Below are 288358 nucleotides of genomic sequence, written 5' to 3'. Positions count from 1 at the left end.
CTCGTACTCTCAAATCCCCTTCCATCACCCATCTTTTAGTCATTCTTTGTTGTTCTTTATATTCTGTCCAATATTCTGACCTGACACTCACCTTTGCAGAATTGCATGCTTTTTCTTTCATTTGATACTATCTTTAACTCCCTTAGTAAGCCACAGATGGTGCATACTCCCCTTAGAGTATTGTTTGTTACTGGAGTGTATTTTTTCCTGAGTATATCTCCTTAAATGCCTGCCACTGCATCTATACTAACCTATCCCTCGAATTAATTTCCCAGTTCGCTTTAGCCAGCTTTGTCTTCATGCACTCATAATTACCCTTATTTAAGCTTAAAATATTAGTCTTAGATCCACTCATCTCCCTCAAACTGAATGTAAAATTCAATCATATTATGATCACTGCTACCTAGGGGAGGCTTCACTATGAGGTCATTAATTAATCCTGTCTCATTGCACATTACCACATCTAGTACAGCCTGCTTTCTGGTTGACTGCAGAATATGCTGCTCCAAGAAACTGCCCTGAAAACATTCTATGAAGTCAACATCCAGGCTCCCTTTGCTAATCTATTCTTTCAATCTAAATGTAAATTGAAATCATCCATGATTATCACTGTACCTTTCTCACTAGCTCCCATTATTTCTCCCAGTATACCCCGTCCTACAGTGTGGTTACTGTTAGGGTACCTTTAAATCACTCCCACAAGTGACTTCTTATGTTTACTATTTTTCATCTCTATCCAAACTGATTCTACATCATGATCTCCAGAACAAAGGTCATCTCTCTCAAACGTAAAAAGCCACAGACTTTTCCTAACTACTAAGCTTCTCTCAGGGTGTCATTGATTGCAACAAAGTTGCCATAAAGGCACCAATTCATGATTCAGACACCTTCATCAACCAAAAGTCCTTTCAATTACTCAACGTACAGAAGACTTGTCGTCTGATTTTGAATGTGTGCAAGGTCCCCTGATAGACTCCTTCATATTAAGGAGTTCCCAACTCCCTCAGCTATTTCAGCCACATTTGCAAATCCATGGTTGGCTTCCAAGAGACAAGGACTACCCCTTAAGAACCTGGCTAATGACCCCTTTCGGACCCCTCAAACTGAGGCCAACTACAACAGAAGCCATGTCGTCATCGGGAGTACAATCAAGCAGGCCATTGTCACTTTAAAAATATGCTTAGGTGCCTCAATCACTTATGTCGAGCTCTGCAATATGTCCTAGCAAGGGTATCAATAATAATAGTGCTGTGTTGCATGCTGCATAACATTGTACAGTGGAGTGACCTAGAAATCGAAAATGATGCCATGGTCAGAGCTCCAACCTCTGAGGAGGATGAGGGAGATGAGGAGGAAGAGGAAGCCTTTGTCCATCCTGATGATTCCCAAATAGAGGAGGACAAGGAGGCCAACAATGGCATTGCAGCTGGGAGGCATGACCATGTCGCAAGTGCTGACTGTGTGCAGGAGGGGATCATTGCCAGAACTATCTTTGTGCAAAATAGTTTCTCGTGAGGTTCTCCTGTCTCACGCTTGCCATCAACCAGTCCCTGAGTGAGCAACTTCCAAGTAAAGAACCTTTCACGTTGATTCCACAATTGGTCAGCGACTGCCCATCCCCCACAAGGGTGAGAATTAACATCAATGAATTTGACTCACGCACATTAAGATGGCTGAAACCCTCACCATCATAACCATTACAAACACACATGGTAAAAAGTCCTTCACAACCTGGCCCCCTTGCATAAATGCCTAGAAAAGACATGCCAAAGTGCCACCTTGTCCATAAACAAACCATGTCCACAATGCTGAGAGTGACATGATTTAAGACCCTCTGCATGCTGCTAGGATTGTATGTGCCAGTAAACATGCAAATAAAGCATATTGTGGAGGGTGAGCCCATAACTGTGCAACAACAGCTCTTTGAGAAACCTGCGCACCATTCATTCTGGCCAATGGTTCAGTTTCTGAAGTGGGTGCCATATGCAACATTCCAGGCTTCCGTATCCTATGCTTCCCTCATAAAAGCACATTCTCTGCCACCTGGAATGCAAATGCTACCAAAGAAGTGGGGACAGGAGACGAGCAATATTCCCTGAAGCAAACATGGCCTGTTGAGCTACAATGCCTACGCCTAGAGAAATGCATGACAGTGCCGTGTGGATGAATGCCTTGCGCCCAGCAGACATCCTTGAGATGCACCTGCTGCCCAGCATCTCTTCGTGGAGTCTGATCACTGAGCCTCGAGTTTGGATGCGCAATGAAAGAAGTAAAGAACATCTCAGTGCTTGAGCCTTTGAACTCTGGAATCTTATGTGTCACACCAGAGAAGGAAGAAGCCTTGCAATGCCTCACAAATGTGGTCACACCCTTGCCCCTGATGATTTCACTTCAAGATGGACCTCAGCATGCTGCCTTCATTATAACTAGTAAGAATGCTCTTCATTATGTTATTATTCTTGTGGAGTTCTGTAGTGTAGAAACATACATCAAGTCACCTACAAGTGTATCTAAATATATTCAAAAAGTTCCTAATGTGACATATACAGTGTGAAAAATGTAACCACAGTGAACTCATTAGTGCTCTAGGTGAGACAGAACCCTGCGCTCATGCATACTCCTATGAAGTGCCCCCCGGGTTGCCTCGAAGGAGGTGAAGGCAGGCTGCTCACTTCTCTGTCTAAATGGCAATGAGGAGCATGGTGGCCTGTCTCATTGTGCAGGCACCCATTGCGGACCTCCTTCAAATGGCGGCCTCTGCATCTCTGCATGGGCAGCTGTGGTCACTAGCACATGTGCAGCAGACAAAGGCCCTAGCACAGGGGCTGGTGAGGTGGAGGAATATGAAGGTGCTTAGGAGCTCAAGGTACCTTCACCCTCCTCAGTGACCTCCACAGCTCTGGTTTGACCTTCAGATGGGGTTGATAGGGCTGGCTGCTTGTGAGCAGCAGTCATCCATTCCTGCAACCGCTGTGCCAACAGTGTGACTGTCCTGTTAGGGGCACTCAGCTCCTCAGTATTCCATGGAAGTCAGTGCTCATACCCGGATCAGACTGATCCAGGCTACTCAGGGAGCCTTGCATCCTTCCCTGACCGAGACGCTGTTCTTGCATCCGCTCCAAGTGTTGTTGCGTGTGTCTCTCCCTGAAAGTGGCGATAGCCATATAAATACTTTGGGTACAAGAGCAGGTCAGAGGATAGGAATCCTGCGATGAGTAACTCACCTCCTGACTCCCCAAAGCCTGTCCACCATCTACAAGGCACAAGTCAGGAGCATTGTGGAATACTCCCCACTTGCCTGGATGAGTGCAGCTCCCACAACACTCAAGAAGCTTGACACCATCCAGGTCAAAGCAGTCCGCTTGATTGGCACCACATCCACAAACATTCACTCCCTCCACCACCAACACACAGTGTGTACCATTTACAAGATGCACTGCAGGAATTCACCAAGGCTCCTTCGACAGCACCTTCCAAACCCATGACCACTACCATCTAGAATGACAAGGGCAGCAGATAGATGGAAACACCACCATCTTGAAGTTCCCCTCCAAGTCACTCACCACCCTGACTTGGAAATATATCACCGCCCTTCACTGTGGCTGGGTCAAAACCTTGAAGCTCCCTTCCTAACAGCACTGTACCTACACCACATGGACTGCAGCGGTTCAAGAAGGCAGCTCATCACCACCTTCTCAAAGGCAATTAGGGATGGGCAATAAATGCTGGTCCAGCCAGTGAAGCCCACATCCCGTGAATGAATAAAAAAAATTCTCAGTCCTGGAGCTCCCACTGCCTCAGTGAACTCTGCCAGATGTCCAAACATCTGCTGCTGAGTATCTAAATACTGCTCCCCAAAAGGTGACTCCTGGGCTCCATATTCCTGCCCACTGGAACATCATTGTGACTTTCTTTCCATCCCCTGAGGGGGTCTGTGCACAAATGTTTCTGACTCTGACATCTCCTCCCGCACTCTGGTGCGGTGACTTTCACCCTGTTCTACCAACTCTACACCCGCACGACATCCCTCTGAACTGCTTGTATCTGCATTGGCAGAGTGTGGGCTAATATGTTGTGACACTGCCCCATCGCAACCTTTTTTTCTCTTGATGACTGAGGGATGATCTGGCCCTGGGGACTAGGGGGCTAAGGGAGCAGAGATGGGACCTGTGTGAGACACAACAGGACTTATTTAAATATATCTCTTCTCATTGTGAAAGCATGCTCTGATGCACACCATTGCCTTAACCATGCTTGTGCTCCCCTTATGGCGCAATCCCATCCTTGCACTCCCTCTCATGCCAATGTGCCATTGTGCTCAGTGAACTGACAACATGACCTCCACCATTAGCACCATGTGCCAAGGTGATTTCAACATCGCTTTGATCACCTGCAACCGGTGTTTCACCATCACCATCAGACATTTGCTCAGGCACCCTGGCAATCTCCATGGCCATCTGCTCCATGGGTCGGATGCATCTCAGACAGATTGACTCACCTCGAGTCTGAGCTAATCCTCAGCATTCTCGATTGCAACAAGAACATGAATGTATGTCAGTCTGCTGTACAGTGCATGAAGGAAATTTCTCTTCACTGTGTCTTTGCATCACAGTGCTCAGTACACCTTAATGAGCTGTGTACACATACAAGCCTCAATGCTGAAGCAGAGGTATGTGCCATGTTTCACGCCTTAGCTGCAGCATGCAGATATGACATTTCCATTGGAGCTCTGTGTGGATGAGCCAAACTACCCATGTTGCCGGAATGCAGCAGGTCATTTTCCGGCACGGAATCCATGAGCACTGATGGTCTCCTGCTGCACTCATCACAGCCGCAATTTGAATTCAGGCCTTCCTGGTTGCTGTAGAGGCATTATGGTGGCCAACTGGGTAGAGGGTTGGTTTCCTCTTCTGGACCTCTTCCAACAAAACTTGAAAATCCTGAAGATCAGAAAAGTGTGCGGCAGCTGGATCCATCACTTGCCCCGTGCCTCCTCTGTGTGACATTCTATAAATAAAGGTGTAAGACAAAAAGGGTTTTTCAGCCACTCAGATTACAATGCTCTCATTCACTTTCATGCGCTAACCCTTACTCACTTTTCCAGAACCAATGGGCGCTAGGCCAGGTGCACCCAGGACAGGACACCAGTCCATCACAGGGCACACACCCAAGGAGAGACAATTTACTGTAGCCAACCCACCTAACCAGTACGTCTTAGACAGTGGGAGGAAACTGGGGCACCCAGCGGAAACCCATACAGACACAGGGAGAACATGCAAACTCCACACTGACAGGCACCCAAGGTCAGGATCAAACCCGGGTCCCTGGAACTGTGAGGCAGCAGCACTAACCACTTTTCTATACCTTTATACCTCTGTGGCTCTATATGGGATTAGAATAGTTAGGTACTTACTTGACCAGTGCAGGCTCGTGGGCCAAAGGGCCTTTTTCTATGCTGTAGACCTCTATGACTCTATGACTCTATGACTATGAATCTATGCACCATCATGCCACCCATACGTACACTAACCATTTTCACCACATCATCAATGATTACTGCTAAGGTTTGGTGGAGAAATGGCTTTGCAAAAATGCTTGGTGCCATGTATGTTGTGGCTATAACCCCAAGGTAGCATGCTATCCTCCTTGAACACTGACAGCCCTACTGGTTTATTCCCTCTTAGTCACATTGTTATGCTGTGACAGCGTACAGCTTTGACGGACCTGGTCGAAGGCCAACTGTGTGGGTGCATCCTGATAGATGGGTGGCAAGAGGGCAAGTGGATGCGATAATTAGCATGCCACTGTTCATCATTCATCCACTGATTCTTGGCAGCTAACTACATGACTGCTTAATATTTGTACCAGGTGGTGGCAAGATGATGCCATCTCCACAGCTGTCTTTTGAGCATCAACTGCATGCTTTCAGTGCTTCAGAATAGTACACAATGAATAGGCAGCAACAATGACACTTCTTTCCAATGGAAGGCCCATGATAGACATCCCTTCCAGGGCCAGCTAATAGTTGAACAAAATTTACAGAGTTCCCACTTGTCTGCCAAGTCAATGACATCTCCTCCGAGACAGATCAAGTGTACCATTGATGAACAATCTCTCAAATGAACCTTTCTGAAGCCTTGCTTTTATCTGTGCCCGAGTCGCCCAGCCCATGCTGGGCACACCTCCGACCCCTCACTACTTCAGGGTCATCCACGGCTCCTAATATAACCCACCCCCCAGACTGAAAACCTGATGTTCAGCCAAGACATTTAAACAAGTCGGTTTGTGGGGGCCTAGGATTCTCCTGACTCTGAACACCCAACGCACGGACGAAAAGCTAGACCATTAAGTGTAACTTATTCTACAGAAATTTATAAAGAATTAAGAATTCAATAACACTTTTACCACCATTTTTTCTCCTTTAAATTTTTGGAAGAGGGAAGAAATAGTTTACAAGATGCTAAATCTGTTTGAAATATATCAACTCAGTACCAATTAAAGTCATTTCTGATTGGAGAGGCAATTTTAATCCTATATGCTCAGCAGAAAATTGGTGAGTTTCTGAGATTCTTCTGGAACAAACTGCACTTTGGCGAAAGGTTTGTGGAAAGTTAGTGGGCTGGTCTTTTTTTTTTGCCTGACTTACCCACATTTGACCTTGGTGAATTTTCTAGAGCCAGGCTTATTTAATATTTTTGCATCTAAGTGGTGTACAGGAAATGGCACTTGAAGGTCTCTGGTGCTTGCAATGATGTCACAGGAATGGCTGCTTGCACAGTAAGTGAAGAAGAGGAATAACTTTACATACAATTCATGGTGTGTGGAAGAGGCTTTACACTTTTAAATCCTCCTCACCTGCCACAGAAAAACTGGACAATAGTAATATTCCAATATTCCTTATGTCCAGTATTTCGAAACAGAAAATGTAATACAGGATGTGATTTTGTCTGTACCTAAAGCTTTTTTTAAATGACATGTTCACGGGAATGGAGGCATTGCTGGCTAGGCCAGCATTTATTGCCCATCCCTAATTGCCCTTGAGAAGGTGGTGGTGAGCAACCATCTTAAACGGCTGCAGTCCATGTGGTGTAGGCACACCCACAGTGCTGTTAGGAAGGGAGTTCCAGGATTTTGACCCTGCGACAATGAAGGAATGGCGATGTGGTTTCAAGTTAGGATGGTGTAGCTTGGAGGGGAACTTGCAGGTGGTGTTGTTCCCATGTATCTGCTACCTTGTTCCTTCTAGGTCGTAGAGGGCGCATGTTTGGAAGGTGCTGTCTGAGGAGATTTGGTGAGTTCCTGCGGTGCATCTTGTTGATGGTACACGCTGCTGCTATTGTGCGTTGATGGTGGAGAGATTAAATGTTTAAGGTGTTGGATGTTGTACCAATAAAGTGGGTTGCTTTGTCCTGGATGTTCTTGAGTGCTGTTGGAGCTGCACTCATCCATCACACTCCTGACTTGTGTCTTGTAGATAGTGGACAGGCTTTGGGGAGTCAGGAGGTGAGTTATTCACTGCAGGATTCCCAGCCTCTGAACTGCTCTTGTAGGCTCAGTATTTATATGGCTTGTCCAGTTCAGTTTCTGATCAATGGTAACCTCCAGTTTGTTGATAGTAGGGGGTTCAGCAATGGTAATGCCATTGAATGTCAAGGGGCGATGGTTAGATTCTCTCTTGTTGGAGATGGTTATTGCCTGACACTTGTGTGGCGCGAATGTAACTTGCCACTTTTCAGCCCAAGCCTGAATGCTGTCCATATGCAGCAAGATCTGGGCAAGGACTGCTTCAGTATCAGAAGAGTTACAAATGGTGCGGAACATTGTGCAATCATCTGCGAACATCCCCATTTCTGACCTACGATGGAGGGAAGGTCATTGATGAAGCAGCTGAAGATGGTTGGGCTGAGGAACTCCTGCAGTGATGCCCTGGAGCTGAGATGGAAAGTTGGTGGCGTAGTGGTATTGTCACTGAACTAGTGATCCAGGGTAATGCTCTGGGGACCTGGGTTTGAATCCCACCACAGCAGATGGTAACATTTGAGTTCAATAAAATATGGTGTTAAAAGCCTACTGATGACCATGGAACCATTGCTGATTGTTGTAACAGTCTATCTGGTTCACTAATGTCCTTTAGGCAAGGAAACCTGCCTGGTCTGTCCTACATGTTACTCCAGCAATATGGTTGACCCTAGTGATTGGCAATGAATGCTGGCCTAACCAGCAAAACCCAAATCCCATGAATGAATATTTTTAAAAATCCTTCTTTGTGCTATGTATAGCTTCAACCAGTGGAGTGTTTTCTCCTTGATTCCCATTGACTCCAGCTTTGCTAGGGCTCCTTGTTGCCACACTCGTTCAAATGCTGCTTTGATGTCAAGAGTGGTAACTCTCACCTCACCCCTTGAGTTCAGCTCTTTTGTCCATGTTTGGACCAAGGCTATAATGAGGTCATGAGCTAAGTGGCCCTGCCAGAACTCAAACTGAGCATTAGTGAGCAGGTTATTGCTGAGTAAGTGCCACTTGATAACATTGTCGATGACACTTTTCATCACTTTGTTGATGATCGTGAGCAGACTGATGGGCCGGTAATTAGCTGGGTTGGATTTGTCCTGCATTTTATAGATAGGACCTACCTGGTCAATTTTTCACGTTTCTGCGTAGATGCCAGAGTTGTAGCTGTACTGGGAACAACTTGGCAAAGGGCAGAGGTAGTTCTGGGGCACAAATCTTCAGTACTATTGCTGGAATGCTGTCAAGGCCCATAGCCTATCTAGTGCCTAGTGCCTTCAGCTGTTTCTTGATATCACGTGGAGTGAATCAAATTGGCTGAAGACTGACATCTGTGATGCTGGAGACCTCTGGAGGAGGTTGAGAAGTATCATCTACTTGCACTTCTGGCTGAAGATTGTTGCAAATGCTTCAGCCTTCTCTTTTGCACTGATGTGCTGGGCTGCACCATCATTGAGGATGGGCTTATTTGTGGAGTCTTCTCCTCCTCCAGTTAGTTGTTTAATTGTCCACCAACATACACAACTGGCTGTGGCAGGACTGCAAAGCTTAGATCTGATCCGTTGGTTGTGGGATCACTTAGCTTGGGATATCACATGTTGCTTCCGCTGTTTGGCATGCAAGTAGTCCTGTGTTATAGCTTCACCAGGTTGCCACTTCATTTTTAGATATGCTTGGCGCTGCTCCTGGCATGTCCTCCTGCATGCTTCATTGAATTTTTGAATACATCTGCATGATTCTTTCATTACAACAGTTACGAAGGCTAAAAAAAAAATGTTCTTCATTGTCTGGAAAGCGCTTCAGGATGTCTCATGGCTGTGAAACATTCTTCCTTTCACTCTCTCTTCTCTCTTTTTCTCTCTCTTTTTCGCTTTCTTTCTTTCATTCCTTCCTCCCTTCCTTCTTTTCTTCCCTTCAATATATCACATTCCTGCTGAGGATCACAAAACATACTTGAGCTTATAGGTATATCAATAAAGCTCACAACTATTTTCAGCAAGAACCCCTTATGCTGTATTTGAGACTCCATCAGGAACTGTGCATACAAGGGGAATGAGCTGAGACCTAGTTTGTTCAATCTGAGCTACATTTTTACTTTTCCCAGGCCACATTCCATACGGTACCAACAGTAATGGTGAACAGAAGGTTTAACCTGATTCCCTAAAGTTCACAATAAATGTGCCATGCTATCAGATTGCTAACATGTCTGCTGTCTTCATTCTGAGGTTGTTGGAAATGTACCTGGGCCAGAATTATACACCCCGTGGGTGGGCACGTGCCCAACCCGTCCTGCTGCAAAATAGCGCAAGATGACGTTGGCACGAATCCCGACCTAATCACTCACTCGCATGATATCTCGCTCGGCTGGCGCACGCAGCTGTAGGAGGCGTGCCCACCGACAGTTCAGCGGGCAATTAAGTCCATTAAGGAGGCAATTGAAAGCGATTTTTCGTGGCCCGTACACTTTTAATGTTGGCGGATTGAGCAATTGGCCAGGCAGCCTTTACACTTTTGCTCAAACCTCTGAGTTGCTCTTGTAGCCACAGTATTTATATGGCTAGTCCAGTTCAGTTTCTGGTTAATGGTAACCCCCAGGATGTTGATAGTGGGGGATTCAGTGATGGTAATGCCATTGAATGTTAAGGGGCGATGGTTAGATTCTCACTTGTTGGAGATGGTCATTGCCTGGCACTTGTGTGGTGCGAATGTTACTTGCCACTTGTCAACCCAAGCCTGGATATTGTTCAGGTCTTGCTGCATTTGGACATAGACTGCTTCAGTATATGAGGAATCGCGAATGGTGTTGAACATTGTGCAATCATCAGCAAATATCCCCACTTCTGACCTTATGATGGAAGGAAGGTCTTTGATGAAGCAGCTGAAGATGGCTGGGCCAAGGACACTACCCCGAGGAACTCCATAAGTGATGTTCTGGAGCTGAGATGACTGACCTCCAACAACCACAACCATCTTCCTTTGTGCTAGGTATGACTCAAACCAGCGGAGAGTTTTCCCCCTGATTCCCATTGACTCCGGTTTTGCTAGGGCTCCTTGATGCCACAATCAGTCAAATGTGGCTTTAATGTCAAGGGCCCTGATTCTCCCCTCACCTCTGGAGTTCAGCTCTTTTGTTCAAGTTTGCACAAAGGCTGTAATGAGGCCAGGAGCTGAGTAGCCCTGGTGGAACCCAAACTGGATGTCGATGAGCAGGTTATTGCTCTGGTCATACAGGTGCTGTGGAAATTCAAGATTCCAGTGGAATTAACTCCAATAGACGAAGAATCGGACTCGAGGGTCCAGTAGAGTTGACTCTGGCAGATGAATAGCCAGTTTCGAGGTACCAGTAGAGTTTAACTCAGTACAGAGGGAGAGAGATCAGGATACCTGCAAAATGACAATTAGCAGGGATATTGTGTGTGGCTGTTAGTTCCGAGTCAAACATCCAGCACTTGCTCTCTCTCAGAACGCACACCAACAGACAGTCACTGGGGCAGCTTTTCAGCTCATTTTTAACCCCTTCTTTGTATATTCCAAGTGGGAAGCGAATTCACAAATTTGTCTGGACATTACTCAAAGGATTTCTTGATAAGGTGATACTCAACTCTCATTATGTCCCGTCGTCTCTATAGGAGGGAGCAATTAGTTCCTGGAAGTCTTTAGAAGTACCTTGTCCAGCAACAGGATGTGGTTCCATTACCTCTTAGGGGGTCACCCTGCAGCATTCCAGTTAGTGGCTTCTGTGTACTTTTAAAAATTCAGGTCTTATTTTTTAAGTCCAGTATTTCCGGATGCAGTTTGGTGTTTTTCCTTCATCGCCATGACACTGGTAATCTCCTGCCTGCATCAGCAGTGCCCATCTTTCCCATTGGGGCTGTTGGCTAAACATCACTGTAGCTTCTTCTATAGGGTGCCTCTCACTTCCATGGGGCTCCTAAAGGCAGCTTCCAACTTGGCTGCCTCCAGGATGGCCGACGTCTGGACACAGCCACTTTTGGGTTCCCAACACGGAATTGAGGCTGATGCTGGGATTATGACAGGAAAATTCAGCCCAAATTTAAATTGCCTAGTTCCCAAAGGAGATATGCCCACATCAGAAACCAACTCACAAATGGGGCAATCTCAATGAGGAAAGGCCAATTTACCTACCTGTAAGAACTAGCCTAATTCTCTTTAATTCAAAGATAATCTTCACATCAGCTTGCCCCCTACAATGTGATTTTTTTATTGCCAACTGGAGAATGAAATCACTTATATTTCTTGTGTAGACGGAGCAGAAAGCCAACAATGGTAATGGATGTATATATATATATGATGAGTCATGTTGTGATAAATATGCCTGAAATGCAGTTAACCAGCATAAAGTCCAAGAGAGCCACTGCAGTTCACCTCCTAAGTTTCCGTCTACATGGATTCTGTCTACTTTCAGGACATTTCACAAGAAAATCAAATCCAGGCACCAAGCTAATTATCTGCATACCATTGATGTGGGCCACAAAGACCTTAGGGTAGGAAGAACAAGTGGGAATGAAGAAATGCCATGTACTTCCTCCCAAGGTGGAAATCTCACACATAAATCCATTGGCAGAAAAGAGGTGCAAGTCTATGTAGATTGTTCATGTCAATCTCCTGAAAGAATGATCATATCCAATTTTTCTCATAGTATTAAAAAAACAGTGCTGTACCAGAAGCCGTCTTCCTGTCTGGGGCAGATCCATTTTAATGCTTTTTTTCGAATAGCGACAATAGAGGGAAAAGCCCTACTGAAGATATCCTCTAAGATCTCCCTCATTCTGTGTAGATTTGTATTTGGTAAAGTGTTATCCCCCTACTGACTAGTATTTTAAGTAAAATTTTGAAATACACTTTTATTGGGGAGAATGGCCTCCGCTATAATTTAGCTCTCAATTTTTTCGTTTAAAGCATTGAAGTAAGCATTGTTCTCATCCTGGTAGATATATAAAGAAGAAATATTTGGTGCCTAAATAGTATTTTTCACAACCTCAAGATGGCCCAACATCCTTCACAGCCAATGAGGTACTTTTGACATAGTTACATTGTAATATAGAGAAGCATGGCAGACACTTTATGCACTGTAAGGTTACGTAAACAGCAATGAGTTAAATGACCGCTTAACATGTTTTTTTAGTGATGTTGGTTGAGAAATAAGCAGGACACTGGGAGAATTCTAAGTATCACCATGGGACTGTTTACCTGAGAAAGCAGATTGGATCTTAGTTTAACATCTCATTTAAAAGAAAGCATCTTTCAGTGCAGCACTCTCTCAATGTTGCATTGAAGTATCAACCTAGATTATGTCCTCAAGTCTCTGGAGTGGGGCGTGAACCCATGAATTCCAGGCTTAGGAGTGTGAGAGCTACTCAGCTAAGGCAGACAATAGCCTATCAACAAAGTGAGAAAGGAGGCTTTGGGGCAGTTTCACAACTTGTCAGAGATCAGACTGAAAATAAATAACACAGAAAAGAGCTTCTATGGTGTCCTATTCCCAAGCAAAAATGCTGAAGCTACATAGATCTTTTTCTGAAAGTCCAGCCAATGCTGAACAGATCCAAATCTACTAAAATTCCTCTGGTGCTTTGTCCAAGTAGATATTCTTCATGTGTGTGCTGGACAGTGAGTGGGTAAGCAAGCTTTTCCATTCAAACCAGCCCTGTCCTCAGCAATATACACACATGTATGTTTTCCAGTAGAGCTAGTAACAACAGTTTTATTGCTGTGACCAATTAACCCAGGAAAAACAAGGGTTTAAAGCTGTGACATCCTTTCTCAGTGTGATTCAGTACTCCATTTAGCTATTTCCCATCAGGGGAACTGAGAGACAGTGTAATTGGATGGAACAGTGCAGGAGGAACAGCAAATTAGGCCAGGACCCAGTTATACTGGCTCTTGACCTTATATCAAAGTTTCTTGGATGGCCCCCACACATAAGGTCATTGACACAGGATGGGATCAGCAGGAAGGACTTCCTACATTATGAGTACTTGTATTTCTGGGCAACTCATTAATGATGGCACAAGCTGGAAGATGAGGTATATTAATAGTCAAAGGGTGTGAAATAGGCCCATTCCAGAGGTCCAGAGCAGGGTAAAACTTGATATTCTTGAGACAAAGGAAATTTTAAAAAGAAGAATCCAAATGCTGCTCCATTACAAAAACATGCTGCTCGGAGCTAACATGTTGTACTGGGCTTCCCAGCATTAGCAAATGGTGTGTGCCTCAACTGGTGCAGGTTTCATTCTTTCCACTGTTTAGCTGGAGTAAATTTCTGCTCCATCCAAGACTAGTCAGTAGAGATCCCCAACTGGTCAACAGACACTGGAGTGCCATGAGAATTAATTGGTTGTGGACAGAGATAATGGAGTGCTTTGTCTGCCTCATGCATCTCTAGACGAAGGAGCTACTAAGCCCAGTCAAGACTAGATGTAAATAAAGCAATCTGGTAGCACAGAGGTGATGGGGGGGGGAGGAGGGGCGGCGGTGGGGTGGTGTAGATTAAGGGTGCAGACAGGGGGGATAGTGGAAAATGAGTTTTGCAGTCAGACCTGTGTGCCAGATGCAGGGTTTTAAAATCTGAATCCTTCAAATGGAATTAAAATTGAGATTTCCCTGAACAAATTGAACTTGTTTCAATGTGTATGAACGCAGCTTTTAATTTCAGATTTCATCTCTGGTAGAGGGAGCTCTACACTGCATCCAACCTAGAAGTCCTTGATGATGTCATGGCTTACAAGCAGGGGAATGGTTTAGTTCCCCAGCACTGCCACCTCTTGCCTTGTTGTGAACTGGGTTGAAGCAAATCTATTTTAGAATTATCTCCAATTTATTATTATATATTTTATTAAATTTCAAGTTTGTTAAATTGACAAAGGTGCCACCACTAGAGGTCACTGTTTTCCTTACTTTCAATGTGAGGTGACAGGCGGCAATGCTCAGTTTGGAGAATTATGATCCGTGCTAAAAAAAAAGGCATATGCATCATGTTGTGAGGCTAAATGTTATTTGCAATGTCAATTATTGCACCAAGGATAGAATAAAGTGAGATATGAAACTTGAGCTGAAATCTGCCCAAGCCAAGATGACTCATGCCTCTTCCTAAGACAGCTGCTAATGGCCCTCATGATGGAGGCAATTTTTATTCAGACCCAAATGTTTAATATAATGGCTTCAAAATCAGCACAAATAGCATAACTTTTACAGATCTATTTATGAGCACAATAAAGATAAAGATGGAAATGTTAGGCCTATAGTATTCAAAGAGTGAGGAATATGGTAAACGAGGCTGGTCCACCATCAGCAGGCTGTTCTGAATAAATAATGCTTACATGAAAGAAACATAAATCCAGAATAACGTTTGACTGGGCTGAGAGCAGAGGTCTGCAGTCTGAACAATTTGATATGTGTTTGTCAAGAATTCCTCCGCATTCAGAAATTAGTTACCGCATGTAGAGAATATAGAGGAAAAGTAGTTGCAAGTTAATTATTTAAGGAATAATGCTGATGCTCATAAGCCCAATTATGTGATGTCAATTATACAATCTGCAGAGGAACTAAGCCATCTATAATTAATTGCTTGGTTTGAGCGATGCGCATGTGGCATAAATTTGAAGTAGATTCTTTGTTTGTTGGTATATTTGTCTGATGTGCTATTCAAACTTGGCATCCGCTTCTTATCTCTAAATCAGAAGTGTGCCATTCCACTTAAGCACATGCCATAACTTGACACTTCAGTGAAATGTTGCAGGAGTACTGCATTTCTGTGTTGCTGTCCTTTGGATAAGGTGTTAAACAGAAATCCCACTTATCTGTTCAGGTGAATGTATAAGATTCTATGGTACAATTTAGAACTGAGCAGGGAGCTTCTCAGATGTGTCCTGGTCAACATTAATCCCTTACACAAAAACCTGATTAAGTGGTTATGTTTCGCATTGCTGATATTGGGATCTTCCTGAGTACACATGAACTTCCAGCAGAAAACAATAACTACACTTTAAGCAAGTAATTGGATGTGAAGCACCTTGGGACATCCAGAAGATGTGAAAGGTGCTACTATATCAATGGAACTTCTTTATTTTGCAAGCCTTGGAATTCAAGGCATGCGTTACTTTTGCTTTGTGACAAAGTGACGCCCTTTCTGAGATTTGCGTTGAAGCACTTTTCCAGGTCGGTATATGAAGTTCATTCTATTTGGCCCATAACACACCATATTTCATTCAGCAGCATTTATTACTGGAAAAGTGTACAAAATGCAAAATTATTCAATCTTTCAATGTCATAATTCCTTTACTTGCATAAGCAGAAATACTCATAAACAATGATTATATAAATGCTCAATTTACAGCCTGGAATTGAAATTAAATGGAAACTTAGCACTGCCAGTTCTCCAAACAAATGATGATCCAAAAACACTTAGTAATGTTATCAAACCAAGTGGGAAGATTTAATTTATTCTCTTACTGCTGCCATTTTCTCAGACTCCCAAAGTGACACTTTGGGTGAGTCTGGAATTAAATTTGCACGGAAAATTGTGCTTGATTAGAGCATAGTTCAGAGTGGTCTCAATCATTACTTTTGCTCTGAATCTCTTCTGTTGCTTAAAGTTTGTTGTATAAAACAAAGGCTTACAGAAACAATTACCCAAATTAAGTTGTAGCACAGATGTGCAGTTCTATAGAGCAGAATAGTATCTTGTGGGAGTCAGAGCCAAACATAAATGAAGCTCCCAATTGAAATCCTTTTGGAATTGTCATGCTCTGTCCAATTAAATTGGTGTACCAAAAAAAACAAAAGCACAAAATTTCTCTCTCTCATGCAATCCCATTTTGTACACACCAATAAACATTGCTCTACCATAATGGCAAGTGGTAGAGAAACAACTCGCCTTGCTGGTCAGATTGTCAGCAACAAAGGCATCTTGATTGTGTTAAATATAATTTGACCAAGGGCAGCATTTAGTGAAAAGGGCTGCACGGGGCATCTAGTTGCAGTATATTTGGCTGATCTCTAGTAACAACATATGCAATCTCATGGTGACTGTTCATATACCTGATCCCTTGTAGTCCAGTTAAAGAGTGGCACATTTTCATGGGGCAAGTTTTTCTGGTCGGCGAGCAGGGGCTCGTCGACGTGTAAAATGACAGGGGGATATGTCGGGCATGCGTCCCAGCGTCTCCCCGCGTCATTTAGATTTTCAGTTTGGCGGGCGCGCAGCCGAATCGGCTGAGCACTCGCTGAATGGTCAACAGCCTGTTAAGGCCATTTAAAAACTCATTAACCTGATTGATGGACCTGCCCGTCCAACCTTAAGGTTGGCGGGCAGGCCGGGAGCCTAGGCGGGCCTCGAAAAAGCATGAAACCTTATCCACGGGCGGGATGAGGTTTCATGAGGGTTTTTAAAATTTTAACAAATGTTTCAGTGTCACATGAGGGGACATGGCAGGGAAGATTTTTAATTATCTGAAATTCAACTTTTACATCGGAGCCAATCTCCCTGAGGCAGCCCTTTGACTCAGGGAGATCTGTGTGCTCTTTTGCGCGCATGTGGGAACTCCCCCCCACCCCCCCCACCACCACCAGCCTGCACAGGGAGCGCATAGAGCTTCCTGGTGAACATCACACTGGGCAGGCCTTAATAGGCCCACCCACATAAAATGGTGATGTGCCCCCATTTGGGGGCGCCAATCGGAGGCCCACCCGCCCGCGCCCGCTCCCGCACTTCCCCTCCAATGGGTGGAAAATGTTGGCCAAGGATCTAATTCAAAATGGTGTAACACAAATGACTTGAGTTTGTATTTATGAAATGTGGAGCTTACAATGTTAAAGGATATTTACAACTAGTACTTTATCTCTTTGACAGTTTTAAAAACACTGGTGTTTTTGCATGTCTTTAGTAATAGCTGCTGGTATAATATTCTTGGTATTGTTATGGACAGGGGAGAGGCATGCTTACTATATTTATTTCCTCTTACTGTAAGTAGAAGGTGTTTTGAATTTTTTTTTCAAAAATAGGGTGGCATGTTTTCCCAATTGCTCAGTTTTGGTGATCCAATTTATTCATAATCCACAGCGAAATCAAGTTAAGATTAACTCAGAAGGTTAAGTTTACTTCACATTCAAAAACCTGGGGAAGGAGTGTCCACAATGCCCCACTCCAAGCACACACACTCAAACAGTAAAGTGGGCGGGGTGGTGGGGGGTGGTGGGGGGGTGGTAGAAAAAAAGAATTTTACAGTCCAAGACCCACAGAAATGAATATTAGTTCACGTGATTTCCAGTGTCCCAAGTCAGTGTCCAATGAGGAATTATTTCACGTAGGAATCCAAGTTCAGCTGGCTGAAGACCGGAGTTGTAGTATTCACTTTCCAGTTGGTGCTGACCGCAAGATGACTGTTTCAATAGACGATGACACAAAGTCTTCCAGCAGAGATTGGCTTTGAGGTACAGGCTGTTGTTTTGCCTGTAAGGGCCTGCTCCTTGGTGGATCACCAGTTGTATATTAACACAGTAGACTTACTTTTTCTCAGTTCTCAAAGGCATATAGGAAGTTCCAAATGGTCACATGAGTCATATGGCCTTCGTTCTCCACAGTGACTGCAAAAGGGATTTTTATCAAGCATCTGAAATTGGCTTTTATTTCAGGACAGATAATATCCCAGTTATTAGTGGTTGAAACATTTACCACCCATATTGAGGGTCTGGAGTTGGGACGCTATTGTCTAGGCAGGCCCACTAACTCTACTGGCAAGGTGGGCTTATCAGTATTGTTCAAAAAGTACAGGATATATAATGAATCTGCAGAGGTATATACAACAGGAGATTTATTGGAACTTACTGCTCTGGCTACATTTTCCACAGGGCTGCGTGAGACAGCAAATCATGTGATATTGTATCACTTCCTATGATGATGTACAATATGTGATTAACACACTAAAAAGTTAGAATTAGTCCATTACACTACATCTTCCTCCAACTCTCCGAAACTGTGGAGGAAAGTTACTGAACAAATTCACAGGAGTTTGCTGATGAACTTTTAACACAAAGAATAAAATATTTATTAAACAAGAAAAATGAACTATATTACACCAGATAAAAAGGCTGGGAAGACCTCAATATCTCAACACAAGAAGTTGATTCAATTTCCCAATATTCCTTTACCCAGTAGTATCTTTACAGGCACATGAATCAGTGAAGAGTTACCACGAGCTTGACAAAAGTCCCCTTGCTTGGGACTGGCACACATGCAAATGATTTTCTTCTGGTGAATCCTTGAGCATTCACTTGATGCTTCTCACTCAACTTGTATGTCTCTCCGAGACACCCAAACTCTAAACTCACTTTTGCTTCAACTGCAGAGCAAACACAAGTTCCCTAAACTCAATCTCCCAGTAACCTTTTTCTTATCTCAAAGAGCTGAAAATCTGTGTCTTCACTCTTTGACACACATTGAACCCTTGCCTGTCTTTTCCTGTGTCTCTGTGTCACTTGACCACTGTCGCTAAGCAACAGCCCAATTTTTTTCTATTTTGTTTTTCCTTTTCAGACTTCTAGACACCAAGGATCATAAAAAACCTAAGTGAAACTGGAACCACTCAACCTTCCTTAACACAAAAATACATATATAGAAACATTCAACTTAAAAGATATACATTATTCATCACATTTATTTTAGGTCCTCTTCTTTCCTCACTACTTCTTATAAGGCAGCCGCTGTGACAGTTTTATGAGTCTACCAGAATGGGTTCTCTTCTCCTTCGGAGGGGAATCGGGATTTGAGTCCTGAGTAATTGGTAAATTACTCAGGTTCAGCAGTCAGATTGTCATCTGGCTGATGGCACCTCTGGCCAGTTAGATGCAGTAGATGGCTGCTTTCATGGGTATGTGGCTGCTTCTGTATGGCAAGCAAAGCATGCCTGTTCCATCTCACTGTATTGTGCTCTGATTGGATGAGATAGGGCCATGGATGTGGTGTTTATACAACTACTTGTCCATATCAAGCTTGTTGTCAGATCCATCCTGCCTCTCCTGAACCTCTGAAACCATAGTTCAGCATCAGAAAGAACTAAAACTGTTGCACTTGCGTCCAACTTAAAGATATCAGTACTTCAGTAGCTTCTGCTTGGTTCCTGGATCTCTCCAAGGAAAGGCACCTACTTCATGGATCTTGCCACCTTTTGAAGTCTTCGATTTGAGCATATTCTATACAGGTTTCTTGCTGAGACACATAGCCTGGAAGTGGCCCATTGTTCTAAATAACTGATATTCAGCCTCTTTGGCAGGGCATTTTCATGCCTATGTTATCCCCTACCACACCAGGGAGTGTGGGTTTGGGCTTGGGCTGTCGATGGATGCTCTTTATGTCTCCCCTATTTTTTTATGACAGCTTTTCCTTCTTTATATTTGAATACTCGAGTCAGCTGCTTTTGAGACAGGGCTCTCTACCTCAAATGTCAGATTGATTCTGTTTCTTGACCTCAGCTGTCTGCTCAGTTGGATTGCCTTTGCTCAGGTTAGATCATTTCTTGACTGCAAGCCATTAGACACTCTCATAACAATTCTGTCTCTGATCAGTTCATCTTTCAAGCTGCTACACTCACAGTCCACTGCAAGTCTATATAGGTCTTTTATAAATGCATCAACACTTTTCCCTTGACCTGGGTCCATTTGTTAAATTTAGCCTGCTCAACAATAGTATTCTTTCTTAGATTGAGGTAAATATCAAATGCTTTGATTACTTCATCGTACATGGCTTTTGCCTCATTGATAACCTGCGTGATGGTATATCATCTGCACAGACACCTATAGCATACAACAAAGTACTGACCTGTTCACTGTTCACCTTCACACTGAGGCCTGATGGGGTTCGATATCCAACAAATCTCTGATAAAATTTCAGCCATACTTCTGCTTGGTTGAGACCTGTGACCTTCTTGGAGCTTTCCGGCAAAGGCAGCGACTTCTCCATTACTATTCTTTTACTCGCTGCCATCATATAATAGTCTTAGTATTGTTGGACTAATACAGAATATATAACGAGTCTGCAGAAGTATATAAAAGAGGAGCTTTTTTCGAACGCATCTTCCAGAGAGGCAGCATCTCCCATGAGGATGCATGAGAGAACAAGCCATGTGATATTGTATCATTTCATATGATGATGTACATAGTGTCTGATTAGTATTTTAAAATTAGAATTAATCTTTTGCACTATAACTGGCAATGCCATTAACAAATACCATTTCCACAAGCCTTAAATTCATGAAAATTAGATTGAATCATAGAACAGGATTTTTCAGATAGCGGGGCATCCTAACCTGCCACCTGAAGAGTCAGTGGGAAATGTGCCCACGCTGATCACAGCAGCCCCACAGCTATTTAGCACTCCAAGGAGAGTTAATTAGCTGGAGGAAGAACTTCAACTCTAATTCAATCGGAAGTCCCACCTCAGAGAGTTGTTAACCAATCAGGTTGGCCAGAAGTCCCAGAGCTCCAGTGGCAGCAGTGGTCAGGCCTGGAACTACAAGCAGTCCCCAGATTCTAAGTCCCAGAGTCCAGGACCAGCTTGGTGCGGGGGTCTCACAGCAAGAGGGAAGATGAGGCCAGGATGGAGATGGTGGGGAGAGCTCGCAGGGGGCAAACCATGGTGAGAGGGGATACCCAATGTGGAAAAGGGTACCCTTGAGGGAGGCACCTCCCCCCTCCCACCCAAGGCCCAAACAGGGTGAAGTGCCGGGTTTACCCCTGCTCCTGACTCCTCCCACCAGCCTCAAAATTGAGGCCAGGTAGAAAGCAGCCCTTAACTGTCCAATAAATGGACATTTTAGGGCCTCAAATGGGACAAGGGTATGCAGGAGAGTAGTTGAAAAGCTAACTGGGGGAATTTTAAGCCCCCACCCTGCTGGCTATAGAGCAGGAGAGACAGATAATCATGGACAGCGAGGCTAGAGTGCAGAGAGAAAAGTGTGAGGAGGCCTTGAGCTTGGTGTCAACCACTGGTCAGAAAGGGGAAACACATCACAGCGGAATGGGAAGATGAATTGTGAATAATATGAACTGAATTCTTCCTGATGTCTAATGCACATCCTTGCATTCCAGAGGGACAACCTGCTCCATCATCTATGACCCTGCAATCCAGTTCTGAGGGAGACAGTGTTGAAGCCTCAGGGGCGTGCAGTCACATTTTTTTTATGCACCCTCCACCAGCACAGATATAGCCACATCGGTGTGTTGGGTTCACTATCTATTGAGCACATCACAGACATACCGGAGCAGCTGATGGAGACTGTGACAGCCTGTGGACCTGGCAGTTGGAGGATTATTGGAGGTCAGGCCCATGCTGAGCCCAGGCTAATGATGGGCCCATTGTCATGGCCACACAAAACCTAATGGAGATTCAGTGACAGGCAGGGGAACTTCTGGGGGAGCTACCAAAGATATTGTGGAGAAATGCACGGATAATGGAGGAATCCAACAAGCCCATGAGTTCTGTCATATCTCAGGTGGGTGAGCACTTGACTTCCTCCGTGGAGAGGTTGGTGACTGTCGGAGTGTCAGGTTTAGCAGACCAGTTAGTGGCTGCCCGATATTCACTCGGACATGCTTACCATCACTCTGGCCATTGGCTGTATACAGTGGGGGCCAGCCAAGAGAGGGACGAAGAGCCCGCACTTCCCCCCAGGCGCCCCTTCCCCTTAGATAGTCAGGGAGGTGCCACTATGCACTGAGAGGGAGGAGGGATACAAGCCTGCCTTTCATGGGGTTTCCTCTCAGGCCACTCAGGGGTATAGCAGTCATTCCTCAGCCCCTCTGTCAGTGTCCCCAGTCCTCCAATAACCAAGGCCGAAAAGGATGAACCTTCATCCATACAGGAGGCCTTGTGCATGCTGGGGCCGTCCAGGCCTCAGGTACATAGAGGGTGCCACCAAGGTCATCTCAGGCAACAGGGCATTGAACTCAGCAGCCTGCCTCCATCTCAGCTGCAGATGTTGGGGTTACACCATTGGTCATAGTGACCAATATCATGAACATGGACCGTAGTCCCAAATTATTTACAAACATGTCTTTTTAAAAAAAGGACCCAAAAGCAAAAATAGTAGACTGTCTGGGACTGTAAAGCAACCACTTGCTCGAAAATTCCTATGTGGATTACACAACTAACTAGTCTAGAGAAAACATGATGTCACACCTAAAACGCTGTCAAGGCCTACTTCAGACAGAGACATATCAAAGGAAGAAATGCAATGCAAACACTGAACTGTAATCTCCTGTGGTTGCAGAGATAATGGAGGCTGATTACCATTTTAGCAGAACCCATCTCCCATTGAGTTATATCCCAGACTTTGGACATGACCTAATTTGAAAGAAAGAAGTTTCTGGGCAAAAGCCATGTTTGTTTTTTTTCCATTCCAGGAATACACAAGAAAAGGGGTTAAAAAGGCCAACTGAAACCCTGGTTTCGGCGTGCTAGTCTTGTGTTCTGTTCTGGTGTGAGTGTGTGCTGTGAAGAGCATAGATGAAGAACATCAACTAGGCATCCCTGTGCTTGCAAGTAAAAAAGTGTCTCTCTCTGATTGCTGGAAGCAAGTCACAAGTCAGCAAAGCCACAGTCGAAAAGGAAACAGGACAACTCCTTTCAGCTAATGTGCAGAACCAAGAATATCCAAACCAACTGCTCAACTGCCAAGGTCAGCTCTAATGGAATAATCCAACTTAATGGCTGCAACATTTCACCATCTACTCCTCATGGACAGGCCAAAGACTGATTCGTATATCTTTTTAAACTTTATTTTTCTGGACTCACTTCTCATTGCCAATCTGTGTGTGTGGGTATTGTGCTTTTTTTATCTTGTGTTTTAGTAGCGAATAAACTCAATCTTTCTTTGACTCAAGAAAGCCTGCTTAAATTGGCTTCTTTTAAAATATAAACACATTTGGACTAGGAAAAGGTATCCATGAGGGAAGGGATCGTTTTTAAATTAACTTTTTGCGACCAGCCAAGGGGGTTGAATAAAGAAGGGTGGGCCAGTCCATCTCTCCTCACCCGGGAGCATAACAATTTGTGGGAGGAGCCTCACTTGGAGACCGTCGTAATACCAAAAGTAAACAAAACAGCATTGAGGCTTCAAACGGGCCTTTTTCCTATAATTTATAATTTTTTAAATATATTTTTTAATATAATTTTCTTTTCCCACCTATTTCTATTATTTTTAAATGTATTTCCATCCATTGTTTTATCTCCACCTTTTAGCCTATTTCGATCCCTTCCCCCCACCCCACCCCCACTAGGGCTATCTGTCACTTGCTCGTCCTGCTTTCTACCCTTAATGTCACCATTAACACATTCCTTAGCTAATATCACCACTGTCAACGCTTCTTTGTTCTTTTGCCCATGACATCTTTGGCAATCTCTTTGCCTCCATCACTGGCCTTCTATCCAGCTCTACCTGTCCCACCCCCCTCAACCAGCTTATATTTCACCTCATTTCTATTTTTCCTTTGCTCTGATGAAGAGTCATGCGGACTCGAAATGTTAACTGTGTTCCTCTCCGCAGGTGCTGTCAGATCTGCTGAGCTTTTCCAGCTATTTTTGTTTTTGTTTGAAACAAAACTGCATGTTGGTGCACAATGATGGTATAGGTGTTCAGATATTATATTGCAGTCTATGTCAGTGTGTGATCAACTAGTCTGGTTAACTTTATTCAAGTGTGGTGGATTGTTTGCCTGTTGTGACTTGGTTAGCAGTGCAAGCGCCTGCAGAATAAGTTGCAAGACTGTATGGGTGAAGGAAGAGCATTGACATCTTTGTGATTTGGGTGGCTTATCAGAGTACACTCGTGAATTGCTGTTGGGTGGAGATGCAGAGGTCCCATTGGTGTAAAGCCTAGAGGTGTTGCCCTCTCAAAGGCACCATGTCTGCTGGAACCTTCAGAATGAGGGATTCACATGCCTACCGCGCACCTCTCGATCATCCTAGTGTCTGTTACTGGAACACATGCAGGCCTGCCGGCTCTGATCTGTCCTCTCCATCCTCTTCATTAGATGAGGAATGTGACTCCATTATGTCCATTTTTACAAATTCTTCCCCCTCTGCTGCGTGAGGTTGAGCAGTGGGCAGCAGATGACTATAATCCCTGAGACCCTTTGTGGTGATATTGGAGAGCTCCACCAGAACAGTCCAGGCAACAGAGCCACACTTTAAGCATTCCAGTGATCTGCTCTATTGTGGCCCTTGTGGAACTATGGAATTCATTATAGTGCTCCTTGCCTTGAGTTAAAGAGTCTCTGAATGTTTCTGACTGGTATCGTTAGCCAGGTTTTGAGGGGATAGCCCCTGTCACCCAGAGCCCATCCCTGCAGGCATGCGGGGGCCTCAAAGAGAAGAATGTATGAATGATGAGAGGCCCCTGGGAACCGAGCACATACCGGGAGGATGTGTCTCCTGTGGTAACAGACCAATTGTACATAATGAAGTAGAACTCTTCCCTGTTGACAAAAGTTGGTGGCTGGTCCCAGGGAGCTCTGATCATCACATGCATGCAGTTGATAACCCCCTGTATCTGTGGGAAATCTGCAATGACACCAAAGCCCAAAGATCTGTCGGCCTGGCTCTCTGGATCCATTCTGAAGTGCACAAACTCGCCAGTCCCCTTATGGAAGACATTCACAATATGCGACTTGCTATGAAATGCCACACATGTCTCCATTAGAGTCCTGGAAGGAGCCACTGGCATAGAAATTTACTGCTGCAGTGACTCTTAAAGCTTCTGGGGTGGGTTCTTTCCCGGTCTAATGGATAGCAGGTCATTTTTTTTTATATTCATTCATCGGATGTGGGCTTTGCTGGCTGGGCCAGAATTTATTGCCCATCCCTAGTTGCCCTTGAGAAGGTGGTGGTGAGCTGCCTCCTTGAACAGCTGCAGTCCATGTGGTGTAGGTACATCCATGCGGCTGTTAGGAAGGAAATTCCAGGATTTTGACCCAGTGGCAGTGAAGGAATGATATTTCCAAGTTAGGATGGTGAGTGACTTGGAGGGGAACTCCCAGGTGGCAGTGTTCCCAACTATCTGCTGCCATTGTCCTTCTAGATGGTAGTGGGCGTGGGTTTGGAAGGTGCTTTCTAAGGAGCCTTGGTGAATTCCTGCAGTGCATCTTGTAGAAGGTACACACTGCTGCATCAGTGGTGGAGGGAGTGAATGTTTGTGGACGTGGTGCCAATCAAGTGGGCTGCTTTGTCTTAGATGGTGTCAAGCTCCTTTGTTAAAGGAAGTTCTTGCCTCACAAATTTGATTGAATTCTTTGAGGAAGTGACAAGAAGGGTTGATAAAGGTAGTGCAGTGGTTGTTGTTTACATGGATTTTAGCAAGGCATTTGACAAGGCAGGTTGGTCAGGAAAGTAAAAGCCCATGGGATTCAGGGTAATGTGGCAAACTGGATAAAAGGTTGGCTTTGTAACAGGAAACAAAGGGTAATGGTCGATGGATGCCCTTGCGAATAGAAAGTTGTCTCAAGTGGTGTTCCACTGGGCTCGGTCTTGGGACCCTTGCTGTTTGTGTTATATATTAACGATTTGCATGTGAACGTAGGGGGGCATGATTGGGAAATTTGCAGATGACACAAAGATTGGCCGAGTAGTGGATAGTGTAGAGAATAGCCATTATCTCCAAAACGATATAGATGGGTTGGTGGAGTGGGCGGTAAAGTGGCAGATGGATTTTAACATAGAGAAGTGTGAGGTCATACATTTAGGGAGGTCAAACAGTTACAAGGATTACACAATCAATGGAATATACTAAGAGGGATAGATGAAGTGAGAGATCTTGGCGTACAAGTACACAGGTCCCTGAAGGCAGCAGTTCAAGTAGACAAGGTTGTAAAGAAGGCATATGGAATGCTCTCCCTCATTGGTAGAGGTATAGAATATAAAAGTAAGGATATAATGTTGGAATTGTATAAAACACTGGTGAGGCCACAACTGGAGTATTGTGTGCAGTTCTGGTCACCACATTGCAAGAAGGATGTAATAGCTCTGGAGAGAGTGCAGAGGAGGTTTACAAGAATGTTGCCAGGGTTGGAAAAGTGTAGCTATGAGGAGAGATTGGATAGGTTGGGGTTATTTTCCTTAGAACAAAGAAGGCTGAGGGGTGACTTGATTGAGGTGTACAAAATTATGAGGGGAATAGATAGAGTGGACAGGATAAAATTGTTTTCCTTGGTGGAGAATTCTAGAAACAGGGGGCATAGATTCAAGATAAGTGGCAGAAGGTGTAGGGGGGACAGGAGGAAGAACTTTTTTATGCAGAGGGCAGGGGATGTCTGGATTTCGCTGCCCAAGTTGGTGGTAGAGGCAGAAACTCTAAACTCTTTTAAAAAGTACCTGGATCTGCACCTAAAGTGCTGTAAGCTGCAGGGCTATCGGCTGGGTGCAGGAAGGTGGGATTAGAAAAGGCACCTGGGTGTCCTCGGGCTGGCATGGACAAGATGGGCCAAATGGCCTCCTTCTGTGCTGTAACTTTTCTATGGTTCTATGGAGTGCTGTGGGAGCTGTACTCATCCAGGCAAGTGGGGAGTATTCCATCACACTCCTGACTTGTGCCTTGTAGATGGCAGACAGGCTTTGGGGAGTCAAAAGGTGGGTTACAGATCGCAGGATTCCTAGCATCTGACCTGCTCTTGTAGCCACAGTATTTATATGGCTAGTCCAGTTCAGTTTCTGGTCAATGGTAACCCCCCAGATGTTGGTAGTGGGGGATTCAGTGACGCTAATGCCATTGAACATCAATGGGCGATAGTTGGATTCTCTCTTGTTGGAGATGGTCATTGACTGACACTTGTGTGGCATGAATGTTGCTTGCCACTAGTCAGCCCAAGCCTGGTTATTGTCCAGGTCATGCTGCATTTGGCCATGGGCTGTCTCAGTATCTGAAGAGTCATGAATGGTGCTAAACATTGTGCAATCATCAGCCAGAAGGAGAGCACACAGGTCAGTGACTGTCTCCCTTGACTTCCTCGGCTGTCGTTGGCATTGTCTCTTTGACATCTACATGTAGTTGAAGTGGGAGTGGCAGACTGCATGACATGCCATTGTTTTGTGTCAGACTGGGCCCTGGTTCTCTCCCTCTTGGCTGACATCAGCATCTAGTCCCATTATAGGTGGAGGCTCTTGTTGCTGTTCTGGCCACACTTCGACTACACGCACCTCCAGCCTTTCTCTGCACCATTTCTCCTCCACCTAATTCTCCAGGAACATTGGGTGGATGACTCCCAATTTGCCTACTGAAGTTCAAAAGGGCAGAGTCTTGATCAGTGTGTATCTTCCAATGGAGACCTAACCTTCACCAAGCGCCTTTGCCTGTGGCCAAAAGGTGCTCACTCTAGTCTTGGCAAAGCTCATTTCAATCTTGCTCTCAGAGTCATCCTTGACCTTCCCTTTGTGACACTCTACCTCCTCTCAGTGACCCTCAACTCACCTCAGTGACCCTTGACTTCCCGTTCAGTTGCATTCAGCCTTCCCCCTGTGACTTCCACCATCCCCCTCATGACACTTGACCTTCCCTCTGTGACCCTTGAACCCCCTCAGTCACACTCGACCTCCCTCGCAATACTTCTCAGCCTCCTCTCCCTTCTCCCAGAAAAACTTGGAGTGATGACAGGCAGCTCCAACTCGTTCACCTCGAGGAGGTAACTTGCCTGCTCACTACCAGCTTTAACCAATTTTAAAAGTGAAGGCTGGTGATTCCCATGCACTGCTTACTTAACAGCTCGGTAACATTTAATCACTAAGGATGAGAAAAAGCAAGAAAGCACGAAGGAAATCAAGAGAACCAAAATCGGGCCGTACCTCGCACTGTAATTGTAAGTAAAGAAAAATTTCCGTCCTGATCATTGAAACAATCCCCTCAGATTGGAAGAGTTGAACCTTTTGATCCAGCCTCGGACGATTGGTCTCATTATGTGCGTCTCTTCTCCCAGGTGAACGACATTGCGGGGGAAGAAGAAGTGTCATGCGGCCCCCTTATCCACATGTGGGAGTAAGGCATATGGATTAATTCATAATTTGTTGGCACCCAGTGCCCCAGATTTGAAAAATGTTGTTGACTTAGTGAGCCTCATAAGGAATCAGTACCAGCCAAAGCCCTCGGTGACGATGCAACGGTTCAAATTTAACTCAAGGAATAGAGTTGCAGGGGCGACAGTTGCTTGTTATTACACCCCAGACTTCTGAAGGAAATAGCTGAAGAGATAGTGGAGGCATTAGTGGCGATCTTTCAGGAATCACTGGAGTCAGGGAGGGTCCCAGAGGACTAGAAAATCGCTAATGTATCCCCTCTGTTTAAGAAGGGAGTGAGGCAAAAGACGGGAAATTACAGGCCAATTAGCCTAACCTTGGTCATTGGTAAGATTGTACAGTCCATTATTAAGGATGAGATTTCAGAAAACTTGGAAGTCCATGGTAAAATCGGGCAAAGTCAGCATGGTTTCATAAAGGGGAAGACATGCCTGACAAATCTGTTAGAATTCTTTGAGGAGGTAACGAGTAGGTTAGACAAAGGAGAGCCAATGGATGTTATCTACTTGGACTTCCAGAAGGCCTTTGACAAGGTGCCGCACAGGAGGCTGCTCAGTAAGATAAGAGCCCATGGTATTAGAGGCAAGGTACTAACATGGATAGAAGATTGGCTGTCTGGCAGGAGGCAGAGAGTGGGGATAAGGGGGTCCTTCTCAGGATGGTGGCCGGTGACTAGTGGAGTTCCACAGGGGTCAGTGTTGGGGCCACAACTTTTCACTTTATATACATTAATGATCTAGATGAAGGAACTGAGGGCATCCTGGCTAAGTTTGCAGATGATACAAAGATAGGTGGAGGGACAGGTAGTATTGGGGAGGTGGGGAGGCTGCAGAAGGATTTGGACAGGTTAGGAGAATGGGCAAAGAAATGGCAAATGGAATACAACGTGGGGAAGTGTGAGGTCATGCACTTTGGTAGAAAGAATAGAGGCATCGACTATTTTCTAAATGGGGAGAGAATTCAGAAATCTGGAGTGCAAAGGGGTGGGAGTCCTAGTCCAGGATTCTCTTAAGGTTAACTTGCAGGTTGAGTCGGTAGTTAGGAAGGCAAATGCAATGTTGGCATTTATTTCGAGAGGACTAGAATATAAAAGCAGGAATGTGCTGCTGAGGCTTTATCAGGCTCTGGTCAGACCACATTTAGAATATTGTGAGCAATTGTGGGCCCCATATCTCAGGAAGAATGTGCTGGCCCTGGAGAGGGGCCAGAGGAGGTTCACGAGAATGATCCTAGGAATGAAAGGCTTAACATATGAGGAACGTTTGAGGACTCTGGGTCTATACTCAATGGAGTTTAGAAGGATGAGGGTGGATCTGATTGAAACTTACAAAATAGGAGGCTGCAGAAGGATTTGGACAGGTTAAGAGAATGGGCAAAGAAGTGACAGATGGAATACAAGGTGGGGAAGTGTGAGGCCATGCACTTTGGTAGGAAGAATAGAGGCATAGACTATTTTCTAAATGGGGAGAGAATTCAGAAATCTGGAGTGCAAAGGGACTTGGGAATCCTAGTCCAGGATTCTCTTAAGGTTAACTTGCAGGTTGAGTCGGTAGTTAGGAAGGCAAATGCAATGTTGGCATTTATTTCGAAAGGACTAGAATATAAAAGCAGGGATGTGCTGCTGAGGCTTTATAAGGCTCTGGTCAGACCACATTTAGAATATTGTGAGCAATTTTGGGCCCTGTATCTCAGGAAGGATGTGCTGGCCCTGGAGAGGAGGTTCACGAGAATGATCCCAAAAATGAAAGGCTTAACATATGAGGAACGTTTGAGGACTCTGGGTCTATACTGGATGGAGTTTAGAAGGATGTGGGGATCTGATTGAAACTTACAGAATACTGAAAGGCCTGGATAGAGTGGACGTGGGGAAGATGTTTCCATTAGTAGGAGAGACTAGAACCCGAGGGCACAGCCTCAGAGTAAAGGGAAGACTTTTTAGAACAGAAATGAGGAGAAACTTCTTTAGCCAGAGAGTGGTGAATCTATGGAATTCATTGCCACAGAAGGCTGTGGAGGTCAGGTCATTGAGTGTATTTAAGACCGAGATAGATAGGTTCTTGATTGGTAAGGGGATCAAAGGTTATGGGGAGAAGGCGTGAGAATGGGGTTGAGAAACTCATCAGCCATGATTGAATGGCAGAGCAGACTCGAAGGGCCGAATGGCCTAATTTCTGCTCCTATGTCTTATGCTCTTATGGTCTTGTTATGTGGCGAATCTGAAACAATTAACCGAATATTGCGAGTTTGATACATCTATCAATGATATGCTTAGAGATTGTTTTGTGTGCGGTATAAATTAAGATGCAATTCAGAAGAGATTGGTATAAATTAAGATGCAATTCAGAAGAGATTACTGTCTAAAACAAATTTGAATTTTCAGAAGGCATTGGAAATTGCTTTGCTAATGGAAGGTGCTGTTTGGGATTCGAAAGCCTTACAGGGAGCACAAAATGGTGCCGTCCTTCATGTTGGCCATGTTTGGCTCAGCCAAAAAGAGCGTGAAAGTGCAAGGCTTTGCTAAGAAGTGGGAAGCAGCCACCGCTAGCAGACAAATAAAAACAGATAACTTAGCAGCGAAAACATGGCATAATGGTAACAGAGGTGGAAGCAGACAACCTTGTAATGAATCACAGTTCAAAAAAAATCAAAAGTTTTTTCTGTCATAGAAACGGACACCTCATGAGACATTGTAAAGATAGAATCAAGAAGACTTTCAAACAAAAGCAAAACCCAAGGAGATCTACAGCAAAGCCTGAAGTAATAGATTCAGATATTCATTTGTTGTATAATTTAAAGGTTGGAAGGACAGAACCCATCTATGTGACCATGAGAGTGAATGAGAGGTCTATCAGAATAGAGTTGGATACCGGAACATCCATTATGATGATAGGTGAGCATATTTTTAAATACCTGAACGATGGAGAAAGTAAAATAAATTTGGAAGAAACAGATGCCAAATTAAAAACTTACACAGGAGAAGACATACAAGTGAAGGGCATAAGTAAAGTCACAGTACACTATGGAAGTCAAACAGTGAAATTGCCCTTAATGGTGGTAGCAGGCAAGGGACCTAGCCTCCTTGGATGAAACTGGCTGAAAGAAATTAAATTGGAGTGGTCTGAAATCTTCCAAGTGAGAACTAATGGGCTATCAGAGCTACTACAAAAATATGCCTCGGTCTTCAAGGACAAACTTGGGAAGATTGAAAAGCTACAAGCAAAATTTCAAGCGGATCCAGAGGCAACGCCCAGATTCATGAAGGCAAGACCAGTATCTTATGCAATGTGGGAAAAGGTAGAATCCAAACTGATCAGATTAGAAAAACTGGGAGCAATACAGCCAGTGCAATTTTCAGAATGGGCAGCACCAATTGTATCTGTTTTCAAACCTGACCAAAGCATTCAAATTTGTGGAGACTATAAATTAACAGGCAATAAAGTGGCTGAGTTGGACAGACACCCCATACCATAAATTAAAGACTTGCACGCTAAACTGGCTGTTGGAACTGCCTACACGAAGCTTGGTATCAGTCATGCTTATCAACAATTGGAATTAGAGAAGGCCTCCCGGAAGTTTATTACCATTAATATCCACAAAGGGTTGTACCAATATACTTGTTTATGTTTTGCTGTATCTTCAGCTTGCGCCGTATACCAAAGAACCATGGAAAGTTTACTACAGGGACTACTCCATGTTGTAGTTTATTTAGATGATATTCTGATGACAGGACTCACTGAAAATGAACATTTGTAAACTTGGAACAAGTTTTAGAATGTTTTTCCACAGGTGGGGGTGCATTCAAAAAAGAAAAGTGCACATTCCAAGCAAAAGAGGTAACCTACCTAGGTCACAAGGTAGATTCACAAGGCCTACATCCAGTTGAAGAAAAAGTGAAAGCCATTAGAGAGGCACCAGCACCAAAGAATACATCCAAACTGAAATCATTCTTGGGGGTGATCAATTACTATGGACCCTTCTTGTCTAATTTATCTTGACAGAAAAACTCAAGAAAAACCAGCAATGGTTTTGGCAAACACCACAGGAAGAAGCTTTCACAAAACTGAAACAGTTGTTACAATCATCTACACTTCTAGTACATTTTGACCCAAAGAAAGAGTTGGTGTTGACATATGATGTATCTCCCTATGGAGTCAGAGCAGTGCTGTCCTATCAAATGGACGAAGGATCAGAACGGCCTATAGGACATATATCAAGAACACTCAATACAGTGGAAAAGGGGTACTCACAGATAGAAAAAGGAGCCCTGTCAATCATCTTTGTTGTTAACAAATTTCACCAGCATGTACATGGTCGACATTTTACTATCATATCAGACCCCGAGCCCTTGATGGGATTGTTCAGCGAAGACAAGGCTATACCACCTATAGCCTCAGAAAGAATACAAAGATGGGCATTGATCTTGGCAGCGTAGGAATATTCTTTCATTCAAAGACCTGGAATTCAAATTGCAAACGCTAATGCACTTAGTCGTTTGCCCATGCAAATAAACAATGAGGATGTTCCAATTCCTCAAGAATTTGTTTTATTATTGAACTTCCTGGAATCATCTCCAATATGTGCCAAACAGATTAGAGATTGGACAAGTCGAGACCCAGTCTTATCCAAAGTACGAGAACAAGTTCTCATAGTTGGCCACAAGAACAGGAATCTGACAAAATGAAACCACATTTTCAGAGAAGATACGAAATAACCAGCCAGGAAGGTATCTTATTGTGGGGAGCATGAATGATTGTTCCTCCAAAAGGATGAAAGCCATTGTTGTCTGGACTTCACAGTGCACATCCAGGAATATCTCGAATGAAGACCATAGCACACAGCTATCTATTGTGGCCTGGGATGGGTGGAGAAATAGAGAACTTAGTGAGAAGTTGTATGCAGTGTCAGCAAATGCAAAAGTTACCTTCAATAGCTCCATTACACCCTTGGGAGTGGCCAAGAAGTCCATGGGTGCGATTACACATCAACTATGTGGGGCTTTTTATGGGGACAATGTTTCTACTTATTGTCGATGCTCACTTGAAATGGATGGACATACATGAAGTGAAGTCACCAACATCTTCTGCTGTAATTGACAAGCTACTACAAAGCTTCGCAATCAACCGATTATCAGAAGTAGTTGTATCGGACAATGAAACGGTATTTATGAGTGTTGAGTTTCACTGATTTATCAGCCTCAACAGGGTATTACTCACGTAAAAACTTCACCGTCCCACGCTACTTCAAATGGACTGGTCGAGAGTGCCATTCAGATGTTCAAGTCTGGTATGAAGAAATTGTCTGGAGATTCCATAGTGACTAAACTAACACATTTTCTTTTCCATTTTAGGACCACCCCTCATTCAACAGCAGGTGTCACATCTGCGGAATTGTTGATGAAAAGCTGTCTCTGATCAAGATTGAGCCTTATTATGTCAAACTTGGGGGGGTGGTGGAAAGCAGCCAGGGAAGTCAGAAACCTGGACATGACTGGCACAGTCGTGACAGGATGTTTAACATAGGAGAGAAGGTACATGTGAAGAATTCTAGAGAAGGACCAACCTGGTTGTTTGGGTAAATAAGTGCTGTAACGGGACCTCTTTCCTACCATGTGAAAGTGGACGGTCGAGTCATAAGGAGACATGTGGATCACATAAGAAAAGGAGAAAGAAAATACCCAGAAATGATTCCACCAGTGTTCGTGTCTGAGTCAACGTCTCCTGTTGAAAGAACTCAACTGAATACAGGTGTGTCTGAAGGGTCGGCTGTACCTGTAAGAATTGAGGAAACGGATTTGCTGGTACCTACTGAAGAGCCTGATACTCAGATGACTCCAGTGATGTGGGAGGTTCCGGATAAAACATCAGAAGCTGCAGTGCTGAGACGTTCTACACGCATAAGGAAACCCCCAGAAAGACTGACTTTGTAAATTACTTATCTGTGTGAAAAATTTGATATTTTGAGAAAAATTGTAAAATGTATTTCTCAGTGAAGGGGGAGCGATGTAATAATCTGGTGTGTAATATACCTTTAAGACGAATGTTGTAATGGAAGATCACATGATCTTGATATCCGATAGCAGAGTAGTGCAGGCCACCTCTATAGTCAGTAATCTTGAGTTAGAGTCTGAAGTGTAAAGATAGGGTTTTGAGTTGTAAGCACACAAGTGTAGCTGCTGAGTTCCTTTTGTAAATAAAAATATGTTTCTTCTAAGAACAGTCTACAGATCTTCTCTGTCTATGGTACCAACTCAATCATCTCGAAGCAAGCGTGCAACCCGGATCCTTAAGCCCCAACAAACCAGGGTACAGGATCCAACATTAACACAATTGTTTCTTTTAGTATTTGACAGTGATTTAATCTATGCCCTGATAAAAACTCAACTGCTTTTGCAAAGCTACAAAATTTGCAGTTTTTAAGATAAAAATATAGCAGATTATTTCCAATCCCATTAATAATGATAATAAAATATATCTTCTATAATGAAAACATACAAAAAACATTTATGTAAACTTCATGCTTATCAAGGTACATGCTTATGTTGGTGTTGAAGAATAGCACACTTTCTATTTCAGGCACCCAATGTCAGCATCAACTACTTCTAAGTCAGGTAGAGAATGGTCAGATACAAAGTAGAACTGTCTGTATTCTTCCCGAACACCATTTGAATAATTTTCCATATGAGCTATGCTTTGGTCTTCCTGAGTGAAATTTCCAACATCTTAACAAATTATGAGCAATTTGGTTTTGTGCATCCTTACCCATTAATAGCTGAATAGAGGCTACCCAAACTATAGCCACAAACAATGCTTATAACAAGCAGACAGGAAACTTTCATCCAATCAGTCTGAGCTAGATTTAAATTTTGGTCATATACGAACATACAAATTAGGAGCAGGAGAAGGCCACTCAGCCCCTTAAACATGCTCTGCCAGTCAATAAGGTCATTGCTGATCTGAGTGTAACCTCAACTCCACATTCCCACCTACCCCGATAACCTTCCACCCCCTTGCTTATCAAAAATTTATCTACCTCTGCCTCAAAAATATTCAAAGACTGAGTCCACCGCCTTTTGAGGAAGAGAATTCCAAAGGCTCACGACCTTATAAGAGGAAGAATTCTCATCTCTGTCTTAAATGAGCGACCCCTTATTTTAACCGTGACCCCTAGATCTAGATTCTACCACAAGAGGAAACATTGTCTCCATACCCACCCTGTCAAGACTCCTCAGGATCATATATATTTCAATCAAGTTGCCTTTTACTCTTCTAAACTCCAGAGGATACATGCCTAGCCTGTCCATCTTTTCCTCATAAGATCACCTGCCCATTCCAGGTATCAGTCTAGTCAAACCTTCGCTGAACTGTATCCAACGTATTTATATCCTTCCTTAAATAAGGAGATCAATACTGTACACAGTACTCCAGATGTGGTCTCACCTATGCCCTGTACAACTGAAGCATAACATCCCTACTTTAGTATTCAATTTCCCTCCCAATAAACAATAACATTCTATTAGCTTTCTTAATTACTTGCTGTACCTGCATACTAACCTTTTGTAATTTATGCACTAGGACACCCAGATCCCTCTGAACCTCAGAGCTCTGCAATCCCTCAACATTTAGATAATATGTTTCTTTTTATTCTTCCTGCCAAAATGGGCAATTTCCCACTTTCCCACATTATATTCCATTCGACAGATCTTTGCCCACTAACACCTATCTATATTCCCTGTAACCTCCTTATGTCATCTTCACAACTTACTTTCCTACCTATCTTTGTGTCAACAGCAAATTTAGCAACCATCCCTTCAATCCCTTCACCCAAGTCATTTATATGAATTGTAGAAAGTTGAGGCCCTGGAACTGGTTATCGGGTAGGTGGGAATGTGGAGTTGAGCTTACAATCAAATCAGCAATGATCTTATTGAATGACAGAGCATGCTCAAGGGACCAAGTTACATCTTGCCAACCAGAAAATGACCCATTTTTGCTTGCTCTCTGTTTCCTGTTAGCTAGCCAATCTTCTATCCATGCCAATATGTTACTCCATACCCTAACAAATGCAAGTAGTGTTATAAAAATATATCTTACTTCCTTTGATTTAATTGAGTTAACATGCTTTGGAATCCTACATAAATGATTAAGATAAAAGCAAAGTACTGCTGATGCTGGAAATATGAAACAAAAACAAAAATAGCTGGAAAAATTCAGCGGGTCTGACAGCATCTGTGGAAAGGAAGACAGTTAACGTTTCGAGTCCACATGACTCTTCAGCAGAACACTGAGTTCTGAAGAAGAGTCATACGGACTCGAAACGTTAACTGTGCTCCTCTTCACAGATGCTGTCAGACCTGCTGAGTTATTGCAGTTATTTTTGTTTTTGCTACACAAATGATTGTTTGATTATATAGAATAAACAAGCAATTGCTGATTCCTGTAGTGCATTCATTGTAAAATTATATGAAGTGATCAAACATTGTAAGTTACAATATTGTTGGTATCATAAAACCACTGAAATCAAATGTATCCTATGGGTAACATGAACAGTTCTTTGGTTCCTTGCAAGTTCAATCATTAGATAATGATTAATAACACAGATTGTAGGGACAACATAAGGTAGGAAACAATGATAGCTATAACCTTTTTTTATAAAAGTACTACGTATGGATAGAATAAGAATGCTACATGTAAAATGGAAGCTTAATGACTCAAATTAAAATATACCAAGCCAAGCTCGTGAAGTGACAGCATTAATACATCATACTTCAGCTGTTCTAATAGGTGTTGAAATGAAAGACAATGGTGGAAGTAGTTGCAATATTTAAGCAACATCAATGACATTTACTCTTTGATTCAGGCAATTTCCAAATGATGATTTTGCAAAACAACGTTAAAACAAAAGAAGGAGCTTGGTGCTCATCGTGGTGAAAAGCAAGAGAAAATGCTGCAGTGCCAATAAGCAATTTAGTTCAAAGAGGTGGAAAATTCCAAATATTTCTGGCAAAAGATTTTTCCACTATTATTTGTATTACAAACACTCATGCTTGGAGAAAGAGTAACTTACGTTGGCCACCAAAGTGCCTTTTTTCTGTTCAAAACAATGAACAGGATTAAGTATGTACAATAAAGGAAAGTTCAAGCAAAAGCATGACTGTGGTTATATTAGAATGTATTCATTTTATAAAAGAGTAATTAATGAGTTAGAATTTTAAAACTCTAGTGATTATAAAGTGTATTTTCTCTTATCAGCAATTTATCTTTCCACTGTTACTGCATAGCCTAAAAAATGCAGCATACGGTTTGCAGTCGTTCTTAATGGCCTACACTATACATAAAAGTCACATAGTCTGCTCTGTACAATTACATGTAGCATTGGAAAGTTTTACAATCCACTGCAAAGATGCCTTGATTGCTGATTAGGTAAGCTTGCTGCAATCAAAGGTACAACTATATTACAGTACATGAGTGAATGCAGGTCAAGTCACAGTCATTTAACAGCAGGCTATGAACAAATTTGGAAGTGCTCAGTGAGGGTACATCATTATTGCCTGATTAATGAGGCAGTCATAGAAAATGATGCAAGTTCTTGATGCATAATGCAGGCTCAAAATGCTGAGGAAATGATGGAAATGTACAACTGGTCTACCAGCATCTGTAAAGAGGGAATACAGGTTAATATATCAGGCACAGATTCTTCATCAGTGCTCTATGTACAATTTCCAAACAGTAACTATCCTTTCACTTTCTAAATACTGATGAAAATGTGCATTTCTAGTATTTTCCATTTTTATTTTATTTCCAGCATTTACAGGTTTTCTTCATATTTCAATATTTTGAACAAAATTTCAGCGCAAGCATGTTCAATAGTGAAGATTCATGGCAAAATAAACTAATTTAATGCACATGTTTGTCCATAGCAATATTTTTCTCTTTCAAATGTCTCAGAAGTACAGGTAGAATTTTGTCAGTTTTTAATTTTTCAGGTATCAAGACCAATTGCAGGTCCCACCTCCAGTCCCTTCTGCAGGGTATCCACTGGCACAATTAAGAAGCCACCTTCTCCATCCAATTAGGGATGATGGCTGGATTCCTAAAGCAAGAGGTGCAATAGGCAGGCCAGCAACATGAGACAAATGGCAGCCCAATCGGGAGAGGTGTGCAAGGGCACCTCAAAATAGAGGTGCCCTCAGAAGCCTACTGAAAATTTAAAATTGAGAAAGGCCCACAGTTGTTTGGACTATCCGTGTGTAGGGGGAAACCATTTCACAGGATTTATTGTGGCTGGAGATGGTAGCCTTTTAATCCTTGTAACTCCTTCACTGGAGCGTCAGGGTGGTTAGCCATGGCTCAGTTGGTAGTACTCTTGCCTCTGAGTTACAACAGTGAGGATTACCAGAGGTGAGACAGTGTCAGAGAGCTTCCCAATGTGCAACGTTCTAAATTTCCCACTATCCCTGCCTCCAAAGCTGCCTCTCAAGGCTGATAATGTTATGCCCTACTTCTTTGTTGAAGCCTTTCCATATTTCCCTGCTTGTTTTTCACAAATCCTATTTTAGGATCACACATTTTCCAAAACATCCAGCTATTTGCCTATCAGAGAACAAGTTCAATATTTTTTGGCATGGAAGGAACATGTTGAGCTCTCCTCCATGATTGCTGAAGCCCCCACTTGATTGTTTTTCTACTTCTTTATCCCACTGTGGATCACCATTTTGATGTGGTGGAAGGACTTGTACGCTTCGACAATCCTTTGAGGGATGTTGTGGGGAACTCCTTGCTCCTGGTAGGGCCACCCATGGTGCCAAGTTCAGGGGTGTTGTAATATGCCTTTAAGGGATATCAGCATGACATGACCAGAAAGGCAATGTGTCACACACTCCAGTCTTAGTTTCACTTTTGTTTTGAGCAGAGCATACACATAGCTCTAAATGTTTCCAAGCTATACAACAATGTAAGACTGTTGTCGTGTGCTTAGTCTTAATAAACCAGCCCACAATGTGTTTACCCAATCCCTTATGAGTGATTGTTGCCTTGTGTCTTAAAGTCTTAAGGAGTTATATCATTATAAGAACATGACATGGTGATCATCAGTGGTAACAGAGGTAACAGCAACATTATATATAGGTATGACATGATGAACAGCCTTAGATTGTGCTACATGGCATGAAATGACACTTGACGTTTTGGTCATTTTGCAACAAAGTCACAGCATGTTGAAGTTACAGTGTGTTGAAAAGGCAGTGTGCTGACTGCGAAGAAAAGCTTTGGAGACGCAACACCGAGCTAGTGCTCAAATAGAGAGCTGGTAAGCAGAAGGATCCCCTGTGGTGAGATTGCAGCGCATAGCCTGTCAGCTCTGTGAGTAGGTTATCTCAGTCGGGAAAGGTGAGTGAAAAAGGTGTGGGCCAATTGATAGCGAGCAAGGGAGAATCAAACAAAAAAGGGGAAAAAAGGTCATTAATACCAGGCCAGTTGCAATTGTAAAGTTGGCTTCGGGAGTTGCTGAACAATAAATTGACTGAAAAGCAAAGTCACCATCACTCTGTGCTGCGTTCCCACACAACTACCATCATGGTCGGAGTTTTGGAAAAAGCACGTGAAAGCAGCTACAGTGACACTCATCCCGAGTGCTACAGAAGGAGGAAAATCAAAGAATATTGCCAGAATGTCCACAAAATTCCCTAGTTTGAATTGGAATGCAGCAGCTGACCCAATATCTGAATTAAAAATGTTTAAACATTGTACAAAGCTATGGTTTCTTGGTTCAGGTATATCTGAAGGAGATAAGCAAGCCATAAAAATTTGCCTAACAATTGGGAACAAAGGCTGAACACATCAGGATTAACAGAAAAAGAGCGAAAAGATCCCCAAAAGATATGGATGACATTGGAAGACTGGTTCAGAATCAGGTTAAACTTCCGTATTCATTCTTTAGAGTTCATATCATTTCAACAACAGCCTTCCGGTCCCGCCTATGTGAACAGAGATTTCAATGGCTCACTGGCCCTGCCGCAGGGAAACCTGCTGCGGGGGCGCTGGAAACTTCCGGCCATTGAGTTGGTAATCGCGTGCAGTCCCATGGAAGCATTCCAGAAAGATCTGCTGGACAAACACAAAACTTATAACATTAAAGAGCTATTCAAGGATGGGCGTAAATAGGAAGCAATCCTCTCAGGTCAACAAAGCTAACAGGTCCTAAGTACAACCCCAATTGTTGACGCACTCCCTAGAACACCCAAACATGGCAAGACACGTGGAAGGTGTGAACTTCTACATGTACCAAGGAAATGCACACCATTTTATCAATTCTGCAGGGCATGTGACAGAAAGGGCCATTGGCAGAGGCAGTGCATGAGAGCAAAAGCTGATGCAGCTACAATATGCTGTGCACTGAACCAAACACATACCATATACAATGGGTACTTTCAAGCAATAAGAATGATTATCTGGTATCCCATCAGAAACATATGAGGTGATTGGCAGACCAGAAAATTATGATGATATGAGTGGTGAACACATGTTTCACACTGTCAGTATTGTGGAAAACATAGATGCCATCACACCATCCGAAGTGTTTGCCAAGATTCAAATTATCTGCCCTAAGGAAGTTAGTAACTGCTCGTATTAGCCAAGGTTGACTCAGGGATAGTGCCAAGGTACACCCCTGTGTATTCTAAAAGACATGAAATCACAGATGTGGAAGGCCATAGCAAAACCTACTACTGTGAAACTTTCAGCATATAACGGTTTACTAATTCCATGTGCAGGGTCCATAGTCCTGGAGTGCAAGTACAATCAATCTTCCTGGTGTCACGTGTTGTACATCATGGAAACTAAAGGCCCAGAGATTGCATGTCATGACCTCACACGCATAACATCACAAGGCAAATCAACATCGAAAGCTATTCCTATCACCTCAGTTCATGACATAACATTGAAAGATCCAGAATGTTTTGAAAAAATTGGCAGTTTCAAGAGAACTGCAACATTACACTTTCGGGAGAATGTCTGTCAATTGAACTACCATGTAAGCGTAGCATTCACATACAAGATAAATTGAAGGTCGAACGAGACAAAATGGAGAAAGAGGGAATTGTTAGAAGCATACAAGAACACACAGATTGTTGCAGCTCAATCATTTGTTTTAAAGAAGTATGGATCATTGAGAGTGTGCCTTGATCCATGATGTTCAAATGTGGCTTTGAAATGTCTTCCTTACAAAATACCCAAATTAGAAGTTAAATTTGAGATTTTCAGGTTCAAAATTCTTCTCGAAGCTTGCTGCCAAGTACATCTCGTGGAGGGGTTCCAAAAGCTTAACACACTTTATACTGTATTGGGACATTACTGTTTTAATTGATTTCTTTTCAGGCTATGTGTTAACCAGGATCTCTTTCAAGCTCACATGGACCACATTACATGTACTGTACCAGGATTCTTCTATATCACAACTGATATTGTGACTGTTGGAAGAACAAAGCAAGAACATGACCATAATCTGCATTTATTGATGCAAGTAGCACGTAATGAAGGATTGGCGTTAGCGGTCTGAAATTCAACATCAACATGCAGCAGATCAATTGCTTCAGTTCTATTTATTCCAGTGCTGGCATGTGTCCTGATCCAAGTAAAATAGGAGACATTAAGGTCATGCTAAGCCCTCATGACAAGGACAACCTTTGAAGATATCTAGGTCTCTTTAATTTCTTGTACCCATACATTCCCAAATTTGCTCAAAAATCTTCATCGCTAAGGGAATTGTTGAGAAAGGATGTGCCTTTCCTGTGGCAGGAAGACCACCAATACCTCTTTGAAGCACTGAAACTGTCATTATCAAAGGCATTGACATTGCAATTTTATGAACCTAGGGAGACAACTACCCTGGAGATAGATATCTCCCTGAAAGGCCTGGGAACATGCATAACACAAAAAGACAAACTGATTGCATTTGCTTCAAAATCTCTGCCATGATGCAATCCAGCTACTCCAACATTGAGCAGTAAACATTAGCTTTAGTGTTTGGAATCATGCATTTTCATACCTATCTATTTGGCAAAGAAATTCTGGTGGAGACGGACCACAAGTCACTGGAGATGATTTGGTGAAAACCATTGACCAGTGCACTGCCAAGATTTCAACATCTCTTGATGAAGTTTCAAGGTTATGGCTGTGAGGTTAGATACAAACCAGGTAACTTGATCATCACATCAGATCCACTTAGTAGATTGCTTAACATGGCAAAACAGAAGATATATCCTTAGATCTACAAGTTGACTTCATTGGTATCGAACCTGAAGATGTTCTCCAAATTGATCTGGTACATTGTTCACAACACAATTTCCAGCAGCTGCAAGAAGAAACAGTGAAAGATTTTACACTACAGGAATTGTGGAAAAGTATCATCGAAGGGTGACCTGATTCAATTCAGCATGTCCACAAACACATGAGGTCATTTTGGCATTTTTGGGATGAGCTAGGCATCTCCCAGGGGGTCATTTTTAAAGGCAGACAGGTTATCATACTGGAATCTTTGCAACCTGATATTCTTCAACAACTTTATCACTCATGCATGGGCATAGGTCAGCTGAGAAGACAGTTGGAATGAAATTATCATCAAGAAGTGTAAGGCATGTGACGAGCATATGCCAAGTCAGCACAAAATTCCTATCCACCCTTTGTCCAAAGTCCGACCTCTTTCATGTTCATGGCACGGACTTTAGCATCGTGTCGACTACTTTACCAAGTATCCCTCTATTTGACAATTGCTCAATGCATCAAGCACAACTGCCACACACTCTCTAAGTGCTAGTTTCGTTTATTTGGTGTGCCTAGAGAGATCATTACAGAAAACAGTCTGCAATTTATTCGTAAGCCATTTCAGAATATGTGTGAGAAGTGGAATATTAAGCACATTACTTCTTCTCCTCATTACCTAGGTCTAATGGCCTAGCTGAAGGAATGATTCACAGGGTGAAATCCCTAATTCTCTAATGAAGACAGATCAAGCAAGATCTACACATTGCAATGTTACACCTGAGAGTGACACCTTTAAGTGCAACTATTCCATCACTGGCAGAACTCATGATTGGCAGAGCAGTTTGTATCAATTTACCTACTCTTACCCATTCTACTCTCTCAGAAACTAGAGAGCAACTTTTAAAACTACAAGAGAAGATGCCCAATATCACAATAAAAATGCAGGTACAGAATTGTCAAGTTTACAGATGGGACAATAAGTTTGCATCCAGAATCCCACAGAAGATATGTGGCAACGAGCTGAAGCGACACAAATTTGTTCAGAGCCAAGGCCCTATGAAGTTATTACACACAAAGGCATAATGGTGAGATATAACCCAGGACAAATCAGATCAGTTCCAGCTCCTCAACCACCGTAGAGTCGGATTGCATCTTGGACAAGATCCCAAATGCAACCAGGAACGACATCCAAGAATGACACAGGTCACTGTGAGCAATTAAAGAAACCTCTAGACAAGGTTACCATCACAAGATCTGAGCATAGCAGCAGATTACTTTTATGCTTTAGAGACTCATAGGGTGGGTTTACCAGCCCCGCCCACCGCCAGGATCGCCTGGTCCCACTGAAAGCCAATGGGTTTTTGGCTGGGTCGCCGCATTCCTCACGGCAGGCCCCGTTATGGCAGGATAGGAAAATCCCAGCCACAGATACATCAGTTCTTTGCACTTATTTATTTTTAACTAAACATGAATATGTATTGTAAATAGTTATACTTCTTTGGATGGGGGGGAAGCATCTTTAAAAATAAAGGGGATGTTGTAATGTGCTTTTAAGGGATATCAGAGTTTCAGTTTTGATTTGAGCGGAGCACACACATACACACAGTTCCAAGCTATGCAACAATGTAAGACTATTTTCAGGAGCCTACTCTTAATAAATGAACCCACAATGTGTTTCCCTATCCCTTATGATTGGTGCCTTGTGTGTTATACAGCAAATAAGCTCAAGAATTTTTATCATTATAAGACATGACAGGGGGCAGGTGCCAGAAAAAGTGCAATCCAAAGAGTCCTCAATGGCAGAACAGGTGAAAGAAGATCGTGGGTGGGATTTTCCATGCCCACTGGCATCGGGCGTGTTTGGTGGTGTGAGCGATCAATATGGCGAGAAGGCCAAAAATTGTTTTCAAGATGTCATGAAACCGGTTTGCGATCATCCGCTCAGCCTGTTGATGGCGGGCTGCGTTCCCTGCCATCGGACGTCGGGAACTTCCGATGTAATGCATCAGCATGTCATTATAAGGCCAGCCCGCTGGACTCATCGCACCCCGCTGGATTGTCTGCCCACATCGGCGGGAAAACACGCCGGTGCAGAACATTTCTTGACAACAGTGACGTGCAGAAGTTGGAACTTAGCGTCAGGGCCTTGCTCACATCGTGGACACCAGAACAGCAGAAGATGCTGGAGCCCGACAGCAACGGGATCCTGGAGGAACATCCATGCTATGCTGGGTAGATTCTCATGGACATGGCTCTGCTGTGAAGCAGCTCATGGAAGTTAGAAAGCTACTGTTGATGCTCACAAAGGATGATGGTCGAGGGGATGGAGAGGGAGGACTGGGATCAACTGGGAGAGGAAGAGATGTTGGGGGTGAGGTTGGGAGGGGGTGAATGAAAGTGCCAGGGATGAGGCTGGGAGAGGGGAGGGAGTACGGAGGGAGGAACGGGTAACGGGGGAGAAGATGGCAACTGGGGGTGTAGGTGTAAGGGGGGGGTGGAAGGTATAAGGGAAGGAGTTCGGAGGGGGGAAGGAGTGCGGAGAGGGGAAGGAGTCCAGGAGGAGGAAGGAGTGCAGAGATGGGAGGGAGTCCAGGGGGTGGAAGAAGTGCGGAGGGGGGATGTGTGTAAGGGTGGAGGAAGAAATAAGGGTGGAGGAAGGAGTCGGGAATGGGGAAAGAGTAAAAATGGAGGAAGAAGTGAGGGTGTCTGAGGGACTCAGGAAGGGGGAAGGAGTAAGGCTGGAGGAAGAAATGAGGCTTGAGGAAGGAGTCGGGAGGGGGAAGGACTAAGCGTGGCAGAAGAAGTAAGGGTGTCTGAGGGAGTCAAGAAGGGGAAGAGACTAAGCGGGGGGCAGTCCAGGGGAGTGGAAGGACTAAGTCGGGGGCAAAGGAAGGGGTTCAGAAGGAAGGGGTTCTGGGAGGAAGGGGTCCGGAGGTGAAAAGGGGTCTGGGGGAGGAAAAGAGGATGAGGTCTGGAGGGCGAAAAGGATTCCAGATGGGGAAGGGATCCAGAGTGTGGAAAGGGTTCCAGGGAGCAAAGGGGTCTGGAGGGAGGATGGGGTTACAGGGGTGAAAGAGGTCCGGAGAGGGGAAGGGGTTCCAAGCTGGGGGAAGGTGTCCAGAGGATGTAAGAGGTTCCGGGGGTAAGGGGCCTGGTAGGAGGATGGAGTTCCAGGGGAAGAGGTCTGGAGGGGAGGAGGGGTTCCAGAGGGGGAAGGGGTCTGGAGCAGGGAAGGGGTTGCATGGAGGGAAGGGGTCCAGAGGGGTGGTGTTCCAAGGTGGGGAAGGGATCCGGAGGGGAGGGTAGGTGTTCGGAGGGGAAGGGGTCTGGATGAGGGTATGTCAAGGTGAATGTGCAAGAGAGGGGTCTGATGGGTGTGCAAGTGCCTCATGGGGAGCAAACTAAGTGTGGCTTTGGTATGAGGGTATGATGAGATTGACCGATGGCAGAGTGAGGCGGTAGGGTCGGTGAGGGTTCGACGGTAGCGGTAGAAGGGACTGCGAGGGTGGTTGGTGGGGACTTGGAGGTAGACACGGACCCTGGGGTTGGGAAGGAGGATGTCGGGGAGGTGAATGTGGATTGGGGTGGGATTTGTGGGAGGAAGGGAATGTACACGTTCACCTGGACATCCCCGATGGAAAAGGGTTGTGGCTGGTAGGTCACGGAGGGGGCATGGAAGGTGATGCCGGGGGAGCCAGCTGTGATGCGGGAAAGGAAATGGGTGACCTATCATAAGAACATAAGAAATAGGAACAGGAGTAGGCTATTCAGCCCCTCAAGCCTGCTCCGTCATTCATTAAGATCACGGCTGATCTTCTTGTGTTTCGATTTCACATTCCCATCTAATCCCGATAACCTTTGATTCCCTTGGCTAAAATGAATCTATCTACCTCTGCCTTAAAAATATTCAATGACCCCACCTCCACCATCTTCTGACGCAGAGAATTCCAAAGTCGCACAACCCTCTGAGAGAAAAAAATTCTCCTAATTTCTGTCCTAAAAAGGCAACCCCTAATTTTTAAACATTGCCCCCAAGTTCTGGACTCACTCACAACAGGAAACATCCTGTCGACATCCACCTTGTCAAGGCCATTCAGGATCTTGTATACTTCAATCAAATCACCCCTCACTCTTCTAAATACCAGTGGAAACAAGCTCAGTCTGTCCAAACTTTCCTCAAAAATCAACCCACTCATTCCAGGTGTCAATCTAGTAAACCTCCTTTGAACTGCCTCCAATGCATTTACATCCTTCCTTAAATAAGGAGACCAAAACTGCACACAATATTCGAGGTGCGGTCTCACCAATGCTCTGTATAACTGAAGCATAACATCCTTACTTTTATGTTCACTCCCTCTCATAATAAAAGATAGCATTCCATTAGCCTTCTTAATTACTTGCTGTACCTGCATACTAACTTTTTGTGACTCATGCACAAGAACACCTAGATCCCTCTGCACCTCAGAATTATGCAGCTGTTCTCCATTTAAGTAATACTCTGCTTTTTGTACGTCCTGCTTAAGTGAACAATTTCACATTTTCTCACATTAAACTCCATTTGCTAGATCTTTAACCACTCATTCAACCTATCTATATCCATCTGCAACCTCCCCATGTCCTCTTCACAACTACTTTCCTACCAATCTTTGTGTCATCTGCAAATTTAGCTACCACGTCTTCACTCTCCTCATCTAAGTCATTGATGTAAATCATAAAAAGTTGAGGCCCCAGTACAGACCCCTGTGGGACTCCACTCAGGCCCCTCTCTTGCACATTCACCTGGACACCCTCCCTTCTGGACCCTTTTCACCCCTGGAACCCCATCCCCTCTCCAGGCCTCTTCCCCTCAGAATCCCTTCCCTGCCTCCAGACCCCTTCCACCCTGGAACCTGGATGGGAGAAGACAGGGGAGCGCACAAGAAAAATGAATCAAAACCATACTGTCCAAATCAAAAGTGAATTGATAGTTGTGGTGGGCAAGGCCACGTGCTGCATGGGAGTGTGACAATTGGGTGGGCGGAGATGCAGGTCAGCTCAGGTGGACAACTGAAAGCGAACCACAGCAGGCAGCATTCAAAATGCTCAGCATATTGAGGTGAGTATGATACATGAAGGGTCCACGTATGTGGGAAAGTGCTTGTACGAGGCTCCGAGAGGTCCTGTCAGACACACATTTCCCCCTCCACAATCACTCATTGACCAGCTGCTCCCTCTGCAGTGACAGAGGACGAGGTTGAGGGGCTCACAGGCAAAAGGGACTTGGAAAGCGAGGACAACCTCTGAGATCCCTGAGTGGATAACCTAGCAATGTCCAGCTACCGCTCCTCCTCCCTTCAGGTGCCCAGGGGCCTTGGCCTGACTCTTTGAGGGGAAGGAGCTCCTGGAGTGACGTTGAGGTGCTCCGTTTTCCCCTTGTGGTGCCACTGCAGGAGCTCACCCATGGCTCCCATGATGGAGTGCAGGTCTGCACACATCTCCGTGTTCTCCTGGACCAGGGCCTTCATAGCGTCAGCCATCCTCCCAATGGAGACCTCCATGCGCGCATATATGGGCACCAGAGAGCTGGCAGGCACACTCCTCCAACTCGCATGCCACTCTGTTGAGGGCTTTCAATAGCTCTGTGTGATGTTCCCACGCCTTCTGCTGACTCTGCTGACAGGATGAGTTGGAAGGCCAAATCCAGAGCCTCATCATCTGATTCAGACCTCACAGATGCCTGATCCCCAGCAGTCCTCCGAGTGCCGGGGAGCTTGCACAAATCTGCCTCCTGCTGCTGCGAGCATGTGTCCATGTCGTAACCACCAGATTGTGAACCTGAGCCTGCTCTGGATCTAGGTCCCATCGACTTGTGTGTCTCTGCACTGGTGCAGAGTGTGGGTGAGCGCTGTGATGGGTCTTCCTGGCTGCTTATTTCCAGCTCTTCAATGGAGGAAGTGTCCTCTTGGCTGGAGGTGAGGACGTGGATGGAGCTGAGGGGCTGAATGGCCGAGCGTGTCGGTCACTTGGCAAAGTGAACTGAAGTTGAGATAATTAGTGCATGGCAGCAGAGCCAAAAGCAGGAGAGAGTGTACTCATATTTGCATTGAGCAAGGGATGATGTGGTGCAGGATCCTTACGAGGGTGTTCGCCGTCAACCTCACCGTCACCGCAGGCAGGGTCCGTTTTCACACCAGTCACTACGATGGCACACTGCTCAATGTTAACTCATTGAGAGGCCTAATGTGGGCTACTCCACCCCACTCTGGGTCTCTCTCTGCTGTTGTAAGCCAGCTTCTCCTGCATAAAAACAGATGGCGAGAGTGTAAGCAGGGCACATGGCATTGCGTGGAATATTTGTATGGTAAACTGTGCAATGGACAAGATGAGGACGTGAGCGCAAGAGCCTGATGGAGATGTGAGGGTGTGTGTGAGAGTTAGTGGTGTTGTCCCTTGAGGTGTGAGATCCCTGTGGATGTGTGATGGGTTTGTGAGTGTGTGAGTTGAGAGTGATGAAAAGAGTGAGTTAACTTGGCAGAATGGATGAGATCATTCATCCTCTTGCAGCACTGGGTGGTTGTCCTCTTCTGCAAGGCCATGGCACTAACCACCGCTGACACCACCTCCCAAGTCAGGTTAGTGAGGTTGCTGCCCATGTTGCGTCCGAGCAGGGGTAGAGGGCATCACAGTGGGCCTCCACTGTGTCCAAAATGCACCCGAGGGATGCATCATTGAACCTAGGAGCTGCAGTCTTTTTGTATTTCAGGGCCATGTCTTCTTTGCAGAAGTCATGGGCTGGGTGCACTTAGAGGTGTGCACATGGCTGGACTTTCAATATGGCTCCCAGTGTGACGAAGTGGCGAGGTGATGGTATGGCGGGCAAATGAGAGCCCGCCCGCCATGGAAGTGACGTGTTTCCCGGGAATGCGGCAGGTTTGGGGTGATACGGCATGTAAAGCCACCATTGCAGCCGACGGGTAAAACATAGTTTTTCCTGCCCATTACTGCACTTAGTGCAAATCTGGGATGATTCTGCCCTGTGTTTCACATCAGCTATGAAGCAGAAGAATCAACAACAGAGTGGTCCAAGTCATCGTGGTTTGGCGCGTCACCAAAATCTGACCACCAATCTGTCAAGGTCATGTGGATATTGACAGTGCCCCATGGTCCTCACTTCAAACAATGTCATGTGCAGGTTTCTACCATGATCTATTTGCCAAGTCCTGTGGTGATGGAGAATTGGCATTGGAGACAGGGCTGCGAAGCTGGGAGTCCTTAGTCAAGAATCTGCACAAAGGCAACAGATACATGAAGGTCCTTTGACACCTGTGTTGGGACAGAAGTGTTTTTGGGCAGCAGCACCTGTGATTGAACAATCCTATTCAAGATACACTGTTCACCTCAAATGGGGAGGCAGCTAGAAAAGGTCCTGACTGGGGGACCACACCCTGTGGGATCGCCATCTTTGTGCTCAAGGAAAGAAAACCTTAAATTTTGTCACTTAGAATGTTATGGGTAATCTCAAGAATGGCTGCCTGGAAAGAAGAACTGCAATCATATAGGGCAGAATTTTCCGTTTGTCGGGTGGGTGGGCCTGACCCAATCATGGCCGGGCGCGGTGCCGATTGCCACCAGCAATCGGGGCTACACCATCATTTTACGTGGGCGGACCAATTAATGCTCAGCGTGACATCCACCGGGAAGCACTATGTGCTCCCTGTGCGGGCGGGAGGGAATCCCTAAAATCAAGAGTGTGCTCTTTCGCGCATGCGCATGCCCTGAGGCTAAGTACAGCCTCAGAGAGATCGCCTCAACTTTTAAAAATATTAAAAATAGAGAAAAGAAAAATCCCTTACATGTCCCCTCATGTGACAATGTCACATGAGTTGGGACTTGTTCATAATTTACATAACAACTTTCTGACAATTTTTAAAGCCCTACATGAAACCACATCCCGCCACTGGATGAGGTTTCATGTTTTCTCTATTTGCCACTGGGGCTCCTGGCCGACCCACCAACCTTAAGGTTGGATGGGCAGGTCCTTTAATTGTTTAAATGATCCTGTCAATGGCCTCAAGTGGCCATTGACAGGTCGGCGGGCCCACAGCTGATTTTGCTGCCCCCCTGCCTTCCTGAAAATTTAAATGGGGCGGGGTGACGTCAGGGGTTCCGCCCTATGTCATCCCACGTCATTTTACACGTCGGCGAGCGGGCCCCACCCCCCTGCTTGCCGACAGTAAAATTCTGCCCATAATGTGAGCTATCAAGACTCTAGATTGACATTCACACCCTCAGTGAGAACCGCCTTCCTGAGGAGGGTCAGCTGAAGGAACAGGCAAGGGGTACATCTTCTACTGGAAAGGAAAGGCTGGCAGTGACCCTTGTGCCCACAAAGTTGGTTTCGTAATCCAGAATAGGATCTTGGCACTTCCAGAACTCTCAATTGCATAGTTGAAAGACTCATGACATTCCGAGCATTCAGGCAAAACTCCTGCAAAATCAACTAAGATGGACTAGACACTTCAGTTGGCTGAAAAACATTTGCTCTGTCAGGTCCTGTTTTCAAATGGCCAACACTCCAGGGAAGGACAAAGGAAATGTTTCAAAGACACTCTGCTTGAAGCTCTCCTTGAAGCATGGCAGCATTGACATTAATGACTAGGATTGTTCAAACAATTGTTCAACATGACGACAACTTGTCCATCAAGGTGCATCATGCTTCTTTAAGTCACAATGTCTTAATGATGAGGCAGAGCGGCTGCAAAGAAGGAAAGAAAAGGAAGTAAATCCTGCACTCCAGGTCCCAGTACTTTGTGAGGCATTCCTGCTCCATGTGCCCAAGGATTTGTGGGTTGAGAATCAGCCTGTTCAGTCACATGAAGACCTAAGGCAGAAAATAGCAATCCTGAGTAGAACTTATTCTCGAATCAAGGGACAGCTGCTTCTGCTACCACTGACTCTTTCATACAGGTAGATCCAACCTTGTCCCAAATAATTTTGCTCATATTTCATCAGTGACAAAAACACTGTACTGAGAATTAAACTAATGGCTGTCTTACTCTCCTTGGTGATAAATCAGAATCACAAAATCACAGCACAGAAGGAGGCCATTCGGCCTGTCATGTCAGTGGCGGCTCTCCAAGTGAGCAATGCACCTTGTGCCATTCCCCATCTTCTCCCTATAAACCTGCACATTCATCCTTTTCAGGTAATAATCCAGTTCCCTCTTGAATGCCTTGATTGAAACTACCTCCGCCAAACCAAAAGCCCTCAAACTTATCCCCTTCTTTCTAGAGTGGCAGCAGGTTCTGTGGTACCTGGCTAATGATATTCCACAGGATTCTTGGAATATTGAGGTGACTCTTCATTGTCATTTGTTGTGGGCTGCTTCCCACTTGTGGACACTTGTGCTGTTATATAGAATGCAACTCAGGTGAAAGAAAGTATTTCTTAATAGTCCTCATTTCCAATGCCAACTGGCTCCTCAGGCCCAGACATTTCCCTTCAAGGACCTCTTTCCCTCCCCTTTTGCTGGGTTCCTGGGGAATCTTTAAATTTGTTGGTTCGGTGCCCTGAAGATATACCAACCTCAGATATTGCATTGAGTCACGTTGTTGCTGACATAAAACAACAGCTTTCACCCTTTCAGATTCTGCAGTAGCGCTGTGTTTTCTTCCTCCCCAGAGTGCTCTGACAGAACCTGGGAATTCCATAAATATGTATAAAAGCTAGATGGAAGAAAATTGGGCTGAATCTCAGTGGCATACCGAAGACAATTTTCATGCACTTCTGGTGATAAATCGGTGCATGAAGATAATCCAACCCTTAAAATCAACTAATCTTCTGATTCTGAAATAGATTGGTTTTCTTCCCTCTCCATGCCACATTCCAAAGGATAGAGTGGCTCAGTATTACTACCAGCACCTCCAGCTGAAGAGGACTGGCAAAACAGTCAGTACCCAGCTAAAATGAGATTCACCCAGGCAGTGCTATTATTCAAAATCCTAACCATTTACTAGGGAGTCAAGTCAGCAGCTACTCGAGGTCTTAGGCCACACATTCTGGAATACTAATACTTGTTATGATAATGCAGTGAGTAACGAGTGGCCTTTGAATAAAATACAAGTTAAATGGAAAAATAATATTCTTGGAGCTTCCTTTGTGTCAATAATAATAATTACACCAAAATCCTCACGCAGGATATGACAAGCTGAGCTTTGCATTTACTTATTTTTCAGTACCACAAATCCTTTCCTGAAAAAATTATCATCTTGATGAAAAGAGTAGCCTGAAGGAGTAAATTGCTGATTAAAATTACAACTAGTTTCAAGCACCAAGCCCCTTTAATTTTTGTTTCGAAAATTAAATTCAGTTCTTTTTATTGTACACTTAGCAGTTACATTTATATATTACCTTTCATGTAACAAAATGCCCCAAATCACTTCACAGGAACATAGAGACATTAGAGGAGATGAAGGCTCAGTTAAAAAGACAAATTTTGAGAAGGCTTTGAAGAAGGAGAGAAGTTTAGGAAATGGATTTGTAAATATCAATTTCTAGCCTATTGATATAAACATGCAAAGCTTGTGCGAGATAAGTGTTTCTTTTTTATTTAAAAGCATATATATTTATAGCTATCTCTTCAGCCAGGCCCAGGCCCTACAGAGGTGAAGGTAGACAGTAGAAACTATCATGTTAACATGTGTCAGACTCCACTGGGTGAGGAGTGTGGCGATTTTTTAGGCACTCACGTCTTAGAAAATTAATACACATCCAGGAGTCCTGAGTTTGCTGTTTATAAACTTAGCATATGAGAAAAAAACTTTTTACTTCACTATTTTAACACAGGTGTTTGCCCATTTATAAAATGCTAACACCTCAGTTAGAACAGAAAATGCCATACAGGCACATTAAGTGTAATATTGCAAATATTAGTTTATTGGTTCACATGAAATAAAAACTTCCTGTGGCTGTGTAAGCACATAATAAATCCACTGTGAAGATTTCATCTAATATTTTTTAGCAAAATTCTATTAGTTTTATTTGAACATTATCATAATTTTGTGATAAAATTAGCAGGAGTTCAGTTTCAATGTTACTCCTATTTTATGTAAAGTGTATCTTGTAAAGAAAGATGAATAAACTCACTGTCATACCTATCAATATACTTGATCCTGAAGCATCATACAGGCTGTCAGGATGAGATGAACAGTGTTACATCAATGAAGTAAATTACAAATCTTACTAAATCATTTTTCAGAAGAAAATAGCCCAAAATAAGCTATTTTTACATAAATACCAAATAAAAATAGAAATTCTAGGCAAAAAATTCCTTTATGCAATATATGGGACAACATTGTAAACTTTCTCTTTAAGAGATTTATGATTCCATTATGTAAACAGAGGAAATCTTCATTTGCTGTAAGCTTTTATTTTAGGGCACTGGGGTTAAGTAGGCTGAATGAAAGTTTAACTTGGTTTTGAGCAAAACACAGACATTTGAGCTTGACATTGAATCCCAAGTGTATAATGAAATGGTCAACATAGCTCAAACTGTTCCTACCATGCTGTAACTGACTCACCAGTTCGACTGTGCAGCATGAGTGTGCTGGGCCGATTGTGCTCTTTTAAAAGAAAAATGCTGTTAATTATTTAAATTGCATTTTTTTTTATTTTTCCATACGTAAGACAATAAATAAATCAAAGCACACCTCTTCATTTTGTACAGCCGATTTATTACCATATCCTGCACTTTAAGGAGTTAAATTGGATAAGGCCTGAAAACCGGTGCGGTGATCACAGTATATGATTATCACATATAGCTGTTCATTGCACTCCAGGCAGCATGTTAAAATTATGCTCCCTTCTGATTTCCATGATTGCTTTGTACAGCTAGCACCACTCATGCTGTTCACTGGCTGCATGCATCAGCAGGGGGGCCCACTATCGCAAATGGCTAGTATTAGGTAAAGGTGGCCGGTACCCCTTAAAGGGAGGTGCATTGTGGTTGCTGGAAGTGGTGTCAAGAGGTGAATTGAATTTGAAGACTTCCAGGATGTCACAGGCAGCCCAACAAAATGTTCTCCAATAGACATGAAGAATTGCTGAAATGTCGCCCCTCAAGGTGACAGCATTTCTTCTCCCATTTCCGCCAATGCTGTTGCTCTTATCTGACTGGCAGCAACTGGACTACCAGAACCTGGGCTGAAATGGTGCCATCTGGAGCCAGATACTTTGGCCCAGTGTTGTGTGAAGTTATTCTCCAAGGCCATCAGCAGTCTCCTAAATTGATGGTTAGTAACCTTCCACCACTCATGTTACAGCCACCTCATTGGAGCACCAGGGTAGGTGTAAGAATATGCTTAGAGTTATTGCAAAGATGCAATGGAAATAAGCTAGCCAACCTTGCAGAATATTAAATGTTGTGGCTTGCAAAAAAAAAAAAAATGTCTTTTCTACTGTTATGTTTTCTCAAATGACTTTTGATACTCATAACTTGGGCAGCCTTACTACCAGCTGTGAGACAGTTGAACTTTGAAAGAGACAAAAGGCAAGTGCACCAGACATCCTACAGTTGTGCCAGGAAAAACTGACTACGGGGAAAACCGACTATGCAGGGCTCTTTTGGACTAAAATTCAGTTCGATATAAACCAATCAAAGACTGGTTACATACCACAAAAACTAATCAAGGGGGTGCCAAGGGATAGACACAAGGATAGTTGGTATGTAGCCAAAAGATCAAAGCGTGGCTAAGAACCCTTAGTGGCATGGTACTGTCAGAGAGTGAGACCATCAAGTAGGCCTAACTCCAAAGTTGATCAGTCCAAGTAAGATCAGAGACAATCAACCTGTGGTTAACCTAGACTGACTGCCTAGGGGGTAACTATATGTTTTCTAAAATTGCCTTATAACCCTTTGAGTTTTATGATTTTTTGCTAATAAAAGTGGTCGGATTTGCAGTGAGATTGAGTCAGTTTTAATTCTCAGGGCAGCAGCTCCCAGTCGGCGAGCAGAAGCGGACCCCGCTCGCCAACATGTAAAATGACACGGGATATGTCGGACGTGCGTCCCAATGTCACCCCACGTCATTTAGGTTTTCAGTTCTTCAGGCACGCAGCCGAATCAGCTGCTCACCTGCCGAATAGTGAACGGCCTTTTAAGGCCATTAAAAAACTAATTAACATGATTGATGGACCTGCCCGTCCAACCTTAAGGTTGGAGGGCAGGCCGGGAGCCCTGGCGGGCTTTGGAAAAAACATTAAACCTCATCCACAGGTGGGATGAGGTTTCATGAGTGTATTTAAATTTTTATTAAATGTTTAAGTAAAAGTTATGGACATGTCCCAACTCATGTGACAGTGTCACATGAGGGGACATGGCAGGCAAATGTTTTTATCACCTTTATTGAAAGTTTTAATTCGGAGCCAACCTCACTGAGGCAGCACTTTGCCTCAGGGAGACCTGGGAGCTCTTTTGCACGTATGCGAGGCTGAGGGAATCCTCCCCCACCTGCACAGGGAGTGCATAGCGCTTCCTGGTGGACGTCATGCTGGGCGTGCCTTAATTGGCCTGCCCATGTAAAATGGCGGCACGCCCCCAATCGGGGGCACTGATCGGAAGCCCACCAGCCCGTGCCCGCTCCCGCTCCCGTACATCCCCCCGACAGGGGGAAAATGTTGCCCTCAATTTCTCGGATGTTACAGAAGGCAGACACATGGAAGACAGGCACTATAGGAATGTACAAGGGAGTTTAGTTTATTTTGTTCTTTTTTAATTCTTTCATGGGATGTGGACTTCACTGGCTGGGCCAGCATTTATTGCCCATCCCTAGTTGCCCTTGAGAAGGTGGTGGTGAGCTGCCTTCTTGAACTGCTGCAGTCCATGTGGTGTAGGTACACTCACAGTGCGGTAAGGGATGGAGTTCCAAGATCTTGAACCAGTGACAGTGAGGGGACAGTGATATATTTCCAAGTCAGGATGATGAGTGACTTGGAGGGGAACTTCCAGGTGGTGGTGTTCCCATCCGCCTGCTGCCCTTGACCTTCTAGATGGTGGTGGTCGTGGATTTGGAAGGTGCTGACTAAGGAGCCTTGGTGAATTCCTGCAGTTCCTCTTGTAGATGGTACACACTGCTGCCACTGTGTGTCGATGGTGGAGGGAATGAATGTTTGTGGATGTGGTGCCAATCAAGCAGGATGCTTTGTCGTGGGTTATGCATTATTTAATGAGTGTATTTGTAAAATTGGATTGAAACCCATATTTTCTGGTGGTTTTTAATTTTGTGATGGTCAATTATTGAGGAAAGTTAAGGAGTGTGATATTGTTGGTGAATTGTGAGGTGTAGTTGAAGTTACTGGTATTGTTCATGAACAATCTGCTCTTATGTAGCTGAGGCAGAAAGGGGGTTGTTTATGCTGTAGCCTTCCTTCCTCTTCCTCTACTTCCAGTTGTGTTCTCTCCTGATCTTCCTCCCCTTCCTCGTCCCCATGCTACACATCCTCAGCTTCTCTACTGGTAGATTACAATAGGGCTGCTCCACAATAATGGTCAGGTTGTGCAGAAGACAGCATACTATCACAAAGCTTGATACCTGCTCAGTTGAGTCGTGCAGGGGTTCTCCAGAGGTATATACAACAGAAATATTGTTTAATGATGCCAAAGGCTCCCTTATTTTCCTTGTAGCAGCATGACTCTCACTGTAGACATGCTGTGCATGTGTGCATGGGTTCCTGACTAGGGCCTTGAACCACATCAACAGATAACTTTTGTCACCCACTATTCCGCCCTTGACTTGCAAATACAGGTGGATGAGAGGGCAACCGCAAAATGAAGAATTTGTGACTGATGGCTGGATAAAGGATGGTCACACGCCAGCTGCAAATCACAGGATCATGGAATGGATAAAGCACAGAAGGGCATTCCAGCTATTATATCTGTGCCAGCTCTCTGCAAGAGCAACTCAGCTGATCCTATTCCCTTGCTTTTTCCTCAGAGCCCTCCAACGCTTTTCCCTTTACATAATTATCGAAGTACCTTTTGAAAGTCATGACTGACTCTGCCTTCACTACACTCTCAGGCAGTGTGTTCCAGGTCCCAGCCACTGGCTGCATGAAAAGTTTTTTCCTCATGGTCTATAGGGACATCCAAAAGTATTGTGATAAAATGCCACATAACAGGCTTGTCAGCAAAGTTAAAGCCTATGGAATGAAAAGGGCAGCAACAGCATAGATACTAAGTTGGCTGAGTGACAGGAAACAGTGGTTGAATGTTGTTTTTTGGACAGGAGGGTATGTACATAGTGGTACATAATAGCATTCTCCAGGGGTCGGTATTAGCACCACTGATTTTATTGATCTATATTAATTACCTAGCCTTGAATGTACACAGCACAATTTCAAAATTTGCAGATGACAAAAAACTTGGAAGCATTACAAACTGTTGGAGGATAGTGATAGACTTCAAGAGGACATAGACAGGTTGGTGGAAGGAGTTGGCATGGAGCAGTTGAAATTTAATGCAGAGAAGTGCGAAGGGATGCATTTCAGTCAGAAGAATGATGAATGGCAATATGAAAAAAGATACAATTCTAAAGGGGGTGCTGGGGCAGAGGGACCTGAGGATATGTGCACAATTCATTGAAGGTGGCAAGGTAGGTTGAGAAAGCTGTCAATTAGGCATACAGAATCCTGAATTTTATAAATAGAGGCAATGGCTTACAAAAGCAAGAAGTTCTGGTGAACCCATATAAAACAGTGGCTCGGCCATAATTGGAGTATTGTGTCCAATTCTGGATTGTACACTTTAGGAAGGAGAGGGTGCAGAAAAGAATCATGTGAATTGTTCCATGGAGGGTGAATTTCAGTTACATGGATAGATTGGCAAAGTTGGGACTGTTCTTCTCAGAGAAGAAAATGTTGAGAGGATATTTGATAGAGATGTTCAAAATCATGGGGGAATTGGACCGAGTAGATAGGGGGAAACTGTTTCTATTGGTGGAAGGGTTGAGTGCTAAACGACACCAACTTAAAGTGATTGACAAAAGAAGCTAAAGCTACATGAGGAAAAACTTCTTTAAGCAGTGAATGGTTAGAATTAAGAATGCATTCCCTGAGATTCTGATGGAAGTAAATTCAATCATGGCATTCAAAAGGGAGTTGGATAATTACCTGAGGAAAAGGCTTGCAGGCCTACGGGGAAAAGGAAACTAAGACTAGCTGAGCTGTTCTCACAGAGAGCTGGCATGGACATGACAGAACAAAGGGCCTCCTTCTGTAACTTTTGTATGATTCCATGGTTCTTTTATCATTCAATATGAATTGGTGTCTCTGGTTCTCGACTCTCATGCCAATGGAACAGTTTTTCTCTATCTACTCTGCCCAGACCCTTCATTATTTTAAACACCTCTATCAAATCTCCTCTCAGTCTTCTCTTTAATGAGAACAGCCCCAGCTTCTCCAATTAATCCACATAACTGAAATCTTTCATCCCTGGGACCATTCTTCTAATTTCTTTCTGTATCCTCTCTAATGTCGTCATATCCTTCATAAGTGTGTTGCCCAGAATTAGGCACAGTACTCCAATTTTTATGCAGGTTTATCATAGCTTCCTTGCTTTTGTACTCTATGTCCCTACTGATAAAGCCCAGGATGCCGTATGCCTTCTTAGCAACTTCCACAACCTGCCCTGCCATCTTCAAAGTATTATGCATATATACTCCAAATCCCTCTGCTCCTGCAACCCTTTAGAATGTGCTACTTAATTTTACATTGCCTCTCCTCATTCTTCCCACTAAGAGGTATTACTTCACACTTCTTTGCATTAAATTTCATCTGCCATGTGTCCACCTATTCCATCAGCATGTCTATGTCCTTTTGAAGTCTATCAGCATCCTCCTCACAGTTCGCAATACACCCAAGAGAGTGAAATTTATTTTATTTGAAAGGAGTGACTATCGCACAGGCCTTGCGGAGACAAAGTCCCGTCTTCACATTAAAGATACCATCCATCATGTTGTGTGGCAAAACCACCGTGCTAAATGGGATAGATTTTGAACAGATCTAGCAACTCAAGACTGGGAACCATGAGGCGCTGTGCCAGTCAAACAGGCTGTTTTGTCCTGGTTGGTGTTGAGCTTCTTGAGTTTTGTTGGAGCTGCACTTATCCAGGCAAGTGGAGATTATTCCATCATACTCCTGACTTGTGCCTTGTGAACAGTCTGGGAGATGACTTACTTGTTGCAGAATTCCCAGCCACTGACATGCTCTTTCAGCCACAGTATTTACATAGCTGGCCCAGTTCAGTTTCTGGTCAATGGTAAACACCAGGATGTTGATGATGGGGAATTCAGCGATGGCAGTGCCATTGAATGTCAAGGGGAGATGGTTAGATTCTCTCTTGTTGGTGATGGTCATTGCCTGGCACTTGTGTGGCACGAATTTTACTTGCAAATAATCAGCCAAAGCTTGAAGCTTGCCCAGATAATACTGAATATGGACACAGACTGTTTCAGTATCTGAGGAGTTGCAAATGTTATGGAACATAAAAGTTTCTTATAACTCCAGTAGCAGCCTGACAGGATCCAAATGTACAAATGTTAAAAACTACAATTCAACTTGACAACCATAGGCAATGCTGTCCTTGTCCTGCTTTGAGGCTGCAGTTAAGACTGCAGTCATTGACTGATCTCACTCACAACCTCTTTGGTGAAGTGAAAACATATTGTGTACTAGTTATGTTGAAATAGAGGAAAGAGAATTGCTCCCTGAACATCCTTGGCAGATAATGGTGTCCTGCTGATTACTCTTTTCTCCCTCCCCCTCCCTCTTCTAGCAGATTATCCTGTTCTGTGTCTCTTTTATTCCCCCAGTAATGATCAATTCACAAAGGGAGCCCTATCAAGGCCACCCATGTAAGGAAGCAACATTTTTCAGCACAATATTTTATGTGACAAAAAATGTACTGCAAGACCAGCCAGACAATTCCCTGAATTATACATAAACTTTAGCCAAGTATTGGAAACCTCAAAAAAATGGTACATTTGCACTAGCAGCCAGAAGAAATAATTCAACAGCTAACCAGTAAATACTTCATTATTCCTTATAATAGCATAAGTGTGGGTTGTTCACTCTATTTAACAATGTTTTCATGTGTATGCGGTTAAGCCAGAGAGTTGGAAAATGGTAGCATTGCACATAGACTAGCATCATGATTTCGCTACTGCGCATGCTGCCAGTGTTTTTTAGGCATGCAAATGCAAAACCTTTAGCTAAGATGGCATCCTATGCACTTCCCACTGGTAGATTATTAAAGGACCAGCGCTACATGGCCGAACTTAGCCTACTAAATTTCCATCTAAGAACAATGAGCAACACAACAAGCCCTCCTTCTTTGTTTCTAGCTTACTCATTTTTTACTTCTACCCCTTGGAATTTGAACCCCTTCATCACCACAGTGAAGAATTTGTCCAGATTAACTCTAACGATTTATTTGCATTTCCTTCCCTTCCACCATCTCACCTTGCTAAATGTCTTCTAAAGTTCCCCTCTACTCTAACCCTGAACATGTCTTTTTCCCTAGCTTCTCTCCTATCTCCTGTCTTGCCCTTTCTGAGCTCATCTTGTCGATGGGACCCACTTCCTGCTCTAATAACTCTCTTCGCAGCAAACTAACACATTCAACTTGCTGTCTTGGCCCCCATGTTATCTGATATTGTTAATGGTGCTGTCTGTCTGTCTCTCCATCTCTCTCTCCTTTAAATCTGCTTTTATCACCACTGTCCTCAAACTGCAGCCCCAAAGACAAACAACCAACCTGCCACAGATGCAGATACAAAGCCTGCAGAGCTGGAAGAAATTCAGGACCAGGCGCGTCCCGGGGAGGCCAGAGCAGAGACATGGGTTGAAAAGCCAATTTACAGGGCAGTCCTAGAAAATCTAGGGCAGTTGGTCATTCTGCATTGATGGAGGCTTGGAGAATTGTGGCAATGTTGCTGCCACTGTGCATCGTTGGTGAAGGGAGTGAAAGTTTATTGTGGTGGATGGGGTGCCAATGAAGCGGACTGCTTTGTCCTGGATGGTGTCAAGCTTCTTAAGTGCTGTTGGAGCTGTACTCATCCAGGCAAGTGGAGAGTATCCCATCACACTCCTGACTTGTACCTTGTAGATGGTGGACAGGCTTTGGGGAGTCAGGAGTTGAGTAGCCCACCACAGAATTTCCAGCCTCTGATTTGGTCTTGTAACCACAGTATTTATATGGCTAGCCCAGATCAGTTTCTGGTCAATGGTAACCCCCAGGATGTTGATAGTGGGGGGATTCAGCACTGGTGATACCATTGGGTGTCAAAGGAGATGGTTAGATTCTCCCTTGTTGGGGATGATCATTGCCTGGCATTTGTGTGGCATGAATGTTACTTGTCACTTATTAGCCCAAGCTTAAATGTTGTCCGGGTATTGCTGCATGTGGCCCCAGACTGCGCAGGATCTGAGGAGTTACAAGTCATACTGAATGCTGTAGAATCATCAGCGCATATCCCCACTTCAGCCTTTATGATAGGGAGAAGGTCATTGATGAAGGAGCTGAAGATGGTTTAGCCTAGGACACTACTAGAACACAAGAAATAGGAGTAGGAGTAGACCATATGGCCGTCAAGTGTGCTCTGCCATTCAACATGATCATGGCTGATCTTGGGCTTCAATTCCATTTCCAGCCTGCTCCCCATATCCCTTGATTCTCTGAAAGACCAAAAATCTGTCTACCCCAGCCTTAAGTGTATTCAATGATGGAGCATCCACAATCCTCTGTGGTAGAGAATTCCAAGGGTTCACAACCCTTTGAGTGAAGTAATTTATCTTTATCGCAGTCCTACCATGAGGAACTCCTGCAGTGATATCCTGGAACTGTGATGTTTGGCCTCCATCTTCCATCTCCCTTTGTACAAGGTATGACTCTAACCAGTGCAGAGTTTACCCCGATTCCCATTGACTTCAATTTTACTTGGTCTCTTTGATGCTACTCTCAGTCAAATGCTGCCTTGACGCCAAGGTCAATCACTCTCACCTCACCACTTGAATTCAGCCTTTAATTATTGCTTGAGAGGGCTTTTGTGAGCCCTCCATGGGTCCAATGTGGGCTACAGGGTACAGATCAGGAGGTACCCTTCCCAAAAGCCTGTAGGGAGGCCACCAAGTTTTCTTCGGGTGGCAAAGTGCCATCCACTGCTGGTGAAATACCAACAGTGGCAGGAGAGGCCTATCAGTGGCCATTAATTGACACTTAAGGGCCTCAATTAGCCTTAAGGGTGGGCGGCCCACCTGTAACTTACCCTGCCACTGGTAAAATATCATAGGAAAAAGTAGTTTAACATTGTCAAAAACCAGTATCATTGGCACCAGTATTACTGGAGTTCATGCTCAGGTATATGCAGTTTGGCCTGTACCAGTTGGTTCCAATTTTTATTATTGTTTCCTTCTGGTGGGAAGGGAATGGGTACTGCATCTCCACCATCCAACCTGAATTTACGGCCCCACCACTCACCCAGGAGGTGGATGTAATCAGTAATAAATCTCTTGTGGAATTAAGTCAAGACCAAGGATAATATTCCAATGAAGTGAGGCTGAATGGCCAAAAAGACAGCCTGGCCAGAGGCTAAGAGGGGCCACTAGTGGCAGGACGCCACAGCTGAGGATCCTTGGGGTTGGTTCCTGGCAATCAGGACAGGGTAAGTTTGGCAATTTGGAGAAAGGGAGGGAGGACTGACATCAGGAGGGCAGGGGGAGGTTGAAGGCTTCCTTGAGGGGCTTGGCGAGAGTTTTAGCCCAGGAAGAGTGCTGAAAGAGCCATTTAACTTCTGGATGGGCATTCTGTTTCACTGCCAAATTTCCTGACACCTGGGAAAACCCATGCAGCATCTACCAATTTCAAATTGCACTCCCAATTGCACTGTAGTAGGCCGATTTAAATATGATAAGTCTTTCCAAGGCAGGATACTGGGATACCCTGATATTCACTGCTGTAAAAATGGTGATGGCTGCAAGTTGGGGTTGGGTGACACTGTTTTCATTATTTAATGCCCCACCTCTGGCCCTGTCCCACCCACCATGGGCACGCTGGAGAGGGCTAGGGACACAGTTACTATTGATGCCAATGAGTGCACATACATTTTCTCAGCGTGTATGATAGACTCAGGTCATACTTCAGTAGCCTGATATGTATTTACAAAGGGCAATTTTTCAAAGATTTTATAAATAAAGCAATTAATAGCTTGTGGTTTGCTGCAGCAATAATGATACAGGCATACACAAACTGATTTTTACCTTTTATGGGCATGCATTACACTTAACAGTTCTTTCTAGTTTTGTGCAGTTTTGTCTTAACATTAGTCAATGAACATGATGCAGAAGTGAAGGGTTGCCACTGATCATCATACCTTTGCAGGAGATTGGCACCTAAGACTGTCTCTGATGCATCAGCGGAAATCTTTGCCGGTCTCTCAAGGGCGGTAGAACTTTAGAACAGCATCAGCAATTTTACTCAGACTTCTTCATGGTTACGGCTCCATAGAAACATAGAAACATAGAAAATAGGAGAAGGAATAGGCCATTCAGCCCTTCGAGCCTGCTCCGCCATTCATCATGATCATGGCTGATCATCCAATTCAATAGCCTGCTCCCACTTTCTCCCCATATCCTTTGATCCCTTTTGCCTCAAGAGCTACAACTAACCCTTTCTTGAAAACATACAATGTTTTGGCCTCAACTACTTTGTTCCAGCCCCATTCATTAATCTTTTTAGCAGCTTCATAATAGTTGATTTTATTTGGTATAAATTCACTGACACATTTGCCTTTTACATGGGCAAGATTTTCATCTAGGTAGGCAGGCGTGTGAAATGACACGCAATGACTTCGGGCGAGCATCCTGATGCGAAGTCGTACGATAGTTCAGCCGGCGGGCGCCGGGGGAATAGGCAGCGCACCCGCCGACAATTAGAAGGCCTGTTAAGGCCATTAAAGTATTAATTAACTTAAATTTTTCGCTCCCCATCCAACCTTACGGTTGGTGGGCAGGCAAAAAGGACAAGCGGCCTTTGCACTTTTAAGAAACCTCATCCACAGGCAGGATGTGGTTTCCAACAGCAAATAAAAATAAAATAAAAAATTTTACACCTTATTCACAACAGGTCCATGACATGACAGAGTCACATCAGAGGACATGTTTTTTAACATTTAAAAATTCTTTATTTTTGTTCTTCAGAACTCCTCATCTCCCTGAGGCAGCTTTGTGCCTCAGAGAGCTTTTCCAGCACACACATGTGTGCATGCGCGAAGTTCCCCACTCATCCTGCTCGCCCTCCTTTCCCCTCTCCCACATAAGTAGCACTAGGCGCTGCTGCATACATTTCATGCTGAGGGGGGCTTAATTTGCCCGCCAGCATGAAATCGTGGCGCAGCCCCAATCGTGGACAGCAGTCACCTTCCTGACCTCCCCTGCCCGCTCCCGCTGAGCCTGCCCGACAAGGGCAAAATTCTGCCCCATGTGTTTCTTTAGCTGTGGATGTGATGTCTTCAGTAGCTGAGACTTTCATCCTGCCAGGCTTAATGTTTTCACAAGTGATGGTGTCACCAAGAAACATTAGCTCAATGATTCTAAATACACATTTGTCTTCATTAACTTTCTGATTGATTCTTCTGGTAACCAAGTACTTTCTGAAGTTTGTTGTATATTTCCCTTTGGATAAAACCCCATACTTATTACATCATCTATTAATGTAATCCTATAATGTGCAGATGGTTTTTGGATGTATTTCCTGAGATAAAACAATATTAATGACAGGCCAGAGAACCTGTACCTCCCATAAGGAGTATTGAACATAGAGTTAAAAGTTTGTTAAATCCAATTTCAGCTGCCAGGAATCTGGGAACATTGCTAACTTTATGAAGTATTTTACACTAGCAAACTTTGCCATAGTTTCTAAAGTTGAAAACCTGAAATATACCTTTTGAACATGCTGGTTTTGTTCATATTCTAGAAAAATTGGCAAGATCTCCATCCGACCAAGTGCCAATTTTAATTTTTCCTTGAGTGCAAGCAGTATATTTCTATTTGTATTTGTTACTGGATCATGCTTATCAATCATAAAATAGCAATTCACCTTAGATAGATTTGTGGTCCATGCCCTTTGTCATCTTCAGCCTTTTACCATTTGCCAAGAAATAGTATTTTGCAAAAGTAAATCTTTGACACTACTAATAATTAATATTGGTATTATATATGACACTGACAAAACAGCTTCCTTTCACCAATCTGTTTGCTGCAAAGTTTATTTTATATAAATTTGATGCAAATTAGGTTTCTATTGCATTGTAGCCTTCCTCAAATATGTTATTCACTATGGAACTGCATGAGTTAAAATTATATGACCATTTCATTCACCATAATAATAACATGCAAATTCTCTTGATCTTTGATTTGCAGTTACTGCATCCACATAAAATTAATGAAGTGACCTTCTTTTCACAGCTACATCATATTTGTCTAATTCAGCCATTTGTAACATCTTGCCTAGGTCATTTTTGCCACATTTATACATATCAAAATTCAGGCAGATGACTTTCAGGTCTGAAATGCATTTCACCTCATCCACACAATTTCCTTTTCTTTTTCCTTTTCTCCCTCTTTCTTTCTGATAACTTTGATTACTTATTTTCAGATTCATATTTGATTTCTTTTTAATCTCTTTCTTCAATACAGCTTAAATGGTTCCATTTATCCGACTGCACATCGTTTTGGTCTGCTCTGTCATGGTTTCTTATATGATAAATGTTTTTATTTCATTATTTAATGTTAGATTTTGAGTTTTTTATTCTTTTACCTCAGAGCAGTATCTGTCATTCCACAAAGTCTTGTGCACTTCACTTAGTACCTCCTTTTCAATACATGTGGAAAATCTGTTTCCTCAAATTACACTTGGGATTGAAGTATCTTTCAAACTTACTCAATATGTTCAGTATAAAAGCAAAGTTTAAGCTTTTAAACTGAAAAACATGGCGGGGGGGTAGTTTATTGAGGGGAAATTTGTAAATCTAAAGAGAAAAGTCAAGCCTCACAAGTGGTTTAGTATTTTGAATACTGATCAGGAGAGTGTGACAGGCAGGAACAAAGTGTGAAATTGGGATCTACAGCAAAATATAGGGGCCAGAGCACTTCAGGACACCCCCAACCTGACAGGGCTTTGTAGTAAAAGGGTCTGGCACATATAGGGTTAATGTGGGACTGAGTACAGTGCTGCCCACACAGTGCTGGAGGACAGCATATGACCAACGCTCAGGGTCACTCGAGTGTTGGACAGAGCCATGCATACCAACAAGCATGGAGACAGCTTCTAGCTTGTGCCCTTTACTGTACATTTTTAGATAGTTCAAGGAGTTGATAAAGACTTACAGTTAACCGATGTATGACGATGAAGACTTCTTTAGGATTACCGACAGTAACCAACACCCTAAAACATGGTGGCAGCTGGGGAAAACCCAAAGCATTGCAGAAAATGCAGAGAAAAACTAAAATGCTGAAAAAAATTTAACAAAGCAGCCTGACCTGAAAAGGAGCTCCAGAAGCAGAGGTGCAGGAGAAAAATTGGTAAGAAAAATCTCTGAAGAAAGGCTTGGAGGCTAAAGACAGAAATATAAAATTCCTTGGGCAGAATTTTCTGTGCCCACTGGCGTCAGGCATGTTTGGTGGCGTAAGTGGAAAATATGGCGAGAAGGCCAAAAATCAGCTTCACAACATTGTGAAATCAGTTTGCAATCGTCTGCTCTGCCTGTCATTTCCCACCATCGGACATTGGGAACCTCATTGCAATACATCTACATATCATTATAAGCCGAGCTCACCGGAATCAACCCCATGCTAGATCATCCGAGCACATCGGCGGGAAAACACACCGGTGCAGAACACGTTTTGATAAGTGTGACGTGCAGAAGTCAGGACTTACTACCAGGGCTTTGCTCATTTCATGGATATCTCAGGAGCAGAAGCTGCTGGAACCTGACAGCAGCGGGACCCTGGAGGAACGTCCATCGTACGCTGGGTAGATTCTCATGGATGTGGCTCCACCGCAAAGCAGCTCACGGAATGTGGAAAGTCACCATTGGGAGTCTGCTCTCGATTGATGATGGTCGAGGGGGTGGATTGGAGGGTCCAGCTATGTTTGGGAGAGGAAGATGTATCAGTGTTGGAGAGGAAGGTCTAGGTTCGACTGGGAGAGGAAGGTGTGTCATAGGGGGGATGGGGTTGGGATTTAGGGAAACAAAGTTGTTGTGGGGGTTGAGGTTGGGGGGGAATGAAAGTGTTGGGGGTTGAGGTTGGGAGGGGGGATGGTGTACGTGGGAGAGGAGGGGGTAACAGGGAGAAGACGGCAACTGGGAAGGTAGGTGTGAAGGGGGAGGAAGGTGTAAGGGAAGGAGTTTGGAGAGGGGAAGGAGTGTGGAGAGGGGAAGGGGTCTAAGAGGAGGAAAGAGTTCAGAGAGGGGAAGGAGTCCAGGGGAAGGAAGGAGTCCAGGGTGAGGAAGGAGTCCCGGGGGAGGATGGAGACTGGAGAGGGGAAGGAATAAGAGTGGCAGAAGAAGTAAAGGTGGAGGAAGGAGTCAGAAGGGGGAAGGACTCAGGAGGGGAAGGGATCTGGGGGAAAATGAGTTCCAAGAGCGGAAGGAGTCTGGAGGGGGTGTTATCCAAGTTAAAGTGCAAGGGAGGGCTCCATTGAGTCTATGACTGCCTCCTGGGGAGAGAACTGAGGGTGGATGTGGTAGGAGGGAATGGTGAGAATGACCGAGGGCAGAGTGAGGTGGTAGGGTGGGAGGGCGAGAGTTTGATAGTAGCGGTAGAAGGGACGGTGGGGACTCAGAGGCAGACACAAACTCTGGGGGTGGGAAGAAGGAGGTTGGGGAGGTTAATATGGATAGGGTGGGATTTTCGGAAAGGAAGGGTATGTGTACGTTCACCTGGACACCCCCAAAAGAAAAGGGTTGTGGCTGGTAGGTCACGGAGGGGAGGTGGAAGGTGAGGCCAGAGGGTTGACAGTGATGGAGGCGAGGAAACGGATGACTGGGGGAGGGGAAAGGACAGGGGAGCACAAGGAAAACTGTAGCACTAACATGTTTGCTAAATCGAAACAAAAACAAGAGTCATGGTGGGCAAGATCAGGTGTTGCATGGGAGTGTGATCAGTGGGTGGGCGCAGATGCAGGTCAGATGAGATGGTCAACTGAAAGCGAACCCCAGCAAGCAGCACTGAAAATGCTCAGGATAGTGAGATGAGTGTGATGCAGGAAGGATCCGCGTGCATGTGAGAACGCTTACACTGAGACTCTGAAAGGCCCTGCCACATACACACATTCCCTCCAGAATCACTCATGGTCTGGTTGCCTGCAGCTAAACTGCTTGTGGGTGCGGGGTGGTGTGGCGGAGGGGGTTGGGGGTGTGGGGGGGAATACAGTGGAAGGACTCACAAAGCCTGTCAATGAAGCCAAAATACACTATTACACATTATTCAGTGAAAATGAATATATTTTCAGATTGTAAAGTGACAAAATGTGTTCATCTGTGCAACCAACTGTGAACAGAATTTCTTAACTTTTGAACATTTTAGACTTCCAGGTGCTGCCCTGACATCCGCAGCAGGGGTGGAGACAGCTTGTGCAATAGTTAGCCCTGTTCCCTCTGATGTCTTTGACATGGGTCCCCTGGAGACCCGAGCCCTGGGAGGAACCAGCTTACTGTCCTCCTGTGGGCCAGCTGCTCCTTCTGCAGTGACAGAGGATGAGGTTGAGGGGGTCACAGGCAAAGGGGACTCAGGGGGAGAGGGCAACCTCTGTGATCCCTGAGTGGATGAACCAGGAGTGTGCAGCTGCTGCTCCTCCTCCCTTCTGATGCCCGAAGACCCCAGCCTGACTGCTTGAGGGGAAGGTGCACCTGGGGGGGTGTCAAGGTGCCCCATTTCCCTCTCATGTTACCACTGCAGGAATGCACCCATGGTTACTGCAACGGAGCAAAGGTCTGCGCGCATCTCTACATTCTGCTGGACCAGAGTATCCATGGCAACTGCCATCCACCCCATGGAGACCTCAATGCACGCACATGTAGGCAACACTTCATCAGAGGGCAGGCAGGGACACTCCTCCAACTCGCGGGTCACTCTGTTGAGAGCTTCCAACAGTTCTGCGTAATGTTTCCCCACCTTCTGACTCCCCACGATGAGCTGGAACACCAAATCCAGAGACTCGTCATCGGACCTCACAGATGCCTCTTTCCCAGCAGTCCTCCAAGTGCCGGGGAGCTTGGCAGAACCTGCCTCCTGCTGCTGTGGACATGTATCTGTGCGGTGACCACCAGATTGTGAACCCAAGTCTGCTCTAGATCTAGGTCCCCCCGAGGTGTGAGTCTCTGCGCTGGTGCAGAGTGTGGTTGAGCGCTGTGACAGGTCATCCAGGCTGCTTATTTCCAGCTCTTCAATGGAGGAGGTGTCCTCTTGGCTGTAGATGAGGACATGGATGGAGCTGAGGGGCTGGCTCGCTGAGGGTGTTGGTCACTTGGCAGAGCTCCCTGTGAACCTAAGTAGAGAGAATTAGTGCATGGCAGCAGAGCCAAAAGCACGAGAGCACTCACAATTGCGTTGAGAGACTGATGATGTGGTGCTGGATCCCAGTGTGGGTGTTCACTGCCGGCCTCACCATTGCCGCAAGCACGGGCCTCAAGGTGAGTGAATGGCGTAAAGTGGGCCATTCCACCCACAATCCCCCCCTCCACTGCCACCCACCCCCTCCCCCCCACCCCCCCAACCTGCCCGCCCCCCCACCAACCCCAAGTCTGGGACCTCTCCCAGCTTCTCCTGCATGGAAACAGATGGAGAGAGTGTGAGCAGGACACATGGCACTGCATAGGATGTTTGTGCAGTGAGCGAAGCCATGGACAGGATGAGGACACAGCTCAAGAAGATGATGGAGATGAGAGGGTGAGTGTGAGAATTAGTGGTGTTGTCCCTTGAGGTGTGATATCCCTGTGGATGTGTGGTGGGTTTGTGAGCGTGTGAGTTGAATGATGAGAAGAGTGACTTACCCTGGCAGAATGGATGAGACCATTCACCCTGTGGTGGCACTGAGTATTGTCCTCCTTTGCAGGGCATTGGCACTGACCACCACTGCCACGGCCTCCCAAACCAGCTTAGCGATGTTGCTGCCTGTCCTGCGGCCAGAGCGGGGATGAGGACATCATGGACATCATTGCTTCCAAATGACACTCAAGGGACAGGTCATTGAACTAGAGGGCTGCAGTCTTCTCACCTTTCAAGGCAATGTCTTTTGTGCTGCAGTCCTTGTCTGGGAGCACTGAGAGGTGTGCACGCAGCTTCACTTTAAATATAGCAACCAGCGTGATGAAGCAGCGAGGTGATGATGTGCCAGGCGAATGAGATCCCTCCCACCATCGAAATGGCATGTTCCCCAGGAAAGCATGGTTAATGGTGCAGGATTGGGACAATATGACATGAAAAGCCGTCATTGTAGCTGGCGGGTAAATTGTCCTTTTCCCACCCGTTACTTCACTTAGTGCAACCCTGGGACGATTCCACCCCTTACTGCAGCAGAAGACTCCATTGAATCTCCTTTGGAAGTCCTGCTTCAAATCCCAGAGTTCAGATTCCGCAGTCCAATCAGGGTTGAGCTAAATCTTTTAAAATTCCAGGCTACAGCAAGTCCTGAGAAATCTTTAAATCATTCAGAGTCAGAAGTTTTTTTAATTCAATTATGGGATGTGGTCTTCGCTGGCTGGGCCAGCATTTTTTGCCAATCCCTAGTAGCACTTCAGAAGGTGTTGGTGAGCTGCAGTCCATGTGCTGTAGGTACACCCACAGTGCTGTTAGGAAGGGAGTTCCAGGGTTTTGACCCAGCGACAGCGAAGGAACAGTGATCTGTTTCCAAGTCAGGATGGTGAGTGACTTGGAGGGGAACTTCCAGGTGGTGGTGTTCCCATCTACCTGCTGCCCTTGTCCTCCTAGGTGGTAGTAGGCGTGGGTTTGGAAGGTACTGTCTAAGGGGCCTTAGTGAATTCCGGCAGTGCACCTTGTAGATGGTACACACTGCTGCTACTCTGCGTTGGTGGTGGAGGGAGTGAATGTTTGTGGATGTGGTGCCAATCACATCTACTTTGTCCTGGACGGTGTCCAGCTTCTTGAGTGTTGTAGGAGCTGCATTCATCCAGGCAAGTCGGGAGTATTCCATTACACTCCTGATTTGTGCCTTGTAGATGGTGGACAGGCATTGGGGACTCAGGGGGTGAGTTACTTGTCACACTATTCCTAGCCTCTGACCTGCTCTTGTAGCCACAGTACTTATATGGCTATTCCAGTTGAGTTTCTGGTCAATGGTAACCCTCAGGATGTTGATAGTAGGGGATTCAGTGATGGTAATGCCATTGAATATCAAGGGGAAATGGTTGGATTCTCTCTTGTTGGAGATGGTCATTGCCTGATACTTGTGTGGCACGAATTGTACTTGCCACTTATCAGCCCAAGCCTCAATATTGTCCAGGTCTTGCTGCATTTGGACATGGGCTGCTTCAGTATCTGAGGAGTTGCGAATGGTGCTGAACATTGTGCAATCATCAGCAAACACCCCACCTCTGACCTTATGATGGATGGAAGGTCATTGATAAAGCAGCTGAAGATGGTTGGGTTTAGGACACTACCCTGAGGAACTGCTGCAGTGATATCCTGGAGCTGAGATCACTGACCTCCAACAAAAACAACCATCTCCTTTTGTGCTAGGCGTGACTCCAATCATTGGAGAGTTTTCCCCCTGATTCCCATTGACTCCAGTTTTGCTAGGGCTCCTTGATGCCACACTCTGTCAAATGCGGCCTTGATGTCAAGGGCAGTCTCTCTCACCTCACCTCGGCAGATCAGCAAAAGAACAAATGTTTGAACCAAGGCTATAATGAGTTCAGGAGCTGAGTGGCCCTGGTGGAACCTAAACTGGGCATCAGTGAGCAGGTTATTGCTAAGCAAGTGCCACTTGATAGCACTGTTGATGACCCCTTCCATTACTTTACTGATGATGGAGAGTAGACTGATGGGGCGGTTATTGGCTTGGTTGGATTTGTCCTGCTTTTTGTGTACAAGGCATACCTGGGCAATTTTCCACATAGCCGGGTAGATGCCAGTGTTCTAGCTGTACTGGAATAGCTTGGCTAGGGGCGCGGCAAGTTCTGGAGCACAAGTCTTCAGTACTCTTGCCAGAATATTGTCAGGACCTATAGCCTTTGCAGTATCCAGTGCCTTCAGCCATTTCTTGATATCACATGGGGTGAATTGAATTGGTTGAAAGCTAGCATCTGTGATGCTGGGGACGTCTGAAGGAGGTCAAATGGATCATCCACTCGGCAATTCTGGCTGAAGATTGTAGAAAATGCTTCCGCCTTATCTTTTGCACTGACGTGCTGCGCTCCTCCATCATTGAGGATGGGGATATTTGTGGAGTCTGCTCCACCAGTGAGGTGATTAATTGTCCACTACCATTCACGACTGGATGTGGCAGGACTGCTGTGCTAAGACCTGACCCATTGGTTGTGGGATCGCTTAGCTGTGTCTATCACTTGCTGCTTTTGCTATTTGGCACGCAAGTAATCCTTTGTTATAGCTTCACAAGGTTGACACCTCATTTTTAGATATACCTGGTGCTGCTCCTGGCATGCCCTCCTACACTCTTCATTGAACCAGGGTTGATCCCCTTGCTTGATGGTAATGGTAGAGCGGGGAATATGCCGGGCCACGAGCTTACAGATTGTGTTCGAGTACAATTCTGCTTCTGCTGATGGCCCACAGCGCCTCATGGATGTCCAGTTTTGAGTTGCTAGATTTGTTTGAAATCTACCCCATTTAGCACAGTGGTAGTGCCACACAACACGGTGGAAGGTATCCTCAATGTGAAGGCGGGACTTCGTCTCCACACTGACTGTGCGGTAGTCACTCCTACCGATACTGTTATGGACAGGTGCATCTGTGGCAAGCAGGTTGGTAAGGATGAGGTCAAGTATGTTTTTCCCTCTTGCTGGCTCCCTCACCACCTGCCACAGACCCAGTCTGGTAGGTAGGTCATTTGGGACTCGGCCAGCTCTGTCAGTAGTGGTGCTACCGAGCCACTCTTGGTGATGGACATTGAAGTTCCCCACCCAGAGAATACCCTGTGTCTTTAACACCCTCAGTGGTTCCTCTAAGTGGTTTTCAACATCAAGGAACGTTGATTCACCAGCTGAGGGATAGCGGTACATGACAATAAGCAGGAGGTTTCCTTGCCCACGTTTGACCAGTTGCCAGGAAAGTTCATGGGGTCCAGATTCGATGTTGAGGACTCCCAGGGCAACTCTCCCTCCTGACTGTGTAACACTGTGCTGCCACCTCTGTTGGGCCTGTCCTGCCAGCGGGACAGGACATACCCAGGGATGGTGATGATGGAGTCTGGGACATTATCTGTAAGGTATGATTCCGCGAGGATGACTATGTCAGGCTGTTGCTTGACTAGCCTGTGAGACAGCTCTCCCAATTTTGCCACTAGCCCCCAGATGTTAATAAGGAGGACTTTGCAGTGTCGACAGGGCTGACATTACCGTTGTCGTTTCCAGTGCCTAGGTCGATGCTGGGTGGTCCGTCTGGTTTCATTCCTTTTTTGTGACTTTGTAGCAGTTTTATACAACTGAATGGCTTGCTAGGCCATTTCAGAGACAACCACATTGCTGTGGGCCTGGAGTCACATGTAGGCCAGACCAGGTAAGGATGACAGATTTCCTTCCCTAAAGGACATTAGTGAACCAGATGTGTTTTTACAACAATCGACAATGGCTTCATGTTCATCATTAGACTTTCAATTCCATATTTTATTGAATTCAAATTCCACCATCTGCTGTGGCGGGTTTCGAACCAGGGTCCCCTGGGTCCCTGGATTCCTTGTCTAGATTGTTGCTTCTAAATAATAACTTGAAGATTGTAGCACAAAGGACAATAAATGATGAGGATCACCTGGTTTTTCCAGGATTCCTAGAAATATGCCAACATCTCCTCTCAATAAGGATGTGCGTTGATTGTAGAGGGAATCAATGATCATTTGCCCCTTGTAGGTAAGAGGAGTAATAATTCTGCCTTTGATTTGAAAGTTTATGCCGCCTAGACCGTGGAAATTGATGACTGATGGACAAAGGTCATTGGCGGAAGCCAGTTAAGGTCATCTGCTAATATGTTAAGAACTGCTCCAGTATCAATTTTAAGAGTATTATTGAAGCCTTGAACTTGGATTGTAACTGACCAATAGTTTGGATTAAGGCTGTCTACCTCCCCTAGGAATCCTGTAGATTCGTCTTTTTCTTGACCATTCATTTCTTGGAAGGAATTAGTTTCATAAGTACTTTCTGGTCGTTGACTTTGATGAAAAGTACCGGATTTGCAGAAACACTTGAAATGTCCAGTTTTGCTCCACTGGAAGTATTCTGCACCCCCTGCTGGGCAGTGTTGGCATCTATGCTGGGTTTCAACGCCACAACGCAAGCATCTCAAAATGGCTGCCAGTGTGGCGTTTCCCACCCTTTCACTTGGTTTAGCAGGCTTTCATGTAGGTGGGGCCGCTGCCTGTGGGCCTACCAATCCATGGAGTGATGTGAAGCCTCGTAGTGGCCACAGATTATAGCCTGATTAAATGCTCTATGCTCAGCCTGCCTCACATACTGGACTGCTTGATCCAAAGTAAGATCATCTTTGGACTGGAGAAAGTCAGAGAGTTTTTCATCCTGGACACCCATGACTATGCAATCACAGATTAGCTCGTCCTTCAGCTTCCAGTAACCACAAGAACTAAACAAGTGATACAGGTCAATTAGGAATAATTCAATCGATTTCCCAAGTCATTGCGAGCACTGGTTAAAACATGCTCATTCAATTACTAAATTTTGCTTTAGGCTAAAATGGGTGTCAAAAGCTTTAAAATTTAAAGTCTGCAATGGACTCCTGCTTGCCCTGCCTTAGGAGAACGTCATGTGCTAATAAGAGAAAGCAAAATACTGCAGATGCTGGAAATCAGAACTAGAAACAGAAAATGCTGGAAAATCTCAGCTGGTCTGACAACATCTGTGGAGAGAAAAACAGAGTTAACATTTCACAATGTGTTGATGGCAGAAAAAGGGTCAGCCCTCTGCGAAAGAACAGATAGAACAAGTGACAAATGGCCTTGGTTGGGGGTTGCGTGGGGGGAGCCATCTGTCACTTGTTCTATCTGTCCTTTAACAGAGTGTTGAACCTTGTTCTGCCATCAACACATTGTGCTTTCTCGCCTTTATGCCACTACTAGCACCATCAGCACCTTCTTTAGTCCTCACCACTACCATTAACACTCCCTTTATCTTGTGTCCATGACATCTTTGTCAATCTCTCCTTAGCTCCCACCTATCGCTGATCTTCTATTCTGCTTTACCTGCTCCACCCTCCCCTCAAACTGTATAAATTCCATCTCATTTCTACTTCTCTTCACCTCTGAAGAAGAGTCAAATGGACCAGAAACATTAACTTTGTTTCTCTCTCCACAGATGCTGTCAGACTGGATGAGTTTTTCCAGCATTTTTTGTTTTTATGTTATCTGCTACTGGACTTGCTGCATAAAGAAAGGAACTAACTTGAAGATTTTGCTCCTTTTCCATGAAGACCTGTGTTGCTCGGTGAATGACATTTCCTCCCACTGCTGGACTCTCTGCGGGCCCTCGAGGCAGTCAAATGGGCAAGAACGGGGACTGCACACCAGGTATGGTCATCATTACCCCTCTCTGGTGTGCCTCCTTCTTCCACCAAAATTATTTATGAGCTGCTGTCAAATGTTTCTTCGCTCTGTGGTTCCTTCTATAACACCAATGTCCCTTACATCGATGTCTCCACAGCTGCCACCATGTTCTGAGATATGTCCTTCTATCTTGGACTCTATGCATGGGACTTTGTTCTTAAACAGACTGTAGACATACTCTGGTACCTGCTTAACACTTATTTATTAGTACTACATCTAAACAGGTTACAGAGTAGGCACATTGCTCCTAGGCTTGATTCTAACCACTCACTCTCGAGTCTGATTGACCGAGGTCATTGGTACATCATCATCTACGTCATACATTAGCATATTCCACCTGTTAACCCTTTATACTACAATGGCCACTAAACTCCCCAGCATGAATTGCAAGGCCACAGATGTCCTAACCATATTTAGGCTCCTTAAGCAAAGGATGGAGTTATGCTTTTTTAGATTTACCCATCGCACAGCTGGATACACAGTTTGGTGAAAATAAAGATAGCCATTGGAAACGAGGGTTTGCACAGGGTCAGCACTTCAGGCGTGTCTGAGGAGGATCAGAAAGATCCTGCCAAGCTGTGGAACAGGCTGGAGGATCAGCTTCATGTGAAGGTGAACTTTGGAATACATCATTTAGGGCTGAGGCTCACAGACAGCAGCCACAAGAATCGATCAATCAGTTCATCAACAAGTGACATGATAATGGCAAGGGGCATAGTTTTCCACTCCAGAGACTAAGGCTGAGATTTTCCGTGCCCGCTGATGTACATGTTTGCTGGCGTGAGCAAACAACATGGCGCGATCGGTTTAACGATGGTGTGCAACCAGTTTATGATCGTCCGCTCAGCCTGTCAATGGCGTGCCGCGTTCCCCACCATCGGACATCAGGAACCTCATTGTAATCTGCATATTAGTCCAGCCCGCCAGAATCGTCCCTCCCGCCCCCCACCGCTGGATCATTCACCCATATCAGCAGGAAAACACGTTGATGTGTTTCACAATAGCACATAAGCCATGTGCACCTGGCGGGCTGCACTTCGCTCGGGATTTCAAGGTTTGTTTGTCTACCATGCTTCAGTTAGCACTCGCAGTCATCGGTGCCAGACTTCACAGCCAGCACCAGATCTCACGGAACTCACGGGTAGGTCTCCACCTACCAGATCAGCCATATGTGGGTGGCTTTTCAATGGCTGCAGGGCAAGATCTTGCTTGTGGAAGGGGGAGAAGTCGCCTCAGGCAAGGGAAGAGGCTGAAGGGAGAGGGCTATACTGGGGAAGGAGGGTATCCCAGGGGTGCGTCTGGGGGCACATGTTGATCTGTCCAAGTGGCCTCAAGATGGTGAGGGTTGAGGAAGCAGTCTCCAGAGGAGATGAGGCCAGATGGACATGTGAGCGTGTGTGTGCGTAAGAATGGGTGGTAATGTCCCTTAAGCTGGCAGTGAGTGAGATCTAGTGAGTGTGTGAGTTAAGAGTGATGAGATCATTGCCATACCCAGGTTACACGAATGAGATCATTCATCCTCTATCTGCACTGGATAGCCAACCTCTTCTGTGCAGCATTGACACTGATCACCACTACCACCACCTCCCAAGCCTGGTTGGTTATGCTGCTGCCCATCATGTGGCCAGAGTGGGGGTAGAGGACATCGCAGCAGGCCTTCACAGCGTTCAAAAGGCATTCCAGTGATGCATCACTAAACCTGGGGGCTGCAGTCTTTTTGCTTTTCGATGACATTTACCCTGCAGTAGTTCTGGGCTGGAAGCACTGAAATGTGTGCGGGCACCTGGACTTTAAATATGGAACTCGGCGTGATGGCGCGGCGAGGTGATGGCGTGATGGGCGAATGAGAGCCTGCCCAGCATTGAAACAGCGTGTTTCCTGGGAATGCATAACTAATGTGGCGTCGTTTTACCCGCCCACTACCACGCTTCATGCAAATCTGGGATGATTCCACCCTAAGTGCAATGGCAGGTAGTAAAGGCGTCATGTTTCCTGCCGGCCGGCGTGGCGGGTTTCTGCGCCAGATCGTTCACTTTTCAGCTCATTATATATGCATAAATGTGAAGCACTTTTTTACCTTGTGGAGGGGTGGACTGCAATTTGTCCACCCTGCCATTACCTCATTGGATCATCTTTGCGGGCCATATTTAAACTTGTCCATGGTTTTCTGCTTATGCTGTTTGGCTCGCAAGTAGTCCTGTGTTGTAGCTTCATCAGGTTGACATGTTATTTTTAGGTATGCCTGGTGCTGCTCCTGGCATACCCTCCTCACTCTTCATTGAACCAGGGTTGATCCCCTGGTTTGGTGGTAATGATAGAGTGGGGGGTATGCCAGGCCATGAGGTTACAGATTGTGGTTGAGTGCAATTCTGCTGCAGCTGATTGCCCACAGTGCCTCATGGGTGCCAGTCTTGATTCGCTAGATTTGTTGAAAATCTATCCCATTTAGCATTGTGTAGTGGTAGTGCCACACAACACAATGGAGTTTATCTTCAATGTGAAGATGGGTCTTCGTCTCCTACTGGTGCTGTCATAGACAGGTGCATTTGCGGTTGGCGGGTTGGTGAGGATGAGGTCAAGTATGTTTTACCCTTTTGTTGGTTCCCTCACCACCTGCTGCAGACCCACCCTTGCTGTGGATGTCGGGGAAGCACCTAGAAGTAGCAGTAAGGTAAGAAAAATTAAGAAATGCTAAGAGCACAAAGGTGGCATGCGCATTTGCAATCTATATATACTTTGTGTAATGACTTGACGTACCGAACAGGTTTCTACTTGAAATAGGTAACTTTATTACAGAGGTCTTTTAGAAGCTATATGCTTGAACCAGGTCCACAACTTGAAAACTCTGCACCTCCCCCCACCCCCCACCCTCCCCCCCACCCCCGGATAACCCACGCCTTTGGGATCATTCATCAAGAACAATGGCGTGACCCCTAATAGGCAATAGGAGAAGCTATCCCTTCAATCACTACATTTCCTCCCCCTTTAGTTATTTTTTTATATTTCCCATTTACAGAGAACATTTTAATCCACAACATATACATATATGCAGGTCAGGTGATTAAAGGTGAAGTCTCTGAGGTGGTTTTCTAATTCGGTTAGAGCGGCGTAGCTCTACCACTTTAGGTTCTCCCACTGGACTGACGTGATCAAGAACTGCAGCATCAGGTACTCATTAGAAAGTAGCATGTCAGGGTTAGGCAATTCTCCAGAGACATCAGGTATGTCTATTCTTGGTCGATCTGGCACCTCAGGGATTAATGGTTTGACGTTAATCACAGGCGGAATAGCTGGTTGTTGGAATGTCACTCTATTCCTTAGATGATTCACATGTTTTTGGACAATTTGGTCTTTCACTGACACCTGCAAAGACAAGGGACCAGTTTGTGAGACAATTATACCAGGAACCCAACAGGGTCCACTTCCAAAATTCTACACAAAAACTGTATCTCTGACAGTAAACCTTCGAGCTTTGCTACGAATATCGTGATTCAATTTTTGATTACTTTGATTCTTCTCTACCTTCCCCGCTAAGTTTGGAAACACTAGCCTTAACCATGTATGTAGGTTGTCTTTCATCAATAATTAAGACAGCATTGAGCCTGTAGTTGCATGAGGAGTACGATAATTGAGAAGAAAACATGAAGGCGAGTTTCTAGAGTACCTTCGGATAACTTCTTCATTCCAGGTTTGAAAGTTTGCACTGCTCATTCAGCTAACCCATTTTATGAGGAATGATATGGTGCTGTTTTAATATGTCTGATTCCATTTAAACTCATGGATCTCTGAAATTCTGTACTAGCGAAGGCAGTACCATTATCCGAAACAATGACTTCTGGTAAGCCATGTATTCAAAAACATTGGCGCAGCCTTTGAATAGTTGCATTCGATGTCGGTGATCTAACTTCATACACATCCGTCCACTTAAAATGCGCATTGACAATCAATAAAGACATGGTACCTATAAATGGACCTACATAATCAATATATAGTCTAACCCAGGGTCGACCAGGCCACTCCCACGGATGCAGTGGAGCTGAACCAGACAACTTCTGTTGTTGCTGGCACTGGAGACAGTGCTTGACCATGCTTCCAATGTCACTGTCTACGCCTGGCCACCAGACATAGCTTCATGCAAGCATCTTCATCTTGGAAGTGTCTGGACGCGCACTGTGAAGCTCTGTAAAGAGTGGTCCTCTGCCTTGTAAAGGGACGATGACACTTGATCCCTGCAACAAGGTTCCATCTTGACAACTTAACTCTGTTTTACGGGCATGGGATGGTCTCAGCTCTTCAGACAATGGTGAATTCAGCCACCCTTGCAATACAAGGTCTCTGACTTTTGACAAAATCAGTAATTTGACAAGGAAGTATTCAATGACTGGCATGACACTAGGAAGTTCTGAGGAACAAAGGGACCTTGGCGTGTGTGTCCATGGATCTCTGGAGGCAGAGGAGCATGTTAGTGGGGTGGTGAAAAAGGCATATGGGACACTTGCCTTTATCAATCGAGGCATAGATTACAAAAGTAGGGAGGTCATGTTGGAGTTGTATAGAACCTTGATGAGGCCACAGCTGGAGTACTGTGTGCAGTTCTGGTCGCCACATTATAGAAAGGATGTGATTGCACTGGAGGGGGTGCAGAGGAGATTTACCAGGATGTTGCCTGGGATGAAACATTTAAATTATGAAGAGAGGCTGGATAGACTTGGGTTGTTTTTGTTGGAGCAGAGAAGACTGAGGGGCGACCTGATCGAGCTGTACAATATTATGAGGGGCATGGACAGGGTGGATAGGGAGCAGCTGTTCCCCTTAGTTGAAGAGTCAGTCACAAGGGGACATAAGTTCAAGGTGAGGGGCTGGAGGTTTAGGGGGGGATGTGAGGAAAAGCCTTTTCACCCAGAGGGTGGTGACGGTCTGGAATGCACTGCCTGGGAGGGTGGTGGAGGCGGGTTGCCTCACATCCTTTAAAAAGTACCTGGATGAGCACTTGGCATGTCATAACATTCAAGGCTATGGGCCAAGGGCTGGTAAATGGGATTAGGTAGGTAGGTCCGGTGTTTCTCACGTGTTGGTGCAGACTCAATGGGCCGAAGGGCCTCTTCTGCACTCTGCGATTCTGTGATTCCGAAAATTGCATCTCTGTTGGTCCAATTCCTTATTTACCTTGCAGACATAGGTGAAGAGTCCAAGAAATTCAGCACAAGCACAACTTCTTGTGGCACTGGAGCATGTGCAATGCTATCTGGTAACAAGAGATGTCTGAGTGTGTCACATTTGCAATATGCAAGCCAGGATGGTGCATAAAGGTATACTTATACATAGATAATATCAAAGCCCAATGTTGAATTCTTACTGAGACTATCAGCGGAATGGCCTTATCCTCACTGAATAAACCCATTAATGGTTTATGGTCCGACATAATGGTGAAATGTCATCCATGCAAATACTGGTGCAATTTCTTCACTCCAAATATTACTGATATACCTTCCTTGTCAAGTTGTGAATAACCCTTCTCGGCTGCAGAAAGGGTTCTGGAGACATAGCCGATTGGCCTTTCAAAACCATCTTCCATCCTGTGTGATAACACAGCTCCCACACCATAAGGAAACACATTACAGGTTAATATTAATTCTTTTGATGGGTCATAATGTACCAGCATTCTTGATGAATGTAATAGCTTCTTAACTTTCACAAAGACTCTTTTTTGTTGTGAATTCCATGACCAATGATGATTCTTTTTTAACAATAGGTGTAATGGTGCTATCACTGTTGACAAGTTTGGAAAGAAGCAGCTATAATAATTAATCATGCCGAATAAAGATTGAGTTCAGTTACGCTGGAAAAAGAAGGCGCCTCTTTGATCACCTTAGCTTTCTCCTCTAGTGGAGGCAACCCCATGGCATCCACCCGGTGACCCAGGTAAGTGAATTCTGGTGCTTGGAATGCAGATTTCTCTTTCTTTAATTGTACACTGGCTTTCAAAAATCTTCTTAAAACCTCTTCCAGGTTTGCCAAATGTTTGGCTTCCATAGACCCTGTGATCAGAACATCATCTAGGTACACTACTACTCGGAGAAGACCTTACAAAAGCCTTTTCATGTTCCTTTGAAAAATTGCACATGCAGGTGATGCTCCAAAGGGTGGCATGTATATTGATACAGGCCCTTGTGTGTGTTAACGGTTACATATCCTGTAGATGTGCAATCGAACTCTAGCTGTTGGTATGCATGACTCATATCCAGTTTGGTATAGGAATTGCCTCCAGCTCACTTTGCATGCAAGACGTTTATCCTCAGGATAGGATATTTATCTAGTTTGGCTGCCTTATTCATGATTAATTTTTAGTCCCTGCAAATGCGAATAGTTTGATCATGTTTCATCACTGGGACTATGGACATTGCCCATTCCAAAAATTGGACTGGCTGGAAAATGCCCAACTTCTTTAAGCAGCACAATCTTGCATCCATCTTCTCCTTTAGGGCAGAAGGCACAGGTCTGGCCTTAAAGAACTGGGTGTCACCCGAGAATCTACATATATTTTTGCTTGTAAGCCTTTTAACTTTCCCAATTCGTCACAAAATATACTGTTGTATTTCCTTAACAGCTCAGAATTCCTCCTGTTCTCACTTGAAATATTTCAGACCAGTTGAGCTTAATTTTTTGTAACCAGTTGCAGCCCAGAAGACTAGGTCCTTCACGTGTCACTATGATCACTGGAAGCTGGGCTGTTTGTTGCCTATAAGACACAGGTACTGTGGCGATGCCCTTTACCTATATGGATTCTCCAGTGTATGTCTTCAATTGAGCCATTGTTCGGTCCAGGTTCAATGGCTGGGCACCTTCATTTAGGTGTTTAAATGTATGATCTCCCACCACTGTAGTTGAGGCGCCTGTATCCGCGTCTGTTATTAGAGGCTTCATATTCACTTGAATGGTGACGGTTATTGGTTCGTTTTTACTGCTTTGATATTGTACAGGGAATAGATATTGGTATTGGCAGCTTCAGGTTCTGTTATATTATGCACTTCAATCATCTTGATCTCCTGTCTGATGGGCGGTCTCGATTTCACCATGCATTGTTATATTACTTGCCCTTTTTTGTGGCAGTAATAGCATTTTATCTCCTTGAATTGGCAGGTATCTGGTATGTGGTTACCCCCACATCCCACCCCAACTGAAGAACGGAGCCATGCTGCACACTCTGTAAAGCCTGCGAGTCCCTTGCAGCACTTTCTATGGCTAGCGCTATTTCCATGGCGCAGTTCAAATCGATGCTAACTTCTGCGAGTAAACGGTGCTGAATGACATAGTCATGAATGCTACAAACTAACAGGTCCCGCAATGTGTCATTGAGTGTATCTCCGAAGTCGCAGTGCTCAGTCAACTGCTTCAACTTCGCTATATAAGTTGTGATGAGCCCATTTGGGGCTCTTACTCTGGAGTTAAACTTAAATCTCTTCATTATTACTAATGGCTTCAGCTGAAAATGCATCTTCACGATGCCTACCGGTTTGTTAAAAGATTTCAAATTGGGCGCATTCAGGGCCATCAGATTGTGGATGAGGTAACATGTCTTGCTACTACAGACACTCAAAAGTATAGTTTTCAGCTTCTCCTCTGTGGTTATTTCATTCACCATAAAATAAAAACCTAGGCGCTCTACACAATGGCTCCAGTCTTCCATAGGGTCGATCCTGCTGAAGAGCGGCATGACTGGTGAATATACTGTTCTTTCGTTCCTTAAGAACTGACGTACTCACATTCACAAGGCAAGGTGCAGGGTCAGAGCTATTTTACCCTCGTTGCCAAATGTAATGACTTGACATACCGGACAGGTTTCTACTTGAAAGAGACAACTTTATTACTTAGCCCTTTTAGAAGCTACAGACTTGAACCGGGTCCACGACTAGAAAGGTTGCTCCCCCCAGATTACCTGCGCTTAGGACTCATTCATCAAGAACAATCATGTGACCCCGAATATGCAGTAGGAAAAGCTGTACCTTCAATCACTACACTTTACATATATGTAAATATATTTTCTTACTTTCAACTTCTCATCGAGTGTGTGTCTCTTCTATCTAATGCAATGCTCTGAAGTCATACAAGTCTAACAGATGCTTCCACTCCTCACATATGTCCCATTGTGTGCTTCAGGTCAATGGTGTCTTGCACCATCTCATCACAGTACCTGGCTGCTCTCTGCACAGCTGCAACATGAGCAAAGCCTCTGTCTCTAAGAACATGGTATTTGGGCAATGCATCTCAGAGGCCTTTGTCAGAGGTTCATATCATGTGGCCTCATGAATTTTGATGCTACAGTCTGGTTTAGTCTCCTGATGCTTCCACACTGAAGACTCCTGAATGTGGATCTTACAGGATTAAATGGTGAGCCACACTGCAGTTAATCTCAGTTGGTGCGTCTTTCAATGGCCTCCATTTAATGCCTGTCAGGCAAGAGTGTGGGTTACAAATCATTCAATACTTGGGGCTCTTGTGCACTCCTGGCAGACTACAGCATTTTGTCAAGTCCTTGTGACATCACCCCTGTAGTAGTCCCCACTTTTCCACCTGCATGATGCAGAGCTCTACACTTAGTTAACAAGTATTGAGTCTTGTGATCCCTGCTGAAGGACAACAACAATGCGAAATCGGAGGTGTGTATCATCCCAGATGACAGACTGTGACATGGGAGGATGCCACTCAGGGCCTGACGTTCTGGTTAGCGTTTCTTGACATCGACCCTGTGCCAGTTCTCCAATGCCTAGTTGACTTGGTTATGCAATTGGTACAATGCCATCAGTGTGCCTGGTTTCTGTGTGGATATCTGAGACTGGTGGAATGAAAATCTGGTGTCCTCGTATGGGGTCAGAGTGAAGCTCCAATACATCTGATGTGTGTTCTTTATGAGCAGCTATTTAACTAATTGATGCCTAAATGCAGTGTCTGCATTTTCTGGCCCACAGATGCCAAGGCTAGGCTGAACGATAATATGGGAGACTCCAGACGATTGCAGGGTCATGAGTACTTGACAGTGATCAAACAATGCTGCTGCTGAAGCTTCAACAGTCTACAGAAAGTTGAGCTAACTCACAGGCTCACATCCATTGCTGTGAGCTACAGATGACTATGCACTAAGGAATAATCTCATCTGGGGACTCAGTATGATGATGAGGTCTGAACATAATCTTGCATGAATGATTGCTTGTGAAGAGATGCTGCAGTGTGGTTTGAGATTAGACCTCAGGCATCAAGGTGAGAACCACTGAGTGATTAATGTCCTCCTTGCAGCACCTTGCTACACTCCAGGCATACAGCCACAAGTGCAATAAGGATTGCAGTGCTGCTCCTGCCTCTTGAAGGCTGCAATAGACAGTGGAATGTTTGCAAGATGCTTGAATAGACTGCACCATGTCTACTCTGCTCACAGTGCATGCTGGTGGAGTTATTATCTCAAAACAGGATGGCCACAAGCTCCAAAGGCTGTCTACATTCCAAGGATGAGGAAATCATGATGTGAGATAGTAACAACTCATTCAAAGATTGATGTGCATCATTGAGATGATGAGGATAGCAACAAAGGTTTTATTGTCGAGCCAGCATGAAGGGCACAGGTGAAGAGGCTCATATGAGTACTCGTCTTCATAGTCATGGAACCTTGTGGCTATAAGGATCTCAAGGGCATGCCTGCCACATCTAGCCTCTTCCTCTGAAGCCTCAACTTTCTCGCCCTCATTGAGCTCATCCCTCTTGACGTCCTCCTCATCAGAGAAGACATGCAGCTCCTCTATCTCTCGCTGTGCCAGGTCATCTCCCTTTTGTAGCACCAGGTTGTGTAGAGCACAGCAAGTCACAATGATGTGGGAGACATTCTGGGAAGAGTACTGGACAGCGCCGCCTGACCAGTCCAGACATTTGAAACGCATCTTTAACATGCCAGTGGTCTTCTCAATTGAGGAGCGTGTTGCAGAATGAGACGCATTGTACCTCTCCTCTGAAGCACTTTGTGGCTGCTGAATGGGCATCATTAGCCACGTCTTTTGGAGCTGGCCTTTGTCACTGAGTAGGCAACCCTGGATACTGAGGGCCCTCGAAGATCTGTGGCAACTGTGAGTGACTCAAGATATAGGGCTCATGGGAGCTTCCAGGATATCTCGCACAGAGCTGTATAATCTGCTTCTGGTGGTTACAGATCAGTTGATAGAGTGGAAGTCTTTTCTATTTATGAATCATTGTGACTGCTGCCAGGAAGCTCTTAAAGCCACATATGAGCAGTCGATAGTACCCTGCACCTGTGGGAAGCCAGAGATCGCTGCAAACCCCACTGCTCTGGCAGTCTGGCTGGCTTCATCCAGGGAGAACTGTACCTAATTGTGAGCCTTAGTGACCTCTCAGATGCCTTTATGAGAGGATGCTTGAGATATTCCGCAGAGGTCCCCAATGGAGCCCTGGAAGTGAGCCACTTGCAAAAAAGTTCAGTGCAGCTGTCACCTTTAGAGCCATTGGCATTGGATGGCTTCCCAATTCCTGAGGCATCAGTTCCTAATGAAAAATGTGGCAGATGTGACCCATAACATCCCTTGATAAGCGAAGGCATCTACGGCGCTTTCTCTCACCCATCTGCAGGTATGTGAAGCGTCTTCAGTACACCCTTGGTTGTGGAATGGATCTGTGAGTCTCAGCTTCAGGGCCTTGACTGGGCCCCAATGACCCATGTTCCTCAGGGCGAGGATCTTTCCTGATAGCCAGGAAAAAGGCAACGTTGGCTGCTCCACCTATTATCCATTCCTGCTCACCTCTGCGGAAACATTGAACATACATGACTGAATATAACCCAGCAATGATCACTTGCATTTGCAATCTAGGGAGTAATTGTGAATCCCTTGGATTGCACCCATTCCAGCCATTCCATCCCCTGATCTTCCCTTGCAGCTTTAGCAATGGCTTAAGGATCACCATTAGGGCCCCCCTCCCCCACCCCCACAAACGTCCCAGGCATCGCAGCACTTTCACAAAGGGGTTGGATCTGAATGGGTGCAGGCTGCCGACATCAGCCTCCGTCAGGGCACTGTCAGACTGAATCCTTTGGTTTAGAGTGCAGCCTCAACTAGCACTACTGTAATAACATTAATTTTGAGAGACATGCAAAGCCTCACCATGTCAGCTATGATGTCTAGAGCACTTTGGGGCATTAGGCATAAGCACTTTGGACCTAACCCATTTACTGTTGGATCCTTAAGATCTTTGCGCTTTCCTATGAGATGGGCAAAGGGTCATTGATATCCAATCCAATAATGGCCCCAATCCTTATTTTGTTCTTGCAAGAATGGACACCATGAGTTAAGGTGACCAAATCCTTCAATTGGCATTACGGCCTTCCTAACATGTCTCAGCTGAGCTGTGCTCCACACTAGCTAAAACAGAAGTTAGTAAGGTGTCCCTTCAATCAACCCAAAAGTATAGCAGTCGACTCTTCCCATAGGACCTTTAAGCCCTTTCCTGGCAAATTTTTCATATGTGATTTTTCAACTGTGTCACTGGATCGGCTTGTGAAATAGTGGTGCTCAGGTTTTACTATGAGACCAGCTTCCAACCCCCACTGTGAACATGAAAGTCCTTCCCATCATGCTGGAGGAGCATAGTGTGGAGGTTTCTCTCCCTCTGATCACTCTCCTTCATCTCCCTCTAATCCTTGATCCCATCATTATTGTCATTGATATCCCTCTTCTCCCTCCCCCCACTGAACCATTTGATGTTGATGTGCCGATGCCCCTTGTCAACCTGACCCTTCCCCATCTTAAGGCATGTTGCAGTAACTTACAGAGACCTCTCTCTCCCAATGAGACCATTGAGTGCCCCCACTACATTATATGTTCCCCATCTCCAGGCTGAAGATGCCTCCCCTGACTATGACTGTGCCAGCTGGGGCCCGGTATCAAACCACCAACCCCAGGACTGACGTGAGTGAGGGACTGACCACTCCCTGTGCACCATGCTGGGCATGACTGACACAGGATGGGCAGGCCCTTCCCCTTCCTGGACTGGGAGCAGGACAGGCATGAAAAGCACATATCTCTAATTTGTGGCACACTTGCTCAGGACTGCCTACGCTTTCTGGCCCCAACTTCTTGACACCCCACCTGCAGGTATGTGCCTCTGTGCACTCTTCCACAGTCATCACCTCCACTCCAGTTATGTGCCTCTGTGCACCCTTTCCCCTTGTTCTCTTTCACAACACCCCTCCAGTCAAGCCTTTGCTTTGTAGCACTTTCCCTTGCCCCTGTCTTGCTTCCCCCCACCCCCACCACCCCAGTCACAAAAACATAAGAAATAGGAGCAGGAGTAGGTCATTTAGCCCATGGAGCCTGCTCCACCATTCCGAATGATCATAGCTGATCCTCTATGTCAACGCCGTGGTCCTGTGCTCTCCTCATGCCCTTTGATGTCTTTAAAGCCCAGAAATCTATTTCCTTCTTAAATATATTCAGTGACTTGCCTCCACAGCATTCTGTGTAGAAATTTCCATAGGTTCGCCACCCTCTGAGTGAAGAAGCTTCTTCTCATCTCAGTCCTAAATGGCCTACCCTGTGTCCTGAGACTGTGATCCCTTGTTTTAGGCACCAGCCAGAGGAAACATTATCCCTGCATCCAGTCTGTCCAGCCCTGTCAGAATTTTATATGTTTCAATGAGATCCCGTCTCATTCTTCTAAACTCCAGTGAATACAGGCCTTGTCAGTACAATTCCTGCTCATATGACAATCCTGCAATCCCAGGAATCAGTCTGGCGAGCCTTTGCTGCACTTCCCCTATGATAAGCATATCCTTTCTTAGGTAAGGAGACCAAAACTGCATACAATACTCCAGGTGTGGTCTCACCAAGGCCCTGTACAGCTGCAGTAAGACATCCTTGCTCCTGTACTCGTCAAGTCTTCACCTTCTAGCATACCACATCACCCACCCCCTTGCCTTCCCAGTGGTCTTGCCTGAGTAGCCTTGGCATGGAGATAGAGCAGTGGTGGTTGCAGCACAGTGAAAGATAGGTGAACACTGCGTGTACAAATCTTGAGGTAACGTGTGACGTGCAGTTTGCCAGGTGCACATCAAGTTATGTCAGGTCATGATACACGCCTGTCAAATTAGCCATTTGATTTGATTTCATTTGACCTGGAGTGTGGGCATGATTCCTGCCCAGCTGGATTTTTAATGAGTATTCATGAGATTGAAATATATGCAAATGCGGTTCCCAAAATAGCGCGATGGGTAACCTGATCTGCCATGAAAGTCGGCAGCGGAAAATTTCAAAAAATTTTCATACCCGAAGGAAACAGAGTTTTGGCCACACTCCAAATTTTTTGGTCCCGGATGCCATATGCCCACTGCTGACAAGACTGGAAAAGCCATAGAACCATTGAGAGGTTACGGTGCAGAAAAAGGCCATTTAGCCCATCATGTCTGCGCTGACCAAAAAAAGAGGAAAAAAGAAACTAGCCACTCATTTTAATCCCACTTTCCAGCATCTGGTCCATAGCCTTGCAGGTTTCAGCACTTCAGTTGCAGATCCAGATACCTTTAAATGAGTTGAGCTTTTCAGCCTCAGCCATCAACTTAGGCAGTGAATTCCAGAAGCCTACCCTTTGGGTGAAAAAAATTTTTTAATGTCCCCTCTAATTCTTCTACCAATCGCCTTAAATCTATGCCACCTGGTAATTGACCCCTCAGCTAGGGGAAACAAGTCTTTCCTGTCCACCCTATCTAGGCACCTCATAATTTTGTACACCTCAATTTGATCACCCCTTAGCCCTCTCTGTTCTGAGGAAAACAACCCTAGCCTATCCAATCTCTTCTCATAGCTGCAATTTTCAAGCCTTGGCAACATTCTTTTAAATCTCCTCTGCACTCTCTCCAGAGCAATTATGTCCTTCCTGTAATGCAGTGACCAGAACTGTACACAAAATTCCAGCTGAGGCCTCACCAGCATTTTATGCAGTTTCATCATTACATCCCTGCTTTTGTATTCAATACCTCTCCCAATAAAGGAAAGCATTCCATATGCTTTCTTGACCACCATGTCCACCTGTCCTGCTACCTTCAAGGTCCTGTGGATATGCACTCCAAGATCTCTCACTTCCTCAACCCCTCTCAATAACTTCCCATTTATTGAGTATTACCTGCTTTCTTTGCCCTCCCCAAATGCATTAACTCACACTTCTCTGGATTGAGTTCCATTTTCCACTTCTCCGCCTACTCAACCAGACCATTGATATCTTTATGGAGTCAACAACTATCCTCTTCACTATCAACTACATGGCCAATTTTTGTCTCATCTGCAAGTTTCCCAATCATGCCTCCCACATTTAAGTCTAAATTATTAGTATATATAACAAACGCAAAGGCTCCAACACTGAGCCCTGTGGAACACCATTGGAAACCGCCTTCCATTCGCAAATACATCCATCGACTATTACCCTTTGTTTCCTGTCACTGAGCCAATTTTGGATCCACCTTACCACCTTCCTCTGTATCCCATGAGATCTCACTTTCCTGACTAGTCTGCCATGTGGGACCTTGTCAAATGCCTTACTGAAATCCATGTAGACAACATTCACTGCAGTACCCTCATCAGTTCTCCTTGTTACTGCCTCAAAAAATTTGATTAAATTAGTAAGACACGATCTCTCCTAACAAAACCATGCTGACTATCCCTGAACAATCCGTGCCTTTCTAAGTGACGGTTTATCCTGTCTCTCAGAGTTGATTCCAATAATTTGCCCAGCACCGAAGTCAAACTGACCGGCCTATAATTTTCTGGCCTATCCCTCGCATCCTTCTTCCATAATGGTACAAAGTTTACAGAACTCCAGTCTTCTGCGACCTCGCCTGTATCTAGTGAGGATTGGAAAATGATCCTCAGAGCATCCGTTATTTCCTTCCTGGCTTCCTTCAAAGGCCTGGGATACAATCCTTCCAGCCCTGGTGACTTATCCACCTTCAAGGATGCCAGTCCCTCCAGTACTTCCTCTCTCACTGTGCTTGCTGTATCAAAAATTTTACACTCCTCCTCTTTAACTCGAATGTCTGCATTATCCCCCTCTTTAGTGAAGCCAGAGACTCATTGAGAACCACGCCCACCTCTTCTGCATCAACCCAAAGTTACCGTGTGCATCTCTGATAAGCTGTACCTTTTCCTTAGTTATTCTCTTGCTCTTAATGTACTGGTAAAACATCTTAGGGTTTTCATTGATTTTACCTGCCAACGTACTGACAGCAACAACAGAGAGTGTGCCAGAGAGCAGGAATTCACCAAGACTCCTTAGACAGCACCTGCCAAACCCACGACCACTACCACCTAGAAGGACAAAGGCAGCAGATAGATGGGAACACCACCACCTGGAAGATCCCCCCCAAGTTACTCACCACCCTGATTTGGAAATATATCACCGTTCCTTCACTGTCGCTGGGTCAAAATCCTGGAACTCCCTCCCTAACAGCACTGTGGGTGTACCTACACCACAAGGACTGCAGCGGTTCAAGGAGGCAGCTCACCACCATCTTCTCAAGGGCAACTAGGGATGGCAATAAATGCTGGCCCAGCCAGCGAAGCCCACATCCCGTGAATGAATTTTAAAAAACCACACACAAGCATGAGCTCATACACGACATTAGTGGCAAGATAGGCGAGGGTGAAGATGCAGAGCAGAAAGATCTTCAACTGGAAAATGAACAGGCTTTACATAATGTCAGTATGACACAATGGATAGAATCGTACCAGGTTTACACTAAGTGCGGTGGCTGGTGGGTGAAACGGCGTTTTACCCGCTGGCCACAATGGTGGCTTTTCACGCCTTATCATCCCAAACCCGCCGCATTAATTTTGCACTCCTGGGAAACATGTCATTTCCATGCGGGGTGGGCTCTCATTCACCTGCCATGCCATCACCTCGCCGTTTCAGCATGCCAGGCACCATATTTAAAGTGTAGCTGTGTGCACACCTCTCAGTGCTTCCATCCCAGGACTGCTGCACAAAAGAGAGGATGGCCCCAAAAGGCAAAAAGACTGCAGCCCCAGGTTTGGTGACGCATCCCTCAAGCACCTTTTGGACACCGTGGAGGCATGCCCTGATGTCCTCTACCCCCACTCTGGTCGCAGGAGGGACAGCTACATTACCACTTTGGCTTGGTAGGCGATGGCAGTGGTGACCAATGCCAATGCTGCACAGAGGAGATTGGCCATCCAATGCAGAAAGAGGATGAATTACCTCAGCCATGCCGCCAGGATAAGGCAACAGTCTCATCACTCTAAACTCTCACACTCAAGCCCATCACACAGTTACTGGTATCCACTCACTGCCAGTTAAAGGGACCACTCACTCACTCACACACACCCTCACATCTCCATCTGGCCTCATCTCTGGAGACTGCCTCCTCAGCCCTCACCATCCTGAGGCCACTTGCACAGATCAACATGTGCCCCCACACACACCCTGGGATACCCCCCTTCCCCAGTACAGCCCTCACTCGGCAGCCTCTTTCTTTGCCTGAGGCCACTCCTCCACCTTCCCCAAGCAAACCCTAGCCCTGCAGCCATACAAAGTCAACCTCCCACCTCCCCTTATAGCTGGTCTGGTAAATAGAGACCTGCCATGAGCCCCCCTAAAAGTGATGTTGTGCTATATGTGAAGCCTTGTGCTGATGACGGCGAGTCCTGCCTGAAGCAAGATAGGCAAACCTTGAAATCTTGAGTGAAGTGCAGCTCACCTGGTACCTCCGTCTTCATTGCGCGCCTGCCGTTATTTAAGAGGCCAGTTAAGGCCCTTGATACGCTAATTGTCTTGGAGTTTATGTAGCCTGTGTGATTTTCAGGCCATTGCACAGGCTAAATGGGCAGGCAGGCAGGCTACATTTTCAAAAACCTCATCCACGGGTGGGTAAAAGGGGTCAGTGGGCTTGTAAATGTGAGTAGTTTTTAGTTAGGATATAAGTTGCTGCTGGCTGCTTGTGTGAACAGGACATCTTCATTTTGCTTCAGAGAGGCTTTGACAGGAATAAGAGACTTTGGTTCAGGACTCAGTGTTGTTTTCCAGGCCCCCGGAAGAGTCATACCAGTTGGGACATTCCAGGTATCAGACAGCCTTCCCTTACCCTGGGAATGGGGATTGTGGTCTCTGCTGGAGACACCGCCTCTGAGGAGGAAGATTGGGCCAGAAGAGGAAAGAGGCCAGGTGTCCCTATTGAGCCTCCAGGGGAGCAACCTGTGGGAGGAGAGGCACAGGCACAAGGGGCGCAGGGCCAACAGGAAGTCCAAGGCAGAAGGGGCAGCAGAAGACACCACTACCCTGCTGCCAGGGTTTACAGGCGGCGATGCAGCTACCTCAATATGTCTGAAGTGCAATGCCAAAGGAGGCTCCGCCTCTCAAGGGAGACAGTGACCTCCATTTGTCAGGAGATCGGCCCTGAGAACACCTCCAATTGTGTGGGCAGACACCCCATGCCAGTGGTGCTGAAGGTCACAGTGGTCCTCAACACCTATGACTCCGGCCCCTTCCAGGGCTCAGTAGGGGATCTGTATGGAGTCTCCCAATCAGCTGTCTACAGTTGCGTCAAGCTAGTGACTGAAGCTCAGTCGTGCATTGACTTTCATTCACCACCACACAGACGAGGCCAGCCAGACACAGCGAGCCAGAGGCTTTGCGGTGATTGCTGGCTTCCCCCGTGTCCAGGGTGCTATAGGCTGTACACATGTGGCCATCAAGGCGCCAGCAGGTGAGCCTGGTGCCTTCCTCAACAGGAAGGGCTTCCACTCCATGAACGTGCAGATAGTGTGTGATCACAGGATGCTGATTCTACAAGTCTGTGTAAGGTACCCAGGCAGCTCCCATGATGCCTACATCCTCAGACACTCCCAGGTGCCGGGGCTCTTCAGTGCTCCAGACCCGCTTGATGGCTGGCTGCTGGGTGACAAGGGCTATCGATTCAAAAGGCGGCTCATGACGCCTCTCCGCTACCCAAGAACAGAGGCCGAGCAGCTGTACAACAGGAGCCATGGCTCCACAGGTGCTGTGTTAGAGAGAACCATCGGTCTTCTCAAGATGCGCTTTCAATGCCTGGACCATTTGGGGGCACACTCTAATATCCCCCAGATTGTGTGTCACTGATAGTGATTGCATGCTGTGCTCTCCACAATCTAGCACTGGAAAGGGGTAGTGGGGGAGCGCAGTGGAGGAAGAAGATCTTGATGTGGCTGCTTAGGCAACAGATGATGAGTCCAGTAGTGAGCCGGAGGATGAGCACAGTCAGGAGAACGCTGATGGCAAAGACGCAGACCTGAGCAACCTCCAGGGAGGCAGGGACACCCAGGACACTTTGATCCAATGCTCCTTCAGCTCGCCTCCCAAATAAAAGCCACCACCACATGCCAGGGCTACAAGCTCCATACTCGATCCCTGACAGGATCAGTTCCTTGGTCAACAACATAAACTTTATTGAAATGGCACATTGTGTAAGGAGAAACACATCCATCATAACATCATGGCTTACCCCGCTTCTGCAGAACAAATGAAGCAGCAAAGGCCTGTTGCACAAAAACACATTGAATTAACTGGTGCCTGGCAAACATTCTACACATTAACATTGACAGGTGTTTTCCATCAGACCAATAAACACTGAATGGAAAAATGGGGGAAACAAATATCACCCATGATCAGGCCATGTAGTGTTTAAGATGCTTTAAGTTTGCACTTGGGGGTGCCACATCTAGGTGCACCCCCCTCGCTGGCACTGGCATTGGAGACAGTCAGCTCACTGTGCTATCCTGTTGGCCTTGATGACTTTGACCAGTATCCTCTGCCCCATGGAGCCTGTGCTGGCCCCATCTGGGAGGGAGAGGCCAGTGCCACAGCTGGCATCTCCCCAGTTGCCGCAGCCTCATCGGATGCCACGGTCATTGGCAGAGGGACAGAGGAGCTGCTGCCGTCATCCAGAGCACCCTGAGAGGAGCCCGCAGAGATGACAGGCAGGTCGTGCACCAACGTCAGGTCGCTCTGGACTTCCCTGCTCACCACTCATGGACAGGCACCGAGCTGGGATACTGGGTGCCCAATCCATCTCCCACACTGACACTGACCACCTGAGGTCATTGCCTGTGTGAGGGCTTGCAGTTGTGAGCCTATCCCCAGGAACCCCTGATTGAGTCCATGGAGGAGCCTCTCCATGAGAGTCGCCACTCTCTCCATGGAGGAGGCAGTCCGCTCGGCCATGAGGGTCATTGCATTGCTCATGCTCTGCAAGGACTCCTCCACAACAGACACCATGGCACACATTCCCTCATGGATCCCCGCCAGATCCTCCCGCACACCCTGCTGGACTTCCAGCATCTGCTGCCTCATGGACAACTCCAGAGGCACATCATCAGCCACCGACTGATCATTGTCCTGGTCCCCAGCTGTCCTCTGACTGCTGGCGCCCTGCGCACTCTCTGCCTCCACCTGCACCTCAAGCAAGACTGAAGTGCCTTCACCAATGTGCACCGAGATAGTAGCCGGCGATCTAATGCCCACCAAGGTGCTGGTACCTGCGCTGGTGCCTGCTTGGCTGAGAGGGTGTGATGCAGGTGCGTTTTGATTGGGGTTGTCCTCAGGGTTCAGGGGTGGGCCTTCAGGCACCTCATCCCGAGGGGCTGGTGCTGAGCCTAAAAGGAAGAACAAGGACATGTCATTAGTTAAAGTCGTCGCACTGTTACCGTGCATGCCTGGCAGCCTCACGAGGCAGAGATATGTATCAGGGTGCCCTTGTCTTTCCATTATCAATGGGGATTCCAGGTTCGAGGCTCACATCAATATAGAGACTACAGTGGAATGATTGCAATCACCTCAGTGCACTGCGCTCTTACCTCCCAGTGGCACCACAACCTCACCGCGGCTGCTTGACCTAGGTGCATGGTGCCTATCCAGCTCCAGGGCCTCCTGCTCATAATGAGTGAGGATTAGTAGGTGTGGCGGTTCCTGCCAGTACGTGACCTCTCTGCATTGTTATGGGATGTTTCTCCTGAAAAGATAGAAGAGCATCGATTAGTCCACTCTGTACCTGCAGCGCCATTGCAGCCTGGCCAACCCCACCTGACGAACACCTCGCAGGGCTCAGCCGATTCATGACTCTGGAGCCACACGGCACTCAGTCCAAGCAGCCAGGGCTCACCCCCTTGCCCAGATCCTGCCTCATTGACATTTGCCACTCACACTTTAATAACTCTGAGGTTCACAGGTGGATGGGCAGCTCTTAACTGGTCTGCAAAGTGACCCATGCCTCACCACATCATGGCTGCTTACCCTGGGTGCCACCTCCTCCCTGGCCTTTTTGGTGAGGTCAGAGGGCCTCCTCCTCTCATCCCTGGGGACAAGGGTTTCTCTCCGCACTGCCACCACCTCCAGGAGGACAGCGAGACACTCAGAAAAATGCAGGGGTGAATGCCCCGCCAACCTGTCCCCCCGCCTGCTGTGTCTACCCGCAACGCCGTCCATCACAACTTCCACGTCCTTCAGTGGCAGCCTTCCAAGGGCTGCTGAGGCCGCATTTGAATCAGCCACCTGGTCGCCATTGGACCCGGCAGGCATCGAGGACCCTCCTCCCCACCCACCCCTTGGCGCTCAAGCCACAGGCACTTCTTAAGCTGGGCAGTCGGGCAGCAGTCAGGCCCTGCCCCACCACCACCATCCCACACCCACCCCCCCGCAGATCCCGCAGGCCAAGGGCAAAATTCTGCCCATAGATTTAAACAAACCACTGGCAACGCACACTCTGGACAGTTGATGCCATATGTTTTGCTAACCAGTCTCCCAATTTGTCCTGCCACCTTAAAATATCTATACACATGAATCCCCAGTTCCCTCTGTCCCTGCACACTCTTTAGAGTGGTGAAATTAATGGCTTCTCCCTATCCATCCTGTGTTAAATTCCATTTGTAATTTATCTCCCCATTTTCGTCACCTATCTATGTCTGTTGCAGTTGAATTGATATGAACCTCATTGTTTGCCACACCTCCAAGTTTGGTATCATGAGCAAATTTTGAAATTTTACTCTGCATTCCAATATTCACATTATTCATATATATCAAAAATTCAGAGGTCTTAATACTGATCCTTGGGGAACACGATTGTCCACTATCCTCCAGTCTGAAAAACAACCATTTATCATGACTTGCTCTTTTCTGTCCCTAAGCTGCTTTTGTATTCAAGCTGAAGTGAACCTGAGTCTCAATTTTGCTAACCAGTCATTTGAATGGTACTTTGGTAAACACTTAGGGCAGAATTTTCCCATTGGCGTGCAGGGGTGGGACCAACACACCGACACGTAAAATGACGCGTGGTGACATCGGGCAAGCGTCCTGACATCACTGCGCGCCATCACGATATTTCAGTGAGTGGGTGCACGATGGTGTCCAATGCGCGCCCGCCATTAATTAACGGGCCACTTAAGGCCCTTGAGGCACCAATAGACAGCAATTTTTCAGTACTCGTGTGATCTTCAGATCATCGCATGGGCACAATGGACAGGCAAGTAGGACACATTTGTATAAACCTCATCCACAGGTGGGATAAGAGGGCTCAGTGGGGTCGCGAGTGTGCTCTGTCAAATATTTAATTTTCAAAGTAACTGATACTTGCCTTTGTGAGCTGCAATACTTCAAAACGCAGACTGGCTGCTTGGACTGGTCTCACAACCTTCAGGTCAGCACTCTGCAGGTTTCAGGAAGCCTTCCCTTAGCCTGAGAATGGGAGTTGAACTCTCCACTGGAGGCACCTCCTCAGAGGAGGAAGGGAGGGCTAGAAGGGGGAGGAGGCCAGGAGTCCACATTCAGCCTCCAGGGGAGCCACCTTTGGGAGGAGCGGCACAGGCACAAGGGGCGCAGGACCAAGAGGTAGTCCAAGGCGGAAGGGGCCGCAGAAGACACCACTATCCTGCTGCCAGGGGAAACAGGCAGCGAAATAGCTAGCTCAATAAGTCTGAGGTGCAGTGCCGAAGGAGGCTCCATCTCTCAAGGGAGACAGTCAACTATATCTGTCAGATGATTGGGCCTGAGATCTCTGCTAACTGTGTGGGTGGACAACCCATGCCAGTCGCTCTAAAGGTCACAGCTGCCCTCAACTTCTATGCCTCTGGTTCCTTCCAGGGGTCGGTGGGTGATCTTTGCGGTGTCTCCCAATCAGCTGCCCACACTTGTGTCAAGCAGGTTCAGGTGTGCATTGACCTTCATTCTCTATCGTTGGGACCAGGCAAGCCAGACACAGCGAGCCAGAGGCTTTGCGGCCATTGCTGGCTTCCCCCACATCCAGGGTGCAATAGACTGCACACATGTGGCCATCAAGGCACCAGTGAGTGAGCCCAGTGCTTTCACTAATAGGAAGGGATTCCACTCCATGAACGTGCAGATAGTGTGTGATCTCAGGGTGCAGATTCTACAAGTTTGTGAAAGGTACCCAGGCAGCTCCCACGACACCTACACCCTCAGACGCTCCCAAGTGCCAGGGATCTTCAGTGCTCCAGCCTGGCTGGATGGATGGCTGCTGAGTGACAAGGGCTATCCCCTCAGAAGGTGGCTCATGACGTCTCTCTGCCATCCAAGAACAGAAGCTGAGCAGCGCTACAATAGGAGCCACGGCACCACAAGGTCTGTGGCGGAGAGAACCATCGGTCTTCTCAAAATGCGCTTCCAATGCCTGGACCGTTCAGGGGGCGCATCCAGTACCCCCCAGAAAGTGGTTGCTGATAGTGGTTGGATGCTGCGCCCTCCACAATCTTGCACTGGAAAGGGGGGATGCTGTGGGTGAAAAAGATGAAGACGCAATTGCTGCGGCTGCACACGATGAGTCCAGCAGTGAGTCCGAGGATGAGCACGCACAGGGAAATGCTGAGGGGGTAGACACTGACCCAGGCATACTCCAGGGAGGCAGGGACACCCGGGAGACTTTAATCCAATGAACCTTGCACACCACATATAGACCTCCTCCTGGGCTGCAGGCTCCATGCTCGATACCGGAGTGCAAAATCTGCCTGGATAGGAACATTCACTAAGGACCTTATTAATAAAGCTGAATGTCCCACAAATCACTCATAACATTCTTGGTAACCATCCACCTGCAGAAGAAAAGAGGCACCCTCAGCCATGGCGACATGTCTAAATTTAATGTTGTAACAAAAGGAATATAAGAGAACAAAATGAAAAAGGTGTTCAACATCATACCAATTCATAAAGGCCTCATTGCGGGCCAACACAAAAGCACTAGTGATAAACCCGTGGTGCGCCTAAGGTGCCTTATGTTTACATTTTTGGGTGCTACGTCTTGGTGCTGCCCCCTCGCTGGGACTGGCATCTGAGACAGCCTGCTCACTCTGCTGTCCAGTTAGCCTCGATGACCTTGGTGGTCATCCTCTGGCCCGTGGAACCTGTGCTGGCCCCGCCTGGGAGGGATCTGCCAGTTCCACAGCTGGCATCTCCCCAGTCATCGCAGCTTCATCTGATGCAATGGTCACTGGCAGAGGAGCTGCTGCCCTCATCTGAAGCGCCCTGAGAGGAGCCCGCAGAGATGGCAGGCAGCTGCTGCGCTGACGTGAAGTCGCTTCAGACCTCCCTGTTCATTGTAGATGGATGGGCACTGAGCTGGGAAACTTGGTGCCCAGACCATCTCCGACACTGGCACTGACCAGCTGAGGTCAATGCCGATGTGAGGGCTTGCTGGTCTGAGCGCATACCCAGGAAGCCCTAATTGGTCTCCTGGAGGAGCCTCTCCACGAGAGTTGCCACTTTCTCCATGGAGGATGCATTGTGCTCGGCCATGAGGCTCATTGCAATGCCGATTATCCGCGTAGACTCCTCCACCATGGACACCAAGCCAAGCATTGCCTCACATATCTCCGCCAGAACCTCCCGCACGCCCGGCTGCATTTTCTGTGGTTGCTGCATCGCAGACGACTCCAGAAGCACATCATCAGGCACCGACTGAGCACGTACCTGGTCCCCTGCAGTCCCCCGACTGCTGGCGCCATGGGCACTTTCTGTCTCCACCAGCTCCTCCGGCGGCTGTGAAGTGCCCTCACCGCTGTCCCCTGGGACACTAGCCTATGTTCGAATTCCCACCAAGGTGCTAGTATCTGTGCCTGCCTGGCAGAGATGGTGTGACATTGGTGAGTCCGAGACTTCAGGGCCCTCAGGTGTGAGAGGGGGTCCCTGCTGCTCCTCCTCCGTGCCCTGGTCCGCTGATGCTGAAAGGAAGAATAAGGACATTTGATGAGTTAATGTAGAGACAGTGTCAATGTGCATCCCTGTCCCTTGGACCATTATGCGCTCATTCTTCCGTAAGCAATGGTCAAGCCATGTTGCAAACTTCAATCACTGAACACTCAGCACTGCCATGGCTGTTGGAGGAACAATGGTGTCCTCAGTGCTGGGCAAACATACCTGCCCGTGGAACCCCAGCCTCACCGACACCAGTGGACCTGGGCACATGGTGCCTCTCCAGACCTAGGGCCCCCTGCTCGAACCAGCTAAGCATTGCCATCTGGGCCAGCCCTCACCCGCTCAGCGGCATTATGTGCATTCTTCCCCTGAAAAGGAGAGAAGAGCATTGATTAGTGCTACTTGTACCTGGATTCTCATTGCAGACAGCCCACCCCAACCAGAGTGGGACATTGCAGGGCTCCAGTGCCTCCTCACCCCGCTGCTGCCGAACACTCACACAAAGATGCCGGGCCTGTCCCCCCTCCTCCGCTTGGCCAAATGCTGCCTACATCACATTAGGCACCACACAGTCTAACCTTCCATAGCAAGAAAGCACAAGCACGTGGAGCGCAGAGGGCAGCAGATCAATCAGTGCCATGCCACCTTGAAGCTCCCCTCCCAGCATGTCATCACCCTGACTTTGACATGTTCTGGAGTTCCAGCACTGCGCCTAGGGGCAGATCCTCCAGGTTACCCCCATAACAGTAATATTCGGCTCAATGTACCACATGCTGCAGAACCCATCTCTTCACCACCCCCTCAGGGTGACCTTGGCATGGGCAATATCTGCTGGCCCACCCAGCGAAGGACACATGCCGTCAATGATTCAATGCAACCACTACACTCAGACTTGGGGCGGGGGGTGCACCAGGGGGGAAGGTCTACCTGCTGGGTTAAGTGACCAATGCCAAGTACTCACCCTTCCCAAGCGCAACAGGTCGTTGAAACGCTTGTGACACTGGATCCAGGTGCGCTGCACTGCATCATGGAAGCTCACCACCTCCTCCCAGGCACGTTTGGTCTTGTGGGGGGGCCTCCTCCTCCCATCCTGGGGTACGAGGACCTCCTGCCATGCTGCCACCTCCTCGAGGAGGGCAGCAAGGCAATCACCCAAAAGGCGAGGGGCGCAGTACCCCCCTGCCTTACCCTCCTGTCTGGCCTGCTCACCAGCAAAGATCTGGGGAGCCCTTCCAGTCGCCGTGTTTCTCAGCCTTTGAAAGGCTGCAGCGGCTTTTATAAAACAGGTCACCGGGTCACCATTGGACCCGGTGGTCATTGCAGTCCCGCAGCTGCCTGCCCACTCCCGCTGTCCTCGGGAGCCGTGATTCACACTGGGCAGGCCCGGCCGTGTAAAATTGCGGCGCGGACATGATCGCGGGTGGTGATCGGGTCCACGCCCACCCACACCAACTCCCACTCCGCCCACCCACCAGCCAGAAAATTCTGCCCTTAAAATCCATAAGGACATCATCACTGCATTCCCTTCGGCAGCCTTCTCTGTTGCTTCATCAAAAATTCAATGAGATTAGTCAAGCACGATATGCCTTTTACTAATCCGTACTGGCTATCCTTAATTAAATCAAACCTCTTCAAGTGCCAATTAGTTTTTTCTCCCCGACTTTTTTTTCTAAAACATTCCCACAACTGATGCTAAACTGATCAGCATGTAGTTTCAAGGAATGTCCTTACATACTTTCTTAAACAAAGGTATCATATTTGCTACACTCCAATCCTGTGGCATTTCCCCATATCTTGGGAAGATTGGAAGATTATGGCAAGTTCTTCAATTATCTCCACCCTCCCATGAGCAACCTGGGTTGCAAGCCATCCGGACCAGGTGACATCTCCACTCCAAATGTAGCCAGCCTTTCCAGTACATTCTGCCTCTCAATTTCACTACACCCATTACCTCTGCCATCTCCACTTCCATTGATATTTTGTCAGCATCCTCTTCCTTAGTAAACACCAATGCACACTACCCTAGCCTTGTCTCATCGCTCTAAACATATAACACCCTCTTTGTCCCTTAATAGGCTCCACCCCATCTCTTAATACCTGCTTACTATTTCCACACCGTTAGAAGGCTTTTGGGTTATCTTTTATGTTAACTGCCATCCTATTCTCAAATTCTCTCTTTGCCAGTCTTATTTTCCTCTTCACTTGCCACCTGAATTGTATTTAGCCTGGTACTTGCTTGAAGAATTCACCGTCTTTTTTTTGTTTAATCATTTTCTCTATCTCCCTCGTCATCAAAAGAGACCTGGCTTTAGTTCCCTCCTTTTCCTTTTGTTGGAATGTTTCTAGCTGTACCTGAAACATCTCCTCCTTCAGGACCACACATTGTTACGTTACAGGTTTTGCGGTGGGGGGAGGGGGGGCGCAGTGCTGAGGGAAAAGGGTGACGGCTGCATTAAGTAACCTCAGCCAACATGGTACCCACCCTTCCTGAGCGCAGAAGGTCATTGAATCTTTTGCAGCACTGAACCCATGTGCACCGCACCACATCATGGGAACTCACACTCTCAGCCTCCTCCTCCCATGCACATTTGGTCAAGTGGGGAGGCCTCCGCCTCCCGTCCCTCTGAATCAGGATCTCCCGCTGAGCTACCACCTCCTCCAGGAGGGCAGCCAGGCACTCGTCGGAGAAACGAGGGGCACACTACCCCTCTGGCTTACCCTCCAGCCTGGCCTGCCCACTGGCCTACCCTCCGGACTTGCGTGCTGCACAGTAGCCCTCTGCTGTGCTCATCTCCCGGCCATTGTGAGCAACGTTGCAAAGGCTGCCAGGCCTTCACTTAAACAGGCTGCCGGGTCGCCACTGGACCCGGCGATCTGTGCATGCCCGCCGCCCACTATCCTCGGGAGTCGAGTAATATGTTGGGTGGGCCTTAATTGGCCCGCCCGTGTAAAATGGTGGCGTGGACCCGATTGCAGGCGGCAGACCTAATATATATATATATAGTAATCACTTGAGGCTCAAGCACTGGACCTTTTTCTTTTATCCTTAATGGGACATGGGCGTGGCTGGCTAGGCCAGCACTTTTATTGCCCATCCCGAGTTGCCCTTGAGAAGGCGGTGATGAGCTGCCTTCTTGAACCATTGCAGTCCATGTGGTGTAGGTACACCCACAGTGCTGTTAGGGAGGGAGTTCCAGGGTTTTGACTCAGCGACCATGAAATAACGGCAATACAAAGCAGAATCGACTGGTCCCATGGCGTCAGGCATCATGGCTGGCATGAGCGGGTGATATGGCAAGGCCAAAAATCGGTTTCACACCATCATGAAACCAGTTTGTGATTGTTCACGCCACCCATCAATGGCAGGCCACGGGTCCCACCACCGCATGTCGGGAACCTAATTCTAATACTTTAGCATCTCATTATGAGCCCTGCCCGCTGGAATCATCCCTCTACCCTTAATCATCCAGGCACGTTGGCGTGATTCCATGCCAATGTATTTCACAACTGTATATAAATGATGTGCACCTCACTTCACTCAAGACCTCAAGGTTTATTTGCCTACCATGCTTCAGGCAGCACTTATGGTCATCAGTGCCAGGCTTCAAAGGCAGCACCACATCATTTTTAGGGGGGCTCATGGGTAGATCTCTACTTACCAGGCCAGCCATAAGGCTGGGGTGGCTTTTCAAGGGTTGCAGAGCTAGGACTTGCTTGGGGAAGGGAGTGAAGTAGCATCAGGCAAGGTAAGAGGCTGCAGGACGAGAACTGTATTGGGGAAGGGGTGTATCCCAGGGTGCGTGTGGGGGCACATGTTGATCTGTCCAAGTGGCCTCAAAATGGTGAGGGCTGAGGAAATGAGGCCAGATGGAAATGTGAGGGTGTGTGTGAGAGACTGAGTTCCTTGAGCTGACAGTGAGTGAGATGCCAGTGAATGTGTGATGGCCTTGTGAGTGTGTGAGTTTAGAGTGATGAGATGGTTGCCTTACCCTGGCAGCACAGATGGGATCATTCATCCTCTTTCTGCACTGGATGGCCAACCTCTTCTATGCAGCGTTGGCACTGACCACCACTGCCACCGTCTCTCAAGCCAGAATGGTGAGATCGCCGGACCTCCTGTGGCCAGAGTGGGGTAGAGGACATAATTGCAGACCTCCATAAGGCATTCCAGTGATGTGTCTCTGAACTCTTCTTGGATTTTGGGGCCGTGTGTTCACTGGAGCAGTCCTGGGCTTCAAGCATTGAAAAGTGTGCATGCGGTTACAGTTTAAATCTGGTGCCCAGTGTGAGAAAGCGGCACAGCAACGACATGGCGGGCAATTCAGAGGTCTGCTGCCAGCAAGACGATGTGTTCCTCTGGTTGCATAATTAATGAGGCAGGAAGAGAACAATACGGCGTGAAAACCCGCCATTGTGGCCGGCAGGTAAAATGACTTTTTCACACCCAATATTGCACTTAGTGCGAATCTGGAGCGATTCCGCCCACATTTCCAAGTCAGGATCCTATGTGGCCTGGTGCCCTGTGGTACTTTCTTGTGGTACCCTGCTAGTTACAGGCTGCTAATCCAAAAATAACTTTCTTGTCAAACCCATCAGTCTTCTTCTAAAGCTTGGCCCTGTGAGATCGTCATTCTCTGAGGGGCCCATGCCTGCCTCACCCTCAGTGACAAGACGGCATGTTGCCACCCCTCCCCAGTTCCAATGCTTCCTCCTCTATTTGTGTCAGTATTGCCACCAATGGCAATCCATCTCCAGTCCATCACCATTCCCCGATATTGTGTGTTTGCTTCTTCTGAAAATACAGGCATACCTTGTCACCCATTCTTATGGCCCAGCTTCACTCCTCTGTCTGTGCCAGTTTTGATGTCCAGCACTGCACCACTGAAATGCCTTGTGTAAGCATCCATTCAGTACTGGAAATGATGTGGGCACCTCTGACTGACTAGGGTCTCCGCTCTGAGGCTGATATTCATTTCACTGTAACCACTGCTGCCTGGTTGCACATTGCTGTCAATTGCACAGCGCAGAGAGCAAGAGCTGTCAATCAGGCAATATTTTCCCTTGGGCAAAGTGTTTCAGTACTCTAATTGATTTATGGGCTCACAGCCAAGCCACTCTATGCATTCTTGACTGAGAGCCCAGACATCCATTAGAGTTCAGGAACACCTGAGCCCAAGAGAAAACATTGCTTGATTGACATCTCTAGCTCTCTAATCTATGCTGTCAATTGCACAAACTTTGTTAACAGAAGATGAAGAGGCTTCAAGTGCTTGCAGTTTCTGCTATTGATGCTTTAAAGAGTCTGGATGATTGAAAATTTATTGGGCTGTAGTAAAAAGGAGAATTGTTTAAAGTGGAAAGTTATCAATGAATGAATGGTTTATTAAAGCTTGGCATATCACCTTGGGATGAGGAGCAGCAGGGACCATGGGAGTAGATGGGGGGGATATATCTTGGCAAGGCGGCATGAGAAGGACCTTTTGAACTTAACTTTCTAAAGTTTCACTTATATAGTTTATGATTCATAACAACGGAGGTGCCATTAATCACAACTCTTTGAAAGGCTGGCCTGACTCTATGAAAATTGTGGAGAAGTAGGACATGCCTATGCCCAAAATTGAGCTGGCAGGTTGGGATTGCAGGGTGTGGGCCTGTGACCCGAAACAGCCCGCACCCTTAGAAAGTTCTGCTGAAAATCTGAACCACCAGGAGTGGAGCTGGGAATCCCAGACTTCAGTCCCATCCGCCATTTTTAAAGGTCCATAGAGCCTCCCTGACTCTGCGAAAATCCAGCCCATAGCCTCCTGAATGGCTCTCCAGAATCAACATTTCCTCATCCTCCCCCCCCACCCAATGGATTTCTGATCATTCAAACCCAGTTCTAATCAATTGACTTCACCTATACAATCCATCAAGGTATGGTGCAGATGTCAGCAGCGGAATAGAATTCCCACTCTGCCCTATCTATGACAGTGCAGTGAGCCCAGAAAATTGAGACCCAATCTAGCACACAGGTTAATAACGTAGAGTCAACATATTTCACTTTGTCTGAAAAATCCACATAGCCAATCAACATATTTGCATTAAAGAAATCAACAAATTATTTTCAATACATTCTGCCATCTTTTCATTAACCAGTGCTCCTGACTATATAACAAATAAGAGTGAAAAAGTTCACAACGTTAATTATTTGGGCATCTTCTGTATCTTGAAATATGCAGCACCATTCAGTCAAGGAAATACTCAAGTGTACATTGGTTTTTGCCCATTTTCAGATCCAGACACATGCTACAAGTGAGTACCAGAAAATGGAGACTCAAGGCTCATTGGGCCTCATTTTAAATATATATGCGTGCTGTTAATTCCATTTACACTTTCAAGATATGGTTCATTGGAGCAAAGCTTTATTCTACATCTAACTTTCTATACTGAATTTGATGTTAATATTGCCTGACCAAATGGCTGGGGAGAAGGAGGCCTCTTCTTTGCTTTACTTGCTACAGCAAAATTCTTACTCAAAGTGAGGAGCTCTGCCATTACCGTGATCACTCCAGATATATTTCACAATTTTTTCCACAATATCAGCAGTAACCATTCAAAAATAATGCCGCTTTAAACTGCTGTAGGTTTTTAAGGTCTGCAGCAGTAGAGTAATTAACTGCCACCTATTCTGTGAGCATCAAATAGGAGCCAGTGATCCTGCCTGGTGCTGACCAATGTGATCCTTGTGAGCAGAACCCAGAAACTGAGACAGGGTCAACAGGCTTCATGTCAGACACACACAAACGTGGCATTAGTTGGCTTATGCTCGGGTACTTGGGCCACACTAAAATCGGACCAGTGAATTCGATGAAGGAGAGAATTTTTGCAGTGTTACAACAGCAGTAATATGTGGAAACAATATGTTTATCTGAATCCCATCTACTTGTCTGAATCAAGTTTCCCCTTCAGCCTGTACATTACAACTATACTTGTTCCACTTAAGCACCAAGTTATTTGCGGCACTGTGCCACCGACTCGTAAAAGCTTCTTAGCACACCTAACTTTCCAATGGGCGATTTTGGTGGGTGGAATGTAGCCACACTCCTGGCATGTGTGGACCTCATTTAAAATTTTACTGAGTCAAAACTGGTCCCAGGCTGAATTTCATGAATTCAGGCCAGGCACACCCATAGCATTAACCTTGCCCATAAAAACTGAGCTATGAATGCTGAGCAGTCAAGATCTGCTTATTGATGCATCTTAAAGTCAGTTTGCTGCTTGAACTATATTTAAAATAAAGCTTTTTTTTTGGCTGGATGCATTTTTTCAGCTTGTATACCTAACGTTTTTCAAAGAAATGTTGGTTCCCTCAAGCTGTCTATTTTTGCACAGGCTTCTGCTGTGCCACATTTGCATTTAAAATGACAAATCACTGCAACAATACAAGTAAAACTTCGTCTGCATGGGAGGGTGGGACTGGGACCCAGCAGTCTAAATTTTCCAAGTATATACTGGTGATGAGGAACGTTTGGGGTAGATTTCCAACTTGCTGTCTATGTGTGAAACCAACATGGCAGGTTGACAGCCCATTATAGGGACCATGCGGTTTTCATTTCCATTAACTTCTGTGGCAATGAAAGCTGGGAGCTTTTTATCATGGATGCCTGATCAGTAACATCATTTTATGGAAGTTGAAAATCTCCTCCATTGATTTCAGTGGATGGAAAGTTGAGTGCAGTGCAACCACAATGCTCTGATCAGTGCTGACAGTGGACAAAGTTCTTCACTGCCAATGGTTATTCAGATAATCACTCGCATTGAATTAACTCATATTTGACTGTATGTTTTGAAGGAGGAGCATTTCATGATGCAACACCATCCATAAAGAAACCTCATACAGTCCTGCACCATCCACAATCTGTGTGAGCAGACTACACCAGTCCTACAAAAGCAAAATCCTGAGGTTGCTCAAAATCTGAAATAAAAACAGAAGATGCTGGAAATGCTCAGCAGGTCAGGCAGTAGCTGTGGAGAGAGAAACAGTTAATGATTCAAGCTGATGACCTTTCATCAGTTCTACCCTGTTCTGTTTGAGGATACCTGCCTTCTGTGTTTCCATTTCACTTCAAAAACTATAACCACATTGCTGCAGCCTGATAAACAACCAAGAATGGGGACAGCTCTTCTTGTTGCTGTCAAGGTCACTGTGACATTAAGCTGCCATACAATAATTTTCTTCCAAGTTAAATGTGCTTTTGTCATTTTCCCAGTGGATAACCAATCATAGCTAGATAGGCTAACTGTGATTGAAAAGACCAGGTATGTTGTTTCCAAGTAATTTTTAAAAACTCAAGTATTTTTGATATATTGCACAATGTCTGGAATGCATCTCCAAAGGCCACATTCATTAGGATAACTAATTACTTTGTATTCATTGTCCAATCATAACTATGAAGTATGTAAAAGGAAGCCTGCCATGACGGGAGAAGCTAATCCAACTATGTCTATGTTAAGCAAAGTATTCTATTAGTTATCCAAACTGCCGCCAGAGCATGTTTGGGTATCCAAAGTATTTGGAGATGTAAACTGTTTTTTTTATTCAGCAATTCTGTCTAATTTTCTCCAATGTCAGGATGTAAAACAACAGGATGTTTTAGTGGAAATTTGCAGGAGACAATTTATAAGGTTTTTTTTATGGGATTACACTGGGTTGTATTACTGTGTACTGAAAATGTTCATCAAATTGATGCAGAATGTGTACTGTGACTTCTCAAACTGTCTCAGAGAAAGAGCTCAGGAAGAAGAGGTTTCCCATCCCACAATTTCAGATCAATGAACAGTGTAGGGTATTCAAAGTTTGGATTGCTGCCTGGGACACAGGATTCACCTACCAAATGTTATGCACAACACACAGCCTTTCTCACTGCTGATCTTAAATGAGCTAATACCATGGGAAAGTACAACCACTGTTCATCAGGGCTAGCCTCTACACCCCTTTCTGCGTGGGAAAATTTGACAAAGAAGCTTTACTAACATGTCATCATATCCTGCCTGACGTTTGTGAGCTTACAATTAAATTTTTGTTGCTTGCTGTTGGTAAAGAGAGTAACTGGGAAGTAATTAGTGCTTTCACTGGTGAATTCTAGTTGTCTCCTTTCTATAGTCCATGCCACTATGGAGCTGTTGAATAGATGGTGATGGCTCTATAGATTATTCATCTTTTTTAATGTGAAGTTTTTACTTAATGATGTGAGAGGATAGCTTTATGGAATGTTTCCTTCATACCCAGCGTTTGTATCAATCAGTCTCAGTTTAGATGTAGTTTGGACTAAATTTTAAAAATGCATACTTATCCTCAGCTTCAGAAAAGTGGATAATCTACATTTTTATTTCTACAGTTTCACAGTATTTTATCTCTGCTCTATCTTGATTTAAGATAAAAACTTCCCAATTTTCTCCCCACTGGTTCTGGAAGTCTCAGCTTAGTGTTAAGATTGTTGTAGTAGGGACTGGTACTTAAAGGATTAATTTGGGACTGAGTACAGTACCTACCACCTGCACAGTGATGTAAGAAGACACCTGACCTTGAGCCAGAGTCAGTCTGGAGACAGACACAGTTGGGTTAAGACATAGAATGGAGACAGCTCCATACCTGTACCCTCTACTGTAAATATGTACATAGTTATGAGTTGTTAATAAAGAATTGCCATTAACATACTCTAGACTACATAGCCTACTTCATGGTGTCCGAAACAAGATTCTTCATGGTGGCAAGCTCGGGATTAAAATCCCATCCTCACAAGAATGCTGAGAAACTAAGAAAAGGGACACTTTCAAAGGATTCTGCACTGAACCTAACTCCCAACTGAAGCTACAGAAATGAGAAAATTCACCAGAAAAAGCTCCAGAGACAGAAAAACCTGGAAGCAAACAAGAAACGCAGAGGTTTTACTGAAGCAGAAGACTCCACTGCATACTGCCATTGCACCACTATCAACATCCTGGGGGTTACCATTGACCAGAAACTGAACTGGACTAGCCATATAAATACTGTGGCTACAAGAGCAGGTCAGAGGCTAGGGATCCTGCGGTAACTAACTCATCTCCTGACTCCCCAAAACCTGTCCACCATCTACAAGGCACAAGTCAAGAGTGTGATGGAATACTCTCCACTTGCCTGGATGAGTGCAGCTCCAACAACACTCAAGAAGTTTGATACCATCCAGAGCAAAGCAACCCACTTGATTAGCACCTCTTCCACAACCATTCACTCCCTCGACCACCATCGCACAGTGGCAGCACTGTGTACCATCTCCAAAATCCGCTGCAAGAACTTACCAAGGCTCCTTGGGCAGCACCTTCCAAACCCACGACCGCTATGATCGCTAAAAGGACAAGGGCAGCAGACATATGGGAACACCACCATCTGGAAGTTCCCCTCCAAGTCACTCACCATCCTGACTTGGAAATATATCGCCTGTTGCTGAGTCAAAATCCTGGAACTCCCTCCCTAACAGCACTGTGGGTGTACCTACACCTCATGGACTGCAGTTGTTCAAGAAGACAGCTCACCACCACCTTCTCAAGGAAAATTAGGGATGGGCAATAAATGCTGACCCAGCCAGCGATGCCCACATTCCAAAAATGAAGTTAAAAAAACTTCTTGGAAGTCTAGCTTCAACAAGCAGAGCTCACAGCCTGCGAGGGTGAGATAAAATTTTTAAATTCCAGGACAGCCAGTCCTGAGAAGTCCCTTTAAGTCATTCAGCCAGGAGCGCCGTTTGAAAATAACCCATCACTAAATCCAATCCCACACTCTTGGGTCGCAACACTTGGCTCCGCGGAAGAGAAAAAAATATCATTAATAATTGATTTTGTCCCTTCCCAGTACTTTGCGACTGTTCAAGTTGGGAAACAGCAAGCCTGCAGCTCTTTTCCAAGAGTCCTGACTCATAACGCAATACCGCTGAATGAATTAAATTGGCAGCCAGCTGACCTACGCTGCTATTATGGTCCCTTCTTCTTCAGGCAGAAGCACGCCGCCGCCATTTTGAAAAGCCTACCCGAAACTGGAAAGCAAGGGAAGATCCTCTGTTCAGCAGTAACCAGTGATGCCACCTTGGAAGCTTGTAATCACTTAAAGCTGTATCCACACTTTTTAATATCTTCAAAAATGGATTGCGATTCCACACTTCCAGCTCCACTGATGTTCACGCATGGTCTAGACCAGTCACAGAATTTGAGTCTTTGGAGGAAAGATTTTTATGATACAACATTGCTGCAGGTCTCAATAAAAAAATCAGAGACAGAACAAGTTAGCACACTTCTTTACTCAATTGGGCCAATAGCAGAGGACATCATTGCACAACATTGATGGATCATCTGCCAAATTTGTTGATGCTTTGAAATCTTTTGACTTCTACTTCAACTTGAGACCCAATAAAATAGTGGAGAAAACTAAATTGAATAAGACAGTCCAGCAACCTGGGAAACCTATCGATTTTTTCATTAACGATCTCAATAGGATGGCAAAAGGATGTGAATATGGCCATTCAAAGTCTGAGCTGATCCAAGATAGAATTGTGGTAGGTGTAGCAGACCTCCTACAAGCTAAAGAGGATCTTCACCTTGACAAGGCTACCCAGCTGGCTAGACTGCCTGAGCTACATGAACAATACAGGACCATCCTAAGGGGAGAGAACACTTCATGGGGCAGAAACCAACTGCCCATCCACCATATCAGGTTGCAGAACCACAGGGACCACCCAAGTCAGGGAAGCAAAACTTGAACTGCCTGTTCAAGCAACCTCGCCAGCGCTGCAGTGTGAAGCGCCCTCTCAGGAAAGATCAGTGTCCTGCGTGTACTGCCCAACGCTGCAACTGACAGGAACACTTTGTTGAACCATGCAAGTCAAAGCTCCAGCACAGCACAGACGTCCCAAAGATGATCCACAAGGTGGAGACCAAAGACCCAGAAGATGCACAGCCACTCTTCTCTGGGAACATCAGAGGATGCTGTTCTTCATTTTGGAATGCTGATATTCTGGTAAATCTAACAAATTTCAAATTAGATTCACTCTACTGTATGGAGCATGGGGAGTCTGACTCCCAATCCTCAGCATGACCCTTTAAGTATGGCGACAAATAAATCTTTGAGGTGGTGTATGTCATCCGCAATCAGCCTGTCTCTCTTCTCAGCAAAGATGCCTGCGTGGCCCTCGATCTTACCCAGCCGGCGGAAGATGTCAAGATTACCATTGTCGCTAGCCAGCCTGAACAGCACAGTCCTGAGTCCTCAAACAGTAAAGAATATTCAGACTCAGAGTTTACCTATGATCTGCCTCCTCTTTCTGCAGAATAGATTTATCCATCATCATTCCAGGTCCTGGAAAGTCCCCAACTTATCATTGCACCTCTGGTTGAAGGGCTCCAGAGAAGGATCAATAGTCTGAGGCACTTCTACCTCCAATTCCGATGATGGCACAGTCAGTTGACACACCAACCACTGTGCACACGCAGCATCTTCCATCCAATGTGCCAAAACCACAAGGGATCCTGGAACCTGGTAGCAGTTGTGCACTATCAACATTGAAAAGAAAAGGTGAGCATGCTACTCAATGGGCAGCATTTTCCCCCCCATTGGCGGGGGTTGTGCAGGTGCGGGCGCAAGCGGGCAGGTTCCCGATTGGGCAGGTTCCCGATCGGTGCCCCCAGTTGGTGGCCTACTGCCATTTTACGTGGGTGGGCCAATTAAGGCCCGTCCAGTGTGAAGTCCGCCCGGAATCGCTGTGCGCTCCCTGTGCAGGCGGGGGTGGGGGGGGGGGTGGAATTCCTGAGCCAGAAGTACGCTCTTTTGCGTGCATGCGCGCAAAAGAGCGCACAGATCTCCCTGAGGCAAAGTGCTGCCTCAAGGAGATCAGTGTTACTTTTAAAAACCTAATCAAAGATAGAAAAAAATTTAAGGACATGTCCCCTCATGTGAAACTATCACATGAAATGGGACATGTCCATTACTTTTATTAAAAAATTTTCATGAAATTTTAAATCTTACATGACACCTCATCCTGCCCGTGGATGAGGTTTCATGCATTATCCGAAGGTCGCCTGGCCTCCTCACCTGCCCGCCAACTTAAGGTTGGACGAGCAGGCCCATTAAGTTCATTAATTAGTATTTTAATGGCCATAATAGGCCGAACTGAAAATCTAAATGATGCGGGATAACGTTGGGACACACGCCCAGCATCACCCCGTGTCATTTTACGCATCGGCAAGCGGGCCCCGCCCCCGCTCGCCAACCGGAAAATGCTGCCCAATATTATTCTTGTCACAGGGCCGCTCTTCCTCTGCCTCAGCACGATTCCAGGTGGCCTAAATGGAGAAGAAAGAAGAAAAAACACTGCCAAGAAGACAAATATCATTTCCGTTCACCCCACAGGAAACGATCAAGAGTCACTACAGCCATGCACATCAAACCAGCCAGACCAACCAGGCGTGGTTTGACATCAAGCAATGGAAGAATCAGATGAAACTATACCCAAACACCTGTCCAACCTCCAAGCCAACAACAAGAACAAGCAACTCCAGAGCACCACTGTCACAACACAATAGCAAATGAGATGTGGAAGAGTTATAAGTCCTCTGGACCACCTGAACCTCTAATCTCAAGGGTTGATGTGCTGGTTAGGTGGATTGGCTATGGTAAATTGTCCCTCTGTGTTTGTGAGTATGTACCCTGTGATGAACTGGCGTCCTGTCCTGGGTGTATCTGGCCTAGCACCCATTGCCTGTTGGGATAGGCTCTGGCTCCCTGTGACCCTGAATTGGATGAAGTGGTTCTGGAAAAGTGAATGAGTTAAAGTTGCTTTCCTGTTAAATATTTTACATTCCTTGACAACTAAGATAACAACCAGGTATTTGAAAGAAAGTAGTAAAGATTTTAAGATTCCATTCTTGTTTTCAAATCCATTCATGGCCTTGCCACTATCTCTGTAATCATCTTGAGCTCTCCAACCTTCTGACATATCTGTACTCCTCCAGTTCTGGCCTCTTGGGCAGCCTCCAATTTTAACTACTGCACAATTGGCAGGTATACCTTCAACTGCTGAGAGGGTAAACTCTGGAATTCCCTTGCTTAATCTCTCCACCTCTCTTTCCTGATTTAACATGTTCTTTAAGGCCTACCTCTTTGACCAATTGCCCTAATATATCTCCATAAGCTGCTTGATGTCAAGTTTAATTTGGTGACACTCTTGTGAAGCACCTTAAAACATTTTACTATGTTAAAGGCCCTACATAGGTATAAATTGTTGTTGAGATCATTGGCAGTTTTTTTCGCCAAAAGATGATTAAGAGCTATCTGTTACTTTTGGGTAAATGTCAGGGATGAGCCATGAGAATTAAGTGATGTGTTAAAAAGATTTGCTGGTGATTGAACAAAGAGGGTGTTTCTTTTGGCTAACAACTGCCTTACATACTGCTGTGAAGGCAGTAAAATGAATACTATTAAGCAAAGATTTCCATATATGCTAGCCAGTTGATACTATCTGGTGATACAAAGCTGTTCTTCGTCTTTCCAAAACACTTAATGCTATATATCTCTTCTATTTAGGACACTTACATGATATGAATGCACATAGCATATTTTAATGTACTGTGACTAATGTCCAAACACATGTAAAATGTTTAGTTATGGAATAACTAATGGCAGTGAAAATAATTATGTTCACTTTAAAACTTGAATTTACTGTATACGTAAATTACAAAGTACACCAGTAACTGAAATTAGATTGTACAATTTGCTTGTAATCTGGGGTTTACTAGATTCCTAACTTGGTATCACAAATTCATATCTAGGAGATGGGTGATTTTCCCTCATTTTCATAATTGTGCATTATACTTGTTGGGAAAGGGAAATATTGATTTGCCACATTGATCAGTTTTTTGAATATATTTTAATTTTTTTTTCTTTGTTGCTTTCCTTCTTTCTTTCCTTTTTACATTTTTTAAAAATTAGATTTGAGAAGGTGATTACCAGGATCACTGTATAGGTTAATGATTCTCTATATGTACTTCTTATGGGATTATTTTTACCAGTGGCCATCGTCTAACACAGTCACACTAACACTGTAAATGTCACACCACCTACATTATTCATCTATGTTAAAAAAAAAACCTTTGTGGATCACAAGACCATGTGTTTCTGTTATTACTTGGCAATGGGGCGGTGACTTGCTGATTTTGTGGGCATGCAATTTATATCATATATGACAGCAGTATTAAATTTCCACATGTCATTGGTATTTACAATCTGAAGTGCCTTACTATATCTGCATAGGCTGATTGCCCCCCTCTAATAATAGATTTTATTAGTTGAACAAAAATCATCTTGTACTGTGCAAACATACTGACATCCTGCCTGTGCCGTCTCCAATTATCGGCCCTTGGGTAGTCTTTTCCTTTGTCCCAGATAAAACAATGTACATGGCTGAAACTTGGGTTCTAAGCACAATAATGGCCAGCTGACACAGAGTAAAACTAAAAATTCTCCAGGTTCAGTGTTCACAAATGATTTGCTTTGTCATTGAGACAATTGTGCAAAGAGTTGTTTACTTCTCTCAGTTACTGAAAAGACTGTTTGAATTTTTGGCAGACATGCTAGTTTCTTTCATATGATTCAAAATATCCTTTAAAATCCTATTCTGTTCACTTAAGTTATACAGAAGTTGATGATAACAATGAGATCATTCTTTAGTCATTTGATATATATATTGTTGCAAGGTAAAAGTATTTAAGTATGATGACAATCTACATTGTAAAATTTATTTGTCATCTAAAAAGTCGTTGCCCAATGCAATGGCCAAGAAAACCGAAAATATTTTTGCACAATCTCATATGCTTGGTCCAAGTTGGACTGCAGCAGTTAAAGTGCTGGGCTCAATAGTTTTGTGGTGTGGTTCAGAGTCAGCAGGATATCCAATGTTTCTGTCCCGTTATACCATGACTCAATTTGTGAGTCTAATTAAATATTTACATGTGTTGGAAAGGACCCTGCTAGCATAATGCAACAGTGATAAAAATTAGTCCAGCAGGATTAACCCATAGATACAAAGTTTTAGCAAATTGCTCCACCCTGGCTTCAGTTTCCACTTTCATTCTACCTGCTATTATTTCCACTTTCTTTCACACCCACACCTCTGTCCCACCAGCTGAACCACATTTTTATGACCTTGCTGCTGCATTAATTGTGATTAAAACATATCATGGCACTCTCATGTAATTTTTTAACTGAAACTGATAGGTGGGCTTTCTCCATCAGGAAACTATTCTTACCTCTGTTTCCCTCAAAATGGTTAATGTGGTGCAGTTGGTAATGCACTTGCCTCTGACTCAGACGATTTTGGGTTCAAGTCCCACTCCGAGGGACCTGAGCACAAAATTGAGGCTAACACTCAGTGCAGAAGTGCTGTATTTCCGATAACATGTTAAACCAAGGCCCTACCCTACCCTTTCAGGTGGACAAAAAAGATCCCACTCACTACCCTCTGTGTAAAACATTTGCCCCGCACATCTCCTCTAAAGTTTTCTCCTCTCGCCTTAAATCTATGTCCCCTAGTAATTGACTCTTCCACCCTGGGAAAAAGCTTTTGACTATCTATTCTGTCCATGCCACTCATAATTTTGTAAACTTCTATCAAGTCGCCCCTCAATCTCCATCGCTCTAGTGAGAACAATCCGAGTTTCTCCAACCTCTCCTCATAGCTAATAACCTCCAGACCAGGCAGCATCCTGGTAAACCTCCTCTGCACCCTCTCCAACGCCTCAATATCCTTCTGGTAATGTGGCGACCAGAACTGCACGCAATATTCCAGGTGTGGCCTAACCAAGGTTCTATACAGCTGCAGCATGACTTCCCAGCTTTTATACTCAATACCTGCCAATGAAGGCAAGCATGCCATATGCCTTCCTGACTACGTTATCCACCTGCATTGCTACTTTCAGTGACCTGTGGACCTGTACACCCAGATCTCTCTGTCCATCGCTGCACTTAAGGGTTCTGCCATTTACTATATAATTCCTACCTGTATTAGACCTTTCAAAATGCATTACCTCGCATTTGTCCGGATTAAACTCCATCTGCCATTTCTCCACCCAAGTCTCCAACCGATCTATATCCTGTTGTATCATCTGACAATCCTCTTCACTATCTGCAAATCCTCCAAACTTAGTGTCGTAGTGTTGCACACTTAGCATTTAAATACTACCTTTATGATTAAGTTGGCAGTGCACGGAATTCAAGGGCCTTCCCTTTCATGAGTAGTTAACACAGGCAGTGAGCAGGTGAGTCAGTCATCGAGGTGGAAGCTGAGCGAGTTGGAGCTACCTGTCCCCGCTGTTACAATCCCCATAAAGCAAATGAAACAAATTTACCAAACAAACCCATAATGAAGAAATTTACTAAACAGGTTTTCACTTTTCATAATGCGAACCCCAATCAACATAAATTAAAAATAAATTAAGAGGCAAATCATGCTCAGTGCAAACTAAGTTAGACATGGAATTGCAGACACCACAAAGACCATCTCACGGAGTTTCTGGATGGTCAACTGCACCTTTATGGGCAACATTTTCAGCCACGTTCCTCCAAGCTTAGATCTCCCTAGGGCAGAATTCTAGTCTCTTTCCTTTAAGGACTTGTCTGATTCTCTGCAGACATCAGCATCTTCATAAACAAGATTATGTCTATGCAATCTTTCACATGATGGCACACTTCTTTCCAGAACCTTCTCAACTCTCAGTAGTGGTAGTGTGGATCTACCAGCACTGCTGTTATCGTCACACGGTATTTTGTACATTCAATCACTTGGGAGTGAAAGAAACAGCAGCAGCAATCCCAACCGTGTTCTCTGGCCACTCAGCAATCCAGCTCTCCAACTTGGCTTGCTGAAAGCCTCCAGCTCTTCACCTTCCTCTTTCCTTGAGTTTGCCACAAGGCCTCCATATTTTAACTTGCTTACTGCTGGCATTGCTTCCAGGTCAAGGGTAACCCGGTCACATGGACCAGTGTTTCTTATTATCCAATTGATCCCTTTACGATTGATACAAGCTCTTAAAAGATCTTTTCAAACATTTTCAAAAACAATTATAGATTCCACAAACATTTTATGTGGGCATGAGAGCACGATGGTGTGTTGAAATGACAAGCAATAGGAAGGTCTGGGTCATGCTTGCAGACTGATTGAAGGTTTTCTGCAAAACGGTCACCCAGTTTGCGTTTAGTCTCCCCAATGTAGAGGACACCGCATTGGAAGCAATGAATACAGTAGACTAAGTTGAATGCAAGTGAAGCACTGCTTCACCCAAAGGGAGTGTTGGGGGCATTGGATGGTGAGGAGGGAAGAGGTAAAGGGGTAGGTGTTGCACCTTCTGCAATTTAATTTAGATTTTATTTTTAAACAAACCCCTCTCCCACAAAGCCATCTGTAACTTGTTCTTATTTTTGCTTTCACAGAGCACTGACCCTTGTTCTGCTATTAATACATTCTGCTATATTACCTTTATGCCACTATTAGCATCTTCTTTAGTCTTTAATACTACCATTAATACTCCCTTTGTCTTGTGTCCATGACATCTTTGTCAATCTCCCCTGAGCTCCCACCTATCCCTGACCTTCTATTTTGCTCCACCTGCTCCACCCACCACCACCCACCCGCTCTTAAACAGTATAAAACCCATCACATTTCTACCTCTTTTCAGCTCAGAAGAGGAGTCATACAGATTCGAAATGTTAACTCTGTTTCTTTCTCCATAGATGCTGTCAGGCCTGCTGAGTTTTTCCAGAATTTTCTGTTTTTATTTTAGCTCTGCCAAGAGCAGGATGAATGCCATTTGGCCACAAGTGCAAGGCGTTCGATGATGGCCAGGTCTCCATTGTAGGATCCAGCCTTGACAAGGTATTTCCCTCTGATAAATGGAAGCAATCAGGGCCCCGTCCAACACAGAACAATGGCACATCCCAGAGTCTACTGCTCCCGCTTAAACTGCCTACAGATGTTAGAGAGGCAATGCCAACAATGACTGTGGATGTCAAGGAAGGCATTCACTCTCTTGTGTGCTCTTCTTCTCGATGACCTGTGGCTCATTGGTCTGGGAGGGAACCCAATGCCAGACTGGCTTTAAAAATCACTTCAGCATTAAACTTCTGTGTCAATGGCTCCTGCCATATCCAGTGGGGATATGTGTGGTATCTCTCAGGCAGTCACACATCACTGACAAATACCCTCTTTAAAGGGACTGGAGAGTTTTTGAGCTTAACAGGTCCAGAGAGCCAGGCTGATGACACCACCCTCAGAAACCCTCTAACTCCAGTCGAGGAGTGCTACAATGAATACCATGGATCATCAATAGAACAGACCATTAGAGTGTTGAAAATGAGGTTCCACTGCCTGGAATCGCTCTGACAGAGCTCTCCCAGAAGTGGCTGCTCACCTTCAGAGCCCCCCCAGTGGGGAATCTGCAGAAGAGGCAGCCTGGCGCTCCTCCTCCCTCTTGGTGCACAGTGGCACCTCCCTACCTAAGGAGGAGAAGCACTTGGAGGAAGAAACAGGCACTTCATCTCCCCTGTATATATACCGCTGTTTATAACCCATAGCCAGTGTGATGGCATGCAAGTCTGAGCACATATCTGGCATCCACTGACTGCTCTGCTGATCCTGACTCTCCATGATGGTTGCCAACCTCTCCATGAAGGAAGCCAAGCGCTTGTCCACCTGAGGCTGACATAACCCATTGTCTGGACGGGCTCCTCCATTGTCCATGCATATCTATGCAATGCTTCTGACAGCTCCACCAGATGTCCCCCTGCCTGTCGCTGAATCTTCATTAGGTTTTGTGTGGCCATTATCAGAGGCCCATCATCAGCCTGTGGCTCAGCATGGGCCTGGCCTCTGATAGGCCCTCAGCTGTCACAGTCCCCTTCAGCTGCTCCAGAATGTCTGTGATTTGCTCACCAGATTATGAACCCAATTCTAACCATGATTGCATTCTCACCAAGGTGGCTGTATCTGCGCTGGTGGAATGTGCAGGGGAAAGAGGTGGACTGCAGGGTCACAGACAATCGAGCAGGCCATCCCTCTGAAACACAAGGACTTGCATTAGAGAACAGAAAGAGTTAGGCTCACGTTATTCACAATTCCTCTTCCCATCCCTCTGTGACGTGCAAATCCTTTCTGCTCAGCGGTCAACACCAAGCTCAAGGCCTCCTCACTCTCTTTGCACTTGCAGCCTCACCATCCATTATTGCCCAGCCCCCCAGCTCTCCAGCCAATTCCACTACCTCCTCCTCTGCAGATGAATGATCTAATGTTGGACATTCCTATGCCTGTCTTTGCCTGTTCTTTGGAGATTATGTGCCATTTTATCCTGCAGACATAAGGGAAGAATGAATTTCAGCATGTTTGGCAGCTAACCCCCTTATCAGTTTACATTCCCCTGACAAATAATGAGGCCATCCAGGTAACCTGTCCACAAGCCACTTGAACTACAAGAACTACAATGGAAGTATGAGCATGAAATTTGCAGATCTATCCAGGTTTCATGATCCGTCTGCTGCTGTGCCTCACAATTCATTTGCCTACCTGCCAGCACACTCCCCTCCCTGAGAGCCATTGCTTGCTGCCTTCACAAGAGCCACATTGATCCAATGCCACCATTCTTCTCACCCAGGCAGCGTGGAGTAGGACAGTGACCCTCTTCCTGTCCTAGACCCAGGTGTGCCTTTGGATCCCACAGCTGCTAACCTCCACTGCAATCTCTCTTCAGGCCTCCTTGGTTAGATGGGAGGATCTATTGATGCCCTCAGTAGGGTAGAGCACCTCCTGCCTTTCTCAGGCAGCCTGCAGCAGAACCTGAAGGGGGGTATCGCTGAACTGCGGGGCCATGTCTTCTGCTCTGAGACAAATGCCACCTGAATCTAGAGGTTAAGGTGGTGATCATAGAAACATAGAAAATAGGAGCAGGAGTAGGCCATTCAGCCCTTCGAGCCTGCTCCACCATTCATCATGATCATGGCTGATCATCCAACTCAATAGCCTGCTCCCACTTTCTCCCCATATCCTTTGATCCCTTTCGCCCCAAGAGCTATATCTAACTCCTTCTTGAAAACATACAATGTTTTGGCCTCAACTACTTTCCGTGGTAGCGAATTCCACAGGCTTACCACTCCCTGGGTGAAAAGATTTCTTCTCATCTCAGTCCTAAATGGTCTACCCCATTTCCTTAGACTGTGACCCCTGATTCTGGACTCCCCCACCATCGGGAACATCCTTCCTCCATCTACCCTGTCTAGTCCTGTTAGAATTTTATAGGTTTCTATGAGATCCCCCCTCATTCTTCTGAACTCCAGCAAATATAATCCTAATCGACTCAATCTCTCCTCATATGTCAGTCCCACCATCCCAGGAACCTGTCTGGTAAACCTTCGCTGCACTCCCTCGATAGCAAGAACATCCTTCCTCAGATAAGGAGACTAAAACTGCACACAATATTCCAGGTGTGGTCTCACCAAGGCCCTGTATAATTGCAGCAAGACATCTCTGCTTCTATACTCGAATCCTCTCGCTATGAAGGCCAACATACCATTTGCCTTCTTTACTGCCTGCTGCACCTGCATGCTGACCTTCAGTGACTGGTTTACGAGGACACCCAGGTCTTGTTGCACATTCCCCTCTCTCAATTTATAGCCATTCAGATAATAATCTGCCTTTCTGTTTTTGCTACCAAAGTGGATAACCTCACATTTATCCACATTATACTGCATCTGCCATGCATTTGCCCACTCATGCAGCTTGTCCAAATCACACTGAAGCATCTCTGCATCCTCCTCACAGCTCACCCTCCCACCCAGCTTTGTGTCATCTGCAAATTTGGAGATATTACATTTAGTTCCCTCAGCTAAATCATTAATATATATTGTGAATAGCTGGGGTTCCAGCACTGATCCCTGCGGTACCCCACTAGTCACTGCCTGCAATTCAGAAAAAGACCCGTTTATTCCTGCTCTTTGTTTCCTGTCTGCCAACCAGTTTTCTGTCCATCTCAATACACTACCTCCAATCTCATACACTTTAATTTTACAAGCTAATCTCTTATGTGGGACTTGGTTGAAAGCCTTCTGGAAGTCCAAATAAACCACATCCACTGGCTCCCCCTCATCAACTCTACAAGTTACATCCTCGAAAAATTCCAGCAGATTTGTCAAGCATGATTTCCCTTTTGTAAATCCATGCTGACTCTGTCCAATTCTGCCACTGTTTTCCAATGTAGATCCTGGAGTTCTGCAGCAAACAGTGAAAAACAGATGCTGTTTGCTTGTAGGCATGATGCATGTCATGGTGCTGCTTAAAAATGGCACCCGGACTCTGATGCTGTCAGTTGATGATGGGTTCAGTGACTTTGTAACTGCTCCCACTGCATTATTGCCTGAGGCTCTGAACCTCCACCACATTCATTGACAGGCCACCATGTAATTACAGTGGGCCAGCCATTCCTGCTGTGAGCGTAAGATCCCCCCACTCTTGGATCTGTGTCGGGCCCCGTACTAGGACAACTAAATTCCACCCATCCACTCCAAGAGAGTTAAAAAGTGAAGCAAAGGTGGGTATACTGAATGACTTACAGAGCACGATTGTGCAGGAACAAATGCTAGTTGTATATTAGAAGGAAGATGTTGCTGCTTGAAGGGTCGTAATGCATTTCCTCTTGGATGAAGAAAGATGCTCATAGAACATCAACTATGGTTGCCAAGATTGTGGGCTGAATCAGACAGTATGCTGCAGATTGGCAGCTCAGAAGGGAGAGTCCACTGGCAGTGTGTGTAGGACACTGCGGGATAGAACTGTAACACTGAAATTCATTATGCAGCATGCGACAGTTCCAGAAATATCTGCAGTGGAAGCCCCCATGACAGAGGCCAAAGGGCAGCCTGTATTTTCCTAATGGATGCTCAGGCTGCTGTCACAAAGGTGTAGTGTGCTAGGTTGGGAAAGACTGTCTCGTTTTGATTTGAAAGGTTTGCTGACGGTTTATTGACAACCATGAAGTTGGGCTTTGCTGGTCATACTATTACCAGTGTTTATTATTCGTGGCATTGCAGAAATGGGCATGGATGGCATTGCTGTCTCTCAACAAAGTAGCATAGGCCTGTCCTCAGGCCAACTCCCTCTGATGCTTGAAAACGTAGTGGAAAGAAAACCAAGCTGTCCATGCAGTAGCAACAGATTCAATCTAGAGCAAATGGACCTAGGTCCATTTCAGGATATAGCTGAGGTGAGATGAAGCCAACTCAGTCCCAGAATGCTCCTACTGTAGCTCATCAGCCAGCCATCTCATGCATGCCTGCCACTGATGATGCACCTAGAAGAAACACAATATCTAAGAACATTTTCTTCACACAATGGCACCAAGGGGAAGCACCATTGCAAGAAGTTCATTCATAGTAATATTAATGGTTGCACTTCACACTTATAAAGATAAGAAAATGAAACAGTACAACTGAAGGAGAAAAGAAACAAATGAGACACTTAAATGTCATGAAGCAATTTCTGACTCAGTTGAGTCCAACATAAATCCACTAGAAATTATGGTGGAAAATGGGATCTGAACATAAGTAAACAGCGATCTAGTGTAATGGAACTCTGCTCATTCTTCCAACTGGAACAATCAAATTTTCCTTCAGAAAATGTGGAGGCCCGATCAAAATTCCAAGCTTATATATTTTACTTCCCCTTCTAGAAGGCTGCTCTGATTTTGCTGCTCATTGTCACACTAGTGGTGTGCTGAAAACAATGGCATAGGTGAATTGTGGCCAATGTTAAAAGTATTATTATTCAAGTAAAAAGTAAGATTTTCATTCCACTTTAACACGTGTATAAGCTGTGACATGCAATTGAATGATTAGTTATATAATACGATTGTCTGTTCTAAAAATTATACACTGTTGTTTTGGGGAAAAGAACAAATTAATATAAGCATAGCTCCTTAATAGTTTGTGCGTAGTAGGGATTACATTTACTGTGACACAAGTGTTTCTGCCAGCTTTGTTACAAAATTACATTTTCAGTGGAAGCTGTTCTTGGCTATTGCAAAATCTGCCCAAAGGCTCCACAAAGCACCACATTGCTCTTAAAAACATGTATATACAATAAAAGGAAACAAATATTAAAGGCAAATATGAGAGACTTCAAAATGGAATAATTTCAATTGCCCGCTGATTGAGCTGGTTTCCTCTTTTATGCTGTGGAGATGTCCTTAACCCAGAAATAATATTATGTGATATCGTCATATGAGCGCTTCATGTCCTTGTATCAAATTCTTCTACCCAATGATTTTGATAGCGCGTTCATTTTCATTCAGGAGGTGAGTTAGTTGCTGCAGGATTCCTAGCCTCTGACTAACTCTTGTAGCCACAGTATTTATATAGCTAGTCCAGTTCAGTTTCTGGTCAATGGTAACCCCCAGGGTGTTGATAATGGGGGATTCAATGATGGACTGCTTCAGCATCTGAAGAGTCCCAAATGGTGCTGAGCATTGTGCAATCATCAGTGAACATCCCTGTTTCTGATCTTATGATGGAAGGAAGGTTATTGATGAAGCAGCTGAAGATGATTGGGCCTAGGACACTACCCTGAGGAACTCCTGCAGTGATGTCCCAGATCTGAGATGGTTGATCTCCAACAACCACAGCCATCTTCCTTTGTGCTAGGTATGACTCTAATCAGTGGAGTGTTTTCCCCTGATTCCAATTGACTCCAGTTTTATTAGGGTTCCTTGATGCCACACTCGGTCAAATGCTGCCTTGATGTCAAAGACAGTCACTCTCACCTCACCTCTGGAGTACAGTTCTTTTGTCCATGTTTGAACCAAGGCTGTAATGATGCCAGGAGCTGAGTGGCCCTGGCAGAACTCAAACTGAGCATCAGTGAGCAGGCCATTGCTAAGCAAGCGCCACTTGATAGCACTGTTGATGACCCCTTCCATTAGTTTACTGATAATTGAGAGCAGACTGATGGGACAGTAATTGGCTGGGTTGGATTTGTCCTGCTTTGTGGATGGGACATACCTGGACAATTTTCCACATTAATTTATTCTTTCTTGGAATGTGGGCGTTGCTGGCGAGGCCAGCTTTTACAACAATCGATGATAGTTTTATGGTCACCATTACTGAGGCAAACTTTATATTACAGAATCATTAATTGAATTCAAATTCCACAAATTCCACCTGATGCGATTTGAACCCATGTCCCCAGAATATCAGCCTGGAATGCTGGATTACTATCCTGTATCAACACCACTATTCCACTATCACTCCCCAAGGTAGATGCCAGTGTTGTAGCTGTACTGGAACAGCTTGGCTGGGGGAACCCCAAGTTCTGGAGCACAAGTCTTCAGTACTATTGCTGGAATATTGTCAGGGCCCATAGTCTTTGCAGTGTCCAGTGCCTTTAGCCGTTTCTTGATATCACGTGGAGTGAATCGAACTGGGTGAAGACTGGCTGGTGACCTCCCGAGAGGCCGAGATGGATCATCCACTCAGCACTTCTGGCTGAAGATTGTTGCAAATGCTTCAGTATTCTCTTTTGCACCAGGTATGTGCTGGGCTCCCCCATAATTGAGGATGTGGATATTTGTGAAGCCTCCTCCATTGAGTTGTTTAATTGTCCACCACAATTCACTACTGGATATGGCAGGACTGCAGAGCTTAGATCTGATCTGTTGGTTGTGGAATCACTTAGCTCTGTCTAAGCTTGCTGCTTATGCAGTTTGGCACGCAAATAGTCCTGTGTTGTAGCTTCACCAGGTTGACACCTCATTTTTAGGTATTCCTGGTGCTGCTCCTGGCATGCCCTCCTGCACTCTTCATTGAACTAGGTTTGATCCCTTGGCTTTGCCTTAATAGTAGAATGGGGGATATGATGGGCCATGAGGTTATAGATTGTGGTTGAGTGTAATTCTGCTGTTGCTGATGGCCCACAGCGCCTCATGGTTGCTCAGTCTTGACTTGCTAGATCTGTTCAAAATCTATCCCATTTAGCATGGTGGTAGTGTCACACAAGACAATGGAGGATATTCTCAATGTGAAGACGAAACTTTGTCTTCACACAGGCTGTACAGCAGTCACTCCTACCAATACTGTCATGGACAGATGCATCTGCAGCAGAAAGGTTGGTGAAGATCAGGTCAAGTATTTTATTCCCTCTTGTTGGTTCACTCACTACCTGCCTCAGACCCAGTCTAGCAGCTAGGACTTGGACTGGGCCAGCTTGGCCTGTAATGGTGCTACCGAGCCACTCTTGGTGTTGGACATTGAAGTCCCCCACCCAGTGTACATTCTGTTTCCTTGCCACCCTCAGTGTTTCCTCCAAGTGGTGTTGAACATGGAGGAGTACTGATTCATCAGCTGAGGCAGTGGGGTGCTGGGGTTGGGGTGGTAGGGCGTGGTACGTGGTAATCAGCAGGATGTTTCCTTGCCCATGTTTGACTTGATACCATGAGACTTCATGGGGTCTGGAGTCAATGTTGAGGACTCTTGTGGCAACTCCCTCCCAACAGTATACCATTGTGCCGCCACCTCCGCTGGGTCTGTCCTGCCAGTGGGGCAGGTCATACCCAGAGATGGTGGTGTCTTGGACATTATGTATGAGATATGATTCCGTGAGTATGACTAGTCTGTGAGACAGCTCTCCCAATTTTGTCACAAGGCCCCACATGTTAGTAAGGAGGACTTTGCAGGGTCAAAAGGGCTGAGTTTGCCGTTGTCATTTCTGGTGCCTAGGTCAATGCTGGATGGTCGGTTCAACTGAGTGGCTTGCTAGGCCATTTAAAAGTCAACCACAATGCTGTGGATCTAGAGTCACATGTAGGCCAGACCAGGTAAGGATGGCAGATTTCCTTCCATAATGGGCATTTGTGAACCTGCTTTTTACAACAATTGACAATTAGTGAACCTGGTAGATTTTTATGATTATCAACAATCATGATCATGATTAGACATGCTATTCCAGATTTTTATTGATTGAATTCAAATTCCACCATTTGCTGGGATTTGAACCCAGGTCTCCAGAGCATTCTGTTGAAGAGTCATACGGACTCGAAACGTTAACTGTGTTCCTCTCCGCAGATGCTGTCAGACCTGCTGCGTTTTTCCAGGTATTTTTATTTCTGTTTTTGTCTCCAGAGCATTACCCTGGGTCTCTGGATTCCTAGTCCAGTGATAATACCATTATGTCACTAAGCCACCACCTCCCCCTAGAATAGATTTTTTAAAAATTGAAATGTGCAAAACTCTCCTTTAAAATAAAGGAGAGAATATTTTGATTCAAACAGACTAAGCATTTCAAATAATGGAATACAACTTGATTTTCAGTTATTTATGTACATACAGCACTCAACAAAATAGGCATTATACCCACATGATTTAGTTGCAAACTTCAAAGGGACTTATTTTATCTTTGAGTGATAGATATAAGTGGTAATATTAGTTATGCATATTGAGGTTTCCCTTGTTATCAGTCACAGCTAAAACTTCAACATCTTAAATCTGCAACAAGCAGTCAAATGTTTCATAATTGTATCCTAAACAAGGCTTGGGAAATGTCAATTAACAGAGTGATGTAGAGCAATCTAAATGGTTTCTTTACCCAGTTGTCCGTACGATGCAAATTTTGTAGAATGTATAGGAAATTAACTCGCATATTTCTCTTTAAACACAATCCACCATTAATGAGTTGCCCATTCATTGTCTATACTCAACCTCCATCCCTAGAGTGAATAGTTATACTATAGAGTATTGATACCTCTGTCTGGATAGATCAGGGTAGCAGACAGAGTTTGGGACTGCCCTCACTGAAGTGAGACAGGGGCGGCACACAATGGCTGCCTACACATTGGTGTGAATTTGCTTGTGTTGGAGGCACTCAATCTGCTCCAGCAGCTAGTTGGCATTGGTGCAGTGTGTCCTGGGCTCATGAGCACCAAGGCTAATGTTAATTAACAGCACGGCCTTTCACATTCTTAAAAGCTCTAAACATTTTGAATTATGGTGTTTTTGGGTCTTCAAAAGGAAGCAATCTGCATTAAAATGCTAATAGCCTTTGAGAAAGTATTATAAGTGTCAAGAAGCTGTTCTCAAACATGTTAGTGAAAGCATAAATCATGTGTGATCACACGTCAACACATTTTAGTTCCCCTGCATGGCTAAGCTCAGAGATGAAACATTTTGTTAAAACTGGAAACTAGTCGGCACACATCTGTTGAAATGGTTTATTCTGCACAAATGTAATATTCAAATTGTTCAACTATAGTATGACATAATCTATAAGTGCTTAATAACCAAGCTGTTTAATTATACATAACAGTAGAAATGGAGTGGAGGTAGATTATATTCATAGGTATATTGTGTGCCTGATATTCTAAACAATTTATTTTGGTTTAATTTGATTTGCTCCTTGCTTTTAATTGTTGGATGTTTACTAAAAGGTTGCAGTTAAAGACGAGTTCATATGGTTCTGAAGGTGAACTGCACATTCAGAACCATGCACTGCAAATGCTGGAAATCTGAAATAAAAATAGAAACATTTGGAACAGAGGTTGTGGGGAACAAACATTAAAGTTTGGAGTCATCTATCCTTCAAAACTAAGAATTGCATTATGTGGTATGAACCATTAATCTATTCTCTCTTTTCAGATACTGTTATATATTCCCAACATTTTCTGTTTTTAATACAATACACACTCTTTGGTCAATATGTAATCCCATCAGATTTTTCCTCAGCATTCAACAAATCTGTCAATGAAACTAAATCATGATTACAGCCAAAAAAATTGTTCATCATATTAATTTAGGCATAAAATGGGCATTTCGGGCTACCTCTGAAACAAAAATTAGGCATTTTCCATATGCACCTAAGGGGTTGGTTTTCCATATGCACCTACAATGCCTATTTGCTGCCTTCTTGCAAAATTGGGCTACCCTGAATTTAACCAGCCCCAGGTTTACATGGAGGCCAACCACCTCTTTTTCATGCAGGCCACCACTCAAGTGGTAGCTTTTTAAAAAAACACTTACCTGGAGATGGAGGTAAGAGATCCAGAAATGCTCCTCCCAGGTCTACTGTAGACCCACAGATGGTTATCTGCCCTCCATTGACTTCCCCCTCCGATTCGCTTCCCTTCCTTTTCAAACACTTACCTGACACTGCTGCTAGCGCTGCAGTACACAAAATTCCAAGCCCCTTTACTGGTGAGCTGCTTGAGGATGGCCACAGAGGTCTGCAGCTCACTAGCATCATTTAAATGGGGCCTCAGGCCCAATGTCAGGTGATCAATTGGGCCTTTCCATTCAGAAACAGAGACTGTGATCTTGGGCCCAGTTCATGAATGCAAGCTGGTGTAAGTAATTTCTAGGCCAGTTTTACCATTGACAATTAGGTTAAGAAAAGCAAACTTCAGCACTATAAGGCCAACTATTTAACTGTCATGCAATTTATTACGAATGCTATTGATTTATTACTTTGAAATCAATCTCTTTTAATTCAACATATGCTATTGGCAAAGCTGAAATGTTGTGGCATCTTTCCCCTATTCCTGTTCCCTATTGTTCGAATTCTTGTAAAAGCTTCAGGAATAAATACGTATGTGGGGTGGGGGTGGGGAAATAAAACAGGATTGGGCTTGGCAGTTTACAGCTCTCCAAAGAGTACAACCTTCTAAAAATTACAGGATGCTGGTACCTATTATTAAACTTTCAATTCTACTGACGTGCTATGCATCACATAAAAGAATAGGCACTGTGTCTTTGGTATATCTACAATATGAAAGCCACTTTTCTAAAGGTTATCATTTACGCCAGTGGTGAATCAACCATGGAGATGCATTGAAAAGTTTTTCTTCCAGTGCTGTGCTGTAATCACTGTTATATTAATGCCTTGTTCTGATATCTCTCATTCAAGGTTGAAATCATCTCAAAGGTTAAAAGAAAACTTTAGATGTTCACAGTCTGACATTTCATGCACAAATGGAACAGATTTATGATCAAACTGAACATCCTGTTTTTGATCTTAAATTTCTATGTCGAATGATTTCAGTATCTCAAAATGCCTTCTTATACGTCATTGTTCTGTATCTCCAATTTCAAAGATAGCAATGGTTAAGTAATAAAGTGCTACTAAACTGATTTGGCACATTTAAAAGTCTTCAAATGAACTATTTAAAATCAATAGTAAAAGGTGCTGTATATTATTTCAGTGTCATTTAGCCAAAATATCGTAAAAAATCTTTTGAGTCTGCATTGTTTGTGGCTTTTGAGTGCTTAGCTTTGAGTAGGCCTGGAAGTACTGTGCCCACTATTATAGTTTTTAGCTATATATCAACAATTAAACAAATACCTATAATATGTTATAAAGCATAAAGTTACATATTATGTTGTTCTGTTGTAGTATTAAATTGAAAAGTAACTGATCCTACTCAAGCTAGATTATAGCAATTCATTCATTTCTTTTAATTTCCCCACTGAATACTGATTCACCTTTTCTGTATTTCCAGTAGGCAATTCCCATGTTAAGCAGTATCTCTCTAGCTGGTGACTTTTGCCCATGTTACATTTTATCTTTTTTACCTGGGAACTTATGCCCCAATCTTTTCTCCTAATTATCAACTCATGCCCAGTGTAGCACAGCACCTCATTAGTTGACAGTTTATCCTGCTACACCCCTCTAATAACTCATACTCAATTTTTCATTCTGCTTCACTAAGGGTATATGACCATGTAGTTTGTACTAAAACTCTTTGGTCTGAATTTTACTGTAGGCTTTGGGACCCCAGTGTTGAACCAAAAAGTGGGCCCTAGCCTGCACTTGCCCACAGTGAGACCGGCTTGACAATTTTACTGCAGGTGGCTTCATAACTGGCCACCTGCAGGCCCAGTGGCCAAGTAAGAATGCAAGCAGACTCCTAATGTTGCCAGCCCAATCAGGGGGACAGCAGCTCTGAAGCTTCGGCAGCATTTCTGAGAGAGGTGAGCACTGCTGAGGCAGTCAGGAGACCTTGGGAATGCCTCAAAATGGAGATGCTCTCGGACAGGTAAGTAAAAATTAAAAATTTGGGGCCCTGGGATCAGTTTGCTCAGTGGCAAAGGGTGGAAATAACTCTGAAGATATTGATGGGGCACAGGAGCTACCTTTGTGCCCATGGCCCCCTCTGAGCCTCAGGCTCCAATGGCCCCCTGAGCTGCCACAAAAAGACAGCCTCCAAGAAGCTGCCACTGTCCCTTTAATGCCATGGGCTTTATTTTTGCTAACAAGTCTATTATCTGGCACTTTAACAAACACCTTTTGGAAGTTCATATTCACAATATCAACCACATTGCAGTAACCAACATTTCTGCTACCTCTTCAATGAACTCAATCAGGTTAGGTAAGCGCTATTTCCCATTTACAAGCCCACGCTGACACTCATTTATTTGCCCATATATTCCCAAATGCCAATTAATTTTGGCCCAGATTATTGACTCCTACTTTTTCTATCTTACTATCCTGGAACTCCCAGTCTAACAGCACCGTGGGTGACCCTACACCACATTGCCTGCAGCAGTTCAAGAAGGCAGCTCACCTCCACCTTCTCAGGGGCAATTACGGATGGGCAATAAATGCTGGTCTAACCAGCGACACCCAAATCCCATGAAAGAATTTAAAAACTTTTAAAATAATTTTGCCAAAGTAATCTGCAATTACCGTAACTTTGCGCCATTTTATCTATCTCCATGAGAGACCCTCTTATCCTGCTTCTTTCTAGATTGTACAACTAGCTTTTAGGACGTTCAAAAGCAGGAGGCAGCTTGTGTTTTAGAATGGGCCTCAAGAGTATTTTTGGAAATGGTACATTCCCTTTTGTTGGCATTAGTTCAGAATAAAACGACCTTCTTCGGAGGCTGATATCCAAAGTTAGCTGTCCTTTTGAAGTCATAAACCTGGAGCTCGGTGATAAACAAAGCCTCTAGAAGTTTTACCGCCTATATCATCCTCACAGTGGCATTTGAAACTTTCTACTTCTTATTTAGGTTAAAAGAACAGTGTGGCAACATCAGTGGGAGAGAGATGGAAGATTAAACTGCCGGTTTCTTAAAAAAACAATTTAAACAGACTCCTCCGCGGGATTAATTTTAAGGCTGATTGAGGTTACATTAATTCAAACAACTTTACTAGTTGCCTAACCTTGCTAGAAGCAAAGCTGATTTGTGGGATACAGAGACTACATATCAAAGTAACAATAATATTTACATTTATGACCGAAACCTATAAACCCCATTTCGACAGTGAGGCACCCTGGGAGGCCCTTACTATCTAGGTGAAGCACAGTTGGCTAAGACTTCGGGAAAAAAAGGTACTTCTAAGTTTAGATGCCACTAGAAATCAAACTGAAGTCTTAATAAACTACAATATTTTAAATATTAGTTTGTTTCTGTAGGTGTTTTACACAAATTGCATTCTGAGACATCTTATCTGCTGCCCCTGGAGGTCAAGTCAGTGGATGATAACCAACGAGCTATAGAAATTAAAACTAACCGATATTTTCGTTCATTTAATTAACATTTAGTTATATTGCTAAATCAATAACCATCACATCCTATTTATCGCGCATATATAGATAGCTTCATATCCCCCCGCAGATCAGTGATTATGGTTGTCCCTATTAGCTTAATCCCATGTTCATATTTACTCCCGAGTAAAACATTTCTCCATGGGAAATAAGTGACACGGAAATCAGAATGGATTGTAGAAATTGTTGTTTTTGAGGGGCGTTTTTTTGTCCTCGCTCCAGTGTGGAACATCTGTATGCAATCAAATTTACAGGAACATTTCACCATATTGAATGATAAGGGAAGCACATTTCTGTGTATTTAACGTGATGGTCGTGTCATAACATCTGACTGTTTGATTTAGTTCAAACGTAACACCCATAGCAGTGGGAAGAATGTCCTCGTCGGGCACGTGATTTCCAATTACGTCTTTTTATGGCCTAACTGTGCCCTGATGCATCCTGGTTTTTGTTCAATTCGAGTAAAAAATGACTTTGTATCGGAAGAGTCGGGCGCTCACGCCCACTGCTGTTCACGTCAATAGCACTCTGTGAAAAAAATGCATGCAGTCCAAGTGATAGAGGAAATGGGGAGACGTGTCATTTAACAGCAAACCACTTGCCCTGAGGTTACATGAAATGAACATAAACGGTTTCTAATCCTTCTCCTCATTTGACCTTCGTCTGAGTCATCAAAAACTGTGCCCCAACCGCAACAGCAGACAGTTAAGAGTGAGACACTGGTTTAAGAAGGGAACAGCAACTTTACCCGGAATGTTAACAAACGTCATGTGCAGCAAACAAAACAGAAATTAAATTCATATCAAAGTGGTCAGTTGCTTATAAGATCAACCGGATAAACAGAAATCTCAGTATTTTTAAAAGTCTATTAAAGATTCAACTATTGAATATAAGACAAATTAAACCTCACTGGGTTAGCGAGGAATTGATTTCATTCGGGGTGCCCTGTTTTAAAAGAGCTGGGGATGGCCAGAAAGGGCCTATTTATATGCATTGCCTGAGGTTGCTACCTTGGTTGTATGTAATGTGTAGTGATGTAGGATTTCTACATTTGTATTTGCCTTTCCTTGAAAAAAAGGACAAACTATGCGTCCAAAGTTAATTTAACTGAAGCTCAAGCTTTCAAACATTTGCAATGAGCTGTATGGCATTCGCACATGTACCCCTTCAAAAGGAACAATCTGGTGTACACACATACTGAATATTTGATATTGAGCCATCTCCATTCAGATTTCATAGAATTACATGTCATTTATAGCGCGGAACAGTCCATTCGGCCCAATAGGTCCTTTCTCGTGTTTATGCTCCATGCAAGCCTCCTCCCACCTTTCTTCAACTCACCCTCATCAACATATCCTTCTATTCCTTTCTCTCCAGTTGTTAATCCAGCACCCCTTTAAATGAACCAATGCTAGTCGTCTCAACTACTCCTTGTACTGGCGAGTGCTACATTTTAACCTCGTTTGGCTTTAAATATGATTGCCAGGTTAATGTGCAAAGAAACAAAATCTAAGTTAAATATCAAGTGATAGTTACGAGTAAAGCTCATCAAATAAATTGTAATAATAGTTTAAAACAAACACATCCACTAGGTTTGTGTTCTTGTGAACAAGTAAAGAGTTATAATATTTAAAATAACCCTTGGTTATTCTATAGAAAATGTTCAAATTAAATCAAAAATATTACACAAAGGTAGCTTTTTAAAGGCAACATCAGACGTGAAGCAAAATGCAACTTTTTTTTCAACTATTCAGCAATCTTATAAATAAATCGTTCTCACAAATATATTCTTTCAAATGCAAATACACCGCAGATTTGCTAGTGTCTGTACATAGGAGTTATAGGTTAATGTTTTAGCTGTAGACCATTGGACAGAAATGTTTTCTTTCAAAATAAACAATTATGGAAGTTGATGACAGCTACAAAAAATTAAAATGAGCAATATTAACCCATATAAGAGCGATACACATACAAATCCCAGATAAGGCAGGCACTGTACTTGAAACTCCAAAATCCAGCTTAATTTAAACTTTTGAAGTAGCCAAGTACTGGACCAATTTTATCCATTTTAAGTATGAGCTATTTCACAGCACGGCTATTTAAGGTAGTGCCACTTTTGTATTATCCCAAATCTGTTTTCTCCTCTTCACAAAGGGTGATGCAAAAGTGACAGACAGGCCCGATTTCACTCTCGGGCACAAGCGATACAAGAATCCCCCTCAGGAGGCAGCTCTGTTTGGGCATCACACCAAATGGGGTATAACTCCCAAGGGATATGGAAAGCGTTCAGGATGTTTATAAAACATGGGACAGTGAATGCTACCACTTTTACTTGAAAATTTTACTTCACTGCGGCAAAATTCTCCACATGCTCTCACCAAGCACTTATGTGCAGAGCACTCTGCTGGTCATCAGAGTGCGGTTCCAGCCTCGTGTTGAAATTGTTTTTGTAACTCAATCTGAGACAGGTACCACTGACTAACTAAGTGGAAAGGGTATATTGTCTTCACTTACTATCTGTAACAAAACAGTTATAAAGACTTGCCTTTCCCGTATTGTTATAGACAGTATAGATTACAATTTAGATTCGAATTCTGGTGATACTGAATGAATAGTGCCAAACTTCAAGTTATGATTACAAAATTCACGATCGATTTCAACTGCCTGATTCCTAGTTGGTATTAACTCCACCTGTAACAGACATACGGACGTTGAAAGATGACAGTAATAAGGATGTTTTAAACTAAGCGAGGGCGAGAGAGATTAATTAATGCTATATAACATCTAATTTGTTAAACATGCTTGTACAATGATTTATCTTGAACCTTAAACAGCGTCGGATCTACAAATAAAGGGAAAACTGAGTGCCAGATGTGTCTGAACACTTTTAGGTCTCTTTGATGTGTTGGAGCAATTTAAACAAATTGAGGCACATGACAACCTACGACATTATAATGTGACTGTACCAAAGGGCAAACTTAAGTCAGAAAACACGGAACAAGAAATTCCATGAAATAAGGTTCTTCGGGTTTCCTCTGTTTAATCGTCATGCCATTTTTGGCTTAATTATTATTAACATTAACGTAATTGATTCAACGTTTTAAAGCATTGCTATCTGTCCAAGTCAACATTCCGAGAATGGCATCCATAAATGAATTGGAAATGAGAGTTTTTGCAGCTCACAAAACGTCACAACATCACTTAGACTTACAAATGCCAACAAAGTGACCTGCCAAGAATAGTCTGCGAATGTGCTTCTTCATTTCAACCGAACCTATGTCTTATTCAATACAGACAGTGAATTGGCCCGCAATTAAATCCATAGATTTAAATGTTTATTCTGGAACTTCCGAATGTTGTGGAACCATTCCTTTTTCATGTTGGCATATATTTTTTTTAAAAGACCTAATCGCACAAGGCTCCACTATTAGATAACTTGCACCCACATGGGACCTTTATCATATTGAAAGAGCGATTTCACAACAAGGGTATTGCTGCGATTTGGCAGCAAGGTGAGAGGCGATAGCTGAAGGGACAATTCCATTTTGAGAACGCATTTGAACGTCGACGGAGCGCTTTGGGCTCCAGGTTGCTGGGATGTGATCATTGATGATTCTGCCACTAATAATGGAGCAGGAGGGCGGTGCTCTGTTGGCAGAGTGGAGGGTGCGAAGCTTGCATACAGAGGTGGAAAGGTTGCAGATGGGTATGAAACGAGGCCATGGGGGGAATTTGTGAACAAGGAGGAGAATCCTGAAAGCAATGAGTGTAGAGAACCAGTCAAGTACAGAGCTGATAGGCGGGTTTACTAATAGAAGTTTTCATTGGATGGGACTTGCAAGGACAATAAAGATGGAGGCACAGATGTTAAGCTTGGAGGTGACAAAGTCATAGATCAGAGTATCAGCGGGGCAGGGATGATAGCGGGCAGTCATGTGGAGGTGAAAGGGCCTGTCTTCAGCCCTACCTCAGCTCCCCTGCCACTGGCACCCTCATCATCAAACAGGGTCACAAGGTAACGCGCTGCGAAGTTCGAGTTGATCAAGCAGACATGAAGGTGCAAAGAAACTCCTGGCTTGAAGTTTCTGGTGGTGGACAAAGAGGGTTGCTTTTCCCTTGCCACTTTTGAGCTGGAGAAAGTTCTACCTTGTCCACAGCTTGATGTTAGACAGGCAGTTGGACAATACACAAAGGTTGTGGAGCCAAGACTGGTAGTAGAGGGATAAAGCTGGCTATCCTCACCATATGTATGAGAGTTGGTACCAGACAATGTTCAGATGCTAGAGGAGAGGGAGCAATTCATGATATTAGCGAGCATCTGGCTAAAGAAGGGTAGTTGAATGATTTGGAGCTGCGAGTGGACAAACGGAAAATGATGGGTGTGATGGAGTAGCTGTGTCTAGTGAAAGGTGAAAGAGACATAAAAAGAACTAGTACTTTTATAATACTTTTTATGACCTCAGCATATTCTAAAGTGCTTTTTTTTCCCCCATGAGATGTTTTTAAAGTGTAGCCACTGCTATAATATTGGAAACATAGCAACCAAATTGTAGACGGCAAGGTCAGTCCCACAAGTGGCAATGGGAAAATGACCAGATCATCTGTTCTAGTGAGGTCGGTTGAGCATTAGATATTGGCCCTAACAGTATCACTAATTTGAACTTCCTTGCTCTTCTTTAAATATTACCATCCATCCGCCAGATAATAGAGAAGCTGCAGTGGTGGAGCTGGTGCCGGAACAGTAGGATATTGTCAGGGGCATTGAGGGAAAAAAAAGCCGAGGCATCTCAGCTTTTCCATTTTATTCTCTGACCATCCTCGCTGACCTACATTGGCTCCAAGCTCCCGAATGGCTTAAAATGTAGAACTCCCGTCTTTGCCATGAAATTGCTCTGTGACATTAGCCCTCCCTATATTTACTACCTCCTCCAGCCCTACAACCTCTAAAGACTACGCCACCTGCTTTTCACTCCCTCCATCTCTTCACCATTAGTGTCCATGCGATCAGCCATATAGGCCCCATAGCCGGGAATTCTCTTTCTAAACACTTTCAGTTGTCCACATCCTGGTTTTATTTAAGGCCCTCCTCGAAGCCTGCCTTTTGACCCAAGCTTTCGGTGACCCCCTCCTACTCTCCCCTTTGGATTGAACCGGTTTTTCCTCATGTAAAGCAGCTTTTTTTTCTCTACACAGTTTTTTTTCTATTATTCGGAAGTTTTATTTGAAATGAGCCGATAGGTTAGTGACAGATTGACAGAAAGATGGGGGTGTTGATGGGGTGGGGGGGGGGGCACCATCAGCGAACACTTTGTGGCCTTCGTGGAAAAATGGGTGGATGCGTAGAGTGAAATCCCCAAAACACTGGTAAAAATCTAAAAAAAAACCTCGGTAATCTCATTTAATGAAAATTGAATCTGATTTACAGCCAGGGCTCCTAATTATTAATGGTCACAATTTTGGACTGGAATGCCCCAAATACTATTAAAAATACCCCCAAAAAATCAAACATAAAAGACAAGATATTGTGAATTATTAAAGCCGTGTTCGTGCCAATGTGTAAGAGTCACTAATTTCTTTTTAAATCAGTGAATGTTGGAAACACTCAGCAGGTCAGGCAGCATCTGGGGAGGGGAGAGGTTGGAGGGGCGGGCGGCGTGGGTTACAGCTTCACTGCCTCTCCTGTCAATCAGTGGAAACAAACTGATAGATTTGACTAAGAGATCGGCCACATAAAAGATCACCAGCTTGGCATCAACAGCTGAGGGGGCTTTACATTTTGGAGGGACGTGATTTAGCTCTGACCTTGTCTGTTTTTTTTTAAACGCAGAGATGCCGGGAGTTGAGATCTCGGAGCTGTTTCCTCACCGAGTTTCGGGGCTGTTCTGGCGGGTTGCGGCCCAAGCCGCCTGCCGGCTCAGGAGGGGGCTGCCTGGGACAATAGGTTTCGGATCAAGACGGCGGGGAAATGAATGTGCCAGACCCGGCACCGGCAGCAGCATCCACCGCCCCACCCCCAACAACAACCAGTCCCAAATCCTCCCTACCCGCCTCTCACTTTCCTTTCCATCTCCACAGAGCTCCCAAAGTAACTTGAAGAATTTGAAGAAAGCCAATCTGGGTTAAAACAATTCATCAGCAGCAGATTCACTCCTGGCTGTTCATCCGTCCAAACCCGATTTTTGCTCCTTTGCGTGTGTGGCCCTGACAGCGACCATGTGTAAAAATAGCCCCAGAAAATAGCCATTTTTTAAAAACAACACAAACATTAATCGTGCACCGTTAATATTTTATTCGATTACGTTTTTAGCTCAGTGCCGAGGGGCTTTACTTTGTGGTGCAAGTTTTTTTTTTGGGTGTGTGTTTATGGGAAGGCGGGGGTGATTGTGTCAGAGAGTCAGAGTGGCAGTAAGTTGTGTGCAGGCAGCCCAGCAGCAGCAATGCCTCTGAATGTCTTTGTATCCTTTCCCCCCCTTGCATTCAGCAGCTTGCTCAGGGTGTGCGCGGTTGCTAGGACACGGTTTAAACAATCCCAGCCTCCATGGCTGGGCTGTCCTGCTCGGGTTAAAGCGCACGCCAAAAGGCAACAGACAACTTCAACCCTCCCCAAACTGCACCAAGAGCAGCAGCTTTCCGTAAACGCGTCACCCCCCACCCCCCCCTACTTTCAATTCATTTCCTTTTTTGACCAAAAAATGTTAAAGTGGGGGGGCGGGGGGGTGTTGGTTGGGGGGAAGCTGAAAAAGCTTTGCATAAAACAAAATCTCAAGGCGTTAAATAAAAGCGATTGCGGCGCCTAATCTCCTGGGGAGGGTGGGGGGTGGAGAATCGTTTCTGAATTTGCAAAATTCATGTGCAGGTACCTAACTGCACCCTAAACTGACCCTGAAACTAAGAGACAATGTTCCTGGTAAATCTCAGTGTGGTACTAAACTCCAATCTAATTTGAAGCCGTTTTATTCCCGTTTTTCCTTCCTTACCGAGCGCCGCCGATCGCTTCGCCGCGACCTTGCTTGTTCGGAGAGAGGAAAACATGGGTTTCAGCTATCTCCTGCAGCAAGGGAGGCGAACGTGCGGCTCAAGGTGTCAGAGATCTCTTGTCAGTTTTAATCTCAGCAAGTTAGAATCGTCCGGCTTTTAGTGAGGGAGTCGCATCATGCGAGACTGTTCCGACTGCTAAACATTTAACAATAGGAACCATCGGTGCAGAATCACTTCATTTGGCTCAGGTGAATGAAAGTCTAAGTTCCAAGAAGCCTTTCCGCCTGACTGAGAACAGTCTCCATCCATCATTTGCAAAATGATCAACTTTAATCATCAATTTGTGCGGGTCACACATTAATCAGCCCAGTGGAACAGGTCACTCAGCATTGTGCACTTTTTTTTTGCTGTTATGCAAAACAATGATTTAATCTACTACAGACTGCCGATCTCTCAGTGACTAAAAAGATTATGTGGCTCCTGTAAATTGAAATAGCCCCAAGTGTTGGGCTAGCCCAGAGTGGACGTTGGCATTGCTGATTTGTGTTCCGGGGTGGCATTCACTGGGGCGACTTGTATCGCTTGGGGAGGGAGGAGAGGGGGCAAAGAAATTGCCCCGCCCCGAAACCTGTATCAGCAAATAACCAACTGGGAAAATCCAATGGGAGGCGAGTGAATTATTCATATTCCGGGGGGCGGGATCTTGCCTTTCTTGATATAAGAGAACCTGCATTCGCTCCTGGTTTCTCGGAGTCGAAGAAAGTGCGAGCGGGTAAAGTTTATTGAAAAGAAAGTAAAATTAAAAGGAAGCTTTACTACAAGTTCGGTTTGAATTCCGCGGAGCAGCAAAACTTGTTTCCCACCTCCCTCCGTTTTGATTTTTGTATTTTTTTGTGTGTGCGGAGCTTTTTTTTGCAAAGAAGTGACCTCCCTCCCTCCTTCCCCCCCACCCCCGCCCCCCTCACCCCGGCGTCTGCTCGGCAAGGCTGTGTGAATAAACCATGGTGTACGCGCTGTGTGTGCTGGCCGTGGCAGCGGTGAGTGTCAAGTTAGCCGCCTCTCTGGGACCTGTCGTCCGCTGCGAGCCGTGCGACGCCCGGGCCCTGGCGCAATGCAAACCGCTGCAGGGAGACTGCCAGCCGGTCAGGGAGCCGGGCTGCGGCTGCTGCATGACCTGTGCCCTCCGCCAGGGGCAGCAGTGCGGCGTGTACACAGAGCGCTGCGCCTCCGGCTTCACCTGTCTGCCCCAGGCGGGAGAGAGCAGACCATTACAGGCTTTGTTGGAAGGCAGGGGGCTCTGCACTAACCAGACGGCGAAACTCCGCGTCCTGACCGCTGCAGGTACAGAATCATGCATTTTACAAAAGGCCGATCTTATCAGGGCGAAAGCCAGCTTAAATTGTAGCTTGCTTATTAATACCTTATTTCACATTTCCAGCAGCTGCAGTCATTCGCTTTTGTTAATAGCATTATTTTTGTAAGAACTGCTTTAGGTTTTGGTGCTTGTTGGGGTAAAAAATTGCTGCTCTCTCTCAGGAGATGAGCAACTATGCATGAAGGTTTGATCTAATTTCTATTCTTAAAGCTAAAAAAAAACCCTGTGCATTGAAATAAAGGTTCAGTGATTGCATCATTGCTGCGATTGAACGGTTTCAATCTACCTGATGCTGAGTTTATATTCTTTACCCGCTCGGAAGCCGGTGATGACCCGAGGGCTGTTTAAACAGTAGCCTCACTGTTGGAGTTGAGAGAAATGGCAACATTGCCTCTTTATGTTTTAAACAAGGGAGCGTTGCTTGGCCCTTTCGTCAGGGAGGGCAACGACGTTGCGTTGGTAGTGACCGTTTAAAAGTTAATTTCTACCCTGAATGACTTCACTTGTACTTTCAGTTAACTGATCAAATCTATGCGATGTACAAACTTTTCAATTTAGATGTATGTTAACGCCTGTTTTGAAAGAAATCGCTTGCTTATACACGTGGAATAGCGCAACTGCACGGATTTCGTGCTGACCCACTGGTGTTGCTCTCAACATTTCAAAGCTTCCTTCCTTTGGTTACGACAATAATACTATTAGTGTAATGGTGCATAAGCGATTAAAAACCTTTATTATTGAAAAGACGGGGATAAGAATAAGTACAATTTCCAGTCCTATCTGGGGCACAATTTTGTGGCAACGGTAGCTTTACGAGCAGGCGTTTGGTATATTGGAGTGAGCATGTATTTTGGCGATGTTAGCTCACCACCATCTGGTGGAGCAGAGTATTACAAAGCTTGCTGCTGAGCGGCGTGCACTGTAAAAGCCCTACAAGGATAGACTGACGGCTGGAATCAACTTTAAGTATGGTGAAGTTAAACCATTTTGTACATTTGCCTGTTCCTCACCCTCCTCCCCATTCAACCCCCCTTCCCACACACACACACACACACACACTTCAGTGTAGTTATCATGCAGCTTATGCACTAATCAAGACCTTTGCTCCCTCGGAATTTTGAACCAAACTTTAATGATGTGACTCTCATTTTTTACATTTAGGGAACACCAACCGCTCAGAGGAAGAAAGGAATGCCAGTAACTCCGGTAATGAGTGGAGTCCCAACACACACCGAATGCAAGAAAGTAAAACTCATCAGCAGCACAATAAGCTGCTGCAGAAAGAAGTATCAAAGAAATCTCAGCTGTACAAAATAAATAATGAAGCAGAGAACACTGAAACGACCAACTTTTCTTCAGAAATAAAACATGACACCGAATATGTGAGTGAGCAGTGGGTCCTTTTAAATGTAAATACTTTTAAAAGTTTTTATTCTCCTGTTAAGTTCCCTCCAATTTTTGAAATCAAATTATGCACTTGGACCATCTACCCACCATGAGGTAGGAATTCCTCTGGTCTCTATGGAGTGACATCACAAATGCATTGAAGATTTCCATTGCAGCATTTCTACTGAATCTAACACTAACATGTTTTCATTCAGTGTGTTCTTCATTGCACAAGAAATGCTACACACAGGGAATCAAAAACTGTATTTGCATGTCACTAAACATAAGCAACCATTGTGATTCTTATCCCAATGCATCCAGAGTTAATGCATTCCCAATTAATAAAATCTTGTTTGAAATATTTTTTAAAAAATTATAATTTTGTTCTCAATGAATGATTTTAATAATGAAGTTTGTTTTTGTCTATGTTTCAATGATCATGAGATTTTTCTGTCTATATGTTTATCAGGGTCCTTGTCGGAGAGAAATGGAAGACATCCTAAATAACCTGAAAGCTGTGTCCGTTCTCAGCCCCAGAGGTGTATACATTCCAAATTGTGACAAGAAGGGCTTCTACAAGAAAAAACAGGTTTGTGATGTCTCTATCCCCTTGTTAGCTTTCTGTCCTCGTGCATTTGATAAATGTTTCCCTTCCTAATTATGCATAGGATGCATTCCTTGAAGTTGTCCAGCAATAAAACAATGTTGTTCCGTCTTTAACACACGTAAAGCATATTGGATTACCAGCCAGGTAATGTACTGGTTAAAATGCAGAAACTCGCAATAATATATTTGCTGCACGATTGGAGGGTCTGCAGTCCATTCCTGATGTTTTGTTCATAGCTTAACATTCAAGATAAATGGAAAGGTTTTACAATCAATTTGTTTTTGCACATGGTACGCACGCTTGAATGTTGGGCATTATTTATGCCCAACTCCCAAAAATGTTAAATAATGCCCAACATTCATCTATTATTTACGCCTTGGACTGACCTGAAACTTGTGTATGTCTTGCGGAAATGTTGGGAGTGAGGAACTCAAGGTGGTGTGATCCTGTCAAACCTATCCCACTCCTTCTGTATCTGTAATGTTTAGTGATTTGGCTAACTGAGGGGCTGGGATGCAGGTTGCCATCATTTCAAGTAACTAAGCAAGCTGTCACTTGCTATTGATCTGACCTTAAAATCTGTGAGCTTTGACAGAGTAGGATTTGCATTTTTGTCGCTCATAATTTCTGCCCCAAATTATTTTTAACTTTGAGGTAACTATAGAATTAACCCTAGGTAGAAAACTTCTAAAATAGTAACTGCTGCTGAAAACAAATGGTTTAAGAACATTGGAACAGGAGTAGATTCTTTACCCTCTTGAGCCTGCCCAGTCATTCAGTTAGGACCACGCCAGATCTCTGTCTCGATTCCATTTACCTGCCTTGGTACCCCTTAATACCATTACCTAACAAAAACTTGTCAACCTCAATTTTTAGATTTTCAGTTGACTAGCCTCATTACCTTTCTGGGGGAGAAACTTTGCAGATTTCCAGTCTTTACCATATCAAGAGTTAGGTTGACTCCCTCTGAAACTTCAGTTGCTGAATCATTCCAACAGGTAGTGAGTCCTATTATTTTCATGGTAGACAGACTCTTTCCAACATGGAACAATTATCAGTAGACTGCAGCCTGATGCTCTGGAAGGCTGCATTGTGAAATTCCAGCCAAGCTTTAAGTAGGAGTGGAAAAGAAAAACACTGAGGATGCTGGAAATCTGAAATAAAAACAGAAATTGCTGGAAATACTCAGCAGGTCTGGCAGCATCTGTGGAGAGAGAAACAGAGTTATCGTTTTCAATGTCAACTCTGTTTCTCTCTCCACAGATGCTGCCGCACTTGCTAAGTATTTCCAGCATTTCCTGTTTTAATATTTAGAAAGAGACCTACTTCGCCTTAGTTGATATCGGAACATAATGTTGACTGAAGTACACTTCAAACATGCTGAGGTTGTAACAGGAAATTCATTAGAGAGCAGGGTCCTATTGTTCGGTTGCTAAGAGGTTGAGGGCACTGAGACTGACAAATAATTTAAGATGGTGGTCTCCCGACCCAAGAGCATTGTACATCATCACCCCTTACAGATGTTTTGGTGCTGAAGCCTCGGAAGGAATGGCTGCCCTTACTGCAGCTACTGCTCCTATAAGATGCAAGGTTCACAAGTGTGAGATAAATCTTTGCTAACAGTATGAATGTTGTTGAGCATCCCCATCGCACTAAGTCAACAGCATGGATCCTTAATGCATATGACAAGTAATTTGGCCATTAATGACTATATTTTGTTTAAAGAAGCATGATGGTTTATTTAAATTTTTGACTTTTTTTTCCTTTACCACAGTGCCGATCTTCGAAAGGGAGGAGGCGAGGCTTCTGTTGGTGTGTGGATAAATATGGCACTCAGCTGCCTAGCTATGAGAGAATTGGAGAATTGCGCTGTTATAGCTTTGAGAGTAAGTGAGGAAGCCTGCAGCTCCTGTGGACTCTGTATGTATGAGAGAGAGAGAAAGAGAATGAGCAAGAGACACTGATCAATCAAAGACCTCAGAACAACTGGCAGTAGGCATGGACTGCCTGTGTTCTAGAGCTGTGAGTTCTGCTACCAGCTTAGATTGGGAAAGGGGGCTTTCTTCAGCCCAGGTGATGCAGCTCTATCCTGCCACATATCCTTCCAGCTCCCTGAAAGAGTGGGAGTTTTTTAATTCCCAAGAAATCTGCACTACAGTTCCCAAGGAAAAAGGCACTTCGGAAAGGAATCAGGGAATCTCCACTTGACTATTTAAAAACTGCCTGTGACCAATTTGATCCTGACAGACTTTGTGCTCTTATGTAAAAATATTAGTGTATGATACTACATATTTTGAAATGTCTTGTTCTGCAGGTCTGAAACAGGAACCTAGCCTTCACGGGTAAAACTTTCTATAAAATTTAAAAAGGACTTTTGTTCTTTAAAAAAAGCTTTCATGTTACTAAAAAGTCATATGATTATTTTTCCTTAAATGAAATGAATATTCTGTTAGAATATGGTCTGTATTTAATATAATTATGTTTTTTAATAAACATTATTTAAACCGAATAAACACAAAGCATTTGTTTTTTTTCTACAGCAACAAGTCAGTAGCTTAATTTGTACCACAGAATTACACAAATCAAAAATTCACTGAAGCTAAGATGACTAATTGTGGACCATAATTATGTAGTGATTTTCTAAAATGAAATTTCGATGATGCAGTTACATTAAAAGGAAATATGCTACCATACCATTTTGATTAATTAAAAACTTATTACAGTAAAGGAGAAATGTGAACAAATGTATGAGTGCCATCTAGTGGTTACAGGTTATTGAGACATCGTTAGATAACCCAGCAGGTGCAGGAAATCGAACTTTCCGTGTCTCATTCTCCAGTCTTTACTCAGCCAATAAGTTCAACATAATTATAATTGATAGGCACTTCTGTGTACATTCAGTAAAATAATGAACTGTTGTTAATCCAATAACTACTCCGCTGCAAGCATTCTTTACTCATGAAACACTTAGTGATGTTTTTGTTTTATGATCGATGTGAGTTCACAAATTTTGGTACAGGAACTATCAACACTTAAGCAAAAATCAAAAGCTAGTAACTTTTATAACTGCTCAATATATAAGATGATGTTTAAAGTAAAACCTGTTTAATTAAAGTTGTATTTTATTTCATTCATGCTAAAATGGCAAAAACAAGATTAGTATTGCTCAACCAGAATTGACTCCTGGAAAAGGTGACTCTTGAAGCAGTAGGGTATCCATGACTATAGTGGATATATTCATTTTTTGAAAAACTTGTGGAAGAGGATTAGCCAAATTCTTCATTGTAGATCAGTTACTCCTAATGATGACCAAGGAATTGCTGACCATTTCAGACAGCTTATTTTTTTTTCATTTAATCTCCTGATGATGAACTGATAATGAATTTCCTGTTCCTATGCCACAGGTGCTGAGCACATTGATGGCTCGGCCTTTTTCTTGGAAGATGTGTATCTGAGCATTAGTTGATGCAAAACCATTTTGGGAGGGCAAAGGATGAAATCCATATCAACTATTAGTTATAGAGATTACAAAAATAAAATGTGATCACACTCTTTATGGAGAAGTGTACATAAGGCTTTTACCTTCAGTTAAGGGCTCAGAGCGCAAAGGGCCAACACTAATCCTTTTCATTACTTCAAAATTGTTTGGAAAATGTCCGATAATAGTGTAATTTTGCACCGCAAGAATAAAGTAACCAGTTTTTTGTTTGTAATGAACATTTAAATTTACCATTAGATGATGAATGCATTTAAACAAAAAAAAACTTCAGCACCAAATGAGTTCATTTTCTCGATTAATACTAGGTGTACCAAATATTATACATAGGAGTGTGTTAAAGGCAAGGCCACTGATGTCACAAAGCACAAGAATGAAGTTTGAGCAGTTAACAAAAGTTACTGGAACCTGAAGACATGCATACCTTGAAACACACTACTATGCTTTGGTTCTATAAAATATTGACTTCAAAATTGAATGTATGACTTGAAGACATTTTATCCTGATGGAGGCAATAATCTTTGGCAGCAATTGTGTCTGTGGTATGGGACTTGAGCTTGACATTATTTTCATGCTATGAGATCCATTCTTGCAATAACAATGTGTTCTTACCATTGATTATACATAGTGACTTGCAGTGTGCCCAGTGACTGTTTAGATAATACTTTTTTCAACTGAGAGTAATCCAATCATGTGTTTTTTTTCACTATAGAATTATTCTCATGCACATTAATAGTGAACCAAAAGTGCAGCTAGTAACAGTAGACTATTTCACTGGACAATTTATACAGGTGCTATCTTAAATGTGATATTCGTTTTGTTAAATGAAATCTTTAAACTAAAAAAAAAGCAGGAAATAAATAGCTTACATACAAGAAAGATAACTGTAACCATACAGATATCACCTTCAAATGCTGTGGTGTAACATGTGAAAGAAAAGCAAAGATTTTAATGCCTCATCAGTTTCTTAAGACACTTCAGTTATTTTGTTCCGTTGATGCTGAAACGCCTCTGTCGTGCCTGTGACATTGAGGATCACCTCTCACTTCATGGGAGCCAGGGATTCTCTTTCCATTCCAGCGAAAAACACACCAACACCTTCCACGCTGTCCGTCCAGTGATGATTCACACTTTGAAAACACAAGTGCAGAGTCTTTATTGTCCTTTTTGAAAACAACAGGTAAAATGTTTATAAAAAACATGTAATGCGCAGAAATAAACTTTTCCCAATGTAGCCACACAAAGTAATCATGCAAAACCGCATGATCTAGTACTGATGGTGTGCAGTCTTGTTCAAAAGGAAAGCAGACTGAACAATCAGATGTGGAATATCACTGCATCTTTTTTTTGGCTTTTGCAATATTCTGCACAAAATAACATGAATTGGCCCTCGTGCCTGATTTGTATACTGAGAGTGAGCTGCAGGTACAGAGATTTGATCGAGGTGTTCAAAATCATGAGGGGGCTGGATAGAGTAGATGGGGAGAAACGGTTCCCGCTCTTGAAAACATCGAGAACAAGAGGGCACAGATTTAAAATGATTTGCTACGGAAGCAAATGTGATGTTAGAAAAAACTTTTTCATACAGCGAGTGGTTCGGGTTTGGAATGCACTGCTTGGAAGTGTGGTGGAGGCAGGTTCAAATAAGGCAGTAAAGAGGGCATTAGATGATTATTTAAATGGAAACAATGTGCAGGGTTGCAAGGAAAAGGCAAGGAGAATGGCATAATGGTCATTCGGAGATCAGACACGATGGGCCGAATGGCCTCTTTCTGCATCGTAACAATTCTGTGATTCTGTGATCATGTCTGACCAGCAGTGACCTTTAGGTAAGTTGTGGCCTGGGGGTGTGTGGTGGCGGCTGGGGTGGGGGGGCCATTGCATCTCCTGTGGAGTCAGAAAAGCACCACCACCTATGGCTCCATAGGATGGTGTTTTTTGAGAAAGAATGTAAAAGGAAAAGTGGTTGGAGACCACTGCAGACTCCTGAGTGGAGTAGGCCCAACACCTATCCCACTCAAGTGGTGATCGGCTTGTGACTGGGGTCCTTGAACAGGCATTGGCCCTTCATAGGCCTAAAGGCTGTTTGAGGTATCTGTTCATGCCTGATAAACAGTTACCAATTTCCACCACATTATGTAATTCCTATACTGACAGTACCAAATTAGAGGATGACAAAGTATGAGGAAGAATAGAGGAGAATAGTGCCTCAATTGAACCTGCCTTCACCACACTTCCAGGCAGTGCATTCCAGACCTGAACCACTCGCTGTGTGGATAAGTTTTTTCTCACATCACATTTGCTTCTTTTGAAAATCATTAAGGGATGACAAAGTATGAGGAAGAATAGAGGAGAGAGGCTGTCCAAGTGGTAGCTGCAGAAAAATGTGAAATAGTACATTGTGGTTAAAAAAATATACAATGAAAGTATACCCTAAAGATAAGATTCTTAACAGTGACAGACAGATATAGAGATACAGATATGCAGGTCTTGTGTCAGAAGCTTGTCAAGGCACATTTAGGTTTTTTGGGTGTAATTCAGGCTGACTCTTCGATGTAATACTGATAGAAAGATAAATGGTTGGAGATGCTACCTTTTACGTGAGACATTAAACTGAAGCAAAGTCTGCTTGTTTAGGTGGCTGTAAAGGCCCTATGTCACTATTTGAAGAACAAGGGAGTTCTTTAGTCCTAGTCAATCTTAGTCTATCACTCAACACAACCAAAAGCAGAGTAACCAGTCATCTACCTTATGTCTCAATTAAAAGCGAGTCCTTCCAATAATGCAGCACTTCTTCCATCTTGAAGCTAGGTTAAGTGCTGAAGACCCAAAGCTTTCGGATTCAGGAGCGTGAGTGCTTTCACTGAGGCAAACCATCAAGGTTGTCTTCTGTGATGTAATTTCTAAAGGCTCTTTTTAATTTATTGGCCTGCACCCTCAATATTCCACTAGATGGCATGTTAATACTCCCAAGAAGACCGACATGTATAGTTCATGAACTACATTTGAAGTGCCATTGTCGAACAGGTTAAAGTTTCCATTCTGCACTCCGAGTGCCAGGAAGGCAATGCTGAAAAATCCTACAGATGAAAGATCAAGGGTCGCGCTTGCATTATTTCCAGTCCTCCCAGTGAAGAAAGCTCCACACTGGGAGAGCCGTAACACTGATTTCTTTCAGGAGAGTCAGTGGTACTGATTCAGAAGCAGAAATTTTATGCTAGGGATTCCAGCCAATTGATAAATGAACTGTCACAACACACTTCACGTTTGTCTCCAGTCACTGGAGGAAAGAAAAACAAATTACCAGATTCCATGTAAAATATTCAGGATGTAGAGGAAAACATTGCAAGTCAGTCTCAGTTCATTGTATCAAGACATTCACTGTTTCCAGTGCAACACCCCTTGTACATGTTTGGCAAACTGGATAAAATATGCTATAATTTGAAATACACTGAAAACATGTTTACAAGTATACTGAAGTTATTTTTTGCTGTTTGTAAAATGTTACTTCATATGTTCACAAATGTTACTTTGTGGTAAACTACACAATGGGCAATAAACATGCGAATACAAAAAAAAAAAAATCTGGGTTTGAAGGGGAGGGTGGGATTGGCCACACTCTGCAGAAAGGAGGCCGAAGAAGCACTGTAAAAGACATTTTCTTGTGGAGCTGACAGCTCCTGCTTCCCTTTCACTGCCTGGTTTCCAGGCCATGTGCAGCAACTGTAAAAATTAAACCAGGCTTCCAGTTGCACTCTGTTGCAAGTATGTTAATGAAGTGCTCTTCATTTCCTCATCGTATAACCACCTGGCGCCATAAAAACAGCAACGGGTGTCTCTGTAACAGGCTGGGGTTACATCCCCTATTCTTTTCATTTTTAACTTCACCCCAGCTCATCATCTGTTGTGTAATGGGGGATGAGGAAGTTAGCGGGTTGGTGATGGTGGAAGGTATATATTAAGACCCTTATGCAGGCTGTATTGCAGGAAGCCATCAGAACAGTCCACCAGTGGAAGCATCACTAGAGGACCTCTCAGGCAGGGCTCTGGTTTAATCATGAATTTGAATGCAATGCAATCCCCAGGCTGTCAGCCTCTCACCTTCTGTGTGAAGCGTGGAAAAAGTGAAGACTCTCCCCATCATGGCAGCTGCCAGTATCGTAGGTAGAAACCTTCATGATCAGATCCTGGTGGTTACCCATTGTACGTTAATGGATGCAAGATGCTGACTGATATTACTGAAATCCCTTGCAGTAGTCCAGAAAGAGTAAAGCAGGGAATTTTAGGACTGCTGTAATCTTGGTTTGAACAAGCAGTGCATTAGTTGTGTAAATTTATTGCCAGTCTTGCTGCATGGCATGACACGATTCTGTGACAGCCTCCTTGCAGAAGCATAGCTTCGTTACGAGCTATTTCTCAGACAATTGCAACATGTTATCCTAGGTCTATGCACTCTACTGGCTTCCCGTCGGGCGGCCTGCCCACTTAAAATGGCGGCGGGGCCCGTTTCAGTGGCAGCGATCGGCTGCCCGCCTGCCGCTGAGCCGGTGGGGCCTGCCTGCCCATCAAGGGCAAAATTCTGCCCAAGGAGTCTGCAATAAAAACAGAAAATGCTGGAATATCTCTCCTTCAGAGTTGGAGTTTTTGCTCTGAAGAAGAGTAATATATACTTGAAACATTAACTCTGTTGCTCTCTCCACAGATGCTGTCAGACCAACTGAGATTTTCCAGAATTTTCTGTTTTTATTTCAGATTTCCAGCATTCATAGTACTTGCTTTTATATAAGGAGTATGCAGATGGATATAGATAAGTTGAGTAAGTGGGCAAAAATTTGGCAGATGATGTATAATGTGGGAAAATGTGAAGTTGTTCACTTTGGCAGGAAGAATAAAAAAGAAGAGTATTACTTAAACGGAGAATGACTGCAGAACTCCGAGGTGCAGAGGGATCTAGGTGCTCTCATGCATAAGTCACAAAAAGTTAGTACGCAGGTAAAGCACATAATCACGACAGCTAATGGAATGCTGTCCCTTATTACGAAAGGAATTGAACATAAAAGTAATGCTTCAGTTATGCTGGGCATTGGTGAGACCACATTTCGAATACTGTGTGCAGTTTTGCTCTCCTTATTTAAGGAAGGATGTAAATATGTTGGAGGTGGTTCAAAGGAGGTTTACTAGATTGATACCTGGAATGAGCAAGTTGTCTTACGAGGAAAGGTTGGATGGGCTGTGCTTGTTTCCACTGGAGTTCAGAAGAGTGAGGGGTGACTTCCTGAATGGTCTTGACAAGGTAGACAGGTTTCCTCTGCCGGATGAGCCCAGAACTAGGAGCCACTATTTTAAAATTAGGTGTCACCCTTATAGGAAAGAGATGAGGAGAATTTTTTTCTCTCAGAGGGTTGTGTGACTTTGGAACTCTTTCTCTTAGAAGGTGGTGGAAGCAGGGTCATTGAATATTTTAAAGGCAGGGTAAGATAGATTCATGTTAGGCAAGGGAATCAAAGGTTATCCAGGATAAATGGGAATGTGGAACTCAGAACAGAAACAGATCAGCCATGATCTTATTGAATGGCAGAGCAGGCTCAAGGCATCAAATGGCCTACTTCTGCTCCTATTTTGTAAGTTCATATGTTCATACCCTGTCGAACCCTGTGAGAATTTTGTACACTTTAATGAGATCAATAGGATGATGAGACTGGAAGGGGTTTTTTTTTGCACTTTGTAAACAAGCCTGCTCCAGCATATATTAAATCTGAACAGCATGTGCAGATTGTTCAACAGACAGGTCTCTCTACCTCAAACTCTGCTTTGTAATTACTCCAAGACAGGAGTCGATAGAGATTAACTATTTCTTCTGGTAAGGGAGCCCAGAACAAGGGGACACAACTGTTAAGCTAGGGTTTTCAAAGGTTAGCCAGAAAGCACTTTTTACAAATGGTAATGCAAATCTGGAACCCTCTCCCCAAAAAAGCTGTTGAGTTTACATCAATTGAATATTTCAAAATTGAGATTGATAGCATTTTGTTAGGCAAGAGTATTAAGGGGTATGGATCCAAGGAATGTGATCAGAGTTGTGCTTTTGATCAACCATTGTAAGGGTTAACATAAGAAGCATACATGATACTGATGTATTAGTGCTGTCAGATCACATGACTGAGAAGTAAGAGAGATCTGGAAGAGGAGGAGTTCTAATCTCGTGTAGAGGCCCATATCTGTAAATACTTGCTGTAAATAAACAATTATGTTTAAGGAGATTACGGACTCGACCAGCATCATTTTGGGGACTAGACAATCCCTAAAACTCTGTCCGAACCCCTATCACATAATGAAACATGATAGCAGTAATTAAAAAACCCAACAAAAATTGAAATAAGCTACAGGGATGGCAAGGGAAGAGATCCTCGAAGGAAGATAAAAGAGAAAAAAATTACAAGACTCACCAAGACAACAGAACATTGTGAGAGCAGCAGATGCAAGCTGTAACATAGACCTAGAGACCAGACAGCAGTGAACACAGGCCTGAAGCAGCAAGCAGCAGCACAGAAACAGGAACAATTCCAGGGCTCAGCAGAAGCATGGAATCCACACTACCACTCCCAGAACCATTTCAGAGTGTAGAAGGCCCACAACTGGGACAACTGGAGAAAAAAAGTTCACAAGGTACAGAACTGCTTCAGGATTACATAAAAAAGACCAAAAAGACCAGGTCAGTACTCTAATTTATGCTGTAGGATCTATCGCTGATAACATGATAGCAAGGCAGGGTGTTAATGAGACTTCAGTTTCTTATGAAGTCCTGCATGCCTTTGACTCTTATTTTAGGGTCTATTGGAATTTAATAATCAAGAGGGCTAAATTAAATAGAAGAAAGCAAAGGCCAGGCAAAAGCTTGGATTCATTCAGCAACAATCTCTATAGGCTGGCAGAGAACTATGCTTATGCAATTTAAAAGGCAAGCTGATTTGCAATACAATTGTAGTCAGGGTCCTAAATGAAGCATAATTAGATTTTTTACAGACAAGAGAGGATTTAAAGCTGGTGAAATCAGATCACAAAACAAATGGAGCTTAGGAAGCCGATTTGGGTGTTCATTCGAGGGAAAGCAGTGGTCTCATTGAGGAGATCAAGTGAGACCATTCAATTTGTAGGCTGTAAAAGGCAAGCACACCATAGCTTAAACCTGAGAAAATAGGGGAAAGCATGCCAACCACCAGTTTGAAATGTCTCTGGTGTGGCAGGAACAAACAGCACAAATGGGAAGAATGTCCTGGGGGGGTGGAGCAGGGGGGTGTCAGAGTGTCATAACTGTTGAAAAATAGGCCACTTCAAGACTGTTTGTTGCTCAAAAACACTGACAACCTGTAAAAGGAGGGAGAAAATTTTAAAACCGAGCCACACACAAGTGGAAGAATGGCAAGAACTGGAATTAACCTTCTTAGAGGATATAAATGACCCTGAAAATGAGTGTTGGAGTGTTAAATTTGAAGTGGATGGACATCCCACAGAGTTTAAATAAGACACAAGAGCAGGGGTTTCTAATTTATTAGGTGATGTTAAATAGTTCAAGCAGGTTACATTGCAACCCTCATCTATCAAATTACAAGGTCCTGGGGTACCAACTCATGCCAACTCATGGCAAAGCTGAAATATAAAGCTCAAACCTCCCTATGTCATTCAAAGTCAAGAATGCTCTCTACTAAGCAGAAAGGCATGCCTAAAACTGAAATTAATTTGTAAGGTCGACAAAGTTGCTGATGAAAATTACAGCACTACATTCCAAAATGAATTCCTAAAATTGGTTACAGGGCTAGGGAAATTAAAGACTGAGTACCATATCATCCTAAACTAATTTGCCTCTTTACACCAAGGCAAGTCCCTCATCCATTCTTGGACAAAGCAAAGGGTGAAATTGAAAAGATGCAGCAGCAAGGGGTTACCTCACCGGTCACCATGCCAACAAAATGTTTTTCAGGAAAGGTTATAGTCTGAAAACCAAATTAATCTATAGGAATCTGAGTGGATTTAACTCAAGTAAACAAATCAGTGGAACATGAGATCCGCCTGATGGCCTCAGTGGATGAGAGCCTTGCCAAACTAGTCAGGTGTATTCTATTTACCAAATTGAATGTGAACAGTGGATTTTGGCAGTTGCCTCTGGACAAAGAATCCAGATTATTGACCACATTTATAACACCATTAAATCATTATTGTTTCAATAAATTGAACTTTGGAATCACGTCCACTACAGAAATTTTCCAGCAAACAATGTCTAACACTTTAGAAGGCATGGAAGGAGTAAATGTGCCATGATGTCATATGCCAGAGTAAAGGGTTAACATCAGAAGCATACATGATGCTGATTTAATTATGATGTCACATCATATGACTGAATAGTAAGAGGGATCTTGAAGAGAGCAGAAGCTCTGAACTCATGTGGAAGTCCAAATGTGTAAATACTTGCTGTAAATAAACAGTTATTGTTAAAGAGACTACAGACTTGAGCAGCATATTTTTGGGAGACTAGCCAATCCCCAAAACCCTACCTAAACCCCTACCACACAACAAAAGAACCATTATCTAATTTACTGTGCAAACATAAGGGCAGAATGACCTACTCTTGTTTTTAGATTTCTATATCCCTCACTATCATTTTAACAGCAAAAATACACATACCTGTTTCAGGTTATAGAATCCTCTCTTATCACAGTTTGGGATGTGAAACCTGTAAAGCTCTTCATTAGCATGCTGTTGAATCACAATAATCCTTTCAATGGCTCGTTGCATTTCCTCCTGGCATGGGCCCTGTGTAGAATCAATATGGTTTTGACATGATATAGTTTTATTTTTAATGTACATTTATCTCCACAAAATATATGAGAAAACACAAATGTAAATATTCTACATTATTACCTCTTCCTTAATTGAAACATGATAACTAAAAATCAGTGATATACATACTGACCACATTCATTTTATTATATATTTACTGTTAGCCCTGGCTCAGCTGGTAGCAATCTCTCATCTAAGTCAGAAGGCTGTGAGTTAAAGTCCCATTCACACTTGAGCACAAAAATTTAGGTTTAAAATTCAATGCTGCATTGCTGGAGCACACTGTCTTTTGGATGAAATGTTAACTTGTAGCTCTCTTTGTCTTTTCAGGAGGATGTGAAAGATCTCTTGGTACAATTTTGAAAAAAGGAAGGGGGCTTATCCCTGACGTCTTGGCCAATATTTACCCCTTGATCAATATCAAAAAAGCAGATTATCTTGCCGTTATCACATTGCTGCTTGTGGGAGCTTTCAGTGCACAAATTGGCTGTTGTATTTCCTACATTAGAACAGTGACTACATTTCAAAAGTACTTTGCTGGCTGTAAAGCATGTTAGGATGCCCTGGGGTTATGAAGGGTGTTAGTTAACTGCAAGTCCTTTTTTCCTAATTTATAATTTTTTGATAATTACTGAATAAATATTCAATTGTTATATCAAAATCATTAATCTTTCGATAAGAGCATCATCATACACCAATAACACTGACCGCTTTGGCTATTGACAAAAAGCAGGCTCAATTTAAAGGAAAATAAAATTGCATGTTTGAAATTTATGGTACAAAGTAACAAACAAATTGGAGTGATTTCAAGGCTGTAATCCCACTTTCTTGTTCCGGTGATCATTACAAACTGTTCAAGTGTGTTTTTAGTAGTTGATGGCCAACTAGATGTCAAAGAAACATATAATGGTTACAGCGCAGAAGGAAGTTATTTGGCTCTTTGTGTCTGTGCTGGCTCTCCACAAGCGCAATTAATCAAGTGCCACTCCCCTGCCTTGTCATCACAGCCTGCAACCTATCCCTTTCAGATAATGATCCAATTCCCTTTTGACTGTGTTGATTGAATCTGCCTCCACTGCACTCTCAGGCAGTGTATTCCCGATCCCAACCACTTGCTGTGTTAAAAAAAGATTTCCTCATCTCGCCATTGCTTCTTTTGCCAATTACTTTAAATCTGTGTCCGCTTCTTCATGATCCTTCCACCAATAGGAACAGTTTCTCCCTATCTGTGCAGACCCATTAAGATTTTGAATATTTCTATCAAATCTCCTCTCAACTTTCTCTTTTCCAAGGTTAACAGCCACAGCTTCTCCAATCCACCTACGTAACTGAAGTTCCTCATACCTGGAATTATTCTTATGAACTATTTTGACACCCTCTTTAATGCCTTTGTCAAGGGTCATCAACAGTGCTATCAATCAGCACTTGCTTAGCAATAACCTACTCACTGACGCCCAGTTTGGGTTCCACCAAAACCACTCAACTCCTGATCTCATTACAGCCTTGGTTCAAACATGGACCAAAGAGCTGAACTCCAGAGGTGAGGTGAGAGTGACTGCCCTTGACATCAAGGCATTTGACCTAGTGTGGCGTCAAGGAGCCCTAGCAAGACTGGAGTCAATTGTCATCAGGGGGTAAACTCCCCGCTGGTTGGAGTCATACCTTGCCAAAGGAAGATGGTTGTGGTTGTTGGAGGTCAGTCATCTCAGTTCCAGGACATCACTGCAGGAGTTCCTCAGGTTAGTGTCCTAGGCCCAACCATCTTCAGCTGCTTCATCAATGACCTTCCTTCCATCATAAGGTCAGAAGTGGGGATGTTAGCTGATGATTGCACAATGTTCAGCACCATTTGTAACCCCTCAGATACTGAAGCAGTTCATGTCCATATGTAGGGAGCCCTGGACAATATCCAGGCTTGGTCTGACAAGTGGCAAGTAACATTCACGCCACACAAGTGCCAGGCAATGACCATCTCCAACAAGAGAGAATCCAACCATCACCCCTTAACATTCAATGGCATTATCATCACTGAAATCCTACTATTAACATCCTGGGATTCACCATTGACCAGGAATTGAACCGGACTAGCCATATAAATACTGTGGCTACAATGACAGGTCAGAGGCTAGGAATCTGCAGCAAATGACTCATCGCCTGACCCTCCAAAGACTGTTCACCATCTACAAGGCACAAGTCAGGAGTGTGATGGAATACTCCCCACTTGCCTGGATGAGTGCAGCTCCCACAACACTTAAGAAGCTTGACACCATCCAGGACAAAGCAGCATATTTGATTGGCACCCCTTCCAATTCACCCCCTCCACCACTGACGAACCGTAGCAACAGTGTGTACCATCTAAAAGATGCACTGCAGAAACTCACCAAGGGTCCTTAGACAGTACCTGCCAAACCTACCACTGTGAACATCTAGAAGGACAAGGGCAGCAGACACAAGCAAGTCCCCTCCAAGTCACTCACCATCCTGACTTGGCCGTTCCTTCACTGTTGCTGGGTCAAAATCCTGGAACTCCCCCCTGAACAGCACTGTGGATGTACCTACACCACAGGGACTGCAGTGGTTCAAGAAGGCAGCTCACCACCACCTTCTTAAGGGCAATTATAATGAGCAATAAATGGTGACCTAGCCTGCAATGCCCACATTCCGCAAATGAACAAAAGAAAATGAATAGTTAATTTGAGGTACATGTGAGTTAACAGACAAAGTGTGGTTGAACACACCACACTGCACAATAAATGCCAGATGCAACCAAGACAGTTTCCATGGATTTCTCAACAACCCAACCAAACATCAGTAACACTGTGAGTCAACTAAACTCATTGGAACTCTTTCTCTCTCACGAGGGATTACAGTCTTCACCTATGCAAATCTAATCTTGGAATTCTCTCCAAATGTCGCTCCAACTCGGATGGCGCCAATGACATCCCACCTTCAGTCTTGTCTCCCAAGACTCCATTGCCTGGATTCCCAAGCATGCACTCAAGCACCAACTCACAAACACAACTTCAGCTCTTCGGCCATGCCAAACAGACTACTGTTGCAAAGGATTATGTTCATCCCAATGATCCACAGCATGGAGACACCAAACCTCTGCTGCCTTCTTAGATCTTCAGGGCTTCTCCTAAGCCCTCTTCAATCACCAGGGCTTCTCCTGAGCCCTCACCACTTAAAGTCTGATAACTCCAGCCCCTTTTTCAGCTTGGAGCTTCTTTCTCCACTCCTCTTTCTTCTTATTTTGGACCTTCTTCTGACCACTCTCCCTTTGGGACCTCTCCCTGTCCACTCTCCCTTCCCCTGCCTGGGACTCTTCTCTGCAAGCATGCTCCACTCTGATCACATGACCCAGGTTTTTGTGCCATTTTCCCTTTTTCATAGGTGCACTGGTGTCGAGATGGCTGAGCCTTTTAGCAGCTGGAAGAGAAACCTGGAAGAGAACACACATGGCCAGAGATACTGCTGCACAGTTTTGAAACTCATAGCCTGCTAGGGATAATAGTCCTCTGCCCACAGAATTTAAAATGCTGGAATGCACATGCACAGCGCGCTCCCAGTCCCCACATGCGTGGAAACTCTGAGGCCTGTACTCTATTATCAGTGAGAAAGAAAGTTGGCTTTTGTAATTGACATTAATGTATATCAGGAAGAGCAGGGGTCCTAACACCCATCCTGGGGAACTCTACTTAAAAACTTTCCACCAGTTCAAAAACAATTGCACACCATTACTCTCTGCCAATTTTGTATCCATGTTGCTACTGTCCCTTTCATTCCATGAGCTGGAACTTTGCTCAAAAGTCTGTTATGCAGCACTTTGTCGAGTACCTTTTGGAATGTGCTCCACACTAATGGCATTACCCTCATCAACCCTCTCCACTACCTCATCAAAAAACTTAAGCAAGTTAATTGAACACAATTTGTCCTTAACAAATCTGTGCTGGCTTTGCTTAATTAACCCACATTTGCCAAAGTGATTATTTTGTCTTGAATCATAGGGGAGAATTTTCTCCCCATGGAGGGGGGCTGAGCAGGAGTGGGTGGGCACGCCCGTGATCGTCTGCGTGCTGCCATTTTATGTGGGTGGGCCAAGCGCGAAACAGCGCTGAAATCTCCCAGCAGCACAGAGCTGCCTCAGGGAGCTTAATTACATTTTGAAAAATTTAAATAAGGAGGAGAAAAAAAACATTTTCAGACATGTTCCCTCATGTGTGTCACATGAGCTGGGACATGTCAATGAATTTGAATAAAGAATTTTGTTTGAATTATAAATCCACCCGTTGGTGATGTTTCATGATAATTGCGAAGGCTGTCTGGGCTCTTTGCCTGCCCGCTAACCTTAAGGTTGGACGGACAGTTCCATTAATTACTTTAATTAGTTTTTAAATGGTCTTAATAGGCCTTTTACAGTTCGGCGGGAGAGCAGCCGACTCTGTTGCGCGCCTACTGAACTGAAGATCTGAATGACGCGTGGTGACTTCGGGACGCATGCCTGATGTCACCGCGCGTCATTTTACGTGTCGGCGAGCGGGGCCCGCCCCCGTATGCCAACCCAAAGAATCTGGCCATAGTTTCTGAAAGCTTTCTCACCACCAAGGTTAAACTGACTGGCCTGCATTTGCTGGGCTGTCTTCTTGTATTTATTTCTATGTAGGCTGTGGTGGTGGGATTTCTCCCTGAACCACTCTAGTTCTTGTGGTGATATTGTTTCCATGATAGTGTTCGATATAATTCAGGATTCTGACCTAGCGATAATGAAGGAATGATGGTAATCTGGAGTTAGAATGACATATGATTTGGAAGTGACAGTGTTCTTATGATCATGCTGCTCATGTAAGACTGGAAGATGCTGTTAAATTAGATATGATGATTTGCTACAATTTTTTTTGGTAGATAGCTCGTTCAAAAGATGGGCAGGATGGCCTCCTTCTGTGCTGTTATGTCTCTATGGCTCTATAACAGCTATAGTGCACTGGTGATATTTGAAATGCATGTTGAGTTCAATGGCTGGGGCACCAATTAAGAGAACTTTTCTGTTCTGAATGATGTTGAGCTTCATGAATACTGTTGCCTTACAGCTGCAATCATTTAAATGAACGGCGAGTATTCCATCACTATTCTGATGGAGAGGCTTTGTGAGGTCAAGGGGTGAACCATTCATTGCAGGACATCTAGTCTCTGTTTTTTTACTATTGGTGTTAAAATGACTGGATCAGTTCAACCTCTTGACCCAAGCATGTTGATGATGGGGTTCTTGGTGATGGCAGTGCCTGATGTTCATGGGAGTGAATTGGGTTTTGTTGCAGCTGCCGACTACCTGGCACTTATTAGTCACAAATGTTACCTACTACTTGTCAGCCCAAGCCTGGAAGTTGTCCAGGTCCTGCTGTTTTCCCCATTGACATCAATTTTACTAGAGCCTCTTTGTTGCCACACTAGATCAAATGCTGCATTGATGTCAAGGGGCAGCTACTCCCACCTTTCCTTCTGAAGTCAGCTCTTGCCTTTATATTTGGATTAAACCTGTGGTGAAGTTCAGAAATGAAACTTCAAAATTACAAAGGGTTAATTGAAACCTGCAGAGCTTTATAATCCTTTTTTTGTACAGGTTGAACTAAAATTGCAAACTTAGTCTCATTTTAAAAATATCAAGTGTTTTCCTAAGGGATCGGTTAGGGCAATACTATTTGTGTACCGATGTCACTGACGTCTACCCTTTAGCCCTCGGTTTCTGAGAATAGTCGAGAAGGGAGAGGCGTAAGCAAATGTCAATCATGTTGATACAATATCCACATATTCCTGATAATCTACCTCTTTAAAGGAAAATAATTACTAATGTATCTTCTGGTGATACAGTGAGTTGCTGTATCACACATTAAATACCAAAGGTGAGCTATGCTATTGAATCCTTAGCTCTGAACGTAATATTTGCCAGTCTTGCCTTGGTCATTCGAGAGGCACCGGGCAGCAGTCAGATACTCAGTCACAACAAGTGATCTCAGACCATCATCCTGAAATTCACAGTTAGTCATTTTAGAATGCCCATGACAGAGATCTGAGACCTGAGAGCAAATGATCCACTCTCTCTCTTAGCCACAGAATAATGTTTGTGGGAGGAAATGTTTTATACAGCAGAAAAAAATAACATGATAAACAAGCAAATTGGAAAACATAAAAAAGAAATGAAATTATGAATGAATTTTTCACCTGTGTACTTTTTCTCATCAAAGTGAATGATTTTAATGCAGAATAATTTTCTTCTTGCAAGACAATGCAATTGGCAACGTTTTGACTGCTGTACAAAGAGTTTGAACTTGCTGCCTGGGTGTAAAGCTGCCAATATGGATTGGCTGTCTGTTATAAAAACTGCAAGATTTTCATACCTGTTGGTCAGCAATGCCAGTTATACACCTGGAAAACAAGTTGAACATATACCCCTTGTAACCTGTGTAAGGAGGACATGGAGGAGTGGTTGGTGATGAGCTTGGGTATGGCAATAATGTGAAAAAGGGTTTCAGCAGTGTTGGAAGTAAGGTGAATATTGACGTATTTTTGATTTCATGTACTGAGGATCTGGATCAAGCACTTCAAACTCATCTAAAATATGATTAGACACAGAGTATATGTCTTGTTATTTGTCCATTAAAATGCATCTAAACCCTTTCTCAGAACAAATACTGCACCACTGTAACATTTTCCACTTGTGATACCAAGCCTTCTTACCTGTCCAAGTGAGGATACTAGTTTATAGCTACTTTCTACCCACTTTAAGAATATACCTATTAGGGCATGCATTAAAATGTCCCCAACACACTTATACAGCCAGCAGACAAAAGGGATTTGCAACCATTAGACAATTAGACTGGGCTGTGTTCAAAACTACATCCCAGGAATGAAACAATGGGCAGAATTTTTCATATGGCGGGTGGGCTTGGCAGGAGCAGGTGGGGGCAGGCGCGGAGCCGATCACCACCTGCGATCAGCTCCGCGTCACCATTTTAAGTGGGCAGGCCAATTAAGGCCTGCCCAGCGTAATACATGGCCAGTAGCGCTCAGCGCTATCTGTGCAGGCGGGGGGAGGAGGGAGAGTTGGGGCCAGTGTTCTTTCATGCATGCGCATAAAAGAGCGCTTCAATCTCCCTGAGGCATGGAGCTGTCTCAGGGAGATTGACTCGAAATTAAAATTATTAAATAAAAGGTGTAAAAATGTATTTAAACATATCCCCTCATGTGACTGTGTCACATGAGTTGGGACATGTTTTTATATTTCTGAAACTTTATTTATTTATTTAATAAAAGCTTTAGAAAACCTCATCCCGTTCATGGATGAGGTTTCCTTAAAAAGATGAAGGCCACTTGGGCTTTTCGCCTGCCCGCCAACGGGTCAGTTTTCACAAGTGGTTCAATTAATTTCTTAATGGCCTTAATAGGCTGTTTACATTTCGGTGGGCGTGCAGCCGGCTCTGGCACATGCCCGCCAAACGAAATATCGCAATGGCGCGCAGTGACATCAGGACGCATACCCGGCATAATCGCGTGTCATTTTACGTGTCGGTGTGTCGGGCCCGCCCTCGCACACCAACTGAAAAATTCTGCCTAATATCTAATTCATCAGATCACCAAGTCTATTGCAGTGACAACTTTAACAGTTTGAATAACAATAATGGATCTAAATAACCATCTATTTTATAGAAAATCCCCTAATCAAAGGTCCCTCCTACAGGCCCTAGCAAATAGACATTCGATGAGGAGGAAAAAGAGCAATCTCACTCCACTGATATCAGTCCACAGACTGTGTGCATTAGTGGGTATTTAATTCAGTGGCATTTGTTTCAGAATGGGTCAGAAGCTGCGCTTTGTAGTTTAACATGATGCCAAGAGTTTAACAGTGTCTACTGACTAGAGGAAAAAATGTGATAAAATGTGATTCTTTTGCCTGAAGTCAGTGGAGCTAGGCTGGTTCCCACCTCTTAACTGAAATGATTCTCTCCTGCTCTTCACATTGGAACTCTTCTACTAAATATTTACCTGAAAGGAAAAGAAAAGCTGCTCAACAAAATAAGAAAATAAAAAAAATCAGAGACTCTTTCTTAAATATCACTGCATTTATTTAAGGATAGTAACGAAATACAAATGAGGCATCAAGGACTTTTCACCTTTTAGCTTATGAAACTTTGGGTTTAACAAAGAATGCGATCATGCCTCCATGTGGTCATTGAAGACATTGCACAAAGAATATTGACTAGGTTTTTTTTGCGTTAATTTTATAAATTCCATCCTTATTCTGCTTTCTTCTTTTCAGTTGTGTACTATTAAGTACCTGCTCAGCTCCAAGGGTGGAATTTTCCACTCCCATCAGCCGCAGGAATTGTGGCAACCAGGGGCACTTAATTTGGCAGGAAGCAAAAAATCTGTTTCCCAACAGCAGAATAAACTGTTGGAATTTTGTTCTCTCTTTCAAGGCTGGATGAGCTTCCTGACAAAGAATGTCGGGAGCCCCATTTGCATGTATTAGCATCTCATGCATGCTCATAAAAAGACCACTTTGCCGGAATTAAGTTCGCCCTCCAAATTAGGTTCCCTGCCAGTGAGAGTTTAGAAAGTTATTTTTTACGACTGTATGTAAGTGGTGTGCACCTGACGAGCTTCACCCCATCCATGACTCTGAGATCAGTGGATGCTGACTTTGTCTTCTTGGGGGCCTCACATAACTTCATTCATGTTGACTGCTGGTAGCAAAAGCTGCAACAAGGCTGGACGTGGGAGGCAGGCTAAGCAGGGAAAGCGGGTGAGAAGAATGTCCTGAGAAAGGTGGGGAAAAAGTGTCTGGGGAACTGGAGGGAGAGAGCGTCTTAGAGGGTGGGGTCAGTTGTGTTGACGGTGGTGTCCTGGGGGGGCTTGTGAACTCAGGCTACTGTGATAGGAGAGAACTGTCACAGTCAGAGGGGGGAGTGGTATGTGGTAGGGTGGCAGGTTCAGGGTGAGAGTTTGGTAGGTGAAGGTCTCATGGGGGGTGGGGGGGGGTCAAGGAGAGAGACTAGACAGGTGGCTCAGATAACGGAAGGGATCAGGGTCAGGATTGGCATGGGGGCGGTAGTGGTGTCAGCTTTGAGGGGAGGGAAGGCATGTGGAGGTGGATTGTGACATGGTCTGTGGTAATAGGGGGAGGTTCAATGGTGGGAAAAGGGTGGGTCAAGGGTGATGGCAGGAGGGAAGTTGGTGGGTGAAGGGGGAGGGTAGAAGGTGGTGGACCAAGTCTGGAAGGTGATGCGCACTATTTTTCAAATCTGACCTTGACCTCGCAATTAGTCAATCAGTGAGATCCCTCGAGGTAGGAGGAGGGTCTTTTTGGGTGGGTGGAGTTCAAGGTCAGCACAAGTGGCCGACTAAAGTGACATTCTAATAATTAAGCGGCAACTGGATGTCAACCATGCTCAGTTGTATTCTCTTCTCTCGGGTGAAGCCCACATGGCAGCAGGTTTGTCCACCACTCATGGGTCTCATAACATCGAGATCCTAGTAATGTGTGGAGCTGCCATTCATTCTGTGCCATTTGCCATCGGCTGCAGTCAGAGGCAGGGACAAGGGAGGGAGGGAGGTGGAATGCCTCCAAGGGGCACGGCTGGTTGACGGTAGCCAACTCACGACCCTAAACAACCATCCTTCTGGGAGAATGGACATGGCTGGCAAGGGCTCATGTGGTTAGTCTTTCTATGCTACCAAGGCGGTGATCTCTCCATAAAGTCTTGAGGCTATTGGAGGCAAGCAGAATAGTGTCAGAGGGAGGCTTTTTGCGCATGGCTCTCATCACCATGGTCAAACAGCAATGTCTCCATGGATGGTCATGTATGAATGGGAGGAACACCCATCTCTGCCCTCCAGAATATCCTTCACCTGAAGGGTTGGGGTGGGGATGCCATGTCTAGGAGAAGGCCAGGCGAAGGGCTTTATACTTGCCTGCTGGCTTTGAGATGGAGAGAAACCTGTGGAAGACAAGTTTACTAAATTTATCACTTCAATTCTTTCACAGATCCACTGAGGTGTTGATAATGCAGGATGCAGGTAACCCTGCCTTGGTCATGGTTCTCATCCAGATGAACAGAAGGAGGGCCCATCACACATTGGCACAGGGCCAGGAGGAGTAAGGGCCTGAACAATGAGAGGCAGCAGGGTCTCAAGAAGATCAAGATGCTGGTGAACAGGGTCCACTGTAATGGTGAGCATTGACCCAACCATGGACGTATTGCAAGCGATGTTCTTGTCTAGAAATGGGTGAGAGGCAATGCCAGAGGTGCCTTCATATTTCCCAGAATGTGGGAGCTCACATCTGCCAGCTTCTTCAGGCATCTGGAGGAGTAATGGGGAGCTCCTGGCCTGCATTGAGTGAATGGCTTCTGGGTGCTGTTTAAATATGGAGCCAGGACCTTCGACCCCATGAGGTAATGGCGGGGCGGGTGACTTCCTACCCGTCCCACCACGAGATTTGCCGTGATCCTCGTGGATGCATAATTAATGAGTTGAACATTTCTAGAAATTTGCGCATGACTAGCCATCCTGCTGCCCAATGGGAATGCCACCACCGGACTTCGACTCCAGAAAGGAAGATTCCACCCAAAGCTGCTGAATGGTGTGTTATCTTCCCTCAGTCTCCTCTTCCAGCATTCAAGGGAGAGCAAGAGATGGGGGAACAGCGAAGCCCAAATAACGGTTTCAATAAAATGATATAACAAGGCAGACTCTTCATGAAGGCAGAAAAACAAACAGAGCAGAAAGTTTGCTAAGTACAAAGGCACATAGGTAAGGAACAGACCATAGTCAATTATAAATGCTGTCTTCGCTACTAACACTAGGCATACGTAGTCGATTCTGCTACTCCCTTACGTCATAGCAAGCGATGGAGTCGGCAGCTGCCAGGACCAAAAATGACGCTGCTCAAATAATCACAGCTGTATTTTCTCCCCTTGAGCCAGTAGCTTTGATTTATCAGGCATATCCATTACTTTCACCCCTACATCTGAACTTTGTATTTAAAGGCAACATTCCCATTTATCATTCTTTGTCCAGGTTAATTTAATTTGTTTTAGTCACATAAGTAAACAGTAATGCTTTGCTCATGCACTGCAACCACACCAAACACAAATATATACCGGAAGTATAAGAATCTGCGATCATGATCATTCCACAAAATCGCGGAATTGTTACGGTGCAGAAGGAGGCCATTCAGCCCATTGTGTCTGCACTGGCTCACAAACGAGCATTATGACTTAGTGCCATTCTCCTGCCTTGTCCCCGTAACCCTGCACATTGTTTCTATTTAAATAATCATCTAATTCTCATTTGAATGCCTCGAATGAACCTGCCTCCACCATACTTCCAGGCAGTGCATTCCAGACCCAAACCACTTGCTGTGTGATAAAGTATTTTCTCATTTCGCATTTGCTTATTTTGCAAATCACTTTAAACCTGTGCCCTCTCATTCCTGATCCTTTTACAAGCAGGAACAGTTTCACCCTATCTACTCTGTCCAGCCCCCTCATGATTTTGAACACCTCTATCAAATCTCCTCTTAGCCTTCTCTCTCCAAGGAAAACAGTCCCAACTTCCCCAATCTATCTTCATAACTGAAGTTTCCTTGGAACCATTTTTGTAAACCTCTTCTGCACTCTCTCCAATGCATTCGCATACTTCCTGAAGTGTGGTGCCCAGGACTGTACACAATGCTCCAGCTGAGGCCTAACCAGTGTATTATACAAGTTCAGCATAACCTCCTTGCTCTTGTAGCCTATGCCACTTGCCATGAAAAGTTGATTACGGCCACGAATTCCTTACGGGCATATTAAACTTTTTAAGGAAGATGCGTGTGTTTTTAAAGAAATACAAGCAAGTGCACTGAGGAAAAGATGGCTAATTCCTATGTGGATTATACTTTTTTTTAAATTATTTGTTCATGGGATGTGGGCATCACTGGCACAGCCAACATTTATTGCCCTTGTTCAGAGGGCATTTAAGAGTCAACCACTTTGCTGTGGGCCTGGAGTCAGACCAGGTAAGGACAGGAGATTTCCTTCCCTATTGGACATTAATGAACTGGATGGGTTTTTATGATAATCTGCAATGGTTTCATGATCATGACTTTTAATTCCAGATTTTTATTTGATTCAAATTCCACCATGGTGGGATTCAAACCCCAATCCCCAGAGCATTACTCCTAGGTTGCTGGATTACTGGTCTAGTGACAAAACCACTATGCCACTACCTCCTCTGACAGACCTGCCCTGAGAGAACATGGAATGCTGCATCTAAAAAGGTTTCATGGTCTTCTTCAAGCAGAGTTATTTGAAAGGGAGATAGGAAAGATGCAAAAGACTGAATTTTAATCTCCTGTTGTTGCGGATTCAAAGACTGATTACTATGTCTCAGCAGTCATCTAAAAGCCATCTCCTGTTTATTTATATCTCAGAATGTGTAAAATGGTCAGAGATGAAAGGAAACAGACTCTAGGTGCGAGATGTTTTCCCTTACAGGAATACACAGGGAATAACATCTTAAAAAGCTATCTGCAGAGCAGTGCAATGTGTGCTCATGTGCTGTGTATGTGTGACAACAAGAAGAAGAAGGCCAACTAGTCACCCCTGCAGTTACAGGTGAAGCCTAGTAACCCCTGCAGTTGCAGATGAAGTCTTTCTTTCTCTCTGTTGCTGGAGGAGTCAAGGCTCAGTAGAAGTTAGAATCAAAAAGGATATAGGACAGATTCTTCAGCTATCCTGCAGAACCAAGTGTCTCCAAACCAACTGCAAAACTGTCAAAGTCTGTTCCAGTGGAATCACCCGTTTCATTATCTATGCCTCGTGGACAAGCCAAAGACTGATTTGTATATATTTTTAAACTGTTATTTAGACTCTTAACTTCTAATTTCTGATCTGAGTGTTGTGTTTTTATTGTTTTTTACAGGTTTTTAGTAACTAATAAACTTAATCTTTCTTTGACTAAAAAGAATAGCCTGGATAAATTGGCTCCTTCTAAAAAATAAATACATTTAGACTGGGAAAAGGTATCCAAGGGGGAAGGGGTCCCTTTAAAATTAACCTTATTGTGACCAACCGAGGGGGTTGAATAAAGAAGGGGGGCCCACTCATTCCTCCTCACCCTGGGGCATAACAAAATTGGGGTCCTGTTCGGGAAGTTAACAAATTGGAGGACTTTGCCTGGGACTGGTCGTAACACACTATTAATAAAGTCTAGGATACTGTATGCTTTATTAACTGCTCTCTCTAGTTGTCCTGCCACATTTAATGACTTATGCATATATACCCCAGGTCCCTCAGCTCGTGTATACTCTTTAGAGTTATTTTATATTGTTTCTCCATGTTCTTCCTACCAAAATGGATCACCTCACACTTCTCCGTATTGAACTTCAACTGCCGGCTATCTGCCCACTCCACCAACTTGTCCATGTCCTCTTGAAGTTCTACACTGTCCTCCTCACAGTTTAAAATGCTTCCAAGTTTTGTAGCATCTGAAAACTTTGAAATTGTCCCGGCACACCAAGGTCTATATCATTAATATGTATATCAGAAAAAGCAAGGTTCTCAATACCAACCATATATTTATATATGTATTCCATATATTTATAGTTCACACAGATTTACAATGTACATTATAACATTAACACATTACTATATGTGTTCACTATTATAAACCACACTTGCCAATGCATTTTAAATTTAACTTGATACCTCAGGATACATTGGATCAAGCTAAACAGAGAATTGTGGATCTGATTGTTTGATTATTGCTGAATTTGCGTTCCACGCATGCATGGGCTAATGTGCATATGCAGGCCTGTTTCAATGGCCACCTTGCATTGGCAGGAGTTACAGTGGATTATAAAATGTACACACCTGTGTAAGTTGCATACTCCTTCTGTTGTCCAAGAATGTGAACAGCAGTAGCAGAGCCAAATCATACCAATGTTCCAATTTTAATTAATGTAAAGTTACGGGGAGTTGGTGGAGTTTAATCTGTGGCTAGTCACAAACATATAGACATATAGTTGTGATACTATAGATTCAGTTAAAAAAAAGGCTAATCTTTCTTTTTAAATGGATACAAGAAGGCTTAAAGGTGGTTGCCAAAAGTCACCTGACCTTTTTTTGGACTGAAATGTTGTCAAATTCCAGAAGGCTCTGAGTGGATTACAATTAGACATACCCAGGCATGGAAAAGACTTTTGAAATTCAATGAGTCCCCAAACAGATAATGATAGGATTTTCCAGCCCTGCCCACCACCAGGATTTTCCGGTTCCAGATGAAATTCAATGGGCTTTTGTCTGGGCCACCGAATTTCCCGCAGCGGGTCCGCTGTGACGGAGCCATAAAATCCCAGCCTCTGTCTTTCCCTGAAGGTTATGGATATCTTGGTCCCTTTTGAACACTGCAGTTGATAAGGGGACTTTGGATTGCTGATTGGGATTGCCACTTGCCTTATTTGGAAGATGGCTTGGCATTTTGTCCAGATCACATGATAGCAGCCATTTTAAATCCTAGAACTCTATAAAGACAGGTTGCGAACAGCCATTTATTGTGCAGAACATGAGAAAGAATTCTGAGAAACAACCTCAGAGTGGGTTCTTAATTAAGGGAGGACAAAGAGGAATGTAATAAGAAATCAATTGCTGTTTCCGCTGAAAAAGTCCAAACAATCTGCAAATGCCATAACCGTAGATGGGGTGAGGAATAGGAAATCTATTCTCTCTCCCCAAAACTTACTGATCTGCTGAGTCCACCTGAAAAAGGCAAACAATGACTGGTCAACTGCAGAAGCCATCGCAACTGCTAACCAAACCCCAAGTTTCAAGCCCTACACTTTAGAAAAAAGGAGTTCAAGCAAGGGGCCCACAATGCTATCTTACAAAGAATGACTCGAAATCTCATTTTTGAGTATCTTATTTATCTTAATCTGCTTTTAATCTTTGTATTTGTATTTTAGTTAATAACTTTATCATTTTTTACTTAATTAACTGTCAGCAGTAGCCTTTGCAATTAACTAACCTTTATTTTGTTTAAGACTAAAGCTTGTCTGCTGGGTTATTTTTAATTGAGCTACTCATAAATTAAAAAGGGGCTACATGCACACACAAATTCTTAGCTCAAGGACCACATTATGGAAACACCTTTTACGTGGTCATGACAGGTTAGTCAGATTCAGATTGGGTCCACCCGTTAAGTGCAATGCATTAAGGAACAGGAATATTCTATTATCAACATTATATAGAGCTGAATTTGGCAATTGTGACATTTTCACGGGGAAAACTTCTGATGACATTTATAGAATGAATCTGATTGTCAGTCTAGCAAATAAGGAAGGACATACCTTTCAATAAATAAAGCATTTTTGCAAAAATTCCAATTAGTGTTATGTGGCCTATGTGAATCCAATCCTGCCACATTTACTGTCTTAACTAACAGCTGACGGAACATATACATACATCCTACTCATTTGATCCTGTTTATTTTTACCAGTAATAAAAATGATGATACAAGCTGAGCCTATTTGTCTCCAGCTTGCACACCTGTGCATGGCAAGAAAAATGCCTTTATACGGTTTAAGTGGATTATCCAAGCCCAATTTTTCACCAAATCAAGATTGAACCGTGTATTGAAACACTATTCATAGCTACGGCTATGGTAACCTTGTGCTCATGAGGCTGTGCTGCCAGAACATGAGTAATGGATAGGACTGTATACAATGGACAACAATTGTCTCCTGCACTCCCATCTAGAGATGCTTCTTCATACCTTACAAAGTTACCCCGGTGCAAATATTAGAAGTTAAATAAAATAGCAGGGGGTGGCTTTCTGTGGCACCACCCTTCCTGATGCCAGGTCTCTTGTTTGGGCACACAATGTCTGACAACGAGGAAACCCCCCCCACGAGGGTTTGCTGGGCGGCCTTCTGAAGGCTGGGCTTAGCCATGCAATGCCCATTTAATCCCTGAGCCACCACAAAATTCCAGTGGGCTCAGGGATAATTGGTGTCAATTGGCTCACTAATTAACATAATTGACATCCCGTCGCAAGTGGGTGAATTTCTCACATTGGCCTCTTCCCGCCTCTGACATAATCGCGGGAGGTTTTCCTGCTGCGCAGCCTCTCCCACAATTAAATGGGCCTGGCTGCCATGTTTCCCACTGCAATGGTCTGGATTAAATTCCGCCCCCCGTCAACTCAGAACATTAACAGGGCACAATTATCTTATCAGGCGGTCTTGATACCAGCGCAACTTTCCAAGTTGCTAGAAAATCGACTGAAGTAGGCTTCATACTTGCTGCTGACGTGGACAGGATAGCATCATACCATCACTAAGCATATTACACAATGAGGTGCTGTAAATACTTTGCTTTGAAAGTCGGCTTACAACATCAAAGTTCCAGTTTTCAAAAATTGTTGCAGGTTTCCCCATGTCACATGCTGATAATGGGCCGAAATTCTGTGGAGCGGCAATCAGAGTCGAGTTGCTCCTACTTTTTTTATCTTCAAATCTTTCCGATCCTTTCTCACCCAACATTAGGCCAGGCAAGAACTATACAGGGCAGCATACACCCGGGGCCTAGTGTCAAGGGCTTCAGAGTCGGATGCGAGGAGCCCATGCCTCCTTTTCTAAGGCACTGTTGGGCACTTAGAGGGAGGGTGAGTCAGGCACTCGGGGAGGTTCGGTCACTCATGGGGGGTAAGGACTCGGGCTGGGGGGGAAGGTGTTGAAAACCCGGGCGGGGGGTGGTTGGCAGTCAGACAGTCCAGTGGGCTGGACAATTGGGCAGCTGGCGGAGGGAGAGGGTGGGTCAGGTTGGGCTTGAGGGGGGTAGGCAGGGGTTTGGGGGAGTCCCCTGGAGGTAGGGGGTTGAGGGGTCTCCCATGGGGGCAGTAGACAGGAGAGGCTGGAGTGTATTCGGTGGGGTTGGGGGACTCCCATGTTGGGTCGACTCTCATGGGGGTGAGGGGAGTCGCGTGCAGGGGAAGAGCCCCGTGGGGGGAGTAGTCGGGGGGTTGATGGGAGTCCCATGGTGGGATCGGTGTGGGACTGTACAATAGTTACATGAACAAACGAATTAGGAGCAGGAGTAGGCCACTCGGTCCCTTGAGCCTGCTTCGCCATTCAGTAAGATCATGGCTGATCTGATTGTAACCTCAACTCCACATTCCTGTCTATTCCTGATAACCTTTCACCCTCTTGTTAATCAAGAATCTATCCAGCTCTGCCTTAAAAATATTTAAAGTCTCTGCTTCCACTGCCTTTTGAGGAAAAGAGTTCCAAAGGCTCACGACCCTCTGAGAAAAAAAAAATTCTCCTCATCTCTGCCTTAAATGAGCAATCCCTTATTTTTAAACAGGGGTTACCCAGAAGCTAGACATGGTTTTAATTCTTCTAACTTTTTCTGTGCCGTTATTGATGTAAGACAGTTGGAACTATCTGAAGTTTGTGACTTAAATTGCATTATCAGGCTCCCAGTGCACGGCAATTGCCCATCAGGAGTATGAACTTCCTAGGCAATTGCCATGCAGCCCTTAGCTGGGAACTGCCCAGCACATCTTTGAGGTATTTCCCAGTCACACTGACCTGGAGCTCAGAAGTTATGGCCCATTGTTTCAAATGAATGTTAGATAAAGAATATTTGGGCCCTCAATTTTGCATTCACATTGCACTACACCTCAGAATTCTGCCGGAACTGTAGCAAAGGAGTAGAAGGCAGTGGTCATTTATAGGTGGGCATACTGTAATCTTATGCAAATAACAGAAACATGTTATATGACCTACTTTTGGCATTTTGGCATAACAATGCTGAACACAAGGCACACTTGTTCATCCTTGACAGCCAACATTGCTTTAGGTGGCAGGGGGCCCACCTCATTTGGAAAGGGTCAAGAGAAGACTAGCCGATTTATTGCAAAATTATTTAATTTGTTTAGCTATCCACTCGTTTTTATCATTTTCAAAGCAATTTTCAAATTTGACCAGAGAAGCTACCAGAAATATTACACTGAAGCAGGTCCCCAAGGCCATCAAATTTGACCATAGAAGCTACCAGAAATATTACACTGAAACAGGTCCCCAAGGCCATCTACAGCCAATGCTCATTCCCATCTTGGCAGATTCCCTGGAAAAGGCTGAGGAGTGAGCTTCAAAAATGCAAATGATCCCTGGAAAATGAGTTTGTTCATGTCCTGCCAGGCCAAAGAAACATGGAAATATGGAAAGATTTATAACACCAAAGGTGCCATTGTGTTCAAGCTGGCTGAAAAAGCTATCGAGACTAATCCCACCTCCCAGCTCTTGATTCATATCCCTGTAGGTTACAGCAGCTCAAGCGTATATCCAATTGTTTTATTAAATGTAATGAGGGTTCCTGCCTCTGTCACCCTATTAGGCAGTGAGTTCCAGACCTCACTAGCCTCTCAGTGAAAAGATTACTGCTCAGTTCCTCTCTAATCCTTCTGTCAGTTGCTTTAAATCTATGACACCTGGTTACTGACCTCTCTGCTAAGGGGAATAGGTCCTTCCTATCTAGGCACCTCTTAAATGATACACCTCAATTAAATCTCCGCTCAGCCTCCTCTCTTCCTGAGAAAACAATCCCAGCTGATCTAATCTTTCCTCATAGCTAAAATTTTCCAGGAAACAAAATTCTTCAGTTCTGGCAGCATCCTCATAAATCAACTTTGCTAATCAACTCTCTAGCGGCGGGGGTCATTGAATATTTTTAAGGCAGGGGCAGATAGATTCTTGTTAGGCAAGGGAATCAAAGGTTATCGGAGGTAGATAGGAATGTGGAATTCGAAAAACAAACAGATCAGCCATGATCTTAATGAATGGCGGAGCAGGCTCAAGGGGCCGAATGGCCTACTTCTGCTCCTATTTCGCATGTTTGTAAACATATCCTTTCTATTAATGCAATGCCAGGACTGGACGCAGTACTCTAGCTGCTGTCTAATTAGTGTTTTGTACAGTTCTAGCAGAAGCTCCCTGCTCTTCTATTCTTGGCTTCAACCATTAAAGGAAAGCACCCCACATGCCCTCTTAACCATCTTTTCTTATGTGTTGGAATTCTACAAAACTAGAAAATCATGACCAATGTGTTCACCATTGATGTTCAATTCAAAAGTAATCCCACATTTGCCCAGCTATTTGGGCCAGCATGTTTTTGATGGTGGTGTTTCCCTCTTCCCCGATCTGCGGGGCAGAATTTTGCCGTCGGCGAGCAGGGGGCGGGGCCTGCTCGCCGACGCATAAAATGATGCGGGATGACGTTGGGCGGAACCCCTGACGTCACCACGCCCCATTTAAACTTTCAGGAAGGCAGGGACACAGCAAAATCAGCTGCGGGCCCGCCGACCTGTCAATGGCCAATTGAGGCCATTGACATGATCAATTATACAATTAAAGGACAGTTGGGGGGCAGGCCAGGAACCCCGGTGGGCAATAGAAAAAACATGAAACCTCATCCACTGGCGGGATGAGGTTTCATGTAGGGTTTTAAAATGTTTAATAAACTTATTATGTAAATTATGAACATGTCCCATCTCATGTGACATTGTCACATGAGGGGGACATGTTAGGGAATTTTATTTTCTATTTTTAATATTTTTAAAAGTGTCAGCGATCTTCCTGAGGCAGCACTTAGCCTCAGGGAGATGTGCACTCTTTTGTGCGCATGCGCGAAAGAGTGCACTCACACTTTTGGGGAATCCCCCCTGCCCGCACAGGAAGCGCATAGCGCTTCCCGCCGGATGTCAGGCTGGGTGGGCCTTAATTGGCCCGCCTGCGTAAAATGGCGGCGGGGCCCGCTTCTCCGGTTGGGATCGGCTCCCCGCCCGCCGGAGATTGGGTCGGGCCCGCCCGCCCGGCAGGCAGAAAATTCTGCCTGAGGAGTCGGTGGCCATTGCACTGCTGACCATACTGGCTGCCCCACAGCCATTTAACGCTTCAATGAGTGTTAATTAACTGGAGGTGGGATATCCAGCCTTCAGTTAGGAGGAAGTCCTACCTCAGAGAATTTCTGGCCAATCCGATTGGCTGGCTGCTCTCTAGTCCCAGCAGTGAAAGAAACTACAGTGGACAGGACTGGGACTACAAGCAGTCCCCAAAGTTTAAGTCCTGGGAATCCAGGACCAGGTAAGTGTGGGGATCTCAGGGAGGGGAGGGGAGGTGAAGCCTAGTGAGTTGGGCAGAGCTTGTGGGGGTGGGGGGTGTGGTGGATAGGGGGCTGGTGTTCGTGGATGTGTTGGTGGGGAGGCCACAGGGGCTAGTTCTTGCGGGAAGGCACCTGATGTTGAAAGGAGGCTGTTGATAAAGGTGCCCACCACCGTCCCCCCCACCCTGTCCCTTGCCTGCCCAAGGCCTGAGCAGGATCACTTTCTGGGCTCCCCTGTGCTCTTGAAATCCTCCCGCCAGCCTGAAAATTGAGGCTGGGCTGGAAATTGCATTTAAGTGATCATTAATTGGCCATATAAGGACCTCAATTAAGATGAGGGCAGTCGGTCCGGCCTAGGCTTTGCACGTACCACCACAAAATTGCTGAGAGGTCCGGGTGGGCAGGAGCTTAGTAGGAAGACCATCCAAAAAGTTTTACGGCCAACCCTGCCTAAAAACCTGCCAGTGGGGGGAACGTAAAATTCTGCCTGTGAAGTAGTTAATCCCTGGGCTATAGAGACCAGCATGTCCCAGAATTGACCCTAGGCACGTTCTGATTTACAGATCCAAGTCACAGCAGGGGTAGAGAGCAAGAATTAGCCTCATTGTCATTGGTTTAGGTGTGGAAAATTCCCAGTGTTCTCACTCCTGATTTTTATCTAGATACTGGAAAGTTTCACGGCGCGTGAATAACGGATGAGGATGAGGTCAGGCTTAGCTGGATTGTGTGCTGTGATCAAATAGACCATCGACAGTAATTGTCCCAGCAAAGTACCATTGGAACCATAGCCCAGGATGCAGCAGTGTTAATGGCGGGGAGGAGATAATAGAGGGGAAATACGATTTCAAAAAAAGAAAAATAAGTGTAACCAGGGTTACCATTGTCTAGAATGTTGTATTTGGATGAATGAGCTGGTAGATGTTAAGTTACCCATCCTGTAATGGTAAAGGAAATCCAGAACATGTGCTAACCAACAGTAATTTAATCCAAATTTTTCAAATGATTTCAAAAAATCTTTGATTTTTACCAGCGGCTCTCTTGGCTTCTGCTTGTAGTTTAGTCGTGCCCTCATTCCCATCTGTGCATCAGCTGAATTGCGTGTTTCGAACAGTCTGTCTGGTATGACATGCCCAGGAGCTGGTATAAATCTGAAGTTGGTGCCTGCTAACTGATCTTGGGTGCCTTCTGTGCCACCTGGACTGGGATTCACAGCTTCCACATCAGATGCTTGAGTTTCTGGAAATGACAGTTTTCACAGAACAGTGATTTTTTTAAAGTGTCAACAGAACTACAGCTTGAACAAGTATTGGAAAGACAGTCACTGATTTAAAAAAGCGAAATGATAGCTCTACCTGTATAGGCAGACAGGACCTCAATTTAATGTCTCGTTCAAAATATGGAACATCTGACAATGGAACTCTCCTCCCGTAAGTAAGAAGGAATGAACTGGAATTGATATAGTGCCTCAGAAATGTACAAGAATACTTTACATGTTACATATAATTTAAAGCACAGGAACAGGTTATTCAGCCCAACTGGTCTATACTGGGGTTTGTGCTCCACATAATTTACACACAACACAATGCTTTGAAATAATTCATTGTGATATGGATGGACACCGTACCTAGGAACATAGGAAAAAATGTAGGCCATTTAACCCTCAAGCCTGTTTTGCCATACAATAAGATTATGGCTGATCTGTGGTCTAACTCGATAGTGTCCGCTTTTCCCCATATTCCTTAATACCTTTAGTTAACAGAAACGGTTTTAGATTCACCAAAGTGCCACAAATGGCAACACAATGAATACCCAGTTAATCTGTATTTGATGCTGTCAATTGACTGAACTGCAGTCTCTCCCTAGGGTATGCACTCAAATCCTAATGCAGGGCTCAACCTCCCAACCTTCTGATCCATGGCAGATGTGTTACTCATTGAGCCAAGCTGGCATTTTGTTTTGCAGACAATAGTCATCTTTAAACAGAAATTCAACACCAACATCAAAAACCTGAAGCGAATTCCTGTGAAGGTATGCCTCATTCTTATAAATACTAGCTATCTCCAAAGTCGGGTTATTCCAAGAGCGGAGTTCAAAATTAGTTTAGCAAGGGCCTGTTGAAATAAAAATGGTGGGTCTAAAAGATAAAGAAGTTTTATCAAAATGAAATCACTCTTTTCTAATTTGTCTTTAATGAGCATGTTGAAGAATGATGAGAAAGTATGGTGTGTCCAGACGTGCAGACCATTTAATAATAAAGACAAATAGTATACTGTAGAAAGAAATGGAAATCTTTATTTGCGTTGGGAAATTGCCCTTCAAAACCCCCAGTATGCATTAATGCCAAATGTCTCTTTAAATAACCCTCTGCCAGATAAACATTCTTCTGCATGGTTAACCAGCAGTTCAGTGAAATACAGCCACATATCATTTGTGGTAATTGTTCACAATTACCGTACACCAGAAATCTAAGACTGGGATTTTGTCAGGCCAATGGAGATCTTGCCCACCAGTTGGCGAACCGGTGGGGAACCCCCATCAGTTCCGTGGGGGAGGCCCAATGGACCCATGTGTCATTCAGGCATTTAACTACCTACCAGTGGGCTCTCCTTGCGCTTGAGGACCCCAACAACAGAGGTCCCACCCTCTGAGATTTGCTGGCCAATCAGAGGCCAGCAGCTCCCCCTGCTGCCAGAGCCAGTGAGAGCAGTGGCTGCTGGGGGCACTGCATCCAGGATCATTGTGGGACCCCAAGTGAGGGCAGTATGGAGGTCTTAGGGTGGGCATCATGGGAGAGGTAGGAGGTCGGAGGCTCAGCCCTATGCTGGGTCCCTCAATTTGGGGTACAGTGCCTGACTACAAGGTAGCCCCTCCACCTGCCTCACCCCGGGAGGCCACTGGCAAACCCAGCAGGGCCTTCTGAGGGTGTGGGTAAGCAGCTAAATTGTGGTGGGCTCAGGGATAACAGGTGTCATTTGGCTCATTAATGAGTACAATTGACATCCAACTGCTGGCAGCAGGGTGTCCACCCTCCTTGATGCTTGTATTCTATCCCATACTTATTTAGCTCAACTACAAATTTTTTCGTCACTGACCTCCATGAGTTGCCATCACCGAACAGACAGATTTAAAAACCTTACGCACCACATCTTTGCACTACCTTTCAGTCCTATGTTCCTGCTTGTATCTGCCACTCTTCTGAATCTATTGTGTATTTATCCCTCACTGTAATCCATCCAATTATAGAGCTGTCAATTATCATGACTCCTCACTCCTAAGCCATTCCATTTTGCTCTAGCTCTCCCCTCCTTCAAAATCCAACTCCAAATGTATTTCTTTCACTAAAGTCCCTTCCCTAACTTTTGTTGTTGACAATTGCTTTGTGATGTTTTCATCCCTTAGGTGCAAGTTGCTGTTATGTATTACCAATTGTACAAGTAATAGAAAGATTTTGGAATACAGAACTGTTACGGGCAGAAACTGGGAGACATTAGAGTGAGTTAGAGAGTTGGAGTCTAATCAAAACAGAAACCGAAAAACTGAAGTATGCAGGAAATCTGAAGCAATTACAGAAAATGCTGGAAACACTCAACAGGTCAATTGGCATATGTGGAAAAGGTCGCACCTGAAGCATTAACTTGTCTCATATCTCCATAGATGCTACTTTTGTTTTGAAATCTAATCAAGTTTCTTAACTGCTATCATAAACTATTAGAGTGAAGACTGATTAATGACAATCCTAAGATAAACCAACAGCCTTGATCTCATGGCCTAGTAACTTTCTTTTCTATTGTATTGGGCAGGATTTTTTTTTACATCAGTTGCAGCCCAGATAGATATTGCCCAGCAGTGGTGGCACTGTATTTTAAGGAATCAAGTAGGCATCCAGGTTTTGGGTGCTGAATTAAATAGCACCTGAAAGTGGGCATGAGAATGGCAATTAACCTGTGTTCTTGCAAAATGATGCAGGCAACACGCAAACTTCATTCTGATTGCTTGCTAAAATGATTGCTGCGTGCAGTTCAGAGATCTTGTAGTGCAGTGGATAGCATCCATGCCTTTGAGTCAGAAGCTCCAGGTTTGAGCCCCACTCTGGGATTATCAACCTGCAAATCCTTCCAATATGCCTATGGTGGGTGGTAAGACCTGGAGAATCTTCTGGGCAGCCAGAACCTGCAGAAGGCAATGGCAAACCACTGCAGTACTTTGCCAAGCCTAACCATGGACCAACACATGGAGGTCCATAGTTGCCTAACTCCCTCTCAGGTCATAGCACCTGGAGAGAGGGAGCGGGCAGCTCATTGCTGAATGTCCAGTTGAGTGGCTGCACACTTCAGCAAGGAGCCCAGGTTTTGTGAGCCTAGCACCGCTTAAAGCCAGCCTGCACCATTTAAAGATGAGATGTATTCTGGCTGCAGCAGTGTCGGGAACTGGCTAAAGGAGAGTTAAAGACCAGGAAGAACCTGCAAAAATGGGACAACAGGCCTGAGATTCTGCAGTGGAATCTGAGGCTGAGGTCACGACATTTGTAATTGTTGCTATGTAGACACAAACTGCTGCCTCATGACTGCACGCAGTGCTCAAAATGGTGTTCAGGGTCCCACTGTAGTCCAGAAATCTGTCTTCAGCATATTGCTAGGATTAATGAGACATTGCTCCAGAGGGGCGGCAGTGGAGCATGAACCCACTTTCTCTCTCAGCATTCAGCTTCCCAAAACCATGACTGCCATTCCTTCAGTGCCCTTACTGTTCCCTGTCAGCCAGCCATCACAGACTACTGCTGCCCATGCTGAATTGGTGCAGTCTGAAGCTGTGCTTTCAAGACCCAATGTTCAGCACCATTCACTGCTCCTCAGATACTGAAGCAGTCCATGTCCAAATGCAACAACACCTGGACAATATCCAGGCTTGAGCTGACAAGTGGCAAAGAGCATTCATAACACACAAATGCCAGGCAATGACCATCTCCAACAAGAGAGAATCCAACCAACGCCCCTTGACATTCAATGGCATTACCATCACTGAATCCCCCACCATCAACATCCTGTGGGTTACCATTGACCAGAAGCTCAACTGGACTAACCATATAAATACTGTGGCTACAAGAGCAGGTCAGAGACTAGGAATCCTGCTGCGAGTAACTCACCTCCTAACTCCCCAAAGCCTGTCCACCATCTACAAGGCACAAGTCAGGAGTGTGATGGAATACTCCCCACTTGCCTGGATGAGTGCAGCTCCAACAACGCTCAAGAAGCTTGACACCATCCAGGACAAAGCAGCCTGTTTGATTGGCACCACATCCACAAACATTCACTCCCTCCACCACCAAGGCTTAGTAGCAACAGTGTGTACCATCTACAAGATGCACTACAGGAATTCACCAAGGCTCCTTAGGCAGCACCTTCCAAACCCACGACCACTATCATCTAGAAGGACAAGGGCAGCAGATAGTTGGGAACACGATCACCTAGAAGTACCCTCCGAGTCACTCACCATCCTGATTTGGAAACAGATCGCTGTTCCTTTACTGTTGCTGGGTCAAAATCCTGGAACTCCCTCCCTAACAGCGCTGTGGATGCATCTACATCACATGGACTGCAGCGGTTCAAGAAGGCAGCTCACCACCACCTTCTCAAGAGCAATTAGGGATGGGCAACGAATGCTGGCCTAGCCAACAATGTCTACATCCTGTAAGTGAATTTTAAAAAGGCTGCTGAAGGGCATCTTGCAAGGCCATTGCAGTACCAGGCCGTGAAAGTCAGCAGCTTTCCAGCAGCCATGCTGCAGCCACTGAGGAGCACTGGGCAGGAGCAGTAGGACAAGCAAAGGCACCTGTAAGCAAAACACTAAGGGAGTGCACAAGGGTGATTACATGAGTGGATATTTTGCTGTATAAGGCTTTTATGGAATGGTTGTTTTCTGTTGGTTTTATTTCATGGCATGCGGCCAAGGATATGCTGTAATGGCCTGGAACTGAGTAAGGGTAAGGTGTGCGACTATTGGACTATTGGGCAATGAGGATCTGCAATTGTATTCATGGGAACTGAAGCCAAATTAGGTCATCACGGGCAGCCCCAATAAAATGTGGATGTGACAGCTGCCTCCTCCCATCCTCCTCCCTTCCTCCGCTTCCTTTTCCTCCTCCTTTTTCCCCTCCTCCTGCGGTTGTTGCTAAATCCATGGTGGCAAGGGCTGTTTGTGCTCATGATTGCCAGGCTGTAGAGAATACTGTACACCACAACGAATCAAAATATCCTGCTCTAGATAGTGCTGGAGGACTCCTCTAGAGCCGTCAAGGCAGCAAAACCTTTACTTCAACATCCAATCATCTGCTAAGTAATGTTTCTCATTTCATGCAAATTGTTCACATGTAGTTGTATTGCGGAGGCAGGACATCAGCCAGGTGCAGAGCAAATAGCCCTTGTTACCCCTCTGATTTTATGTGGTGGCTGGAAGATTGCTGGAACAGCTGACTGGTGCGAATGAATGCATCATGTAGGATAAGAGGCATTCATCAGCATGATGTGCTGAGTGTGGTCGCACTTCAGCTACACATTGAGCAAGTGGTAACTTTTACAGATCTCAGCATTAAGGTGCAATGCCCACAAAGTCACGCCGTCAGACTAGAGACAGCCCACTATTCATTTGCATAGTTTCTCTCTGTTCAGAGAAAACATTTAGTTGTCCACTTCCCTGGAATACAGAGCCTCTGTCGCTTCTCTGAGACAACAATGGATGGCAAACTGGGAGATGTTGGCTATGCCTCTTGTCCCAACCTGGAAGGATCCCGATATGTAGAAGTTGATGGCTGAAGCTATCTTCACAGCTACTGGCTGCACGGTCTTTGGCCTGCCCTCAGGCTGCAAGTCAGGTTCCAATAGATGGTAGAGTTCGGTCAGCATCTCCTTCATGAATTGCAGATGAAGAGCACACACTACTCCTTGCTTATAGATGGAGGTAAGAAAAGTGCCCCTGGAAAACCCCAGCAAGCAGCTATTCTTACTTGCTGCTTCTGCACCATCTCCCACTGATGTTGCAGGCCAAGGAGGACTGCTACAATGGCACCAATGACTGGTAGCAAGTGGTGTGCCCAGAGCCCTTGCAGTCATAACCACTGACTTCCTCTGTGCCGCACCACTCCCTTCAGCCCCACCTGTAACCAGCTCCTGCAAAACTTCCACAAACTCAAGCAGAATCACTGGAAAATAATAAGCAGCTAACTTGGAAGCTGTTGATGATACCTTTAAATTGCGCTGGCAGGGGGTGACATCTTTAGTGCTGTTGAATACACGTGGTTAGCTGGACATATTTAAGAGAGCACATTAACTAAAGTGGCAAGGTCCAAAACAGCAGTGCCGGTGTCAAATTAACCTTAATGACTAACATATAATCTGCCTACTCTGCATCCTTGCAGCACACACTCATAACACCCATGCTAAGGCATTAGTCTTCATGCAAGCTATGTTGGAAAGGAATGGAAACAGCACACATGTCATTTTGGGACTAAACCAACACCCACAGCAGTGAAATTATGGGCATTATAGAGCTAAATGTTGCATCCTTTATTTGTAGGTACTGTAGTTGTGTTGTACCAGAGAGCTGGAATTACATCTAGCCACCAAGAAAGAAATAATCTTTCACAATACAGTAAGGTCACAGAACCGTAACTATCTCCATATAAATATGCACAATAATACTTTTAGGAAAACAGAAAAATATTGAAAAATTACACAAACTTCGCTCCCATGATTTATATCACTTCAGTCCTTCAAGAGGCTAAAATGTTGCAGCTTGCTTCTTGTATCACTACATATCCAAAATTAGCAATTAAGATATTCAGTAGGCAACATTGTAGCATCTGTTTAAACATGTAGCAATTATATACACCAGGTAATTCCCATACATTTTATATTCTATTGTCACTTCTAAAGCTTTTCCATCTAATTATGTCAATTCACACAGCTCTATTTCATATATGTGGGTTGGAAATATAATATTTAGGGATTAGTTTATTCTCCGCTCATAATCATAACTTCAAAAACAATAAAATTCTTACTTAATAATATGATATGCCTTGCATAACCTAAGCACATAATGGATATATTGGTATCTAACAGTACTTATCAAATCCCTTGAAAATAGACAAAATATAAAATTCCACAAGAATTTAAGGAAATATTTCAAAATTATTGATGGAAAAATCCAAAGCTTTTGAACCAAATTGTGTTTCCAATATGTATCGCTTGTTGTACTCTGAATCAATGTTAGAAGATTCAAAATCATATGTAAACACACTCTCTGTACTTAAAAGATTGCTTCACAGGTCCCAGTAATGATACATTTTACCCTGATACTTTTAATATGCGCATATTATATTGTTGGAAGGTAGTATAATTTCCATGAGTTCTGTCAATTAGTCAGCACTAAATATTACAATATTTGGATTTATTAATACATAGTGGTATCTATTAATTTATTTTCTCATCCAGCTGAAAGGATGCAACATTATCCTTTTACCCACCTCCAATATTCTCCCTCCACCTGGACCCCTCCCTCTGGATTCTTACCTTCTCTTGATCTTTTCATTGAGAACTGTCGGCGTGACATTAGCCGTCTCAATTTCTCTGCTCCTCTCACCCATTCTAATCTGTCTCTCTCTGAACTTACTGCACTCCGTTCTCTCAGGTCCAACCCCAACATTGTCATCAAACCCCCTGACAAGGGTGGTGCTATTGTTGTCTGGTGCACTGACCTCTACCTCGCGGAGGCTGAGCGTCAACTCGCAAACACTTCCTCCTACCTCTCCCTGGACCATGACCCCACCACGGAACATCAAGCCATTGTTTCCAGGACTGTCACTGACCTCATCTCCTCTGGAGATCTTCCTCCCACAGCTTCCAACCTGATAGTCGCCCAACCTCGGACGGCCCGCTTCTACCTCCTACCCAAAATCCACAAACAGAACTGTCCTGGCAGACCGATCGTGTCAGCCTGTTCCTGCCCCACGGAACTAATTTCTCGTTATCTTGACTCCCTTCTCTCTTCCCTTGTCCAGTCCCTTCCCACCTACATCCGTGATTCCTCTGACACCTTACGTCACATCAACAATTTCCAGTTCCCTGGCCCCAACTGCTTCCTCTTCACCATGGATGTCCAATCCCTCTACACCTCCATCCCCCCACCAGGATGGTCTGAGGGCCCTTAGCTTGTTCCTTGAACAGAGGCCCGAACAATCCCCATCCACCACTACTCTCCTCCGTCTGGCTAAACTTGTTCTCAGACTGAACAATTTCTCCTTTAACTTCTCTCATTTCCTCCAAATAAAAGGTGTCGCTATGGGTACCCGCATGGGCCCCAGCTATGCCTGTCTCTTTATGGGGTATGTGGAACATTTCTTGTTCCAGTCCTACTCTGGCCCCCTCCCACAACTCTTTCTCCGGTACATCGATGATTACTTCGGTGCTGCTTCATGCTCTCGTCGGGACCTGGAAAAATTTATTAATTTTGCTTCCAATCTCCACCTCTCCATCATTTTCACATGGTCCGTCTCTGACACTTCTCTTCCCTTCCTTGACCTCTCTGTCTCAATTTCTGATGATAGACTGTCCACCAATATCCATTACAAGCCTACCGACTCCCACAGCTCCTCACACCCCGCTTCCTGTAAGGACTCCATCCCATTCTCTCAGTTCCTTCGCCTCCGTCGCATCTGTTCTGATGATGCTACCTTCAAAAACAGTTCCTCTGACATGTCCTCCTTCTTCCTTAACTGAGGTTTTCCACCCACGGTCGTTGACAGGGCCCTCAACCGTGTCCGGCCCATCTCCTGCGCATCCACCCTCACGCCTTCTCCTCCCTCCCAGAAACATGATAGGGTCCCCCTTGTCCTCACTTATCACCCCACCAGCCTCCGCATTCAAAGGATCATCCTCCACCATTTCCGCCAACTCCAGCATGATGCCACCACCAAACACATCTTCCCTTCACCCCCCGCTGCGGCATTCCATAGGGATCGTTCCCTCCGGGACCCCTGGTCCACTCCTCCATCATCCCCTACTCCTCAACCCCCACCTATGGCACCTCCCCATGCCCACGCAGAAGATGCAACACCTGCCCCTTCACTTCCTCTCTCCTCACCGTCCAAGGGCCCAAACACTCCTTTCAAGTGAAGCAGCATTTCACTTGCATTTCCCCTAACTTAGTCTACTGCATTCGTTGCTCCCAATGCGGTATCCTTCAGTGAAGCCCAATGCAAACTGGAGGAACAGCACCTCATCTTCCGACTAGGCACTTTACAGCCTTCCGGGCTGAATATTGAATTCAACAACTTTAGATCTTAAACTCCCCCTCCCCCCATCCCCACCCCGTTTCTTCCCCCTCCCTTTTGTTTTTTTTTTGTTTTGTTTTCAATAATTTATATAGATTTTTCTTTTCCCACCTATTTCCATTATTTTTAAATCTACAACTAATACCTTGTCAATCTTTCCACCCCACCCCCACTAGAGCTGTACCTTGAGTGTCCTGCCATCCATTCTTAATTAGCACTTTTCTTAGATAATATCACCACCTTCAACACCTCTTTGATCCTTTTGTCTGTGACATCTTTTGATTATCTGCTCCTATCCCTGCTTGCTTGTCCCTACAACCACCCCATCCTCAACTTCTCTCTCACCCCACCCCCCCACCTTAAACCAGCTTATATTTCACCCCTCTCCTAAGTATACTTCAGTTCTGTTGAAGGGTCGTGTGGACCCGAAACGTCGACTCTTTTCTTCTCCACCGATGCTGCCAGACCTGCTGAGTTTTTCCAGGTAATTCTGTTTTTGATTAAAATAACAGTTCTGGCTGAAGTTTCCCACAACAACCTGTAGGGGGAAAAAATGCTTGACTCAGTGAGTTGACTGCCAGCTACTTCAACTCAAATCTCATGTCTGTTTTTATCCCAATTACTACCAGGTTTTAAGTATCTTACTTGTTGCTGCATAACAAAGCCTTTGTAACTTGACTTTTCCCCATGTCCATTTTGTTCATGCAGTTTGGCTTTCCCTTCAGATCCGAGCACAACAGTTCTATATATTTTCTTCCACTTCTTTTCTCTGTATGCCTTCTAGACCTCCCCCTACTGTCGTCATGCATTTCTCCTCTCTCTGGTACCCTGCCTTCCCAAATTCCTACCCCAACCTTCCAGCACTCCTCAAACTCCCTACTCTCTAACTTGACACCCTCTCAGACAAGGGTACAGCTCTATCTGTGCCTCTATTGGCATCTTCCGAAAGGCCCATTAAGGCAAAAGTTACAAACACTGAACCAACTGTGCCATCCTACTTTCTTGCTGCCCTTCCTGGCCAGTGTGGCTGCTGGGGGTTAATCTCCTCCATGTTCAACACATCCCTTCCATGCTGACCCTGTGGACTCCATCGGTGGATCAGCTTTCCACTTTTGGTATGTCAATCCAGAATGCCTGTTCACTTATGAACAAAGCCCTTGTCATCCTTAAACTTATTATGGATGATTGTATCACACCATGGCCTTGGGCAACAACTGGCTGAGGGGTGATGACACCTTCCCCTAAATAAAGCCTCACCATCTGACTTTGGCTTCCATTAAGACTGTCATGGTGGTGGTGTGGATCTTATTACCAAATCTCACCTTAGTTTGTCCCTAAATCCTCTGGCCCATTCTCCTCCTTTGAACATCTCACCCTGTTCTCCCTCTCTCCTTTTCATTTAAAATCCTTGTTCTCTCTCACCCACCCAATATATATCTCAGCCATATAAATAAGAGCAGATCAGAAGCTGGGAATTCTGTGGTGACTAACTCGCCTCCTGACTCCCCAAAGCCTGCCCACCATCTACAAGGTACATGGAGTGTGATGGAATACTCTCCACTTGCCTGGATGAGTACAGCTCCAACAACACTCAAGAAGCTTGACACCATCCAGGACAAAGCAACTTGCTTGATTGGCACCACATCAACAAACACCCATTCCCTCCACCATCTACATGCACAGTGGCAGCAGTGTGTACTATCTACAAGATGCATTGAGGCAACTCACCAAGGCTCCTTCGACAACACCTTCAAAACCCATGACACTACCACCTAGAAGGACAAGGACAGCAGTTATATGGAAACACTGCCACCTGCAAGTTCCCCTCCGAGCCACACAGGATCCTGACTTGGAAATATATCACTGTTCCTTTACTGTCGCTGGGTCAAAATCCTGGAATTCCCTCCCTAACAGCAGTGTGGGTGTACCTACACCACGTGGATTGCAGCGTTCAAGAAGCAGCTCACCACCACCTTCTCAAGGGCAATTGAGGATGGGCAATAATTTGTGGCCTAGCCAGCAATACGCACACCTCAGGTAGGAATAAAAAAACCTCCAGAGCAGGATTTTCAGCTTGGTGTCCAGGTCGCGCACCCGACATGCCCAAGCGTGAAATAGCGCGTGATGACGTCGGACAGGCATCCCAACATCATTGCGCACTCGCGCTATATTTTGGTCAGCAGGCACGCACAAGAGTTGGCAGCACACCTGCCGATAATTAAAAAGCCTATTAACGCCCTTAAGCTGGTAATTAAGTTGAATTTTTCGCTGCCCATCCAACCTTACGGTTGGCAGGTGGGCGAATAGGCCAAGTGGCCTTTGTATTTTTTGAGAAAGCTCATTCACGGGCGGGATGAGGTTTCCAACAGTGAATAAAAAAACAGTAAAAATTCTTTAAACTCATTTTGAACATGTCCCTGTTCATAGAACCATAGAAAAGCTACAGCACAGAAGGAGGCCATTCGGCCCATCTTGTCTATGCCAGCCCGAGGACACCCAGGTGCCCTTTCTAATCCCACCTTCCTGCACCCGGCCCATAGCCCTGCAGCTTACAGCACTTAAGGTGCAGATCCAGGTACTTTTTAAAAGAGTTTAGAGTTTCTGCCTCTACCACCAACTTGGGCAGCGAATTCCAGACATCCACTACCCTCTGCATAAAAAAGCTCTTCTTCATGTCCCTCCTACACCTTCTGCCACATATCTTGAATCTATGTCCCATGGTTCTAGAATTCTCCACCAAGGGAAACAATTTTATCCTGTCCACTCTATCTATTCCCCTCATAATGTGGAGACATGTTTCCCTTATTTTTCAAATCTTTATTTTAAATTTTTTAATCCTTCAGCTCCCTGGGCAGCTCTGCACCTTCAGGGAGCTTTCAATGAGCACACACCTGTGCATGCGCAAACTTCAGTGCTCGTGCTCCTCCCACTCCCACCCCGGCAGTGCTGAGGACCTCAGTGCGCGTTTCACGCTGGCTGGCCGTTAATTGGTCAGCCAGCATGAAATTGCGGTCAGGGCCCGATCGTGAATGGCAGACCGTTTCTTGGCTGCTCCAGGCCCATCCAGCATGCCCGCTCGAAGAGGGGAAAATCCTCCCCCAACTACCAGAAAATTTTTTCACCAAGATGTCTTCACTTCTCACCCAGCCTCTGCACCAGTGACTTATTCCTGGCGACTTCAATCTCCATCTCAATTCATCATGCTCTCTCTCCTCTGAATGTACTGCCCTCTTTTCCTCCCTTGATCTCACCCTCCACGTAAATTCCCCAACTTATATTCATGGCCACGCTTTTGAGCATGCCATTTCACACAACATTTCAACCAACATACCAGTCACAGATAAGGCCAAGTATGATCACTTCTTTGTATTGTTCTCCACCCACATGCCTCTTGCCCCTCTAAGTCCTATTTATTAGTGTTTGCCACTGGAGAAACTCTCACAATTTACTTACAACTGCACTTTCAAAATCATAATTATCTAAACATTGGCCCTCCATTCACCATAACATTTCGACAGCTGATCATCTGTTCAACCACTCCCTCACCACTACATTTGATGGCCCAGTCCCCATTAAAACAATTACTACCTCTCATCCTGGCTAGTTCCCCAGTATGACCACCAGTTCCACTCCCTTAAGTCCGATGATTGAGGTTTGAATGGATATGGCGGACAACTGGCTCTTCTCTCTTCTGCTAAAATTGCTCACCATTCCAGGATCACCCTGGAACATAAAGATAAGCCCCTGTTTCTTTTCTCTACTGCACACAGTCCTCTTAAACTCTTCTCCCCTGCCTCCTCTACCTTCATCACCAACAACAAGAAGCTGTGGACTTCTTTGTCAATAAGACTGAGACCAACCAACCAGCTGCCTCTGCCACTTCCCTTCCATCTCCTAGTCCACTGGGCTAAATTAGAGATTTCCTCTAAAATCCTCCTGGTCCTAGCCCTGAACTTGTATTGTTCTGTAATTTCTTTCCTATCGCCCCTCATGCCCTTTCCGAGCTCAACTTGACAATGGGACTCACATCCTGCTCCATCTTTCATCATTGAACCTATTCTCATTAAACTGCTAACCACCTAGCTTCTGTTTCTGGCTCCCATATTAACTGGTATTGTTTACGGCTCCTTCAAATCTGCTGTCACCAAAATGATAACCCTTGGCACTGTGGGTATAACTACACCACATGGACTGCAGTGGTTCAAGAGGGCAGCTCACCTCCAGCTTCTCAAGGGCAATTAGGGATGGGCAATAAATGGTGGCCCAGCCAGCAACAGCCGCATCCCATGAATGAATATAAAAAAAAATATCCTGTCCCCTTCCTATTTCTCACCTATATGCTATCCCTCGTGACATCATCTGAAACACAGGGTCAGTTTCCACATGCATGGTGATGACTTTTAGCTTTAACACACAATCACCTCTCTCGATGCCTCCACTGACTCTGAATTTGACATCTGGCACTCAATAAGCAGAAGTTCCTTTCAATTAAATATTAGGAAGACTGAAGTAATTGTCTTCAGTCGCTGCTGCAAATGCTGTTCCCTACCCATCAGCTCCATTCCTCTCCCTGGCAACTGTTTGAGGCTGAGCAAGGCCATTTTTGGTTTGGTGTCCTATCTGACCTCGAGATGAGCTCCTGGCCACATATCAACACCATCACTAAGGCTGCATACTTCCAACTATGTAACATCTCCTGACTCTGCCCCATCTCGGATCGTTTACTCTTGGAAGCCTCATCCATGCCTTTGTTACCTCTAAACTTGACTATTTGAATGCACTTCTGGCTGGTCTCCCACATTCTATCCTCCATGAACTTGAGGTCATCCAAAACTCAGCTGCCCATGTTTCAACTCGCACCAAACCTCATTCACCCAGTGCCCCTGTGCTCATTGACCTACATTTACTCTTGGTTAGGGAACACCTGGATTTTAAAATTCTCATTCGTGTTTTCAAATCCATCATGGCTTCAACCTTCCCTATCCCTGTCATCTCCTCCAGCCCCAAAACTCTTTAAGATACCTACACTTCTCTGATTCTGGCCTCCCGATTTTAATCGCTCTATCACTGGTAGTCGCGCCTCCAGCTGCCAAGACCTCAAGTTCTAAACCCCTCTTTCCTCCTTAAAACCTACCTCTTTGACCAAGCTTTTGGTCAACTGACCTAATGGGCCGTAACTCCCTCAGAGCGGCAATCAGCGTCAGATTGCTGCTCTGTGCCCACTTACATTTGCCAAATTTCTTCTGTGCCTGTCCAGCCCAACCTTCCAATTCAAGCCAGGTGCAATCCAGGCAGTGCAGCTATCTCCGAAGTCCAGCGTCGAAGTCCAGCACCATCCAATTGAAGGAGGACATGCCCCATTTTTTACAGCACTAGCTGCCGTAAAGCACATAAATCTAAAGGTCCCACTGAAATTGACAGACCAGGTAGAAGGTCAGTGCCTAAGGTAAATGAAAAGGATTTGGGGGTTGGGGGTGTTCGGAGGTCGGGTGGGGATGGTGGGAGGGGGTGAGACATCGGGGGTGGTGTGGGGGGGCTGGACATCGGGAGGGGGTGTAAAATCCAACACATCACATTTCTACTTCTCTTTAGCTCTGAAGGAGAGTCATGCGGACTGGAAACATTAACTCTGTTTCTCTCTCCACAGGTGCTGCCAGACCTGCTGAGTTTTGCCAGCATTTTCTGTTTTTATTTCAGATTTCCAGCACCCACAGTATTTTGATTTTATATAAATACAAGTTATTGCTGTTGCATTTTAAATGAATATAGTTAAGCCTGATAGACACAGGCAAAGTTAAGGCAAAAGCATGGCACAGAGGCAGGGAGGAAGATGCCAAAGCTATACTGAGTTCAACCTACAAGCACTGCTGGATGAAATACGGATGGAATGCCACGTATCCATGGCAGGGAGTCTGCCAGAAAAGATCATGTGTAATGTGGAAGGAGGTGACACTGGTGCTGAAAGCCAACTTTTTAATGCACAGGACTGTAGACCAGTACCACAAAAAGTTCAATGACCTGAGTAGGACAGGCAAGGTTACACAGTAAACTATTGTCCCATTTTGTCCTTGGGCACAAGTACACACTTCATCCTCTAAAGGTTACAGCTGTACAACTAACCCTTCTGACAAGCGGGAGCACTAACTCATGATATTGCAGTATGGTTACCATTCTTTCCTATTACCTGTATGCACAACATTCACAATAACAGTGTGGTATCACCATCATTCAGTTCCAGACTACTTCATACAAACTCTTCAATTGTCAGCCTTCATCTCACATACCAGTTAAAAGAATTCCACGTTGGCCAAAAACAAAGACACTTGATAGTAAACTGAACTAATCACAAGTGAGATGAGTTGTGGTGTTAAATCATTGCTTTCCAAATCAAGACAATCTGATAACTTTTAAAAAAGGCTTTGTACTTTTTTACTTTACCACATCAAACAAGTTAATCACTGTAAAATAAATTCACTCCCCGGGAAAACCTCTTTTGTTGATCATCCTCTCTGTATCATAAAATTGAAAGGAGCTTAATGTGCAAATTTACTTTGCTTAGAGCAGATAAGACTTGTTTGCTTAAAAGGGAAATGGTAAGCATGGCAGTAAAACAAGCTTCTGACCTTTCTAACATTTCAAACTCGGTGTTTAATTGCTACAGTTTCAAATAAAAGATAAGAAGTAGTGTCCAGGATTAAAATAATGTATATTATAAAGGCCAATTTTGAATACAGGAGACTATGGACACATCTTTGACTATGTAGAGAAAATTAGAGGAAAGCTAGTTCACTAAAATGTGACGTGCTTATGCAGATTAATTTAAAGAAAATGTAACCGTATTATGTGTGAATCCAAGTGTTTGAACTTCTTGGAAATAAGTCATTGCATAAGAAACTCTTGAATAAAAGCCAGGATTAACCTTGAACTGATTTGTTCTCAAATACAGGGACTCGTTGTATCCTACTGATGCCAATTTATTTATTTATTTTTAATTTCTTCATGGGATGTCAGCTTTGGTGGCAATGCCAGCGTTTATTGCTCATCCCTAATTGCCCTTGAGAAGGTGATTGTAAGCCACCTTAATGAGCCACTGCAGTCTATGTGGAGTACTGTGAAGGGTTAATGATTATGTTACTGAGACAATGGTGTTAATGATGATGAAAGCATGACATCAGGGTCAGATGACCATGAGGCTTCCAGAGAACAAGACACAGAATAGCCTGTGTCCATAGAACCATGTGCTTGCCATGAAGTCTTTGCAAATAATGTAAATATTAAAAGTTTCAAGAAAAACTGTATACTGACTATCTCAAGTCACTTCATAGAGTAAGCAAAAGCTTGTTGAAACATGGAGGCAGTGCTGGAGGCCACAGTTTAAGAAACTGAGACTACAGATTGGTAACCCACAGGTCAAGAAGTTGGAACATCTCGACTTTGCAATGAAGAAGGACAAAACTGAAACATACCTTGGCAGGGGACAGTGAACCATGCACAATGTCGTCTGCCATTGAACAGCCACTACCTCTTCCACAGCCCTTCAAACGCAGTAAGGGCAACGATGGGAGCTCTGAAGGAGGCAGTTTGAAAGGTACCGAACAGCTTCAGTCTTACACGAAAAGGCAGAAAAACACATGTTCGATATATGATTGGGGCCATAACTGATGATGTCCTAGTGAGACAAGGAGTCGAGGAGAACTCAGCATTCCATGAGGCGTTATGAAGGCTCTCCATAATTACTTCAGCCCTAAAAGAATCTGGTCATTGGACGGGCAAGATTTGACCAAAAGAGCCAAAGGCCAGGTGAATCTATGAATTCATTTATTAACCACTTGTATTTGACTGGCCAGCAGTTGTAGCCTCAGAGCTTTAAAGCACGAGTTAATTCGCGATCACATCGTAGTGGGCGTGCTCAACGCTGCGTTGTTAGACCTTTTGCAAGCCAAAGAGGATTTAGCATTAGAGAAGGCTGAACAGTTTGTAAGGCAGGCACAGCTGCGGCAGCAGAACCGGGGTGTACTTCAGGGAGATGTCGAGGCTCAGGAGGGGTTGGACCAGCTTGTAGGCCCAAAGTCAGGAGCCCCAACCATCAAAAACCCCATGAAAAAGCCCACCAAAACCACTGAAGGGGTGGGAAGAACCCTTCCACCTATTTTAAAATGTTCCACATGGGGTGGCAAAAAACAGGCAAAGAGAATGCCCAGCAGGAGGAGCTGAATGCTTTATCTGTGGCAAGACCGGACATTTTAGATGATTCTGAAAATCTAATACACAATTGAAGTTGGGGAAAAAGCTTCTCATCATTCTAAAGTACAGCAAATTGGATAGAAAGTCAGTAAGGATGAAGATTTCCTGGGGGAAATAAAAGATTCCAATAAGCAGTTTTGGTCTGTAGAGCTGGAAGTCAAAGATTACCAAGCAGAATTTAAACTGGTCACAGGGGCTGGGATCACACTCTTATCGGACAAATGGGCTGGCTTAATAATGTTGAGGCCTCAGCCTTCTAGTCGTCAATAACAGGCTTGTAATCCTGGGAATGATGCGAGAAGTCATTCTTCAAAAACTCCATGGTGGTCATTTGAGCATTACCAAATGCAGGGCATAGGCACAACAAAGGTGTGGTGGCTGGGAATTCCAAAATCCATTGACGCATACTTTGAAGTGCCATATTTTTGCCATTTTTACGGGAGTAAGCTTGCAGGGAACATAAAAACTGACTGTAAAAGTTTCTATAAGTATGTGAAGAGAAAAAGATTGGTGAAGACAAATGTAGGTCCCTTACAGTCAGAAACAGGGGAATTTATAATGGGGAACAAAGAAATGGCTGACCAACTAAATGCATACTTTGGTTCTGTCTTCACAAAGGAGGACACTAATAACATACCAGAAATGTTAGGAACACAGGGTTTGGTGAGAGGGAGGAACTGAAAGAAATCAGTATTAGTAGGGAAATTATGTTGGGGAAATTGATGGGATTGAAGGCCGACAAATCCCCGGGGCCTGATAATCTACATCCCAGAGTACTTAAGGAAGTGGCCCTAGAAATAGTGGATGCACTGGTGGTCATCTTCCGAGATTCTATAGACTCTGGAACAGTTCCTACAGATTGGAGGGTAGCTAATGTAACCCCACTATTTAAAAAGGGAGGGAGAGAGAAAACAGGGAATTATAGAGCAGTCAGCCTGATGTCAGCAGTGGGGAAAATTCTAGAGTCCATTATAAAAGATTTAATAGCTGAGCATGTGGAAAACAGTGGCAGAGTCGAACAGAGTCAGCATGGATTTATGAAAGGGAAATTGTGCTTGACAAATCTATTGGAATTTTCCGAGGATGTCACTAGTAGAGTTGATGAGGGGAAGCCAGTGGATGTGGTTTATTTGGACTTTCGGAAGGCTTTCGACAAAGTCCCACATGAGAGATCGGCATGTAAAGTTAAAGTGCATGGGATTGGGGGTAATGTATTGAGATGGATAGAAAACTAGTTGGCAGACAGGAAACAAAGAGTAGGAATAAACAGGTCTTTTTCCGAATGGCAGGCAGTGACTAGTGGGGTACCACAGGGATCAGTGCTGGGACCCCAGTTATTCACAATATATATTAATGATTTAGATGAGGGAATTAAATGTAATATCTCCAAATTTGCAGATGACACAAAGCTGGGTGGGAGGGTGAACTGTGAGGAGGATGCAGAGATGCTTCAGTGTGATTTGGACAAGCTGTGTGATCCGGCAAATGCATAGCAGATGCAGCATAATGTGGATAAATGTGAGGTTATCCATTTTGGTAGCAAAAACAGAAAGGCAGATTATTATCTGAATGGCTATAAATTGAGAGAGGGGTATGTGCAACGAGACCTGGGTGTCCTTGTACACCAGTTGCTGAAGGTAAGCATGCAGGTGCAGCAGGCGGTAAAGAAGACAAATGGTATGTTGGCCTTCATCAATCGAGGCATAGATTACAAAAGTAGGGAGGTCATGTTAGAGTTGTATAGAACCTTGGTGAAGCCACAACTGGAGTACTGTGTGCAGTTCTGGTTGCCACATTATAGGAAGGATGTGATTGCACTGGAGAGGGTGCAGAGGGGATTCACCAGGATGTTGCCTGGAATGAAACATTTAAGTTATGAAGAGAGGTTGGATAGACTTGGGTTGTTTTTGTTGGAGCAGAGAAGACTGAGGGTGACCTGATCAAGGTGTACAAGATTATGAGGGGCATGAACAGGGTGGGTAGGGAGCAGCTGTTCCCCTTAGTTGAAGGGTCAGTCACAAGGGGACATAAGTTCAAGGCAAGAGGCAGGAGGTTTAGGGGGGATGTGATGAAAAACTTTTTTACCCAGAGGGTGGTGATGGTCTGGAATGCACTGCCTGGGAGGGTGGTGGAGGCGGGTTGCCTCACATCCTTTAAAAAGTACCTGGATGAGCAATTGGCACTTCATAACATTCAAGACTATGGGCCAAGTGCTGGTAAATGGGATTAGGTAGGTAGGTCAGGTGTTTCTCGCATGTCAGTGCAGACTCGATGGGCCAAAGGGCCTCTTCAGTACTGTGATTCTGTGATTCATTGCCAGAGGATTCGAGTACAGGAACAGGGATGTCTTGCTGCAATTGTACAGGGCCTTGCTGAGACCACACCTGGAATATTGTGTGCAGTTTTGGTCTCCTTATCTAAGGAAGGATGTTCTTGCTATAGAGGGAGTGCAGCAAAGGTTTACCCGACTGATTCCTGAGATGGCGGGACTGACATATGAGGAGAGATTGAATCGATTAGGATTATATTCGCTGGAGTTCAGAAGAATGAGGGGGGATTTCATAGAAACCTATAAAATTCTAACAGGACTAGACAGGGTAGATGCAGGAAGGATGTTCCTGATGGTGGGGGAGTCCAGAGCCAGGGGTCACAGTCTGAGGATATGGGGTAGACCATTTAGGACTGAGATGAGGGGGAATTTCTTCACCCAGAGAGTGGTGAGCCTGTGGAATTCGTTACCACAGAAAGTAGTTGAGACCAAAACATTATATGTTTTCAAGAAGGAGTTAGATATAGCTCATGGGGTGAAAGGGATCAAAGGGTATGGGGAGAAAGTGGGAGCAGCCTATTGAGTTGGATGATCAGCCATGATCATAATGAATGGCGGAGCAGGCTCGAAGGGCCGAATGGCCTACTCCTGCTCCTAGTTTCTATGTTTCTATGTTTCTAGACATTACTGCCATCAACATTTCCATCCAGATCTTGGCAAAGGCTAGGAATAGATCTGTTTGACTTCAGAGGAAAAATCAAACTTATAGCCATTGATTATTACTGTCACTGGTTGGAAATCAGCAGACTCCAACTGCAGATGCTATGAAAAAAATTTTGAAATACATTATGTCTACCTTTCAGATGAGGTCATCTCAGACAACGGTCCACAGTTCATGAATGAACATTTACAATGCACAGCGGAAAATGGGTTTCACCATGTGATAATTTTGCCACACCATCCACAAGCGAATGGCGTAGCAGAGAAAGGGGTAAAAACCATCACAATTTTGATAGAAAAAGTACAATGATCTGGAACTAGCCTTACTCAATCACAGGGCCACACCATCTAGGGATGGCTTTTCGCCAGCTGAATTACTGATGGGGAGAAGGCTAAAGACTCGACCTACTTCATCGCAACAACAACTCAGATCCAATCATTTTACAAGTCCATGGCCAAGTAAGGTCACATGAGCAAACATACAATGTCCAGCTTGTATAAGCACCAGCCTATAGTGAGAGTGCCACCCAAATTAAAACCTGGCCATCAGAGGCCATCAGGCAGAAGGTACAGTCATAGACTAAATTCAGCAGCTGTGATCATACCTTGCAAAAACATCAACTGAGGCTCTCCAAAGGAATACCCCTAAATACCCCTAAAAGCTGCAAGGAGATAATCATTCCAGTATTACCATGATGAGACTAATGAGATGGACTCTACTGCAAACTCCACCAGAAATGACGCTCAGGTCCAGGAACTGGGTGTTGACCAGCACCCTCAATCGAGAATACTCAAGATGAGATCAGGGGGAGTGGTCAAAGCACCAGACAGGCTTAACCTGTGAGGTTATGACTTTCAGAGGAGATGGTGCAAATGTAAATAGTTTTGTAAAAAGCTTAACAAAATAATTTAACAGCTTTGAGATTATACTTGGGGGTTATGTAAAAGGTTAAATGATTATGTTAATGAGATTATATTAATGAAGATGTAAGCATGATATCAAGGCCAGTTGACCAAGAGGCTCCAAGGGAGCAAGACGCGGAATAACCTGTGTCCATATAACTATGTACTTATTATGAAGTCATTAAAATAGTGTAAATGAATAGTTTCAAGAAAAGCTATATGCCAATTATCTCAAGTCACTCATAGGGCTGAATTTTACTTTGATTGGACGGGTGTGCCCTCGACCCGATCAGGCGTGAAATCACACAAGATGGCGTTGAATGAGCGTCCCAACGTCATCTTGTGCAATATTTCGCTCAACGCGCGCGTGCGCAAAGGTCGGAAGCATGCCCACTGACAATTAAGTGGGCAATTAAGCCCATTATCGGCACAGTTGTCTGCTATTTTTCATCACCTGTCCAACCTTACGGCTGGTGAATGGGCGAATCAGCCAGGCGACCTTTACATTTTTCATGAAACCTCATCCAAGGGCAAGGTTTCCCTAATGAAATAAAATAAAAAATAAATACCTGTGGGTAGCACTTTTATCATTTATATTTTCAGGCGCTTGATTGTGATGCTTGGACATTTTGTTTCTGATTTTTAAAACTGTATTGGAACATTTTCAGGTCTGCAGCTCTCTGAGGCAGCTCTCTACCTTCAGGGAGCTTTCTCTCAGTGCTCGTAAGTGCCTGCATTAACTTCATCACCCACCCTCCTTCTACTCCACACTCCTCTCACTCCACCCCAGCAGCCCTGAGCGTTTCAGCGCGCGCTTCACGCTGGCTGGCTGTTAATTGGCCAGCCAGTGTGAAGTCGCAGTCGGCGGTCCGTTTCCTGGCTGATCCCAGGCCCGCCGATCGTGCCCACCCTCCGAACTAAAAATTCCAGCCATTGAGTAAGAAAAGCCTTGTTGAAACAGATGTACCCACAATGCTGTTAGGAATGGAGTTGCTTTTGGTGACCCAGCAACAATGAAGGAAAGATGATATAGTTCCAAGTCAAGATGGTATGTGACTGGAGGAACTTGCAGGTGGTGATGTTCGCATGTGTCTGCTACCCTGATCCTCCTAGATGGTAGAGGTCAAGGTTTTGAAAGGTAGAAGGAGCCTTGGTGAGTTTCTAAAGTACATCTTGCAGGTTCTTCAACAGTTCTGCTGAAGGGTCATTGGACTCGAAACGTCAACTCTTCTCTTCTCCCCCGATGCTGCCAGACTTGCTGAGTTTTTCCAGGTAATTCTGTTTTTATTTTTGTTTTGGATTTCCAGCATCCGCAGTAGTTTTTTGTTTTTATCTCTGTGAATGGTTTGATCTGGTTTCATCATAGGGACTATGGGTGCTGCCCATTCTGAAAATTAGACTGGCTGGATTATTCCTAACTTCTCCAAACGGCACAATTCCACATCCACCTTCTCCTTTAGGGTGTAAGGCACAGGTCTTACCTTTAAAAAATGGGGTGTTACTTCAGAATCCATGTATATTTTTGCTTGTAGGCCTTGTATTTTCCCCAACTCACCTCAGAATACTCTGTCATACTTTTTTACCAACTCAGGAATTCCTCCTGTTCTGACTTGAAAAGTTTCTGACCAGTTGAGTTTAATTTTTTTCAACCAATCCACAGCCCAGAAGGCTAGGCCCTTCACCTGTTACAATGATTGCTGCCAGCTGGGTTGTCTGTTGCCTGTCGGATACAGGTACAGAGGTGATACCTTTCACCTATATTGCCTCTCCTATATACGTTTTTAGCTGAGCTGTGGTTTGCTCCAAACTCAATGGCTGAGTACCTTCTCTGAGGTATTTAAAGATGTGTCCTCCCATGGCTGTGGTTGATGCCTCTGTGTCAACCTCCACGAGCAGAGGCTTTCCATTTACTTGAAGGGTAACAGTGATTGGTTCACTTTTCCTGGCCTTCAGATTGCGTAGGGAATAGATGTCAGTATCCGCAGCTTCTGCCTCATCTATAATGTGCACTTCATTTAACTTGACCAGCTGTCTGAATGGCTGTCTTGATCTAGTCCTGCGCTGTTTTACAACATGCCCTTTTTTGTGATGTAGTGGCATTCTGCCTCTTTAAATCTGCAGGTTTTGGGTACATGATTAACCCCACATAGGTAACACTTTAATTTCTGAATTACTGGTGAGCTGCTTCCAGTATTTCTTTTTGTTTTCTAGGGATCGTGCCCTGCACCAGGGTTGCCTCCCTGGTCTTCGCACCATGCCCAGCGGCAGGTTCCTGCCCTAACTGCAGAACAGCGCCATGTTGCACACTCTACAAAGACTGCAGGTCCCTCTCAACATTCTCCATTGCTAGCACTATCTCCATGGCGCACTTCAGGTCTATATGAACTTCTACAAGTAAACGGCACTGAATGACGTTGCCATGTATGCCACAAACCAATGATCTTGCAACATGTCCTTTAAAGCATCACCAAAGTCACAGTGCCCTGTTAACTGTTATAAATTTGCGATGTACGTTGTGATCGACTCACCAGGGGCCCTTACTCTGGAGTTGAACTTGAATCTTTGCATGATCACTGATGGTTTAGGCCGAAAATGTCCCTTCATGAGGTCTACTAGCTCGTGGAAGGATCTGGAATTTGGCACGTTCGGAGCCTTCAGACTACAAATTAGGTTATACGTTTTGCTACCGCAGACACTTAGGAGAGTTGCCTTCTGTTCCTCCTCTGCCATTATTTTGTTTGCTATGAAGTGGAAACCTAGGCGCTCTATGTACAAACTCCAGTCCTCGATGGATGAGTCGGATGGGTCAATTCTGCTGAAGAGTGGCATTGCTGATGAATATACTTTTCTTTCTTCCCTTAAAAATTGAAATACTCGCATTCAAGAGGTGAGGTGCAGCTTTGGAGCTATTTATCCTCATCACCAATTGTAATAAATTTGAAGTACTGGGCAGGTTTCTTGTAAGAAACAGTAAACTTTATTCACAGAGTTCCTGATTAAGCTACATGCTTGTACCGAGACCAAGGCTAGAAAGCTCAGCCCCTAAGATTACCCGTGCTCAGGGCTGATTCTTCTGTAAAGTCACATGATCCCCATAACAGTATGAAAGGTTCAACTTACAAGTAGTACACTTTTCTGATCCAGGAAGAGAAATCCTAACTTTATCAATCTCTCCTCATAATAAAGTCTCGAATTCCTGGTAACATCCTGGTAAACCTCCTTTGTACCCTTTCTAAGGCCTTTGCATGTTTTCTGAAGTGTGGAGCACAGAATTGTCCACAATACTCCAGCTGATGTGTAACTGTGATTCATAGGCAGAGTTTTTCACTGAGCGGGCGGGCGCATGCCTGACCCACTTGAGCGTGAAATAGCGCGTGATAACGTTGGGCGACCACATCGCGTACTCATGTGATATTTCGGTTGGTGGGCGTGCGCTAAACTCACAAGCGCACCCGCCGACAATTAAGAGGGCAATTAAGCCCATTAATGGCCCAATTAACAGAGATTTTTCGTTGCCCCTCTAACATTACGGGCAGGATGAGGTTTCCATGATAAATCAATATAAAAATAAATTTCTGTGGACAGTACTTTCATTATCTACATTTTCAGGTGATTGATTATGAAGCTTGGACACTTTTTTCTGGCTTGCGTGACCTTTATTTTAGGTTGCCCTTGCCTTCAACCCCCTGAGGTAGCTCTTTGCCTTCGGGGAGCTTTCTGTGAGCGCTCACCTCCGCCTGCACTGACTTCAACGCTTGCCCTCCTCCCGCTCCCACCCCAGCAGTGCTGAGCCTTTCAACGCACGCTTCATGCTGGCTGGCCATTAATTGGCCAGCCAGCATGAATTCGCAGCCGGGGCCCGATTGCAGTCGGCACTCCGTTCCCCAGCTGATCCCGGACCCATTGAGTGCACCTGCCCGCCGAGCTGAAAATCCTGCCCATAAAGTTCTAACTTAACCTCTTTGCTTTTATATTCTATTCCTCTATTTCTAAACCCAAGTGACTCATGTGCCTTTTTAACCACCTTATCAACTTGTCCTGATACCTTATAAGGATTTGTGCATATTGACACCAAGGTATCTTTACTCATCTACAGTTTTTACAATAGTGTCCTTTGTCGTGTACTGTTTTTCCAGATTAGAGCTCCCAAAGTGCATCGCTTCACACTTCTCCACATTGAATTCTATTTGCCTCGTTTCTGTCCATCTCACCATCCTGTCGCCATCACCGTGAAGCCTGTGACTATCCTTATCATGATCTAATATTTTATCAAGTAAACTTTGCATCATCTACACACTTGTTAATACTGTTCCCAAACCTGATCCTTGTCGCTTACAAAAATTACCAAGAGTAATGCACCCAAAACTATCCTTGAGGAACAACACTGCAAGCCACCTCCCAGCCCAAAAACAAAATCCATCCACAACCACCCTTTGCTTCCTGTCACTGGGCCAATTCTGTTTCCATAGCACCACTTTCCCCTTAATACCATGGGCTTCCATCTTCTTGATAAGCCTCCTGTGAGGCACATTGTCAAATGCCTTTTGTTTCTACCTTGTTCAACCTTCTCTGCTACCTCAGCAAAAACTTCAACCACATTAGACATAATTTGCCCTAACAAATTCTTGCTGACTCTCTGATCCCTGATGATGGTTTCCAATAGCTTCCCCACCCCCGATGTTAGGTTGGCTGCCCTATAGTTTCCTTGTTTATCCCTCTCCTTTCATGAATAGCATTATAGAACAAGTCTCCTATTCTCTGGCCCTACACCTGTGTCCAATAAAGCTTGAAAGATTATGACCAATGCCTTTGCAATATCTAACTCTGCTTCTTTCAGTAACCTAGAATGCATTCCCTTTGAACCAGTTAACTTACCAGCTTTCAGTAATGCTAATCTTTTTAGTACGCCTTCCCTTTCTATTACTATTCCATCAATAACTTTCCTCAATTCTATTAGGGCAACCCTCACATCAACTGACTCCTTTGTGAAGATGGAAGCAGAGTACTCATTTAATATTGTTGTCATGTCCTCAGACCTACATGACAATTTCCTTTTGGGTCCTTAAAAGACCCAGTTCTTTCCCTAACTAACTGCTTGCACTTATACCTATTAGAGGACAATTTAATATTGCCTGATAATTGTTTCTCATAATCTCTCTTTGCTTCTCATTTGAAATTTTCCAATTCCCTCTTGTGCTTTCCATTATCTTGCCATTAAAATTTGCTGACTGAATCTTGCTGCTGACATTTGTTATAAGTCTCCTTTTTCTGTTTTATTTTAACTTTTATTTCTTTATTACCCAAGTCACATTAGTCCTGGAAGTTCTGCATTTCCCCTTCAAAGGCAGATGTTTACATTATGCTTGAATCATTTCTTCTCTGAGGTGCTTCATTGCTTCTTTACCCTGCAATTACCTTTCCAAGCTACCTGTGCTCAAATCACTAAAATTAGCACATCTTGAGTTGAGAATTTTTACTTTCAAACATGTGCCAAGATCAAATGCGTAATGAGAACAGGAACCAGCCATTGGCCATATCTGGATCCATTCGGGATGTGGGCATGGTTGGCAAGGCCAATAATTCCTGCCCATTCCTAACTGTCCTGGTGAACCACTTTCTTGCTGCTGTTGTCTTGTGATGAAGGTTCTCCCACAGTAATGTTAGGTAGGGAGTTCCAGGATTTTGATCCAATGAATCAGGATTGTATCTGACTTGGAAGAGAACTTGCAGGTGGTGGAGTTTCCATGTGCGTGCTGGCCTCATTTTTTAAGTGGCAGAGGTCATGGGTTAGAGAGGAATTATTGAAGAAATCTTGACAAGTTGCTGCAAAGCACCTTATAAATAGTAGAAACTGTGTACCGGTGGTGGAGGGAGTCCATGTTTAAGGTAATCGATGAGGTGTCAATCAAGCGGGTTGCTTTGTCCTGGATGCTGTCAAGCTTCTTGAATGTTGTTGGTGCTGCACTCATCCAGGCAAGTGGAGAGTATTCCATCACACTCCTGACTTATGCCTTGTAGATGGTGGACAGGCTTTGTGGAGTCAGGAATTGAGTCACTTGCATCAGAATTCCCAGCATCTGGCCTGCTGTTCTAGCCCCAGTATTTATGTGGCTGGTCTAATTATGTTTCTGATCAATGATGATCCTAGGATCGTCCGCTTGATTGACACCTCATCGATCACCTTAAACATGGACTCCCTCCACCACCAGTTAGTATGAGATGGAATAAGTACAATAGCTAGGAAGGATCTTGGATCGAAAGATGTAGAATCAAAATGGGTGAAGGTAAGAAATAACAAGTGGGGGAAGACCCTGATGGGAGTAGTCTATAGGCCCCCTGACAGTATCTATACTGTAGGACAGAGAATAAATCAGAAGATGATGAGGGTTTGTAAAAAAGGCAGCACATTAATCATGGGTGACTTTCATTTTCATGTCGATTGGGAAAATCAAATTGGCAGAGGCAGACATGAGCAGGAATTCATTGAGTGTATTCGGGACAGTTTCTTAGAACAATATGTTGTGAATCCAACCAGGGATCAGGCTAATTTGGATCTGGTAATGTGTAGTGAGGCAGGCTTAATAAATGATCTCAGAGTAAAGGATCCCCTAGGAAACAGTAACCATTATATGGTAGAATATAGCATTTAGTTTGAGAGTGAGAAACTTGGGTCGGAAACAACTGTGCTAAACTTAAATAAGGGTAATTAGAATGGAATGAGGGCAGAGTTGGCTGGAGTGGACTGGGAAATCAATTTAGCAGAAAAGACGGTTGATGAACAATGGCAGACATTTAAGAAAATAGTTCATGACTCTGAACAAAGATATATCCCAGTGATGAAGAAGGATTCAAGGAAGGGGATAAACCAACCATGGTTAACCGAGGAAGTTAAGGACAATATCAAATGGAAAGAAAAATCATACAATGTGGCAATTATTAGTGGTAAGCCAGAGGATTGGGAAAGCTTTAAAAACCAACAAAAGATGAGCAAAAAAAAAATAAAGAGGGAGAAAATAAATGTTGAGGGTAAATTTGCAAGTAATATAAAAATAGACAGTAAGAGCTTCTTTAAATATATAAAAAAAGAAGAGAGGCCAAAGTGAACATAGGCTCCTTAGAGAATAAGGCTGGGGAACTAATTCCCTGGAGGTTAATGAGGCCTGCCTCCACGCCCTCAGCATTCCTCTCACCGTGCTCCTCTTCTGACTCACCACTGAATTCATCATCCGTGGTCTGTAGAGCTGCATCAAGATCCTCTTCCTCCAGTGGGTCCCTGCTTGCCAGTGCCAGATTGTGGAGAGCGCAACATGCAACCACTATCAGTGACACGTGCTCTGAGGGTTATTGTATGCTCCCTCTGAACGGTGCAGGCATTGGGAGCGAATCTTCAGAAGACCCATGGTGCTCTCTACCATCATCCTTGTGGAAGCATGGCTCCTGTTGTACCGCTGCTCTGCCTCTGTTGTTGGATGGTGAAGAGGTGTCATAAGTCACCTTTTCAAAGGGATAGCCTTTGTCACCCAGCAGCCATCCATCCAGTTGGGCTGGAGCATTGAAGAACCTTGGCACCTGGGAGTGCCTGAGGATGTAGGTGTCATGTGCGCTGCCAGGGTACCTTGCACAGACTTGCAGAACATGCACCCCATGGTTTCACACTATCTGCAGATTCATGGAGTGGAAGCCCTTCCTGTTGGTGAAGGCACCTGGCTGACCCGCTGGCGCCTTGATGGTCACATGTGTGCTGTCTATTGCACCCTGGATGCAGGGGAACCCAGCAATCGCTGCAAAGCCTCTGGCTCGTTCGGCCTGGCTGGTCTCGTCTGTATGGAAGTGAAAGAAAGTCAATGCCCGCCTGAACAGAGCTTCTGTCACCAGCTTGACGCAACTGTGGACAGCTGATTGGGAGACTCCACATAGATCCCTCACTGACCCCTGGAAAGAGCTGGAGGCATAGAGCTTGAGGGCCACTGTGACCTTCAGAGCCGCTGGCATGGGGTGTCCACCCACACAGTTGGAGGTGATCTCAGGCCCTATTTTCTGACAAATGGAGGTCACTGCCTCCCTTGAGAGGCGGAGCCTCCTTTGGCATTGCACCTCAGACATATTGAGGTAGCTGCATCGCCGCCTGTAAACCCTGGCAGCAAGATAGTGGCATTTTCTGCATCTAATGCCTTGGACTACAGGCTGGCCCTGTGCCCCTTGTGTCTGCGCCTCTGCTCCCACAGGTCACTCCCCTGGAAGCTTCATTGGGACACCTGGCCTCCTCTCCCTTTGCCCCTCTCTTCCCCCTCAGAGGAGGTGCCTCCAACGGAGACCACAATCCCCATTACCAGGGTTACAAAAGGCTGTCTAATACCTGGAAGGGTCCACACGGAGACACCAAGGAGACCTGAAATGAAGCCTGGAAATGCTAAGAATGAATCCCCGAACAGAGATGAAGCTGCCAAGTACCAATAAGTCACCAGCAGCAAACTATCTACCAAACTCCTCACTACTCACACTGGCAATGCTGCTGACCCTTTTTATCTCGCTTGTGGTTGAGGTTTTGCAATTTGTTGACTGGCCGCCTGCCTGTTTTGCCCGTACAACGAGTGCGAAATCGCACGGGCAATGTAAAATCAGCGTCAATTGACTTTTTAATGGCCATAACTAGACTCTTAATTAATGGCGGGTGCGGCTCCGACTCCTGCTCGCGCCCGTCAACCAAAATATCATGTGAGTCCCGACGTCATCACGTGCTATTATATGCTCGCGCAGGTTGGGCGTGTGCCCGCCTGCCCAGCGAAAAATTCTGCCCATACATGTTTAGGGCTCTACTTGCATTAGAAGTCAGCCTCAAATTTTCAGCTCAGAAGTGCAGGTTTAGGGTTATATTGCCTTGTATGTTGGCAGATGGAATCAAGCAGGCATTACGGGCTGTGTTACCAAGAAGATGCGTGGGATTTTAAGACCTGCCCACACAGAACAGGCCACACATGGTGACCTACCAACAGAAATGGGTTCTCCTGCAAAAAGATTGAAGTACGAAGCTGGTTTCAAGCTAAAATTGAAACATTTGCTATCTCATCAAATAACTTAGCTGCAGCAAGGAAATTTGCTGTTAGTGAGAAAATGGTGTGAGACTGAAAGGAGAAGGAATCTCCCCCGAAGAAGATGCCCAAGACCAAATGCGCCATGAGAGCCAGACCAGTCAATGGCCTGATCTTGAGAAGCATGTATCAAAATAGGTCCATGAAAATCATCAGAATGGTTACAACATCACCAGAAATACAATGCGTAATAAACTCAAATGGGTCAAATCAAACCCTGATTCTAGCAAAGATTTCAGAGCAACAGTTAATTGATGTAGCCGCTTTATGGCATGGAATTGTCTAGTGCTGCAGCAGAAGACCAAGGTCGCTCAGAGACTACCAAAAGACTATCAATGCTAAAACTACCAGTTTCCAGAGACTTATCATCAGACAGTGGCAACAACACAAGTACCCATTATGTCACCTTGGCAACATGGATGAAAATGCCCATGAATTTCGATATGCCCAACATCCAAACCGTGAAGTGGAAAGGTTCATAAACAATTCTAGTGAAAACCACAGGATGTGAGAAGACACGATCCATGGTGGTAACTAGCCTGCATGGCCGATGGAATTAAATTAAACCCGATGGTAATTTTCAAATATAAAACCATGCCGAAAATCAAGTTCCCTGGGGGAGTTTTTGCGCATGTCGGTTGGATAGATGAAGATGGAGTGCTGCGGACGGATAATGTGTGGAATAGGCATCCCGGTTGTTTGCACAAAGAATGCAGTGATCTAGTGTAGGACATGTTCAGATACCATACAACCCATGAGATAAAGAGGTGCTTGTGAAGAAATAATGGCAAATTGCAGGTATACAAGGGTGTCTAACATCCATTGTTCAACTTCTGAATGTGTGCCTCAGCAAACCATTCAGTGTCATGGTGATGCCGAATGAAATTGGCAGATGGTTGACAGAGAAAAAACCTTCACATAGGGTGGAAGTTTACAGCCCTGTCACAGCCGGGGTGGGGCTGTAAAGAGCGTTGAGCCATTCAAAAGTCCATTGATTTCATCGGGACCGTAAAATCCCATCAGTGTAAAATTCTGCCCGTAGAGTGCTACCCCACTTGATGCATTTTATAGTTTTGCCCTCAAATCGTGGGATGTTATTAATGCATAAACTGTCATCAGATCACTCAACAATGGGGTATATCCAATTCAATGGATGCAGAGGAAGATGATTTGTTGTGGAGGGATGAGTATGAAAACGAAAGAACCATGCCTGATCCAGAGTGGGATACGATAATGCCATAGCCAAAGGCACTCAGGATGAATTCGATTACTTCATCAGATGCTGAATAATTTGAAATGTTGAACATTTGGACAGTTTTAAAAATATTATTACTGTGGTTTAAACTATCCTTGTAGAATTATTTAATTAAATAAAACATGACGCATTTGATTTAATTTCAATTTTTTTTTTTGCATTTCAAAATGACAACCATCTACACCAACACCGACAGTTCGCACTTTATACTTGGCATATAAGTTGACTCCTGCTGTGGAAGGACTTTTCAAACTTCAAAGGTCAACTTATACACCAGGATCTACAGGATGCTTCCTGACCAGGTCTCTGGGCTATCGTTCCAACATTACCACTATGCTCCCGTTTGTGCCTTTCTGCCATTCTCTGCATCCCCTCCCCCTGCCAAATTAGTTTAAACCCTCCCCAACAGTACAAATTGAATCCTCAGCTGAGAACATCGTTTGTTATCCTATTATGCATGCACTAAATATGGTGGAGTATACTGGAAGTGTTCATAAGTGCAAGGATGTCCTTCCCCATCTACAATACACAAGCACCTGCTGCAGCAGGTCATTGGATGAATGGTCCTGGTTAACAAAAAGTGCTGAATCTTAAAAGTCTGCACATATTGAAGGGCCCTGATGTCTATCTTGAGAAATAGAAAAGGAGTACAGTAACTGATCTTTGTGGGGGATGATTCTGCCAAGTAAATGCTTGGGTGTCTACCTTTCCACTTTCCATTATTTAAAAACTGTCTGCAAATACTGCATTCCACATTCAGTCTTCACCACCCATTCCCAATGATGATGATCACTCCTCTATGCCCCCCATTTCCCTGACTCCAGCCTCCCATTAGCCTTTCCCTCTTTTTGTTCCATTACTGAGAGCCATGATTCTGGAATTTCCTCCCTAAAATCTTCCACTTCAGCACCTCCATGTCGTCCTTTAAAACCCTCCTTGAAACTCACCACTTTGACAGATATTTTTGGTTATTCAGCCTTATCTCATTGAAACATCTTAAATTCTGACTGGGATGGGCAGACTGGATGCAGGGATGATGTTTCCTCTGGCTGGAGGGGTTCTAGAACAGGGGGTCACAGTCTCAGGATACGGGATAGACCATTTAGGACGGAGATGAGGAGAAACTTCTTCACTCAGAGGGTGGCGGACGTGTGGAATTCTCTATCACAGAAGGCTGTGGAGGCCAGGTCACTGAATATATTTAAGAAAGGAAATACATTGATTTCTGGACTCTAAAGGCGTCAAGGGGTATGGGGAGAGAGCAGGACTATGGCATTGAGATAGAGGATCAGCCATGATCTTATTGAATGGTGGAGCAGGCTCCAAGGGCTGAATGACTTACTCCTCCTATTTTCTATGTTTCTGTATTACCTGGGAGCATCCTCGAAGCTGCTGCTGCTCCACCACTATAACCTCATTGCACGTTTGATAAATGCTTATTCTGCTGCATTTTTGCAAAGTTATGGTGGCAGAGTGGGAGTGACTCTGAGGAACTCCCTGCCCCTAATCTCTCCTTGTTTGGTTCAATGGTCATTTTCCTTGCACCTCCCTGAGGCACTTTGGAATATTTTTCTATTTCAAAGGCGCTGTATGAATGCAGGTTGTGTTGAAAGAAAAAAATCAGCTTATGTTATGGTGCCTTTTCTGTCCTTAGGACATCCAAGGTGCTTCACAGACAACTAATTAATTTTCAATGTAGCCACCAGGCAAAGGCAACAGTTTTAAATGACAAGTTCCCACAAATCACTAATAGCAATTATATAAATTACCAGGCGATCTGATCTACATTCAAGCATTTGCTCTGCATAATCCTCCAGGAGCGTGGAACTCTTAAACCAGTTTTCAGTGCTGAATACTGCTGAGAGTGATCACACCTTGGGGAAATTCAGTCGAGAACACATTCATAATGTTGAAGGGCAAATGACTGTACGGGGGATACAGCAAAGTACAGAAATGCAGTAATCATGGGGGTTCAATAATCAGAGGGAGAGACAGGCATGTCTGCAATCGTTGACGTGAGTCCTGTATGATGTGCTATCCCACTCCTAATGTCAGGGTAAATAATATGTTCAGTGGAGAGGATAGGGAACAGTAAGAAATTATGGCCCATGTGGGAACCAATAACACAGGAAATAAAAGGGCTGAGGCCCTGCAGTCAGAATTTTAGGAAAAAGACAGGGAGTTAAAAAGCAGGACCTCCAAGGTGCAATTACTGGCTTACTCCCAGTGTCATGTACTACTGAGTATAGGAAAGCTAGATAATACAGGTTAACGCGTGGTTGGAGAAATGGTGCAGGATGAAGAAGTTCAGATTCCTGGGGCATTGAGACTAACTCTGGGGAAGGAGGGACCTGTTCAAGATGAACAGGTATACCTCAAAGGAGCTGGTACCAAAATCTTTGCAGAAAAGTTGACCAGTACTGTAATGTATTAGTGTTTTGGAAAGTGCAATATGTGCATTTGTTCATACCATACATAATTGTACCAGCAGAGGGAATCTCCAAGCAGAAGGAAGAAACTGTTTTAATAAAGGAGCCATGCGCTCGTGCACTTTAAATTTTGGTCTGTCTCTGGCTGTTTCTTATCCCAAGAACCTCACAAGTACTATGGGGGGAAGAGGTTAAATCATTTGGCTGGAGGATGGTCACCAGGTTGAAATATTAGAGAGGAGAAACAAGGTGCATAGAGGACGAGGAGAGAGAAATAGCACCAAGGTGAAGAAGAGTTTGGAAATAGGAGGAATCTGACAGACAGCAAATCTAAAGCAGTATAAGATGGATTTGGATATATATATGTAAATGCACAAAGTGTGGGAGATAAGATTGGTGAGCTGCAGACACAAATCACGACATGGGATTACAATATAGTAGCATTAATATAGGCTAGCTGAAATGAGGGGAGGGTTGGTAACTTACTATCCCTGGCTGAAAGCTGTTCACCAAAGGTAGGGAAGGAAAATAAAGGAGTGGGGGGTTTGGGTGGCAGTATTGATCAAGTAAATTATGAAAGCACAGGAGAGGGATGATCTAATTGAAGGCCCAAGGAGAGAGTGACTTTGGTCAGAATTAAAGAACAGTTACCAGGTGTGCACCAAAGACCAACAAATATTGGGAAGGCATGTTACAAAAAGATGTAAAAACTGACAGGAGTGTTAACGGGAACTATATCGTAAGACATACTGGGATAGTAATGCTGTTGCAGCTATCCCTCAATTCAAGGATGATGTCTACTCAGGGTCGCCAGTTTCTGCCATGGATCTTTAAGTGACTGAACAGGCTGATTCTTGACCCACAGGTCCTTGAGTATACAGGGCAGGATGTCCCATGAGGTAGCAGGATGCAGAGTGCAGGATTTGCTTCATTTTCTTGCCTTGACAGCTGCTACTTTGCCTCATCATTAAGACATGATGACTCAAAATGTGATGCAGCTTGATGGACATGTTGCCGCCATTTGAGCGATTGGTAGCAAGCTCCTCCCAGTCATTAATGTCAATGCTGCTACACATCAAGGAGAGCTTCAGGGTGTCTTTGAACTATTTTCTTTGCCCTCCCTTGCAATGTTGGCCATTTGAGAGTTGAGAACCCAAGACTTGGTGGGGAGACACTTTTCAGCCATCCGGACACAATGTCCAGTGGATTGAAATTGATTTTGTAGGAGATTTGCCTGGATGCTTGTGGAGCTGACTTCAAGAAAGACACTAGCATGGGATAGTAACAGCATTAGAGGCAAAGAGATGGAGCAAGTCCTTACATATGCACGAGAGCATTCTTAATCACTGTGTTCCCAACACAACAAGGAAAGAAGCAGTGCTGAATTTAGTTCTGGAGAATGAACTGGGGCAAGTTGGGTAAGTAAAAACTGAGAATTCTGGAAACACTCAATTTGGTCAATTGTGAAGAGAGAAACAGAGGGCTGAATCGTTCCAGGTTTGCACTAAGTACGATAACAGGCATGAAAACAGATGTTTTACCTGCCAGCCGCAATGGTGGGTTTTTGTGCCATATTTTCCCCTTCCCAGCATGTTCCACCTCATTAGTAATGCATTCACGGGAAAAATTCTGGATCGTTGGTGGGCAGGCTTGGGTTTGCTCACCTCACCGTGACCTCAGCGCACCCTCGCTCCGGGCACCATATTTAAAGCACACCAGAACGCAGCCTACTTCATGTCTACAGACCAGGACTGCTCCAGGCGACAGGTGGCCCCAAAAGCAAAGATGATGGCAGCCCTCAAATTTAGTGAGAACTCTCTGGGCCACCTGCTGGATGCTGTGGAAAGCCGCTGCAATGTCCTGTACCCCTGCTCTGGCTGCGGGAGGTCCACCAGAGTCATCGATCCGGCCTGGGAGGTGGTGGCAGTGGTGATCAGTGCCACCAGAGCACAGAGGAGATCAGCCATCCAGTGCAGGAAGAGGATGAATGTTCTCATCCGTTCCGCCCGGGTAAGTTAACCGCCTCATCACTCTCAATTCACACACTGACAAACCCATCACATATCCACAGGGATCTTACACTTCAATGGACAACACCACTAATTCTCACACACACCCCACATCTCCATCAGGCTCATATCCTCTGAAGCTCGCATCCTCACCTTGTCCACGGCTCCGCTCGCCACAGAAACATCCCATGTAGTGCCATGTGTCTTGCTCACACTCTCTCCAACCATCTTCTTGCAAGAGAAGCTGGCTCTCATGGAAGGGAGACATCCCAGACCGGGAGTGGAGTGGCTCACATTAGGTCCCTCACTCACTTTGAGGAGTGTGCCATCATGCTGACTGGTGAGGACGTGGACTGTTCATGCGGCGACAATGAGGTCAGCAGCAAACATCCACGTAAGGATCCTGCACCACATCATCCCTCTCTTAAAGTAACTGTGAGTGCTCTCTCTCCTGCTTTTGACTCTGCTGTTATGCACTACTTATCTCTACTTTGGTTCACAGGGAGCTCTGCCAAGCAACCAAAACCCTCAGCCACCCAGTCCCTCAGCACCATCCATGTCCTCACCTCCAGCCCAGAAGACACCTCCTCAATTGAAGAACTGGAAATAAGCAGCCTGGAAGACCTGTCACAGCGCTTACCCACACCCTCCACCAGCGCAGAGACACACACCTCGGTGGGACCTAGATCTAGATTAGGCTCGGGTCCACAATCTGGTGGTCACTGCATGGACATGTGTCTGCAGCAGCAGGAGGCAGGTTCAGCCGAGGTCCCTGGGACTTGGAGGACTGCTGGGGAAGAGGCATCTGTGAGGTCTGAGTCAGATGATGAGCCTCTGGATTTGGCCTTCCAACGCATCCTGGAGATTCAGCAGAAGGCGGGGGAACATCGTGCAGAGCTGTTGGAAGTCCTCAACAGCGTGGTACACGAGGTGGATGAATGCGTCTGCCTGCTCTCTGATGAAGTGGTGCCCACATGTCTGCATGTATGGATGTCTCAATGGGAAGGATGGCGGACGCCATGGGAACCCTGGTCCAGCAGAGCGCGGAGATGCACGCAGATCTACACTCCATCGTGGTAGCCATGGGTGAGTTCCTGCAGTGGCAGTGCAAGAGGGAAATGGGGCACCTTGATGTCCCTCCAGGTGCTCCTTCCCCTCAAGAAGTCAGACTGGGGCCCTCGGGCACCCAAAGGGAGGAGGAGCGGCAGCTGGACACCCCTGGATCGTCCACTCAGGAATCTCAGAGGCTGTCCCCTCCCTCCAAATCCCCTTTGCCTGTGACCCCCCTCAACCTCATCTTCTGTCACCGCAGAGGGAGCAGCCAGCCGACAAGAGGACAGCCAAAGCAAGCCAGGGCCTTCAAGGCCTCGGTTCTCCAGAGGACCCATACCAAAGTCATTAGAAGCAACAGGGCCAACCATTGCACAGGCTGTCTCCACCCCTCCTGCGGACGTCAGGGCAGTTCCTAGAAGAATTGGCTAGCCTAGAAAAGTTAAGAAATTCTGATCACAAGTGGTTGCACGGGTGGCACATTTCGTCACTTTATTTTCACTTTAAAGTGAAATATATTCACTTTCACTGAATAATGTGTAATGGTGTCTTTCAGCTTCATTGTCAGGCTTTGCGATTCCTCCAACTGCATCCTCCCCATGACCCCTCCCCCACTCTCCACTAGCAGTTCAGCTGCACGCAGCTGGACCATGAGTGATTCTGGGGGGAGAAGTATGTATCTGTGGCAGGTCCTTTCGGAGCCTCGTGCAAGCACTCTCCCCATGCACGCGGAGCCTTCATCCATCACAGTCATCTCACTGTCCTGAGCATTTTCAGTGCTGCTTGCTGGGGTTCTCTTTCAGTTGTCTATCTGAGCCGACCTGCATCTCCACCCACCCACTGATCACACTCCCATGCAGCACCTGTGCCCGTCCAACACAAGGTTCTGCTCACTTTCGATTTTGACAACCATGGTCGTGGTCAAGTATATCATCAGTACCCCCATCTTTTCTCCTCCCCCCAGTCACCCATGTCCGTTCCCTCATCACTGTCGACCCCTCTGGCATCACCTTTCATCTTCCCACCATCAAATACCAAACTTGTCGTTCCAGGGTGTCCAGGTTCCCTACCTTCCTGAGAATTCCACCCTCATCCACACTGACCTCCCCAACCTCCTCCTTCCCACCCCCAGGGTTCGTGAATGCCTCTGAGCCACTCACCCTTGCCATCCCTTCTACCTCTACCACTGTACCCTGACCTTCCTACCCTACCAGCTCCCTCTGCCCCCTCTCACACTCACCATTCCCTCCTACCACACTCACCCTCAGTTCGCTCATCAGGAGGCAGTCAGTGACTTCACAGATCCCTCCCTCTCACCTCTTCTGATATTCACCTGGACATCATTCACCTCTTACTCTCTCCTCCATCCTTACTCCAGCATCCAACCTTACTCCTTCCTCCCCACCGGACACATTCCCCCCTCCGAACTCCCTCCTTCCCCCAGACATCTTCCCCTCTCAGAACTCCCTCCTGCCCCCAGAGACCTTCCTCCCTCCGAACTCCCTCCCTTACACTTGCCTCCTCCCTTAGATTGGCTGTCTGGCAGGAGGCAGAGAGTGGGGATAAGGGGGTCCTTCTCAGGATGGCGGCCGGTGACTAGTGGAGTTCTGCAGAGTTGGGACCACAACTTTTCACTTTATACTTTAATGATCTAGACAAAGGAACTGAGGGAATTCTGGCTAAGTTTGCAGATGATACAAAGATAGGTGGAGGGACAGGTAGTATTGAGGAGATGGGGAGGATGCAGAAGGGTTTAGACAGGTTAGGAGAATGGGCAAAGAAGTGGCAGATGGAATACAACGTAGGGAAGTGTGAGGTCATACACTTTGGTAAGAAGAATAGAGGTATAGACTATTTTCTAAATGGGGAGAGAATTCAGAAATCTGGAGTGCAAAGGCACTTGGGAGTCCAAGTCCAGGATTCTCAAGGTTAGCTTGCAGGTTGAGTCGGTAGTTAGGAAGGCAAATGCAATGTTGGTATTTCTTTTGAGAGGACTAGAATATAAAAGCAGGGATGTGCTGCTGAGGCTTTGTAAGGCTCTGGTCAGACCACATTTAGAATATTGTGAGCAATTTTGGGCCCCGTATCTCAGGAAGGATGTGCTGGCCCTGGAGAGGGTCCAGAGGAGGTTCACGAGAACGATCCCAGGAATGAATAGCTTAACATATGAGGAACGTTTGAGGACTCTGGGTCTATACTCGATGGAGTTAAGAAGGATGAGGGGGGATCTGATTGAAACTTACAGAATACTGAAAGGCCTGGATAGAGTGGACTTGGGGAAGATGTTTCCATTAATAGGAGAGACTAGGACCCGAGGGCACAGCCTCAGAGTAAAGGGAAGACCTTTTAGAACAGAGATGGGGAGAAACTTCTTTAGCCAGAGAGTGGTGAATCTATGGAATTCATTGCCACAGAAGGCTGTGGAGGCCAGGTCATTGAGTGTATTTAAGACCAAGATAGATAGGTTTTTGATTGGTAAGGGGATCAAAGGTTACGGGGAGAAGGCAGGAGAATGGGGTTGAGAAACTTATCAGCCATGATTGAATGGTAGAGCAGACTCGATGGGTCAAATGGCCTAATTTCTGCTCCTATGTCTTATGGTCTTATGGTCTTATGGTCTTACACCATATCTCCCCATTTGCTGCTCTCCCCCATTACATCCTTCTTCCCCCATACTCTTTCCTGCCCCTCCCAAACTCACCCTTCTGACACCTTCATCCACGCCCCCGAACCTCACACCTCTAACGCCTTTGTGTCCCCCCTGCAACCTCACCCCCCCGACACCACCCCCCTCCATTCAACCTCACCTTCCCCTGGTACAACTTCCTCTCCCACTCACACTTAGATCTTCCTCTCTCACCACCGACTTTCCCTCTACCTTTGGTACACCTTCCTTTCCCACTCACAGCTGGACCTTCCTCTCCCCCACCACCCCCGCCCCCTCACCGATCATCCGTAGCAGCCCGTGGCCAAGAGCTTGATGTTCCGAAGCAGACCCGAGACATGAATGGAGACCCCCCACCTTCGGCGAGCTGGTTCACAGCGGAGCCATGTCCATGAGAATCCACCCAGTGTATGATGCACGTGTTCCTCCAGGGTTCGGTAGCTGTAGGGCTCCAGCATCTTCTTCTCCTCGGATGTCTGCGATCTAAGCAAGTCCCGGCTTCTGCTCGGCACGCTTGTCCAGACGTGTTCTGGGCTGGCATGCTTCCCCGCCAGCACAATGGTAAATTGGGCATGGGGGATGATTCCAGTGTGGCCTGACTCTACATTCCCATTACCAGGATGCAAATCGGATTCACGCCGGCCTCTAGTGGGATTTGCGTTCAGCCACTGACGACACCATCGGATGATCCCGTTGTACTTTCATGCCAGCGTGAAACTGATTTCCGTCCCTCACGCCGAATGGTACCTTCGCCCGCCTTGACGCCCGCCACCAATGGGACCAGGTGATTCCGCCAGAATTGACGTTTCAGCTTGATAACCTTTCATCAGAACAAGTACAGCATGTTTCAATGGGAAAGGAATGTGCAAACAGTGGGCCGAATTTTCCGTGCCTGCTGGCATTGGGTGTCATGGTGGATGTGAGAAGATAACATGGCAGGAAGGCCAAAAATCAATTTCACGACATTGTGAAACCAGTTTGCAATCGTCCACTTCGCCCATCAATGACAGGCCATGTTTCCCACTGCCGCACAGCAGGAACATCATTTTAATATATCTGCATATCATTATGAGCCCAGCTTGCTGGAATCATCCCCCCAGTGTGGATGATCCAGCCACTTAGGCATGATTGCACGCCGATGTGTTTCAGAACTGTACATAAGCGACGTGCACCTGGCGAGCTGCACTTTGCTTGGGACTTTGAGGTTTGTTTGCCTGCCTTGCTTCGGGCAGCACTTGTGGGCATCAGCGCCAGGCTTTGCAGGCAGCACCACATCACTTTTTGTTGGGGGGGGGCTCATGGGCAGGTCTCTACTTACGAGACCAGCTGCAAGGTGGCAGTGGTTTCTCAATGGCTACAGGGCTAGGGCTTGCTTGAGGAAGGGGGTGAAGTGGCCTCAGTAAAGGGAAGGGGCCGCAGGACAAGGGTTGAACTGGGCAAGGAGGGTATCCCAGGGTGTGTGTGGGGACACATGTTGATCTGTGCAGGTGGTCTCATGATGGTGATGGCTGAGGAGGCAGTCCCTGGAGGAGATGAGTCCAGATGGAGATATGAGGGCATGTGAGATGGGGTGAGTGGTGATGTTCCTTGAGCTAACAGTGAGTGAGATGCCAGTGAATGTGAGTGTGTAGTTTAGAGTGATGAGATAGTTGACTTACCATGGCAGTACGAATGAGATCACTCATTCTCTTTCTGCACTGGATGGTGTACCTCTTCTGTGCAGCGTTGGCACTGACCACCACTGCCACTGCCTCCCGAGCTGGAGTGGTGACACTGATGGGCCTCCTCCTGCCAAAGCAGGGGCAGAGGACTTCGCGGCAGGCTCCAACGGTGTCCAGAATGTGCCTCAGGGATGTGTCACTAAATCGGGGGGGCTGAAGCCTTTTTGCCTTCCGTGCAGCAGTCCTGGGCTGGAAGCACTAAGAGGTGTGTGCACAGCTGCATTTTAAATATGGCGTCCGGCATGAGGAAGCAGTGAGATGATGGCATGGCAGGTGAATAAGAGCCTGCCCACCATCAAAATGGTGTGTTTCCCATGAATGCATGTTTAATGAGGTGGGTTTGGGACGATGCAGCATGAAAACCTGCCATTGCGGCCAATGTGTAAAACGTCCTTTTTCCTGCCTGCTACCGCATTTAGTGCATATCTGGGATGATTCGCCCAATGATCCTAATATCATCAAGTTTAGAATAATTGTGGAAAAGAACATGTATAAAAATACTTACCTGGAGGAGTGCTAACTTCACTGAGGTGAAAATAGTTCTGGGACAGGTGGATTTTGGAATCAGAAGTTGATAGGTAATTTTGTAAGATCATCAGCCAATGTCCATGAGGGACCAGAGACATCTCTCCCTATTAGGGGGAGACAAGCAGCTATATAGCTTCAGGGACACCACTCCATATCAAGCATGGGGCAAGGCAAGGAGGTAGCCCTCCATAAAATATGAAAGTTGGTAGGCAAAGTATTAATTGAATAACATAAGACCTTGAAAGAGGAGGAGGTTCAGGAACAGAATAAGCACATTCCCCTGAGTGGGGGAATGGAAGGGAATCTAAAGTTGGAGCTCCCTTGATGACTGAAGACGTGAAGATTAAGATGAGACATTGAAAGGAGGCCTATGGCAGTTGTTAGATTCATACTAAAGTAAAGAATTAAGCCGAATATAGAAAGTATAAAAGAAATCTAAAAAGGGAAGAAGGACAAAAGGGAGAGGTCACCATCCTGACTTGGAAATATATCGCCGTTCCTTCACTGTCACTGGGTCAAAATCCTGGAACTCCCTCCCTAACAGCACTGTGGGTGCACCTACACCACATGGACTGCAGCGGTTCAAGAAGGCAACTCACCACCCCCTTCTCAAGGGCAGGTAGGGATGGACAATAAATGCTGGCCTAGCTAGCAATGCCCACCTCCCGTGAATGACTTAAAAAAAGAATATGAGAATAGATTAGTGGCTAACATAAAAGGGAGTTCAAAATTTTTTAATAAGCACATAAATTGTAATAAGGTAGTCAAAGGAAGTGTGGAGCCAATTAGGGACCAAAATGGAGATCTTCTTGTGGAACAGAGGGCATGGCTGAGGTATTAAATGACTGCTTTGCATCTATCTTCACTGGAGAAGAGAATACTGCCAATGGAGCAATACAAGGGGAGGCAGAAGTGATAGTTATTAGGGTAAATTGGACAAGGAGGAGGTACTTAAAATTTTGTCAGTTCTCAAAGTGGACAAGTCATCAGGTTCAGAAGGAAAGCACCCAACCTTGCTGAGAGAAGTAGGGCGGAAATTGCAGAGGCTCTGTCACAATCTTTCAATCCTTATTGAATAAGTGGATGGTGCCAGAGGACTGCATGATGTTATACATATATCATGTTGCAGAATTTTAATATGTTACGCACCTATTCAAAAAAGGGGAGGGGGATCAACCTGGCAACTGAAAGCCAGACAATATAATCTCAGTGATGGAAAACTTTAATGGACAATAATCTGGAACAAAAATAATTTGCGTTTGGAAAAGTATAGGTCAATATTCAGCATATATTTTTTGAAGGCAAATTCTTTTTTGACTAACTTGATTGATTTCTTTGATGAAGTAATGGAAAGGGTTGATGAGAATAATACGGCTGGTGTTGTGAATGTGGACTTTTGAGGAAGTATTGTATCATAGACTTGTAAGCAAAAGTGAAGCCCATGGGATAGAAATTCAGTGGCAGCACAGAAAAAAAATAGTGAATGGTTACTTTTCAGACTGGAGGGAAGTACATAGTGGTATTTCCCAGGGGTTGGTATTAGGATCACTGTCCTTTTTCATATATATTAATGATATGGATTTTGATGTACAGGGAATTATTTCAATTTGTAGCTGATATAAAACTGAGGAATGTAGTAAACGTTGAGGACATTGAGTGGTAAAATGAGCGAACATGTAGCAGGTGGAAGTGTGAGGTGATACAGTTTGGTAGGAAGAATGAGGAGAGGCAATTTGAATTCAATGGTACAATTTTAAAGAGTGTGCAGGAGCAGAAAACTGGGGTTATATGTACAAAAATCTTTGAAGGTGGCAGGACAACTTGAGAAGGCTTTTAAAACAGCACATACATCCTTGGCTTTATTAATGAAGGAATAGAGTGCAAACACAATTAAGTTAAGCTAAACTTTTATAAAAGATAAAAACAAATAGCTAAAAGCTACTGTGGATGCTGGAAATCCAAAACAAAAACAGAATTACCTGGAAAAACTCAGCAGGTCTGGCAGCATCGGCGGAGAAGAAATCAGTTAACGTTTCGAGCCTTCATGGCCCTTCGGCAGAACTGAAGCATAGTTCACAGACAAAAGGGTCAAAGAGGTGTTGAAGGTGGTGATATTTGTCTAAGAAAAGTGCTAATTAAGAATGGAAGACAGGATATTCAAAGTATAGCTCTAGTGGGGGTGGGGTGGAAAGACTAACAAGGTTTTAGTTTTAAACTGGTTTAAGGTGGGTGGGGCAGGGGGGGGAGACAGACATTGAGGGTGTGGTGATTGTGGAGATGAGCAGATAATCAACAGATGTATAAATTATTGAAAAAAAAGCAGGGGGGGGGCGGGGGAGAAATGGGGTGGGGATGGGGGGAGGGGGAGTTTAAGATCTAAAGTTGTTGAATTCAATATTCAGCCCGGAAGGCTGTAAAGTGCCTAGTCGGAAGATGAGGTGCTGTTCCTCCAGTTTGCGTTGGGCTTCACTGGAACAATGCAGCAAGCCAAGGACAGACATGTGGGCAAGAGAACAGGGTGGAGTGTTAAAATGGCAAGCGACAGGGAGGTTTGGGTCTTTCTTGCGGACAGACCGCAGGTGTTCCGCAAAACGGTCGCCCAGTTTGCGTTTGGTCTCTCCAATGTAGAGGAGACCGCATTGGGAGCAACGAATGCAGTAGACTAAGTTAGGGGAAATGCAAGTGAAATGCTGCTTCACTTGAAAGGAGTGTTTGGGCCCTTGGACGGTGAGGAGAGAGGAAGTGAAGGGGCAGGTGTTGCATCTTCTGCGTGGGCATGGGGAGGTGCCATAAGTGGGGGTTGAGGAGTAGGGGGTGATGGAGGAGTGGACCAGGGTGTCCCGGAGGGAACGATCCCTACGGAATGCCGTCAGGGGGGGTGAAGGGAAGATGTGTTTGGTGGTGGCATCATGCTGGAGTTGGTGGAAATGGCGGAGGATGATCCTTTGAATGCGGAGACTGGTGGGGTGATAAGTGAGGACAAGGGGGACCCTATCATGTTTCTGGGAATGAGGAGAAGGCGTGAGGGAGGATGCGCGGGATATGGGCCGGACACGGTTGAGGGCCCTGTCAACGACCGTGGATGGAAAACCTCGGTTAAGGAAGAAGGAGGACATGTCAGAGGAGCTGTTTTTGAAGGTAGCGTCATCAGAACAGATGCGACGGAGGCGAAGGAACTGAGAGAATGGGATGGAGTCTTTACAAGAAGCGGGGTGTGAGGAGCTGTAGTCGAGGTCATCAGAAATTGAGACAGAGAGGTCAAGGAAGGGAAGAGAAGTGTCAGAGATGGACCATGTGAAGATGATGGAGGGGTGGAGATTGGAAGCAAAATTAATAAATTTTTCCAGGTTCCGACGAGAGCATGAAGCAGCACCGAAGTAATCATCGATGTACCGGAGAAAGAGTTGTGGGAGGGGGCCGGAGTAGGACTGGAACAAGGAATGTTCCACATACCCCATAAAGAGACAGGCATAGCTGGGGCCCATGCGGGTACCCATAGCCACACCTTTTATTTGGAGGAAGTGAGAGGAGTTAAAGGAGAAATTGTTCAGTGTGAGAACAAGTTTAGCCAGACGGAGGAGAGTAGTGGTGGATGGGGATTGTTGGGGCCTCAGTTCAAGGGAGAAGCTAAGGGCCCTCAGACCATCCTGGTGGGGGATGGAGGTGTAGAGGGATTGGACATCCATGGTGAAGAGGAAGCGGTTGGGGCCAGGGAACTGGAAATTGTTGATGTGACGTAAGGTGTCAGAGGAATCACGGATGTAGGTGGGAAGGGACTGGACAAGGGGAGAGAGAAGGGAGTCAAGATAACGAGAAATGAGTAAAGATAACGTTAAAACCCTGGTAAGGACTCAGCTAGAGTATTGTGTTTACTTCTGGGGCAAAATTTTTACCTCACTGGGCGGGCAAAAAGGCCAAGTGGCCTTTGCACTTTTTAGGAAACCTCATCCAGCGGGAAGAGGTTTCCAAAAGCAAATAAAAACAAAATAAACATTTTAAAATGTAATTAATAACATGTCCCTGCTCATGTGACAGAGTCACATGAGGGGGCATGTTTTATAACATCTTCCAATTCTTTATTTTTTTTCGAAAATTCTTCATCTCCCTGAGGCAGTTCTGTGCTCCAGAGAGATTCTCAAGCGCACACTGACACGCATACACGAATTTTGTGCTCACCCCACTAGCCCTCCTTTCCTCTCCCCTCCGCCACACAGGCATCGATGAGCACTGCCACCCACGTTTCACGCTGGGCAGCCTTAATTGGCCCGCCAGTGTGAAATCGCCATCCAGCCTCAATCGCGGACAGCGGTCAGCTACCCGACCACCCCCGCTGAGCGAGCCCAACAAGGGCCAAATTCTGCCCCTGGGCATTACACTTTTGGAGGGATGTCGAGCCTTTGGAGAAGGTGCAGAGGAGATTTACTCAAACGATACAGGGGATGACGATTGGACAAGCTAGACTGTTCTCCTTAGAGAAGGGTAAAGGGAGATTTGAAGGAAGTCTTCAAAATCATGAATCGTTTTGATAGAGGAAATAAGGAGAAAGTGTTTCCAGCTTCAAAACGATTGGTAACCAGATGTTTCAAATTTAAGCTGATTATCAAAAGATCCATAAGAACACAAGAAATAGGAACAGGAGTAGACCATTCAGCCCCTCAATCCTGCTCCACCATTCAATAAGATCAGGGCTGATCTTCTTGTCTTTCGATTTCCATATTCCCATCTACCCTCAATAACCTTTGATTCCCTTCCCTAATGAGAATCTATCTACCTCTGCCTTAAGAATATTCAATGACCCTGCCTCCACCGCCTTCTGAGGTAGAGAGTTCCAAAGTCGCAAAGCCTTGTAAGAGAAAAAAATTCTCCTCATCTCTGTCCTAAAAGGGCAACCTCTAATTTTAAAACAGTGGCCCATAGTTCTGGACTCATCCACAAAAGGAAACACCCTTTTGACGACCACCTTGTCAAGGCTGTTCAGGATCTTGTATACTTCAATCAAATCACCCCTCACTCTTCTAAACTCCAGTCTGTCCAATTTTTCCTCATAAGACAACCCACCCATTTTGAGGTATCAATCAAGTAAACCTCCTCTGGACTGCCTCCAATGTATTTACATCCTTCCTTAAATAAGGAGACCAAAACTGCACACAATATTCAAGGTGCGGTCTCACCAATGCCCTGATAACTGAAGCATAACATCCTTACTTTTATGTTCAATCCCTCTCATAATAAAGGATAGCATTCTTTATTACTTGCTGTACTTGCATTTTATAACTCATGTATTAGAACACCTAGATCCCTCTGCACCTCAGAATCATGCAGCCTTTCTCCATTTAAGTTATATTCTACTTTTTGTTCTTCCTGCCAAAGTGAACAACTTCACATTTTTCCACATTAAACTTCATTTGCCAGATCTTTGCCCACTCACATTACCTATCTATACCCATCTACAACCTCCCCATGTCCTCTTCACAACATACTTTCCTACCTATTTTTGTGTCATCTGCAAATTTAGCTACCATGTCTTTGCTCCCCTCATCTAAATCATTGATGTAAATCATAAAAAGTTGAAGCACCAGCACAGACCCCTGTGGGACTCCACTCGTCACATCCTGCCAATTCAAAAAAGACCCATTTATGCATGCTCTCTGCTTTCTGCCAGCCAGCCAATCTTCTATCCAAGCTAATGTGTTACCCCCTACACCACGCACTTTTATTTTCTGTAATAACCTTTGATGTGGCAGCTTATCAAATGCCTTCTGGAAATCCAAGCACAGTACGTCTACAGGCTCCCCTTTATCCACTCTGCATGTTACGCCTTCAAAAAACTCCAATAAATTGGTTAAATATGATTTTCCTTTCACAAAACCATGCTCACTCTTCCCAACTACCTTGATCTCTTCTAAGTGCTCAGCTAAAACGTCCTTAATAATCGATTCTAACAACTTCCCCACAACAGACATCAAGCTAACTGGCCTATAGTTTCCTGTTTTCTGCCTCCCTCCCTTCTTGAATAGAAAGGTTATACTTGCTACTTTCTAATCTGATGGAACCTTTCCAGAATCTAGCGAATTTTGGAAAATTAACACCAACACATCGACGACCTCATTAGCCACCTCTTTTGAGACCCCAGGATATAGTCTACCGGGGCCTGGGGACTTGCCAGCCCACAGCTCCACCAATTTGCTTATTACCGTTTCCCTAGTGATTTCAATTTCGACAAGTTCTTCTCTTTTTTTCACCTCCTGACTTGCAGCTATTAATGGAATGTTTTTTGTATCCCCCATAGTGAATACAGACAGAAAACGTTTGCTCATTTCTTCCACCATTTCCTTTTTACCTACTATTAACTCCCCACTGTCACTCTCTAGAGCACCAACAGACACTTTACTTACTCCTCCTTTTTAAATACCTGTAGAAACTCTGGCTATCCGTTTTTACATTTCTAGCTAGCTTCCTCTCATACTCTAATTTCTTTCTCCTGGTTAACCTTTTAGTCTTTCTCTGCTATTCTTTATATTCTGCCCAATCATCTGTCCTGCCACGCATCTTTGCAGAGTTGTATGCTTTTTCCTTTAATTTGATGCTTTCCTTAACTTCTTTAGTTAACCACGGATAGCGGGTCCTCCCCTTAGAATTTTTCTTTATAATAGGAATGTACATATTTGGAATACTCTGAAATATCCCCTTAAATGTTTGCCACTGTTTCTTTATTGACCTATCCTCTAGCCTAGTATCCCAGTTCACTTCAGCTAGCTTAGCTTTCATGTCCACATATTTGCCCTTATTTAAGTTTAAAATACTAGTCTTAGACCTACTCTTCTCCCTTTCAAGCTGGATGTAAAATTTAATCATATTGTGGTTGCTGCTAACTAGGGTGCCTTTACTCTGAGGTCATTATTTAATCCTGTTACATTACACAATACCAAGTCTAAAATATGCTCTCTGGTTGGTTCCAAAACATGCTTCTCCAAGAAACTATCTTAAAAGCATTCTAAGAACTCCTCATCCAGGCTACTATTGCCAATCAGATTTTTCTAGTTTACATAGATTAAAATCACCCATGATCACTGTCGTCCCTTAATCTCAAGCACACAATATTTTCTCTCAAATCTCTCCAGATGTGACATGGGGAAATGTTTGTTTTCACAACAAGTTGCTGCAGCCTGTAATTCACTGACTGAAAGGGAGGTGTAAACAGATTCAATAGGAACATTCAAAAGAAAAAATGGATAATGTTTGGAAGCAAAAAATTGCAGGGTAAAAGATAGTCATGTGGGAATAATTGGAGAGCTCTACCAAAGAGCACAGGACAATAGGCTGAATGGCCTCTTCCTGTCCGTTGTGTCATTCTATAATTCTACAAGTAATGCTACATCATTGCTGACCTTCTCTCCCCGCCAAAAAGGAAGGTGGGGATATTTACATATCATAAATGAATTGCAAAATTGAATTTAAATTCTCTTAATTGTGTGCTGGCACCAGAAAATAACCATAAAAACTATTTTAAAAATGTTGGGGGAGAATTTTCTCCCCCAATGGTCAGGCTGTTCGGAAATGGATGCGGGCGGGCACTGAGCCGATCGCTGCCCACAATTGGCTCCGCGCCACCATTTTGCGCGGACGGGCCAATTAAGGCCTGCCCAGCGTGAAGCGCGGCTCCCGAGGATAGCGGGAATGGGCAGGCGGTGGCGGGAATGCAATGACCACCAGGTCCAATGCTAACCCAGCGGCCTGTTCAAATACACCGTTGGCAGTCTTGCAATGGCTGTTCATCATAGCCAGTAGAAGGGCTTCCCACAGTGCTGCTGGAGAGCAGGCCAGGCCGGAGGGTAGGGCAGCAGGGCAGTGTGCCCCTCGGTTTTCTGAGGAGTACCTAGCTGCCCTCCTGGAGGAGGTGGCAGCTTGGTAGAAGGTCCTTGTTCTGAGGGATGGGAGGCGGAGGCCCTCCCACCTGACCAAATGTGCCTGGGAGGAGGTGGCAGAGATAGTCAGCTCCCATGACGTGATGCGACACACATGGGTTCAGTGCCAAAAGCGATTCAACAACCTATTGTGCTTGGGAAAGGTGAGTACCATGTTGACAGAGGTCACTTAACGCAGCAGAAAGGCTTTCCCCCCAAGCCACCACCACCACATCCCCCAGCTCTGAATGCAGTTACAGCATTGAATCCTTCACGGCATGTTTCCCTCGCTGGGTGGGCCAGCAGAAATTGCCCATGCCTAGTTCACCCTGAGAGGGTTGTGCTGAGATGGGTTCTGCACCCGCAGCATGTGTGACTCTGACACCCAGAGTATAGAATGGGGGTGAAACTCAAGGATCTGCACCTAGGCGCAGTGCTGGAACTGGGAAGCATGTCAAAGTCAGGGTGCTGACATGCTGGGAGGGGAGCTTCTGGGTGGTGGGGCACCAATCCATCTGCTGCCCTTTGCGTTCCACATGCTTGTGCCTCCTTGCTTTGCAAGGTTAGACTGTGTGGTGCCAAATGTGATGGAGGCAGCATGTGGGCAAGGTTGGGGGGGTGGGGGGGGTGGTGGTCAGCCCTGGCTTCTTGGTGTGAGTGTGCAGCAGCTGCAGGGGTGATGAAGTACTGGAGCCCTGCAATGTCCCACTCTAGTTGGGTGGCAGGGATGCAATGGGAATCCAGGTAAAGAGTAGATTAATCAATGCTCTTCTGTCTTTTTCAGGAGAAGACTGCACAGAATGCCGCCGAGCGGATGCGGACTGGTAGAGGCCAGGCCCAGTTGGCTATTGTCACCAGATGCGAGCAGGAGGCAAAGGATCTGGAGAGGCGCCATGCGCCCAGGTTCACCGGAGACAGTGAGGTTGGGGTGCCACGGGGAGGGAAGATTGCCGAGCACAGTGCTGAATGCTCAGTGATTGAAGTTTGCAACATGGCTTGACCATTGATTATGGAAGGATAAGCACATACTGATCCAGGGGCCAGGGATGCACATTGACATTGTCTCCACTTTAACTAATCAAATGTCCTCAATCTTCCTTTCAGCATCACCGGAGCAGGGCTGTGAGGAGGAGGCAGAGGGGACCCCTCTCACACCTGAGGGCCCTGAACAATTGGACTCACCAGCATCACACCATCTTTGCCAAGCAGGCACCAGCGCAGATACTAGCACCTCAGTGGGAATTAGGCCATTGGCTAGTGTCCTGGGGCACAGCGGTGAGGGCAGAGACAGAGAGTGCCCAGGACGCCTGCAGTCGGAGGACTGCAGGGGACCAGGCACATGTTCGGCCGATGGCTGATAATGTGCCCCTGGAGTTGTCCGCGATGCAGAAGATGCTGGAAATGCAGCAGGGTATGCGGGAGGATCTGGTGCAGATACATGAGGTAATACATGGCATGGTGCCCGTGCTGGAGGAGTGCACACGGAATGCAATGAGCCTCATGGCTGAGTCTCATGCTTCCTCCATGGAGAGAGTGGCGAATCTCGTAGAGAGGCTCCTCCAAGAGAATAATCAGGGCTTCCTGGGATTGCGGTCGGACCTGCAAGTCCTCACAGCGGCATTGACCTCAGCTAGTCAGTGCCAGTGTGGGAGATGGTTTGGGCACCAAGTATCCCAGCTCAGTGCCCATCCTTCAACAGTGAGCAGAGAGGTTCAAAGTGACCTCATGTCATGTGGACTCCTCTCAGGGTGCTCCGGATGAGGGCAGCAGCTCCTCTGCCCCTCTGCCAATGACTGTGGGATCCAATGAGGCTGCGATGACTGGGGAGATGCCAGCTTGGAACTGGCCGCTCCCTCCCAGGCAGGGCCAGCACAGGCTTCACGGGCCAGAGGCCATCAAGGTCATCGAGGCCAACAGGACAGCAGAGTGAGCAAGCTGTCTCAGATTCCAATGCCAGCGAGGGGAGAGCACCTAGACATAGCACCTTCAAACATCAACTTAAGGCATCTTAGGCACACCATGAGCTTCTCACTGGTGGTTATATGTTGCCGCACTATTAGTTCATGACCACTCGGTGTAATGCGTAACATCTTTGTGATTATTTTTTTTTGCTTCATTTTGTTAAATTATTAAATGTTGATATGTGAGCATGGTTCAGGGTGATTCCTTACTTATACAGGTGGATGGGAACCCATGATGTTAAGATTAACTTGCTTGACATTGATCTTTATTGGACCCTTAGTTAATGTTCCTACCCAGGCAGATTTTGCAATCGGGTATCGAATATGGAGCCTGCAGCTCTGGCATGTGTTGGAGGTCCATCTGTGGTGGGCTAGCTGAATGTTCATTGGATTAAAGCCTCCCAGGTGTCCTTGCCTCCCTGGAGGATGCCTGATTCAGCATCTACCCCTCCAGCGTTCTCCTGTGCGTGGTCATCCTCGGACTCACTGCTGGACTCATTGTGTGCAGCCAGAGCAACTACGTCTACACCTTCTTCCTCCACTAAATCCCCGCTTCCAGCACCAGATTGTGGAGAGCGCAGCATGCAACCACTATCAGCGACACACGATCTGGGGGGTATTGGAGTATGGCCCCTGAACGGTCCAGGCATCGGAAGCACATCTTGAGAAGACCGATGGTTCTCTCCACCACAGCCCTTGTGGAGGTGTGGCTCCTATTGTACCACTGCTCAGCTTCTGTTCTTGGATGGCAGAGAGGCGGCATGAGCTACCTTTTGAGAGGATAGCCGTTGTTACCCAGCAGCCATCCATCAAGCCTGGCTGGAGCATTGAACAGCCTCGGCACCTGGGAGTGTCTGAGGATGTAGGCGTCGTGGGAGCTGCCTGGGTACCTTGCACAGACTTGTAGAATCTGCATCCTGTGGTCACACACTATCTGCACGTTCATGGAGTGGGAGCCCTTCCTGTTGACGAAGGCACCGGGCTCACCTGCTGGTGCCTTGATGGCCACATGTGTGCAGCCTATAGCACCCTGGATGCGGGGGAAGCTAGCAGTGGCCACGAAGCCTCTGGCTCGCTCTGTCTGGCTGGCCTTGTCCCAGCAGTAGTGGATGAAGGTCAATGTACACCTGAACAGAGCGTCTTTGACCTGCTTGACACAAGTGTGGACAGATGATTAGAAGACTCCGCAAAGATCACCCACCCACTCCTGGAAAGAGCTGGAGGCCTAGATGCTGAGGGTAGCCATGGCCTTCAACGCCACTGGCATGGTGTGCCCACACACACAGTTGGCGCAGATCTCAGGGCCTATCATCTGACAGATGGAGGTGACTGTCTCCCTTGAGAGACGGAGCCTCCTTCGGCACTGCACCTCAGACATATTGAGGTAGCTGCTTCACCGCCCATATACCCTGGCAGCAGGATAGTGGCATCATCTGTGGCCCCTTCCACCTTGGATTTCTTGTTGGCCCTGCGCCCCTTGTGCCTGCGCCTCACCTCCCAAAGGTGGCTCCCCTGGAGGCTGAATGTAGACTCCTGGCCTCCTCCCACCTCTAGCCCTCCCTTCTTCCTCAGATGAGGCGACTCCAGTGGAGAGCACAACTCCCATTCCCAGGCTAAGGGAAGGCTTCCTGAAACCAGCAAGGCCCCAGAAATGATGATGACTCAGAGTCCTGACCTGGAGCCTGTTAACTCCTGTCCAAGCAGCTGTGAAGACTTTTGAAGTATTCCTGCTCACAAAGGCAAGAATCAGTAACTGTAAGCATGAAATATCTGACAAGTAACACTCGTGACCCTACTCACCCCTCTTACCCTGCCCGTGGATGAGGTTTATACAAATGTGGCCTACCCGCTTCCCTGTTGCGGCCATGCAACGAACTGAAAATCACCCAGGCCCCGAAAAATCTCCGACAATTACTTCCTCAAGGGCCTTAAGTGGCTCATTAATTAAAGGCGGGTGCGCATTGGAGATCATCACGTGCCCGCCCACGAAAATATTGCGGTGACGTCGGGATGCTCGCCCGACGTCACTGAGCATCATTTTACACGTCGGCGTGCGGGGCCCACTCCCGCACGCCAATGAGAAAATTCTGGCCGTGGTTTATTAATGTTATTCAGGAAAGGGAATATATCATTCCCACTTTGTCTGGTTTGTATATAGCTCCAGCTCCAATATGGTTGAGTCTTATTGTCTGTGGAGTAAATAGGGATGGGTAACAAATACTGCCTTTCTAGTGTTGCTTAAATCCTGATATTAAATAGAAAAAATAGTCATCTGGCGATGACCAAATGGTTTTAGAAGATTAGAAAACTGAATTTCCACTCTGTTTCCCAAGGCACAAGGGTCGAGCTAAAAAGATGGAAAGTTCCATTTTGACAAGTGCCTGACCACTTTACAGTTTCTGGAATGCCAGGGCTTCCCATTGACATCTTATACTCTTGTACTGGGCACTCATAATACCCCTTTTCCTCTTATGCTCCTTCTTACTCATTAAGAACGTACTTAAAACTCAAACTCAAGCTTAAAATTCCTTGCCCAAATTTGTTTAATATCTCCTTCTTTGGTTCCCCAGCCTCCCTCTGATTTATATGGCACACATATTGTTGAAGAATAGAAACTTTGTGAAGTAGCAGGGATGCCGCTACCACCTTGGCTCAGCATGGGTCACTTCAGGAAAGGACGGGAGGCTGTTAGGAAAGAAATGTTGGAACTAAAGCCAAATTCAAAGGTCCAAAATATTTGAATTTATTTTGAAGTCAAACAGCCTTGATACATTCGGAGAGATTCATCTAGTTGTTGCTGTTCAGTACTCTGTGTGTAGTTATAATTGTTAGGCAAATATTCTGATTAAAAAAAAAATAAAGTTGACACATTGAGTTTTACTGAATGCTGAATTTACCGGGATGTGTAACTGAGAAAGAGGAAGGAAAAGAAAAGTTTTGATTTCAGAAAAAAATAGACTTAATAAACTAAAAATGAGCATGACCGCTATTAACATGGCATTTCTTTTCAGCCAGGAGAGTATAGTCCGAAAATACATGGGTCATCCAGTGAACTCAGACTGTAATGTTAGAAGGAGTCTGCTGGAATAGCTGGAAACTCAGCCAGGACCTGCTATACAATGTCCTGGCCATGAGCCAAAGTTTCTAGGGTAACCTTGAGTGGATGGGGGAAGGTGCAAACCTTCTGCCTGCTCTTCAAATGTTATTCATGTAAAGGATTGAAAACAAAAGTAATTTTTTAATCTAAGCTGTTGGAGTGTTGTTGGTAAGCAAGAAGGAGAAAACACAAAACAGAAGTCCATGTGAAAACTGAGCTGGGAAAATAGCAAGTGTTGTGGATTAAAGATGGTTAGACCCTTCTAAGGCAAAAATTAAATGTCACCTAAAACTAAATACGACAGAAACCAACATTTCTGTTTCATGAAAATGTAATTGCTTGAATCTCAGGCAAAGGAGGAGCTGTAAAGCATTGGCAATGCTATTGTATCATATCAGAAGGAGCTTATAGAACTGCAATTAGACAAATAAATAGATTAATTAACTGAACGGATGATCATAACAGGTTTTTATTTTTAAATAATTTATCAGAAAGTATTAGTTCAATGTCTGTGCTTAACCATTTGTGTGCTAAAGCAGAGGATATTCTTAGAGTAATCAACCTGATAATGACAACATTAAATAATGTCACACAATAATTGGAAAGTTCATTGGGCATTTCATCATCAGGTATTTGTCATCATTTTCAAAAGGTGAGCATAATTTGCAAGATCATAGATAGAATAGAAAACACACACAAGTATTAGATAACCTTTTAAGAATGAGAAGAATTGTAATACATCTGGCAAGTATAAAGAGATGTGGATGCCTACAAGGCCTGCCCAGTTATAAATTCCAAATACCACTGGTGGCAAAAATAATCAAGGATTTTTGTGGCCAAGGTTACATTGGATAATTGGAGAACCCTCACAGAAGTTTGCCCCCTTGATAAATGGACAATGTTCTTTTGAAATTACTGTGGAAATGTCATAAATGCATTTGTGGTATAATACCAAAGTGGAACTGATCTCGAATCACATGAGAGCATTATGTAAATAATTATCGGCAGTACCACTGCATGAGCTGAATATGACCATAAAACTTCTGAAGTACTATTCAAATGTGTACCATAAGCAAGGAAAATAAATTCCAATTGCAGGTTCAGTCTCAAAGTATTATTAACCAAACAATGAACCAAAAGAGAAAGAAAGATCTGGCTGAATATATGTACCACATTATCCATAAAAAAAAATGCTGAAAAAAGATGGTTGCAGAACATTCTATCCTGCAAGAGATAATTGTCACAATCAAGACAGGATGGCCAAATTCCAAGCCAGATGTGCCAATTAGTTTCAAAGAATATTAATATTTCCAGTATGAACCTGGTATAAACAATAATATTATGCACAAAATCAACAACATTGTTTATTACAGTCTACAAGATCTGAGGTCATGCAGAAAATACATGCAGGGCATCTCAACATAGCATTATGTCAAAAAAAGATAGATGTTTAGTCTAAAACAGAAGCTAACTACTGCGGATGTTTGAAATCTGAAATAAAAACTGAAAATGCTGGAAATGCTCAGCAGGTCCGTCAGCATTTGTGAAGAGAGAAACAGTTAACATTACAGGTCGGTGACCTATTACCAAAACTGGAAGAAATTAGAAATGTTACAGTTTAGATTTGTCACGGTGATGTCCTTTTCAAAAAGGTTTTGAAAAAGCAAGCAAAGAAACTGACTTAAGATGGCTACCACAGGTCACCTGATGTCCGGTATTACAAGTTGGCCAGTGTCTGGAAAGTTCCAATGTAGATTACAATTAAGACATACCAAGGCCACCCACTATGGAATTTCACACCTTCAAAAATTTATTGAAATTGTACTGGCCCTCATCATTTGCATTTCTATAAAGTTACCTTTCAAGCAGAGACAAAAATTCTATCAGGACAATGGTTATATAAAGAAGGTGTTCTTCCTATCTCATCAAGATGGAGTATAGATCATTCAGGAATTAATGGCTGGGACATTAAAGAAATTAATCACTTAGGCTCATAACAATAACCAAGATCTGTCCAAATATGAGCTCTTCAATTACCTTCTGAAATCACTATGGGGAGAGAGGTCATATGACTAGAATAACCATTGTGAGATGTCTTTATTACAACACCAAAGCTACTAAAAGGGAGTGTGGAAGAAATCTGGCAATGGAGCAGGAAAACCATCTCTCTCCCCTCTCTCTCTCAAGCTCAAGATCCTATCTCTGATACATTTTTGAAAGCCACCACAGAGATAGAGAGATGCCATCAAAATGAACATAAGGCACAATTGCATCAACTTTTGGAAATTATGGTTTAATTAAGACTGTCTCCAGAAATTGCAGTTTACATCAGCCTCAACTCCACTGAAAATTTCAAGACAATCGTGGAAAAATTCTGCCTCAGCCATAGATACCAGCAAAACACTCATCAACAGTGAACACTCTATTATTTGCCTTCATCAGTGAATTTTAATTTGGCCAAAAAGTAACCTCCTACTGTAGAACTTATAATTTTGTGAGTGTGTGTGTGTGTTTGTGTGTGTTGCAAAGGTCGGGACATGGATTCACCTTTTAAATTATCATTATATCTTTACTGTTTACCTGGGTGGTTTTTTAGCTCAATAAATGCTAACTCCTTTTGTTTAAACTCAAAAAATCCTGTCTGAGTAGGTTCTTTGCAATAAACATGCAAATGGTTAAGCACCGACATTGAATTAATACCTTCATCCTTATAAATTATTAAAAAACCTGTGACGATCAATCGAATAGTGGGGAAGAAAGGACAAGAAAAGACAAGTCCTCCCCGGTCATGACAATGTTCACTAGGCATCACCAAAGCCATTTATAAAATGTAATTTGAGCATCGTGGATCAAAGTAAATCTAGAATAGATACCTACACCAATGTTGCCAACAGGTAAAATCAAAACCCTAGAAGTCCCACAAGTGAAAACTGACAGGGCAACTCCATGGCAGTGAGACACCAGCAACAGCAGTGGAGTCGACCTATATAATTGTGATGTTAAGTCTAGATTTAGCACAGCTAGATCACACTAGATATTTCAAATATACTGAAGTACGAACCTCAGGTGATTACAATACAAAGTTTTTTCTTAAACTACTGGTAAGCTATTATTCACAAATATGCAAATGTTTTAATATGATAGAATACCTTTTGCTAGCATTTAATGTATTTACAGTATATTATCTGAATACCGTAGATGATTAATAGTTCAAAACCAAGAATTTCTGTGGGGTTCTTCCAACCTCCTGTTGTAACTTAAGCAGAAAATTCTCAGAAATACTGAAGGAACCTTTTCAAAGAGATCTTTTTGCTCCATTGAGGATAGAAAGATAAGAAAAAAATGTTCTTGATGGGATCCTTGCAAGACCATTCTGCTCATAGAGTGGCATGTTACTCTTTTGATTTGTAGTCCATACCGGACACATGTGAAATATCCTTAAAAGCTGGATGCCCATCATCAACCACCACCACCCCCACCGCCCCCACACCCACCCCCCCACCCCACCCCCGCCCTTCCATCCCCTTGCAATTTGAGATGAGGCAAGGACAGATGGACGGTCTTGAACCACCACACTTGGGCCATCATGCCCTCACAAATTCTGGGCCTTAGATGTTGGAACCAAAATAACATGGATGTAGTTGTAGTTATACACCAGCAAACTTCATGTTTTGTATCCTTTCAAGAAAACAATGAAAGGACATTTGTATACAGACTGGCTGACTGAATATGCCAGCTATTGTTTTGCTGAGTGCCTTAGATGACTGAGGGAGGTAATCATTAATAAATTAAGTTAGGCATTGCTTCCTGTTGGGGAATGGACCAACAAATTGAATTCATTACAAAGTGTTGTCAGTACAGTCGTGCTGGTTGGTAATTCTTTGCTTTCTAGCCAATCCTCATTTTAGGTTCCAAACAAAGAATGGAGCAGTGAGAGGAAGGTAATAAAATTCTGCAAATGAGGCATGGCAGATGAATGAATCTAGGATCATCTGGAGACTGTTGGTATCACTGACATGAGGAATGGATTTTAGTCTGTTTTACGTTTTGACTTCACATAATGGCTGTTTTGTGTTTAAGGATAGCAGTGCTTCCTCAGTGTTTTCTCATTGTAAGTCTTTATTGAACCGATCTCAAGATGACTGCCTCTAGAGTGTTGCCTCATGATAGAGGTCACATGACTATGGAAAACCAGATAGGACATGTAGAACTGATTGCATTTCAAACCGTAACATCCCCCTTTTCATACCAAACATAGATACAAACAATGGCTTTGTTGGAAAAGGGTCTTGCTTTCCTTGAGAAAAACCTTTGTCCTGAGAATTTTGATCAGGTTTTAGTCCAAATTGTGCCTTCAGAAGGTTGAAGCTGGTCTGGTAGTAGAATTTCAGCACCCCCATTTTCCAACCTGAAGCTATGGCACAGTTTAAAAAGAAAGTATGAAAAAAATCTGCAGTGTGGGCTCTCAGGGCTCGTGGGAGGAGTTGAAAACTGCACTTGTGGGCTGGCTGAAGGGGCACCCTCCTAAATTCTAAATTTCCAAATGAAGAGGAAGGCACAGCTGAGACATGTTGGGAGCATTTCAATGACAATGGAGAGAATCAGAAGCGTTAACTGTTATAGTGCATCCATATGAGACTAATCATGATTTGCCCCATGGATCAATTTCCCTGCAATATTTCCTTGCAAAATCTCATTCCCCCACTGGATGTTTGGTCTGCTGTGTAAACCAAAGGATGCAGACTTAGAGTGCTCTGCCTGAGGCTTCCAGCACCTGGCAGAACTCTTGCAGGTCTAAGTCCCTGTTCAAAGCACTGTCATTGCAGTAGGGTCAGCTGAGTGGGGCTGGGGGAGGCGGGAGGGGGGTGGGGTTTTATGCTTCATGTGACCCTGAAGGCTGCCAAGGGACTAATTGGAGATCTACTGCCTGCGCTGCAAACCTTCGAGGGACCTCAACACGTTCAGGGTTGGATCCTCAGGGACATGCAAAAGGCACAGCTAATGACCCTCATCCAGCATCCAGAAACTGCCTCTGATGAATGCTGCTCTTGCTGCAGCACGATTTTTGATAGAACAGGCCATTGACATCTTGAAGCTTCGATTCCAATGTCTTGACAGATCAGGCGGTGCTCTGCAATACACTCCCCAAAGGGTCTCATGCATCATTGTGGCTTACTGCACTCTACACAACATGGCGCTCCAAAGGGGGGAATGTATTGCCAGATGATGCGATGGAGGACCTGCACGTCGCCTCTGATGAGAAGGACATAGGGACGACTGAGGGCGATGATGGTGAGGAAGCTGAAGGAGCAGGGGAAGAGGAGATTGCATTGGCCAGAAGAGGCAGGCATACACAGGAAACACTAATTGCCAGCAGATTCCAGGAGGATGATGGTGACTAGCTAATATGATCCTTTCTGACCAGTGCCCTCCATGCTGCATTGCTATCCTTCTCATTTCCACCTTCTCATTTCAATCTATGAATGAGTAGTTTCACTCTAGCGCCACCATATCCTGATCCTATGAAGGTCAGGCAGCCTTAGGAGAATGTGGGTTTTCGGAGAAGTGCTCATAACTGCAGAAGGGCCTTTCATCAGCACGTCCCAGATGGTGCAGCCTCTTCAAACATTTCTCTAACATCCCACTCACTAAGACAAGAAGCAGGAGCACCACTGCAATCCTCAGTTCAGTCATGGCAGTATACCTGCATTCAAACAGGGTGCCTCAAGGAGATAAATGTCTACTTAGGGGACACCGCCTTCTGTGTGAGTTCAATGGTGAAAGTCCAAGGCAACATTTGGGCTAATTCAGCTGAGCAAACAATAGAAGTGTTGACACCTCTTCATAGAACTCAGTCCTCAGTGTTACAAATGTCCTCAGGACACAGTCATCCGAAACTTTCAGGGAAGTGCTGCAGTTACCCTGGACTTGCAATGGACACGAGCACAATGCTCTGATAGCTGCCTGCCAATTATGAATATGCCTCCATTTGGAATCTCACTCTCCCCTAATGCCCAGCCCTGGCCTTCCTGACCGAAAATGCACACAAACTGTGTAGCCCTCAAGGTTACTAATTGTTGACAATAAAAAGCACACATCAGCTGCATTGCTCTTAGCCTATTTCAGGACAACACATAATCATCCCCTTTGTCTAACATATGAACACGGAAAACAGGCACAAAGATACCATTGCCTGTTCCACATAACCATTTGGTATTAGCATCTCAGAGCTCCCAGAGGGTTTAGGTCATGGGACGCTAACCGGAAGTTATGGCCCTGCACTGCGTCTTCCCGTAATCGCAATAGCCTTGTGGGTAGAATGCACACAACTTCAAGGTTGCTAACTTTCTAATCTCTAGCAGGGAACACCAGGACAAACATGTGTCTTTGAGTTCCAGAGCTCAGAAACATGAAGATGGGGAGGTGGGCACTATTACTGGGGTGCTGTGCAGATTTCCATTTGGAGATTAGAGAATGGAAAGGCGGACAGGAGCACAGATGAGCTCTGAGTTAGGGCTGATAGATAGACCACCCTCACAGCTGACAGAGAGTACATGGTGGTCAATAAAAAAGGCCCCTCCTCCAAGCACGTTTACATTTCATAATCTATAGCACACATTGGTCATTCCATAATGTGTACATGTCAGGCGACCACTTGCACCTCCATCTTATATAGTCAAAACTGAACATCACTGGAACCTGCAAAGGTCTCAGAGATGCCTTGCACAATCGGACTGCTCCTTGAGGCTGCCACATCACTGATGTCATTATTGAGCAGAGAATGCAAAAATGTTAGGTGCTGTGTTCGGGGGCAGCACTTCTGGATTCGGGCCTTTTCCTCCATTTTTGCCAAGACAGAGAGGCTCTCTATTGTGACAAAAATCCAGGCTCCTGGCACAATCTTCTTTGTGCTGTGCTCAGATGCACATCAGCCCAATGAAAATTAACAGTTTGGGGATTGCCAAAAAATAGTACATGGAGGAATATGGTACAAAGATGTTCAGTGCCGTACCTGAATTGCCAATCAGAAAATCTATCACCACCTAGAAAAAGCAATCAGCCAGAACTGAATTATAATAACAAAAGAAATAGGAGTAGAAGTAGGCCATACTACTCCCCGAGCCTGCTCCATCATTCAGTAAGATCATGAATGAACCTCTACATCATCTGGAGCTTCCTGCCTTATTCTCATCTCTCTTGATGCCTTAGTGCCCAAAAATCTATCAATCTCAACCTTGAATATATGACTGAGCATCCATGGCCCTTTGTGGCAGAGAATTCCAAGATCCCCAACCTTCTGAGTGAAGAATTTTCTCCTCATCTTAGTACTAAATGGTTGACCCCTTACTGTGAGACCATGACCTCTGGTATTAGCAGTGGGACAGGAAAGAGCTGTACTGCTGAGAGGGGCTCCAGCAGACTGGAATGGGACCAGTGCCCTTATGGAAAGGGTCAATAAGACTGTCGATAAGAATTTAAACCAGTAAGGTAGAGAGAGAGATAGGATGAAAGTAACAAAAATCTGAAAATGAAAGAAACGGGAAATGAGAGTAAAGGCCAGACCAAGTTAAGGGTAAAGGAGCAGGGAGCAGAGAACAATAGTTATGAAACAAAAGTATAGAAGAAATGTTAAAGATAAAGTAGAATTAAAGGAAAGTAAAAATAAAGTAACGACAAATTAAAAGGCCTGTGCAGTAATTGCGTGACATCCAAAATAAAACAGTAGAACTGGGGAAATAATCTATTGCGAGGAACTGGATGTAATTAACTGATATATGGTTACATAAGAAATGAGACTGGCAACTAATTATTGCAGGATATATTATAATCAGAAAGGGTAGGGAAGGGAGAATTGCATGTTGGGGTTGTCATACTAATTAGTGATAAAATAATGGCAACAGTAAAAGGGACATAAATAGCAGGAAGTTAGAAACTGAATCCATGAGGATTGAAAGAAAAAATAAGATGGGATTGATCATGCTAATAGAGGTATACTACAGATCATCAAGCAATGGAAAGGGGTTGGAAGAATAAATAATAAAGCAAATAAGTGAAGTGCTTAAACATAGAATGAGAGTGAAGAGATATTTTAATTGCCTCAGATAAACTGGCAAAAAGAGGTAGAGGTAAAGGACTAAGGGTCATAACTATAAAGTTGTCTCTCTCTCTCTCTTAGGCATTCCTGCAGGATTGAGGGTGACTTGTTTCCACTCTGGCTTGATGATTTCTGAAATGGCTAATACGTGCAATGTATGTGGACTCTGGCACATGCAGTGCAGGTGGTGCTTGAAGAATTGGGTAGATGGATTGTTTTGAGGTTTGGGCGCTACCTCAAATGCCTCAATTTCACTCCTGCACATTTCTGATGAAGTTTTTCAATGTGTTTGGTGTCTTCTCGATTGGGCCTTCTTCATTTTGGCCGTTCAAAAGCCAGGGTCTCCAATGGGTCAGCGGGTATGTTTGATGTCTTCAGAGATGCTTTGAGGACATCCCTGAAGCGTTTCTCCTGTACTCCTGGGAGTCTCCTGCCGTGACCAATTTCCAAGTGGAGCAGTTGCTTTGGGAGTGTGGTGTCAGGTATACTAACAACAAGTTCCGCACAGCGAAGCATGTTTAGCACCTCAATGCTGGGAAAATTGGCTTGAGAGAGGATGCTGCTGTTGGACTGGCGCTCTGGCCACCAGATTTGGAGGACCTTGCAAAGGCACCACTGGTGGCACTTCTCTAGTGCTTTGAGGTGCCTCTGTAGGTCAACCAAATCTCTAAAGCATATAGGAGCGTAGGGATCGCTGCTGTCTGGTAAACCAGTCACTAATAAATCCAATAGGGAATTCAGGATAAACCCAGTGAGTGGTTAAATTGTGGAACTCTCTACCAGAAAGACTAGTTAAGGAAATAGCTTAGATGCATTTAAGTGGACGCCAGATAACTGCATGCTGGGGAAAGAAATAGGTAGACAAGTTAATGGGGTTAGATGCAAGAGTTGGAAGAGGCATGTGTGGAGCATTAACACCAGGATAGATCTATTGGACTGAATGAACTGGTTTTGAGTAACACTGTGCAAATGCAATGTAAGCCTACACAAGATGTTCTGTGACAGCTTATGCCATTTTGCCACCAGGTCAAAAAGCAACCGGTAATAATATTGAAAACAAATCAAAAATAAAAGGATTTCAATTTTTCAATTTATAACATTTAGGTAAATAGGTAAAATTTGGGAGTTCATAGTGTTTGGGTTGAATGTTTTGTTCATGGCAGTTGGGGTCTGGGGACTGTGATTTTTGTCAACTGATCCAGGTCAGTTGATCTGGATCATGGAAAATGATCACTTCTTGAAACATTTTGCTCATCGGAAATGTGACAGGGGAAGTAGTATAATTGCACTATGAAAAATCAGACAAAAATATATTTTACAATCAGGTCAAAAGAAACTGAAAGTGAAGTTTTAACTAGGGGATACTGGAAGTAACATGGTTGGAAATTGAGCAAAAGTTTATAAGGCTTTTTGCCAACAGCATGAAATGGGTACATAGCAAATTGGCATGATGTAAAATGGGCAGCCAATTCTCTATGACCCTGATACACATGGCTGGCATAGCCCAACCTCACTTGTTGAGCATCTAAGGGACAATTTTGTGATCCTAAAAAAGCAGGACCAGGAATTGCTGGTTGCCAGAACAATACTGGGCTGAGGCATATTAAGCGGAAGGTTATGGTTTCAAGTCATACTGTGGAGACTCAAGGACTGAGGGAGTGCTGTACTGGTAAAGGTGCCATCTTTCGGGTGAAATGTTAAAAGCCTTGTCTGCTTTCCCAGCTAGGCATACCATTTTTGAAGAAGAGCAGAAGTTCTTCCAATGCCTTGGCTAATATTTGTCATGTGATTACATCACACAAAAATGAAACTGATGGCCTGGTTATTATCACCTTGATGTACACAAATTGGCTGCCACTTTTCCTGCATTATAATGGTGACTACACTTCAAAAGTAATGTATTGGCCTTTCTTTGTTCTTCAAATTAGCTAACTTGAATAGTAGCCTGAGCTAACAGCTCAAACTTAAAGAGGTGTGTATGCTTATGGGAGGCATATATAACATGCACTGCAGCAACTCACTAAGGCTCCTTTGACAGCATCTTCCAAAACCATGACCTTTACTATCCAGAGGGACAAAGAAAGCAGGTGCATGGGAACACCACCACCTGCAAACCCCCTCCAAGCTACAAACCATCCTGAATTGGAACTATTTCGCCATTCCTTCACTGTCACTGGGTCAAAATCCTGAAAATCCCTTCTGAACAACACTATAGATGCACTTATACCAGATGGGCTGCAGATGTTAAAGAAGGCAGCTCACTATCATCTTCTCAATGGCATTTAGGGATGAGCAGCGAATACTGGCCTTGCTAGTGATGGCCACATCCCATAAAAGAATAGAAAAACTGTTGCCTCAACCTTTATAAAAGTTCAATATGGACCTGAAATATTTGCTGCCCTCCGACAAAGCGAGAAGGAAGTGGGTAGAAGTAGCGGCAAAGAAAACCTCAATGTGGAGGCATTAAATAGTGTCTGTGGGCAGGTTAATAATGAAAAATTGCTGTGCCCTGCCTCCTGTTTGAGGATTGCTGAAGCTGATCATTATTCAGAGGGTGCAGTGAGAAAAGATGTCCTGGTTGGAACTCCAGAGAAAACTTTCCAGGAAAAAGCAGCACACATTCTTTGAAACATTCTTTGAACATTTTTAAGGCAGGGGTGGATAGATTCTTGGTAAGCAAGGGGGTAATAGATTATCAGGGATTGGTGGGATGCAGATTTCAGGTTAGCAGATCAGCTACAATCTTATTAAATGGCAGAGCAGGCTCGAGGGGCCAAATGGCCTACTCCTGCTCCTTGTTCATATGTTCACATTCCTATCAAGAGGTGGACTCTGAAGTCCAGACATTACCTGCAGAGCTTAGGAACAAGAGAGCAACAAGATGACATACTTTAAAGAATGTAGCATGGCAATACTAGCAAATAATGCCATTTGGTCAATAACACAAGAATGTATCACAAAGTGGAGGTAATTCCCATTTTTCTAGCCTGGGATGTTAACAGGAGCAAAATTAGACGGGTTCAACAACAGGTGGGTGATCCAGTCCTCTAGGTTACTACCCGGATGGCCAAGCTGAAAATTACCATATTGTTGCCTTTAAATTTATTCCAAATTCAGTATTTTCCCATGGCGAACCCTTACATGATCTTACTGCACTTCACCTCATGCATTGTATACTTTGGCAGGGCGCTTATTCAAGGTATAATAAATATTGATTAGCGTTGCTGCACTCATCTTCTAAGAGCTCTACACTTAAAGTTATTGTGATACAATCCAGTAGTATGCATGGTAACTTGCTAACACACAGGTTTTAATTATTTCAACACCATTTATAGATATAAGTGACATTTATTCTTTTCTTCATGCAGCACTTTATATTTGTCTGCATTAGATTTCAGTTATCCCTGTTCAGCCCTCTAACTTACTTGATCCAAATCATTTCTGAACTCCCTGTTCTATTTCTACTTTAGTAATGTTAGCAAATTCGATCATCTTGTCTTTAATTTCTGAATCCAGATTGTTCATGTAAATCAGAAACAATAATTTCCCCAGTACTGAGTCCTGAAGCATCATTGTCAGTACTTCCACTCACTCTGACATAAGTGCCCTAAAGAGTACTCATTGTGTTTTTCCTTTCAACCTCTCCCTAATCCATTGAGTTACTTTGTAAATGGGGTGAATATTACAGATCATCCATGATCAAATTGAACAGAGGAACGGGCTGAAGGGGCTGAATAGTCTACTCCTGTTCCTATGTTCTGAATCCCTACAAATTTGAGTTTAATTACGAGATGTACATGTAGAACTTTGTCAAAAGACAATTATAAGTCTAGGTGCACCTCATCTTGAGACTTACCACAGTCTAGTTGGTTTGTTACTTCCAAAAACATGTTGAGGAAATTTGTCTGGCAGCATCATTCCCTTCTGAATCTACGTTGAATCTTGTCAACTAGATGATTGTTGTACACACAATCAGTTTACTACTCATAATCAATTCCATTCTTTTACATTGAATGGAAGTAACATGAATGGGTTTGTAGTTACCAATGTCTTTTGAATGCAGCACCACATTAATTTGTTTCCAATTTTCTTGTACTTCCACAGTGCCCAATAATTCTCTATCAATGATTGTCAATGCTTCATAAATCTCTTCCCTAGTCTCTTCCAGCACTCTCGAATAAATGCAACCCAACCCTGGAATGTATTATTTATACCCACTGAGCTATGTATAATTAGTGGAGCCTTATAATGATAAGGCTAATATTCCAAAGATGTTCTTGTTGGTGGTTTCCACAAGTTTAGAATAACTTGGTTCCACTTCTTAGTCAAATGCCCTTGAGGTGCATCCAGTACATGATTAACCTTGTTGAAGGGCTGACAAGACCTTTGAATGCTGTATTAAATTTAATGAATGGAAAAAATGTGCAGGCTGAGGATTCAGCCCGTTGGCTTCTACATGCAACTCCAGCGTGCAAAGCTCTATCTCTCGGAGTACTTAAATCATTACATTTTCTTTGTACAGAATATTAAGGTATGTTTTGAAATTTAAGATGATCTAAATGGGATGATGTTGTCCTTGTCCTGTACATTCGCATGTTCAAATGTAAACTATTTAGTGAAGGGAATTCACAGAATTTGTCTGCATCCAAGTTATTCTAATTTCATAGTACAAATCAAAATATTTTTTCTAATTCACTATCTGTAAATTGTGACAGGATCCAGTGTAGTGGAACAGTGACTTGAAATATAAGTTACATACTTGAGAGTAAGTATTTCTTCAAGGGCAGAATTTTGCCCCCACTCAGCATCAAACGCGGCTTGTCGCTGGCCGGGAGGGACTGAGCGGGGGGCTGGGGCTTGTTGGCTGCTGGGTCCAATGGTGACCCGGTGGCCTGTTTAAAAATAGCCCCGGTCAGCCACTACATGATGTGGCGCACCTGGGTGCAGTGCCGGAAGCGCTTCAATGACCTGCTGCACTCGGGAAGATTTAGTACCGTATTGGCATGGGTCAGTGTGTTGTATTGTTTTGGGCTGGCTGTCCCCCTGTGGAACTCAGGGGTGTTAGAGTCTGAGTGCCAACTGTCAATCACACCAGTGCTAGCCAAGGCGGGGTGAGCCCTGGCTGCTTTGACTGAGTATCTTGTGGCTCAAGGGCCACGACCTGGATGTGCCCTGCAAGGTGATCCTCAGCTGGGGTTGGCCAAGCGGCAGTGGTACTTCCTCAGCTGATGACTCAGTGCTCCTCCATGTTGAACACCATTTGGAGGAAGCACTGAGGGTGGCAAGGGCACAGAATGTAGTCTGGGTGGGGGACTTCAATGTCTATCACCAAGAATGGCTCGGTAGCACCTTTAATGACCGAGCTGGCTGAGCCCTAAAGGGCATGCTGCTAGACTGGGTCTGCGGCAGGTGGTGAGGGAACCAACAAGAGGGAAAAGCATACTTGACCTCATCCTCACCAACCTGCCTGCTGCAGATGCATCTGGCCATGACAGTACGGGTAGGAGTGACCACCACACAGTCCTTGTGGAGGCGAAGTCCCGCCTTCACATTGAGGATATCCTCCATCGTGTTGTGTGGCGCTACCACCGTATTAAATGGGACAGATTTTGAACAGGTCTAGCAACTCAAGACTGGGCATCCATGAGGCGCTGTGGGCCATCAGCAGCAGCAGAACTGTACTTGAACACAATCTGTAACCTCATGGCCCAGCTTTTTCCCCCACTCCACCATTACCATCAAGCCTGGGGATCAACCCTGGTTCAATGAAGAGTGCAGGAGGGCATGCCAGGAGCAGCACCAGGCATACCTAAAAATAAGGTGTCGACCTGGTGAAGGTACAGCACAGGACTACTTGCATGCCAAACAACATGAGCAGCAAGTGATAGACAGGGCTAAGCAATCCCACAACCAACGGATCAGACCTAAGCTCTGCAGTCCTGCCAAATCCAGTTGTGAATGGTGGTGGACAATTAAACAACTCACTGGAGGAGGATGCTCCACAAATATCCCCAAGCTCAATGATGGTGGAGCCCAGCACATCAGTGCAAAAGATAAGGCTGAAGCATTTGCTACAATCTTCAGCCAGAAGTGCTGAGTGGATGATCCATCTTGGCCTCCTCTGGAGATCCCCAGTGTCACAGGTGCCAGTCTTCAGCCAATTCGATTCACTCCACATGATATCAAGAAATGGCTGAAGGCATTGGATACTGTAAAGGCTATGGGCCCTGACAATATTCCAGCAATAGTACTGAAGACATGTGCTCCAGAACTTGCCATGCCCCTCGCCAAACTGTTCCAGTACAGCTACAACATTGGCATCTACCCAGCTATGTGGAAAATTGCCCAGGTGTGTCCTGTACACAAAAAGCAGGACAAATCCAACCCGGCCAATTATTGCCCCATCAGTCTACTCTTGATCATCAGTAAAGTAAAGGAAGGGGTCATCAACAGTGCTATCAAGTGACGCTTGTTTAGCAATAACCTGCTCACTGATGCCCAGTTTGGGATCCACCAGGGCCACTCAGCTCCTGACCTCATTACAGCCTGGTGAAGGTACAGCCTGGTGAAGGAACCCACTGTTCCTCCTCAGAGGAGGCACCCTCAGCAGAGACCACAATTCCTACTACCAGGGTAAGGAAAGCCTGTCTGATACCTGGAAGGACCCACATGGTCCAAATCCTCAGGGGACCTGTGAGAAACCAATGAGTCCAGAAATTAAGACTGGAAATGCTAAGAATGAAGCCCCGATCAGAGATTAAACTATCAAGTACCAAAAAGCCACCAGCAGCAAACTATCTCTAAAACTCCTCACTACGCACATTGACAATCCTGCTGACCCGTCTTATCTCGCCCGTGGATGACGTTTTGCGAATTGTGGCCTGCCCGTTTTGCCCGTACGAAGGGTGAAAAATCGCACAGGAACATTAAATCGCCATCACTTGGGTTGTCAAGGGCCTTAACTGGCCTGTTAATTAATGGCGGGCGCGGTTCCGATTCCTGCTTACGCCCACCAAGTGAACTATCACGAGAGTGCGCGCTGACATCGGAATGCTCATCCAATGTCATCGCGCGTCATTTTACACTCAGCGAAAAGCTCTGTCCCATGTGTTGACCCAGTAGTCAAACTCAAGATGGTGCCACAGCAAAAAAATGCAAGATTCTGCTTGGTCAACAGACCTTCTGATAGCAATGATGTACAAGTATGGTGATCGGGGAAGCAAGTAGTAAAAGCAATAGAGTTATAATGGAAGGTTTAAATTTTCACATAGGGAAGAATATTCCCCCCATCGGGGGGGGGAAGTTCAGGAGCTGGCGTGTGCGGGCGCGCATCCGATCGGAGGCCCTGATTGGGGGTGCGCCGCCATTTTACGTAAGACCGGCCTGGTGTGACATCTGCCAGGAAGCGCTATGCGCTCCCTGTGTGGGCGGGGTGGCATTCCCTAAGCTGAGAGTGTGCTCTTTCGTACAAGCGCGCAAAAGGGCGTACTCATCTCCTTGAGGCTAAGTGCTGCCTAAGGGGGATCGGCACCAAATTCAAAAATGTGAAATATAGAAAACTAAAATTTCCCTGACATGTCCCCTCATGTGACACTGTGACATGAGTTGGGACATGTCCATCACTTTTAATTAAACTTTCATTAAATTTTTAAAAAGCTGCATGAAACCTTATCCTGACCGTGGATGAGGTTTCATGCTTTTTCTGAAGCCCGCCAGGCTCCCGGCCTGCCCACCAACCTCGAGGTTGGACGGGCAGGTCCTTTAAGTACTTCAATTAGCCGATCTCAAAATGGAAATGACGCGGGGTGACGTCAGGAGGTCTGTCCAACGTCATCCTGCGTCATTTTACATGTCGGCAAGCAGGGCCCTCCCCACGCTTGCCGAACTCAACATCCTGCCCATAGAGTGGGAGAAGTAGATCAGCTCTAGAATGTATTTGGGACAAATTTCTAGAACAATGGGGTATAAATTTGTCTTATCAGCAGTGCAAAATGGGTGATAAAAAATCATTAGTGATTTTCAACTCCATTCAATTATTTTTCCACAGAAGTATTTAAAAATTCAATACCTTCCATATTATGATGGCCATATCTTATTCAAAGTTAATAAAATGAGGAAATACCCCCTTCCCATGGTTACAGGTGTCCATAAAACCTCCTATAATTTAATAAAAAGATATCAGTCAATTTTATCTTCTTGTCACCTTTGTTTACTTCAACCTGCAGGTGAATTCATTCCTTAAAATCAAAATTATCTGATGGGAACTCTTCATGGCTCATGGGAAAATTCTGGTACAACACAGTAAGTTTAAATCCCCACTAATTTTTACTGACTAATATTGGTGCATGGACAATCTGTACAAAGAGTTTACCATCCGCAGAAATCATGAACATTTGACATGCATGCATCAGGGTTGGTGTCTGTTTAGTTTATTTGACAGGAAGTGGAAACTTCTAAATGGTCAAAGATAGTGCTTTGGTCCCTATCAAGTGTTTGAAGATTGAGTAGACGATTACATGCTGAAACCCGATTCAAAATTCTTTGGCCTACATGCTGACCAGGATGCTGGTAGAGAAATTAAGGTAAATGTTCCGCTTTGGGCACAATCGAAAATCCAAATGCAAAAAGTTTCTTAGCAAGTTAAATATTTTATAAATATAAAAGATTTGAAAAGGGCTCTAATAGTATTCCAGCTTAATTTTGAGAGCCACTCTGAAGGCCCCAAAACAGATACAATTAGCAAAAACCTGTCTTGATGATTAATTCAGCATGGATGTCTGTTCAGGTGTGTGGGCAGGGCCAGTTTCAGGCACAATGTTTTTTAAATCAGCACACACAATTGCAGAAATTTTAGTTGTGTGAACATAACCTGAAATTCTGCAATGTTGGGTGAAGTGCGCAAGAAAGAACAGTGCAACCTAACAGAAGCTCTACTCCAATAAAGTGGGGATTCAGAGGCAGGAGGTTGTGAGCTGAAACCCCCTTTCAAGATCTGAGCACATCATCTGGGCATGACATTTTGCACATTAATGAGGGATTGTTATATTGTCAGAAGTGCTGCACTTCGGATGAGATATTAAACCGAGGATCCATTAGCCTAGTTGTGGGGAATGTTAAAAGTTCCAGAGCAGTATTTGAAGAAGAGAATGGTGCTCTCCCGGTGCCTGGTCAACTTTTCTTTTTCACCTCTCCAGTATTTCATTCCTGTGCACGAAACTATTGACGTCTTTGCCCATAAAACAGCAATTTCTGGATTTCAAAGGGATTCATTTTATATGGAAAATTTAGATGCTTCTGGGAATGTGATGAGGTGTTATTTGATTGCAAGCTTCATTTAGGCCACATATTGTTCTTAGTCACAAGAATGAAAGATACACATTTAATGAAATTGACTGTGGATCGAGGTCATGAACAAAAGTAGCACATGAAAGTGGGCAGCTGAAACATATAAACTTGAACAGGATGAAGTGCCAAGAAAGGACTGTGAGGTCCTTCTGATTGAGGTTTCATGGCAAGTTCAGTATGGTAACCACTTGAAAAGCTTGATTGAGAGACTGGAAGAAACTCACAGACCGAGGTATTGGTACTGTAGATAGTTAGCAAAGGAAAAGTTGTGAATTAATACGAAAATAGTTTAGAATCATTGTCCAGTGCTTTCCCCCTCAGATTGAATACAGGGGCATGCTGAAACCTGCTCCACGCCCAATTAACTATATGGAGTATATGGAGTAATATGTGGAGGAATATATATATATGTATTACCCCTAACAGCATAACTCTTATCTTATGTAGAACCCTTTAAGGGGCACTTTATTGAATGCCTTTTGGAAATCCAAATACACTATATCTACTTGGTTCCTTTATTTACCCTGTTTCATACATCCACAAAGAATTCTAATACATTTGTCAAAATGATTTCCTTTCATGAAACCATCTGACTCTGCTTGATTGTATTATGATTTTCTAAGTGTCCTGCTATTTCTTCCTTAGTAATGGATTCCAGCAATTTCCCTACACCAGGTGTCAGGCAACTGGCCTATAGTTTCCCAGTTTCTGACCCAGATTTCCACCAAAATCGAGAGCCTCTCCATCGTGGTGAAAATGGCGGATGAACTTGGAAATTGTAAGCCCTGCCCCGGGACATGCTACTTCCTATTTTCGTGGGGGCGGGACGAGGGTTGGGCTGGAGTTTGTGCATGCCCAATTTATGGAAGCAACTGGCCATTTAAATCACCAGCTGCCTCCACTGAACTGGGACTTTGGTAGGCCAGGAGTATGAAACCGGGCGTGTGAAGATTAGACTAGGGAAAAGTAGGTCGGAACTTGGTGGATTCATTTGGATAGCCAGGAGAGGTAAGGTACATCTTTGGATACAGTCCCAGGACACCTTTGGGAGAAGTGATGCGCCCTTTGGAAGAGGTAAGGCACCCTTTAGAATTGTTAAAATTAAACATGATTGTGTGTAAAAAGTGCACAAACTCCTTGGAACTGTCACTGTCAAGGAGCTGTCAAAGCTGACAAGGAACTGTCAAAGGATATTATGTCAGTTGGCATGGAGGGGTTAAGGGCAAAGGGTGGTGGGTGAGGGGCTTTGGTTGGCATGAGTTGGTACTAAGTTTGCATTGGGATGTTGGAGCATAGGGAGTATGAGGGGCCATGGAGGTAGGTAGAGGGGAATGGTTTGGCATAGCAGATATGAGGGGCCATGGAGGGTGATTAGAGGGGCACGGGCCGGCATAGGGGGAATGAGGGTCCATGGGGATTTTGTGGCCTCATAGGGGTGAGAGCTGGAGTGCTGATTTTTGTTTTAATCTTTTTTTTATTTAATTCAACGAAGTGCCAGAGCACAGAGTCAGGCCTTCCACCCAACCCACCTCTACACCTGGCAGCCATCACAATCACTCCATTTTTAAAGGTTGGGTTTGCAGGGCCGAGTTTTCTCTTGTTTCTGCTCACATAACCCAGGATTGGAAATCTGGACCCCTTTCTACTCCCTTTCTTGAGTAGAGATGTTACATTTTTCATTTTCCAATCTGCTGGGGCCTTTCCAGAATCTAGGGCATTTTGGAAGATTACACCAATGCATCTACTATCTATGCAGCTACTACTTTTAAGACCATAGGATGCAGGCCATCAGGGTCATGGGACTTGTCAGGTTTTAGTCCCATTAGTTTACCTGGTACTTTTTCTGCAGTGATAGTGGTGGTTTGAAGTTCCTCCCTCTCTTTTGCCCCTTGAGTTTCTACTGTTCTTGGGAATAGTAGAAAATAGTGCTTTTTGTGTCTTCTACTATGAAGGCAGATACAAATACTTGCTCAAAATATCTGCCATTTCTTTGTTTCCCATTATTGATTCCCCAATCTGATCTTCTAAGGGAGAAATCTTTACTTTAGCTACACTCTTTCTTTTTATATACTTATTGAAGGCCTTACTGTCCGCTTTATATTTCTTGCTAGCTTATTTTCACATTCCAATTTCACCCTCTTTGTTATATTTTTCGCCATCCTTTGCTGGTGTTATGACCACAGCAGATGTTAATTGCTGCACAAACTAAATCCCAGAAGGAAACTTGGCTTCTATGGCCATTCCCTTTTCTTTTGTATTCTGAAAATGGGAAGAAAACGGGCTGATCTCAGCAGCAAGAAGCCAGTAACATTTTTGGGATTTTAAAAACTATAAGTAAAAGTTTTATTAACAAGAATAAAAGAAAACTTAAGCATGCAAGGTTACAGTTACATAGTTGATATTACTCTTCCAAAACATTCCTCCAAAAAGACTCTCTACTTGGTCAGACCCACAAGTAAACACCTTCGAGGCAATAATCCCTTATCGATATTTAACTATAAAAAATCCAGTAATATTACTCAAGGCAAAATGCTTTAATAAAGGCATACCACATGACCTCTTAAAACTCTCTCCCAGACCACTATGGAAATCCTAAAGTTCAAAATGAGACTGCAGCCCAAGACTTTTCTGGCTTGACTGAGTGGCTGACTCAAACTGCATCTTCTCCCAGCCTAGAGTTGTTTCCAGGAGATCTTCCTCACACAACTAACAGCCACCAGCTCACAGCTACCTTAAGCTTTTCACAGTAACTCTTAAAAACATTTTTCCCCATTTCATCTCAGGTTCCATTACTGTCACATCCCTTCGAAAATCAAGTCCTTCCAAATGTAAAATCTTTCATGTTCCTATTTTATCTCCGCTTTTGGGTCAGTAAAATGTAATATCCCCTCTCCTGCTTACCTAAGGAACTCATGTAAGGTGCAAACACCTCTGACTTTCCTTTGATATTCAAATGAACTCTCAACTTATCTAAAAATGCAAATGTTAGAACCAGCCTATTCACTTGTACCTCAAACCTAACGCCTCTATCCTTTCATATCTTAAACCTCCCAGACAATCTGTCTTCTAATAACTTTCCCCAGCTTAATTAAATCATTTGCACACACACACAAACACACGCACACACGCACTCATACACACACACACAGAGCCTTCTTCACAGAATAACACAACATTCTCCAAAAATATTATGAAAAATCAATTCTCACACTGGTTTCTAAAATGTTCCTAATTTTCTGGCCTGTGACTAAACCTCTCAGTGTTGTATGGCTTTCCTTTCGATTTTGTACCTTCTTTAACTTCCTTAGTTAACCATGGATGCTGTATCCTTCTCATAGAGTCTTTCTTTCTCAATGGAATATCTCTTTGTTGAGAGTTCTGAATTACCTCTTAAAATATCTGCCACTGGTTATCTATGGACTTACCTTTTATCCTATTTCCCCAGTCCACTGTACTGAATTCTGTATTCATGCCTCTTTATTTAAGCTTCGGACGTTATTTTCAGACCCAAGTTTTTCACCCTCAAATTGAATGTGAAATTATATTATGCTATGATCATTCTTGCCTCGAGGATTATTTACTATGAGGTCCTTAATTAATCCTGTTTCATTACATATTACCAGGTTCCCAGTTGGTTCCAGAATGTATTCCTCTAAGAAACTGTCCCACATACGCTATATGAACTCACCCTCCAGGCTACCTTTGCAACTTGATTCATCCAATCTAAATGAAGATTAAAGTCACTCACGGTTATTACTGTTCCTTTCTTACAAGCCCCCATTTATTTTAAAATTAGGGGTTGCCCTTTTAGGACAGAGGTGAGGAGAATTTTTTTTCTCTCAAGTGCGTTGTGCGACTTTGGAATTCTCTGCCTCAGAAGGTGGTGGAGGCGGGGTCATGAATATTTTTAAGGCAGAGGGAGATAGATTCTTGTTAGGGAAGGGAATCAAAAGTTATTGGGATTAGATGGGAATGTGGAAATCGAAACACAAAAAAGATCAGCCATGATCTTATTGAATGGTGGAGCAGGCTTGAGGGGCTACATGGTCTACTCTTGTTTCTATTTCTTGGTATGTTCTTATGTTCTTATTTCTTGCTTGATGTAAATTCTTGAAGTATAGCTATTGTTAGGGGTCCTAAATAACTCCCGCCAGTGACTTATTTCCCTTGCTAATTCTTATTTCCATCCAAACCAATTCTATGTCTTGATCTTCTGAGCTAAGATAATTTCTTACCACTGTACTGATCTCATCCCTTATCAAAAGAGCTACCCCACCTCCTTGTACTTTATTCCTATCCTTCTGAAATGTGAAGTTCCATTGAATATTCAGGTCCTAGCCTTGATCGCCTTGTAACCATGTCTCTGTAATGGCTATCGTATCATACCCATTTATTTCAATTCATCAAATGTTGTATGCATTCAGATAAAGAGCCTTTAATTCTGTCTCTTTACCATTTTTCCCTACTCTTACTCAATTTGATGGTGCACCCTTATGTCCCTTCCTGTCACACTCTGGTTATCATCACTCATATGCTGTTCTGCACTATTGTCTTCTCCTTTCTCATTAGCTTTCTAAATCTCCCATCAAATGAATCCTCCTCCCCACTATGCCTCTCTACAGCCCTAGTTGTATGATCCACCAGGACCCTGGTCCCAGCATGGTTAAAGTGAAGGCTGACTCAATGGTACAGCTCCCTCTTTCTCCACTTCTGGTGCCATTGCCCCATGACTCAAAACCTATTTCTCCCACACCAATCTTTGAGCCATGCATTCAACTCCCTGATCTTATTGATCCTAGTAGCACAGAAGCCAGCTCATTGGAGCATTCCTGGACAGAGGTTTCAACTCAGAAATTTGCTGAGCGAGGGAATTCTAATGCTGGGATTTTCCGGTCCTGCCGCGGCGGGAACCACTATAGGTGATGCGGCGGTCCAGGCAAAAGTCCATTGACTCTCGACGGGATCGGACGATCCTGGCACTGGCTGGGGCCAGAAAATCCCGCCCCCATATAGCATTTAATTTAAATTTAGCATGAACTCAAAGGGTGGAATTTCCCCATCCTGCCTGTGGCGGGTTTCTTGGTGGGCAGGAGCGGAGAATCTAGCGGCAGGCAAAAAGCCACAAATCTCCCGCCATAAAAACAGATTGCAATTCTCCTGATGGTGGGTTTATAGTGTGTCAGTTATCCCACTGACTAGTGGCGTGAATACCATTTTCATATATTAACAAGTCATGAATGCCCATTAAAAAGCTGCTCGCTGGAATCTTGTCAGGCAAGCGGGAAATTACGTCAGTCTCAAACCCGTTTGAAAAGGGGTGGCATGCACAAGTCAGACCTCAGTTCACTGGTAACCTTGAGGTGAGTGTAACATACATAGCCTACGTGCCATAGCACTGCGCCCAGCTTGTTGCGATGAATGCCACTGCTGGGGCTGTAGGGTTGGTCTGCTCCTGCTCTTTGCCTACATTGTCCCAAAGGACATCACTGTGCTGTGGCACTCATGCAGGCCTACATTTTCAGAAACTAACACTTCAACCAGGGGTGGGCTGTGAGGTGAGGGTGGAATTGATGAACACGAGGGGGGGTGGAAATAGGGAGGGAAGGCTGTAGAATGGCAATGAGGGGGAAGGGCGAATATGAGGGGTACCAGGGAGAGAAGGCTGTGGAATGGCAGTGAGAGAGAAGGGAAAACACGAGGGGAGCAACGGGGAAGGAAGGCTGAGGAATAGCAGTTGGGGGGAGGGCAAACATGAGGGGGTTCTTTCTGGGGTCACCCTCTAACCTCTTGTTGCTGTAGGAGTGAACAGGAGTCTGCTTAGAAAGAAAGGAGAAAATCCTACTTGTGATGAAAGCCACTGAAAGCCAATGGCTTCATCAGCACTGTTAAAGGGCTACTCAAAACTCAGACGCTTCATATCACAGTTGCTGCATCTCAAGAGTAACACATAGGAATGTAGAATTTGGGAATGCAGGCAATAGTGAAGGAAGCACAGCTGTATCATAAATGGCATTCCATCAATGAAGGCCTGACACATGTTCACCAGATGTGACACCGGAAAAAAATCTGGAATTAAAAGTCTAATGATGACCATGAAACCATTGTTGATTGTAAAAACCCATCTGGTTCACTAATGTCCTTTAGGGAAGGAAATCTGCCATCCTTACCTAGTCTGGCCTACATGTGACTCCAGACCCACAGCAATGTGGTTGACTCTTAAATGGCCTCTGAGCGCAGAATCACAGAATCACAAAATCACACAGTCACACAGAGCAGAAGAGGCCCTCCGGCACATGAGAAACACCTGATCTACCTACTTAATCCCATTTACCAGCACTTGGCCCATAGACTTAAATGTTATGGCATGCAAAGTGCTCATCCAGGCACTTTTTAAAGGATGTGAGGCAACCAGCCTCCACCACCCTCCCAGGCAGTGCATTCCAGACCGTGACCACACTCTAGGTAAAAAAGTTTTTCCTCACATCCCCCCTAAACATCCTGCCCCTCACCTTGAACTTATATCCCCTTGAAACAGGCCCTTCAACTAAGAGGAACAGCTGCTCCCTACCCACCCTGTCCATGCCCCTCATAATCATGTATACCGCGATCAGGTCGCCCCTCAGTCTTTTCTGCTCCAACGAAAACAACCCAAGTCTATCCAACCTCTCTTCATAACTTAAATATTTCATCCCAGGCAACAGCCTGGTGAATCTGCTCTGCACCCCCTCCAGTGCAATCACATCCTTCCTATAATGTGGCAACCAGAACTGCACATAGTACTCCAGCTGTGGCCTCACCAAGATTCTATACAATTCCAACATGACCTCCCTGCTTTTGTAATCTATGCCTTGATTGATAAAGGAAAGTGTCCCATATGCCTTTCTCACCACCCCACTAACATACCACTCTGCTTTCAGAGATCCATGGACACATACGCCAAGGTCCCTTTGTTCCTCATAACTTCCTAGTGTCATGCTGTTCATTGAATACTTCCTTGTCAAATTACTCCTTCCAAAGTGTATCACCTCACACTTTTTGGGTTAAGTTTCATCTGCCACTTATCTGCCCATTTGACCATCCCGCCTATATCTTCCTGTAGCCCAAGACACTCAACCTCGCTGTTAACCATGCGGCCAATCTTTGTGTCATCCGCAAACTTACTAATCCTACCCCCCACATAGTCATCTATGTCATTTAAATAAAAAATAGGGGACCCAGCACAGATCCCTGTGGTACGCCACTGAACACTGGCTTCCAGTCACTAAAGCATCCTGCTGTCATCACCCTCTGCCTCCTACAACTAAGCCAATTTTGAATCCACCTAATCAAATTACCCTGTATCCCATGTGCATTTGTAAGTCTCTTTATAAATCCCCATGTGGGACATTGTCAAAGGCTTTGCTGAAATCCATATAAACTACATCATCTGCACTACCCTCATCTACACACCTGGTCACCTCCTCAAAAAATTCAATCAAATTTGTTAGGCTTGACCTCACTCTGACAAAGCCATGCTGACTATCCCTGATCAAACCTTGCATCTCCAAGTGGAGATAGATTTTCTCCTTCAGAAGTTTCTCCAATAGTTTCCCTAGCACTGATGTGAGACTCACTGGCCTATAGTTCCCTGGCTTATCTCTACAGCCCTTCTTAAAAAGCAGAACCACATTAGCTGTTCTCCAGTCTGGTGAGCAAGGGAAATTAGGGAGCCGGAACAAATGCTGGCTTAGCCAGCGACGCCCACATCCCCTGAATGAATAAAAAAAGACTTCTAATGGACCAGAAGGCATTCACTCATTGACCATGAGCAACTGGTTGGTCATTAATATGCCACATCAGAGATTGGAGCACAGAGCTAGGTTGGGTCAGACATCTTATTGAAACTTTAGTACCTCATGCAGGGCTCAAGTTGTTACATATCTGCGATGCCATCTTGGTCACCTCGTTGTGTGTGCTAGTGTCCCAGGGACAAGGCGGCATTAGCCACCATGCAAGTAGGGCAGGAAAAACTATGGACCCTTACAATTTCAAAACATATCATCTTCTGAGCTTCACTTTCTTGCCCCTTGAATCATTAATGTCTTCAATGTTTCCTTTCAGAGAGAAGGCAAAGGCACGTGTGGCTCCAGGGCTCAATGCTGCCTTTGTCAGGGTCCTAGTGCAATGGAGGAGGTGAAGTAGGGAGACACAGCTCCACACGCAGCTCCAGCAGGAGGTGCATGGTCAAGCGGAGGCAGAGCATGAACAGGAGGGACAGGTTGAGAGACCCAGACAACCGGGCAGCTCACCAGATCTAGGGTTTATCATAGAAGAGTCCCCTATTTACAAGTGAGGGAGAGGCAATGCTGTGCTTGTCTGTGATTTTCCCGAGATCTGGTACATCACATATGCCACATTCTTCGTGAAGACCCAATGCCATGTGGAGTTGGAGGGTATCCCCTGCCAGTGGCTTTGAAGGTGACCACAGTGCTAAATTTCTTGGCCTCTGGTTCTTTCCAAGGATCAACAGGGGACCTGTGTGGAATCTCTCAGTTCGTAACACATTGATGCATAAAGGAGGTCACAGATGCCCTTTATAGGAAGGCCCATCATTATGTCAGGTTTGCTCTGGACAAAGATAGCCAGGCTGCAAGATTCACTGGCTTCGCTGCCATCTCAGGCTTCCCAAGAGTGCAGGGTGCAATAGGCTGCACCCATGTGGCTATACAGGCTCCATGGCAGCAACCCCTAATGTTTATAAACCGCCGCAAGGGCTATCATTCCACCAATGTACACCAATGATCACCAGAAGCACATACTGCATGTTTATGCACAGTGCTCTGGGAGTTGCCATGACTCCTAGATCCTGAGTCACTTCCAGGTGCCTGAGATTTTCAAGGGGCCATTACATCTGCAGGGATGGCTGCTTGGGGATAAGGGGCACCCACTGAAGTGCTGGCTGATGACACCATTGCCTTCAGAGGCGTTCTGAGGGGAGGTACAACACTGCTCACAGCTCCACATGCTCCCTTATAGAGCAGACCATAGGGCTTCTGAAGATGTGCTTCAGATGCTTTGACCGCTCATGTGGCTCATTCCAATACGCTCTCGACAGGGATTCCCACATCATCACAGTGTGTTGTGCCCTCCACAATCTGGCAATGCAAAGAGGTGACCCCCTGCCAGAGGATGATCTGGAGAAAGATGATAGTTCATCGGATGATGGAGACCCGGAGGCCCAATAACATCAGGAGGCTGCTGAGGGTCAGTATGAGCATGAACATGCCATGGAGGAAGGAAGACATGTGCCAGTGATACAATAATTGCTGACAGGTTCCAGGGAGAGTAAATTTAAGTGAGGGAACAGGGCCAGATCTCTCCTAGCCCTCAACGCCATTTTCTTTCAACTCAGGGGATGTCCACCCACTTGCAGCAAGAACAAGTCCTGCATTCACACTTGCACATTCTGGCCTCATGAATCGCCATGCCATGATCTTTGCTTTGGTCTATGGGGCCCTGTGAGTGAGCTCACTCTGGGAGCTGAGAGCTCACTTAGGAAAAAGAGCGATGCGAGAGAAGACTTGAAGTTTTGCCTCCATCTAATGATGCAAACACTGCTGTGACTGAGATGTGGACATGCCTGGGGATCTCTTCCTCCTTTGCATGTCTTTTCTTCTGCCACTACCACTGAGAAGACACAAACGCTTCTAGAATATCAATGCTGATGAGCCTCCCTCTCTCAATGGTGTTCCTTGAGGAAGAAGGATTAGAAATGCTTACATCACACATTTCCAATGAAGATTTAAACACATCTCCCTGACATCACACAAATGTGCGGAGAATAATTCAACTGAGGTTGACCTCACAGGAATGTGGATCTCACAGTGGGACACTGTCACTAAGGGTTTAAGGAAGGCTAAACCTTGACATAAGAGGATTCCAAAGTACAAAATCACAATGCCTTCAGTTGACAAGAGCATTCACATAACCATCAAATATATTTACAAAAGTGCAATGTATTTACATGTATACCATGCCTGTGACCATAAAGTGGCATCAATTTGTCTTAACTTTCCAAATTCTACTGCTACACCTTGGTGCAGCCCCGTCATCCGCAGCAGAGGTGGAGGCAGCCGGCTGACTGTTACGCTCTGATGTCTGGGATAACCTTGGCAAACATCCTTTAGTGGCTCAAGGCCTCGAGGGCCCCGGCCTGATCAGGGTCACCTGCTCAGGGGCAGAAGCGCCCTCGGGGGCCTGAGAAACTGGAGTTGATGGGGTCGCAGGCAGAGGGGGCTGTGAGTGGCTGCATGCCCTTGGACTGTCCTGACAGGAGGCCTTGGGTGATGCTCATCCTTCCTGTGGGTGCCCAAGGGCTCCGCCCTGACTCCTGCTGGAGATGGTGCACTTGGAGGGAGGTCAAGGTGCCTCGTCCCCATGTCGCCTACATCCTGATAGTGCTGACCAGATGTGAACATCTCGGTCAGAGAATGAGTGTGACATGTGGCCCCTGCTAATGGTTGTGTGAGATCCCTGATGAGAGTAGCCTTTTCAGTTCATGATGCTTTGATGAGAGTTTGATATTAGAGGGAGTTGAAGGATGACTTACCTTAGCGGAGCGAATGAGATTGTTCACCCTCTTCCTGCACTGGGCCGCATTTTGGGCGCGGCCTCCAGACACGTTGCCCTGCTCCTCAATGGCCAACCAGGCTGGAAAGGTGAGGCTGCTGTGCTTCCTGCAGCCATCCCTGGGATAGACAGTGTGCCTTTGTGCCTGCACCCCTCTGATTAAGGCCTGGAGGGCCTTGTGCGTGAAGTGGGGTGCTGCCTTCTTCAGGCTTTCAGCCTTCCTCTTCTGGTTGCCAGACAACTCTGGTGGGCTGGAGAGAGTGAGAATGTGTGTTGGACTGGCCTTTAAATATATATGGCGCTAGGAGCTTTGAACCCCCCCAGACGATGGCGTGCAGACGTATCAGCTCCTGAACGGCCAGGTGATTTGGACTGATACCTCACCTGGGCACTTCAATTCCCGATGACCTTCTCATTTTGAATATACCAGGTCTGCTGAATTAGATTCTGGCCTGGATTTTACGAGGTCCTCGGAAACAAACGAGGAGGCTGGGTGGGGGGTGGGGGGTAGGGGTGTTGTGCTTCCACTCACAGGCAACTTGTTTAATTTGCATAATTAATGACACTCCAAGCGCATAATTGGACATGAGTTCCCGCCATTCTGGACAGCAGGGTGGGAGCTGCCAAATCCACCCACCACCACGCTTAGTTTTACGGATGGAAAATTCTGCCCATAGTTTCTTCCAGTCTTAGTCTGTGGTAAACAAGTTGCCTCCGAGTGGAAGCACAGGACCCCCAATCCTCACCCAGCCTCCTCGCTTGTTTCCGAGGACCTCGTAAAATCCAGGCCAGAATTTAATTCAGCAGATCTGGTATACTCTAAATGAGAGGGTTATAGGGAATAGAAAGGCCCAGGTGAGGGAATAGGTCATGATGGTGAGACAATGCCTCTCCAACACACAACTCGAACTGTTATGGTTCATATCTTATGATTAATTGGAATTAATTACAAAATCTTAGACACTAAGCAGCTTATAAAAGTAAATGAAGAACCTTGTACCTCAAATGTTCATGTGTTTTGCGATGATGACTCTTAGGAACACACTGCGGTAGATCAAGGGCTGGATAGTGGTAATGTGAGTGACCACGACACATATGACAGAGCTATCACATCCACAGATCAGTTGACAGGAGTGGTACTTGGGCGGCATATATTCCATAATGGTGCGATGTGACGATTATGGGGATTGAAGGGAAAGCTACAGGCAAGTTTAAATATAGGCTGAATGTTCAGAATGGCCAGATGGTCAAGAAGAGATGGCCATGGACTAGAAAACTGGGGTATAAGAGTGGAAAGTAAGAAAGCACAGTGCAAGTAGATATATTGAGTGCGGGAGTGACGCTTGTGTCAGAAACCAATCATGAACTTGAGAAAGAAACTGCAATAATGCAAGAGGGAGGTCCCATTGTTGAAGGCCCAACATACATAAAAGTGGAAGTAGAGGCTATTGAGGGGAGGTGGTGGCGTAGTGGCATTGTCACTAGACCAGTATTCCAGGGCAATGCTCTTGGGACCTGAGTTCAAATTCCATTACAGCAGATGATGAAATTTGAATTCAATAAAATATCAGGAATTATACGTTTCATGATTATGATCATGAAACCATTGCTGATTGTTGTAAAATTCCATCTTGTTATGTCCTTTAGAGAAGGAAATCTGCTGCCCTTACCTGGACTGGTCTACATATGACTCCAAACCCACAGCAATGTGGTTGACTCTTAACTGCTCTCTGAGCAAGGGCTGTTATGGATGGGTAATAATAAATGCTGGCCTAGCCAGTGATGTCCACATCCCACGAACGAATAATAAAAACATAGCTTAGGCAATTAAATAAAGGCCACAGAACTGGCTCTCAACAGAAATCGTAACAGCATTCCTCGTGACTGTAACATTTGGTAGCTGTCAATAAAATTGACAATGAACTAAAACAAAAGGGAAGTAAATAGTTGGAGAGAGTTTGGAATCTATTCTGAAGTACCAGATAAGGGTCAACAAGCTTTGCCACAGGTGGATTTGTGCTGAAAAAGTCGATGTGACTTATAAGACCAAAGCGAAGTTTGGGAGATATAAACATTAGGGTGGATCCTCCCACAGCTGGAAAAGTCATCTCAATAATCTTTTTCGCTCTCCTGACCACATAGTTATGGAAGTGTAGACCAATGAATATAAAAGCCACATTTCTGCAGCGTGATATTTTTCAGAGAAGTGTTTCTGAAACCACCCTAAGAGGCAGCAGATGTGTAAGGAAAACTATGGAAAATGAACAAATGTGTCTATGTCCTGGATGGTGCCTCCAGGTAAGCTATTTTTCAGCAATATCTGTTTTGTTGAAAATAGTGTATGTTCAACTAAAAGTAGATTCCACATCGTTGTATTGGCATCATAAGGAAATCTTTCAGGTATGTTGCTGATTTCTTATGGAGTTGTACTGTGGAATTTGTGAAATGTATCATTAATAAGATGAGAGGAGAATTCAAAATTAGGAGTCAGGGTTGTGAAACTTTTAAATATTTTGATTTAGATATGAACCAAGGTGGGTCTAGAATAATTTCAAATCACCAACCCTAGTTAATGAGTGTTACTCCCATCCTGGTTAATCATTCTAGGCTATCACAGAATGATGATGTTATATCTAGAGAGGGGACAGAGCAATTGCAAAGCTTGATTAGTCAGTTGAACTGATGGTGAACTCAGACTCAAACAGATGCCAGTTTTGATGTGCTGCAATTATGTACAATGATGAAAGACCCTAAAATAGAGAATGTTTTGAAGGCAGATAAAACATTCAGAAAGTTAAATCTGGCTAAACGTGTGATGAAGTTTCCATCCTTAGATGATACAAAGAATGTGAAGCCAGTGATTTTTAGCAGTTCTTAACACTTTAATCTCCCTGATGGGTATTCTAGTGCAGCTTTTCATAGCATTTCTGATGGGTGAGAATGGAAAATGTTGTCCTTTCATTTGGGAAGCTAAGAAAATATATAGGAACATAGGACTTAGGAGCAGCAGATTCAACACTTTGAGCTTGATCGGCCATTCAATAAAATCATGGATGATCTGGTTATGGTATCAGCTTCACTCTCCTGTCTGCACACACCCCACCACCAACCCCACCCCCCACCCCCGCCCATAACCCTTTCTCAATCAAAAATCTGTCTAACTCTGCCTTGAATATATTCAATGACCCAGCCTCCACTGCTTTCTGGGGAAGATAATTCCACATACTAACAACCCTGTGAGAGAAAAAAATTCTCCTCATCTCAGTCTTAAAAGGGTGACCTTTTATTCTTAAACTGCTTCCCCTCGCTCTAACCTCCCCTATAAGTGGAAACATCCTTCCAGTGTCTACCCTATCAGTCCCCTCAGGATCTTATGTGTTTTAATAAGATCACCTTTCATTCTTTTAAACCCCAATGGGTATAGGACAACCTGTTCAAAAAGGGGTGTTAATAGTACTCTGGCTGTTGAAACATGGCTGTCATGGAGGCAGCAGATATTGAGTTCTATTTGTCTAATATTTAAGTGAGATTCTATATAATAGATTATTAAATGTACCATTTGAATGTCATGCAGATAATCATTCTTGTGGGATAATGGACATTCTACAAAAAGTGTGAGTGAGAAAAGATTATAGATTTACCTTGCTGGCTTGAAACAACTGCAAGAGAGAAACAACATCTCTTAAATTAAATGGGCAGATGCGAGTAATCAACCATCTGACTGTTTTATAATAAAAAATGCATGTACAAAGAAATTGTTAGGGGTCCTAGAGGAAGGGCCCAATATAATGCTTTGCACAGAATATGGAGATCTTTGGTTTAATTTGTTTAGAACTATTGGTTATACATATAAACACTAATTTTTATTTAAAGAGTAATCAGTTCATTGTATATTAGTTGTATTTAATTGCATGCATGTGGTGGGCATGAACTGGTAATTCACTTCTGTTCCTATAAAAAGGAACAAACTAAAGCTGTAGTTGTTATGTTAGGAATTATATTTGTAATGTGTATTCCTGTAAATAAACGTGTAAAGGCAGTTTGCAGATCTATTCCTTATCACATGGCATTTTGGAATAGGGTAAATAGGATTAGAGTGAAGGTGAGTACTGGCTGTTCAGATGGGAATGTGAGGTGCCTGGTGGGAGAGGAATGGGTGCAGCTACAAGGTGTGTTGGTCCGAGCAGTGTGGTCCTGAAGAATGCTGGGAAAGTCAGAGTGTGGGGCTTGCCAATTATAGGAGTGTTATGCCACTCATCTTACCCTCCCTTCTTAATTCCTGGATCCACTTGGTGCACTGTCTCTAGGTTGGAGGTATAACACTTCTGTTGCTGTCTTCCGTAGCCACTGCCATCCACGCCTGCTTAATTGGAGCAGCTGTCCTCTTCCTCCCATCCTTGAGAAAGATTGCCTCATTTCAGTCCCTGAGATTCTGCATTAGGGTCTCCAGGTAAGAGTGAGAGACCTGGGGAGCAGCCTTCCCAAGTCACCTCTCCATTCCTGTGGTTGCCTTAACCTCAAAAGTCCGGGTCCTGTTGAGTATTTGTAACCCATGCTGGAGATCTTTAGTTAGAAACCCTTTCTTTGATAGATCCATTGCATTATCCTGCCCATGGTCCTGATTTGTCGAGGAAGCCAGAAGCGGCATGCTAATGCTGTGACTCCGTTAAATAGCCTCAGTATAGAATGGCTCCAGTTTTATCCTTCACCACCCAGCTTTCTGGAATAGAACAAAAAGGGTGAGGATGAGTGTTGGTTGCTCAGATGGGGATGTGAGGAGGTGCCTGGAGAGAGAGGCATGAGTACAACTGCAATTTCAGAAAATTCTACCCTTTGAATGACTACCTATAGCAGTGTTTCTCCTCCACACATGTCTCTTCCCATTCTAACTGCACCTTCTCACCCTGTCCTGATATCCCTCCATCCACTTTCCCTCATGTAAATATCAAGCCTCCCCCTTAAATGCATTAATGCGATGTCCTTCAATCACTCCATGGGGCAGCATGGTATCACATTCTCATCACCTGTGTAAAGAAATTCCTCCTAAATTCTTCATTAATCTGTTAGTGGTAATCTGTTAGTGGCTATATATTAGCGGCCTCTTGGTTATGGGCTTATATACAACTGTAAACAGTTTTCACATCCACCATGTCAATCCCCTTCATGATTTGAAAGTACTGTATCAAGTCTCTGCTTAGTCTTCTCTTTTTTTCAGCTTAATCTTTCCTGATCGTAACATCCTCTCAGTTCTAACTAAGGTTTTTGTCAAACTTTCTTTATCCCATGCTTCAATATCCCCTTTTGTAGTATGGGAACTGCAAACAGCCGAACCAAGATTCTATACAAATTCAGCTTTACCACAGTGTTTTTGTTTTCTATTCCCCTTTAAATAAACCCCAATATTTTGGACTCTTTGGCTAGAATTTTCTCAGCCCTGTGAAGGCAGTGTTGGAGGTAGGTAGCCATAGAAATTCTGAAAGAGAAGCATTGGGCTAGCTCCCCGACCTGTTTCTGCCACTGTGCACTTTGGTTGTTGGAGAGCTTCCAGCAAGAATGGCTACCCACCCAGCAGGGGTAGGAAGGCAATTCAATTAATTAAATGTACAATTAGCCCTATTCCACCAGTGCAATGAAATATTCTGAACGTCACATGAGTACCATGCAGTCATCAGCTCAGAGGAGGTCAAATCACAGCGAGGGGCCTTCAATTGACAGGCATTCGGGTCAACAAAGGAGCAAAATGCCAAAGCTCAGGGCATGGCTAAATGAATTAACAATCAGAACCAAATAAGAAGGAATAACATATAAACCCTATAGGAATAAAGCTGAAGAAGTTCATGGGGACAAATACAAAACATGCAGAAACACAATAAGAGGATGAACAGAGTCAAAGAAGGACTTGTAAACTTAAAACTGGAGATATAAAACAAAACATAAGTTAGTATTTCAATAGAACGGCACTAGATAAGAAATGTAAAGAAAGTAGAATTTGATGATGAGCCTGAGATAGCATTAGATGTGATACATTTTCTCATGAATACTAGCAGAAAATATTGAGCCATGCTCTCTCAGTAACAGCACTCCAAGTAGATCTAACTTCAGCATAAATCAGCTGGCAGCCTGAGTGTGGTAACTGAGGGTATAGCCCCTCCTGCTGTCTATCGGGGGTCATGTGATGTTCCATTAAGGCCCCAACCAGTGATCCCTAAACGCAGGCTATCCAGGGGGTGGGGCTTCGTGACAAGAGTCCTGATCGAGCGTGTAGCACCTGAAAAGCTCTCTGTAATAAAGTTTAGCTGTTTCTTGTTGAAACCTGTCCACTCTGTCGAGTCATTACACTGAGACAGACTAAAGGGCTCAAAACATATAATTTTCTATGAACAGATTCTTTCTCCAAGAGTAGTCAGCGAGCCAAGGGATCGGATGTGTGAAGCAGGTTGGTCATTTTTGAGAAGGTCAATCATTACTAGGGGTTTGGGGCTGCACTATACTGGCTATCGATGTTCCTTTAAATATAGCATTGTTTATCATGCTGCCCCAGCCATCTCTCACTTGCCATCCCTAATTGGATAGCAAACACAGAGACAGCCTGCTAATTGGCTGCCTCCAGTAAGATTTTATCGGAGCGCACATGGCTGCCAGGAGCAAAGCTGGGACCCGCAAATACTCCTAACACCCAATAACTTTATAAGCACAAAGGATTCTGGCTTTTATGGCCTTACCAACTGCTGTTGAATCTTATAGCCGTTTATGTACCTTTATTCACAGATTTCTTTGCTTTTCTACTCCATGTAGTTTGTTATCTAGAAAGAACGATTGCCTTCCTTATTAATCGTAAGAAATAAACCATTTTGCTATAAACCCTATTTATGTCTTCCTAATTTTTTTTTAGCATTCCTCTTCATTAGTAGCTATATCCTTACTTTGGTGTCCTCTGAAAATTTTAACACCCTGGCTTCATTTTTGAGCAAATCTTTTATGTGTATGTTGAACACCACTGGTGAGAAACTTCCCTCAGTCTACTCTATAAGAATAAGCCCAGCAATTATAGACCAGTCAGTTTAACTTCAGTGGTAGGCAAGATTCTAGAAACAATTATTCGGGATAGAATTAGTAGTCACAAGGTAAAATATGGGTTGTTGAGGAAGAGGAGGCATGGATTTCTAAATTGGAAATCGTGTTTAACTAGCTTGCTGGAGTTTTTTGAAGAGTAAACAGAAAAGGTTGATGAAGGTAATGCTGTTGATGTGGTGTACGTGGACTTTCAAAAGGCATTTGATACAGTGCCATGCAACAGACTTGTGAGAAAAGTTATTGCTCATTAAATCAAAGGGGCAGTAGCAACATGTATATAAAATTGGCTGAAAAATAGGAAACAAAGAGTAATGGTTAATGGAAATTTTTCAGGCTGGAGGAAAGTTTATAGTAGAGTTCCCCAGGGGTCGGCATTGGGACCCTTGCTTTTCCTGGTCTATATAAATGATCTAGACCTTGGTGTGCAGTGGACAATTTCAAAGTTTGTGGATGAAAGGAAGCTTGGGTGTATTGTGAACTGCGAGGAGGACGGTGTGGAACTTCAAGAGGACATAGACAAGTTGGTGGAGTGGACAGATAGATGGAAGATGAAGTTCAATGTGGAGAAGTGTGAGGTGGTGCATTTTGGTAGTAAGAACATGGACAGACAATATAAAATAAGGGGTGAAATTTTGAAGGGGGTACAGGAGCAGAAAGACATGAGTGTGTATGTGAATAGATCATTGAAGGTAGCAGGACAGGTAGAGAGAGCAATTAATAAAGCATATAGTATCCTTGGCTTTATTGGTAGGGGCATAGAGTACAAGAGCAGGGAGGTTATGCTGAATTTATATAAGACACTCGTTAGACCTCAGCTGGAGTATTGTGTACAGTTCTGGGTGCCACATTATAGGAAGGATGTGAAAGCATTGGAGAGAGTGCAGAAGAGGTTTACAAGAATGGTTCCAGGGATGAGAAACTTCAGCTATGAGGATAGATTGGAGAGTCTGGGATTGTTCTCCTTTGAGGGAAGAAGGCTAAGAGGAGATTTGATAGAGATGTTCAAAATCATTAGGGGGTTGGACAGAGTAGATAGAGAGAAGCTGTTCCCATTCGTTGAAAGGATCAAGAATGAGAGAGCATGGATTTAAAGTGATTTTCTAAAGAAGGAAATGTGACATGAGAAAATACTTTTTCACACGAGTGGTTTGGGTCTGGAATGCACTGCCTGGAAGTGTGGCGGAGGCAGGTTCAAGAGGTATTCAAGAGGGTATTAGATGATTATTCGAATAGAAACAATGTGCAAGGGTACGGGAAAAAGGCAGGGCAATGGCATTAGGTCATAATGCCCAATTGGAGAGCCAGTGCAGACACGATGGGCCGAATGACTCCTTCTGTGACATTAAAATTCTGTGATGATGTGATTCTTTCTCTTATTTCTTTAATGAATTTAATATGATTGCTTAAACATGACCTTCCTTTTAGTAATCCATGCTGATTACTTATTATTTCTCAGTCTCATGATGATTTGTTATCTGATCTTTTAGCAAAGTTTCTAACATCTTTCCAACTACTGATATTAATTTAACTGATCTGTAGTTTCCTGTGTAAATCTCTCTTTTTGGAGATAAGAATTACATGTGCTGTTTTCCAGCAGTCTAGCACTGTTCCTTCTTTTTATTGAAACTTAATTGTTATCTCTAGTCTAGAATCTTTGATAATCGTTACAGACAGGAGAGGGGTTTAATCTAGAACAGTCCTCATTTTTCCACTCATTACTCACCCATAAACAGATAGGTGTTTTTGATTTTTGATTTCCCTCTTATATAAGTGGTGGCGTATGTTCCCCAATCCTTCAGTTTGGAGTGATCCAATCCTCTATTAACAACCCTATAGCAAACTTGAGAGAAGGTCAAGTAAGAGGGTTGGTTTATTTTACACGTACACACAAAACGCAGGAAAAGGGTTTTGCAATGTCTGCCCCTTTCTGCATTCACACAATAAAAGAGGGATAAAGGAAAGAAAAGGGATTCAGGGCAGAGACCACAATAAAAATAAGAATTATGGTTTCATATGAGTCCAGAGTCCAGAATCAAAGTCCAATGACAACGCAGAATTCAGCTGGCTGAAGACCGGTGGTGTAAGATTCGCTTTTCCAGTGCTGATGTCCCAAGATGAAGTAAGCATCCTGAGATTCAATCAGTTCTGTAGGCGATAGTACAGAATCTTCCCAGCACAGTCAGGTTAGATGGGGACCAATCATCCAACCTGGCCAGATTGTTAGCTGTTTTGTTCTTTTGTTCAGGGGATTTTTTCTGATACCCTCTTTAATTATTTCTATTCTACTTCTATACTTATCAATATTTTTCTAGGTTATCTTCCTTTGCTCCATCCTCCTTCCCTCATAGTTGGCTTTCTTACAATCAATTATTTTGGTACTTGTGCTATCTGTCTCTCTCTCCCAAGCATTATTATTATCTTAAATCTTATTATGTTGTGACATATAGGGCAGAAATTTGCCATCGGCGAGCGGGGGCGGGGCCCGCTCGCCGACACGTAAAATGACGCGGGATGACATCGGGCAGAACCCCCGACATCATCCTGCCCCATTTAAACTTTCAGGAAGGCGGGGGCACAGCAAAGTCAGCTGTGCACCCGTCAACCTGTCAATGGCCAATTGAGGCAATTGACAGGATCATTTAAACAATTAAAGGACCTGCCCGTTCAACCTTAAGGTTTGCAGGCAGGCCAGGAGCCCCGGCGGTAAATAGAAAAAACATGAAACCTCATCCACCGGCGGGATGAGATTTCATGCAGGGTTTTAAAAAGTTTAATAAAGTTTTACTGTAATTTATGAACATGTCCCATCTCACATGAGGGGGACATGTTAGGGATTTTATTTTTCTATTTTTAATCTTTTTAAAAGTGTCAGCGATCTTCCTGAGGCAGCACTTAGCCTCAGGGAAATGTGCGCTCTTTTGTGCGCATGCGCGAAAGAGCGCACTCTCGCTTTTGGGGAATCCCCCCCCCCCGCCCGCACAGGAAGCGAATAGCGCTTCCCGCCGGACATCACGCTGGGTGGGCCTTAATTGGCCCGCCCACGTAAATTGGCGGCGGGGCCCGCTTCTCCAGCAGGGATCATCTCCCCACCCGCTGGAGATTGGGTCGGGCCTGCCCACCCGGCAGGCAGAAAATTCTGCCCATTGTCTCCTTAGAACCATAGAACCATAGAACACTACAGCATAGAAAACAGGCCATACGGCCCTTCTAGTCTGTGCCGAAATATTATTCCACTAGTCCCACTGACCTGCACATCGTCCATAACCCTCCAGACCTCTCCCATCCATGTATCTATCTAATTTATTCTTAAAACTTAAGAGTGAGCCCACATTTACCACATCAGATTAGATGTCCTTGTGAATTCTGCTCCTTAGATACCCTCCCCCACTTGCTCCCTAGGTGAGCTCCCATGCTTATTTTTCTCATTTGCTGTGGTTCATTTCCCATACCTAGATCTAGGAGTCTTTGACAAACTGTAAAAACTCTAATGCCTTTCCTTTCCTCTCCCAGACAGTTTATTTTTGTTTTACTCAATTCATTGTTCTCACTACATACTCCTCACTTCACTTCCTTTCCACTATTTGGTGGCCTACAGTATACTTCTAAATTGTATGACCAATCCCTTCCTATCCTTTAACTCAATCCATATGAATTCTATTCCTGCCCCTTTGGTCATTTTGTTTTTTTCTTGATAGTGCCATTATCCCGTTTCTGATAATACAGCTAAAACCTCTTCCTTCCCATCTTTTCTAAATACATTATAATCTGCAAATCTAACTACCAAATCTTCCCCTGTCTGTACCATATTTAGGTTATCCCTATTCTTCACTTTTAATTATTGCCTCTAATTCTATGCAATGTTTCTGATGTTTTGCACATTGCCATACAGATTATTAAATATGACCTTACCTTTCATTACTCCTGATTTTTTTTCAGTTGTTTTATTATAGCTTCCTATAACATCGACACAGGTGTACCCATGGATGTATGGAAGATGAACTTTCTTTTAAAACAACATGGAGAGAGGACAATCTCTGTTGTTACAAAATTGAATTAAGATGGTTATGTGACCTCTCTCCTTGTCTGTAAATATACAGGAAGTAGCTTGCTTGTCTGGTCAGAACATTAAAATGTAGATGACGTTTTGGAACATTCCTTTGAGAAAACATTAAAAATACAACAGATCTCTCCTGTAGATTTCACATTTGCCATTGCCTAAATGCCTACAGGGCCTGATGCACAATAACGGCACAAACTTAGTGGCTACAGAATGAAATTCCACAGGATGGGTGCAAGGAGAAACCATTCTATCACAAGAAGATACAAATCACTATGATTCAAACCCCATTGTGTGTAAATGCTAATGTTGTCAGACACCATTTGTGTGGACAATGGGGGCAACAATACTATGGCCACCTGACAGAAACCAGCTTGTGGTAAGAAAAATTTATTAACAAAAAATTTGGGAGCATCCAGATGTCAGTCAGGCTGGGAGACAAAGAGCCCACAGATGGGAAAGATCCCACCCAGCAAAGGAAGAACCCTGCCATGAACCCTCCAGCAGGCAGAGAAATGGGGGTTGGCTTTTACCTACTGATTTGCAGAACCTAGCCAGATTTTTGCTATAAGGGTTAGGCTATGCCTTCAACTGAAGCAAAGCCACAAACTGACTGTTGTAACTGTGAATTAATTGCCAGAAACTTCCAACTTCCATTTTCTATAGCAAACCAAGAATAAATTATCAGGCCTGCAATGGTTCCAGCTTCCATCTCAGGAAACAAGAGTAAACATGACTTTTGGACTCTTTAAAAAATCTAAGTGCATGGTACCTCTTTTGTAATCACCTTTTCTTATGTGTGCGTGTCTTGTGTATGTACTTGAGTGGGTGCTGTTGTGATTACATACAAGTGTTGGGAAATAAAAATTTATTCTTTCTTTTCTTTCAAACTTACAGGAAAACCTGTCTTGCATCTGTTCTTGAGAGTTACAACATTTAAACTGTTTCTTTTTAAAAGGACATCTGTTGTGATTAGTCAAGAGGTGGAAAAATGGGGAACGATTCTATTATCTCTCCCCTGTCCATCACATAACCTTTTCTGTTCCCTGACTGACCAAATGGAGAAGGTTTATTTGGAAAGGCACCAAACACATTGAGAGACTGTGTAGGGAGCATGCAGTGGCACAGTCAAGGCGTCAGAGCACACAAACCTCCAAAGAACCCATCTACGTGACCCTTCAAGCACCTCCTGCCCAGCATGTGGCAGAGTATTCAGGTCATGCATTGGGTTTATCAGTCATCTCAGGGCCCATTGAGCCAGAGTCGAAGTCATCCTCTATCCTAAGGGACTGACTAAGAAGAAAACAATACCCAGAAGAAGTAGTTCTTCTCCAGTCCGTTCCTTTCAAGCAGCTAGGACATATTCCTTGCCCTGGTACCATTTAAGATAAACACCTTCCTGGGCTCTAGATTGTGATGGCAGAGACTACACTCTATCCCCCCTAATTACTGATGGTTCATTGAAGGTGTTGTAGCAACCCCACCTCAGATGTAAGTATGCCTCCCTTCTATGCCTCCTCAGATCCTCCTCTTGTTTCTCCAAATTGAGAAAATAGAAAGGTATGCCCAAATGACGCATATCTTCTGAACTATGGCTGCAGTAACTTAAATTATAAATGTCAACAATCCAAAAAAATGCAAAAGGTAGGCCACAACCTAAACTAACATTAAATACAATGGAACATTGCAAAATCCTGTATGAACAAGGACTTCAAAACAACAAACTTCTAATTCTGATTGTGATACTATATGCTCCTTTAAAAAATGAATTTTGAAAAAAGATCAAAACAGTGCCCATTTTAAATCTTTAACACATTTCTGAAGCTGAACGCTCAAAATTGTGCCTATAAGGACTTTAAATTTATGAGTAAGTCCTTCAAACCTATACAAGTGAAAGATATAAGTGTCCTTGGGTGCAAAGTAGCATTTTGTGCTGTCAGACAAGTAAAGGTCCTTGGGTCCCAATTATACACCATCCACTCACTTAATCAACACTGGAGTTATGTATGCATTCGACTACTGTAATAAAATTAAGAAAAAATACAATTAAACTTTCCAAATATTTTGGGAGGCAGATTGATTTTGATAAGAAAAATGGAAAACTGGAAAGATTTCCTTTGGGGCAGTGGCACAGCTCATTCAACTACTGATGTTGAGCCAATAATAAATGGGAGAGGGTGGGCTGCAGGCTTAACTTTCCACTCAGAAAAGAGAAGAAAGATCAGGTCAGAGGTACCTGCGAATTGTTTTTGTGTACCTCCTACTAGCTGATATCTAGTGATATTTCTGGAGACCTCGGAGGAGACCTCATGTCTGCCGACTTGGCCACAGGAAATGTGGAGACTGTAAGACTAGGGGGAAATAAAAGAGCCATTTTGTACCCTGAGGGATATTCAAGACTGGAAAAGTTCAGTTAAATGACTAACTAAGGTAGACAAGATGAGGTGATGATTAACTCAGAGCTATGTTGATTCCTGCGTTTGGACTAAAAGGAATAATCAATTAACCCTTTCTCAAGCCTTTGCTGACAGGAAACATTTTTGTAAACAGATATAACAGCTATACTTTAACTCTCCAACAGCTTTCTTTACAAAAGATAGCCACAACTCTTATGCTGGAAGAATTTATGGAAACCCACTGATTAATGTACTGGCCAAGGCAAGCAGACCCGAACTAACCTGGCTACCTGCAGAGGCAGGACAGAGTTCATACGCTGCTGAGTCACATCACCCAACTTGAATGGAGCTATGGGGTAGCCGGCAGTTTGCACCTTTATCAAATGTAGGCACATTTTAAAGTGTAAGTGACTTCTTCAGATTCACAGCACTAACCACAAAAATCAAACTTTTAGGTCTGAATTTTCAGGTCGGCAGGCAGTCACGATCGGCGGGCCAGATATTGGTTAGGAAACAGGCGGCCACCCACAATCGGCCCACGACCGCAATTTCATGCTGGCTGACCAATTAAGGCCCGACCGGCGTGAAGCGCCGTGGTCGGGAAGGGCAAGAAGAGGGCAGGGGCATGTCGTACTCGGGTCCCATGGCGACCCAGCAGGCAGTTTAGAAATGGCACAGGTGGCCCTTTGAAGGCTGCCGGTGAAGATGCATACAGTTTGCGTTGTGGAGACAGTACCCATGGCTTTTGAAGCGGTTGGAAATGCCAGGTGGGAGGGCAGGTTGGGTGGGCACTCAGCCCCCTGCTTTTCGGATGAGTGCCTTGTCGTGCTCCTGGAGGAGGTGGCTGCCAGGAGGGACACTCTTGTGCCAACGGATGGAGGAGGAGGCCACCATACCTGATGAAGAAAGCCTGGGAGGAGGTGGCAGTGCTGGTCATCAGCCATGATGTGGTGTGATGCACATGGGTGCAGTGCCGTAAGAGGTTCAATGAACTGCTGCGCTCAGCAAGGATAAGTACTATGTTGGCATGGATCAGTGTGCAGAAGTGTTAAGGTCTGGCTGTCCTCCTGTGGAGCTCAGAGGTGTTAGAGTCTGAGTGCCAACTGTCAATGACGCTGGAGTTGGCCAAGGGAGTGAGCCCTGGCTGCTTGGACTGAGTGCCTTGTGGCTTGAGGGCCATGACTCGGATGTGCCCTGAAAAGTGTTCCTCAGGTGGGGTTGGCCAGGCTGCAATGGCGCTGCAGGTAGAGAGTGGACTAATCAATGCTCCTCTGTCCTTTCAGGAGAAGATGAGCCATAACCAAGCAGAGAGGTCACAGACAGACGAAGACCCATCCAACCTGCTGCCACTCACCAGGTTCGAGCAGGACATCCTTGAGCTGGAGAGCTGGCACGCTCCCGTGCTTGTCGCATGGGCAATGTGAAATCTTGGTCATTTCCTTTCGTAATGCCCTTAACTGGCCTCTTAATTGATGGCGGGCGCGACTCTGATGCCCGGGCATGACTGCCAACCAAAATATTGCGCGAGCACCAGATGACGTCAGGACGCTCGCCCAACATCATCTTACACACCCACCCGATCAGTGTAAAATTCTGCTTCAGTAAAGCATTGATGTTGAACAAATAAATTTGGTTGCCATATCTATTGCATTTCATTAGAAAAACCCCCATAGGCAGTACAGAGGATGTTGTTGATACATGTGACCAACCTGCAAAGACAGTTTTGTATTGTAGAGGGTGAAATTAGTTTTGGGCAGTGGGTAAAGATAGGCAATTGTGAATTGACATCTGTTATACAGCTCATCAGGTTTCCTTTTCCACAGATTTCAGTATTCTCAAATAAAGATGGTTTCAAAAGCCAGCATAATACACCAACAAGCTCAGCAAAGGCCAAAGCTGGGCAGGAATGAAAAGGTATAATAGAAGCATATGGTGGAATTGTCCGTGCTCACTGGTGTTGGGTATGTTTGGTGGCGTGAGCGGACAATATGGTGAGAAGGTCAAAAATCGGTTTCACAACGTCATGAAACCAGTGTCAGCTCAGCTTGCGGATGGTGGGCCACGTTTCCTGCCATCAGACATCTGGAATCTGATTATAATACATCTGCATGTCATTATAAGCTCAGCCCACCAGAATCGTCCCACCTCTGCCAACCGCCCCACCACGCAGCTTGGTCGTCAGCCCACATCACCATGATGGCACACCTCTGCATTTCACAACAGTATGTAAAAGGCGTGCACTTGGTGGGCTGCACTTTGAGGAGAACTCAGGAGTGAATACACAGTAACATTGCGGAGCGCTCGCTCGGGTCGCCTGTTGCACTTCAAGGTTGAGGTGCGGGGAGGGGTGTGTGTGTGTGGGGTGGTGGGAGCAAAGTCTGCCCTGTGGTTGAAGCAGCTTGGGGGGGGAAAGGGACAAGGGCTGCCCTGTAGTTGAGGTGTGTTGAGGGGGTGAGCAGGGGCTTCCCTGTGGTTGAAGGTAGTGCACAAGCACGTGTGGGGTTGCAGAGGTGGGTGGACGAGGGAAGCGGCCATGCATTCGGGAAACCTTGTATAAAATGGCCATTCCTCTGCAGCTGAGACAATTCAGGCGCAGTCACATTGACATGATTGAAGTTGGACCTCTAGCTTATCTGCCAAATCAAGCAACGCAGAGGCATCAAAGTGCCACCAAGTTCTCCAGAGCTTTTCACCCCTCAGGCAAAGACTCCAAACTAATGTGTGTTTTAGTGGACTGAGGAACAGTGGGGTGACTGGCCACGTTGTACGATCTCCCCACTAAAGCTGGCCATGGAGCAGTCACTGGTGGAGGTGCTCACAACCCCTTGCAATGTTATCATCCCGGCTTGGACCAGCCTCCCCTATGGTTCAAGCTAACAGGGCAGTCTTGAAGTGTGGGTTAGGAGAATGCCTGTGCCTGAGCTGAGATCACAGCATGCAGTCCAATGGGTAAAGCTACTGCAATTGGTCAGGTGGAGTCTGGCGGATGTAGGTGGGGTTTCGGGCGGCCATGCAAGTGGTGGCCAGCAGTCTCCGGGATGCATTAAGGGGCCTTCAGACTTAACCAAGAGAGGTTCTTAGTGTGCCCATGCTTACCCACGCATCTCTCTTTCATCCTGCAGGAGGGGTACATCAAGATCATGGGGCCTGGTGACTAGCTGTATGCTTTGTGGTGGACAGACAGTGAAGGCGATGGAGAAGAGAGTGACTAAGGCTCCTGGCTGTGCAGAGGGAGGAACAGCACTCTCGGGAAGAAGGGGTGACTGGGGCTCCTGCACACGCCACCGAAAAGCCACAGTGAGCTGCTGCTGGTCGATGCCAGGCTAGACCCAGGGTCTATAGATGCCATTTATTCCTGCAGATGACCGAGAACCAGTGTCGTCGAAGTCTGTGCATGTCTGGAGAACTGGTCGGTAAAATCTGCCAACTACTGCAAGATTTGGCACCACAGTGTCATGAAGAGCATCCACTGCCAGTGGCTGTGAAAGTGACCACGATGCTCAATTCCTACACTGTGGCTCCTTTCAGGGCTCCACAGGTGACCTCTGTGGGATCTCACAAGCCTCCACCCACAAATACATCCATGAGGTCATGGATACCATCTTTGTGAGGGCACGCAACTTTGTGCATTTCGCCCGGGACCAGGACAGCCAGGATGCAAGAGCGATTGAAATTGATCAGATCTCGGGTTTCCCGCAGGTGCAGGGTATGGTTGACTGCGCTCATGTGGCACTCAGATCTCTGTCGCAATATGCCATCAACTACGTCAACTGCAAGGGATTCCATTCACTGAATGTGCAGCTGGCGTGCGACCACCAGAAATGCATCCTGCAGGCCTGCGCATGGTTTCCAGGGAGGCTCCATGACTCCTACATTCTCAGTCAGTCGTAGATCTCTGACGTCTTCCAGGGTCCACAGAATCTGCAGCATTGGCTCTTCAGGGACAAGGGCTACCCACAGAGGACATGGCTGATGACACCCATGTGGTGGCCTCAGACTGCAGCGGAGGCTCATGCTGCAACTCGCAACTTGATGGAGCAGGCAATTGGGATGATGAAAATGAGGTTCCGGTGTCTGGACCGGTCTGGTGGAGCCCTGCAATACAGCCCACAGAGGGTGTCACACATCATCGTCATCTGCTGCGCCCTTTACAACCTGGCGGTGCATTGGGTAGAGGAGCTGGCTGAGGAGGAGATGGAAGAGCTGGAGGTCTCCTCAGATGAGGAGGATGCTGACAGGGGTGAGGGTGAGGAGGTCCTTGGTAGTGACGATTATGGTGATGAGGCCCTCACACTGGCCAGATGAGGCAGGCATGCTCGGGAGGCCCTCATAGCTGCTAGATTTGTGGAGGATGATGACGACATGCAGTGAGGTGACCCCATGGATCCTTGCATCACACCTATGAAGGTTTAACTCCTGTCTGGCTTATGGCAGCGCACATGCCCTCTGTAATAATACTTCTATCATGGAGACGCAGTTGAGGCCCTAATAGTCGCTTGGTTGCAGGAGGATTATGACGACATGCATTGAGGACACTCCATAGACCTTCACATAGCCCCTGAGAATGTCTGGCGCCTGTCTGGCTGAGGGTAGCTTGCTTGCGCTATGTGATCAAGGTCATATCATAGAGATGCAGCCATGAAACTTTAGAAGCATCTGATCCTTTGACTGTCTTCAGCACCTGACCCTTTCAGGAGCACAGCATCAGTGGCCACAGATGCTGAAGAGATGGGTGCCAGCCCCACTTTATAGGAGCTGAGAGCACCCAGAGAGAATGACGGAACTCTGTGGCACCTGCCCACTACATTCTGGCAGCAATGACAAGCACCATCAAGGTGCAGGCATCAGTAATGCATCCAGGGAGTGTGAGGCCGGACCAACACTTCGGTCTGGAGGTTGCAAGAGCACAGGGAAGAGGCCCTGGGCTGAGACACCTGAGAAAGTTTTCACAACTGAGTGACACGAACACTGCTCAACAAAACAAGGAGCCATTGGTGGGGAGACATTTTTGGGAGTTTATTGACAATAGAAAACCATATGTGCAAGTGATTAACCCCTGTTCCCAGGCTGTGCAACTGCATCTTCATAACTTTCCTAACCCTGTCGCTATGTCATGGTGCTCCCCGGACATCCACAGTGGAGGTGTAGACAGCTTGCTGACTGTTATGCCCTGTCTGTGAAGACCTTGGTGGGCGTCCATTGGAGGGCCAAGACCTGAAGGGCCTCGGCCTGCTTTCGGGGTCGTGATGTGTGGCAGTGGCACCCTTCTCGGCCTATGGAGCTGGAGCTGCTGTGGTCACAGGATGAGTGGATGCAGATGGACTAGACATTCCTGGGGTCACCTGAATGGATGGCCCCAGGGAGGTACACCCACTGATCCTCCTCCCTATGGGTGTCCAAGGGCCCCTGGCTGACTCCTTGAGGAGAAGGGGTAGCTGGAATGAGATCAAGCTGCCCCACACTTCTCTCGCGTACGCACTGTTGGAGGATAACTATGGCATCAGACATGGAGTTGACCCTGCACAGCAGTGTAGGAGCAACATCCTGGCCCAAGGTCTCCATGGCATCAGCCATCCTACCAAGATTGTGCTCCATGCGTTGGCATTCCAGCGCTATCACCTCGGGCTGAAGGCAGGTGGACCCCTCCCTTGTGCCTTGCAATCTGAGGAATGCAGCGGACATTCCTCCCTGATATTCACGAGTTTGTCTTTGCAGCTCCAGCAACTGAGGTATGACCGAGTTCAGAGGCTCCTCATCTGACTCGGACTCAGCAAATTTCTGGCCTCCAGCAGTCCTCCGAGTGCGGACAGCTGCTGTGGATCAGAAAGTGGGATGTGCTCACCAGGTTATGATTCCAAGGCCACTGTAAAGCTAGGTCACTTCGAGGTGTGTGTCTCTGCACTGGTGGAGGTTGCGGGTGAGTGCTGTGATGGGACTTCAAAGAGGGTGCCTCAGATTCCTCTTCAGGGGTTTCTTCGGGGTTTGATTGGAGGCCCTGGGTCATGGACTCCGTCGGCTGTTTGGCAAATGTGCCTGTGAAAGCAAGGGGAGATAATTATTGCATGGCAGTGGCCTGTGAAACAGGACACATCACTCAAGGCATGGTTGCCTGATGAATGTTGCACTGCTGGGTCCTCACTTGGTAGAGCAGTGCCGATCCCACCATCAGCACAGGACCAATCTATATCGTCATCGGTCAGCTGGATGGCTGTTTTTAAAGTCCACGAGGACCTTGATTTCAGGCATTCCCCCGCCGGTCTGCAACCTCTCCCTCTTGTGTGCCAGCTTGTCCTGCATGAATACAGATGGAGAGAGTATAACCAGTATGCCTGCCAGGCCGGATGATAAGTATGCCTGTCATGAGTGAGTGGTCCCTTGAATGGGATAAGGACAATGACGGTGTGTATGAGTCAGTGAATGGTGATGTCCCTTGAACTGGCAGTGAATGAGGACCCTGTGGATGTGTAATGGGTTTGTGAGTGTGTGAGTTGAGAGTGATGAGAAGAGTGACTTACCCTGGCAGAACGGAGGAGATCATTCATCCTCATGGTGGCTGCGCTCTTTTGCAGGGCATTGACGCTGATCACCGCTGGCACCACCTCCCAGGCTGGATTAGCGAAGCTGCTGCCCATCCTGCTGCCAGAGCGGGAGTAGAGGGCATCACGAGCCCGAGGGACGCGTCATTGAACCGGGAGGCTGCAGTCTTTTTCCTTTTCAGGGCCATGTCTCCTTTGCTGCAGTCCTCAGCTGGAAGCACTAAGAGGTGTGCGCGTGACTGCACTTTAAATATGGAGCCTGGAATGAAGAAGCAGTGAGTTGTTGGCATGGCGGGCGAATGAGAGCCCACTCACCATGGAAACAGCATGTTTCCCGGGAATGCATAATTAATGTGGCGGGTTTCACGGTGTGAAAAGCCGCCATTGCGGCCGATGGGTAAAACGTTGCTTTATCTGCCCGCTATTGCACTTAGTGCAAATGTAGGATGATTCTGCCCATAGAAACATAGAAAATAGGAGCAGGAATAGGTCATTTTACCCTTCGAGCCTGCTCCGCCATTCAATATGATTATGGTTGATCTTCCATCACAATGCCATACCATGCTATCATGAATCTCTATTTATATATGCAACAAAACCTGCTAAGATACCTTAAACTATTTTTGGCTATTTTTTGTTAAAATTCATAAATTTTTTAAAAACAAGTTGATGCCTACTTACACAGAACTTAATTTCAGTGTCATCTTCTCATAACATTTGACTTTTCTGTTTGTCTGCTGTTGTAGCTAATTTAGACCCAATTGTTGCCTTGGTCAATATATTTCCCTCTAACAACGTCACTAAAAATCAGATGATCTGGTCAGTTGTTTATGGGAGCTGGCTGACCGTAAATTGCTGCCACGTTATTCTGCATTATACGTGACTATACTTTAAAAGAAATTCATTGGGGCAACCAAATCTTGCTTTCATCATTTGGTTGAAAGGTGAGGGAGAAGATTTGAGCAATGGGGTTTATATTTTCATACAAATTGTGCAACTTACTGGAAAGCACACAACACCAGTGACAGCATTGTCGTCATAAAGCACTTGTGACTTATTTTGTTGGTGACCTTCAAACTTCCAGTCTTCCAATGAAGCACAGCAGAAATTATCACCTGACAAATTTGGTCAGAAGTGTTTCTACACAGCCAATCCGAAATAACTCTGTTGAAGACGTGCTTATTCAAAGTTGTAAACAAGCAGCGAAGGATGGGAAACTTGTTTTTACTGACTGGAAATGTTGAGAAACCCACTTTGTAAAGCTCAGATAAACTGTCTCATGTATGGCAATAGGGCAAACCCAGGCAGTTGTGGGGCCTTAGGCAGACCTTGCATTTTGGACTGCACAATATCAGAAAACCCGCTCACACAACTAGTTCCATAAATGTAGTTGATTTTCCTGAAGTTAACAACTGATGGTAAATATTTCTGAAACATGAATAAAAAATGGTAAAAATGTTATTTTTAGACATTTCATGTGTTGACACCTATCAATGGAATCATTTTAACCATTAACTTTCGATAAATGAGACCTTCTGCCCATATTATAAATTTTACAATATTTATACCTTCAATTAAGCACAGAGCAATTCAGTATGCATTCGAGAGGGAGTTGGACTGTTATCTGAAATTGAAGAATGTGCAGAGCTACAGGGAGAAGGTCAGGTGTTGGGGAATAGTAGTGCTTAGTAAATTGCTACAAAGGCGAGCTGGCAAAGACACGCCAGGCTGAATGGCCTCCTTCTGTCCAGTAGCAAATCTGTAATTCTGGAATTCTGTGTTAGGCTATAAGATTTATCATATTTCAGCTCATTAAAATTCAAGAAATTAAAAGCAAGAATAGTACAAAAGAAGTTAAATTAGAAAAATCTTCAGTTTTGGTTAAAGAAATAACAGGTTTCACAACAGAACTTCATAGACAATGCCTGATGAGTGAATACTTTTGATATGAAAAACATAATGCAGAAAACAGGGTAATATCCTGATGGGAACAGACTGAATCGCACTCGTTAAGATGTTTCTGTAAAGCACAGCTGCTGCACAAAATTTGGTACAGGTACAGATTCAAATCAACCACAGACCTATCAAAAAACTATGCAAACACCAGAGAACCACAATCAGTACAAATGTGTTACAAATGAGAAGAAACTGACATTACTGACTTCAGAACCGTCGATAGCGTGGCTGATATTTGGGGCAGGATTTTACACTTTGTACTGTAGCTATGCCCATGCAGGATGGGTGGTGGCCTTAGAGTCTTACTGGAGCATTGGTCCCCCCCAGGTCTGTACTGGGAGGCCACCTCCAGGCATTTGCTGTGTTGCTGATGCCACTGGGGGGCCTGCAGACCAAGTAAAAAATTCCAGTTGACCTCTGATCCATAGGGCAGGATTTTCGGGTCGTCAGGTGGGCGCAGTGGGCGGGCACGTGGGAAACGTCCACTGCCCGTGATCGGCCCCTGAACCGTGATTTCGCCACCGGCTGGCCAATTAACAGCCATCCTGTGTGAAATGCGCGCTGAAAGGCTCAGTGCGGCCGGGGTGGGGGTGGGAGGAGGCCGAGTGCTGAAGTCTGCACCGGTGCGGGGGAGCACACAATGAAAGCTCCCTGAAGGCAGAGACCTGTCTCAGGGGGCTGAAGAATTTTAAAATCAAAAATGAAGGTTTGGAAATCCTGAAAAAGATGTCCCCACATAGGATTCACTCACATGAACATATATATAATAAAAGTTATGTCAAAACATCGATAAAATTGATTTCGGAAGCCTCATCCCACCCATGGTTGAGGATTCCTCAAAAATGCAAAGGCTGCCTGGCCGATTTGCCAACCATAACATTGGACAGGCAGTGAAAAATCTCTCTTAACTAATAAAGTAATGGACTTAATAGGCCTCTTAATTGTCGGCGGGCACACTGCCAACTCTCGCGCGTGCCCACTGACCGAAATATCACTCGAGTGCGCGATGACGTCGGGGCGCTCGCCCAACATCATCACGCACTATTTTACACCCGATCAGGTTGGGCACGCGCCCACCCGCGTGATGTAAAATTCTGCCCAAAGTCTTAATTGGCCTGCTAGCCAGCTTGTGGGCAGCTAGCCATTCCACCTGGACCCAGCCTTCAACAAAATGACTTTGGTGGTAGGATGGTGCCGACAAACTGGCATGCCAGCTGGCGCGTAAATCTAGACACCTATCCACCTCCATTCCCACCCTTATTGGTCCATGAAAATCCTGGGATCTATTCCATGGCATGACTGCTTAACACATCAGTTATAGGAAACAAAGAACTTCAGACTCACTGGATTAGTTAAAAGGAATAGTGGAAAGCAGGATATCTCACACAAACTTAATTATAAAGGCATATTTAAGTCTGTCATTAGAGTAGGTTTGTTCATCATATTAGGAGTTCTTTGCTGTTTCCAGGCATAGGGATGATTATAACCTTTCCTGTCCAACAGAATACAGACAACTGGGCAGTTAAGATTGTCCAGGTTTCTCCCATGCCCTGAAGACAGTGGGAGTTGATTGCTCACAAGCTTTGTAGGCAGTGAGTTCCAGGTCATTACCATTCACTGTATTAAAAGTTCATCCTCACATCCCCCATACCTCCTTCCCAAACCATTAAACTTATATCCACTAGTCCCTGTAGAATCAACTAATGGGAATATCTTTTCTTTGTCTGCCTTATCTAAACTGGTGATAATCTTGTACACCTTGACCAATTCTCCCCTCAATCTCCTTTGTTCCAAGGAGAACAACCCCATTTTCACCAGCCTAATCTTTAAGCTACAATTCCCTCATTCTTAGAACCACTGTGGTAAATCTCCTCTGCATCCTCTCAAGAACCATAGCGTCCTTCCTAAATTGCTGTGACCAGAACTGGGTGTAATACTGTAGTTGTAGCCTATAAAAGTTCAGCATAGCTCCCCTGCTTTTGTACTCAATGTCTCTATTTATGACCCCACATGCTTTGCAAACCTCTTTCTCAATATGTCCTGCTACCTTCAAACATCTATGCACAAACACCCCAACTTCCCTCTGTTCCTGCACACTATTTAAAACTGTGCCATTTAGTCTCTATTGCTTCTCCATATCCCTTCTGCCAAAATGAATCACCTCACACTTCTCTGTATTAGATTCTATCTGTCACTTGTGTGCTCATTCTGCCAGCCTATCTATGTCCTGATACAGTCGATTAGTATCATCAGCTAACACAATACAAATTGGGGTTGAAACTGGGACTCTCCTGGTCTGTATGGTTCAGTATTACAGTTCAGTGATCAGCCCCCATTGTTTTTTTCATTTCCTGCTCATCTTAGATTGGTTGTCCTTAGATCCCACTATACCTTTGTTCAGCAATAAATCTGCTTTAATCCCTTTTGAAACAATTCATCCCCAAATTTTGCATCACTGCAATTGCAGACTGTTCATTTTGAAATCTTACCAAACTTACATGAGTTGATATATTTAAACATGTCTTAACAATTTAAATTATTTTAAAGAATTTATTGGCATTCAGGGTCTACTTTCCTGGCTATTTGAAAATCTTTAATCATATGTCAAAAGTTTGAGAAAGTCAAGTCATTTCACAAGTAAGACAGATCTACAACTCTTAAATGCTGTGAACGCAAGTGAGTCCCTGTAATTTTTCACAGGAGTGAAGAGGTTTGGAAATCCTTGCGATTTGGGAGGTCCTTATATCTCTGTATGTATCAGCATCTTTCATCTTAAATTCTGAAATTCCATAAAATGCTGCTGAATGCCATGTTGTTCCAGCTGTGTGTGTATGTGTGTGTGTCTGTGTGTGTGTGTCTGTGTGTGTGTCTGTGTGTACATGGGGTGAGATGAGGAATGGATAATACCATAACAGGATTTAATATGAACAGAAACATTGTGCTAATCTTTTCTGACTATAAACAAACTTTTGAAAAGCATCTGGCTCTAATTTGGCTCGCCCAGAGATCATAATTTTAAAATATATTAAACAAAAATGTCTGCTTTTCTTTCTTTTATTTAGTGTGCAGCTTATGACTTTATGGCACTGTTCCATGAAACATTCCTTGTGCCATGGTCTGCACAGAGAGAGAACTGTATGAGTGAACTCTACAAGTGTATATAAACGATGACAAGTATGATACTGATGTCACTACCTGCAGGGGTAAAGATCAAAAAACTCAGAAATGTGAGAGACTCAAGCTATATAGTTGCTGTGAGCAACAAAGTAGATTATATCACAATTTTAGCTCCTTTTTAACATATTTATGATGTTTAAATGAAACTAAAATATTCTTTGTTTGTAATTATATTTTTTTACCTAGTCATAGGATTCTATAAATTCTGTATTGCACTCAGCAGCATTGAGTATACTAGTCTCCTGCTATGGCTCTGTTTATTAAATGTGTGTTTCTGATCATTTCTCTGGAATGCAGCAAATTAAGTATGAAGATGCAAGAAGATGCATTGTCATCAGGAACATATAATCTGTAAGCTAAACACCCCTGCAGTCAAACATCAGCAGGATCAAGGCTTCAAACACTAAAGGATACTCATTGCACTTCTTTCAGCTTTTATGATTTATGATCATCTCAAAATTGTGACATTTTACAAAAGGCTTTGTAAAGAGAAAGAAAAACTTGTACTTATATAGCACCTTTCATGACCACCAGACGTCTCAAAGTGCTTCACAACCAATGAAATACTTTTGAAATGTAGTCACTGTGTAATGTAGGAAATGCAGCAGCACATTTGTGCATAGCAAACTGTCACAAAGAGAAATGTGACAATGGCCATTTAATCTGCTTCTGAGATGTTAATTGAGGGATATATATTGGCAAGGACATTCATTTTCTATGCAACACCTTCTTATTTTGTAGGAATTTCAGGCAAACAAACCAGCAGTGTACCTTTAAGTATTATAAAAAATCCAATTATACAGCAGCTGCACATTATCTTCGTTTATTCTAATAATTCTAGCTCCATTAATACTAATGTATTGTGCTATTACCAATAACAAAGACATTATTTCATATTAGGTTGGTCCTTCCCATCACCATATCACACATGCAGTTCTCTTGGTTACCTGCTTGTATTGCTTGAATCCTTTCAACCTCAGGTAGCTCCATGCATATGCCCCGTCCCTGCATGAGTGTCTCCAAAGGTTTGGATTCCTCGAGCTGGGGGTAACAGCGGAGCCCCGCACCACAGCGTGCCGTGTACACCCCACACAGCTGGCCGCGAGACAGCGCACACATCCGACAGCAGCCACAGCCGGGCTCCCTCACCACCTCCTCTGTGCATGTATTATCCACGGGTGGGCAGTGTGCCAACCTCTCATCGGTGCAAGGCAAGCAGCGGATCGGCCCAGATGCCTCCAGCATCAATGGTGAAAGCAGCACAAGCAGAACGCTCCAATACTTTAAAAGACACATCGAAACACAGTAAGTAAACCAGATGGAGGAAAGGAGCGTACTCACAATACCTAGCCTCGCTGAGGGCAGTGAGGATTATTTATACAATGGTTAGACTAGTTAGTGATAAATTCCGGTCAGGACTCTGATTAGCTATTCCTTACATGTGGGTGTAATCGTACAGCATGAAGTGGAAAAATACTTTCGCTGGGTCTTAAATACATAGTTGTACCAGTAGGAACTTGAAGAGTTGGGTTATAGCCAAAACAACATAGTCGTGACTTGACATTCTATTTATCCCAAGAAGCAGATGGATATACAGTGATAACTTCATTACTTTTCCAGCAATAAATCTGCTCTCCTTGTACTTCACAGTACAGTAACAGTGACAGGGAACACTAACACACCTTTGATCTCTATAATTTCTTCATTTTGAAAAAAGAAAACTAAAGTAAAAATGATTGGAAAGCATTGAACTAGATGTAATAGAATTCAAACTTAAATTAAATATCCAATTTCTGGCAGCTGACATCAGTTGTGTAGGAAAAAATCTTTGCAAGACAAAATCACTGGACGGAATGGTTAGCTGGATCAAAACACCATGCTGATGTTTGAAAAAGACATTAACTATGGCAACATTTTATTTGGAATCAAGGTCTTTAAGAATCAAGAGCGTCGCTGGATGGTATCCTTGTTTGTTGTTTTCAGTTTTGATATTGAACAGAACCAAGCACAGACTTTATGACTAAATGGAACAGCACTGAGAATGAACATGTTTGTCTTCATATTAGATGCTGCTATATATTTCATGTCCATATATTTTTATTGAATTTAAACAAATGTCACTCCACTCCTCATGTTTGGCAGTAAAATTTTACAATGTGTGGTCAATATGGGGTAAACAATTTCAGTGGTTTTACATAGATTTATTAGGAAAAGAGGTAGGCCATTCAGCCCTTCTAGCCTGCTCTACCATTAAATTAGATCACGGCTGATCTGCACCTCAACTCCATTTTCCCACCTTTACTCTTTATCTTTTGATACTTTTACAGAACAGAAACCTATCTATCTCACTCTTGAAAGCTTCAATTTTCAGATCAGCCACAGCTGCTTGGGGGAGAAATTTCTAAATTTCTGTGAAAAAATGCCTCTGATTTTGCTTCTGCATGGCCTAGTTCTAATTTTAATATTATGTTCCCTTGTTCTTCACTCCTCCACCGTATCTACCCTATCAAGTCCTTTTAACATTTGAACACCTCAATCAGATCGCC

General features: G+C 44.7%; 2 protein-coding genes across 3 annotated transcripts; one reads left to right on the top strand and one right to left on the bottom strand.

The window, feature by feature from the left end:
* Positions 1–141247: 141247 nt before the first annotated feature.
* Positions 141248–146393, top strand: igfbp3 (insulin-like growth factor binding protein 3). Of its 2 annotated transcripts, none has more exons than XM_078538611.1 (4): positions 141248–141847; positions 143043–143263; positions 143737–143856; positions 145649–146393. In XM_078538611.1, the coding sequence occupies exons 1-4, from the start codon at positions 141508–141510 to the stop codon at positions 145766–145768; spliced, it is 801 nt and encodes a 266-aa protein (XP_078394737.1). In that variant the 5' UTR covers positions 141248–141507; the 3' UTR covers positions 145769–146393. The 2 variants fall into 2 exon arrangements, with proteins under 2 accessions (XP_078394737.1, XP_078394736.1); XM_078538610.1 differs by having other exon boundaries at positions 143043–143290.
* Positions 146394–148314: 1921 nt separating this feature from the next.
* LOC144678746 (insulin-like growth factor-binding protein 4) lies at positions 148315–287189 on the bottom strand. Its single transcript, XM_078538609.1, has 4 exons — positions 286760–287189; positions 177428–177636; positions 156047–156175; positions 148315–148500 (listed from the first exon to the last, which is right to left on the bottom strand). Exons 1-4 carry the CDS (start codon positions 287106–287108, stop codon positions 148348–148350), a joined length of 840 nt encoding a protein of 279 aa, XP_078394735.1. The 5' UTR covers positions 287109–287189; the 3' UTR covers positions 148315–148347.
* Between the last annotated feature and the right edge of the window lie 1169 nt (positions 287190–288358).

The sequence above is a fragment of the Cetorhinus maximus genome, chromosome 3 (genome assembly GCF_964194155.1).
Source record: "Cetorhinus maximus chromosome 3, sCetMax3.hap1.1, whole genome shotgun sequence".
Classification (NCBI taxonomy): domain Eukaryota; kingdom Metazoa; phylum Chordata; class Chondrichthyes; order Lamniformes; family Cetorhinidae; genus Cetorhinus; species Cetorhinus maximus.
Note: the sequence above shows the minus strand (reverse complement) of the source record. Positions and strands in the feature narration are given on the sequence as shown.

Excerpts from the sequence above, each read along its gene's own strand:
- LOC144678746 (XM_078538609.1), bottom strand. The coding sequence starts at position 287,108 with ATGTGTCTTTTAAAGTATTGGAGCGTTCTGCTTGTGCTGCTTTCACCA. Across the intron at positions 177,637-286,759 it reads GATTCAAGCAATACAAGCAG|AAACTCAAGCATCTGATGTG; the intron begins GTAACCAAGAGA and ends TGTCATTTCCAG. Across the intron at positions 148,501-156,046 it reads GATTCTATAACCTGAAACAG|TGTGAATCATCACTGGACGG; the intron begins GTATGTGTATTT and ends GTGTTTTCAAAG.
- igfbp3 (XM_078538610.1), top strand. The coding sequence starts at position 141,508 with ATGGTGTACGCGCTGTGTGTGCTGGCCGTGGCAGCGGTGAGTGTCAAG. Across the intron at positions 141,848-143,042 it reads CCGCGTCCTGACCGCTGCAG|GGAACACCAACCGCTCAGAG; the intron begins GTACAGAATCAT and ends TTTTACATTTAG. Across the intron at positions 143,291-143,736 it reads AGCAGTGGGTCCTTTTAAAT|GGTCCTTGTCGGAGAGAAAT; the intron begins GTAAATACTTTT and ends TATGTTTATCAG.